This window comes from Antedon mediterranea, chromosome 8 (genome assembly GCF_964355755.1).
Source record: "Antedon mediterranea chromosome 8, ecAntMedi1.1, whole genome shotgun sequence".
NCBI lineage: Eukaryota > Metazoa > Echinodermata > Crinoidea > Comatulida > Antedonidae > Antedon > Antedon mediterranea.
Window position 1 is genome coordinate 21,839,890 of NC_092677.1, and position 288,358 is coordinate 22,128,247.

A 288,358-nucleotide genomic window follows, 5' to 3' on the forward strand; every position below is an offset into this window, starting at 1 on the left:
CCATTACAAGTAAAAGCTTCTATGCTTATTCAGTGAATTGGTAGGATAATTTTTTTGGTCCAGATTTATAGGATCCGCCACTGAATAAGCATAGAACCTTTTGCATGTCTGTGCGTTAGATCAAATGGAATACTTAAAATGTTGAAATCTCCGCAGATCATGTATCAAATACAGTAAAGATAATGAACACTTGTAAATAAAGTTAATAGTTAAAAAAACAAACACAGAACATGAACATGAAAATAAATACTGTGTTTGTTTCTCATCCATATAGCATTTAATGTTCAAATGTTTTGTTTATTTATATATTATTTATAATTATTATTATAGGCCTACTAGATAAAAAATATTGTGAAATAAATAGAAAAGGGATAGGCCTATCCTACATGAGTGAAAGTTTCCAATGATAAAATCTAAGATGGGTTAAAAAGTAAAATCCAGATCACATGCTAGTAGGCCTAAATGGAAATACTATCAAATCATCCAATACAATACCCAACGCAGGACGGGTTCTGGCGCACTAGTCTGCGCATGGATTATCGTCATATTTTCGAACAGCCGAACATATACAGGTCAATTGTCGACGACGAAGCGACTAGACGTGGCATCCGCCGGTACACCAAAACAGTTTTTTCTTCTTTAATTCGTTAAGAATTATAAACTTATCTCTCATGTTGTGTGTAACTGCTGCCACTATTAAATGTATATTTATTGGTGACCAACCCTGTAATATTTTCCAACACTAGCCTAACAATAACCTAACTTGCCCAACTTATACTATACCTGTCTGGTGGTCTTTTCATATTATTTCGTATTAATTCGCGGTGGGTCACACTCAGCAGCATAGAGCAGCAGCAATTTTTTTTTAATATGATGGGTCTATTCCATGAAGTATTTTTTGTTGTATTTAAAGTAAATATTTCCACATAGAAAATTAGAAAGCCGTTCAGAGAGTGCATACTGTAAAATTCTCCTACATAAAATTTCTCCGGGAATATATAGGCCTATATAATATATTTGTTTGTTTCTTAATGCTGTGTGTAATTTCAGTACAACCATGTGTATGCGAAGTTGTTGTAATGGTTTATGTAACCACCCTTTCAACAAACAATAGTTTCAATTGACTAACAATATAGAACAGCAACGCCAAACACAAACGGGTGAATTTGAAAAGAAATAGGTTTTTTAAAACTACTCGTATCAAAAAACCTGTAAATTAAATCAAATTATGTTTTAAAATTACAAATCACAAATTATAACTCTTGCGCTCTGGTACAAAAATGAATTTTTGTTAACAAGTAGTTTTCGAGAAAATGCAATTTAAGACTTTAGGACTAGACTGCCTCGCCGGTTTTTGAAAATTCTGTCCTATTTTTTAACACTAGCATGTCTGAAATTTATAGGAAAAAGTGGTCATATTTGGGACCGTGGTCCGGATCCCCTCTAAAATTTAATAGAGTGGTCCTTGACCACATAATATGTATCTGTATTCATTTTGGTAAATATCTTGTAATTAGATCCCGTTGTTCCATCTTACATTCTAAATGGACATGAACTCATGAACGTTAATGACATTACGTTACTTGGTGTGGTAATATCCCATAATTTGTCATGGACACATCAGGTAGATAATGTAACTTTGAAATGCAATAGGATGTTAGGTTTTATACGGTCAATTGCCACATTAAAGAGGCATAGTGTTTTTAAAGTGGGTCATTAACATGTTTTTAAATTGTGCCCAACTTCCGCAAACAAAGGCGTCTTTAATATTGGCCGGTAATGTATTCCACAAACGAATAAATCTGGTTGGGATACAATGCTTTCCACTATCAGTTTTGAATGCAAGATGTTTAAAAGTTAGAACATCCAAATGCCTACAATTGATAGTCAACATATTTAAAATAAAACTATTCTGTAATTTATATAATATATTTGTAACAAAAATAACGGTAAAATAATCTCGATTTGATTCAGCTGTCATCAAATTCAGTTTAGTTAATCGGTCAGAATATGGCTGATCTAAGATTCGTTGATGAAGGATAAATCGACTTGCCCTTCTTTGAATTTTCTCTATCTTATTAATATGACATTGACGATAAGGATACCAAACAGGGGAGCAATATTGAATATGGGGAAGAACAAGACATTTATAAAGTTTAAGTAAAACAGATGTAACGGCGACCGGGAATCCACCAAATTTTAGGATTCAGCCAAGTAGCCTTTTTTGCAATTAAAATCTCATTACACGGAATCTCTTTGTTGTTATACAACACACTTCTCGTAGGCGTGTAGAATATGCGTGTAATAGCGTGTTGTATAAACGCGCCCTTAGATCAGCCATATTCTGACCGATTAACTAAACTGAATTTGATGACAGCTGAATCAAATCGAGATTATTTTACCGTTATTTTTGTTACAAATATATTATATAAATTACAGAATAGTTTTATTTTAAATATGTTGACTATCAATTGTAGGCATTTGGATGTTCTAACTTTTAAACATCTTGCATTCAAAACTGATAGTGGAAAGCATTGTATCCCAACCAGATTTATTCGTTTGTGGAATACATTACCGGCCAATATTAAAGACGCCTTTGTTTGCGGAAGTTGGGCACAATTTAAAAACATGTTAATGACCCACTTTAAAAACACTATGCCTCTTTAATGTATATTATGGTATTAATATTACATATTTACATTGTTTTATGTTTTAATGTATGCTTTGAGTGTGGTGTGGCACGCCTTATGGCGACAGTGGTCCTTTGACCTCTTTTGCCACTCCTTGGCACACTCAAAGTTTATGTATTGTTTTAATGTTGCTAAAATTAATAAAATAAAATAAAATAAATAAAATAATTACTTTTTGAGTAATCCTGCTAACAAACAAACAGACAAACAAACACACGCGATCGATTAACATATATCTCCTTGGCGGAGGTAAATATATGATGAATGTTTATATTGAAAAGGACGTTTGATTTTACAATACTGATACGATGCAATATTGCCATTAGTTATATATATATATATATATATATATATATATATATATATATATATATATATATATATATATATATATATATATATATATATATATATATATATATATATATATATATATATATATATATATATATATATATACATACATATATATATATATATATATATATATATATATATATATATATATATATATATATATATGTATATATATATGTTTGTTGTATGAGAGAATGTATCTGGTGGGTGAAAATCTGTGATAATACCATACATGGCTCTGTGGTCTAGTGGTATGATACTCGCCCTGTAAGCGAGAGGTTGCAGGTTCGAATCCAGCCAGAGACATTTTTTCATACAACTAAAAAATATGGAACTTTCGCCAATGAGCTATGCTCGACGCGATTATGAGATCATGTTCCGAATATGAGCACTGTTTCTATAATTTACAGTATGATTTATATATAATTTACCCAGTGCTACGCAACATCATTGATTTACATATACACAATATTATTTAAAAAACCGTTGCGAATTAAAGTTGGAATTTATTCTGACTTGTTAAGCCTCCACTGATTGTGAGGGCGTTTGTTGTATGAGAGAATGTATCTGGTGGGTGAAAATCTGTGATAATACCATACATGGCTCTGTGGTCTAGTGGTATGATACTCGCCCTGTAAGCGAGAGGTTGCAGGTTCGAATCCAGCCAGAGACATTTTTTCATACAACTAAAAAATATGGAACTTTCGCCAATGAGCTATGCTCGACGCGATTATGAGATCATGTTCCGAATATGAGCACTGTTTCTATAATTTACAGTATGATTTATATATAATTTACACAGTGCTACGCAACATCATTGATTTACATATACACAATATTATTTAAAAAACCGTTGCGAATTAAAGTTGGAATTTATTCTGACTTGTTAAGCCTCCACTGATTGTGAGGGCGTTTGTTGTATGAGAGAATGTATCTGGTGGGTGAAAATCTGTGATAATACCATACATGGCTCTGTGGTCTAGTGGTATGATACTCGCCCTGTAAGCGAGAGGTTGCAGGTTCGAATCCAGCCAGAGACATTTTTTCATACAACTAAAAAATATGGAACTTTCGCCAATGAGCTATGCTCGACGCGATTATGAGATCATGTTCCGAATATGAGCACTGTTTCTATAATTTACAGTATGATTTATATATATATATATATATATATATATATATATATATATATATATATATAAATCAGGCAAAGAACATTAATTCTAAACCGCCCGGTGATATACTGAAATTTAATTAATTAATTTGAAACGATATATATATATAAGCTCGTTGAGCTTGTGCGCTCTTTGTGTTCATAATCAGTGTACCATGTCCCGCATAACTGGCTCAGCCTATATATTATTGTGCCAGTTCTGCGGTACATTTAATTTCGAAACCTGAGCTGCACAGACGAGATCTAAAAAGATCGAAACAGTACTGTCTGCAGATTGGATATTATTATATATTTGGTCTTACAGAAACACCCATCCCCCCCCCCCTATGGTGGAGCCTGTGGCAAAGCGAATGTTGTTAAATGACACCCCTAACTGGAAATGGTACTTTCTCGCCAAAAAATTATGATAAATGGCACCTTTTCGGCCGGAAATGGCACTCTAATAATAGCGCGCTCGCAAGTGGCAAAACGATCGCCAGCTATTTTTTCTGCCAACACATTTGCGTTCAATGCTAACGTCAACGAGTTATCCCGAACCATAACAATTTCCCCTGGCTAACGGGCCTGAACAACATCGCTATGAGTGTACTTTGGGATGGACCTGTTTATATTGTTCTTTCTATTAGTCTATTATGTTCATTGTAAAAGTTCCCACCGCCGGTACATCAAAGTTCGCAGTTTTTCAGTCAAGTTACCCACTCCTTTGCAAACTACAGAAAAATAGCGTTGTAGAACCAGTTGGTAGGTTATTAAATCCACCCCCTAAATGGGGATTCCCCATTATATATTATTATTATATATTAACAACGAACTATGCGTCAAAAACCTCCATTGCCCCGTCGTCGATTCCCAATTGTGTGTACGCTCCTCGCGGACTACGGACTCGCCGCACGTCACAACTGACAGTTCGGATAAGCTATCGTTTGTGATTGGTAAAATAACTTGCATTGCATCCTAGAGTGAAAAAGTACGTTTTTTTTTCTTTTTTTGCATTCTCTTTATAACGAACTCCCACCTTTGTCAAGTTCACCCACTTTCGATTCATTTGAAATCAATTAAAGAAAATATTTATTCCACAAATTTTAGACAATTTTTATTGTTTTATCAAATCGGATGGCTCCAGTGGGTTGAGCCTGTCATATTGATATATATCCTTAGGGTATGTTCAGACTCACGTCGTTAAGGTGGCGTTATGTAAGCGGCGTACATAATGTTGTGTCTGAACTAGGCGCAGATTAGCGTTAGCGAGCTGTTAACTCTAGCAGGAGAGGGAGATGAAGTTTTGGCAAGATGCTGATGGTACGTAAAGCCGTTGGCCCATTGGTGCATTGCTGACTGACGTAGTCCGAGAGTTCCTAATTCGAATCATCAAGCTGCGCTTCCACAGTTATATATATAATTATAGCTTGCCACACCTCACCCTCCTCCTTTCCCCACCCCCGCTGTGCTCACATGTATATCTTTATTTTGTCTCTCTCTTATTTGAAACCCCTTTCTTTCTCTTTAGTTTTCTGTGTCTTGGGAAATAATATATAAAAGGACATATTGAGCCATGATTTAAATTAAAACTCATTTAGTGATATAAGTAACGACATCATATCACTTGCAGGCTTTCTATTGTTACATTATGTAGGCATACAGCTGGTTGTTTCTACAATAATATCATATAACGTCACAACACAGCACGAGATGTCTAATTTTAGAGCATTTTCAGGCAACGCAAATTATTATTTTTTCATTCCAAATAGCAGTGTGCAAACGCAAGCCATTTCCTATTTCACCTTCAGGAATGTTGAATATTTGATAACTTCATCTAGAATTTTCTTATTTAGGGCCTATAGACCTAAAAAAATAAACTTCACGTATATTAATACACGGGCCCCCGAAAACATAGGCCTACAGGTATATTAAAATGTATTGTCCCCCAAAAACATAACATTAACAATCAAGACTATTAAACTATTACTACTGTAAACAAGAAATTTACAAAAAACTGTTTTGAAGTAACAATTTAAATTTATTGTTCTTTCTCCCGTTCTTTTAATTCTTCATTAAATGATGATTTTTGTTTAACAATCACTAGTAAATATTTTGTGTAACGTATGGCATGAAATGAATGAAGTCCTAAAAGTACAGTTTATATGCGTGTTACTACTTATATTAAGGCCGTGTGACCCACATACCGACCCCAACATTCCAGTAAACAAAATTTCTAATTTTCCAGCCGCCGACAAACGTAGGCCTACTCATTAATCTGACAATTTAAGTAAATATCTCTATCATACCATTCGCCATCATTTTTAACAAAGAGCATAGAGATATTATAATCTCTACGCATAGAGGAAGGATTGTTTTGACATGATAACTCTATCGCTAACACGAAAACACTGTTTATTGAAACAGGTCTTACAAACTGTGCATAGTCTCATGACTTTACTCTCGCCGGACCTGCTTTGCCCATGCCGAGTTTCCAAGTTCCCATTTTTCAGTCGTAGTAGGGCCTACTATAAGCATGGAGTTTACCTCCATGACCTATAAAAATGTACACTTGGTCCATGCCAATAATAATATAAGTTTCCTATGCTTCAGATTCCGTCCTCTATAACCGCCTACGAGCGGTAACGGTAAGCGGTCTCAATCTATCTGTTCTGAGCGGAAACCGGAATAACATATATTCCATACTTTATTTAAAGATGTATTGTTCCTTTGACTAATTCCAAAAAAAAAAAAAGATTTCGAAAAAAACTGGATCATTTTGAAGTATCATAATAGTTATTAACTTTCACCAAAAATTAGTCAAAATTTAACTGAAATACAGACCTTTTTTTGTTCAAAAAGAAACTTTCACTTCCAGTCAAAGTTTTCGATCAAAACATATCTCACAATGTAACTCGCTTGTTTGGCTACTCTGTTTGCATATTCATAAAACTTCCCGCTCGCGATCTATGTGAAAACACCTTCTCAATCGTGACGCATTGTAAACAATCCTAATTAGCATCATGCATATAATGCATAATCGTGGTTTGATAATCTTTGTTTACTTTTGCGTAAATTTGTTGTTTTTGGTTCGAATTTTCGACCTAAAGTGAATAACTTTTAAAATAGGACATTAAAACCATGGCGTAAAGAATAATCTTTAGGCCTACGCCAGCTTTAGGCCTATCTCTTTCATTTCTTGAGTCCATGAACAAAGGGTTTTTCTCCGCGGAAACCCCTATTAAAAAGGGGGTTGGGGTATGCCATATGCTATTATTTTGTAGTTTTAATAAAGTTAATCACTTCCATAGAAAAAAAAATTGGCCGGCAGACAATTTGACCATTTGCTTTAAATCACGTTTTTTTTTCAGGTAAATACATTTTTTTTCCGATCCAATCTTTGGTCAAATGGAATATTCAACAAAAAATTTGTTAAGAATTATTTTTTCAGGGGGACAATAATACATCTTTAAATCCGCCAACAATTTATGTGAAATGACTCACTTATGACATCAACAACTGAGTGTAGCGACTGAGCGGAAGAATATTGACATACAGAGAGGAGCTGAGCTAGCAGCAGACTGTCAACTTACAGGAAAGTTTTTTATGTTGGTCATTGTGAAACATGGCGACAAGTGGATTAGAACTACGAGTACAATATTTGGATGATACCGATCCATTTGCAAGCACAATATTCCCAGAACCCACCCGGCCACCATGCTATGATTTTAATGAATATATTCCCTTGATCGACCAAATTGGAGGAATTCATAGACTGCTAAATGCACCTCACAAAGTAAGTACCTTACACCCATACCTCCATGCTCTAAGCCTAGTAAGCCTAAAGCTGCTAAGCTACCTGTACACTGCAGAAACCCCTGCCGCTGGTGGTGTTGTCAACAAGCTAAGCATCGCCAAGCGTAACTAAGCTGCTGTCTGTGTGTCTGGGTGAAACTTGAAACTATTGGGTGTGGGTATATATAAAATAAGCTAATTTTTCTCTTCCCAATCAGTTATGCCTCGTTCGTAGCCCAGAATGGTATTCTTATTTATGTTGCAAGTAACTTAGCGATGGGGCGACTTGACTAGCATCCATTCTAGCTAGGGGTGTCACGACACCTATTAGATCACACAAACTAAGGCCCTAAACTACAGTAAGACCTTGTATTGTAAGACACAAAAACTAAGACCCAGGCCTAAGGCTGATACATAGTTCCCTTTCATTCGTTCCCTTGTATTTTAATTCCAAATTTGTTAACCAACTTTATCCTGAATAAGATTATAAATTCTAAGATGTACGGTAGTTGAAAAAATAATTTCTAGACCTATAATAGCTAATTTTGATATTCTAACTACAAGCTGTTACTGTACTGTACATACTGTATTAACAACGATTTCACAATAATTATGCTATACTTCTTACCCAAAATTAATCATAACACAAGTGTATATACTCCACTGGCGAAAATATTGAGAGTTTAATTTCTGTTGTAAAAAGTAGTTTAAAATTATATATTTATGGTAAAAAGCACCAGGGCCAATCAGAAGGGCATAATAGTTGCAGTGGCGGATCTAGCGGGGGGCGTATGGGGCGTACGCCCCCCCCCCCTATTTTTTAAAGATTTTTTTGTGAAAAAAATTAAATAGATTTTAAAAACACGTATCGTTTCGACGGTCATCAATCACCGATGGTTTGCACATTTTCATAGTGAAAATATACGTCGGAGCACATCGTCAGCTTGATCGCATTCCACCAAGCATGTACGTCGACATCCTTTGTGTACTATCAATCTCTAGCATTACCAACGATCATTCACAGTTAAGTGTAAAAGGAGCAGGTTGATAAAAGCCACGTGGTGAGCTTGGTCGCGTTCCACTAAGCAGGTCGGCATCCTTTGTGATCGTAGAGTAGCTCGGTACCTCCAACGATCAATAGAGTTGATGAAGCCACATGGTCAGTGCTACTATACTACGCGCCCATTTATTAAGTACAATAAAAACAAAGGCTAGGACTGTATAGTGCCTATGAAAATTATCCCATTAGGCCTACATTTTATTAAAACGTATTACTATTAAAATATTAACAATGCTGCAGCATTTCATGACCCTTGTTGTTTTATTTGCTTTCCCGTCGATGATTCTCATAAACAAATCGCGATGACAAAAGAGGTGTTTTGTTTTTTTCAAATCTCTAAATATAATGTAATGATGATCGAGCCGGACCGCTAATTTTTAAACGATCGTTTAAACCAGGTCGTTGAATATGCCGTGATTTTAATTGTCAAAAACATGATGTCAGTCGATGGCTCGGAGTTTCGATAAATCTCGCGTCGCATGTGTTGCGTGGTGGTGGAAAACACTCTCAGCAAGTTTGCTTCATTAATATGCATGAGACTCTTTGACGACCCGCTTTAACGTGACGTCATTTTACTTCAGCTGCATGCGAAGGAGTAATCACTGCGATCGACCCGGCGAGCGTGTAAGAAAATAATACCGGCCTAGGCTAGGCTAGGACAAGTTTATAAAAGCTGAAAAACATTGTCGCGTTGTAAAAATTTAGATGTAAAGTACAGGCAAGTTGTTAGCTTGCTTTTGGTACCCTAGGTATCAGCTGCATGTTCCACATGTCGTAATTTGCGAGCTTTATTTAGAATGTTTGGTAAATGACATTATGAGATGTTTGTAAATTGTTTTAAACGACTTACAATGCGCTATTTCAATATCCTGGATCCGCCCCTGATAGTTGGATAGTCCCTTCAACACCTCCTTCAACTATTTAGCAATTCGGTGAATAAAATTGCACGGCTAGTAAATTATTGAACAGAACAGAACACTTAAATTGAAATTGAAAGATCGATATCAAGTGGTTTAAAGGTAGCGGTTTTTAATAGACATTAAAAACCTAAAGTATTTGGTTGAAAAGCGAAATTGAAATTTTGGTTTTGTTTTATACTCTGTACAAATTTATAAATAATAATAATGTGAGAAATTTGCAAGTTGAAGAAATTTTATGCAATGACATGGGTGTCGGATATTAGCAAGTTTAATATCCTGCTTTGGATTACTGTACTTCTGTATGCTAACTATAAAGGTTCCCAAGAAGTGATAATGTACTGTAGGATCAATACTATTGTGGTAGCCAGGGCCAATCAGAAGGGCATGAGAGTGCACATTTGTATCCTGCATTAGCATACTAACTAAAAAACAGAATTTACAGAATTCAACTGTAATGACTGACGTACATTATTTTCAACATAAGTGCATGTCTCCATGTTATAGACAAGGATGTGTTGCAGTAGATAATCTTGAGTTGATTGTTAAACTTGCCTTACTGTAAACTTGACTGTGTTTATACAACACCCTAAATTTGAACATGTCTTTAATTTTTAGCATGTTGAAACCCCACAAAAACCTTGCAGTTATACAGTACATTAAATCGTAATACCATGTTATCCCGTAGTTCATTATCCTAAGTTGTATATATACTCACATATGAATTAATATAAGTTTATTAAGGATTTTAATAAGGGATGATTTTTTAGTTTATTCAGTTATCGATTTTTAAATCTGTTTTTGAAATTAGAAAAAAAATGTTTTAGAATTATGATAAAACTATTTTACATTTTGCCAAATTATGCCAACATTTGATTAGCTTTAATGTTAAGTCCTAAATCGGTTAAAGTAGGCAAAAAAAACTCAATTATCTACTAGATTTGGTCAACATTTTTCAATCAATACTGTTACCAATGGTGTCACGATATCTAAATGTAACACATTTTTTACTAACTATCAAATTTCAGAGCAACACCCTTTATTTTTTTCTGTCACTAATTTTAAATTTAGATCCCATTTCATCAATTAAAATATCCATTACATTGTAGAACTCCATGGCTGGAAGAGAATATTTGTGAATAGGAAATTGTGATTTAAACTGCTGACTTATTTAGCATTTACCTATACAGTAATTCAAAATAATTCTATATAACGTTTTGCTTCATATTTTTTTTTTCTAACTTTTTAAAATCATTGATTGATAATAATAATTAATTTGCAAATTGATTATATTTATTACAATATATTATCGTAGTGGAAGTACCTTAATCGGGGACTTTCCTTGTGATTCAGCTCAAACACTTGAGGGCAACCCCCTTAAGATTGTTCTGCGACCGCCCCTGAATTTATACAGTACTACTGTAGTCAAAGGAGAATTTAAATATTTGTGCTATACTGTAGTAACTTGTAATTATTTTAATATGTTAAAATTTTAAATTTATAGTGAGAAAATTATTTCAAGTATTAATGAACATACAAATTGCTAACATAGGATTATTGTAACTGAAAGCTTTATTGCCAACAATTTATTTAAAGACCCATTCCCTACAATTTTTGTAAAAATAATGCATACAGTATATTACTGTACTTTAAAAACATTAAACCAGGTCATTCCTTGTCTTACTGTAAATGTACGTTTTATGGTAAATTATGATAAAAAAAAGCGACAAACAATGCACTACCTAAGTAGCTCACGGTGAGTGTCCTTTCGTTGGCCATCTTTTGTAGACCTAGCTGGTAAACACCGGTATGTACAAACATCGTATGAGAGCTATAGGCCTAGCCTGATGTTGTATAGTTACTGCGTTAATTATCTTTCTGTTTTTGACAGACTCCGTTGATACAAATTGGGGGAACCTAATATTTTCGCTGAAAAGTTAGGAGTCTTCTATTTGTTTTGGCCTCACGATCGATCGGTGGGTGAATTACAGAAGAAAAACAAAAATATCAATCCGCGCGCAATGCATGTTGGGATTTATAGCGGGCCACTAAAATGATTAGAATCGTCTTATTTTCCACATTAACAATTTAAAGACGAAAACAGTTATCTGAATAGGACCATATAGTATTTATTTTTACATTAAATGTAGTTTGTAACCTTAAATTACAGTAGATCTGAAAAACGCCTTGACCCTAACCTTTTGTAACATTTTTCAAAATGTAGTTCACAAATAACAAAATGTTTCAAAACAAATTCAATTGTCGACAACCTATGGAGATACATACATACCCTGGGTTGTGGGTCAAAGTTCAGAAGTGCCATTTCTGTTCATTTGTATTCTTACAGAAAACGCATCACCCACAAATGTGAAAACAACCGTAAATATGAAAACAACCACAAATGTGAAAACGCATCACCCACAAATGTAATAAACAGCGCCCACAAATGTGAAAACGACAATCGCCCACAAATATAAAAAAAAAATCAAATCAAATTTAGTGCTAGACTGAAACAATTTTGATAGAGTTAATATATATATCATGTGTATTGAGTTGTTCAATAATTGTGTATTCAAGATACGTCTGTTAGGGTCGTCGTTAACACATTGGATTATTACCATTTGCTGGTCGTGTGCGCGATATTTGCATGTTAACTTTATGTTGGTTTAATGTACGTAATAGTTCAACACGATATTTGTTATTTGCTGCGCGCGTGCACGGTACTTCTGATCAAGATCATGGCCACATTGTTGTGTGTGGTTGTTTCATTTCATTTAATTATTTATTTGGTCTATTTCAGTACATAACAAAAAGAAACTAAAATTGGGTAGACCAGGATCAACCTAAGTGAACTGAATCACTGTAGCTGAGCTGGTTGACCCAACCCCAAAGTCAGTTTACACATCAAATTCAAAGACAAAAAGACAAAATACAGTTATTACAGCGAATCAAATGAATATGAACTTTTCTAATGAAGGCTGATGGGCTTTCTAGTTGGCTTACTATTATGTATGTACAGTATTGTTCCAAGTCGATGTGTGATGTTTTTTGCATCGACTTGGAACTACTGTATATGTATATAATAGTAAGCCAACGAGTTAACATATTAAATATAAAAAAATTAATTTCGACAATCAAACAAACTACGACATTTTTTTGGACCGTTAATGTACACAATAATTTATATTGAAAGTAAGAAGAGTTTTGGAATTTTAGCTATCAATACATGTACTGTACATTTTAGAACCCACTGGTGTCTGCTACTAGATATTTGAGGAAGCCAATTGGTCAATCGTAAATCATATAAACTACACATTTAATGTAAAAAAAATATACTAACTTTCTTCATCTTTAATAGTCCAGTAAAATATCACCTTCACCATTGTATAACGTTAGTAGTCAATGAGATTCTCACCATAGGTTCTAAACATTATGGAAAGATCATTTATTGATGTTGCGTCGCGTAAAAGTTAGGATTTGCGGAGAAAATGAAGTTTTTATACACAGTTTTTGCTTCCTTTCGTCGTTGTTTGTTTACATAAAAAAATGACGTCATGAGGCAAAAGTGAATAACACACCATTGTCGACATTTGCGTTCGTATTAAAAAGTGAATTTTAAATTTACGAATATGGTATTAATTATCTGTATTACATTGTATTATTATGTATCACATATACAGTATATAACAATAATTGTAGGGAATGGGTAAAATATCATTTTTTGGTTTAAAATAATTGATAAAAATACATAGCAAACCTTATTGAACCAACATACAAGTGATTGAATTATGTAGTATACAACTCACTACTAAAAACCCCTAAAACATAGTCTATATAGGTTGGCAGGTCTGCATTCTGTAAAACATGTTATTTTCAATATTTTATAGTAATTTGCCTTTGGATTTATATATTTATATATGTTATATTAATGATTAATTAGTTGTATTTTATATTGTTTTGTTTTAGCTTGAAGATTCTACATTGCAACTGTCTCATAATGGACTATACCTAGATTTGGAATCATCTATTGATGAACAAAGAGATGATTTTGAAGGTTTTCAAAAGAGGTACTGTAACTGTATGTGGTGTGAAATGATACTAAAACTGAATTCCATTTTTCTGTCCACTTTATAACAAACTTTTAATTGAATTAAAATCAAATTACATTCACTACAACAATTTCCTTGAATTTGGAGGAAACCCATACACATTGATACTGTAGCTTTGCACATTATATTTTGTACTAAATTTATTGATTAAACTTTAAATCCTCAATTTAAAAATTACAATTAAAATGAGGCATTTATGATAATTTGTAAATTACAATTTGAATCCCACTAGAAAAATGTTTAGAACCCTAGTCAGATGCTTACACTGAGCATGAACAGGTTTGTATTCCTGTGATAAATATCAGTCCAATTAAAATGCTTTGGCTAATTAGAACAATAAATAAGAAGTTATGTATATTTTCTTTTGCAGTGAAGGAAGGAAGAATTCTATTCTGCTGCGGACACAGCTGTCTGTTAGAGTTCATGCTTGTATAGGTGAGATTTTATAGTGATACCAATTTTATAAACTGTTAAAACTGTGTTTTAAGTTGGCAGTGTTAAATTCAAATTTAGTAAAAATTAGTTTAAATTCAAAATTAAATGAGCAAATTAATTAATGCGCGGATAACCCAGACTCTTCAAAGTGACGAGTTTAAATCTAGTTTTCTGTATTTTTCTTTCCTTCTGGCCTTGTCCCACTTGTCCCTAAAATGTGTAAATCAGAACATCATAACTTTGTCAACATATCGACATTTACATGAAGTTGTGCACCTTTTTGAATGACGCCAGAGTTACGTAATTAGGTTTGACCGCAATTTTATGAATTTCAATGATTCATCATAGACTAAAAAGCAATTTTTTATTGAACTTTGTGAAAATTTAAGTTCATATTAAGAGCAAGTTTTCTGTGGATTAAAAATGGCATGTTTAAACAACATTTTCTTCAGGTCATAATGGCATAATCTTGTTCTGTGCACAATATTTTATAACGTGAAGTTTGCTGTGCAACTCGTCAAATCTAGTTATGATTATATTTGTTTTTAAACAAAATAATTTGATTTGATATTAATACCACAAATACTTTTTCATAATAAACAAAACCTATGCAATGATAGCAATATGAGTAATAGCAAAGTTATAGTACTTCCTATTAATTATTCATTTCCTTTCTCTATGTCTTCCTTTTTCACATAAAATTTGTAATTTTGTATTTTTAATGTTGTTTGCAGATCTTGTTTTTTTTAAGGTTCTTACATGCCTCAATCAGTATTTACAATAATAACATAATTCCATAATCCTTATTGTAATTTTAATTTTTAAACCATAAAAGAACTTTTGGTCTGGTTCACAATAAACATCCACAAGATACCAGAAAATATTGATTGATTGAATTGACATTAAATAAGTATAACTTTTAATTCATGTCCCTGTAGTATGTTGTAGGGATAGACAATATTGTTTTGGACTTTGACATGTAAAGTAGTAAACCAAAAGATGTTATTGACTAAAGCAGCGTTCCGAAACCTTTTTTGACCGCGACCCCATGATCCTATTTTGTGAATTTTCGTGACCCAACATTGTGTATGGTGGGACCTCCCTTTGCAAAAAAGCTGAAAACGTATACGACGTATACGGATCGTATACGATTTCACTGTTTACATTATTTCCACTCTGTTGCTCCACAAAGAGTTGGCGTCGTATACGTTTAGCATACGTAACGTATACGTTGTTTATTCATGATAAGAATATCGTATACGAATCATATACGAACAAACTAGGCCATTTTATAAATTATAATAGCAGCAATGAGTAGAATAGAGCTAAATAAAACATTTAAATTGTCATTACAACAAATACGTACGTAGGCTCTGGCCTAGCTAGGGCTAGCTAGGCCTCTAGCTAGCACCAGCCATTAGATAGGCCTAGTCTAGTAGTATTAATTATTAGTAGGAGCTAGAACATAAGATCATATTTATTTCTATATTTATTAGATAGCCTAGGCTACCGATAACATTCAAACAACGTTTTTCGCAAGTAAATAAAGTACGCTAAACAGGTATACTACTAGGTAGGCCTAGAAAAAACAAGGGGCCATTTTCACAAATCGACGATGTTGTTTGCAGTTTTCCTTTATAAAATATGACAGAGGTCAGTAAGTGCAGCCGCCGACGACGACCGAGCGTCGCTCGGTTGCCTACAGTTCCAACTCGTGGTCGACTCGGCTCCCTGGTGGCCAATCATGCATATCATCGGGTGAATCATCGGGTTCGTCGTTCTCAATTCGTCACGCCACGTGCGAGCTTTGGGTGGTCAAATTACATCGTTATGTTAAGCGATATTATTCCGCGACGTGTGTTGTAGCAATGGAGATGGAGTAACAATAATTCGGCAATGCCGAAGAGGAAAACCATGACCCAAAACAGAAGTAAGGTCATTATAATAATTATTATTTAACGATGAATACATTCGGATTTTGAATACCGTATATTTCGGTGTATAAGTCGCACTTTTGACACGCAAATTTGACCTCCAAATTAAGGGTGCGTCTTATACACCGAACATAAATGCCTCACCACACAGATTGTACATAGGCCTAGGCCTAGGCTATCGTCACCTCGTTTGCTAGGCCTGAGTAGGCTAGGCCTAGCTACAGTAACTAACTAACGTAACGGCAACCTGCTTCTGCCTAGCCTAGGCCTAGTTTTCAAGTAATTTTAGCATGATGTTATACTAAATATGATGAAAAGATTTGTTCATTATGGCGCTCCGATAAAATGTCATTTGTAAACGTTTACGTCGTACGATTGGAATAGTATTTATTTATACAGTAGTTATACGCACGATCGCCGTACCCCAAGCGCAAGCCCTTCTTTTGGTGGCACATGGTGTACGGTATTCGACTAGTATGTTCTCCAGGTGATTATAGCATGGACCTAGCGTACACACTTCTCGGATACATAGATACTAATCGAATACGATTGTCCGTGAAAACGTGCGCCCTCTCGAAATGATCGAGCGAGGCTAGCCCACACACGTGCGTGTTACACACACGGTCATGCACTCGATGTTGCGGCGAAACTCATGAATAACAAGTTAGAAAGAACTTGTTGAGGCTGGGCGCGGCTGAGCCTAGGTAAGAAAAAACCTAAATAAAGGACGCCGTTGTAGATATAACAAAATATATTATCACAATAATATTGATTAAAATTTTAAAAAACAATGTTTTGATGAAATATAAGGTGCGTCTTATACATCGACGATATAAAAAATACCGATATTTTACTCTCAGTTTAGGGGTGCGTCTTATACACAGGTGCGACTTATACACCGAAATATACGGTATATATAAATTGTATGAATTATGAATTATATATGAATAAAAAAAAAAACACAATTTAAGTGGTGATAGTAAATACAATTATATCGAATCTCAATTTATTCCCGGTAGCGAACAGATTGAATTGCTTTCATTATTTCTGCTTGGTGATTAAGAAATCATAAAACATATCTTTCTATATTTTCATGGTATTCCAATAATTGTTTAAAAAATAACTACCCTCAACTTTAAATAACAAATTAAATAAGTCTACTAAACATTGTTGATTTCCCATGGACCCAACAATACCCCAACTATTTCATTAATAATTGTTTATTTGTAACAGTTTATTTGAAATCCTTGTCCTTTGTTAATTCAATTGTGTGACAATTAAATTAGATTGTACATGCTTATGCTGTATATTATGTAAAAAGATGATTCATGGTATATATCAGATTCTTAAAAAAGATCAACACTTTGAATTCTTAAAATGTGTTCTATATCTTTATTTGGAGTTAGACTCGTACTACATTCATTAAAATGATAAACAAATAGCCGGCAGGCGTGTGTACAGAGGGGGCTTATCAATGATGGCGGAAAAATGGGGGCGTAGGGTACCATTTTACCAGGGAGATGTAAAATAATTATTTAACAAACATTTAACTGGTTGGTTTTACTGTGTTCGCGTACAATTTATCATTTGGATTTTTTAAGTTATATGTAGGTTATGTTAAATTGTATTTATCAGTGACAACTCTAGGAAATTTACAGCAATTAGTTCTGTATGCCTAAAATAGTAAAATGCTCTAAATAAAAACGTCAGAGCTTCTTTTTTGTATTTCTGGCTGTTGAATGTTTTGTTGGCACCCCCTAACTCTGCAACGATGATATCCATAATGCATCGTATTTCCATTTCACCGTTGTTGATATACTACTAGCTAGAGTAGGTTATTAAAATAATACAATACGGTATAACCAAATATAATATATGGGGGAAAGCTAGCTAGCTTATTTTCACAATGAGTGTACCACAGACTCTTTTCCTTGGCGTATTTTCCCCAGGCCTAGTTAACTCTTAGTTTACTAGAGCTGCTGCAGTAGCTATATACTGCATATTCGATATATACAATTACAATATGCCTATAGCCTAGCTAGCTAGAAGTCATCGAATTTACTATCTACCTGGGCCTACTGTAAGGCCTACATCCCATTTTTAATTTTTTTTTATGGTGAGTCAAAACCCGTAGCCAAAAAATCAACAATGATGATTGAAAATGAATGAAATCTGATCCATCCATGTGATGCATGCATGCAGCGCACATAACACAGGCACGTTTTGGGCGAATTTATTTGGATCATTCCATATATATAATAGGGAGCCACATGTATTCTACATTTTTATTAAATCGTAATTTATGGATTTTACTTACTCGTTTTAAATTTAATATACTGCGGGCCCAATTTAATATTTACTTATTTATTTCCAAGTACATTAATATTATTTAAAGCACTTTCAAATTAATAACAGCACATTTTGTGTGATTCACTTATTAATGGAACATACAAAAGGTAAAGAAATAGCAGAGGGGATAAACAAGGCAGAACAGCCTGGGTGGGTTTTTATGCTTGCTAGAAAAACAACGTCTAGTAAAATACAGCACTAAATTTTCATTCGCGAAAACTATGAACTAAATCATCATAGGGAATTTAATGTACATATACCGACTGAAAAAAAACCAAATTGTACATTAATTATTGAAGTCAAGAAGATGCTCCTGCGATCGTAAACGTATGCTATCGTCGTCTTGTAAAAAGAGGGACAGTCCCTTTTCGCTTGGTAATACGATGCAGTTTGTATACACGCGTCGTCGTATACGGATCATATACGGATCGTATACGGAGCGTATAATTAGGAAATTGTTTATAAATGATCGTATACGGTTCGTATATGTTTATTATGCGGGCAGGAACTTCCGAATTGACGTATACGTTTCGTATACGAAGTGGACTTCCTATACGAAACATATACGAAACGTATGTAAATCGTATACGTTCGTATACGGTTTTTTTGCAAAGGGCTGTAGCAAATCAAATTTAGTTAAATGACATCCCTAGATGGCTGGAAATTGTACTCTCGCACGTAAAATCATGATAAATGGCACCTCTAGTTGGCTGGAAATGACATTCTAATAATAGCGCGCTCGCAATTGGCAAAACAATCGTAGCCTACTTTTTCCGCCGGTAAACATATTTGTGTTATTGCTAACGTCAAGGGGTTCTCCCGAACCATAAAGATTTCCCCTGGCCTGAACAACATCGCTATGAGTGTAATTTGGGATGGACCTGTTTATATTGTTCTTTCTATTATTCTAATGTTCATTATAAAAGTTCCCACCATCAAAGTTCGCAGTTTTTCAGTCAAGTTACCCACTCATTTGCAAACTACAGAAAAATAGCGTTGTAGAACCAGTTGGTAGGTTATTAAATCCACGTCCTAAAAGGGGATTTCCCCACTTGTATATTAACATGAACTATGCGGCAAAAGCGTCCATTGCTCGTCGTCGATTCCCAATTGTCTGTACGCTACAAACTCACTGTGCGTCAACATTAGGAAAATCTATAGATGTAAAATGTAATCAGTGTTGTAGATTCTACGTGCAAAGTACAGTGCCAGTTGTACGTTCTTAAGTCGCGACGTATCAATTCAAGTTAAATCGCAGCAGTACAAGTTAAATTGCGTCATTTTAAGTAAAATTGCATCAACTTACTATTAGTTAATCATTTTTTTTAAAGACGAAAACTACTCAGTAGTTATGTCAGATATTTTTATTTTTACATATCTTGATTATTTATATGATTGAATAAATAATAGTATAAACCATGCGAAGATCACAATTAATAATTTGACACAATAATTCAACTAAAATGTTTGGATAGACTTCATTATTTTTATATATAAATATACAGTACAGTATACATAATATTAAATACCGGTAGTTATTTATTTACTTATCTCAATACATTATTTTTTTTATTCATTGAATGTCACAATCAATGTAATAAAAACAAAATGTATTGAATTACAGTTTAAAAAGAACTAGATGTTAATAAATAAATAATACTAAATAATAGGTAATAAGATAGATAATTAAAGGAAACAGCATGAAACATAAACAATCTTGATATAGTATGTTTTGAAACATTTAGTTTTTTCTTGCATTGGCCGACTTCATACAGAGACAGATTAGTTACCATTTGGTATTAATAAAGACTAGGCATTTGACATTTACTGTATTTATGTTATACTGTACCATTGGTACAGTATACAGTAGTAACAGTTATTTATATAGTAATAGTTATTTATAAGTTGATGTCTGTAATCTCAAACAACCTTTACTGTTTACAATCAAAATGTCTTGTATTTAAGTAGAGGTGCACGGAACATGCATTTAAATATCTCTACAACATTGGACATTGATGGATCAATTCATGTGCTCCTGTATAAGGTATAATTATGAATTATTATTATCATAAAGTTAATTAAGTTCAGTGCACTTGGTTGGTCATGGAAGCCATACAGTTCACTGGTTATGATGAATTTGGCCTGGAAAAGTAAATGTAAAAATATTTAAAGATTCCACAAAAATGATTATAATTTTAATATTACAATTTGATTAAGAATATATTTTAATAAATGTTAAATGCATTTTATTTGCTTACATATTTACTTGAAACCATCTTACACTTTTCACTTCCAGTCGATACTTTAGAAAGATAAACCATACTGATACTCCTTAGTTAGTTGTCTCATTCCCATTCCTAATACCGTACTGGAAAAAAGAAGTTGCATTGTTTAACTACAATCAATTATAATTTTTTTGATTTTCATATTTCATTTTTAGGAATACAGTCAACTCTCCCAATACCGGACTCTCTGAAAACCAGAAACTCTCCCAATACCAGACCTTTTTTGAGGACCAAAAGGTCCCAAATTTATTTTTACCATTAAAAACACATTCCGAAAACCAGACTTTCCGGAAAACCAGACTTATTTGGCCGGCCCAAAGGTGTCCGGTATTGGCAGAGTTGACTGTATCTAATCAATTTCAGTGTAAATAGGTTTTTTTTTCCGCGCCGAAGCTTTAGCCAGCAATGTCACAAGAGGACATTACTCATTAAGAAGCTTTATCATCGCGGCCTACAGTTTTGGGAATTTGTGAACTCGACTATAATTTATAGGTCCCAGCTGCTGGACCCAAAAAACGACTGGGAAAAGAGAGTCTATGAGGGCTCACAGTTGAACAATTTTGGATTCTCGTCCTTTGATTGGTTGACGCGAATCAACAGACTGTGGAAGAATTTTCTCACTTGTACCACCGTGAAGTCATGTTGTCTCTGCATGCCTACAGGTTAAGGTCATACACACACACAGCACATTAAAGTTCAAAATTGACCATTTTTAAATGCCATTTTTTAATTAGTAGATTAATATTTGTTGGCAAATAATACATTGTTGGAAAGGTACACATGTCTTTCAAATGCTGTTGAAAATTAGCAGAAATATCAATTATTCAATGAAATACAACCAGATTACTAACACCCACCAAAATGGGCATGATGTGATTTATAATTAAATTGCTATAATGTTAGATTTTGTGTATTTTTGCGATTAACCAATATATTTTGTTACATGATAACAAAAACATATTTTCTATAAATTATTATACTGTATATCTGAAGAAATAACAACTTTTTTGTAAGAAATATTTCTTGTTTATGATTCACTTACCAGTTGATACTTTCTACAAAATGAAAACATAATCCATGTTGTCTGTTGTCATTCCTCCTATTGTATGCTCTTCTGTAGGCCTATAATATAATGGGAAAATACAAGTTGCATTGTTATTAGTAATAATTAAAAACAATTAATATAGGCTTCTACTTGAAATTCCTTTTATTTCCTTGGTGTTTTTACATACAAAACTTTGCATGTGTTCCGTAATCGACGCCATGTTGTTATTGTGTACAGGCTTTTTTATCAAATCGTAAATATATGTCGCACTAAACTTTCGATGAAACTATATTTAAATCAATATTTTTTTTTAATATTTTTTTTTTATATTGATTGTTTTAAGATTTTATGTACTGTAAGTAAGTATTTTATATTCAACTGAGTAATAATTTGATGAATCAATAATATTTTGAAAAGGTCATGGGTCAACACAAGTAAAAATAAATTTAAAGTAACCAACTAAAGGTTTGGTTAGAAATTGATTTTGGATAAGATTGATATGCTGAATTCACAAAATGGCCCTTAATGATGAAAACAGCTTGTGACTAGTTTTATTATCATGAGAAAGATATTTGTGAAAATTAAAAAATGATTGAGATTGACTCATAATTATTGGTGTTATGCATCAGAAACAGACCAAAGATGATAATGTCTCTAAATACCTCTTTTATACCACCGAGCTTAGAAAACACCTGTGTTATGTCCGAATAGATTTCCCTTTCACACTTAATTCATTAACCCAGGAATGACACGGGTTGCATGTATTTACAAAAAGGGGTACCAGTCACTACTTTATGATCAAAAAACCATAACTCTGTAGGTCTATATCTAGTATCTGTCTACTGAGACCACAAGTGGCTGTGTTTTTACTTCCCTAGGAGATATAATCAAATTCTTATTTGGGTTAACTTTAATCTCAGCTTGATAATAATTTAAAATTCACAATAGAATTCCAGTCTATGTGAAATGTACTTATTATGATAATGCATATAACCTTATTGATTCTGTAAGAATCTTTATTTATTTATTCTGTCTATTTTGTCTTTCAATTATCTTGAGATCAATTTCACGACTTATTGAAATCACGTTTGTAATCATATCTTCACAAGCATATTTTACAGTATAAACCAAATTTGGTACTCACAAATTTCAGGTCATATTTCATCATATGACAATACAATGCATACCGCATAAAGCATGCGTACACATGCTTACAATTTTCAAAATTTATTATTTAAGAGTATGTTTCAGGCAATTTTAAACATTTAAAATTTGCCATGAGTGCGCATAATTTTGCGTTAAAAGGTAATGCGCACCCTTTTTTCCTGATTCCTATTTTACAACGGGTATTGCTAAACCCCGCACACCCCCGCAAACCTCCAAAAAAACATAGCAAACCCCACCAAACCAACATAAAAGTGATTGAATCATGTAGTGTACAACCCACTGGGTATATCCATGTAAAAAGAATATTAAATTTCTACTGTCAACTACTTATTTTTGGGGTAAAACATTTATTTTTCTGTATAGATTGCACTGCATAGTAAATACACGAAAGAGGAATCTTTCTTCAACAGTTGTGTATGGCTCGGTGGTCTGTGCTCTCGTCTATATAGCGTTAGGTACCGAGATCGAGTCTCACCTTGGGAGACGAAACAAAATAAGATTTATTTTTATATCCGTATTGTTTGTTCAATTTTATTTCTTTGTGTATAGATTATTATTATATAAGATTGTAATTTATAATGAAACAGTAAAAAAAAAAAACTTGTGTCTTTATTATTATGTAACAAGGGTGGTTTATGACATACGCGGAGGGATATTCGAACGGAATGGCTATTGTATTTGCGGTAGCAAGATCCTATCTTCATATATTATAAATAATTAAAGATTCTGACAAAATCAATCAAACAACATATATTTTAAAAATCAATTATCTTTATTTAAATCAATGCATATATATAACCTATAATTCGTCATAGTGACGAATTAAATCTAGTTAGTTAGTACAATATTTCCATATTCCATAAAATAAGCAATCTGTACCTTGAAATGTCCCCCTTAGCTGGGGGCCAGGGTGAAGCCAAGGGCCGCCGGTGGGGCGAATCCCCTGGAAGCATCGGTGTTTACCGTAACCCGAGGCCGTTTTAATCAGATTTAGGGGAGGCAAGTTTTGTCATTTTGTTATGGTAGATAATCAATTATTTCATTGGGATTTTTGATGGTGATCCACCAAGGTCGCTTTTCGAAGAACTGTTCCGAAAAATGTTAAAAATGAAGGGAAAGTAAATAAATATGCCTATTTATCATAGTTATGTAATAAACATACATAGTGAAAAGGCTTATTTTTGCGACCATTATCGTATAGTTTTGATGAAATTTCTTTTTTTCTAAGCCAAAAAAGTATTGTTACATACCACTACAGTTTCAACCTTTCATCGTCGGTCATTGTCAGGTGAATGAGCTAGCCGAAGCTAGTTCGTAGCATCGGTGGGTATTTTCCGATGACATGCGCCCTCTGTGGTGTTAAGAGGTCTTCTCCGGGGGCCCGGGTTCTCTCTGTTGGTGTAGAAGAAGAAGGTCGTCATAGATGTGTGACAGCTCGTATGCTCCTTCGTCTCTGTTCATGGTGTGTTTCTTTCTTCTGATCCAAATGGCCTCTTTAGTACTCTGGCTGACTCCTTGTCCAAGATCTTTGTATTGTCCCAATCTGGTATATGGTTGTTGATTACCATGTGATCCGTAATAGCAGACTTATGGATCGTTGCAGATGTTGAAGCACGAGCTGCTCTGGTACGGACACCTCCTGCTGTGTTTGTGATGATGTCTGTCTTGTGTTCCAATACTCTGGTTTGAAATGGCCTGCCTGTTTCTCCTACATATATTGCACTGCAATTACTGCATCCGACCTGGTACACCACTCCGCTTGTATCCTCTTTCCTGATTTTATCCTTTGGGTGGACCAGCATCTCCCGAATTTTGTTGAAAGGCTTGTAGTAGGCATTAATGCGATGTTTTAGCATAGTTCTTTTTATCCGTTCAGATAGGCCTTTAACATATGGGATGCAGACGTTCCCTCTTGCTTTGGATTAGTCATCTCTCTTTTCCTTCCCTTTATTCTCCTGTTGTTTCTTTTTCCTTTGTTCTTTTACTCTTTTGATGGACCAAACTGGGTAGTTGCATGCTTGTAGGGCTTTTTGTATGGTGTTCATTTCTGTTCTCTTGTCATTTTCGGTGGTAACAACGTTTTCACATCTCTCCATCAATGTACGGACCACACTTAATTTATGTTGTAATGGGTGATGATAGTTGAAATTAAGGTATTGATTAGTGTGATTGGCTTTTCTATAAACAGATGTAGTGATGTTGCCTTGTTTATGTACTGTGAAATGGTATAGTATTGTCTGTCATGAGTTCGTGAGTGAATTTAATGTTAGCCGAGGTCTATGTTGTTGATGTGATGGTTCATAGCATTAACGGTGCCTTTGGGGATGATTGCCAGGATGTCGTCGACATATCTTCTCCAGAAGCGAGGCTTGTTGTCAGGTGTGGCACTTGAGATAGCTTTCTCCTCCACCCATTCCATGTGTTGTGGAATCGGTGAGAAATAATGAGGTGAACACGTTGTTGCAATATGTTGTCTTTATTAGATTTATTATTCAACAACTGTGTTGGGTTGTCTATAAGAACAAACAAAATACACTAAGTAGATAGTTCTGTAGTCAACAAATACTTCGAAACATATGATAATAAAGAATAGTACGACTACCCCCTCTATAGTAATAGAAAGACGTAGACACTCGTACGCCGACTCGACTTAAACGAAGTGATAACGTCAAGCGAGGCCTAGATATATGAACTTTAACAACAATAAAATATATAATATTTAAAGGTGTACACAACTCAAAGACTGCCCCTGCAGACTCCTGGCTAAACATATTAATAAACGATTATAATTAAAACTCACCCAAAGGGTTTCAAATAACAAATAAAGATGATTACACTGCATGAATATCTCACACGATACCAAATTGTATATGATTTCGTTCAGCCTGCGTATTGTACGCGCACTGCCACGCAACTCACAAATTGAAAACAAATGACGTCATGACATCCCAGCCCCCTAAAAAGTGACGGATGGTCACAACTAGTAACAAAGTCTACAACTTTAAATGTAACAATGAAAAGTTCATAAATGTCAATTACACTTTAAATCATCAATCACAGTGGTCGAACATCATCTGATCCACATATCACTACATGTCTGAACGTTCGGTGCTCTTCATTAGCATGATCAACTTAGTAACCGGTTTCTTAGCATTGATACCATCTGCAAATCTTATGTCAACAATCCTAACAAGGTCATCTTTCCCTGGATAAACTTTACTGACTTCTGGCATTTTCCAACTACCACGTTTCTTCTTCTCACCAATGACAAGCACTATGTCACCTTCCATTACATTCTCCATTGATTTCTGCCATTTAAGTCTTGGTGAGAGCTTATGGATACACTCCATCCATCGGTGCCAGAAACCATTCACCATAGAGTTACAAATTTCTCTCCGTTTTCTCAAATTTCCATGGAATTCTTCACACGGTACTTCCGGACACTGTAAATCACCTCTTCCGATCAGGAAATGATTAGGAGTCAACGGCGGATGATCCATAGGCGATGATGACTTGGCCGTCCAAGGTCGACTATTGATAAGACCAGATATCTGACAGAACACCGTCTCCCATTCAACAAATGTTAGTCTGTCAGCTTTCACCAAATGTCTCATGCCTTTCTTCACCTCTTGAACCATGCGCTCAACAGCTCTTTGGTGATGAGGTCCACCTGGTGGTCCAAATCTCCACTGCACATTATAACGTTGGCATTGTTCTCGTATCTTCGTCTGGTCTAGTCTCAAATTCAACTCATTTATTGTATTGTCAGCCCCTCTGAAACATGTGCCATTGTCACTCACCAACAAAGATGGTGCTCCTCTGATGCTTACAAATCGTTCCATTGCTTGTAGGAACGCTTGGGTAGTAAGATCTTGGACACAGGTTAAGTGTACAGCTCTAGTTACGGCACACGTAAAAACTGCACAATATCCTTTTGTGGTGGTATTTTTGTTCAGTTTAACGTTAACTGGGCCCAGATAGTCTACGAGTGTGGAACTAAATGGCGGTGAGCATGGTTTCACTCGGAAGTCTGGTAGGTCAGCCATCTTCTGCTCTATTGGCTTCCCTTTGTGTCTCCTACAAATAGTACATTGTCGTACAACTGTTTTTGAGATGTTGGTATCCCCAATAATCCAAAACTTCTTTCTGACCTCTGATGCGGTTCTCAGGTGGCTCCCATGTAAAGAGTGTCTGTGTCTATCCCGAACAATCAGTAAACTGATATGGCTTCCCTTCGGTAGTAGGTAAGGGTGTCTTATGTCATACGACAGTGGTGCATTCTTAATCCGTCCACCAACACGGTACACTCCTTCTTTCTCATCGAAGACTGGATCTAGCTTCATGATGTTGTGATCATTGAAATTTATCTCAGCTTGTCCCTGTCGGATCCAAAGCAACTCAGCTTCCTTCAATGCATGCGGTGAAGGCCACTCAGAAATTTGTGAAGTTAACTTCTTTAACCATTGGTTCTTTGGTAACTGCTTTAAGGACACAACTCTTGCTGTGACCATCTTAAGTTTTGGCCAACTAGAAAACTTGGTGGGATCAAGTATTCTTTCAAATTCAGGGATAGCCTTTATTTTGAGTGTTAGTGTCTTAGCATTACGGACATGGAATTTCTTTTGTTCTCCATCTTCAGGAGCTACTTGAACATTTGTCGGAGTTTTAGGCCAAGAGATTGGTGGTGATCGTAGGAATCCTGGTCCATCGATGACTTGCTTCATATCGTCAATGTTTCCTCCTCTTGAAACAATATCTATAGTGTTCTGGTCTGATGGTACAAAGGCAATATCTTTGATCGGGTCAAATTCAGAAGTGATCTCACCTACACGGTATGCAACATACGATCGGAAAGATTTAGATTGACCTCTCAGCCAACTGATGGCAGTCACACTGTCTGTCCAAATCTTTGAATAAACTATGTCAAACCTCAAAGCATTCTTTACAGTGAGCATCAGCCTTGAAAGCAGCAGAATTGCTTGAAGTTCTTTCCTGGGGATGCTTGATTGTTTAAGTGGTGTGAGTCTGGCTCGGGCGCACACAAACGACAAATAAGCTTCAGTTGACTCTTCATGTGACCACCTTAGCCAAACTCCGATACCCATAGCATCTTCTGAAGCATCACTTGCACCATGCAGAGATACTTTTGGTAATGGTCTTTTTCCTCTAAATGGCTCTGGAATAAGACATCTTGGAATTTCTATGTCACTTGCTTTTTCAAGGTCTTTATTGATTTCACTGAGAATAGCACAAAGTTCACCTCTCTGGTTAAGTGGTGTATCCCAATCAATTTTTAGTTGTCACAGTTTTTGTAACAGTGTTTTCGGTCGGACAAGGATACCGGAAAGCATACCGAATACGTCATAGTAAGAAGCGGTTTGTTTCAGAATGCTACGTTTAGTTGGGATTATACCTTGAATTAGTTTTACCTCTTTGACCTTTAGAGTGTCGCTCACAAGGTCCCACTTTGTTCCCAAAGCTGTTGCAGCAGTGGCGTCTTCTGATTCATCACACATATTCCTAACGTTGGATTGCCATTTCCTGATATTGAAGTTTCCTTTCTTCAGAGTCTCAATGAGTTTAGACTTTAAGTTGTCAGCCTCATTAGCATCAGTAACTGATTCATTCAAATCATCCATGTAAAACTGGTCAGTAACAATTCTTTCTAATTGTTTATCACCGGGTGCATGCTCGGATACTATATGCCTCAAAGTCACAATAGCCGCAGTTGGTGATGGCTTGTCACCAAATGTAACAGTCGTCAACTCATACACTTGAATTGGATGGTTAGGATTCTCTCTGAACACAAATCGATGAAAGCGGGCATCATCAGAACTGATTTTAATAGCCTGGAACATCTTACTAATGTCGGCAATTATACCAACTTCGTTTTCTCGGAATCGTAGGGCAACATCAAAAAGATCTGTATTAACATTTTCTCCTTTATATAAATAATCATTTAGAGAATGGCCTTGAAATCTTGCCTTCCCATCATATACCACTCTCACAGGTGTTGTTTTAGATTCTTTGGTTACGGCAAAGTGTGGTAAAAACCACATCTTCCTTCCAGCCTCTCTATCTCTTTGTAGCTCTGCTTCTGTCACTCGACGAGAGACACCTCTTTTCAGTTGATCTCTCATTTGTTCGCAATACACTTCCCATTCTATGCTTCTATTCTCAAATTGCTTTTCTAGGCTCTTCAGTCTCTTCACAGCATACCCATAGTTATCTGGAAGGTCATTTGGTGCCCTTTTCCAAGGCAATCTAATTTCATAAGTTCCATTTGGCAGTTGTTTCACACTCTGATCAATTGCTTCCGTTGCCTTGCGGTTTGTAAGATGTTCAGAGCATTTGCACTTCTTTGGTTCTAAACCCATTGTCTCAATGCCAAGAAAATCTTCCATTGGTCCAACTGCAGACACATTAACATAGTTGAAGAGTGCTGATGTGGTGAGTTGCCCTCCTTGGATAAACCATCCAAAAGGACATTTCACGGCTACAGGTTCATTGATACATTCACCTCGGAGGTACTCTTCCCAAATCATTAAGTGTGTGTTATCGACACCAAGCAGTACAACAATAGTTGGGTATGGAGCAACTTGTAAATCAATTTCATTTAGATGACTGTATTGTTTAAGCTGTTCTTTGTATACTATAGGAGCATCTCTGCAGGGTTCGTCTATTTCTGTGACGGTGAGTGGACAAGAACATGTACCATTTACATCTTCAATGTAGCAATTCAGCAATCGTAGTTTCTTAGTAATTTTCTTACCACCAACCAGACTCAGATCGTGTTTTTGATAAACATCTTGATTAGTAAGTGGAATGAGTCCCGATCTCAGAAGTGTCGCTTGGCTTCCACCATCCAATCAGATACGCACTAGACGGCGGGTTTTGCCACATCTCAGGTACCCCATAACAGTAGGTAAAGTCACTTGTAATTTACTTTCTCCATTGTGGGTGACCATGCCTGCCTGCTTAACAACTGTGGTTGGATCCGCTGGTTGAAATGGTTGAGCATTGCAATTAAGATTGGGTTGATCCTTTCTTTCATACAAGACAGGACAAACAGCCGGAAAGTGAAGGTTACTTCCACAAGATGGAGTTCCACAAGGTGCGGCAAATTGACAGGAATTCTTATCATATGGAGGTTTACCAGCAGAGCAATTGTTGTAACCACATCTAAAACAGATTCTGTTCTTTTTCATCACTTCATATTTCTCCTTTTGAGACAAACTTCGAAACTTGTTACAACTCTTTAAGAAATGAGTATTCGCAGTTGGATGCAGTGCACACTTGGGATTTCTATTGTAGTCTGACTTGTATCCTTCTCCATTGTGGGTGACCATGCCTGCCTGCTTAACAACTGTGGTTGGATCCGCTGGTTGAAATGGTTGAGCATTGCAATTAAGATTGGGTTGATCCTTTCTTTCATACAAGACAGGACAAACAGCCGGAAAGTGAAGGTTACTTCCACAAGATGGAGTTCCACAAGGTGCGGCAAATTGACAGGAATTCTTATCATATGGAGGTTTACCAGCAGAGCAATTGTTGTAACCACATCTAAAACAGATTCTGTTCTTTTTCATCACTTCATATTTCTCCTTTTGAGACAAACTTCGAAACTTGTTACAACTCTTTAAGAAATGAGTATTCGCAGTTGGATGCAGTGCACACTTGGGATTTCTATTGTAGTCTGACTTGTATCCTTCTGCAGATGACACTACAGCAGCATTTGAAGCCTTCTTTGACGATGAAGATGATTCAGTTTCAGTCATGGGCATAGCTTTCTCAAGTAACAATAATTGGCTGTACAGCCATTTAACCAAGCCAGTGAGAGAATGACCTGTGTCGTTGTCCCTAACGCTTTTATAGTAAGCTATTCTGTGTTCTTCTGGTAACTTCTGTTTTATTTGGCTCAGCATGATTTTGCTGTTCAATTCTCCAGATAAACCAATGGTTTCCGCTCTGGTTTCAAACGTTTGAAGGGTTTGGACAAAACGACTCATGGCTGGAATGTTGATCTTCCGTCTGGTAAGCTTCAGTTTGTTTAAGTCTGCCATTGTAATTATTTCACTAGTTGTTGAAGCTGTTGTGGAATCGGTGAGAAATAATGAGGTGACAACCCAACACAACTGTGTTGGGTTGTCTATAAGAACAAACAAAATACACTAAGTAGATAGTTCTGTAGTCAACAAATACTTCGAAACATATGATAATAAAGAATAGTACGACTACCCCCTCTATAGTAATAGAAAGACGTAGACACTCGTACGCCGACTCGACTTAAACGAAGTGATAACGTCAAGCGAGGCCTAGATATATGAACTTTAACAACAATAAAATATATAATATTTAAAGGTGTACACAACTCAAAGACTGCCCCTGCAGACTCCTGGCTAAACATATTAATAAACGATTATAATTAAAACTCACCCAAAGGGTTTCAAATAACAAATAAAGATGATTACACTGCATGAATATCTCACACGATACCAAATTGTATATGATTTCGTTCAGCCTGCGTATTGTACGCGCACTGGCACGCAACTCACAAATTGAAAACAAATGACGTCATGACACCATGTATATATTAGCGACCAGAGGTGACACAGGACTGCCCATAGCGATACCAAATTTCTGTCTGAAGTTGATATTGTTAAAAGAAAAGTATGTGGTGGTTAGGACAAATTCTAATAACTCTATGATGTTGTCAACGTTCACGTTTGTTCTTTCTTTTAGACCTCCACCCACAGACAATCTTTTTCTTATAATTGTCAGTGCCTCCTTCACAGGTGAAGGTGAATAATGATGTAACATCAAAAGAAACAAATGTTTCGTTTGGGTCCAGCTGAATATCTTTTAATGTTATTAACCAATTGCTTGGAGTTTTCTACATGGTGTTCTGTATTTCCCACCATGGGTATTAGTAGATCTGCCAAGCCACGGGACAGGTTATAGCAAATAGACCCTGTGTAGTCTATGATCGGACGCAGGGGCCAATTAGGCTTGTATCTTGGGAGTACAGTACAATCTGGGGGTAACCTCCGCTGTGGGGAATAATAGATTTTTCTGGGTACGGTAGGTGTGATCTTATCCTCCTTTTTTAGTGCGTTGAGTTTTGCTGTTAATTTTCTCTTGTGTGTGAGTGTTGGGTTATTTTTGAGTTTTTCGTATGTCTGTTCATCTGAAAGCATGGTGTTGACCTTTTCTAGGTATTCTGTGGTGTTGATTACAACCGTCGCTCGACCTTTGTCAGCCGGCAGGATCATGATGGTTTTGTCCCTTTTTTAGGTTGTCTAATGCCCTTCTTTCCTTAGCGGTAATGTTGGATGGATGTAGTTTTTTGGACCTTACAATGTTAGTGATTTTCGCTCTTAACAAATCACCTTCTGCTTTAGGGACTAATTTACAAGCCATATCTGTAGCGACTACGATGTCTTCAATGGGCTTGTTTTTATTGTCAGCTACTGCGAAATTGAGGCCCTTTGCTAGCACAGTGGTTTCATATTTACTTAACGATTTATTAGATAAGTTTACGACCCACTTTTTTAGTTGCTGTCCACTTAAATTAACACTCTTCTCACTATCTGTTCTTTTCAACTTATCTAGCCATACCTTCAGTTTTTGTTGATGACGTGTACGTGTTCGTATGTATTCTCCTTCCTGTGATCGTAGTAAATGATCGTGTATAATCTTCCTATCCTCATCCTCTTCTCTAGCGTTTTCGATCTGACGTGTAGTTTCCCCCTTCAGCCTAGCAATATTATTTGAGGTGAGGTTGATTGTCTCATTCAGCGCTTTTGTCAACTATCTCTCTGGCCCGATTTGATTTTATAGGGCATTTTATCATATGCGAGGACTTGGTGGTATGATATCTTCTTGTTTACATCTTAATGTGAAAAAAAGATGGTTCCTTTCGCGCGAAACCTTCCTCCCCAACTTTTCTTCTTGGCGCACGGTTTTGACACATTCTTGTCCGTATTTCGTTCGCAAATGTTCAAATAACTGACGATGGTCGACGATGAAAGGTTGAAACTGTAGTTGTATGTAACAATACTTTTTTGGCATAGAAAAAAAGAAATTTCATTAAAAATAATCATACGAAGCCAATTATTTGAACATTCATTATCATATATTTATATTACTTTATGTTTTAAGAAAAAATCGTGTAAAATCGGGTACAAAAGTCGGGGAAATCAGTCCTTGGTCCATGTATCCATGCAGTGAGTACCATTTTAGGAATTTTCTTTTCTCATGAAATATGATGAGAGGACATTGAAAAGAGAAGAAACAAAAGTGTAAAATAATATCCAACTAATTTATTTTCAAACCGTTTTCTCAAAAAGAAATTCTATATTTTGGGAATTTTGCCTTAAATCTTTCAACCACGCTCGTCAAGTTTGCTTCCTTGGTCACGATGTATTCCAAGTGTCATGAGGCTGTCCAAACGAGCATTTGTCATTGTTGAACGTAAATCATTTTTTATTAGTCTCATTGAACTAAAATTGTGTTCGCCTTCGGCTAATGAAACAGGCAAAGCGCACGCCAGTAAACTGATACGCTCCAACTCAAAAAAAGCTTCCATCAAATCTTCTAGATATGTGTGTAGCTGGAGAAGAGATCGATGTCGCTGTTCTGTTGATTTACGTCCCAATAGATGTTTGAACGTAACTAATTCACTTTTAACAACATCGGTATCTGCTCTAAAAAGCTGAGCAAATTCCATAAGTTGGTTGGTTCAAGAAACGTATTAGATGTTGGACACAACGATGAGATGTTTTTTTTCACTGAACCTTCTGTTAAGTTCACTATCTATTAATTTATCAATGACTTCGAATACATTGTGGACGAAAACATTGAATCCATCAGTAGCACTCCGTTCAATATTACTTTCAACATAGTATGCACGCAGAGCAGTCGGTGGTGCAATTGTTTCTGCAGAGTCCCAGAATTCCTGACACCTTTCTCTTATCCGACAGTTATTTATTTCATCTTTTAGGTGTACCAATGAGGTCAACAGCGTGTGTCAAGTCATTTGATGGTGTTTGAAGAACATCAGATGCAAACTTAGCTTTCGATAAAACATGCCTTAGTACAGACAGGTATCGTAGGAACCGACGATCTCTCTGTAGCAAATAACCAGTTACTTTAGTAATACAACTGGAATTACTGTCATTATCAATAACATCATTAAGAACCTCGATTACTATTTCCACATGAGGAAACTTTCCCTCTTACCAAATTTCCAACTTTTGAACCAGGTTTTGCCTATAAGTTGTGTACTTGATAGTGACAGCCTTAATGACTTTACTCAGCATGTGACCCCATTAAGTGCTAAATGGATTAAAGCATGTAACTATGGCTATGTTCAGACCTATGGTGTTAGACGGTTTTAGCGTACAACGTTACTAGCAAGGTCACATTACAAACCGCAGAGAAAAAAAAACGGAAGTGCGTCATTCAGGTTGTTTCTAGTTGCATAGTCATGTACTCTTACCCACTTGTTTTCATCATTATTTCCACTGTATATAGGCCTAGGCCTAGATCTTAGCCCTACAATTATGACTTTTGTCGTAAATAGAACATACAGTACCTCAGCATTTATTTTACAAAAATATAGTAAAAAACATTTTCCCCAGGTCTCGTGTTGTTAAGAAAATAAAGCAGGCCTCCTAAATGAAGATGGAGACTGTGTTAACCACATGGTGGAAAAAAATTAGTGTGATTAGTCCAGTCCAGTTAGTTTGGTTGAAAATAACCCTTAACTTGCTAATAAAAAAGACACAGCTTCCCTCTTGTTTGTTTACTGAATTTTTTAGGAGTTAGGGGGTTTTTAGCTTGTCCAGTCTAGTCTGCCTTGTTGTATATTATATATGAATGAGTGACTTGATGTTCCACGCTAGTTTTTAGCTTGAATGAAATGCGTGAATGGCTCTTAGCTAGGCCTAAAAGGAGACGGGATTGTAGACACTATGTTTAAATACAAGGTGCATTTATTTATGTCATTTGTTAGAAAATATAATGGTAATCAGTTGATACATGTAGTTTGTAGCCTAGTTTATTTTAACAGTTGTATTTGTAGCCTAGTTAGGCCTTATTTATTCTGGCCTTTTTGTTGTTGAAATCCATCTCTCACACATTGACGATACAAGATGTCAGCCTAGGTCAAACCTTGTTTCGCGTCATTACAGGAAACGTTCTGATTGGATACAATGTTGACTTACAGTAGCGTCGTACGCTAAAACGGTACTATCAACGGGTATTGCTAAACCCTGCAAACCCCCGCAAACCTCCAAAAAAACATAGCAAACCCCCAAAAAAACATAGCAAACCCCACCATCGAACCAACATAAAAGTGGTTGCATCATGTAGTGTACAACCCACTGGGTATATCAATGTAAAAAAAAAATCAAGTTCTTTGATAGCCTTGCACACTAAACTAATGAAAGTGGTCTATTTTGTTGGCCAGAGGAAGATTAACAAAATCAGGAGATTCTGTGATTAAGTTCTTGACATGGCCACAAGTTTGAGCATTAAAGTACTGTAGTGAAGGGAAAAACGGGTTACAAGCAACAAAATTTAGTACATGGGATATGAGAGGTCTACACTACATACATTTTTTTGGCATCTTTATGTATGCCTACCTATATCCAATGAACACCGATGTTAACCTTAAATATTCTCATCCCTAAGGTGGGATTTTAAAGCATTTCTAATTATACCAATCAGTTCCACAGTTTTGGACAATTTTGGGGTAGGAAACACACAGATCTGTAAGTGCAGTTTTCCTTGCTCATAATTTATGGTATCAATGTATAAAGCAATTTCTTTTTATTTTGTAAGTTGATTGTAATTAGATAATTAATGACGTCACAAAGGACATAAGGTTATGTTTTTTTAAAGATGTATTTTCCCCAAAAAACATGAAAAATGAAGATCAATTACATCAGACTTTGTGTTATTTTGTAGTTTTAATCAAGTTAATCAATTGCGTAGAAAAAAAACGAAGAAAAAATTATGTTTTCACTAAAATGACAAAATAAATGGTTAAATTCAACCAATAATCCATTGGCTGGCAGCCAATTTGACTATTTTTTGCTTTAAATTACAGTTTTTTCAGGTAAATAATTTTTTTTTTCGATCCAAGTTTTGGTCAATGTGGATATAACTATTATATGATATGAAAATGGCATAATCAACAAAATAATATTTAAAAAAAAACAATTTTTTTCAGGGGGACAAAAAATATAATTTTATTTACTACATTAAAGCTGTTGGAGTTTTTACATTAGCAGTGGATTGTTCTACAGTACCTTAACGGTTGTTTTGACCTTACCTGGCGTTTTCTACATTAGCGGTTGTAACACGATAGAATGAATAATGAAAGTTCATTTAAGAACAGTAGGTGTGTTATTAAGTAATAAATAACTAGTGTTTTGTATTCTTTAAATTAATTCATTTCTCTTCATACTTTATTACTAAATAAGTATGAAGAGGATATTAGCAAATTACATAGTTCTTCAGAAAAAGTATGCCCCACATCATCATAACACAACATCATTGACATGTGCCCTCTATAAATGGACAATGCTTGGAAATATACAGTGAATCAGATGGCATGTATTTTTTTTTATGCAGTAGAAACATATTCTAATTATGAAAAATAGGTCTGCTGCCATCTATTTGATCTGTTTGGAGAAAATGCATTATAGCACCCTTTTCTCAAATTGTTTGCTATTAATAATCCCGCCAAAAGTCAACTTTAAATTACGCATGCATTCAAACAATTAAAATGGACAAAATTCATTTATTTTTGTTTAACCATTTGGTAAAAGTCAAAGCATTTTTTTTATTCAATTCAGGTTATCTATAGCCATTTTTTTTTATTTAGCCAAATGATATAAAAAATGAAATTGATGTAGAAATATAATGGTAAAAACATTTTAGGTAATTTATCCATGTCAAAACTTGATTATATACCTGTATAAGTATGCACACTGTCATGTGTGTCACCACTGTTTTATCGCGGTGCGTATATGCTTATACACTGTGTTTTGCTTAGCATCTTTTTTTCAGTGTGTTTTTAGGCCAATACTTTATTCATTTACCAAGTAGTCCCTGTTATAACAGTAAACATGGGTGTCATAAACTATTGTAAGGTTCATTTTACATAGAGCTGACTAAATAACAGGGCTAATTACCAATATGTTTTCGAATAATTGACTAGTAATATGATTATCAGTAATTATATATAGCATCTGATGTTAATGAGTCAAAGGGGGTCCTAGCAAGCATTGGCATGAGGAATGTTATCATAGTTAGGTTAGGTGATTGTGTTCTGAGTCATAAATATTGTGAATAATTGTGTAGGCAATATCTAATCAACATTGAAGAACAGAATGTCATTTATAGATCATTAATGAGTATGACATTCTTTAAAATTTTGTTCTGTCTTCATTTAGCTTTTCTTCGTCTTTGGAGGTATCGTTGTTCTGTTAAATTTGTCTCAGTTGAATTAATCGCCATTTCTATTTCTAGATTTCTCTAGTAAAAAATATGAAATATTGAGATTTATAGAGTATTGTTTTTTGGATAGCAATTATTTTTTAAGGATTAAAGTTATTGCTATGATGGCTGATGTTTGTGGTAAGTAAATTTGTAACATTTGTAAAAATATAAAAATACAAAATATTTACTGTTAAAACTTTTAAAATTGTACGTAGAGATTGGTTCTTCTGTACAAATGTGTGCAATCTTGCATTTTCTGCTGACAAAATTTCTACTTATTACCATACCTTTACTAAGTTAGTGCTGATAACCATTGAGATTGTCATGTCTGTTTTTTTTTCTTAACCAACCTTCAATTTTGAAAATTTGTTCTGTTAACATAGTTACCAACTGTCTCACATCCTGCGAGACAGTCCATTGTTTCAAAGTGATTTTTAGACACATGCATGAACACACATTTGTCACACATAATTGGGACAATTAAAAAGTACAAATGTTTTATTCAATTCTTAATCAAATCAATGACTCTCAGATCAGGTGGCAAAAGGCCGAGTGGCTAAAAGCTGAGTAGCAACAGGCAACGGGCTGGAACCTCAGATTCATAATCGCTCTATATCCTCGGGATTACCCAAGTTTCAGCTTGATCGGAGCAATTTTAAAATTTGAAATTTGATATCATAATTATCATAACAATACATCGTAGGCACGATGACCTATGATTTACCTACGTGTAGGCAGCTACGAAAGGTTACGTATAGAAGCAGTCATTTCTTTCAATAGAATGCGACGTCCTTTGTGTTTACCGACAGTACGCGATGAAAGCAACAAAATAGCTATCACTATCAGTATAAGCGCGTGTACTGGAAAATGCTTGTAGGCCTCCTGTATTTTGCATACTCAATACTTCCTGACAATTATTTGATTAAGAATTTAATTTCAATCACTTGCGAAAGTTTAATGCTCGCCTTTTTTGTTCAATAAACAATGTGTTTTTGTTTCGGCTGTAAATTTATCATTGAATAATTGTCAAAACAATCCTTCCTCTACGGTAAATATTTTTGCCGAATGGTATGTATAGATGAAGAATATTTGTGAGCATGTTTGTTGGCGGCTGGGAAATTCGAAATTGTGTTTACTGGAACGTTGGTCACTACCACAGTGGAGTAATGCCCCTAGCCAGCAATATGTACAAAATTATAAGTTAAGTGTAGGATTATATTTTTGTTCTGTACAATAGGCCACAAACTTCATTTCTGATTATATACAGTATGTTTACTAATGTTGTCTAATGATAATAAATCATTATTTAAATTAAAAAATTGTTACAAAAAAAAAATTTAATGAAGAAAGAAAAATAATTAAAACCGTCAAAAAGTCGAGCAGCATTTTATTTGTACGAAATATCCTTGTTTTAATTTTTGAGTGGTTGTACTTACAAGTAAGGCAGGTCAATCGACAGTTGCAGGATCATTTACTACTAATAAGCTTCTATGCACATTTAAACAGTTAACCTGATTGGCTAGAAGTAAGATTTAAAATGTTTATAAATAAGAAGTAGTATGTCATTGATATCAATTTATGTACAGTATTTTCTTGAAGCTATGATCATTTGATTGAGGTTGTAATTTGTAGGAAACTGAGGAGTTTATGCAGAAAAAGGATTCAATAGCTTCTGATAAGCATGCCATGAGGAAATAATGTTATAAGGTTATGGTATTGTAGTAATAATATTGGTGATATTTCATAAATTATATTGATGTTGAGCATACATAGTAATCAAGATTGCAAGTCTCAAATGCATCCAAAGTAAGTCTGTATACTCTGTAGCAATGTGACAAAAAAAATATATTTATTAGGTTTATAGTACAGTATAACATATAATATATTCTTGATATTTTATGTTATGTTCCGGACTCCAATAATAATGAAAATACACACTTCAAATATGTATAGTGGTTTTGGATGTTTTTATTCTCACTCCTTTATATCTCTACACATGTGCTCGGTCTTATTTATCTTCCTCTCTTTGCCGCCCTCTATCGGACGTTATGTCTTGTATATTTGGAGGGTTACATTATTCCCCCTCTCACTGAGAAGTGTCCCACTTCTTCAAATGAAAGAATAATTATTATTCGGAACATTAAATTAGTATTTAGAAATCCATATTATGAATAGTTTGATATAGGTTATTGTAGCAATTGTATAAATATATAATAAATCAAGTGGTATTCTCGTCAAAGGATTGGTAATTGGTAAACGTGTTTGGTAGGTGTGGTGATTGGTAAATTGGTAGCTTGATTGGTAGGTTACTTGACATCTGATTGGTCTCAATCTAAAATAAAATTCTCTCCACCAAATCTACATTCTCCAAAAAAAAAAATCTATCACTCTCTGCAACAATAAAAATAAAACTCCAATCATATAATATACGAAAAGCGTACATCAGCACCTCTACCTGAAACATATGAACTGCATACGAAACAAAACATTCATTCAAACTCATTCTCTGTCTAAATAACATACGAACAGCGTACCTTATAAACTGACAATCAATAAAACATACACATACATACTGTATGAACAGCATACAGTACAGGCCATCTTTCAAACATAATCAATAAAAACACAATAAACAATCTCAAAATATTCTGGAATACTCAGGCTGATGAAAACATATTTGACTGTAAATGTAGATCGATGACTGAACAGGAACAGGAGGAGGGCCCCCAACCACTAACTAAAAACCTGGATAAAACAAATCTATTCTACTTTAACAAATACTTGTGCAAAAAAAAATTACGCGCGCGCACGGCAAAATCATACCCTCTGCGTATATCTTGTCCTTATCTGCATCCGCAAAAAAATGAATAAAGAAATAAAGAAATGAAACTGTAGAGTACCGTAACCGTTACTCTAAAAAACGTTTTGGTAATTTAACAACTCTACCACATCTTGTAGATTCAGGAACAGAGCGATGCATTTGTTTGGTATCCTGTTGAATATGAGGTAAATTCTCTTCTTGTGATTGTTGGATGTTGGTTTAACCCGGTTAAAATGGACTCGTCTGGCATACTCTTTACCAGCTTGATCTTGCAATTTATATACCACACCATCGTTGTTGACCTGTATGACTGTATAGGGACCTTTCCATCGTGGGCTTAACTTATTTCGACTGTTGACTGGTTTATCTAACCAAACCTTGTCACCAGTAAGAAAATGCAACAGTGGCTGCTGTCTGATTCGGAATAGCATAAAGTGATATATACTTTATGAAATAATCACCGATGACTAGGACGTATCTATTACCTCTATTTGACATTGGCAGTTCTGTAATGTCAGCAGCAATTCTCTCAAATGGGCTGGCTGCTTTCTTAAAACCATGTGGGGAATTGCGGCTGGTTCTGCATATAAACCGCAGAGTGATGTAATGATTGATAGTATTTGTACCATGATTTATTCTCATTGCAGCGTCCTTCCAATGGGATGTGAAGCTGTTTGTCCTGTGCATGTTAAAGAACTTTGTATACTATAGAGGGCCTAATCCCAGTCTTCTCAGTTTCCAGTTACTAAAGGAGGACAACAAGACAGTGGCGGATCCAGAGTGGGGCGCACGTCCCCCCTATAAATCTGAAGAAAAAAAATTATCCTACTATAAGGAACACAAATTTTGGAAAAAAAAAAGGACTTTCACTTTTGATTAAAACAAATTGTTTCAGCGCCGTGCTAATTTACTTTTTATTAGAGGTCACCATTGCCGTTGCTGTCTGTAAATTTTTGTAGAATTACGAAATGACCTGAAATTTCACCTGAGAAATAAATGCATTTTGTACCCTGGATGGAACATGATATTGACTCGTGTACTGTACCCATACTGGGTGGGGCACGAACGATTCATACAAAGGACACCGTCATACAACCGCGTAGGCCTACCTATTGTTTAGATTGCTGGCAGTCAGCAAGCATAAAGTGTATATACGTCAAAAATGGAACGTCATGGTTACCCACAGTATGTGTGGCTAGTATAGTGTATCATCATAGAGGATATTTTAATAATAATATAGTACACTAACTGTGGTAATTATGTACTGTAGTATACATTACAGCAACCAATTTTTTTTCTAGGCCACCTACCCAACTATATCAATAGCTATTTATATTTATTTATATTTAATTTCCTCAACAAATTGAATAAATAAATAAATATTGATCTATAATAAGTATTAAATGTTGCGCTTTTTTCGGGGCTTCCCCTAGATGTACGTTTGCATTGAACCAAAGAACTTATAACACAAGAATCTCCTGTTCTTCAATTTGCATTCAAAACACAGTATCGGAAGTACAGGGTTAAAAGGTCAAACTGGGCGACGCCATTTCACAGCATGGAGCAGCGCCCCCTCCAAACTAGGAAGTCAATTACTCTACCCCCTAGAGTATTAGCAGATCCCCTCTATGATTTTGACTTTCTAATTTGATGCGGGCGCCCTACTCCTCAGTCAATTACTCTATCCCCCCTAGAGTATTAGCAGATCCCCTCTATGATTTTGACTTTCTAATTTGATGCGGGCGCCCTACTCCTCAGTCAATTACTCTATCCCCCCTAGAGCATTAGTAGATCCCCTCTATGATTTTGACTTTCTAATTTGATGCGGGCGCCCTACTCCATGGCTCACAATGGCGCCACCCATAGCTCTATTCTATCCCACAATGCCTTTCGAAATTGTTACGCGCTTCGGACGAACAGCAGATTCTTGTGTTATAAGTTCTTTGATTGAACTTGAACGCAACGCAATCAAAACTAAATGCTGAGTGAATAAATTTGGCAACAAAATGTTATATTGTCCTTCAATTTAGTCACATGTGTTTATTGGAGGGAAAAAGTATAATCGTTTTGCTCATTGGTACCATGCTACATATGAGAGTGTCTTTTCCTGCAAATTAGAGATGCCATTTATCATGAATTTTATGTGCGAGAGTACCATTTCCGGCTATCTGGGGCGTCATTTAACAAAGTTCGCTTCGCCACAGGTTTTCTCGACGGCCCAGGACAAGCACCCTTTTCCGACATGTGCAAACGCTGACTTGCGCAAAACGCCCTATTGTGACGCTTTTACTCAAAATAGGCCTATGGGGAAAATGTCACCATTTAATAGGCTAGTACCTCAGTTTTCATATTTAAAATATCAATTTTTAATACATTTATAATAAGTGCCATTTCCGACCATCTAGAGGTGTTATATTTCAAAATTGTCTCAGCTCAGCCCCACCATGGTTGGGGGTATGGACTCTCTACAGTTGCGCCCCCCCCCCCTTTCACAAAATCCTGGATCCGCCCCTGAAAGAGAATATATATGTAGTATCACCGGTCAGTTTAGAATTAATGTTCTGTGCCTGATGTGTTTATATAAATACTCTTCAATTCGAAACAATTAATTTTTTTTTGTGAACTCAATTAGCATTGTTGATAATCAGTGTATCATGTCTCAGCTTATATATATATTGTGCCAGATCTGTGGTACATACTGTATCAGTTCGAAATCTGAGTTGCACTGAAAAGATCTAATAAGATTGAAACAGTACTGTCTGCAGCAAGTTTTTGCAGTTCCACTTTAAAAAACTAATCACAGACAACCTTTGAACAGTTTGGGCACTGTTGTAAAAGTGAACTAAAATAATGTAACTATATACCTTGCATGCCTCATACCTTTGGAAATGATAAAATAATGCCTCGCACAAGTATTCGCTGCCTCACACTTTGTCAACACTCCCTACCTAACGATATGAAAAATCTTAATATAAGTTTAACCGTGACCAGCTTTCATTTAATTACAGGTGCCGACTTCGCTCCTCTAATGATTCCACCCATCCACGATCTAATAGGAAAGCTGGTAACAATGCTTTTTCTGTTGCCGCTCCACGGATCTGGAATGCGCTACCCGTCGATTTGAGAGGAGCGAATTCGGTACCTCTATTTAAACGTCAACTTAAAACTTTTCTTTTTAATTAATTAATAGGTATTTTTAGGCTCTCTGTTCTTTGTAGGGCGCCATATAAAAACCTATAGAATAGAATAGAATATATTATGTTTTTTGTAATGCATGAAATTGGTTCAAATGATTTAAATAACATAAATATTTTTTGATCAGCAATCATTGTCATCACAAAATCATCTCTTACTTAATTTTGTAGCCATGCAATATACTACCTTAGTTTATATAATGAATAGATGCCAACTAAATTTATTATGATCCCAACCTTTCACATAGACCTTGATGATAGACCTTAGGAATGAGAGAAGGAAGCAATTGCATATTGAACCTGTTATTTGTGTTAAATGTACATTATATACACCAGGTTTATCATAAGGCCTTTTCACACAGAACTTCGGCAATATTGCGGTAAGCAAGCTGGCGTTATTGCCGGTCTAAACCCATTCACACAGAAGGTAATATTACGGTAATTTTACCGTTTTCACAGTGAAAAGGCGCAATTTAAACATTACTGTCTTAATAAAATAGAGGTCGCACTTTTTGAGAAAAAAAAATGGCGGGCACCTCGTCCGCCGCCGGCGACAAAACATGCCATGCCATGCACGCACATGTTTGCTGATGTTGTTTTGTGTGTCCGTCGTTTAGTTTTATTGGTTTTATTGGTTACGATGTATAAAACCTATATTTTTGCCCAACACCACTCCGTGCTAATAACTGCCCGATCGTGATTGCCATTCTACAGAAACAAAATCTATTATGCCTACAAATAGACGCGAATTTAATTATCAGAAGCTGTTATGAGCTAGCACCGGGAGCGCGCAACGGAGGATGTTCCTGCTAGAACTATGCTAACTAGGGCCTAGGCTTACGTATGTTACAGCAAGTTAAATAATCTTTGGATCAACATCTGTTATATTGTTATTATTATTGGCTGTATTCTTCCATTGTATTATTTATAAACTAACCTAAAAATATATATATATATGGATATAATCTAATAATTTGGCCTAAAGTAATTGCCACATTCTTTCTCAACCAAGGAAAATGTCCCGAATTTATCCTTGCTTCACTGCGTAAGCAGGCATTATATCGTGGACTCTTTCACACAGATCAGGCTTACGACCGTGACGGTAATGTTACCGCAATTTTACTAGGTCCAGAGGCGGTCTAACGGAAGCCGGCATTAAGGGGTTTTTACCCTTTCACACATAAGCCGGCGTTCGCGAATTACCGCAATATTACCGTCTTACAGCTCTGTGTGAAAGGGGCTATAGTCTGATTCAAACCATAGTTAACATACTTCACAATCCAACCTATATCAGCGTTGGTGCAAATTGGTATTTCTATTCTATTCTATACAAGTTTTTATATGGCGCCCTACAAAGAACATAGTCATTATTTAAAAAGAAAAGTTGACGTTTAGGATATTTTAGGATATTGTAGGTTGGTTGTTGTAATATTTTAATATTAAAGATAACAGAATCATGAACACATTTAAGTGTAATAAGCCTACTGTTTTAAATTGAGCATCCAGCTTCTTTTGAATGTCTAGTTGATCAGTCAGTTTTTTAATACTGAACTATCACTGATTAGAAATAGGTAATTAAGTAGTAATAGTTAATTCATACTACATTCTTTCTATAGCTGGTATTTTTTGTTAATAGAGAGGTTTTGCAACGCTATAATTATACGATAACGAAAACGGATACGTCACACACACATATTCGTTTTCATAAGCCAGTAAAAATCTGTTTCGCATAACAACAAATATTGAGGCTGCCGTCCAAAGTATGACTGGTAAAATTTAATGAAGCACAGGTACGTGTTCCTTGGCTGGCTGCTAATTCTTAAAATTGACCTGACATTTTTAGTAAATCACTTTTTGTAAATTACTTTCAATAAATCTATAATTCATTATTTTATAGTCATGAATCAATTCTTGAAGTGCAAAGATCAAAAACTATGCTCGTTTTGTAGTTACGAATATGTTATTTGTCAACATGAATACGCTTTACGAATATGAAATGAGGAACAGCTCAAAACTTTTCAGTATCATATTGTAAGATTGCGAAACTTCCCTATTATCATAGTTTTAACATTTTTAAACACAAGTAGCATAGTGTGGCTACTCTTTTGCCATGCAAGTATTGTCTGTGTAAGCTAGTCCTAAAAATCAACTTATAAGGCCTAAAAAAAAAAATTGTTGGTTTGCTGTTATTTTTTTTTTTTTGGTGGAGGGGGGGGGGGGGGAAGTTTTTGTTTTTGTTTTTTTTTAATGTTAATTTCTCTGTTAATTGTACGCGAATTTGAGAGTAACAAACACACTGAATAAAACAATGAGCTCAAACATCTATTCATAATTTGTTTCACACTTTAATTCTGTTTTGGGCGCGTTAGGCCCCGTGACTAAACTAGTCTAGGCTAGGCCTACTACACAGTAAGTCGTCGTTAGCAGGCCTAATTAAATATTTTAGAATTTAGTGTACCGTATATTTCGGTGTATAAGTCGCACCTGTGTATAAGACGCACCCCTGAGAGTAAAATATCGGTATTTTGTATATCGTCGATGTATAAGATGCACTTTATATTTCATCAAAACAATGTTTTTTCTCACCTAGACTCGGCCGCGCCCAGCCTCAACAAGAAGGGAAGTCCCCCATTCCGTCAGTTCTTTCTAACTTGTTATTCATGAGTTTCGCACCCGCAACATCGAGTGCATGACCACACGTGTGTGTGGGCTAGCCTCGCTCGATCCTTTTATCGAGAGGGCGCACGTTTCACGGACAATCGTATTCGATTAGTATCTATGTATCCTAGAAGTGTGTACGCTAGGTCTATGCTATAATCAACTGGAGAATATACTAGTCGAATACCGTTACACCATGTGGTTGCCAAGAAGGGCTCGCTCGCGCTGGGGGTACGGCGGTCGGCGATCGTGCGTATAACTCTGGGGCGGATCCAGAGGGGGGTCCACAGGGTCCGGACCCCCCCCTAAATTTTAAGGGTGCCCTTTTTTTAGAGGTTCAATATTTTATTTGTGTGACATATTTGTGTGTATATTAGTATGCACAGAGTAGGCTACACTAACCCCAAAAATAAAACAGAAATTGATCACAATGAGCGTGATGTTAAGTTACGGCGGCCGATCAAAGAGCATCGTGAGAGGTGGTGACGCGTGATGATCTCTACTTAAACTTCTAAATATAGATCGTTTCACATACTACAGAGGGCGCATGTAAACTTTTTACTCAGCGTACGTTACCATGCGCGCTATGTCATTGACGCGATTATTTGTCCATTGGTAAACACATTTTTATGTATTATTATTCTGAAAATAATTGAACTGTAAACATAATTCTTTTGAGTATTTGTTTATTTACATCATTCCATCAGATCAACTATTTTTTATTTCCATTACATCCAACCAAACATGTAAAAAATGTAGTTAAAATATCATACTATCTAGCACGTACGACCATACGCGGTAGATTGTTTACTCAAAAATCATCATTCAACCTTGTTTTTGTAGTTGATCCTCTCATGACCTGGGATTTGTTTGTCTTCATACGCCAAAAAAATATTTTTTTCTCGATATGAAGCCTTTATTATTCAAATCTTTTAAAGAAAAATCACACATACCATAAAGAAGGTTCATTTATTTCATTTTTGAAACAATATTTTTGAAAATTACGTGAGGCTCAACTAAAAAACCACCATTTTGTGATATTATGTCATCGTAAGCCAATCAAAGCTGAGCTTTCCCGCGTTCGGCAGAGCTCACGGTTGAATGATTTTGGATTCTGGCTATTTGATTGGTGGACGCGAATCACCCACAGCGGAATGTTTTCTCTCGCGTGTACCAAGAAGTCACGTGATCTCTCTGTACTGAACGGTACTACACAAATTTAGAGCAATGAATTTGTACGAATTCCATTAAATAAACAACTCTATATATTTTATAAACATTTAATAACATATTTTATTGATATTTCCAATGTTGATATATAAAAGAAATTACTATAAAACGTAATTATATGTAATTATTTTAGCTAAAAATGGCGCAATTTGTTTACAACGTTCGTGGCTAAAAACGATCATTTTCGGCAATGTTTTAGACCCTATATTTCGAAAACTACAAGTCAGATTTTCGTAATTCTTTCTTTCTTGGAATATTGAAACAAAATACCAACAGATAATGTTTAAATTGGTTGAAAAATAACAACTTTTAATTTTGCATCGTTGTCCCTGCTAATAAGTGTCATTTCTAGCGAACTAGAAAGGTGCCATTTATCATGGATTTTGCGTGCGAGAGTGCCATTTCCGGCCATCTAAGTGTGTCCTGTAACAAAATTCGCTTCGCCACAACCCCCACCATGCTGTGGCTCAAATACTCAATATCTGATGTGGCCTTTTTATCGGCGGACCCCCCCCTCAAAAATGTCTGGATCCGCCCCAGTAAGTATAATACTATTCCAATCGTAAACGTTTACAAATGAAATTTTATCGGAGCCCCTAAAACAGCTCCATAATGAACAAATCTTTTTATCATATTTAGTACAAAATCACGCTAAAATGCCTTGAAAACTAGCAGGTTGCTGTTACGTTAGTACACTGTACTGTAGCTGGCTAGGCCTACTCTTTAGTACTAGGCCTTGCCTTAAAAAGCCCAGGCCTAGCCAACGAGGTGGCAATATCTGTGTGGTGAGGCATTTATGTTTGGTGTATGACGCATCCTTAATTTAGAGGTTAAATTTGCATGTCAAAAGTGCGATTATACACCGAAATAAACGGTACATTATTATTTTAATTGTTTCATCCTCGCACACTCGATTAACACCTTTTCGGCCAAAAAAACTCATAAAAAAACTTTTTTTTTAAAGCGCCCTCAACGTAAAAAAAAACCTTTTTTCTTATCTCCGCCCCTAATTTTTGGCGAAATTAGGGGCGGCGGATGACAGCAAACAAACTATTTAGTTTTTTTGGGCCTAATTATGTTTCCTCAGTCAGTAACATTTTAAATTTTGAACTAAAATTTATTGGACTGATTTTTTGGTAAAATAATGAATACATTGTGCTTCTGTGTTTAATGCCGGTCAGTGGCACAAGTGGAGGAGATATGTCCCACTTGTCTCCCCCAGGATCTGTGCTGTTAATGCCGGTCATGGATTAAGGTGAGTTACAGTGAGTTACTTACTGAATTTGTGAACATACCCTGACTTTAAAAGTAGAATCTTCACTATAGGGCCAACCCTGGGCTCGCACTGGCCGATCGCCAAGTCGCCATGGGCGAAAACGTTTCCAGATTGGCGAAAAATAAAACGGCTACTTTAGCTATTTTGGCGATGACATATGATAAAATAGATAATTAAATAATCATTTTGGCGAAAGCATAAAGTCCAACTAAAAGGTCCATTTGTCGATCTCCAAGCATTTATTTTGTTCGTTATCACGTTGTTTAGGCCTACTTCAAGCTCCATTTTTCGTCAACTTGTTTCGTTGTACCAGGCGTCTCTTTGTTATTTAAAAAAGATGGAGATAGCAGCAGAGGTAGACTGCACAGAGAGAGACAGACGTTACACGACACATGGATGATGAAGTCTACCCAAACTATCACGTGTTGTGCGCTGCACAAACGACTACTTAGCTGACGGTCGGCTAATTACCGGGATTGTCTATTTTTCGATAGGGGTGTACTTTTCAGATTAAAAAGAAACATTATAGTATCTTCGATGAATTTAATCTTATCGAAATCAAACATGTATGCGTTATGCATTTTAGAGTCTTTCAATTTAATGTAGTTTCCTATTTTACCCGTAATAAACTTCCCTCGTGCGTCAGTGTAAACAAAACAACGTGCGGGAAATGGTAGAGTCTAACAGGGATTTAGCTAAACACACACGTGCACCTGAGCGGGGCCGGCCGCCGGCTTCTGTGTAATTGTTAATATTGTGTAAATAAATAATAATCGGGATAAATTTCTTGCCCTGCCAGAAACGCTTCGGCGCAGCCTTGAGGGATGGAAAGACGTGTACTCTGTGCTTTGGCCTATATTATCTTACGTTCAACAATGATACGAGTGTTCGTTTGCTAGGAATTTTCGTCAATATTTTTAGCATAGCCTACGATATACCGTTGTTGTACATCATTTTGTAGGCCTAGGCTTAGGCCGGCGGTTCTGCACTTTCGCACCTCTTGAGCATACCCAATTTGTGACCGTGAAGTCTAGGACACGATTTTCGCCTGGTACGCGATGGAAGCCGTCACACACAAACATGACCAGCCAAGCGTAAAAAACAAAAGTAACATAGCATTCAGGGGATTTCAAAAAAATTTAAAATGTTTCTTATTAAATTGATAACTGTATGAATGCTGTATGATTAAAAACAATTTGAACAATTGTTTTGATCATGTAAAAAAAATACAAAAAGAATATTATTTTTTTAATCATACAGTGATTTAGGCATGGTTCTTTATCTCAATGCCTTACAAAAATGTTCAGGGAACAGTGTATAGACCTGTTGACATAGATAAATTGACTAAAATGTTTTTAGCATTATATTTCAACAATTTTAAATTATGGCTAAAAACAGATTCATTTGGCTAAATAAAAAAATTTGATTTTAGCCATTTTGGCTATAGATAAACTGATTTGACTAAAAAAAATATTTAGACTTTCGCCAAATGGCTAAACAAAATGAAATGTTAGTGCTACCCCAGCAACCTTAAATAATTTTTCCAAATTGTACCCAAAATCATACTGACAGTGAAAGTTAACTAGATGAGAGAAGTCTATATTTTATAAATTTTAAGTAATAAAAGTGCTTAGAGTATATAAGATATACATGTAATTTGGCTGATGACTGATGCAAGTAATTATTGTGTAGGACATATAGACCTTGCCTTCCTATGTCACCTGTCGGACACCTTGAACAGCTTATTGACAGATTGAATATAAATCAGTTAGCAAAGCAAAATCTAGCTAGAAAAGCCAGCAACAATAAAACATTTTGTTGCAATTTCTTTTAGCATTCTGACCAGGGATTATATCTTGACTATATATGATCTTCTTTAATTATCTGCAGATGATGGTATTCCACAATAATGCTTTTTAATGATAATAATTTCTCATCAACAAACGCATTTTTTTGTGTCATTTAATAGTACAGTATATTTAAATTGCTGATTGATGTTAACATGATTTTTAAAGTTTGAAGTGTGTGTGTTGTGAACACAACTGAAAGCAGTTTGATATGCTCTAACATGATTACAAATTGATTTTTAGCATTTTCTATTTAAAGTGGAGCTACACTCAGACTTTCTCAGCTTATATTATGTTTAAGTATGTTTAATTGAAAGTGATTACATAAAAAAAAACAGGGAAAATACGGAAATATTTTCCAAAAACTCATTTCTAAAAAATCGGTCAGAAAATAGTATTTTTTAATACATTACACTTTTTCAGTAACTTAGGGGTTATTAGTTTACAATACGTCGCGAAACGCGTTACACTTAGCAACTGACGCGTTTTAGTCGCCGTTTAACGCATGGGTGAAATGTCTCCCCTTTGGTAAATTATGTGTCGAAAAATGGGGAATAAATTTTATACACACAATTAATATGATTTGTTTAGGCCTAAGTAATATTTCCGATAAAAAGTATAATTTACATGTATTGTAACCTCATGATCCCAACAACAGCATAATAATCTTATCACTATCAGATTGCTTATTAACTTTAAGCTAGGCCTAGCTAAGCCGTCTGCTCAGCCTAGCTAACCTTGAATTTTTTTCTAGGCCAAAATGCATTCATGGGTTTAAAAATTCTTGGTCGTTTCGCCCCATTTTCTCGCACACATTAAGAATTGTGAAACACAAAATCATATACAGAACAAGAGTAGTAAAGTGTAGTAAAGCGATGTGGAAGCTTAGGGCCTGACTGAAAAGCAACTATTCAGGCACCCTATCATGGCCCATATGGGTAGAACAGCAGAACAAACTTCACTGCTGGATGTCAGCCTAGCTAGAGGCCAAGCAGCATCGGTACATACCTACACTCTAGTAGGCCTAGGCCTAGCTTTATTGAATATATAGCCACATCTTCCTCAAATCTCGTTAAATTTGACATTTTAGTAATAGTCTCATAATCACATTATTACACTGTGAAACATGATAGGTTCACATTCAGAATGTTTTAATATACTTTTTGCCCGTCAAAAATAACATCGCGACAAAATAACAGATCGCCAGCTGCAGTTATGATTGTGAAAAATGTCACGTGATCATACTCCCTAGCAAAATAAAAAACCCAATTGGACCCGAACAGGGGAAAGTGTCTATTTACGCAAAATTGCGCAATGTATACGCGATAACAATACCAGAAATAGAAAGATCTGGAAAAATTACATAAAACTACATTTTAAATTTTTTTTTTAGTGAAGAAATTAATTTTTTAGGATTATTTAAATATACCCCCCTTTTGCATGTATAAGAATAGGAAATTACAAGGTATCCCCCCAAAACGCAAAAAGGCGTGATTTTCAAGAAACTCGTACTCATTGAAAAAAATTTCAAAACAATATGAAGCATGGGGGATGATATTTTTAAAGACCCCTTCCCTGCAATTTTGGACGTTTTTTGGAAAATAATACATATATATCACTTTAAAAACATTAAACCATGTCATTCCTTGTCTTAAATGTACGTTTTATGGTAAATTATGATAAAAAGTGAGAAACAATGCACTACCTAAGTAGCTCGCGGCGATCGACCTCTCGTGGACGGTCTCAGGCCTAGCCTAGCTAGGCTTAGTTTTGTAGGCCTAGCTGGTAAACATCGGTAACGTACGAACATCGTACGCTAGCTATATACCTAGCCTGACGTTGTATAGTTGCTGCATTAATTGTCTTTCTATTTTTGCCAGACTCCGTTGATACAAATTGGGGAACACCCGGTATTTTCGCTGAAAAGTTAGGAGTCTTCCATTTGTTTTGGCTTCACGATCGATCGAAAAGTGGGCGAATTACAGGTGAAAAACAAAAATATCAATCCGCGCGCAATGCATTTTGGGATTTATAGCGGGCCGCTATAATTATTAAAATCGATTTATTTTTCACATTTTTAACCGTTTAAAGACGAAAAAAGTTATCGCAATAGGACCATATAGTATTATTTTTACATTAAATATAGTTTGTGATCTTAAATTAGATCTAAAAAACGTAGGGAATGGGGCTTTAAATAATAGTTGAAATGTATGAAAAATAGTAATTTTCTGGGTGGAGCTCCACTTTAAGCATGCAATGCACATACTGCTGTTGATTAAAACATGTCGGTTTCAAAGTATAATGAAATTTCAATAAATCATGCTTAGTTACGTTGCACAACCATATCATCTTAACATGAAATTTGTTGCACGAGTTCACATAGATGTTAATATTCTGAATAAGTTAAAACATTTCCGTTAGCAAGTTTTAGAGATATCCTACATCACCCACAAACATTGAATAACCAATGATATGTTGAAGAGTGATCCTTGACGATGGGGATAATGAAAATGGGACAACTAGAATTCCACTTGATGTTAACAATCAATACAAAGATTGTGATTAGAAATGATCATGATTAACCTTAATACCCATAACCAATAATAAAAGGTAACCTAATAGACATACCGTATTGTTCCTAATAAATGCCCCGCCCCTAATAAATGCGCCCCCCCCCCCCTTCATTTTTTGTTCATTTTCTAATTAACACACCTTAGTGCCCAATCTATATAAACAGAGGATTTTCACATTTAGAATTAGTTTTCAGCCCGGAAAGTCACATTTTTCAGCGACTGTAACAATGTCTGCTAACAGCGTGACAAACATGTAGGCCTACACCGGGCGCGTAGGGTAACTCGCGCGACACAACATACATCGCTGGTCTTTAAAAACCAGGAAAACAACGGGGGTCAGACAATCGCATGTTTATTCACACAACACGGAATTGATACAAGGCGTCTGGTTCATGAAGACCTTTTGAGTTGTTAGAACTTTTCATCTACGGTAGTTGAGGGCGGATGTCACTTTTAACTGTCCCAAAGACACAGGCGACAACTATGAGGATAAACATGCTATTTCTATTGTGAAGGACAACGAAGAACGCTGCATCGAACATTGATTGACCGTCTGAAGCAAGTTGATTAGGGTAGGCCTAGGCCTAGTTACGCTCTATTTAGAATTTTTACATTTCACCCCTAACAAAAAAAAAAATGCAACGCCCCGGGGTCGTTTATTAGGAACAATACGGTATAATATTGATTGAAAATATTAATTAAAATTTAATAATCAATTAAGCATAACAAACAGATATTTACATTACATTTATTTTATATTTTGTTAGTATTGTATTTTTTCTGGCAAATGATACTAGGCCCCCCTCCCCCCTCCTTCTTATCAGTTTCATCTTCAAATTATTTCAGTATCAACCAATCAGATAACTTTCTTATCACATGGTCTGTCAAGGAATTCAAACTATCTCTGGCACTCGAGTGAGGCACTACTGAGCATGCTCCAGTCTAGCCTTAGCTGTTGTCATATCTATTTTTGTTTCTACTAGCTTAAGTTAGATATTGTCATGTAGGATCTTTTATATATTCACTTTTTTGTTGGATTTGTTATCTCATGTTTTAAGAGGATAATGATTTGGGATCTACTTCCCAAATGACAAAAGGGACAATATTAAAGGGTAAGTGGTTCATCCCCAAAGTTTTTCTTACATTGGATTTACCATTTATTCATTTCTTTTATAAATTGATACTTTTGTTTTGCTTCTGTGATGCACCTACTTTCGATCGGTCCTGGAGGCAAAAAAGATTGAAGAATCATAATTTTCTGTGAAAATATAAAAGTCTTCCACAATTTGTATTTACAAATTAATTCTACCAAAAAAGACAATGCAGCAACTAGACAATGCCAGGCTTATAGCAGTGTACGAAGTTGCCTACTTAGGTAGTCCATTGTCTTCTCATTTTGTCATTATAATTAACCATAAAATGTACATTTAAGACAAGAAATGTTTTTTATACATGCACTATTTTCACAAATGTTGAAAGTTACAAGGAAAATCTTTTTATAATATAAATACTGTACAGTATGTTAATTTACATATCAATAGAGTTTAACAAAATTTTGTTCACAGCCCATATGGGTTCATTTAAAAAATAACTTATACCATTTTCATCAATTTTATCTTGAATTATGTCTTGATATTTTACTCATTTTGCAGAAAAGTTATTGAACTGTACTGGCCGTGAACTGCGTAGGGCGCTTTTCTCCCTCAAGCAGATATTTCAGGTAAAAATCATGTCAAACCTTCAATGCCTATTATGAAACGTGTATAAATATCTGTTTAAATAAATAGCCATTTTATTATAGAATTATGTTTGATTTGAGGATTTTTTTTATATTGATGGATTATTTAGAGGTGGCTTATTATTTATACACAGTTTTAATTGTCTAAATACTGATAAAATTGCAAAAAAAACAAACATATTTTATGTAATCTAATTAGTTTTTCTTCTATAAAGATTGTATTTATTAAACCATGCATTACTTTAAGAATATCAGAACAATCAAAACATGTAAACAGATGCGTAGTCTTTCTTAAGAAAACAATATAAAGCTTTTATACCAAATTGAGTTACAGTTTGAGGTGCAAATTTATTTCAGTTCCACCGGCCTTCCCAGTTACCATTTATCTAGCTTTCCTTTTTAGATTTTTAAAGAAGGCTTACCTTTTCAATGTCGTCTTCAAAATTTCTTTATTACCTTGGATTTTCCATCTCAATAATTACATTTTTTTTTTAAATAAATGTTTTTTATGATTGGATAATTTACCTGCTCTTAATCTATAGCATGGGACAATGTAATGCTTTTTCTAGAAGAAAAGAATACTTTTAAAATTTGGTTTATTCTGACCGTATAAACTAATGTCTGTTATTAATATTATTATTTAAAACTTAAATTTCCATTTTGTTTAAGATGATACTGTCCTGATACTTTGGTATATTGTAAAGAACAATAGTATGAAATGATATCTTAGAAAGTGATCAGAAAAGTGATCAGAAAAGCTGTTTAGTAAATTAATTTTTTAAATTTTGGTTCTATCTCATTCATTTCGGTTTTTTAATTAAATTTCTAATACTAGCTAGCGACTATAGGCATAGACTACTAGAGAATCAGCTGCATGATATAAGGCCTGGCAACACAAAAGCGGCGCAGAGTCGCAACCCAAACTTTTGAGATATTTAGCCTTGAAGTTCAGAATGTGAAAAAACGACCTAACCTATACATTTCAAAATTTCAATAAAAAAGGATAGTATTAACACTTATCTTTAACATATCAAACTCTTGTTCATAAAAAAAATATCACAAGTATGTGTATTTTGCAATTATTTAAGTCGTTTCCATTGAAAATCATTAGGGAATTGTATTTTTGTTCACTCAAAAATCAACTTTCTTTACGGCGCTTTTGTAAACAAACCGCTAAACCGAATCACGTCATATTTGGTACCTATCTGTTCCAAAATATATCAGCTACCAACCTAAGGGATTTTTTAAAATCTAGCCAATGGAAATTGGTTTTTTTAAGGTTGCTGAAATTTCTAACAAGAATTTGTAAATTCTTGACTGTGATTGGCTACAGAGATAAAATACGCTCTCTGATTGGCTGACGCTTTGTTTACGATGAAACAGCATGGCTTCGATCGTATTTTCTCGAATAAACGTTTCAACATTTTGTGAATATTTAAAAAGTTAATCGTTATTTTTATCCATATATTTTAAAGAAATAACAAATATAATATGTACCACACAGTGATATATTTTCGACTAGTTTGCCGTTATTGAGAAGAAAATAGCGAGTTTTGACAGAGTCTTGTCGCGTTGATCGGCGGGCTAGGCCAAGCTAATAGCCGTCGCTACTTCATTGTTGATTTTCTCAAAATGAAGATTTCCTGAGCTAGAAAGTGACTCGTATGTTTTCATTAATAACTCTTCATGTAATAAACCAATTATAATAAACAACGGCTCATTTTAAAGCTTATTAAATATAGATTACGAATATAAATCTAAAAAATATTAATTTGTGATGCCATGCCTCATATGAGGAATCCCCTCGACTTTAAGGTGTGCATAATTGAAATGCTTTTGAATGTATATAATTGTCGTTATTTTTATTTTGCTCTAATTCTATGCAATGTTTCTTCTTTTATTATAATTATTAATGAGATCTAAATATTTTCAATACAGTTCAAACACAAGTTATTTCATTGATGCTTTTTGTTATTTAGGATGACAAGGACCTTGTACATGAATTTGTCAGTGCTGATGGTTTGGCATGTCTCATTAAGGTCGGGGCAGAGGCTGACCAAAACTATCAAAATTATATACTTAGAGGTGAGTATTATTATAGAGGTGAGAAAGTTTCCTCATTTATATGGAATAAATATGTATATTTTGGGAGCATTTTATAATAAACATGTCTGTTTTTCTGGTATTATCTAAGGTACCGTAGTCTAGTTGTGGAGTGGGTATCAGATCTAGGTGGTTTGTAGTAGATCATTTGATATTCTTTATAATTTGCTGATCACATATAAACTTGGTTTCAGCTGTTATCTAAGGGGCGATGTTAAAATGATATTACTCCATGCAACACAGTTAACTTTTAAGGTTTACCGCAGTTAACGGACTAATGCTCCTAACGGATAGTCTTGTGGATTTCAGTAATTGTGTTAGCAAATTGATTATTCATAAGTAAACAAATGAATATTCATCAGTAGTACAGCAGAAAACAAGAGACACGCTCCGTTAATTGGAGTTAATACAAACATTTAAACAATAAATATCCTGCATAACTTTATTACATTCTTCTATTATTTATTTATACCATTGTTTTAGACATTAAAAACAAGCTGTCATGCTCTCACCATGGAGTAATAATTATTACTCCATGCTCACACCCAGACCATGACCAGACAGTGGGCAGACCCTGTCAACATCTAAATATAGCGCGACGTTGTTGGTATACCTAACACAAAAGAAGCAGCGCTAATTTTAGCTGAAAATATAATTCCGAAAAAATAGTGTACAAATACTGTTTTGTTTTTTCCTTTCATTCAAAATCATTAAATAAAATAATTACATAGCGATTGATATACACAAAGTATCTTACGGAAAATGGCCAACACAAGTTTTATTTTCTTGACTGGGCTTTTTTCATTTTCAAACTCCGGTAACAAAAAACACCATATATATATATATATATGTGACCCGATCTGGCAAAACCCTATTTTTGTCGTAAATTTTCATTTATATATTTAGATTATATGAATCATAAGCTTTGCAATGATGTTTATTTCGATATTTAGCAGCGTGGACATGATGGTCAGTTTTACTGTCTGATGGTCAGTCACTCAAATTAACTATTTTGCATTATTGAAAAGCAGCATTATAACACCAAGCTTATTTTAACTGGTTTCGGAAGTGTTTACGATATTAACAGCGAAAACCAAGCAGGCCTAGCCTCCTTAGGCCTATTCAGATTATTTTCGCTATTATCGCCTGTAAGACATACTGTTGGGTGTTCATCAGGCCGTGTCATGTCAGCAGTGCATCGACACGGGGTCTAGCTTTAGTAGCAAACTAGCCTGGACAAGTTAAGCGCCTTGCAGAGTTACAGCTAATTTCTAGCTAACATTACATTGTATTGTATTGACGATTACATTTGTAATTTAGTTATACATTTATATCGTGGAAGATTCGCTGTGATGTTTGGGCTTGAATCTAATAATGATTGAAAAAAATTATAATACTGTATGAAAGGACTGGACAAAATTAAATAAATAATTAAGAGCCATTGTCTGTAAGAATCAAAGAAATATCAAAAAGAGTGGCAGACTAAAAAAAATGGATTTCTTTCAAATTTTGCACATGGCTATATATGTGTTGAGAGAAATTAAATATGAAGTATTTTTTATTTCACACGTATATTTCCATGGCAACGGCCAAATTTGTGTTTTTGACAAATTTTGTCTTTTTTTAAGGTTTTTTAAAATGGATATTGGTACTACTTTGAGGAACGATATTTTTGTTTTGTTCATTTAATTATAAAAAATAATTAGTGTATGCTTAATAATAATGCATTGTGTACCTGTTTCAAATTTTTTTATTTTTTTTTATTTCATACTTTGGGAGATACCATTTATTTAAAAAGGGGTGTTTTTCACTTTTTTTAAATTGTTCAATGCAACTAAACTTTACTTCACCATAACGCCCAAAGTGGTGTATTTTTTTAGCTGATTTATTACAAATAGGTAGTTCTAATGTTTAATTAGATTTCTAAAATAAAATACTGGGGTAAATTTAAAATCTACAAGCAGTGTTGCGAGAAACATAGGCATTTTTATAAAAAAAAAAACATGGTATATTAGTAAAAACATTTTATTTTCTTTGATTATTTGATTTGAAACTCATTGGTCAGAAAAATTCTTAATGTTTTATATAGTTCTAGTTGTGTTGTGAGAAAAAAAATAAATTTTTAATTATAGATTCTGTAATTCCCAGTTTTAATGTCATTTTATAGGTTATATCCTCTGGAAATTTGAATAAATTATCAGATCGTTGTGAATTTTAATCTTTGCAACAGATTACTCCTCTATTATTTTGAAGCTCCTCTTTCATTTGTTTACTTCTTTTATTTGCTAACCTAAGCAGATCCCACATGCCCATCCACCACCACTTTCGACTTCCACCCCCCACCCCGACTATAACCACAAAAAGATAAACTGCAACACTTTGGTCGATCATCCACTATAGAGTGTCAAATGCATGCATTCAAGCACCACCCACACTGCCGCTACTATCGCCCCAATGAATAGACGGATTCAAACTCCTCCGTCCCACCCTTCCCCCTTTCTCCAAGCCCCCACCCACCCCAAGTTAAAAATTGCAATGCAAAAGATAGGACATAAAGTTAAGTTTTTAGGCCCTCGCCTTCAACCCTTTAACTATTTAAAAGTCCTGGATCCACCACTTTCCCCTCCCCAAAATAGAACCAATCAAAAGTCAATGATATACTTAGGTATGTTAATGCTACATAACAAATATTGAAGCCCTGATTTGAAATTTCATTTCATTTAAGGTCAGCATGTAAAATATCACACTTTATTATTAAATATTGGTTTTAAATTCTATATTTTTTTTACTGTGATGGTTGGATTCAGTATTAATTATTAATAATTATCTGATAATTATTTAATTTCCCTTAGTTATGCATAGCAACAGTTACTATGGTAACTAAAATTGAGATATTCTTTAGATTTTGCATATTTATCTTATACAAATTTAAATTTGTAGATAATTAGCAGGCATGCCTTATTTGCATTTTCAAATGACCGTTTCACAAGGTCATATTCGTAAGCACTTTCTTCTGTGATTATTTTTATTCATGAAAACCCCATATTTTATTTACAGCGGCCACCTCCCTTAACGGACGCACTTTGAAAAGCCTGTTTGTTCTTCCTATCTAATTAGTGCATTTGGTGCTTACCGTAAGCAGCTGCGGGCACCTTTTTATACAAAAAAAAAAAGATTTTTTGTAAGCGGCCAATCGAAAAATGTGATACTTATTGCATGGACCTATGAATTAGAGGTGCATGTATATTGTATTTCTTTATATATTAGCTTTATTTTGAAGAGGTTTTAAAAACATTACTGTGAAGAGATGAGAAAACTACACAGATTTTGAGCAACCATTTTTCATATGATAAAAGTTTTTAAAATTTGTCTGAAAATGCTAAAAAATACTAAACCACCTGATTATAAATAATAATAGGCCTACAATTATAAGCGGCCACTTTTCCAACTGTATTTAAAAAACAATTATCCTTAGTTATGCATAGAAACAGGTTCTAAGATAACATAAATAATACATTTTGACATAACTTGACCCAACAAATGACCCTTTCACAAGGTCAGACATTTTCTGGGATTCAGTAGATAAGTAAATTTGGGAAAAGGTAGTAATATGTAATCAATTGTTTGTAGTCATGAAACCCCATATTAAAAATATTGTACTTAGTTACGTATAGAAACAGTTGCTACAATACACTATAGGTAAAATGTTGATGTCATTTGACCTCAATATGTAAACATTTTTTTTTTCATGAAAACTCCATATTTAATTTTGTTTTTTAAATATCATTAGTTACGTAAACAGGTTTAAGATAACACCAAAGGTCATTTTTTTACCTTTTTTCAGATTCGTCAAGACTTTCTTTCTGAGATTATTAGGATTCAGTATTTAAAGTAAATTTGGCAAAAAGTAGAAATGTAAAACTATGTAGAAAAAATGTTTTGAATTGATGAAAAACCCCTTATTTTTTGGAAATGTTCGCATAGAAACAGTTACTATGGTAAAATGTTGACCTCAAAATGAATGAATTTAAAAGGTCAAGTTTGTCATTAATGGAATGCAGTAGAAGTAAAATATGAATATTGTTAAGAATTGTTATGAACTATCTTTTAAATTTTGATCAAACATTAATAGTTGTAGTAAAGTGGGGACCTGTCCTGTTTTGCATTCTGACCCCTTTTGACCTCAAATGACCTATTTACAAGGTCAGATTTTTTGGGAGGTCTTTCTGTATCTCTTTACACAAAATAGATTTTAAAATTTATGAAAACCATTGACGCAATTATTTCCAAGTTTAACATTATTTTCCATCAACTAAATATTTCAATGCAAAATACTGTTTTTCTGGCAATTAATTGAAATAAACCTGGCAACACATTCTCCTATTTTATCTAAACTATTTGTATGACTCTAGTAGCATTATGACAAGCCACATATACATTTTATTATTGGATTAGCCATATTTAAATTGTGTTTCATGTGTTTTGTTTGTTGATATTTTGTTATATTTTTTGTATTTTTTGTATTTTCCTGGCAACACAAAACCTATGTACGAAATTTACCCCAGTGTTTTTTTCGTGATTATTGTTGAAAAACCTATTGACTATCAAATTAAAAAACCTCATTGATTTAAAAACACCACTTTGGAAGTTATAGGTACGTTTATGAGGTATACTTTTATAAAAAAAATATTTTTTAAAAACACCCCTTTTTAAAATAATGGTATCAACCAAACTCCACTTTGTAATTTATTTTTTTTCTACATTAAATGGAACTCAATACATGTTGTTAACACTGCTATAAACAAAAACTGTATACTGTAAGTATTTTTGGTTAAAATAAGTATACAAGTTTGTACTTTTTCACTATAGAAAATCTGTGAAAAATGGCAAAAACATCAAAATTTGGATAATTGACCGTTGTCATGGCAACGGAGGCTAAAAATTAAAATGAATGTTGTAGATATGCTTTTTATTGAAATGTCTATTCATGGTAAAAATTTGAGAGAAATCCATTTTTTTACATCTGCCACCAAATCTTTGATTTTTACAGACAATGGCTCTTAAGAGCTGATTGGATATATAAAATGTATAAATAAAACTATTTATTGACAATAATAAGCTAGACCCAGTAGGCATACAACCAATACAAATATAATAAGGCCTAGCCCAAAATACAATTGAATGACATTGAATTATTTTTGACTTGTCTATTTTATTATAGAATAAACAATTGCAGAACATTTTACTTTGAATATTAAAATCATTTTTAATGTTTTATTCCAATTTACGATATGCTGTGTGTAAAATTAAAGTAACCTCACAAAAATGTTTAAACAACTTTTATTTCCGCGCGTAAAGCTCAATGTACAGTGGTAATGTTTAGGGGAAAACCACTTAGATTGCTCCACATAGAATATTTATCTATCCTGAGCAGAAACTGCCAGTCCGCTCCACATTGTGTGTTAAGGAATAAATTACTTTATATTATATTTTTTATAATATTTCTATTACCGTTACTGCTTATCTGTTTAAATTGGAAGGACCATATTGATTATATGTATCTGAAAATAACTATAGGACAGAAGAGTTTGAAGAAAAGTATAACAGTTAATAAAATATTTTCTGCTCAAATATCACTTGCATTTCACAATAAAGATGCTGATTTAAAACCCATGTAATTTTTAAATCAATTGTTCAATTTCAGTTTTTGTGTATGACAGAGCAACTTTTTAATTAAAAACATTTAATTTCCAGCACTTGGTCAGGTAATGCTCTATGTAGATGGCATGAATGGAGTTATAGAACACAATGAAACTATCCAGTGGCTTTATTCACTTATCATATCAAAGGTAAGTTTTTACTTTACTAGACACTTTTATATGAACTTTGAGGTCCAAAGAATTTGACTTCAGAAATTGGTTTAGGGTGGTCAAACAAAATGACTTGGCTATTGGCCAGTGCGAGCCCAAACTGGAAATACCATTACTATATGTTTGAAAAAGAACAACTTACCTAAAAAAAAAAATTGTCATAGACATAAATTGTTGCCTATTTTCGATTGATTTAAAAAAAATGGATTTTTATCTTCTTCGACACAGTTCGTCACATTCAATACAGCGCATATTTTGTAAAATTTTTAATAATTAAGGCTAACAAAGGCTATACATTGGCCAATGACAAGAGAGTATTTGAGGAGCAGACGAAATTTTGCGCATTGATAGAACTTTCCATTTTTTTACAACACTTTTTACGCATCAGGACTATACATGAAAAATAATTTTAATTGTTAATTATTAGAACAATATCAGTATTAATTTAACAGTGATTAGTTTAACAACAAACAAAATCTTCAAAATATATTTAGGAACCATGGCGGTACGGTAACTTTTATTTTTTCTAGGCCCCCAACAAAGTATGATCGCGACGAACCACGCACTTCATAGCGTGACAAGAAAGCGCTAGGCCCCCTAAACATTTCATCGCGTGGTGAATTTCCGCATCTGCCATTGTCGCTATGGCGTCACGTAGTTCAAGTCGGACTTGCGCGAAGAAAATAATGTAATTTGTATACGGTTGTAAATAAAGATGATTTTCATTATTATAACTTATACCAATGTATAGTTAATTAAGCTAATATAAAAATAGATATTTCATTCTTCAATATCTGGCCAATATAACAACTCAATGACTGTTACGTTTTTCATAAACATCGTTTAAAAAAATCGATCAAAATCCGTCTCGATTTAGTCGAGGTTGGCCTGAATTAGTTGGCGATTTAGTTGAAGTTCGGTTTATGAATTAAAATGACGTCATTTTTTTAGTTTTAGCTCGAACTACGACTAAAGTCCGGTTTAAGAATACGGGCGTAAGCCCATAAATAGCATGCATGTTATGATGCATTGTGCGATAGTCTAACTTTGTCACCGTAAAGATCTGTATTTCTATTAAATTATGTATCTTAGATTGATTTTTTTCAACTTAAACTGTAGTTGAAGAATGGGTGTGTAGAAAGCAATGACCCGGGCGACCTCGAATTGGACAACCCATAACACAAAACTGACGACCCATAACACAAAACTGACGACCCCTATAGCCTAGCCTAGCCTAGGCCTAAAGTGTGGTATAACATCCCGAAGCCGAACATAGCTAAAGATCTTTAAACCATACCTTATATAATACTCGCAAGCAAGCAATTGATTGAAAAAATACAGAAATATCGTCATTTGATACTGAATGTGTGGACACGAACAAACGAACAGATATGGAACGCCAAGAGTGCATCATTAAAACTGCATTCGACTCGATTACTCGATTAATTACATCTCGTCCTCTTATAACGAACACTATAGGCCTACCAAGCAGCGTGTTGCGAACATGTGCATAGGGAGGGCCATAAGAAAGCTTTGCATTTCACACATGCATTGTATATGGTCAAACCTTACCCGCCGCTGAAAAAGGGGCCGTTTTGATCTGGTTTGCCATGTTTATGATATTTCGTGTGCTAATCAATTCAAATGCAGTTTTAATGATGCACTCTTGGCGTTCCTCACTTATGCCTAGGCTAGGCTATAGGGGTCGCCCGGGTCGTTGGGGTCGTCCAATTCGAGGTCATCGCTTTCTACAAGATTATTAAAAACAAATATTTAGTGATTTTTTGGAAATTTTAGTTTGTTTTTATTGTAAATTATTAAGTTTTAAAATGACTACTTCAATAAGCCTATTCCAAACCATTGGTGACCTTGGAGTCATTCAGGCAGGTTGAACGCATTTATGGTTGCGCTAGCAACCACGCATCGGCACCTACCGTCGTAACGTCAGCACCTGGATACTCTTTTATGTTGAATTATATTTACTACATACGCTGTTGGTGTTTCTATATTAGCTGGAGGTTTTACTACATTAGCGGTGGATTGTTTTACATTAACAGTTGTTTCGACATTAGCTGGTGTTTTCTAAATTAACGTGTATGTGTGTCTGTGTTGTTGGTGTGGGTATTTTCTGTATATGGATGTCTGTTTGTGTTCTTGTGTCCTGTAAGTTTGTTCTGTACCTGTGTGTTTATGTTCTGTCTTCATTTATTAGTTTATATGCATTTAATATCACGCATATAACCTGATCCTGATTTTGTCAGGATCTTTATTTATTTATTTAATCTTTTCTTATCACTATTTTGTCCGTAAATTATCTAAACACTTTGACTGCCAAACACGAAGATCTTTGTGTTTGGAAACACAACGCTTGACTGCCAAACACGAAGATCTTCGTGTTTCGCATTTTTTTGCGAAATCCGGTAAATAGGTTAATTATTGGCATACTATAAATATAGACACTATATTCGGTCTGGACCGTCAATATTTTACTATTTGAAAGTAACTAATCTGGTTACGAATGACTGTCAAAATGGTACCTGTCGAAATAACAAACACCGCGCATCACAGTAGCGCGTAGAGCGATGGCTTGGCGCATTGTGTATCGGTCGCATGCTAGCTATGCTGCCGAAGCATTACAAAGGTTTTTGTGGATTGGCATGTTTGTTTGTTATCTGAATAAAAAATAATGGAGTCATTTTCAATATGAAGTCTTTAATTTTATTATTGTATGTATACTGTTTTGGTGTTTCACTGAAAGTGACCGAGTTTCACGCAACAAACTTGATCAGAAATGGTATGGATATTATCATCAGTTTACTAGCTAGGCTAGTAGTACTAGGCTAGCCTAGGCCTAGTCGTAAAATGGTTCCGGACCAACTTTACGCCTGGTTAACTAGGCCTGGTGTCTTTACTATGTGGATTTTGGCGAAACTTTGATGTAAGATTTATGATTTACAAAATGTAATACATTTTTTGATAGTGATAAATTGTTTTTATAGGCCTATCGGTGCCGTGTAAGTAACTGTTTCGTTGTTTGTTGATCTCACCGGGCGATATTTTCATATTGTGATGTCTTGCACAAAATCGCGAATATCTCGACTTTCTTGCGCGAAACTACGAAAAACTAAAAAAGTGGGTTACTTTCATTTTGCTATTACGATTTACATATTGCGATTTGAAAATCGTTCTTGGTACCATTGTAAAGCTAAAATCGTTATGATTATTTTAGTCTTGGGCTAAAAACGCTTGCGGTCAAAGTGTTAAGGTCAATTTCATCTAGCTACGTCAATTATATATTCCTTATGGCCAGGAATTGATGTGGTTATCTTGTCACGGTGCATAATAAAAAATTATGCGGTTTGTGGTGAATTTAACAAAATCACGTTTGTAATCCAATAGCTTCAAAAACATGTATCATAATTAAACCAAATTTGGTACTCATAAATTTCAGGTCATATTTCATCATATGCCAATACAAAAAATTAAGGATATCGCTGCATGTGCTCGCCGTACAGCTGTCGCCGTAAATTGCTGTGATGTCACAGGTTCTCGCAACATTTACGTAATGAGTTTTCTGGCAAAGTCTGGCAAATCGCTAAAATTTCTACTAAACACAACTTGTAAATAAATCGTAAGAAATATAAAAGTTGATTTTTGTTATTACTGTACTGTAGGTGATCAATTAAAATAAAATGATCACCTATTGTTATTGTATGAAATCTTTATTTGGTTATCTGCAACTTAGTTGCGCAGCGTAAATTACGCATGATTTTATGAAATTTTATGGTTGCTCAGAGCACAAAATTATTTTTCAATTAAACTTTACGAAGGTGTATTTCATAATATGGGGCAACGTTTGACATGATAAAAATGGCGTGCTAAGCCAAAAATTACGCGTGTATGCATATTTAAAAAAATTATATTTTTAAAATTTGGAAATGTGCAAAATTAATTTCTAATCAATTTCTCATTTTTCAATTTCAATTTTAACAAAAGGTTTTTTTCTTGATACGGCCTTTGTTATTCAAATATTTTAGAGAAAAAGCACACATACCATACAGAATGTCCATTTATTTAATTTAAAAAATTGTGAATATTCTGTGAGGCTTTGTGATATGTTGTCATCATAAGCCAATTTAAAGCTGAGCTTTCCAGCAATCAGCAGAGCTCACGGTTGAATAATTTTAGATTCTGGCTATCTGGTTGGTGGACGCGAATCACCCACAGCGGAATGTTTTTTTTTTTTGACTGAAGTCACATGGTCTCTCTGTACTGATCGTTACTACAATTTAGAGCAATGAATTTGTCTTAATAACAACATTATCTATTTATAAACATTTAATAACAGATATTTTATTGATATTTCCAAAGTTGATAAAACGTAATTATATGTTATTGTCGACTGAGGGCGCAAATTGTTTACATCGTTCCAGGCTAATTTTGGCTGATTTTCGTAATTCTTTTTTATTGTAATATTGATACAATAACAACTGTTACGACCACTTTTGGCCTAGGCCGAAATACCTAAATAGAAACAACGAGGCTTGGAACAAACAATAGTCGACAAGGAGCACGAGCTCCATTTATTTCCTTTCACGAAGCACAAAATACATAACAACACAATTATAGATACGTATGATACCGAGTGGTTGGTTTGCCTGGCCATCCGTACACATCACAACCTCCCCATTCTTATCGTCCTGCCTCGCTTCCAGTCTCAAGCACAGTTCTAAACGCAAGCGTCCTTGGCTGGCCCTGTCTCCTGAGTGACTCTCCTCTTTGTCACACACCCAGCACAGCTTTCCAAAATACCGCGCACCACCACGCTCCATTCTGATTCGTCCACTTGACCACCGGCGACTTGATTCATTTGCATGTGACATGTGACACCTGACTCTCGTCACACGTAACACAACTTTTAATTTTGCATCGTTATCCCTAATACACACACATTATTGCACATAACTTAAAACGTGGTTACAATTTGGAAGTTAAATAATGATAAAAATGCATTAACGCTAATTAGGGCATGTTTCTATTGAAAATAAAACAGAACAGTTTTCTTGGAAACCGGTTTAGGCAGTTGTTTATAAATAAAGATCGCATTGCAGCTCAATTTTAACTCCAATAAAACCAGTTCCTTCTATTTACGTTCATTATATACCAGAATGCAGTTCGTTAGGCGGAAGCGCGATTGGATCAAGGTCATTGCATCCAGTTCGTCATTGAAGGGGCGTGTAATCCTGTCATTACCTGACATGCTATTGTGATCCTGTGCAGCCAATATTGTCAAGTTGAACTCTTCTTTCACACTCTTTACAATACTCTTATAAACATATGAGTTTCTTCTGATTCTCGGCTACCCTCCCCCTCATCTTTTCTTCTCTCCACATATTTATTAAGAACCTTGTAATTGCATCAGTCCACATTTTTTTCATCTAGAGAAAAAATAACTAGCCCAGGTCCTCGCGCAGCAGTAGTGCAGCAGAGTTCAGGTTTTTGGGTCAAATTGAGACCGCGATTGTGTTGCAGCTAAAACGGTTCTTTGCAATCAAGACCGTAATTAATTAGGGTTTTTAATACCATTTTTAAGATTGGTTCTTTTTTTGTGGTTTTTTTCTGCTTGCAAGAAAAAACCGTTCTTGAAAAGAATGGTATTCAAAACCGTATTTTCTGCACAATAGAAACAGGCCCTGAAAGAGTTAAAAATTGAAAACAAGTTGTTTAAATTTTTCAATTACATAGTGTTGATTACAATACAGTATTTTATGTAAAATATGGTCCTATTGCGATCATTTTTAAAAATAAAACTCCTATTCACATGGTTGTAATGCAATTAAGCCTAATCACACACAGTAGTATAAAAATTAAATGTTTATGTAGATAAATTTTACTATAGTACTAGGCAGAGGTATGCACTCCCAGATCTCTCACATTATACAGTAAATCAATATAAATACATTCATGAAAATGAATTTGTTTCAAAGATGGTTGGCAATAGTTGGCTAAGAGCTTCCATAAATTTACAACATGAAGTAGAAGTGGCATTAGAAATTAAAAGAGGAAACAAACTAAATTGTTCCATTTGCCACTGAAATATCTTGGTTTTCTTTTTAAAGCATTCAAAATGAGTCTCAATTTATGTATTTCGAAAATTCCAGTTTGGAAACATTCATGTTCATATTGAAAGAGTTTTAATAATTCCTTGTCCTTCAAGATACATTTGTCAAATTCTAACCAAAGCATTGCTTCATTGCACCATTGGTATTGTTACGATACTTTTCTTCTTACAGTTTCGTCTAGTTGTGAAAACGTCATTGAAATTACTGCTTGTGTTTATTGAATACACAGAATCAAATGTGCAACTACTTCTACAAGCAATCAAAATAGTCGATAAGCAACAGGGTAAGTTTGTGGGGTCTACTATTAATTTTTATTATTACTTTGCAGTAAATCCTTGAAGGACATGTTTGGGATCCAAACTAGTGTCCTCTACAATCCTCTACAATAGGGATATCCCTTGTATAGGCTGTAGTTAAATGTAAACATATTTATATTATGTTTTATTTACATTTGAACAGAAATGATTAAAACAACACAGACAACAACTACAATTTGGTCATTTCATCAAATTTGCTGTCGAATTTACAATTTTGCACAAAAAAAAATCGGAAAAACAATAATAGACCTTTATTGTCAGTACCAGTTATATGCCTATATTTCATTGGTTCACATGACTATTATGTACATTTACCTTCAGACATAATGTTAAGTTAATTGTGAAATTCAAAAGTTTAATCCAAAATGTATGTGAAAACAAAACCAATTTTTCAGTCAATGGTGTTAATTACAAAGAAATAATCAGAAAATCATTTGTACACAAAGAAGTGATTGTTACTCAGACTAAAAGTATTTTAGAAACATGAGTGTAAATATATCAAAAGAAACCCTGCATTGAGGATAAACGGCAGTCAGTTTCAATTGGTCAGAGTTGTAATACCTGGTTAACTGTAGGAGGTGTTACCTGGCAACGAATCAACCCCCTATTGACAAGAAAACAAGTTTGAGTTAATATGAGGTGGAATTTATGAGCAGCAGGTATCTGTAAAAAGAGATATATATCAACTTTTCACAATCAACCATTAGCTAATATTCAACTTACAAAATTATATCATGCTGTTAAACTGACATTTAGTTGTCACGGTGATAATATAAAATATGATATATTTTTGCGCTATATTTTCACGTAAATTTTGCTGTAGAATTGTTACAAACTTAGAAAATTGATTAGATAAATGTAACCTTTTTAATTGGTAGGACAATTAGCATGGTGTAACTTGGCAACACTCATCAAAGATGACTCACAAGATTCAGAGGTTCTTATTTATGCCATGACACTTGTCAATAAGGTAATAATTTGTACTTATTTTTTTCCTATATATAATTAGTCTTTTATACCCATGTGAACATATACAACAGTTTAACATGTGCGATTAGATCATTAAAGACAATCCCATGACTTTTTTTTGTTGGGTCTTGCACAATAGTACATATGTTCAATGTTTATGAAAATGATTAATCAAATAAAATGTGTTGCATGTCATCCAATAGATCATCTATGTGATTTAAAAATCTTAGCAATCTATAGCAATTCCCTGTGATTGTGATTACAAATAATGAATGGTTTATTAGTGGAATGGTATAATTATGGCATGAGGTGAATGATGAAGGTTATATTTCCACAAGTTGACAGCCGAATGGAAATATAACCTTTCACCATTCACCAAATGACTTTTTTGTACCATTCCACGAATATAAAACATTCATTATTTGTTTTATATAACATATAAATAGATTCCTGTCATTTGAATCAGGGGGCTTTATTAGAGGTGAATTTTAACATCCCAAATTACCTAAAACAAGCTGTTTTAAAGTATGTTTGTAATATTTATTGCTATCCATAATATACACAATAAAATACATTATATAAATTTGAAATTAATAAAATCATACAGAAACTAAATAATTATACTGTTAAGGTATAGCAGAGTGAAATATCTTTGATTTCTTGGGGTAAATCTGATCAAACAGCGTGGCTTGTCAAAAACAATAGGTAATTTACCTAAAAAAATATCTCAGTGTATACCATTATCTCTGCAACGGGCCATACCATTTTCAGAACATTGATTTTTACATCATCGTATAACACAAGGTGTAAATGTCGGAAAATTCATTTCATAGTTGGTGTATTGTAATTTATCATAGAATATACCTTTTTAATGAAACGGAAGACATCTTTGATCAATAACAAACAATGGTATGCAGGAAAATGTAACCAACAAAAGTACAGAGTGCAACAAGCATATTTTCAGAGGAAAAGTTAATTAAAATGTGTAATTCCTTAATAATGGACATTTTTACTGTAAAATGTTCTTAAAGATTAGCCTACATTACTGTATGATTTAAAAAATATGAAAAATGTTTTTGATCTCCTAAAAGCCAATCCAAAATCAGTCCAGCGTTTAGATGGAACAGATTGATCGTTTTGAAACTAGAGGTAAACCCTTTGAATTGGCCAAGCTCAGCGCCCTGTCGTTAGATTGCCTTGCTGTGATATCCGTAACAAAAAAATGAAATATGCCTATACTCTTTAAATAATGTACGTTATAAGCAAAATAAAAAATTAAAAAAAATATCGTAGATGTTCATAGATTTAATCCATTCCCTTAATGGCTAATTTTATTACTAACTGGAAAAAATACACATTTTAATGAAACGTAAACTTTAAGTTTATTTTGATTTGAGTATCATGAAAGTATTATGTTTATCTTTCACAGATAATGTAACCCAATCTGTAGACTTGATATTTAGAAGTAGTATTATAGTACCTATGTGCCAATAAAATATATAAACTTGGGTTATAGGTCTAAGTTAAAAATGTTGATTGTTACATGCCTGTTTATCCTGAGTCACAGTGCAAATTTCAAATCATTATAAAACAAGAAATATTTCTTCCAAAAATACACCGCTCAACTTGTAACAGTTTTAATTAGGTGATCATTTTTAGAATAAAATGATCACCTATTGTTATTGTACAAAATCTTTATTGGTTATCCGCAACGAAGTTGCAGGATAACCTCTTGTGATTGTACGAAATCAACCTGTATGATTTTTGTGTAACGCTTTTCTCTAAAACTCGCAAACATAACATTTCGGTAACTATCTTAACATATTGACATTTACGTAACGTCGTCAAGCGAAGCTTTTCATGACGTTTACAATTGCGCAACGTGACTTACGCGCGATTTAACGATTTTGTCGTATTTAACATAGCTCGACAACCAAATAACATTTCAACTTGAAACTTTGCAAAAGTTTAATTTATATCATGCGCTAACTTTCTGTTGAAAAAAAATTGCGTGTTTTACACAAAGTTACGCGCGCACGCGCATTTAAATTTTCAAAAGGCGCAAAATTAATTTCTAATCAACTTTCTACGCGTTTCATGTCGTTTTAAGCATGTCAAAAATTCCCACGCGTGCGCACATTTTTACGTGTGCGGTGCGCACGTAGTATTGAAAACGTACTTTTTTCACGTGATTTATATTTTTCCAGCCTTTTCTAGTAATTTTAACAAATTTTAAACAATTTCGACTTAAAGATACGTCATACGAGCACGTCGAATTGGACAATTTGCGCGCGTTTTTTATGAAAAGGTTAAAAAATTCGTTTAAAATATGCCTTTTTTTAAACAGTCGTAATTTCTAAACTAGACGGTCAACTTTTTGTGGATGGCATATTCTGGAAGTAGATGAGTTGTAGATATCGGATCAGGTATTAATATGGCTAACCGGACATTGTGACGTCATCGTATGGCCACGCGAATATAAAATTTATGATTTTTGTATCTTTCGTCATAGCTCATCACATTGAATAGAGCGCATCTCCACTTATCCGTTTTCCATTTTCACCCCGATTTTGATTTTGTCTAGGTCAATCAAGTATCTTTCGCCTGAGTTAAAAATATTTTAATTTTTTTTACGTCATCATGCCTAAAAATTTAAATTACTTGTGGCATTAATTTCATCTTTACAGTAAATTTTATTCTGTTATAGCTCGTAAGAATAAAATCTGATAATCACGATTAAAACGTTTTCTAGAAGCTATTTGATTGCAGATAGGAAATCATGTGAAAATTTTGCCAATCGGATGTTGTGACGTCATCATATGGCCAGTTAAATAAAAAAGGTCGTATTTTTATCTTTTGCGTCATAATTCATTACATTTAAAAGAGCGCGCATCAATATTTCACGTATTCAAATTTCTTCTACACGCTAATACGTTGTTGCTGAGATAATTTCCTTTCGGAATTGCTACCTTAGTGTTTCATTTTGATACTGTCTCCATGTTAAAAATTGAAATAAATGGCGGGTCCCGTAATTTCACCTATTCTACACTGTATATAATATATATACAGATTATACTGTTTGTACTATATACTATATGACTCAAAATTGACAGAATTCAACACTAACAACTATTATCATATTCATCAGTTCAGGTCATAATGCCATAATCTTTTTCTGTGTGGAATATTCCAACGTATGACGTGCACGTGGCGTTTGTCGTGCGGATAACTAACTCGTCAAAGTGACGAGTTACATGTCTAGTTGTTATTGTTATTATTCTTCTTTCTGTACACTTTTTGTTCGTCAAATATCTCAAAAAGTTGAATAGCAATGATCACAAAAATTTCACAATGTCTTTCAAATACTTTAACTTAGCCATAATAAGCTTTTCAGCGTGATCACTCAACCGTGACGTCACGTATACGCGATTTTGTAAAATCACAATATCAATCATATATCCATAATTCATTATCACATATTTATGAAATTCACAACACGTAAACTTCAGGTCAAGGTAAAAATATTAGCAAATAAAAACGCACGCGCACGTATAGACATGCGCGTGAAATCGCGCGTTAAAAATTTAAAAGGCTCAAAATTAAGTTTTGATCAATTTAGAGCATGAATTAGGCCATTTGCGTGTTTCAAAAAATTACTGCGCAAAAACACGTTTTTGCGCGCGCGATACTTAAAAAGCGTAAAAATACGATTTTTTTGTAGAAATCGCATTCTACTCACCATCCTTAGTACATTAACCAAATTTGAGTCAGTTCCGACTTAAAATAACGCTATACGAGCACGTTAAAAATGACAAAATGCGCACATTTATTTCACAAAAGTTCTGAAAATGGTGAAAAATATGTCTTTTTTAAAATGAAAATAACTCTTCAGAATGCACGATGACACCTAAGTTTTTTAACTTATTCGGGAAGCCATTGAGTTGTAGATATAAATGTATATACACATTAGACGTAAAAAATGGTATTACGTCATCAAATGGCCACTTGAATTTAACAATTAGGATTTTTTTCCGTTTTGTTTAGGTTATCACATTCAATAGAGCGCATCTCCGCTATTTGACCTCGATTTTCGCACAAATTTCAGTGTGTGCTTGCTTAATTATTTATCTTTCTCATAAGTTGTCAGTGTTGTCATTTTGATGACGTCATCACGCGTAAAAATTTGAATAACGTAGGTCGTGTAATTTCACCTTCGCCGTAAATTTGAATATCTTACAGCTCTTCAGAATTGAAGGTTACCTTGACGATTATAATTTATTATGAAAGCTGATGAAATGTAGATATGAATTCATATAAAAACCAAGCGTATCAGATGTTGTGACGTTAACATATGGCCAGATGAAGTTAAAAAGTAGTTTTTTCATCTTTTTCGTCAAAGTTATACAAATTTCAAAGAGCGCGCACAGCGTTTCTACGTGCCAGATTCTCTTCCAATTCTTATATTTATTTGCTCAATTTATTATCTTTCGAAATTGTCATCTTTGAGTTTATTTTGATAATTCCATCATACCAAAAAATTAGAACATGATGTGTGTCCCGTAATTTCACCTATGCTACACTGTGTATAGATATACAGTATATACTGTACATATTGTATATGGCATATAATAGGCACAACTCAGCGATATAAGATTATGCATCATGTCATAGGATGGCGTACATCAACTTTTTACGATCGTATGTTAACGTACATGCATGTTTAAAAAATGTTAATTTCATTAAAATGATAACAATGATCACCTATAATTCGTCAAAGTGACGAATTAAATTCTAGTTATTGTTATTTCTTTAGAAACAATGATTTATTAGGTGATCATTAAGAATAGAATGATTACCTATTGTTATTGTATGAAATCTTTATTAGGTGATCATTTAATAGAATAAAATTATAATAATATTTAAAAATTGTAATAATATGAAACATTTTTCCATTAATACCCATGTTTTTACATGTGTAAAACAACCCATCTCACCAAACAGTGTCAAACGCTTTGCCGAAGTCCATAAATGCAAGAAATGTCTTTTCCCTTCCGCTTGGCGACAACAATTATACTTTTTAATATAAAAATATGGTCTTCACACCTTTTATCTTTTCTAAACCCACCCTGAACTTCCGATAACAAATTATGTTCTTCAATGAAGTTTGACACTACTTTTATTATATTTTTTAGATACAGTAGAGTTTAAAGGTGGGGGGGGGGGGGGGTTTTGGGTTTAAAATGAATAGTAAAAAATGTAAAATATATTTGTTTGTCTATTGAACGGTAAAAGTTTCAATTTATATAAGTGCCCAGTAAAGCAGAATGAAGGCTGTGAAATAAGGCCACATTACAAGTACAGCTACGGCAAAATCACACTGTGGTTACAGAATAGGAAATTTGTGAAATGGTCAATCTTCCGACGACTCGTTATCTAACCATATCAATTACTTTTGTAAAATTATACTTATCTGATGGAATTTTAGTCGATCTTCCCATTTTATAAAGTCAATTTTCTATGAAAATTCATCAAAACAGTGAAAAGTTAGATATGTTTGCACTTTACGTTTGCCGATTTTCGCCTTGACGATTTTCGCCTTGACTTAGGGAAAGCCATCAAAATCAATGAAGCGTAACGTATACTTTACATTCCTGCTGAGGAGCGAGACGACGATACACATGCTTCTCTGCCCATGCCTAGCATCGTCACGTGATAACCAGATACAGTATACAATACCAAACTGGTCGGGTCGAGTATACCCCATCTATAATCACAACATGAACGATGTACAGTATTTGATTGAAGGTCAACTCAACCTACCGGAATGGTATAGATAATATAGCTCGAATGAGAGAGTTGGAAAATTTGTAAACATAAGTATTGCTAATTTTAAAAAGTGTAGCCTATAGTAAAAGGCCTGGTAGTATCAATTCGCATAGGGTCTACTATACTAGCTAGCTCAATTTTTAACTGGGCCGGATCCGCTAGGTCTCCTTCCTACTACCTGGTCTACTTGCTTGATGCAGTATCCGCTTTTTTTGGAGAGTAAACTAGGCTTATTTTAGGCCTACTTAGACGATCGGGACACCATACGTGCGGACGGCGATCGGACCTGGTTTTGCCTCAATATTTACAGCCGATTTTGTAGACAGTTTTAGGTTTAGATTGTTTAGGAGTTTGGTTGATAGGATGGGTTTGGAATCCACTCAGTTTTGTTATTTATGGGCCTATCGTCTAGTAGTAAGCTAGTCAGAATGGCACTCACCCATGAAAAAAAAAATGATTTAGGCTAGGCCTAGTACCTGAAACCGATAATACGATCTGTACTATAGAGGTATAAAAATAGTATAATTTATGACTCCGTAATCGGTACTAAATTTTGTATTTCATTAAATGTCAAATAAATATATGCTACTACTGTTATTATTACACTTTAGGCCTAGCTTAGAAAATCTACAAAAAATGTATTTCACAATGATCGGGTAGTCGTCGTTTGACAGGAGAGAGATGTAAATTAGTTGACAAACACAACGTACATGACGTCGCGAGTTTGGAATCCACTGATGACGTGATTTTGTGAATATCTCATGAATATTAATGAGCTACCCTAAGCTGCTGAAAAAACAGACTTTCCATGAATTTACCCTAAAATAAATGTATATGAAATTAAAATTTTTTTAATTTCTCGTTATTACTTCTTCATTCTGACATGTCTATATTGTTATAATGTTTTTTATTTAATAAACGATATTTAAAAGCAATTTTAAACCTAGAATCTCCCTTTAAGGTTATGCCTCTGTAATTTCTTAACTCTTTGCGATCACCCTTTTTATGTATTGGTATAATCTTACCAATGTTCTATTCCTCGGGTATAGTTTCAAGTGTAGATAATAATAACTTATATATTGTTTCTACCATTTCTGAACCTCCATTTTTTAATAGCTCATTGGTTATTGAGTCATCACCAGGACTCATATTATTTTTACATTTTGATATAGCATATTCGATATCTTTATGAGAGAAAATAAATTCTAATAATGGTGAGTTATCACCAATGGGATATCGTAATAGAGGTTCATAATAAAGGTAATTATTGTTAGTACTTAATTTATGTTTATTAATACTACTAAAGTAAGTTTTAATGAGTAGTAACATTTTTTGTACTGGAATAAAGATAGAATTAGGCGTGACTAGGGGTGTTTTATCTTTGAGCTCCTAAAATCTCTGCATTGACACCTCCTTTAATTCATAATTTCGGAACATCTATGTACTTTCTTTTGTATTATTTTTTGTTTTGTCAGTGATTTGCATTGTTTTCTTATTTCTTGGTACTCTTTCCATAGAGAATCGCATACCTCTTGTTTAAATGTATTAGTATTTTTAGTTTTTTGGTAAATTCTATGGGGTCTACAAGCATCTTTCCTTTTTTTGATACAACTGTCAATTTCTTCATCATACCAACAATTACGTTTTTTATTAATATTCGGATGTGGTTTCTGCTACCATAATTAAATTATTTTTCCATATACTCCATGCTTCATTTGTGTTTAAATTTGAGGTGTCCCAGTTTTCAAATTTGTTTTTAATTTCTTCCCTGAAAGGTTCCCAGTCAGTATTTTTATCTCTATTCCAACTAACTTTATTGTTTTTAATCACTCATCTGTGACTCATCTGTGAAGTCATTTATACACCATTTTGTGAAATCACAATATCAGTTTAAATATCTGTATAACTCGTGATCACATATTATACAGATATTGACTGCTTAGAGGTTAAATATAAGATTTGACATCCCCGAGGGAATGATATTAAGTTCAAGGGAATATATATTTCCCGAAGCGCCAGCTGAGGGAAATATATATTCCCCGAGAACTTAATATCATTCCCGAGGGGATGTCAAATCTTATATTTAACCGATATAAAAGGCAATATCTGTTATATTATTATATTATATAGCCAAGAACAAGTCTGCTGGGTTGGGTGAAGCTAGGCTAGGCCTCCTATAGTATTTGTATTGTATTTAAACAAGCCTGCCTAGACACCTTACCTTGCGAAGAAATATACAGATAATTACTAATTAATGATTCCTTGGCAATAAAATATTCACTTAGGCCTAGGTCGTTTAAATTAACAGAAGAATTTCCATCAATAAGCCTATTAAAAATAATAATATTATAATCAGGTAGGCCGAATAAACAATTCGTCTTCTTCTCGATCTTTGAGGAGCCGAATCACCGGATGTTCAGCGCGTACTAGTTACTAGGTTACTACCGTGAGTATTGACCAATCACAAACGGTTTTTCATCACATTTAGGGTGGACTTATAACAAATGAGGGCGCTATGTATGCATAGTTTAAATAGTTTAGATGATTAATTTATTCAAGCAACTTCCGTGGCGCAGCGGTTGAAGCGTTGTCTTGCGATGGAGTGACAATTCCACCCGAGTTCAAGATCGAGTAGATGACTTTTGTTTATTTATCGGCAACGCGAGTGTTGGCACACGAAAATTACACAGTCAATATCATCGTACTCGAGAATCTATATGTTTAATGACAGGGGACACGATAATTACGCGAAATTTACACAGTCAATATCATCGTTCTCGAGGATATATACGATTTACGATCCTCGCAGCGGTAGTCATGTGATGCAGTTTCAACCAATCACGTTAGCGTATTTACATAGGCTATGTAATATTGTACAATATGTCATTTTAAAGTAATGTAAAGCAAAAAATAGTCAAATTAGCTGCCAGTCAATCGGTTTTTGGTTGAATTTAACCATTTTTGTTGTCATTTTATATTAGTGAGAACATTACTTTTTTTTCATTTTTTTTCTACAAAAGTGATTAACTTTATTAAAACTAAAAAATAACCTATTTCCGACCAAAATAAACAAAAACATCAGTCGTATTCCGATAACGAACAATATTTGAAAATGCAGATACAAATTTTGTTCTGGGCTTTAATTTTTCGTCCCAAATGAGAATTTTCAGGCCGTGGAGGTGAACCGATCGTTTATGAGATGCTTTTGTGTATAAAAATGTCCAATAATAATTATCATTGTAGGACTACTCTCCACCAAAAAACTTTATATTAGAATTATTTAATACGTCATGTCTTTAAAAAAATCACACTCCAACATCTCATACACTATTTTATTTAATGAAATGTGATTGGAACAAGGCCATACATAGCTGCAGTCGCGTGCTCAAATTTGAGTTAATGTTTACCGACCGACCAACCAACCGACCGACCATCCGACCAAAAATGGGAATCACTTTAACTTTAGAATACTCTGAATTCTGAAAGACGGCTTCGAACCTAAAGAATCACAATTGATGACGTTTATTGGCTCATAAACTTCACACATCGGTACGATGTGGAGGCCAGACGGATTCATTGAGGATCAAACCGGCTCCTCCTCCTCCCATTGGCAGTGAGGGAAGCGGTAGGTGGCGCCTGATGAAAAGAGATGAATGAAAAATGAAAGATTCAGATTAATCCCAAACCAACCCCTTTGGTATGCTCTTTTTTGGAGAGTGTAACAGGTATCATCTTTTGTATACACGAAATGGTTTATCTAATAATAATAATAACTAACAAACCGCATCAGGTTTCATTTAATTATTATTAATACCTTATATGGGGGGAGGGGAAGGGTTGGTTCGCCCAAACCAGCTAGGCCTACAAAACTAAACCCAGCTAGGCTAGGCCTAAACACTGTCCACAAGAGGACATTTGGTTTCAAGGAATGACCTGGTTTAATGTTAAAAAATTATTTATATAAGGATTATTTTTACTTTTTTTTTTTGCAGCAACAATTGTAGGGAATGGGTCTTTTGTCAGGAATTGCACTGTTTTTGTAAATACTACTAACTATTTTATTTCAACAGACATTAAATGGAATTCCTAATCAAGATACATTTTATGACATAACTGATGCTTTAGAAGAACAGAACATTGAAGCAGTTAGTCAAAAGTTTATGAAGAGAAGAGGTGCAGATTTGGATTTATTAGAACAGTTCAGATTATATGAGGTTTGTTTTTGTTTTTTGTTTGGGATATTTCCAGGCCTTGTAGCACAAGCTGGGGTAAATTTTCAGGGCTTTGTACAGTAGCACAAGTTAGGGTATATTTTCAGAGCCTTGTAGCACAAGTTAGGGTGTATTTTCAGGGCCTTGTAGCACAAGTTAGAGTAAATTTTTAGGGCCTTGTAGCACAAGTAATGGTATATATTTTCAGGAACTTGTAGTACAAGTTATGGTATATTTTCTTGTATTACAACTTGGGGAATTTTTTTCAGGGCTGTGTAACGCAAGTAAAGCTCTCCATTTCTCCACAATATTAGCGATTTAGTTAAAAAGCTATATTTTATGTTTATTTGAAAATAATATATAGAGAAAAATGACTATTTAATTCCCAAATATTCACAAAAAGTTGAAATTTTTATTCAACAGACTTTATGGAAGCCATGCTTTTCCATTGTAAACAAAAGCATCAGCCAATCTGAGAGTGTATTTTCTTATAATAGCCAATCATGTCAATGATTCACAAACTCTTTTGTAGAAAGTTTTATCCCCTAGAGATTATGAGAGTTGATATATTTTCGAACAGATAGGTACCAAACATGACGTGATCTGTATTTTCAGATGAGGGTATATTTTAAACATTTGGAACACTCAAAGGGGTCTCATAAAGAGTATTACTGTATTAATATTCACTTTAATGGAGTATGAATTTATTTTAATTGCTTATTTCAGATGTCTCTCAAACAAGAGGATGGTGATTCTGATATTCCGATTGAACAACACCGAAACATGCGTAAAAATCGCAGAAGTGCCGATCCACAGATGAATGGAAAGATGCCACGCAAAAGTAAACGTAGTTCGCTACAGCCTACAATACAATATAGTCTTGACACCAGCCTAAACGAAGCCACTGAGCAGTCTCCAACCATCCAAACTGAAACTACTGAAAATAGTACTAAGATGACACCTTACCGTAGAAGAAGGGAAAGAAGGTAAAACTGGCTTGCAAACTTATTAGAAATTACACGAACTGAAGAAGTTACAAGAACCTAATTTGAAAGATTCACTAACAACATTATGGTGAAAATGCTCAATACTAACCGTCCAAATCACCATCTGAAAACTGAACAGTCAAAACTGCCTGAAATTTACGTTGCCCATGTGAGAGATTTTTTTACATACAGGTATTCTGATCGCTCAAATATATACATAGGACTATTGTAAACAGTAATTTTTATACTTGCTACCGTACAGTTTAAAATTTAGTCCCAAATAAACACATCCTTTTACTATGCATCCATTATCTCAAACATACTTCAATTTCTGACAGAACACAAATTCTTTTAGTCAATCACAAGGGCAGTTAGTTTTAGGAGAAGCTACTGTATACATATTCCAAGCAATGACATAAACACTATCAGGTTCAGTATTTCAATTTTGTTAGTAAATGATTAGACTAGACTAGATTTTTCGTCTGCTTTTAATACTATACAACCACATATTTTAATAAAGAAAATGAATATATTAGGTGTAAACCAGTCTATCATTTTATGGATCAATAATTTTTTAAGGGATCGGGAAAAATTTATCTGAAATTCGTACATGCAATACCAGAGCGCCCCAAGGCTGTGTCCTTTCACCAATTCTTTTCTCGTTATATACTAATAGTCCAGTCAATCTAATGATATACCCACCATAAATTGCAATAGTAACAAAGCAAGTATTTTTGAATTCCATATAAAGTGTAGAGCAACATACTAAAAGTCACCGAAAATCCAAGCATTGGGTCAAGGGTCAGAGGTCAATAAAGGTCATTTTAAGTCAAAATTAATATGCCCCATTAATTACATATATTTAACCATTTGAAATACATTATATACAAGTTTGATTTATGTCATCCGAAAGCTTATTAAATTTCCTATTCAGTGATATCAAACTTATAGTCATAACATGTTATTTAGAATGTCATTTTTGCGGAAAAACAAAACATAATGTGTCAATTTTGGCAAAAAATGTTGTTTTAGCTGTAATCAACAATGGTATACACACAGGGATACCCTGGGGTGAAAATTTCAGTCCAAAACGATACACTAATGACCAGCACAAGATGCAGATGAGTGACATCTCCGTTCCTGTTGCTTCTGGATGATCTACATTCCATTTTTTCCAGATGGCATTTGTGTTGCCATGGTTACAGTATTTATATTGGGATGTATAAGTATTTTAACGATTTTTTAACCAGTAGAAATACAAAGATGTTCAACAGCAGTTTGACAATGACCTCCATGTTGTATGACGTTCGGACCATCTGGACTGGATTGAAAGGGTTTCTATGAGAAGCCTCAAAGAAAACCAGAGGTTTGGCAAGAGATATAGGAATGAGTACATCCAGACCAAATCTGCGCTGAAATGTATGTAATGCCTTGCAATAGTATCAGGGCGTTACTCCAGCAGCGGCCAACATAAGACCTTATGGCCACACGTCAGGGACACAATGGCAATTGAAAAATACATTTGGTTACGACTCAGAGACTTCATACCATTGATACGGGAGACTGCAGGTGATTTGGAATATAAGCAATGTGGTATTAAGCATTGAATATTTTGGCCAGAAAGTCTTGCAATGTATTTAAGATCCTGGCAATCAAGTCATATGTACATACAGGCAAATATGTGTGCATTGATCCTACAGTTCCAGAGGAGACTCGAGGTGACAACATGGACATGAACTTTGTTATCCACCAGCACTTTTTGAAACTACCAACTTACAATACTTTCAGCTAATAAACCAACATGATGCTATGTGGAAACAACTTCTTCTGAATAGTCTAACACATCCAAATCACTGAATGATGTCCAGTAGGCCTACATTCTAGATGGTAGTGCTCTACTGCACAGCATTCCATGGAATAGTGTAGAGATCTGTAAAAAATATTGCTCTGCCATCATAGTCTTTGATGATTATGAAAGCGGTTCATACACCAAAGACGGCGCACATGGTAAGGCGTGTCAGGTGGTAGTGTCCCTGTACATTTTACCAGTGACATGTTCCACAAAATTAGATCACTTTCTGTAACAAACAACAATTTATAAATCTTCGTAACTAGTATTTGAACAACATGGCAATGAGTGAATGCAACTGCTGATGCAGATGTTCTTTCGGATAGTACAAAAAACCATTGAATCAGCAAACAGGAAAACATCTGTCATTATCCGATGACACGGATCTACTAGTGCTCCTCTGCAGTCAAGCATTTAAAACATATTGTGATATTCTTTAGACTGGAACTGAGATGCTGGACTATCAAACTGGTTCAAACAGTACTTTTGAGAGACATCTGTGATAACCTTCTGTTTGCTCATGCGATACTGGTGACACAACATCCAGAGTTTTCAGAATTGGCTCTAAAAAAAGCTTGTCATTGCACTTATTTCTTACATTATGCTGTAGTCTTCAGATGCAAACAAGCTACAAAGGATGACATTGTGATTGCTAGAGAAAATGATTTAGTGTGTCTGTACAATGGACGACCTGGAAAACGTGGAATGCCTTTGACTCCATCCCATCTACAAGTACAACCTCGCATATCGCCAACTTCATAATCGTACCACAACCAAGGTACTTAACATCATGTTCAAGTTCAAGTTATCTTTTAGCAATGGAGTGGGGTTGATATGTGTACCGAGGATTGGGGATGGAAGATCAGATGATGGAAACATGGTTCCTCTACACACAGACTTAAAGCCAGCACCTGAGTATCTCCTTGAAGCATTCAGGGGTAACTAGAACTACAAGTGGTGAATGCAATGGCATTTCACTGTACTAATACCCGAACAAGAAAGTGATACATATAAGTTGTGAGTCCTTTTCTATTTGAAGGGTTTAACAATATCATCCCACACGGAGCAATTCAAATAAAAAGGTCTGGATTAAAATGATCCTACAAAATATACAAAAATATCACAATACACAGTACAATATAACAAGAGTCAAAGTTCAAGAAGAGTCGGATGGCAACTGGCAAAAACGAATTTCTTTTCCGGTTTGTTCTACATGCATCGAAAGCGACACCCATGAGGCATAAGCTCGAAATCACTGAACAAGGCATGGTTAACATTTTTTAGAATAGCTCTACTTTTTTCTAGAGTTTGCATGTCACAGAAGGAAGATAAGCTACAAAGTTGACAACCTATTAATTTAGAACTTAAGTTAACAATTCTTTGTAGTGAGTTTCTCTCTTTGACCCTAAGACTAAAAAACCAGCATATAAAGGAAAAAAGTTAAAACGTTCTTAATAAAGGAATTATAAAAAAACCTGAGAATTACTTTATCTATCGACATTAAAATGGTTCAGCTTCCTTAACAGATAAAGTCTCTGGTGTCCTTTCTTTACTATTCATGCCTCTGTATTTAATTCCCAGCTGAGATTGTCCTCAAATATAGTACCTAGGTATTTAAAGGAATGGACAATATCGCTGGTTCGTCATTTATGAGGGATACCAGAGGGCTGCGTCCTTTCTCCTTCCTAAAATCTACAATCATGTCCTTGGTTTTGGTCACATTGGGTTTTAGAGTAAGCAATACATATTATACACATTTGTAGTTATTTAGATGTTATTGGCAGGCATAAAATAATGTTACCTACTACTACACTACCTGTTGTTGATAACAATTTATCATTATCATAGGATTATTTTTATTATTGTTATTATTATTTATTTATTTATTATAAGTGCATAATTAATTCAAAATACTTAACATCGTTTTTCCTAATTCATATGACGATAGGTACAGAAAAAACACAAGTTACATCAAATGCATCGACAATTATGGAATAAGACATTGCATGTTAATAATTTTGTTAGGAAAAATTTGAGTTTTTGTAAAAGGTCAATAACCTTTTGACCTCTAGTTACGTATAACTGTTGTATTAATTGTTTTTTTAATGTATATTAGTCGGATATATATACTCTACACATTGGTACTAAAGCTATTTAGATATGATTATAAAATAATAGATTATAGGCATAAACGCTACCCCCTACCCCAAAATTGTTTACATTACATTTGATCAAGAATCAATTTCAATAAGAATAGTACATCATTACTTTTAAAATTCTTCTAGTTAACATCATGTTTCCTATTTTATATATCGATAGGTACAGGAAAAACACAATTTTGATTAAAATGCATCCACAATTATGGCATACGATATTGCAGTTAATCATTTTTTTAAGGAAAAAATGATTTTTTGTAAAAGGTCAATAACCCTTTGACCTCTAGTTATATAAATAAGTGTTGTATTTTGTTTTTTTAAATTGCATTTTAGAAAGAAATATATATTCTACACATTGATATCAAGATTATTGAGATTGGATTATAAACCCACAAGTTATGGGCATAAATGTTACCCCTACCCCAAAAATATTGACGGAATAAAATCACTATATAGTTGTTGAGATTACGTAAAAAATAATGTGTTCCAATGCTTCAATTTTCGGTGACTTTTAATATGTCATTCTAAACTACATTTGGAATGAAAAAATGATGGGTGCAAACAGAGTCTTATTTTTTAAGACTTATGAAGAAATTCCATGTTTGCAATAGTATCTTGGTGTCAATCAGTAATTTTATCAGTTTTAACATTTCGTGCAATAGCTTGTTTGGCAATTAAATGAAACATGGAAACATTGATCATTTTATGCTATACCCTTACACACACAAATCTGGCTTGTATTTTGTATTTCAAACGATGTATTTTAAACGATGGGTTTTATCTGTATTTTACCAAATTTATGATCCTTTTTTATTCATTTTATATTTTTATATGAATTTTTAACTTTGAGCAAACAAAAATAATTTCAAACCATGTACTATATTTTATTGTGTTTGACCATGAATGAATGAATACTGAATACTAAATAATTGAGTTAAATACTTTTATTGCAAAACCTCAAACATTGGATAGTAAAAGGTCTATGCAGATATGATAGCTAATTTGTAGACATACCAAAGTACATTTTTGTGAATTGTAGCAAAGAATATATATAACAAGAATGAGTATTCCGCGATTTTTGCATGAGAAATTTGTAACAGAGAGCTCCAGAGAGTGATGCCCGCCCTCATAAGGGCGGATGTATACATACTAAATAAGACTTGATTTAATAGATATTATACATGTCACATTAAATAGAATTATGATAATATATTTCGCAATTGTAAACTATTTTATAATACATATTTATTAACAAACTAGTGTACATTCACTTTTACAGACAGTTATTTACTAACATGCTAAATTAGTTCACAAAAAAGGCCTAACACAGCAACACCAAAATCAACAAATCGTTACTCAGCACGGCCTATTCTTTACCATTGCCGCGTACTACTCTACGCCCGGTAAATTAAGTATTGTTTTTATGATATAAATTAGTATAAAATACATGTTATTTATAGGATAAAATGTTAAATGTCATTAACATTTATTGTTTTACCAGAAACAAGTTAAATATAGGAATATTATTAAACTATCCTTCGTGAAATCGCGTAAACACCAACACGCACGGTCACGCTATCGTAGCGCCCGGTTGATAAAGCGAACTGTTTATACGGCAGTTTTTACTAAATAAATTGCATAAAACGAACAATTAAATATCCAAATAGCATTTAACATGATGTTGGCATGTAGTTGATAACATTTTTTATCATGAAAATACTACCGGTGGTCTAGCCTTTGATTATTGAAACCGTCACAAAAAGTTGTATACATCCCAGATACATCCACACTTATGGCGGCGCCCTACCACATGGACAATATTACTGTTACAGGGAAAATCGCGGATTACTCATTCTTGTTATATATATTCTTTGATTGTAGGTTGACTACATTTTACAGCAAGTTATTGAATAACATTATTTTGAATGTTTTTAAATTGAGTATTTATTTTTAATTATTTACTAGGAGAAAAGGGTCAGAAGAACCTCCTGTAAATGAGTCTGGTGTAACATCATCAACATCACCGATAGGAACATCACCAACTTGTAGCCCAAGTGAAGAGTCTTTATCAGAAAGACGGCAACGAATACGGCGTCGAGCACAACAGAAGCAGGAAGAGTTGGAAGCAAGAAGCAGTAAGTTTAGTCACATTTTCCTCCCCTACTTTTTTTTTAGTGGGGGGGGGGGGGGAGGGTGGAATTTTTTCCAAATTTTTATCTTTGACATATCATTTCTTTATTTAGGAATTGTTGCATAGCCTTTTGACACTACATAGATATGTTACATTGTTACAAGTTATTACAATTTGAAACTTCTGAAAGGAACTGGAAATCTAAACAAATGTACAGTGATTGGTCAGTTAAACATCAGGGTAACAACTTAGGACAAAAATAAAAGTTGTCTTTCTTCGGCAATATCATAGTGGTCCCCTGTTATTTCACCCTTCTAAAACCTCACAAAGATGCAGTTAAAACATATTTTGTAGGAAACCCATTCACACAGGTTCATAGCCAACTCACTATTGTTCTTGTCGTTGAATCTTTACAAAATAGCATCATATAAATGTATCATTGTCAGAGTTTGTCTTTTGATGTAAACTATATTTTGTATAATAATACTGTACTAGTACCATAAATATACTTGACATACAGGAAAACTTTAAACCTTTATACCAGTGTAGAGCCGCAAATTGTAAAACCAATGCAATGCATAGAAATCAAATCAATGCAATTGATAACAATATGCAAAAAACCTTAAAATTCATAAAATATTTCAAAGGAAATATGCTTCAAAATATGTGTAAAGCTGCAAATTATAACTAAACTACAACTAAAAATTGTACCACCATTGCTCATTTTACAATTTGCGTCTCTAAAAAAATATAAATAACATGCATTTATTTATTAGGAAGGTATTTTAATATCCAGGTCTAATAAAACATCAAATTAACAACTATTATTTTCTAGAATAGAGTAAGAAAATGTTTAAATTTCAGATCTTCAACAGTGAACTAATTAAAGGGCAGGACATTTTGTGTTTAGATACAGACTTACTGATGTATACATCTTTGAAGTAAATTACTTTATTCAACAACCATGTCCGATATTCAAAAGATAATGATATTAACAATTGTTACATTTTCTTTAGGTACTGATTCTTTTATTCAGTTCATTCAGAACTTACTTATAAATAATTTTACATACTATGTCATCCTTTCCTGAATTAATTTCCAGCAGTTATGACTGGCTATTAATATTTGAAAGTTCTATATGACTATAAATTATAGTTTAATTTAATGCTTTCCTTCCTTTGCCAATGCTACAGTTTAAATTTGAAATGTGATTTCTACTAGTTGTCATTTTACATAACATATAAAGTATTACAATTTTAAGTTGTACTTTAGGCCTACCTTTTTTATCATCTGCTTCATAGTCCAGTCAATCTATGGTGTAAACTCCCAAAAGTAGACAAAATTGCAACAAAAGATTTTTTTTATTCAACTTGAAGTTAATTTTACGATAAAAAACATACAAAAAGTCTACCAAAATCGGACAACTGGAAAGTTGATAAAAAGACAATAAATCATAGAACTATTTCATTAAAATATGTTCGTATTCGGCGTAGTAATATTGTCAGAAATTGTTGTCTCTGATTGGTCGAATAAGTTTTGTGCTGTGTTATTGTTACGACGGAAAATCAGATATTCCCCAACAAGTAATGACTTTAAATCTTGTAATCAGGTAATTTATCTTTTTTTTTTCATAATTCATAATTTTAAAAGCAACATTTAATCTTTCATTAACTATTTAAACGAATGCAGCAATGTAAATTAGTCTTAGTAGATACGTAACGAGAGATATAGCATAGGGAGCGGGGATCTACTTGCGATGTTGTTGAAAAACGTTACGTCACACTAATTTGCATGTACTGATGTAGGCCTCCTCCGCTCGTCGTGAGACGAACGGAGGTGGTGGGCCGGTGGCACCCCGTCCGTGTAGCTAAAAGAAGACCGCCGACGCGATGTAGGGAATGATACTAAAAACTATCTTAAATTGACTGTCATTTCAGCCTACTCTGACTAGGCGTGAAAAGATAAAATTCGGATATTATTATATAGGCCTATGGCCTAACCGCTCTTCATTTTTTTAAATGAATTAGGCACAAAAAATAGGCCTACTAGGTAAGCCTAGCTAGGCTAGCCTATACTGCCTAATAAGAAAGGTCAGGTAGCCGCTACCCGACTGGGCCATGGTCTAGATCTAATAGATTTCAGTATAGGGCCTATGCCTAGGTAGTAGGCACAGCTATGAACTAATATTAACGCCGGAATGTTTATATAATTAATATAAGAGTAGCCAGCCTTTTTTAGTAGCTAGGCCTAGTTAATTATAACTTATGTAGTAATACTTAAATAGTATAGTACTAGTAGTGAGGCTGGGCCTCTAAGTAATACTATTTATTTTGTATCAAACCTATAGGCCTAGTATAGTTACTAGGCCTATGCGATATACATTTTATTTATTTATTTATTTATTCATTTCCCAACCAACAGTGAGCTCATGGTTCACCACTTACAGGAGGGAACACAGACAAACACGTACATATACAAACAAACATTAAACTAAACTACTAACAATGTTACGAAACTTACGGAAATTATTACTAAAAATATCTAACTCAGGGTTTCTTAAAGTAAAAGAATTGTAAGTTTGACTTAATCTACTAATAAAACCATTTTTTAAAACATTTACTCTACTAAAAGGAATATGAAAAGTAGTATTTCTTCTAAGACGACGACTAGGGACTCTAAGATAAAAATTGCTAACTAAGTTACAGTCAAATAAAGAATTAATACATTTATACAAAAAAACAAGATCAAAAAAGGTTCTACGAGACTCAGAAGATCGGACATGGAAATGAAAGTCAGGATTCTGGTTGTGGCTGATGTAGCGTAAAAAACGGTTATGCAGACGCTGAATGCGCGTAGACTGAGTTTCCGAAATAGAATTAAAAATAACAGAACAGAAGTTGAGAATGGGATGGATAATTGAATAATAAAGGTGGATTTTGGTTTGCCTGTCAAAATGTTTACAATTACGCCACATCAGCCCAAGCAGTCTATTGCACTTGCCAACAAGATAATCAATATGAAAGGAAAAACAAAGGGAACTATCAATAAAAACACCAAGATCTTTTTGCGATTGCACCCTATTAATGGGATTGTCATTAATTAAATAATTATAAAATAAAATGTTCTTTTTCAAAGTAATAGTTAAAATATTGCACTTTACTGGATTGAGGGACATTCCCCATAAAGCAGCCCAATAACAAAGCTTGTCCAAATCCACCTGAAGCCTGTCAGCATCCTCAACACTACCAATAATTCTGTATAGCTTAACATCATCAGCAAACATAAGACATCTGGAGTGGGTGAAGAGTTTTGGGATATCATTGACAAAAAGATTGAAAAGGAGAGGACCAAGAATCGATCCCTGAGGGACACCGGACTGAATAGGAAGCCATTCAGAGGATATACCCTCAATGACCACTCTCTGGAACCTACCATTAAGATAACTACGAAACCAGGAGATAAAATCATTATGAAAACCAAAACGTTGTAATTTTAATAAGAGTAAATTATGAGGAACAAGATCAAACGCCTTAGAAAAGTCAGTGTAAATAATATCACATTGCTTCCTGTCATCAATGGCTTCGTAAACTGTGGTCAACAGGGTGGCAAGGTTTGTTTCACATGACCTACCAGCTACAAAGCCATGCTGACAGGAAGCAATGGCAGGAGAAACATGAGTCGAAATATGGTTAAAAACAATTTTTTCAAACAATTTAGAAATGGTAGGCAACAGAGAGATAGGTCTATAGTTAGAAATCAATTTCTTGGTCCCCCCCTTATGAATAGGAACAATATTGGAACGTTTCCAAACGGAAGGAAATTTACCGGTTTGAAGAGATTTATTAAAGAGGAAAGAAATGGGAATAGAAAGAGGACGAGAACAAACTTTAAGAACATGGTTACTGAGATTATCACATCCAGATGCCTTATGAGTCTGAATGGATGACAGTAACGAGTTAACAATTTCAGATTGAATTATTGGAGCATTGAGAATGCCGACAGAAGCCTCAGGCAGACGTTGGTGTTCATCAGTCACAGAAGGTCCAGATCTAAAAACTGAATGAAAATAACTGTTAAATAAAGCAGCCTTATCATTAGTTGTCTCCGCGACCTTGTGCCCATGCGACATAACCGACGGATAAGAAGACGATTTAGTTTTGGTCTTTATCCACGACCAGAAGCGTTTGGGATTTGCCTTAAGATTCCCAGAGAGTGATTGCATATAACTTTTATATTTAAGTTTCATAAGGACTTTAAATTCTTTTCTGGCAACGGAAAAAGCATGTTTTGATTCATGTGTATTAAGTCGTTTAGAAATACGAAAACATTTCTCTTTGTTTTTAAGAGCGACTCTAACTTCATTATCAAACCATGGCGGCATTTTTCTTTTAGGTCTAACAATAGGCACAAGATCACGGAGAGCAGCATCAACTAAATCATAAAAAAGAGAAACACTATCGTTAATATCATTGCACATATGGATTAAATCAAAAGGTATAACATTAAAAGCATTCAAAAGATCATCATTATTTACAGCCTTGAAACAATATAGTTGTCTTGAATCCCTAGAAAAGTGTTTTTGAATAGAAATTTTAAGAACAAATGAAATTGAAGAATGATCAGATTCAAAAATATTCTGACCAGCAGAAATATCCGAGATTAAATCAATTGAATTATTACACAAAATTAAATCTAAAACATTATTATTGCACGTTGGATTGACATTGCACTGAAACAAATTATGTCCATTAATAAAACAGTCAATAAAAAGTTCACCCAATGAGTTAGCAGGTGCAGTTCCATATCCATCATTGGTCCACGTGATTTCAGAAAGATTCAGATCTCCGATAAGAACAATATGATGCCTTGAATACATGGCTGATGCATCTTCAACTGATTGCGCTAGTTGCAACATGACATCTCTTCCGCTGTTGGGTGGCCTGTAAATAACAGCAACCAGCACTCGTTTTGTCTTGCTTAGCTTAATTTCAACCCAGAGGATTTCAATATTTGGTTTCTCAAGGTGCTCCAGACGTCGAGACTTATACTGATTAGAAGCTAGGAAAAGAACACCACCACCTCTTCTGCCATCGTTCCTGTCCCTTCTATGAATTGTAAAACCATCACAGTAAAGTTCGGAGTCAAGAACCGTTGAATTTAGCCAAGTCTCGGTAAATGCAACAAAGTCGAAGGTATTATTAATGAGGTGCACATTTCTTCTGTGTAAACTACAGATTATATTCTATTAATGTATTTGTTGTGATATCTATATCATTTACCTTAGGCAGAGAAACAATTTATGAGAAGAGTTATAAATCTATATCAACCAGACAGAAAGGTATGTTTAGTTACATTTTTCTCTGCCATTATACATCATCATTTTTTTTTTCCAATTACATTTTCATCTTCAATGAACTAAAAAAACAAATGAAAGTTTGTTTTTCACTGTATAATTTTGTTACTACTATTTTAGGAGCAGATAGTGTGAATACAGCGAGCATTCAAAGAGGATTGAAGCCCAATTCTGTTGTGGGGTCAGTAGTCCATACAAATTGCCGGAAGAAATATAAATATGCTGTACATTTTAAGATACATACATGCATGATCAAAACAGTTCCTTGACCATGGTTTCAGTGAACTATTGGCAAGTTATTTAGTTTATTATGGTGATGTAGTGTTGACTGTTATACTTTATTATAAAGTGTATAAATAATTAATGTTTATGAATTGAATGGAGATATTAATATTTCAGAATGATTGACTTATATTTAACAGGGCAGAGAGTTTTAACTCCGGTGACTCTTTTTAATAAACAAGGTTTTATATTGATAAAATAGGCAATCTATAAATGAATGAAATATTCTCTCCACTTCACAAAAAAATACATTCATTATTATTAAACTTTTATTCAATATATGTGTAATTATTGTACTTATTACTTGAGTTCCCTGTCTCTTGTAATAAAAAATGTTTACATAAATGTACCTATACTTATTATTTGAGCCTCCCATCTCTTATGATAGTAAAGTACAAATAATGTTGAAATACATACTTGAGTTTCGAGTACCGTAATTTAAAATGATATATTACATAGCCTATGTAAATACGCGAACGTGATTGGTTGAACCTGCATCACATGACTACCGCTGCGAGGATCGTAAATTGTATATATCCTTGAGAACGATGATATTGACTGTGTAATTTTCACGTAATTATCGTGTCCCCTGTCATTAATTATATAAATTCTCGAGTACGATGATATTGACTGTGTAATTTTCGTGTGCAACACTCGCGTTTGCCGATAAATAAACAAAAGTCATCTACTGGATCTTGAACTTGCAATGCAATTGTCACTCCATCACAAGACAACGCTTCAACCGCTGCGCCACGGAACTTGGTTGAAGAAATTAATCTTCTAAACTATTTAAGCTATGCATACATAGCGCCCTCATTTGTTATCAGTCCACCCTAAATGTGATGAAACACAGTTTGTGATTGGTCAATACTCACGGTAGTAACCTAGTAACTAGTACGCGCTGAACATCCGGTGATTCGGCTCCTCGAAGAGAAGAAGACGAATTGTTTATTCGGCCTACCTGATTATAATATTATTATTAATATTATTGATGGAAATTCTCCTGTTAATTTAAACGACCTAGGCCTAAGTGAATATTTTATTGCCAAGGAATCATTAATTAGTAATTATCTGTATATTATTCTTGCTTGTTTAAATACAATACAAATACTAGGCCTACAGGAGGCCTAGCCTAGCTTCACCCAACCCAGCAGACTTGTTCTTGGCTATATAATATAACAGATATTGCCTTTTATATCGGTTAAATATAAGATTTGACATCCTCTCGGGAATGATATTAAGTTCTCGGGGAATATATATTTCCCTCAGCTGGCGCTTCGGGAAATATATATTACCTCGAACTTAATATCATTCCCTCGGGGATGTCAAATCTTATATTTAACCTCTAAGTAGTCAATATCTGTATAATATAGTATAGTATAATACTGGTGTATATTATTACTTACTTTTAAATTTCTCATATTTTGTGTCAGTAACGCTGTTATGAAAAGATTCAAGTAAACAAGACATCTCATATTTTTAAGAGCTATGCATGTTATATTCAAAATCTATTCATGAGATCTTGTTGACTAGTTTGTACCTGTACTACGTATTTGAGAATGATCAGATTTGGTTGAAAATATTAACGTTCAGACTAAATATGTGTACAAATTACAAAAAAAAAATTATAAATAACTGGCGTGGTTGAGTTTATTTACTGCTACTATAGTATTTTATATGGCTACTGGAAAAATATTTACCAGCTGCAGGATTGTTAATTTATAAGTAGTGCTCGGGTAAATGATTTTTGTGTACAATTTATGAAAACTACAGTACTGCCATTAATAAAATGCACATTGGATGACTGAAATATTTTATACATATATAGTAGTACATGTAAATGCATGTAAAAAGAAATGATGTGTGCAATATAATATATTTACTGGATTTATGAAAATAAATATTGAGAAATTACTTTTGTATTATTATGTAATTTGTGTTATTTGTTGTCCAATGTTGTATACAGTACTTGTAATAGGGCTAGATCTTAAATTATACAGTATTAAAATAAAATAATCATGGGTTAATAAAATTAATTTATCTTACAATTTATTTAAGGGCTATATCCAAGGAGATACTGTAATAAAAAATATTTATTTCAGATTAATAAAATAAAATAGGAAGTACATTTAAATATATAATAAATTATATATTTAAATGTTTATAAATTATAATTATAAATCCAAAGGCAAATTACTGAAAAAAATGACAATGCTGTGGGTATCAGTGGCTGGATCTCAATTGAGATACAAAAATAAAAAGCGAAAAGCTAAATCAAAACGATAAAGTAAACAGCCAGAAAAGTTAGCAGAGCTTTCGGGCAACACTAGCCCTTCATCAGTGCAAGTGAAGGAATTTGGATAACGTCAGAGTATAAAGCTGGCAAGTGCTGCCTGGGTGGACAGGAATAAAAGAAATATAACAAAGGAAGCCATATATTATAAATTATAATTATATATACATATATGAATATAATTATTGTAATTTAAATAAAAGTCGGTCTCAGATGTTGACCTGTGTACAGTAGGTCTCCCACTTGCCTAACGGTGGTAGTAGGCCTAGCTAGGCCTAGCTAGTCTAATGTAGTGCGAGTGAGTGGCTGCCCATAATGTAAGTTAGGCTATTATTTATTGATTCATCACATTCTATCCTATATGAAATGCATCTTTGGCTGGCACAAAAAGTTGGCCTAGGCCTAGAAAAAAGGTTTAGTCTACACGCACAACATCAGAAGGGTGGCCGTCCAGAATAGACAGGTCTAGATAGACTAGTATATATAGAGAGAGGCATCAGTTATTCTGCATTTTTGTTTGCATTACAATTTTATTTATACTAAATCAACTCACTGACATTAGCAGCAGACGGCGTAATTATAAAAATGCCTAATAAACAAGTGAAAATAAACGAGCGATGACTACGCTCTATGTAGGCCCCAACCCGATAGCAGCCATTTTCCCATGTGTTTCAACAACAAACAACAAAAACGATGACCAAACAGATGTGGTGACCTAGGTGACCTGAATATTAACCAATCAGGGACAAGGAATTTTATGCTAATTAGGTAAACCGTTGAACACATCGCGCAAGAAAACAAAAAACAAAGTTCGACACTTTTCTACTTTAAATACACATTTTCTGTTGTCCGATTTTGGTAGACTTTCTACAAGACGTTTATAGTATTTTTATCTATCAAATAAGTGTATCAAATCATTTATTGCAATTTTGTCCACCAAAAATCGTAGATTGACTGGACTATCAGTTTCATTAAATGTTTAATGTTGTCATTGTGTCCTCATTATTTTAATCACTGTTTGTCTTGTTGAAAAGGGAATCAATTTAACAGTATTGTCTAAAACGACCATACATAGTAAGCAACCACCTCTCTTAATTAAGAGTCCGCTTCTCATAATCGACAACGTCCTGTAATGACCACCTCTATTACGTGAACAATTTAGTAGCATTAATATATAGATGATTTTGCTACAATGTGTTTGTTATGCACTAAATAATATTCTAATAAGTTCTAATGTTCAGATTATATTTAAAAAATATATTCTTATTATATATATTTTACATTAAACAATAGGAAAACTTCACTGATAAATAAGGCCCATATCCAGGGGAGGTTAAGGAGTTCAAACGAACCCTGCCGGTGTAAATACATAATAATTCTTTAACTTATTATATGGTGAAGCTGAGGTGGTGGTGAATATCATTCTTAACCTCATTAGGCCTACTGTACTGCCAAATTTATTTATTATTTAAAATATTTGAATATATTGCTCATTTTCTCATGTCAGTTGTTGGCATAACTCTCCAAATTTTCTAGCCACAGTTCCGACCATGATGGAGGCTGAGTGGGTGAAACTCTCACTCACCGCCCCTACCACTAAAATTGGCTCTACCTAGTGTACATTTTGGATTCAATTATCTTTTTGATGTTTTATATAATTTATTCCAAGCTGGAACTTGGATATGATTTTTCCAAATTTCTTATCTCTCAGTTGACACCTCTTCAGATAAATTAATTTTTAATACAATTTTTCGTCATTCTATCAAAGGCTCCACTTTTCCCAAATTTGCACCCCTCCATAAAAATCCTGGCTATGGGCCTGAAGTTTGTTACTCTATTCTACTATTTTTTCTATTCTTTCCTATCTTAACATCCTACACATTTCTTTCTATCTATATTCTATTTCTATTATTAGCCTCTTCTATTGATGTGTTTGAATTTCTGAGTCTTGGAGACATGTCTCCTGAATCTAAACATGACCAATGCAAGTGGTCATCAAGTTCAGACAAATCAAGTCCTATAGCACTAAATAGTGAGTGTCTCACATTTCTCATCAACTAATGTTGTGTTTTATTCTAATTGATAAGACATGAATAAATTTAGGATGTAATAACAGTGTGTGGATGGAAATTCAAGAATAAAATAAGCAAAAATGCCAGCGAGTTATAAATGAATTTAAATGCAGATGAATCAATGCTTATTTTTTACTACAAAAATACTGTAAAACTTATGCATGATTCAAGTTTTAGAAGTTGCACATGCTTCTTCATGGAATGATTAACTAACAATACAATTAAAGTTCTAATGTACGGAATAAATATTTATTTAGTTTGGTTTCCTCTGCACATAATGAGGAAAAAGTCTCAATGCCAGGTCAATTTTAATCTTAGTCATCAACAAAGAATAGAGATTAAAAACAATATTTGTATTTAATGCATTATTGGGAATTTTTCCTTTTTTTGCACTGCTAAAACTACACTATATCGTCCACTTTTCTTCATTTTCTCTTTAAAAAAGCTTGCACCAATACTGCTTTGCATGTATCGTGCAACAAGCATGTAAACAACAAACATCATGACCAATCAAAAAAGATGTCTCAGTACTTAACTTCAGAAATCGTAGAAAACGGTTCAGAAATTCAAATAAATAATCCAGAAAATGAAATTAAGGAATGTAATAAAGGTGACATTGAAAATGATGAAGATACATGCAAAACTGATCTAAACGATGTTAAAGGAAATTACAGTAACACAGGTCATATAAATAAACATTTTAAAAGTGAATTAGCAGTACACAATGAAACAAATGAAAACCGTCAGTCCTCTTATTTGAGGCCAGATAATGAGTGTAGAGATGATACCCTGGAAAATGATCAATGTAATAAAAAACATTGTTCTATTGAGGATAAGGAAAAAACAACAAGTAAAATAACAAATGTAGATCGAAGACTCCAAGCTGATATGATTGATTTTGAGGATGACACTGTGCTTAGATTGGCTGACGAGATAATTGAATTGGACCGCACTGAGGTGGCTGTGAATGAGACTATTAAACCTAAGCCTAGTTTATCTACTCAGTTTGAAGCAGATAGAGCACAGTTTAACTTGCATAAGGAAAACAATAATTCACAACTGTGTTGTAATGGAACTATTAAAATCATGGATAATGAGTCAGCACAGCTTAAAGAAGATGATCGTAAAAACTTTGTGAGGATAGAAGATTTTGAAAAGGTAAAGTTTGGACCTGTTAGAAATACAAATGTTGATATCAACACAGCTGAGAAATCAAAGTTAAAGGATGAAATAACAAGCAATGCTTGTTTAAATAGCCCAGAAGCAAAATGTAAAAATTGTCCTGAAGCATGTATTGAAGATGACGAACAAAGCAGTCAAGAAAGCAAAAGTGATATTGATAAAGTAGTGACAGAACAACAACTTCAGGCTATTTGTATTGAAAAATGCTATGGGGATGACTGGAATGGAAAAAGTAACGAAAGGAAATCAAATCGAAGTAGTGGTGATTTTAGCTTGGATTATTTTGAAGATAGCTTGTCATACCCTGTGATTTCCTTAACAGAACCGCCTAACACACTTATCCCCTATGTAGAATATTGTCCTTCTGTAGGTGATACATCTGATGAGTATTTATCATGTGAGGATGATGAAGCCAATACATTAGAAAGAGACCTTGTACTGGATGTCAATTTACAATCTGATAATGAAAGCGAAGAAGAATTATCACAAATTTTAAATAATAATTCATCTTTTAAACACAAAAAATCATTAGATCATGATGAAGTGGAAAATGATGTGATAAGAATCACAGATGATTTTAATGATCAGAAGAAAACAGTTTTAATTGAAGATAAATATGTTCAAAATGAAGGTAAAATTATAAAAGGCTGTATTGAAAAAAGAAAGTATTTGAATGATAAATTGATTTTGTGTGATTCTGATTCCGGTGTAGGTGATGAGGATTCGGGTGTTCCTGTAAATGAAAGTGAAGATAATCAAGGTTTAATTGTTGTGCACAAAGATATTTCTGAATGTGTCTATGATGGTGTTTACAGCAGGAGGGCTGGTAACATTTTAGAAAACAGGAACGTTGAAGTGTGCAAAGTCCTGGGTCAAGAGGTTAACAATATCTCTATTGATAAAAACAAGCTGGCTTTTGAAACCCAGCCTGAGCTTGAAAAGCCTGAGGCAATACCCAAGTCTATGCATTCATTTGATGTGGATAAAAAGAATATTAACAATCATGTTGGAAACGTGTCTGTAGATACAGGTGATTCCTATCCAAACAGAAATAGCTCTGGGCAAAATGGATACATGCAAATTATAAAAGATGAAGATATATCTTACAGTGAAAGTAAAACTAATGATAAAATAGGGGTTGACAATTTCTGTTGTGGATCTTGTATTACTGGAGGGAAAACTACAGTTGTGAAACCACAATCCAAGGGTAAAAGTCATCAGATACAAAAAGAAAATAACCAACAATTACAGGTACCCTGCCAAGAACTTGGTAGCAGTTGTTATGTAGGGTTATTTCAAGGTAAGTCACCTGCCTTGCCTCATGTTGAAAACAGTAATCTAATTGGGAATTCTGTATTGGATAATACATTTTTAGATAAAAGTGAGAGAATTCTACCTCAGACAAATGGCACCAATTCCTGCAATGAGACAACAGATACAAATGTTGAACATGGATTAGTATGTCTATCAAGTGATGCTAAACATATTAATGTGGAAGATGGATTGAAGCCAACATGTACTTCATTGTGTATGCCTCATACCTTAATGACAAATGATGAGGTTGTTAACAAGAAAGATGAAAACCAGATAATATACTCTGATGATATTAATATGAGATTGATACCAATTGATGAAACATTTGATAATCATAATTCTATTTTGGAAAATAAAGTTCCTAATAAAATCGATGAAAACGACACAGAGAACCTAGATTTACAAGGCAGACAAGATAATGAATCCACTAATTTTAAAAATGTTCCTACTCATTTGTCTTTAGAAAGAGGAAGTAATATTGATGAGAAACAATGTAACAACACTATAGGCAACAGCACCAAAGAAGAGGATATTGAAGTGCATTTAGATGATGAGATTGACAGTTCTGAGAATGTTGATATAGAATATGTTTGTGAACAATTATGTAATATAGAAGTAAAGCCCAAGAACAATGTCAATGAAAGTAAAGATACCAATACAGATGAAAACACTAATAATTTACATCCATTTAATCAGGAATTAAAAGACAAGAATGATGGTCCTTTGGATTCTGAAAATGTGGTAATTGCTGCACATAATGATTGTTTCTCAAGTACAAGCTCTCAAATTGAATGCAATATGGAAGGTCAACCAATAGAAATAGAAATTTCTCAAATCTCTACTGAATCTGACTTGATCGGAAATGACATTTTACAATGTTTGACTAAAGAAGTAGCAATTAAGATGAGTACATCAGATTGTAATTATAAAGAGATGAACAAAATTGTTCATAATGATCAAATGCTTTCAATTGAAGATGAAATTATAGTTCTTCAAGATTCTAATCTAAGAGAAGAGCCAGCCAGTGAAAAACAGAGAATAGGGCTAGAATATGACGTACCAGGAACACCAGTTCAAGTCAATAAGGAAAAAGTCGTTGAGCATGAAGACACTCATGATTTTAATAATTTCTATGTAAAAGAAACTGAGCAAAATGTAAGCACATCTTTAAATGATGAAAGTAAATCTGATAAATGCAATAATTTGTTATTACATGAAAGACAAACTAAAAAGAGAACTCATAAGAAATCACCAGAGCCATCTTTGTTTCAAGTAGCAGAGAAAGTTAGCCATGACCAGAGAAATGCAATCATGGATGATGTTCAAGACATTCTTCTGCTTCTTAGTATGGGTGATTCTAGCTTTGGTAGTACAGAAGAAAAAGATGAAGAAACATACATCAACTCACCTGATGATACTATTATCAAGGAGAACAGTCAAGATGATGATAATGATGATGAACGTACAGAAATGGATGTTGGGTATGATCAGTTTGATACAGACATAGAAGATGAAATAGATACTGACAGAAAGGAAGATAACACAGGTGAAATTTACATAGATGAAAACCCATTGAAAAATAAAACATCTATTGTAACTGATTCGTCAACAAGTGCCACAGGTAGTATACATTTTGATGAATCAATTCATACAATTTCAAATAAAAGTATTTGTATAGATGAGCCTGTAACATTAAAAACTAACCAACACAAAGAGAACATCAGATCTGGTAAGTCAAATGAGGAAGAAGATTCTATTGGTTTCAGTGATACGGATGTAAATTTTACAGAGATTAATGTATGCAAGAAGTTAGTGGACTCTTTTGAAAATGAAATTTGTTTACCAGAGTGTACACCAAAATGCGTCAGTTTTACAGAAAAACAAGGTAATAATGAAGCATTGATGAACCAATTACAAAATACAGCACTATCTAATTGTGGGGAAAACAAGATCATTCCTCCTGTAGATAAAACTAACATTATATCATCTTCAAATTATCTTGGTAATGACTGTACTGATCCAAATATTTATTATAAAAGAAGAAGAGATAATTTAAATGGTAAAAGATGGGATGAGGATGATGAAATACTTAAACTATTAACTTCTGGCGTTTCTCAACCTGAACATACTGAAAAGGAAATGTCTTGTATGTCATTGAATAGAAGGTGGAATCATAAAATTGAAGAAAATTCTGACAAAAAAGAATTGGAAAATAGTAAAAAGGAATGTGAAAAATCTGTAGATGAAATAATTACCTATGATTCTCTACCTGATGTTAGCCCAAAGCCTAAAGAAAAGAAAGTTTTGGCAAAACCAAAACGTTGGAAAAAGCAAATTGAAGAAGAAGTGCTTACTGTTAAAGCGATTAAAATAAAGAAAGCCAAACAAAAGTGTGAAAGGACAGATGATGATTTGCTCAAAATGTTAAAAGGTGGTGCTATAACTGACCAGATGAGATTGGCTGAGAAACAAAGTAAAAAACGAAAGGAAAGACGAATCAAGGAACAGAAAGAGGAAGAAGATGCACTCAATTTCTTAAAAGGTGGAATTGCAGACTTTGTAATCGAAGAGGAAAATTCATCCAATGAGAACACAGAATGCTCAGAGATAATTGTAGATGCAAATACGAAAAAAGCTCTAAAGAAAGAACATTTAATTAATAAAGACACGCTAGAAATATCAATTGATACCGCATTTAAAGGAATGTCTAAAACAGAAGAGGAGAAAATGTTGGCCATGTTATCAGTACGTTCTAATTCTGACAAGAAAAAGAAAACAGAAGATGATAATTTGCTATTGCTTTTAAGTGAAGGAATCGAGGATGTAGATCTATTTGATGATTTCCAAGACACTCAAGTTGATGTTTCTGAATTGTCATATTATAAAGGCCTAGAGGAACATACAGATGTAAAAGAGGCTGAAAATGATGCAGATAGTATTGATGAAGAACTATCAGATGAAGAATATAAACATTTACCGGCAGATGAGGGATCCCTTTTGTTAATGTTATCAACTGGTGCAATCAGTGAAAAGGAACAATTAGCACAAAAAGTAGCCTATGCTAAAAAAAGAGAAAAAGAGGAACAGAATGATTTGCTTTTGCTTTTGAGTAATGGAACACAACATTTAGAATTAGATATGTCTACATTCCACGAAAAGCAAGAAGAACATATTGCCAGTGACAAATACAATGATAATTACTTTGATTCTGAAAATTCAAATTCAGAAGTAGTTTATGTCACAGACCATACTATTTCACATGAAAGTCAAAATCATGTTGGTGCATCTCCAAAAAGCATTAGTATAGTTAGTGATGAAGATGAGATTCTTGCATTATTAAAATGTAGTAATAAACTTGTATTTGAAAGTGATACAAAAGGAGTTCCCCACCAATCACCAGTAGTTCCACAAAAAACAATTTCAACATCAGAATTAAAAGAAACTTGTTCCAATGAAGGTAATAAGGCAAATGTTGAAATGTTGAATCCTATAGAAGAAACATGTACAGTGATAATGTCAAAGACAAATTGTAACTCAGATAGTCTGGAATTAGACACCCAAATAAACAAGAAATCAACTCAGCTGAGAATGATACCAATGGAAAAATCGGTACAAAGTAATTCAGATACCATTGGCAAAGATAAAATCCTAAGCACTTCTACTATGGTTAAGGAAGATGAAGCCAAAAGTGAAGATAAACTATGTAAACAAGCATCAAGCTCCTTTCCTGTGGAAACATACAAAACAATTAGTGACGAAGATGCTGAAGCACTGTTTTCACTTTTGAAATCTGGTGATGAACCCACTAAAAATATAATGGCTTCATCAGGTGTTACACATGCACATAACTCACCAGTTGAAAATATGAAAATAGCGCATTCAACAGTAACAAATACTGAACACCAGGATCAGGATTGTATGTTGAGAAATATTGATGAGATTAAACAAGATAAACCAAAGGTTACTGGCTCCTCCATAACTTCAGAGAACAGTGAGTATCTGCATGGCATTGGGTGCTTGGAGTTCAGTGTTTTTAAACTTGTGCATGGCAAAGTATATAGTATTTTATTTAACATTAGGTGTATTGCTTTAGCATGTGTAATTTGTATCCACAAGTTTTAACAATTTAATATTAGCTGATTAAATGGATAGGAGACCACTTAATTATTAAATTGATTGTCCTTTTCAAGTTTATCAATATTTAATATGAATTTTATTGCACTTATAATTTATATTCGTATTAAATAAAATGTTATATAACCTTATATGCCATTATCAAGTACTATTATCATTATCAATATCATTGACATCATCAAGCACAAAATATTTAAAGCTTATGACACTTGTTTTCTTCCTTTAAGCCTGGTGGCCTGATAGCGCAGAAAGTCCTCAGTGTAGTCCTTACAGTGAGTACAACACATCACCAGCACATCTCATAAAACAACAATGTTTAGTTAAATTAAAGCTTAGTTTCAACTTCAAAACCTGTCGTGATACACTGTACTATATATACTACAATTATAGCATAATGATTCCATCACAAATACAATATGATTAGTGTAATTGGATAAAACGAAATTAGATGAAGTTGTTTAACTAGATATCTTTTTAAAATAGCCTTTTTGGTAGAAGCTTGTTATATGTAACCTCTGCTTTATGAGCGTATTATTTCTTATTTTTGTTTTTTGTTATTTATGTGACTTATGCCATAAACTATTAACTGTTGTGATTGTAGTGAAAACAATTTTATTTCCCTAGATTCTTGTTCCAATAATGATTGTGCAAATATCGTTTGTGGAAGAAATATTAACTTTTAATTTGACATTGACTTGTTATTTCTAACCATAATAATACATTGGTACCATATTAGCATTCTTGTTTTTAAATAATATGGTTCAATGAAGCATATTGTTTCCCTCTTAGTCTTGCCATCCTCAAATATAATATTCATTTCTCCTATTTAGAATAAAAAAAAAATATTGTACTGTTCTTGAATTCTAAATTGCTATCTTTTAAATGCTTCTTTGATTTCTCTAGAGACTTTTCCTCCATCTGACAAACTGTATAATAGTAAGTTTTAGTTTTTACTTTTTAAAAAATTAGACGATACATGGTCTATTTCTGCTGCATAGCGCCGAATAAACCGTTCATAGATTTAAAATATAATTTGTATATTGACTGCATTTCTTCTCAATTTTTGCCCCTAAATAACTGTTTAAATCGTTAGCATTACTCAAAATGCAATGGGTCCTGGTGGTTAATTCAAACGTTACTGCAGTATAGTTGACTGAAGGTCAGCGGCTGTCAAACAACAGGTTAAATGGCACTGAATCAATTGGGTGTTTTTAACTGTTATTAATAAATTATTAGTAAATTTAATACTATTCTTCTAATTTGATTTGAGTTTAGCTGTTAAATAACATGAAAGAAACAATGAATATAAGAATTAATTTTGATTACATTATTTTTGTTATTTTTTAATTAGGGATATGGGTATAAATTCTAAATGATGCTAACTTTTTATGGCAACACTCTTAAACTGAGAAACCTGTTATGATGGTAATTCTAAATTTGCCCATCAGTAGGCTTAGGCCTAATTTTTTTTTCTTCTATTATTTGTATTTTTCTTTTTATATCGCCTTAAATTAAAGTTTGTAAAAGTATTTCAAAATTGTAAACAATTTGATATTGTATGCCACTTTAGCTCATATAACTAATTACAAGTGATTACCGGTATATTATAACACCTAAATAAATTTCTGTCATTTGATTGGACTATTGTGAGTCACATGGTGATCGTTAAATAGTACTTTTTTTTGTGTCCGAAAAAAAATTATGTTCGCGTACGAAAAAATGTACACAATAACAAACAAAAACACTTGATTATATCGCCATGGAATTTTTTGAGAGATATACGTACTATTTTAGACCAAATTAGCATTTAAATTAGCTTTAGATCGTTGATGATTTTGATTAATTAATGGCAACAACTCAAAAAGACATGGAATCGTAGAAACAAAATACAAAATTAGCCTCAATCACTTTCAGTTGCCAGGCGAAGTTTCGAAATGATATTGCTGACTTTCTAGCCTAAGCTAATATATACTATTATTATAAAATCATATTATATAATAGCTTAGTCCACAAAGGCAGCAATACCCTTATAAAAATATATATAATTGTTTTGCAATATAAATAATGTTACAAAAGAACAAATAAATACTACTGTTTTCAATGTCAATGTGTATTATGTATATATATTATAATATCTGTATGCTTTTATTCAATCTGATTCAAATGACAGGAATCTATTTAGATGTTATATAAAACCGATAATAATGAATGTTTTTATTCATGGAATGGTACAAATAATATCATTCGGTGAATGATGAAAAGTTATTTCCTTTGCCTCGTTAAAATATAACCTTTCATCATTCTCCTCATGCCATTATTTGTACCATTCCACTCATAAACATTCATTATTTGTACTATTTAATATTAGAACAACCTATGAAACAATGCAGATGAAATAGTAGAATATGACCCCATTTACACTTCAGCTTTTAGCGAGCCCGAGTCCGGCTCCGAGCCAAAAGTGCCCAAGTGTAAACACTCTGGGAACAACCGAGCCGGCCTCGAGCCGGCTCAATTTTGAGCCTAGTCTAGAGTAGGCTTCGGGCCGGCAATTACGGGCTTCGGGCCGGCACTTCGTAAATAGTGTAAACACTCGCGGTCATAAAATGAACGTTCTGGGTCAACCATAGTTTAAAGTTTACGAAACTTATTGGTGATGAACGGGAATTCTTCATTGAAATTAAATTGGTGTATATATATATATATATATCTTATCATCGAGCACTCTTCCGTGAGAGCAAGTGTAAACACAATAGTAGGGGCCCGAGGCCGGCTTTTTGGGTAAGTGTAAACACATTGCGGGCTAAAAAGAAAGCCGGCGTCGGGCCGACTTGGGGCCGGCTAAGAAATCGTTGATGAAGAGTAAATGGGGTCTATGTGTAACCAGTTGCCCTTTGTTTATATTATGGTACTTTGGTTCAATTCAAATCAGAGCCAGAAGAATGAGATAGTGAATGGTTTGCAGACTTACAAATGATTTCAACCTATATAATATTTAGTTATCATTGTTATGATATATTTATATTTGGTGATTGATTGATTGATAGATTGGTGGAGTATGCACCATACTACAAAATCACATGCAACAATACAGGAAGAACCAGAATTGAGTTCAAAAGAGACAAAAACAGCAATCAATGTAGCATCTGAAGCTACGACACGTAAGAATATCAAACATGCTAGTTGCTATTGCAATACACACTAACATATATTTATATAACCGTTTTTTTTGCAGCTCAAATATTGGAATGGAATTCTAGGTTATAATAATAATAGGCAATGTATAATTGGTTTGAAAAATATAAATTTTTAATTTAGCATCGTTATCCTAGTATCTGGGCCGGTATACGACCTTTGGGAATAATGCTTAAACCATGGAATTACAGTACTATAGTTTAGTTTATGATTATATTTTGTTTTGTACAGTAGGCAAGACTATATTTACATTAAACAAAATGATTGTTAAAACAAAAATAATTGATAATAAATCATTATTTCTGAAGAAAGAACAATAATTATAAATGTTACGTCAAAAAGTTGAGCAGCATTTTTTGTAAGAAATATTTCTTGTTATCAGTTTTCTTGCAGCCGGCCAATACAGTGGTTTGGAATGCAATTCTAGGTTTTCTTTGTATTATAATTTCATTATGGTTTTTAACAAGCATATTTAGTAATTCTTTGGATTATTCTTTAAATTACTTTTTAATCGAATATTCATGTCTATAATTAAACAATATTTTTTGTAATGTACAAAACACAGTAATTGTGTGTAGATTTCCGTTGCTTTTGGCTTTGTCATAGATTTTCATTGGTTCCTTTAAACACAGATTTAATTTATTGGACAAATAATTTTTAGGTTTCAAAATATTAGACTAGAAGGTATTCTTTTTTTGAAATACATGATTCCTGGTTTTATATGCATCAATGTCGACCTGCATGACAGAGGATGTGCATGTGTATTTTCTAAGATTCTGAGTAGAAGTTATTCTTTTTGTTGAAATACATGATTACTGGTTTTATGCATATCAATGTCTACCTGCATGACACAGGATGTGCATGTATATTTTCTGTTAGATTCTGAGTAGAAGTTATTTTTTTTGTTGAAATACATGATTACTGGTTTGCATATCAATGTCGACTTGCATGACAGAGGATGTGCATGTGTATTTTCTGTAAGATTCTGAGTAGAAGTTATTCTTTTTGTTGAAATATATGATTTCTGGTTTTATATGCAGATTTCAATAACTTGCATGATAGGATGTGCATGTGTATTTTCTAGATTCTGTATCAATGATGATTGACTTTTATTTGTTTTCTTGGATTTATAATTATATTTCAATACAGCCTCTTATATTGCTGTTAGTGTTACTTCTGAAAAGGCTAAAGCTGTAGTCCCTCGATACAGGTCTAGGCAGAGAATTCAAGACAGTGAGTTGTTCACTAGATTTGTTCACTGATAAAGGAAAATTCGATTGTAAAAATGTTTGTATTAATGTACATTAACATTCTAATGAAATATAGTCTCATACACTGATGTTTCATAATGAACAAAATATTTTTTGGTTTAGTTATCGATACTCTAACAGTATTTTTAATACATTAATACATATTCATAATACACCCATAGCGATAACATACAATCAATAATAGTGAAGCACAACTTCTACAATTTCAATTGTGCTTCCTACATACAATTATTATTACAGTATTTAAAAATATTTATTGATGTAAATAAATATTGTTTGTTTCTTTTAGTATTGGATTGCAGTTGCAATTTATGACCGTAATCATATTTTATATAAAACCACTTTTTTATAGATGCTGATGATATTATGAAATTATTAATGGAGGGTGATTCAACTTTAGATTGTAGTGAGTACATGTCCCTCCCTTATAGTTTACTTTCTATATCACCATTTTTCACACACAACTAAATTACCAAATCTATAAACTATTTTTGTCACTTTTTACTTTTTACACAACATAACATTACTTTAAGTAAGATTTCAATCAAAGTAAGATAGCAATACAAAGGAGAAAAATGTTATCATGTTTAAGAGGTAAAGTGTATAATGTATTAATATTCAATTAAATATAATACAATTGAATATTAATACATTTAAAAATCATTGGAATTCTTGATCATTCTTATATGTATTCATCATTAAGTTAAAATTTAATTAAGGGAAGAAATATTAGATTAACATCATTTCATTATACAATATTTACTCATTAGGTAATACAGATTTAACATCATGCAATGACATGTCAAAAGATGATAATACCATCAAGAAGTCTCTCACAGAATATCCTTCAAGACCAGTGGATAAATCTACTACACAATCATCTGTAGTGGGCAGTAAGTGTTAGAACAAGTAGAAATGTGTTTTCATTCAATTTGTTTAGAGTTTCTAACATTAGCCGTCTTATGTTATATGACAATCAATGCACATGTTTTCCCATTCCTACTGTGCAATTATATTATTACTATTTGTTCATCTGGTTGGACACTTTTTTGGTGGTTTGTGACAGTCCAGATAAATCCATTCTCTAAGTTAAAATATAGTTTTATAGGTATTCATGTAATCATAAATAAAACATAAAAAACATTTAAGACCTGATTTTATGTTCTATGCCTGTTTATATATAATAGTATTTCTTCGGAGGTCCAGCTTCGTAAATTAAAATACTGAAAGCATATCAATTCTGTCTCTGGTGCAGATGCGTATAGTGCTGTTTCACTGTACCACACCAAAAGTCCCTATCCAATTAAATTTTGAATAATACCATGAAAGCCCCAGTGGTCTAATTTTAGGATATCTGCATATCAAGCAGAAGGTTCCAGGTTCAAATCTCGGTTGCGGGGACCTTTTCTCATTCTCACAGTATAAAGTATAAAGTTAAACAAATATTATTTTAAAATATTAAGTTAAACTGTTTTCTACATCTATGATACAAATAGTAATGTTAAAGAAAATGTTTAGATCTTTACTCATAATTTATGTGTAACTTTTATGTTATTCAGTAGGTATTATTTATTTTGTTAATTAACCACTGTATACAAATAATTGATAGTACAGTAGAGTGTTTTACGCAAAGCTTTATTGTGATTATTTTGTATTTGTTAAAAAAGTTTATTATGTAGTAGTATTAATTTTATTCATTACATTTAAAAACTAAATACATTTTTATGATACTTTACCCATAATAGAGAAAAAAACTACAGCTGATGATGAAGAAGATATATTGAAATTGCTCACGAAAGGTGACTCATCTCCCAAGACTATGATATCTACTCATACTGAGGGTATGCCATCTACTACAGTTTTGTTGCATCTTCTAATCAATTGAATATAATTTTATCTTTCTAGCTTTTTTATATTGTTTAGCCTAAATTGAATTTATGTTCATTCTTATTAATAGAAAGAAATGTTTATTTTGTTAGTGAAATAGTATATGTTGATTGATTTGTTTTTCTTTAAGAACTAGTTCCTTATTTTTCTCGAAAATGGAAGCCACGATTTGCAACATCTACTCAGCTTGTCAGTGAGTGCAATTTATATGATTGCAGCATTAGCATGTTGTCTTTCTCAGGATTCCTCATAATTCTTCTAACTGATTGCCACATATTCATTTCTAATTTTGCAATAATGATACATAACATTTACTTAATAAGTTTTGTATGTGGTGTTTTTATTTTTAAACTTTATTTTTGAATCCACAGCAATATTCAGAACTATTTGACGTTTTTCATACATATTTAAAATATTGTTGCATTTGCTTTTATATCATTCATTACTTATTCATAATTGTTTTTGATAAATTTGTGTTGTATTATTATATTTATTGATTGCATGGCCTACTAACTATTGATATAGGCGCAGAGAGAGACACATACACAACATTATTTATTTGTTTGTTTTCTTCTTCAAGATGTTAACTAATATATTAATAAAGAAAAAGTCATGGTTTTTCTTTTTAGCTTAGTTTGAAAAAGACTAGCTGTTTAGATTTAGATTTACTACTACTGTGATACCAGAGAAGGTGGCAGAAACCATTGCACAGCCAATTCAAAGATCATGATGAACAATTAATTACAAAGGTTCATCAACTGAAACATTATCTTGCAGCCAACCTTTTAATTTGTGCTATTAATAACACTCAATATCTAGGTCATGCTGTGTTGTTGCAGTGTCAATCATAAATTGTTTTCAATTGTTTACTCTTTAAATAATATTGGTGATGATTTATTTTTAAGGTGATACTGAAATTGGTAATGGTGAAGAAACAACAAAAGTTGAGGGCGAGCAAGTGGATGGTAAGCGTGCTTTCTTTGCACGCAAAATTTATTAACCTACTACCTACATGCACATGATATACAATGCATGTAGATAATATTTACATTTTGTACTAAAAATATATAATGTAATATCTATATTGTGTTTATTAACGGTGATTTTAACTGTGTATGTTACAACTAATCCAACTATTTTATTACCAGTTTTTACTATTTTCTTATTTTTTAAACTTACAAAAACAATATACAAATTATTTTGGTTAAGATTCATTGATGAAGTGGTTCTTTCAATCGTTACATGTAAGCTGGTATATTGTGCAGGAAATCCTGTATATACCGACTTTAGTGAGAAGGGTTAATGTATATCCAGCTAATAAATAATGCTTGACAAAATTATACTTTTTTTAGATAGACACCCTTTAATCATATTGGCGGTGAATTAAATTCTAATAATCTAGTACAATTTATATTGCACATGGATTAACCTAATTTTATTGTAGTTTGAAAATTTGCGATTAAAGACATTGATAAACTTTATTGCATAAGATAATATAAAGGATTTTGTTCTCTCAGTATGCTTGTCTTTCATCACAGGAACTATTCTTAGTAATCTATATATTATAAATTGTTTAAGTAAGGGCAAAATTTGGTAAATTGCGCGTTACTTCTACAATTTTTACTCGATGGTATATAAAGTTGGTTCATACTTTCAGTACTGATTTTAACCACCTGATGTAACCCTGTTTACTAATTAAATTGAGTTAGATAATTAGTTATTGACAATTAAAACAAATTTGGGTTCAACAACAAATAGGGGTGTTTTCCGATCATGGTACTGTCCAATAGATGTCCATCTCGAAAAATAGCTGCACACAATAATACGAAAATGATTGACATTTACCTATCTCCTTCTACAATAATTGTTTTTAATGACTGAAAACAGGTCAAACAGGTCGAGTACAGCATCATAATGTTGAAGACAGACCAAATTTCTTTAAAAAATACAATTTGAATAGATTTAGTATACGTTTACACAAACCTATTGATTGACCATAAATGGAACATTCCAATCACTCAGTCTTCCAGTTCAGTATAAATATTTGGTATAACGCAGTAGGTTAATTTATGGGGTGTATATAAATAATATGTTATAAATATAATAATGTGGTTATATATAAATAATGAATTTGGAGAAAAAAAATACATAAACCATTTTGAAGCGCAGATTCCTTAAATTAGTCCAGTAAAAGTATTGTTGAACCTAGAACAAATTGCAACAAATTTGGACTCATTTTGTGACAAGTTTCTCGTTAGGAAGTAATTTCCAGTGTGCTAATTTTAGTTGACTACATAAATCACTGTGTCTATTAATTTCTGTAAACGACATTACGTGCTCCCTATACATAAATTTGAAATCGCTAGTTTTTTTTTACGCTGAAATTAGTGTGTATTCGAGAATCATCTGTGGGCACAACCTAGATGGTTCGCGAGTGAAGCGAGAGTGCCATCTAGTATTTATAAGTTTGCTTGACCCATTCTGGTAGAAAACCATACTGGCATGGTAATATAGCATAGCCTGTATATTCCTAAGACACAGTTCTAAGAGAAAAGGGTTTTGTGTTTTCACCCATTATACACATTTACATTCCTTGTCTTAACATCAAGAATGATAGAGCCACATCAGAAGAGATGAATATATTTATGCATTTTTAAAACATTCTTTTCATTTTATTATTTTATCATTTCTAACAATAATTTTATTTTTCTTAACATCTTGTCTTCAATGAACCAATGGTATTATCAACATGATTTGCCTGCTGGCTACTGTTATAGATGATTGTGAATAAGTGCTGTAGTGCCCTATATTTTGTTGGTACTTAAATAAAGGACACAGAATATGCACGCTTGGTAGCCAACATTCTAAATCACTCATATTTTATTTTGCATCAATGTATCTACATATGTATATTATTACATTATTCCCACTAAGTATGTGGTGGTAGTCAATAGTCCTCTGCTCTACAGACAACCATATTGCACAATAATGTAACATTGACCTACCGTAACTGTTCTGGATCTTGAAATATACAAATTTCTAATTATTAATTGATTAGCATGCTTAGCTTTTCAACATCTCAAATGTATTTGAGACCTGTCATTAACAAAATTTGAAAATTTAAAAATGCATTAATTAGATTTTTAAATCTACAATCAAAACTGGACAATTTAGATACTTATTTTAAAATAAATTATACAACATTGATGTTGTTAAAGACAGGTTTCAGTTTGAATTCAATTGATGTTATTGTAGTTGGTGCTGACTAGAACTAACATCTTTTTTGCAGAAGGCTATGATACCCTACCTAAGCAAACTAATGGCGAGATATCTACACCTGAACCAAATAGTAAGTTGTAGTTAACCGTTTCTCTCCCCACATCACACCCCACCCTCCACCCACTTACTATGCCATTTTTCTGCTTATTTAACATTTTGCCTTGGAATCACATGTAACATACTTTCAATACACAGCTAAGCTCATAAAGCACTGTTTGTAACTATTACAGTTTCAATACAAAAATAGCGCAAACAAAATTTTGTGCGAGAGGCTGATTACCATCGATGATGATGATGATAATCGACTTGTGTGATTCTCAGTCATGCGTAAAATAACTTCAAAATTCGTATGTCTGTAATTCACAAAAAGATTTTTACACGTTCTCCAGGGACGTTTTGAGGGGGGTGTCACAAACTCATTTTACATATGTTTCCGAGCAATTGAAAATACTTTAGGAACTCCCCTGTGACATAAAAGTATATACACAAAATCTACAAAGTTGTAAAATAACTAAAAAATAAAGCTTTAATTTTAATCAACTTCAATCTTCACTAATCCAGTAAGCACTTTAAACAACAGCTTCACAATAACTTTTACAATCTAATATCCAACCGTCTTCATCAAAAATCCTTCTTACAATTGTCATACTTCCCCTTATATACAATGTTCATAACCTTCTAGATCATTCTTTATACTTCTTATTCTATTGGATTACAGTTTCTATTAATAGCAGGAATAATGTTCCTGATTGTTCTTATATTAATTATACATGGTTTCTTAAATCTAAACATACTCTTATTCTAGAATGTTCATGTAGACACTATGGTACTGTATATGTTAGGAATGGTAATTTATTACAGGGGATTGTTATCGTGCAAAACATTTAATTTGACTATAGTAAAAGCTTCAGAATGATTGATCTACATGTTTAGCCAATAAAATGATATTGATAGGAACTCTTTCATATCCATTTTGACAATTTTAAAAAGATTTCACACTTTTATACAAATCAGATATACTAAATGTATCTTGTCTAAATCATTTTTAGGTATAATCTAATCTTTGAGAACTTTTTCGATTTTGTGTCATGATAAAACTTTGAAAATCAAATTTGTGAAACCGTGTGAAAAACTTATATCTTGAAATATTTATTTTGTGATTAATATAAAATATGTTGTAAGGAATATTTGTGCAAAACATTGATAATCAACTTATGTAAGGGTATTTTTTCACCAAGATGAAGAACAAATGCCGTTAAAAAGCCTACACTGGATGGTAGTTTTCTATCTTTACGTAAAGCAGAAGCCATCTTAAAAAATGACAACTTTTTCTGACCAGTAAAGTGTTGGTTTGGGCACAATTGGTAAATTCCAAGCTAGCAGTAGTCTAAAATTTGACTTGTATGAAATGTATGCTAATCACAGGACCATTTCACAGTAAAATGATATAAATATGGTGTCCTAAAAACGCATTGTTATTTATTTTTTCATACTCGGCTTGTCACAATGTCTGTCATATTTTGTTTTAAAAATCTGACCATGTAATAGTAGCTTAAATTATTGAAAATTGAAAAATAATGCATGGCATGCGATACAAAATCAACCAATTTTTTTTGTGTTATTATTACTATACTATATAAGACTAAATGAAAAATAATCATGTCAAAAATCTTATTTTGATTATGTGAACGAATGTTAAGACACAGAAAGAATTTGCGTGTTTTGTTCGGGAACGCAAGTGATCACCGTCTTCAGCTTAAATAAGCTTGATGTTAAGCTCAAACATCTATTCATAATTTGTTTCACACTTTAATTCTGTTTTGGGCGCGTTAGGCCCCGTGTCTAAACTAGCGTAGGCTAGGCCTACAACACAGTAGGTCTTTTTTAGGAGGCCTAATTAAATATTTTAGAATTTAGTGTACCGTATATTTCGGTGTATAAGTCGCACCTGTGTATAAGACGCACCCCCTAACTGAGAGTAAAATATCGGTATTTTGTATATCGTCGATGTATAAGACGGCCGCGCCCAGCCTCAACAAGAAGGGAAGTCCCCCATTCCGTCAGTTCTTTCTAACTTGTTATTCATGAGTTTCGCACCCGCAACATCGAGTGCATGACCGCACGTGTGTGTGGGCTAGCCTCGCTCGATCCTTTTATCGAGAGGCGCACGTTTTCACGGACAATCGTATTCGATTAGTATCTATGTATCCTAGAAGTGTGTACGCTAGGTCTATGCTATACGGAAGCCCGTTCGGGCCACAAGTTAACTATATTTTAAAAGCTGTTATCTGGCGGCCGCCACTTAATTATCTGGCGGCTGCCACTTAATTATCTGGCGGCCGCCACTTAATAATTAGTACATGTCCCATCACGTGACATGTACGTGCATTGGATCAGAGGCGATGTTGCATGCAATAAAATATGGAACGCAAGTAATCTCTTCACATGCGGTGACGTCATGCTCTCAAACTATTTCATTATGCTCTTATACCGCACACCATTATCTTATACTCATTCCTAATGCTCTTATGTGCATAACTAATCCTCTTATACTCATTCTTAATGCTCTTATACTCTTTCTTAATGCTCTTATAATCTTTCTTAATGCTTTTATACTCTTTCTTAAAGCTCAAATGCTCTTTCGTCATGCTCTTATGTGACTTTCCATGCTCTTATGCTCTTTCGTCATTCTAAATTATGCGACGTATCATGCTCTTATGAGGTAACTAAAAATCCATCGACACATTTTCGACGCACGTGGCGCACTACTTCAAATGTAAAATAATCGACGGCTGTACAAATAAGTCTAGGAAAGTTACAATTATCTTAATTATTATTATTAATAGGTGGCCGCCAGATATTTAAGTGGCGGCCGCCAGATAATTAAGTGGCAGCCGCCAGATAATTAAGTGGCGGCCGCCAGATAATTAAGTGGTGGCCGTCAGATAACAGCTTTTAAAATATAGTTAACTTGTGGCCCGAACGGGCTTCCGTAATGCTATAATCAACTGGAGAATATACTAGTCGAATACTGTACACCATGTGGTTGCCAAGAAGGGCTCGCTCGCGCTGGGGGTCGGCGATTGTGCGTATAACTATAATACTATTCCAATCGTAAACGTTTACAAATGAAATTTTATCGGAGCGCCTAAAACAGCTCCATAATGAACAAATCTTTTCATCATATTTAGTACAAAATCACGCTAAAATGCCTTGAAAACTAGCAGGTTGCTGTTACGCTAGTACACTGTAGCTAGGCTAGGCCTACTCTTTAGTAATAGGCCTAGGCCAATTTCCTTAAAAAGCCCAGGCCTAGCCAACGAGGTGGCGATATCTGTGTGTTGAGGCATTTATGTTCGGTGTATAAATAAGATGCACCCTTAATTTAGAGGTTCAATTTGCGTGTCAAAAGTGCAATTATACACCAACATATACGGTACGTTATTATTTTAATTGTTTCATCCTCGCACACTCGATTTTTACACCTTTTCGGCCAAAACGAATCATAAAACAAGTTTTTTTTTTAAAGCGCCCTCAACGTAAAAAAAAAACACTTTTTTCTTATCTCCGCCCCAAATTTTTGCCGAAATTAGGGGCGGCGGATGACAGCAAACAAATATAGATATACCGCTTTGAATACTTTGTCTAAAGTGAAGAAATTAAAATAAATGTTTAGTTGTTAGGTGATCATTTAGAATAAAATGATCACCTATTGTTATTGTATAAAATCTTTATTGGTTATCCGCAACGAAGTTGCAGGATAACCTCTTGTGATTGTACGAAATCATCATCATCATCATCAACATCATCTTTTTATTAGGTGATCATTTGTTATCATTGTTATTGTATGAACTCTTTGTTATTAGGTGATCATTTAGAATAAAATGATCACCTATTGTTATTGTATAAAATCTTTATTCTTATGATTCTTCTTTATTTCTCTCTGTACAGATTTTGTGTAACAAATATCTCAAAAAATTTAATGTTAATGATTACCAAAATTTCACAATGTCTTTCAAATACTTTAACTTAGTCCTAATAAGCTTTTCAGCGTGATCACTCATCCGTGACGTCATTTATACGCCATTTTGTGAAATCACATTATCAATCATATCTCCATAATTCATTATCACATATTAACGAAATTCACAACACGTAAACTTCAGGTCAAGGGTAAAAATATTAGCAAATAAAAACGCACGCGCACGTAGGGTCATGCGCGTGAAATTGCGCGTTAAAAATTTAAAAAGCTCAAAATTAAGTTTTGATCAATTTAGAGCATGAATTGGGCCATTTGAGTGTTTCAAAAAATTACAGCGCAAAAACACGTTTTTGCGCGCGTGATACTTAAAAAGCGTAAAAATACGATTTTTTTGTACAAATCGCATTCTACTCACCATCCTTAGTACATTCACCAAATTTGAGTCAGTTCCGACTTAAAATAACGCTATACGAGCAGGTTAAAAATGACAAAATGCGCAAATTAATTGCATCAAAGTGCTGAAAATGGTGAAAAAAAAGGCATTTTTTAAATGAAAATATTTCTTCAGAATGCATGATGACCCCAACATTTTTAAACTTATTCTGGAAGCCATTGAGTTGTAGATATGAATTCATGTACATATTTTACATACAAAATGTTATTACGTCATCAAATGGCCACTTGAATTTAAAATAAAGTTTTTTTTTCTTTTTAGTCATATTGTATCACATTCAATAGAACGCATCTCTGTTATTTTGTGCCCGATTTTCGCTCAAATTTTAGTATGTGATTGCTCAATTAATTGACTTTCTCAGGACTTGCCACTATTTTTATTTTGACGACATCATCACGCGTAAAAACTTGAATAACGTAGGTCGTGTAATTTCACCTTCGCCGTAAATTTGAATATCTTACAGCTCTTCAGAATTGAAGGTTACATTGATGATTATTTATATGAAATAATAATTTATTATGAAAGCTGATGAAATGTAGATATGAATTCATATAAAAACCAAGCCTATCGGATGTTGTGACGTTAACATATGGCCAGTTGAAGTTAAAAAGTAGTTTTTTCATCTTTTTCGTCAAAGTTATACAAATTTCAAAGAGCGCGCACAGCGCTTCTACGTGCCAGATTCTCTTCCAATTCTTATATTTATTTGCTCAATTCATTATCTTTCGAAATTGTCATCTTTGAGTTTATTTTGATAATTCCATCATACCATAAAATTAGAACATGATGTGTGTCCCGTAATTTCACCTATGCTACACTGTATATAGATATACAGTATATACTGTACATATTGTATATGGCATATAATAGGCACAACGCAGCACTATAACTTCAACTTTTTACGATCGTATGTTAACGTACATGCATGTTTCAAAAATGTTAATTTCATTAAAATGATAAAAATTATGATTTATTATTTGCTCTATTATGCTATTATTTTAATAATCATAGTTTTTAATATTTTTAGAAAATTATACAATTTGAAGTTTTAATAAAACTATTTGTATTCTAACTACGAAAGTGATGGTGTAATGATAATATCCTTAGGCAAGATGCTTTACTCTCATTGCCTCGTCCTTCGAATGGGATGTAAATCTATTGGTCCCGTGTTCATAATAGTGCACGTTAAAGAACTACTGTATTCAAAAAGAATAGGGGATAATCTCCAATTATATTTATTTTTAATTACTAGGGTTAGCTGTGCCATTATCAATATCTACAACATCTTTAACAGCAATATCACCTAGACGATCAAGAAGAATGGAAGAAATAGAAACATCAACAACTGAAGGTAAAAAAGGGTTAAACTTACTTTTTACTGTTCTGTTCTCTCATAGTGCTTTGTTTAATTTGAACATGGAGGAACCTCTGTGGTTTAAATAAATCGCCTGCTTTGAATATTTCCCCCACCCAATTTTGGTCCAATTTTTTTAACTACCATTTCAAATTTTTGAAATGATTTTTCCTAGTCGTCAATATATCTTTAAACATATACAAAAATGGAATTGTCATCCATGAACACTTGCAAGAATGTTCTCTTTTAATGAATGGGAATATTCTCAAGTTTTCACAAAACTTCCATGTGATTGGATGCAAGTGTTCAACAATTCCCCGTTCAATTTTAAGTTAGTATTAATTCAAAGAATTATGCTAGAATGCACTTCATATTTTCTAATGCAGCTTTTCACTCACACTTTTGGTTCACTTTTACAATATTCTATGAAATGCATATTTCATTACCTTTTTCATATGCTTTGTTGCTTAAAGCAAAACCAGTTAGAAGACGTAGACGTCGACAGGATGGAGGTGATTCAACAGGTAGCGAATTCTAGAATCTTCATTTCTTGCATGTAGCAGAGTTTTAGTATCTTTGTTTTTTACATGTAGCAGAGTTTTAGGATCTTCATTTCATGCATGTAGCAGAGTTTTAGTATCTTCATTTCTTGCATGTAGCAGAGTTTTAGGATCTTCATTTCATGCATGTAGCAGAGTTTTAGGATCTTCATTTCATGCATCTAGCAGAGTTTTAGGATCTTTATTTCTTGTATGTAGCAGAGTTTTAGGATCTTCATTCCATGCATGTAGCAGAGGTTTATGATCTTCATAACTGAGTTTTAGCATCTTTATTTCTTGTATTACTATTTAGCAGAGTTTTAGAATCTTCATTTCATGCATGTAGCAGAGTTTTAGTATCTTCATTTCTTGCATGTAGCCGAGTTTTAGGATCTTCATTTCATGCATGTAGCAGAGTTTTAGGATCTTTATTTCTTGTATGTAGCAGAGTTTTAGGATCTTCATTTCATGCATGTAGCAGAGTTTTAGGATCTTCATTTCATGCATGTAGCAGAGTTTTAGGATCTTCATTTCATGCATGTAGCAGAGTTTTAGGATCTTTATTTCTTGCATGTAGCAGAGTTTTAGGATCTTCATTTCATGCATGTAGCAGAGTTTTAGGATCTTTATTTCTTGCATGTAGCAGAGTTTTAGGATCTTCATTTCATGCATGTAGCTGAGTTTTAGTATCTTCATTTCATGCATGTAGCAGAGTTTTAGGATCTTCATTTCATGCATCTAGCAGAGTTTTAGGATCTTTATTTCTTGTATGTAGCAGAGTTTTAGGATCTTCGGATCTTGCTGTAGAAGAGTTTTAGGATCTTAAAGCTCTCTGATCTTTATGAAATAGCGTTATATAAATGTTGCAATATTGTCTTCATTTCTTGCATGTAGCAGAGTTTTAGTATCTTCATTTCTTGCATGTAGCAGAGTTTTAGGATCTTCATTTCATGCATGTAGCAGAGTTTTAGTATTTTATTTCTTGCATGTAGCAGAGTTTTAGGATCTTCATTTCATGCATGTAGCAGAGTTTTAGGATCTTTATTTCTTGCATGTAGCAGAGTTTTAGGATCTTCATTTCATGCATGTAGCTGAGTTTTAGTATCTTCATTTCATGCATGTAGCAGAGTTTTAGGATCTTCATTTCATGCATCTAGCAGAGTTTTAGGATCTTTATTTCTTGTATGTAGCAGAGTTTTAGGATCTTCGGATCTTGCTGTAGAAGAGTTTTAGGATCTTAAAGCTCTCTGATCTTTATGAAATAGCGTTATATAAATGTTGCAATATTGTCTTCATTTCTTGCATGTAGCAGAGTTTTAGTATCTTCATTTCTTGCATGTAGCAGAGTTTTAGGATCTTCATTTCATGCATGTAGCAGAGTTTTAGTATTTTATTTCTTGCATGTAGTAGAAGTTTAGTATCTTCATTTCTTGCATTTAGCAGTTTTAGGATCTTCATTTCATGCATGTAGCAGAGTTTTAGGATCTTCATTTCATGCATGTAGCAGAGTTTTAGGATCTTTATTTCTTGCATGTAGCAGAGTTTTAGGATCTTCATTTCATGCATGTAGCAGAGTTTTAGGATCTTTATTTCTTGCATGTAGCAGAGTTTTAGGATCTTCATTTCATGCATGTAGCTGAGTTTTAGTATCTTCATTTCATGCATGTAGCAGAGTTTTAGGATCTTCATTTCATGCATCTAGCAGAGTTTTAGGATCTTTATTTCTTGTATGTAGCAGAGTTTTAGGATCTTCGGATCTTGCTGTAGAAGAGTTTTAGGATCTTAAAGCTCTCTGATCTTTATGAAATAGCGTTATATAAATGTTGCAATATTGTCTTCATTTCTTGCATGTAGCAGAGTTTTAGTATCTTCATTTCTTGCATGTAGCAGAGTTTTAGGATCTTCATTTCATGCATGTAGCAGAGTTTTAGTATTTTATTTCTTGCATGTAGCAGAGTTTTAGGATCTTCATTTCATGCATGTAGCAGAGTTTTAGGATCTTTATTTCTTGCATGTAGCAGAGTTTTAGGATCTTCATTTCATGCATGTAGCTGAGTTTTAGTATCTTCATTTCATGCATGTAGCAGAGTTTTAGGATCTTCATTTCATGCATCTAGCAGAGTTTTAGGATCTTTATTTCTTGTATGTAGCAGAGTTTTAGGATCTTCGGATCTTGCTGTAGAAGAGTTTTAGGATCTTAAAGCTCTCTGATCTTTATGAAATAGCGTTATATAAATGTTGCAATATTGTCTTCATTTCTTGCATGTAGCAGAGTTTTAGTATCTTCATTTCTTGCATGTAGCAGAGTTTTAGGATCTTCATTTCATGCATGTAGCAGAGTTTTAGTATTTTATTTCTTGCATGTAGTAGAAGTTTAGTATCTTCATTTCTTGCATTTAGCAGTTTTAGGATCTTCATTTCATGCATGTAGCAGAGGTTTATGATCTTCATAACTGAGTTTTAGCACCTTTATTTCTTGTATTACTATTTAGCAGAGTTTTAGAATCTTCATTTCTTGCATGTAGCAGAGTTTTAGTATCTTCATTTCAGTTTAGCATTTAAAATCACCATTATTATTATTATTATTATTATAATTTCCTACATAAAATAAAATTGTATGTGCAATATACATTTAAATTTCAAAATTAGTCTTTAGATTAGATTTTGTCTAGCAAAAAGTTTTTGAAAGAGAGAAAAATATCAAGCATTACTGCTCTGTGATTGCTTATCATGGTGGTATTTAATTTTGAAAGCATCATATTCTGTATATATATATAAATCCAAAGGCAAATTACTAAAAAAATGACAATGCTGTGGGTATCAAATATATATATATTTATATATTTATATCTTATTATATACAATAGTAGTATTACAATTCAAAATCTGATTATTTCATGGATGGAAAATAGGCTCTAAATTGACTGTTCTAAAAGCAATAATTACAATATAACCTTTCATATATATTTCACTTTCTAATATTGTATTTTGTGGTTGATTGAATACAGATTTATCAACAAGATCAGAATCACAACCTGACCCAGTGGTTCAGCAACTACCAGATCCGGAAGTTCAAAGTTAGTATTCAGTCATTATTTAACAAATTTTACTGTAGTTAAAATATTGCTTAGAAAAGAATATTCTGTAGGTTTGATTGCAATTGGTGGAAATGGTGGACTGAAGACATGGAAACAGGATAGATTGTAAACAATAACCTTGATGATTTAATAACAGTATGTTAAAAAATGTATACAAGTCATATACAAAATAGCAGTAAGAAATGTTTACCTTCCTCGTACAATCCTATAAAACTGAATGTATTTTATTAAAATTTGTATTAACTAGATTTGTTTTTATGAAGTAAAGCATTAAATGTGCTAATATTTCTCACATACTGGTACTTAGTACTTCTATACCTCAAAATTGTAATCTACAATGTTGCACTCGTTTTGTAATGTTCTTATTTATATTAGCTATATTAACAAGGTACTGTGTATAAACATCTTGGTGAATTAGTGTTCCAAGTACTTTGGTATGATTGTATACCCAACTCAATTGTAGACATCTGTTCACCATTTTCCTTTATAGAAAGCAATACACTGTACTGGTATATGCACATATGATGTGTAGAGAAGTTCTTAGTATAAGTCATCAGCATTTCCAATACAAAAAAAATAAATTAAAAATCTTTTTTGTTTTATAATATAAAGAATAAATTATTGATCAATACTATTAATTGCACAGTTAATTAAACACTAATAATAACATAAGAATCTGTATATTAATATTTTAATATTTACTTACAAAGATAAATTTCGTGCATGTTATCGTGGATCCCATAGTTATCACCTTTTACAATCACAAAGTGAGTTTTATTTTATAAACAACTTCACAATAAATTTCAGTTTCATTTATATGTTTCTTTATTCATTGGAATTCCCCTATTATTACGCTTTTTGTACCCTCTGCTGTTAACAAATTGGCTTGCAATTCCATTTAAATTCTTGGGAAAACTTTCTTTGTTATAATCTCTACTAGCAACTAGTAACAGTACAGCTATGAATTAATGCTACGTTTTCATGCGTAACCCTTCATAGCCTATGCGTGGGAAGGATCACATAGCCACAAAGCTAAAACGTGCAGAATGTTGCAATAATTTGGAGCTGTACTGTCATCTTGTATTTCAATCCTCTCAAACACATTCTCATTATTTTCTTGCTTATTTTCATAATCTGTTTTTTTTTTGTGGTTAATATTCGAGTGGATTATAACAATTATTCTTAATTCTATAGTTTTATATGATTTATTTTTTGTATCTTTACCACAAATATTGATTGAATGGGGACTATAATCTAGTACTTTTTTTAAACCTGAAGATTTTCATTTGGGAAAAGTTTAACCGTTTGAATTTTTTTTCTCAATTCACAAAATAGCAACTTTTATAAATTAGTATGCTAATAAAATAGTTGTTCAATATCAACTTCTTTTCATTACACTGTTTCTAGTTATCCTAACATGCATTGTTCTTCTTTTAATATTAAATTGGTTTCATACACTTTTTGTAATTGTAATTTGTTATATTATGGCAGGCCTCACCTCTTATCAGATCAACTTGATGGTTGAAAAACTTCAATGACCAAACTCATCCCTCTTGTGACCAAACCAACTAATCTTGTTAAGCAAAGCAATAGTACCTTATCACTTGATTTTAATTGATTGGCAGTGGGAAACTAGGTAGCTGCTTTTAGTTAATGTTTGTTGATATTTTTGTTACCATTGAGTCTCATAAAACTGGACTTTATTTGTAATGCTAATAAGTTCAAAATTACTATGTAAAATGTCAGAATTAGAAAAAACATTTTTAGCTAGACCAAGCTTGTGTGATTTTGAGAAAAGTTGACTGTATATTCCTATACTTTAATTTGTGTAATGATTTTGTTTGTACTTCTATTGTTATTGTATTTTCCAATATTCTTTCTGTCATTGCATATATCCAGCTGTTGAGGCTTTTTTGGCTTCTCGTAAACTTCTTGCACCTGATAGTAAGTACACCAGTATATCATCTATCATTGCATATTTTACAGTTGCACATTCTCAGTCACATTATTTTTTAAATTAAAAAATCAATTGATTAAATTATTAATCTTGAAGCAGTGTATAGTACTACAATTAAATCAAACTGCTGTTACTACCAGACTGCTACATCATTGATATTCTAACTATTAGTATAATGAGCTTAATATATTGTGACATTTTGTAAAGAAATCAAACCTTAATTGGAAAAAGAACTAGTTGTGTTATTAGCTCAGGTTTGTTATTATTCAACTCATGTTGTTATTTAGTGAAATCTTTTTTTCTCTTTTCTTGATTTTCTGCATGAAATTTGTGATTTAGTGCATGTAAACTACCGTATTAAATATCTGGCAAGGGCTCGATTTTGTACCCCAAATTATTCTCCATTTAAGCCCAGGTGGCTATGTACAGTAGGTTTTAAGGATTTGATATTGGGACGAAATTACCTATAAACATGCCTTGGTATTACATTGGCAAAAAAATCACTAAATTCTGTTAATTTGGCAGAGCTTCATTATTATCTTGCATGTCAGCTTTAGCCAACTTTAATAACATTTTAAAAAGTTAATTTAGTTTTTATATGAACAATGAATTTTTTAAGAGATGGCAATATTAGTAAGCAAATTAGTGTGCCCTCTATTGTATACAAAATGATTTTATTCTTATTATGGATACACTGGTATTTCGGTGCGATATGCAATGATGATGAATGATATTTTAGTTCCTTTTCGTCCCATTAGGGCATTAGGCCACTATTGTGGTTTCTGTAACAATTTGATTCAACTGCAGTGATAAATGACTGATGTAATGGACCAGAACACAGTGAAACCCTATAGTCTTTAAAGATACAGAGAGTTCAACTATGGCTGAGTAGTGGCTTGATACTTTGGCAATATTGTTGCTGTTGTACTTGACTCAAGTGGCCAAGCTAGCTAGTAATAGTTTATTGGCCAGTGAAATCTACTGTGAGATACCCCATGCACTAGTAACATAGAAAAAACAAATCAAGCACTGCACTGATAATAAATTCCATTCTATCAGAATCACATTAAATGAGATAAATAATTTCTTGTTTAGAATGTAATAATCATACTAGTTTTATTACAGCTAGATTTAAGAAATAATAACAACATTATTGTTTTTTATTATTTATTTTTAATTTGTGCAGAATGTATAGTGATCCTATAATTATTAATTTCTATATATAGCACTACCAAATGGAATTGCTTCTCGTAGAAGACGTAGCAAGCAAGAAATTGATGAAGCATCCGAAAAAGAGAGGCGTACTGAAAATTACAATGAAAAAGAAGAATGTTCCCTTTCAAACTGTTCTTCTCTGTCAAGTCTCAACAAAGAGGCTGGAGATCGGTCATCCTGTGCTTCTAGTATTTCAATAGAAAGTACAGGTATGTTTTCATATACATTATTTGTCTCTCAATTTTAAGACAATTCAAACATCCATTACATTTTATTAATGTTTTACACATTTGCATGAATGAATGTGCATGCATATAAAAGATAATTTTAATCCTACATTATATTTGATCATTTTAAAAATTGAAATCATTTAACTTTTATTCTTATTTTCAGGATCAAATGAAAAAGTTCATTTACCTATGGTCCAAAAATTAGCCAGCAGTCCTACAGAGACTGCTTTTCATCCTCTAGTGCAATCATTAAAAACAAGTCAAACACAAGATGCTATGCAAGAGCAGATCCAGACAAGTCCCACATCAGATTCACTAAAAGCAATTAATGGACCACATATTCCTAGTAGCGCTGGCCTGTCGGATATGAAACCACATACTCCTAGTAGCGCTGGCCTGTCAGATACAAAACGTTATATTCTAGATATGACATATAAACCAGATGACTTACCAACAGCATCACCATCATCCCATTCACGAAAAATATCAACTTGCCTTCACAATTCACCTTCTATTATTACAAGAATGGAAAGTTTGAATTCTCCATCTACCCTCTTATTACCACAGAAAGACATTTTAAATAATTTTGGAAAAGTACAATCTGTTCAGGACAAGCTGCAATTACAGTCTTCACCTGAAGGAACAGTAGCAGAAGAATCTAGCCGTCGTGGTGATGTTAGTGGTGCTATTAGCCAAGCAATTCAAGATTTAAGTCGTACAAACCCACCAGGATCAATATCAGAGGAAGAATCAATCCCAAATCCACACGAAGAACGCAAAAAAGAATGGGAAAAGATCTTGCATATGAACAAACGTGAGCTACGTATTATGAATTGGGACTTCACTGACCTAAATACTGAAGATGATGATGATATTTTAGATTATTTAACACCAATGTACTTTCTGAATGGTGTACCACCACCACCTCCAGTTAGTGGGGCACCAATGTTTATGCCACCACCGCCACCTATTGTCAACTCGCACAATAGTACGTTGAAAAGGACACCTGATGAAATAAATAAGAAAAAGAAAACGGTAAGACTACATTGGAAGGAAGCTAACTTGGAGCATCCGGTGTTCTCTTCCATAAAAGAGGGTTCTCAGACAGGTACAATCTGGGAAACGCTATCATCAGTAAAATTAGATTGTGACAAACTTGAACATTTGTTTGAGAATCGCACTAAAGAATTGTCGATCAAGGTAAATTATTATTATGTAATTATTATTATTATTATTATATAACCGAATAATTAATCTACAAAAACATAAAAAGATCAATCTGAATATAATCAATTGATGCATGGATGCAATATTCATTTAGATTACATTTTTACCATTTTCACATTTTGAGTTGGTCATGAGCCTACAAGAACAACCACCACTACATACAGACAAGACCAGCTTTTAATATATGATCAATCGAGCAATGGTTATGTTATTGCTTCAAAAGTTTACAATACCATCCATCTGGGAAAAACAAGTCAGACAGTTATATCTGGTTTTTTCTGTAGTCCTATGTAGCTTATATTTTATTATTATATTTTTTTAATACTGTACTATAATATTTTTAGAAATGTTTATATTATAGACCTGAACCACATATGCCTTGTATAGAGTAGTATGCTCAAATTGAAAACAAAATAATAGTAATAATAATGTTCGTTTTACCTTTCCCTTCATTACGTGCCAATTTATATACTAAAACTTTCATTTACAAAAAAAGGAAGAGTCCCTAAACAATTATTCAATTCCTAAATGTTAATTTTATTTCATATTTTGTTTTCAAGTTTGGCACTAGTTTTAGTGTATGAAGTAAGCTTCAATCCTTTTTCTAACTTGCTTTTTGATATTTTTTCTGATTTGTTTTAAATTTTTGCTCAAATACCTCACTGGCTGATGCTTGATTTGCATGTATACAGGACCAGGTTAGTACACATTTAGCTTTTTTACTGACTGTCCAATGTTTAAGAAGCCAATTTGTAACGATCATTTAAATTATGCAGTACAAATTAACAGTATTTAACCATAACATGAAGTTTCCTTAGAAAAACATTAGCAGTTTAAAAGAAAGGTTTATGTTATTGTACAGTAATATTTGTAAAATTTGTTGGAACTGTAACTTGTCCTCTTACATGATAACAAAGATGGTATACAATCTTTGACAATTTCATTTCATGACTGCCAATTCATAAGCCATGATTTTATTTACATAAGCTATTTTTTATATACATGTTTTGCGGTCAATTTCCCACTAACTAAATGTACATATTCTCTTTTTTTACACCAGCCCCATCATGGTTGGGGCTGAGGTGGTTGAGACCGTCTCACACACAACCTCTTTATATTTTAATACAATTAATAGTGATTGGTTGGTCTATGAAAGGCTCCACTTTTTAAAAATTTGAACCCTTCCATTAAAATCCTAGTTATGTTCCTGTGCTATGATGCAATTGTTGTGATCTAAACATCTTGCTATGCTTGAATGCCCTTATTTAATACAGTTATAACAATACTACCTCTCTGATTGTTTTGAAATATTATTGTACGCTTTCTCTATGCTAGATTTAAAACTGAGCACATACAATTTTTGTTCACTTAAAATGAATTAGTGGTATGCCTGTAGACCATAACACAAACATTGCATTAGCTTTCAGCATTATCTGCTGAATGATCTCAGTATAGTTTATTTTATATTTATTAAATCATTTGCTGATCATTTTTGTGGTAATAAATAATATAACTAATACTAAGTGTTCCTAAATTAAATGGTTGTTATATTCAATCCCTTACCGGTATATTGTTTATACTTTACAGAAGAGTAACATTACAGTATTTACCCATGTGTAATTGGTCTAGCTGCTATTCACTTTGATTTACTCAATATTTATATTCCTAAATTTGTTCATCCTTTATAGCTCATATAATATACCTAAATCGACTGACATAGCTTGAAAATATTTTTAATTTGTTTTTTCATTGTAAAATTAAAATTACAATTCATAAACTACTCTTTTTAATGTACTTTTTTAGAAATCCGATTCTGTGAAGAAAAATGTTTTAACAGTACTTGATCACAAGCGTTCAAATGGTATCAACATTGGATTGACAGTTTTACCTCAACCTCGTACAATTAAACAGGCTATTCTAAACATGGATAGCATCTCAATTAATAAAGAAGGAGTAGAGGTAAGATATAATACTTTATTAGCATACTATACTTTGTTTAAGTTAAGTTAGATAATTAGTTAGCGACAATTAAAACGAATTGTCCCAAATAGATTGGGGTATACACTGTCTAATGGATGTCGATGCCGAAAAATACCCGCACACAATGATACGAGGATGCTTCGCATTTATCTATCTCCCTCTACGATAATTGTTTTTAATAGCTGAAAATTGGTTAAACAGCTCAAGTACAGCATCATAATGTTGAAGACAAGCCGATTTTCTTTAAAAAAAATAGTATTTTGATTTTGGCGATAATAATATTCCAATCTCTCTTCCACAAGTGTCTATTCTACCACCCTCTCCTCAATGTCATGAGTAGCATTGTAAAGCCAGTACTTTATTTCAATTGATCAGACAGTTAAAATATATAATTACATAAACACTGAAAATGCTAATGCCATACCGGTATACCATATAATAACTTTCTAATAATAGTAATTAACCTGAGTTAGTTGCTTTCATAAGCACAGTTAACGGAAACTTTAGTGGGTAGGAACCAACTTACCCGTGTAAATAACGTACCGTATTAACTGGCTCTAAGAGGTGTTTTTCACAAACTGTTTCAAATTATATAAGCACATATACAAATAAAATTTATTCTCAATGTTTGTATTAATTTATACTTTAATTACAAAAAATATAAACTTTGTAGCGGTGTATCATTATGTGTACTTACTATGACTATGACAGTGAAAGTTTCAATTAAATTGCAATGTTTTACTATGTTTGGTGGTATATTATTTGTAAAACATGAAAACAATTAATATTTCGTTACTGAATGAATAAAGAATATAATTATTTAAAAATTGTTCCTCTTTGCACCCATCCTCTTCCCCATCCCTCAACCCTATATGATAAACTGAATATTTACCATTTTTTCAAGAAATTACTGACATTAGTGCCTTCTGATGAAGAGATTAAGCTAATCCAAGATGCTATGGCTAATCATCCTGATGTACCACTTGGATCAGCTGAGCAGTTTCTGATGACGATGTCTTCCATCAGTGGATTAAAAGCTAGGCTGAATCTATGGTTGTTTAAGATGGATTATGAAACCTTAGAACAGGTAAATCAACAAATTATTATACTACAATTTACCTATTTTTCACAGTTTTGGCTTTGTATCGCAGATGAAGACATCATAAAAAGTATTCAGACTTTAATTTGTCACCAATCATGAATCAATTGTTAATTTGATTGGTTGGTGATTTGACTGTCTTTCACTTAAATAACTTAAGATCCTTCAAATTAATTTATATTTGATCAAACACTTTAAACAAATTCTGTACTGTTATTTTATTTTAATTTATACATCAGGAGGTAGCTGAACCACTTGCTGATTTGAAACAAGGCATTGAAGATTTGAAATCATCAAAAACATTGAAATACATTCTTGCAACATTACTTGCCATTGGTAACTTCCTTAATGGAGTACAGGTAAAATATATATCACTCAGTTACTGTCAGTTACCGTCATAAAAAGTCGCCCCAACCGGACCCTCTGCTTGATATGCAGATGTCCTAAGCTTTAACATTCTCGGTGTGGTACAGCGGAACAGCACTTGTTCCTCAATTGTACGCACGCACAACAGATAAACACATCAGGCACAGAACATTATTGACTACATACCTCCTTGGCCGAGTTAAATAAATAATAATATCGAACATTTAACATTGGTGTTAAACTGGTGGTCCAAATGCTTGCTTTGTATATGCCCGGTATATTGATCAGTTTGAATGTTGCAGAAGAGCAGCCTATAAAAAAACAAATATAACAAATAACAAATCCATTCATGCAGTCAAATGTAAAAATATTCTATACCATGTTTAAACCAAAATAACTATGTGGATTAGAGAGATGTATTTTGAATGCATCTAAAAACTGTTCTTACCTTTGTTATGGGCATGTTGTCCATTATTGTCTCAGGATAAAGTTCCACAAGGTCGAACAGTATATCTAAAAGGATAATAATGGCATCTGTGTCTACTGTTTATCATCTATATGACAACCAGTACCATACCAGTGTCACTAGGCTGACACAATATTTTTTTTTCAATAAAGTCACGAACTATATGTGAAGGAAAGAAATACTAGGAAAGAAGGAATTAATATAATTCATTTTGGCAAATATAATTTACTTTGCTTCATTGTTTATTTATACAAAATTAATTGACACTTATATTACCAGTAAACATTGAGAATTGTACTTTTATTTTTCTTAGGCCAAAGGTTTTAATCTAGAATATCTTGCCAGAGTACCAGAAGTTAAAGATACAGTGCATAAACAATCCCTCCTCCATCATCTTTGTAGCATGGTAATAGAGAAGTTTCCAGATAGTTCAGATCTGTACAGTGAATTAGCATCTATAAGTCGTTGCTCAAAAGTAAGCAGTTTAGTTATAATTTTGATAAACATAATTCCATGTGATATTGTTAAAGAAAAACCAAAAACTTCATCGAATTCTGATGCAAAATATATTCTATTTTATTAATGCTTAAAGTAAACATAATTTAAAAATAACAAATAGATGATTTCCTTATATTTGTGAATAGTGGACAAATTTATTGAAATACAATTTTTTATAATTTTGGTATCTTTTTTTCATCACCTTGTCTCAATTATTCTCAGTTAGTTGATGCATTATGATTGAAAGCCATGAAATCATAAAACAAAATGTTGAATTCCACGAATATCAGAGAATTTCAACAAATTTTCTTTAGTAAAGTAATCTATTCATTTTAGGTTGATTTTGAGGTGCTTGCTGTTACACTAGAGAGAATGGAGATTCAATGTAAGCAGTCCTGGGAACATTTGAGAGTCATCTCCAAGCATGACAGCCATTCCCAACTAAAAAACAAGTAAGTAACCATTCTTCTTTATTCTTTATTTCAAGCCAACAGTGTAAAACACCAATAACATTATGAGATCTATACAGGATTTAGATTAGCAGTGTGAAAAATTAAACTAGCACAATATTACAGAGCCACATAAAGAGTTATAACATTCTTTTCCATGAATCACAAAGGCATGTGGTAGTAGGCATGTTGTTTAATTTTCATCATGTATATTATAGAATGTTCCTATAAATCTCAAACTTTAATCGCATAGGACAATTTTAATGAGTAAATTGTTGATGTACCTCCAGCAAAGGATTAAAAAATATGTATTGTGCACAAAGTTCCAGAGGCATAATACAGCTAAGTGATCCTCCAATACTGGGGCTTTGAATACCGGGCATATATTAATATGTCCCATTTCCGCAACATTTCTGAAATATTTAACATGTACAATTTTTTAATTTTTTACTTTACTGTATTCAGAAATTTATTTTATTTTTTTAAATTTTTGTGTTCCTCCTCAGGAGCTCTCTTGAGCTCAGGACCCTGTGTTTAGCCAGTGATCACCACTAACCAGCCCATTAAAAAAATGTTCAAGATCCATTTCTCAAAGCACATATAACCTCTAATGATAGTTGTCACATGTGCACATGGTATTGATTTAATTGCAGTGAAACCGAATTAAAGTATAAGAAAAATGACTTTTATTATGACTATTATTATATTAGGATTATACAATACCATGGGATATTGAAATAGGTTGGATATGAATATTTTTGTTTAAAGCTTAATACCCCATTTCTCTGCCAGCAAAATTGCAGAGTTTATCCGTAAACTTTGGCGCCACGCCTTTAGGCAGTTATATTCCCAGAGGACATGTAATGATAGTACTACAGTATTTTTACTGGGAAATAGTAAACTCGACTAATTTATAGGTCCATGCTCGACGACACAAAGAAGTCTGTCTGTAGGCTAGCTGATCAAAACATTCCTTCCTCTAAAATTATTCTTGCGTATGTCGTAAAGTGTCACGTTGTCTCTAAGGACTGTCCAAATACATGAGAAAATAATGTAGTGAAATTCGTTGAATGAGCTTAAAGGGGATTCTGGGTTTAAAATTGCTTTTAAATATTGTTTATTTATTAAATAAAAAATATTATAACAATATAGACATGTCAGAATGAAGAAGTAATAACGAGAAATTAAAAAAATTAAATTTCATATACATTTTAGGGTAAATTCATGGAAAGTCTGTTTTTCAGCAGCTTAGGGAAGCTCATTAATATTCATGAGATATTCACAAAATCACGTCATCAGTGGATTCTAAACTCGCGACGTCATGTACGTTGTGTTTGTCAACTAATTTACATCTCTCTCCCTTGTCAAACGACGACCAACCGATCATTGTGAAATACATTTTTTGTAGATTTTCTAAGCTGGGCCTAAAGTGTAATAATAACAGTAGTAGCATATATTTATTTGACATTTAATGAAATACAAAATTTAGTACAGATTACGGAGTCAAAAATTATTATACTATTTTTATACCTCGAATAGTACAGATCGTATTATCGGCTTCACATACTAGGCGTGGCCTAGCCTAAATCATTTTTTTCATGGGTGAGAGCCATTCTGACTAGGGATTCCATGCCACGATGGCTACGTTAAAACATTGGGGTCCGTCATGGGCCTAGCTAGCCAACTACTAAACGATTGGCCCATAAATAACAAACCAAACTCCTAAACAATCTAAACCTAAAACGTTCTATAAAATTGGCTGTAAATATTGAGACAAAACAAGGTCCTATCGCCGTCCGCACGTATGGTCTCCCGATCGTCTAAGTAGGCCTAAAATAGGCCTAGTTTACTCTCCAAAAAAGCGGATACTGCATCAAGCAAGTAGACCAGGTAGTAGGAAGGAGACCTAGCCGATCCGGCCCAGTTAAAAATTGAGCTAGTTATTGTAGTAGACCCTATGCGAATTGATACTACCAGGCCTTTTACTATAGGCTACACTTGTTAAAATTAGCAATACTTATGTTTACAAATATTCCAACTCTCTCATTATCTATACCATTCCGGTAGGTCGAGTCGACCTTCAATCAAATACTGTACATCGTTCATGTTGTGATTATAGACGGGGTATACTCGACCGACCAGTTTGGTATTGTATACTGTATCTGCTTATCACGTGACGATGCCAGGCATGGGCCGGCAGAGAGAGCATGTGTATCGTCGTCTCGCTCTCCTCGCTCAGCAGGAATGTATACATTACGCTTCATTGATTTTTTGAAGGCTTTCCCTAAGTCGGTGCGAAAATCGGCAAACGTAAAGTGCAAACATATCTAATTTTTCACTGTTTTGATGAATTTTCATAGAAAATTGACTTTATAAATGGGAAGACCGACTAAAATTAAATCAGATAAGTATAATTTTACAAAAGTACTTGATATGGTTAATGATAATGAGTCGTCGGAAGATTGACCATTTCACGAATTTTCTATCTGTAACACAGTGTCATATCGCCGTAGCTGCACTTGTAATCTGGCCTCATTTCACAGCCTTCGTTCTGCTTCACTGGGCGCTTATATAAATTGAAACTTTTACGGTTCAAGAGACAAACAAATATATTTTACATTTTTTACTATTCATTTTAAACCCGGAACGCCCCTTTAAATAAACACTTTTTTATTTAATAAACATGTAATATCATATTTTATGAATTTTACAATGTTGATATACAAAATATATTACTAAAAACCGTAATTTTATGTAATTATTTTAGTGAAAAATGGACCATAGTACAATTGCCGACTGAGGGCGCAATTTGTTTATTTTCAGCGATGTTTTAGACTCTATAATTCGAAAACTACAAGTTGGATTTTCATAATTTGTTTTTACTCGGGGTACCCGAGTCTAGGACTTAATCATTTTCTCCTCTTCCTCCATCTGGACACTATTGAGTAAAAAGTGCGATTTTTAAAGTACTACTCCTCCCTTATTAGTTGTAGTATTGAGCTGGGATTTGGCATGAATATACTACAGGCACATGTCCTCAAATCTATAGAGCAGGATTTTAAAATTTCAAACCGGATGCAGCCATATGACGTCTCGAAGATGGTACCATATAGCTGTATTTGGTAGGTTATTGATGTGTATGTGACGTCACATCCCGTCTTATGACGTCATTACAGCTTCATTTTTTAATTAATTTGTTTAATTAAGAAGCCACAATGTGTGACACACACCACAGCGTTATGTAGTTATATGCGGCTTCTTGGCGTAGTGGTTAACACACAGAAGGTCCCCGGTTCGAGCCCGGGCGAAACCTTTTTTTTTTAACTTTATGGTGAAAAGTACTGTATACGCAATATGATATACAGTATATCTTATTTTTATTATTTTTTTAAATATTTATTTTGTGTAATCGGTAATTATCACTTTTACACATGTTTATCTTGCTTTGTGCTTATTACCATAATAATTTATTTGTAATTTAAATGGATTAAAAAACTTTGTGTAACCCACATTTTTGGTGTAAGAGGTTTCGTAGTGTAGTGGTTATCAAGTCTGCTTAACGCGCAGAAGGTCCCTGGTTCGAGCCCTCATGGCGAGACCATTTTGCTTAAACTTTATGGTGAAATATACTGTATACGTAATATGATATAGAGTATATATATCTCGTTTTATTACTCGGGGTACCTGAGTCTAGGACTCTCTAATCTTTTCCTCTTCTTCTTCCATCTGGACACTATTGAGCAAAAAGTGCGATTTGTAAAGTACTACTCCTCCCTTATTCGTGGTAGTATTGAGCTCAGATTTAGCATGAATATACTACAGAGACATGTCCTCAAAGCTATAGAGCCGGATTTTTAATTTCAAACCGGATGCAGCCATATCACGTCTCGAAGATGGTACCGTATAGCCGTATTTGGTAGCGCGGTTATTGATGTGTATGTGACGTTACATCCGGTCTTATGACGTCATTACAGCTACTTTCGCTTTACCCCGAGTATTGCACATTCGTGCTTGTTATTATAATATTGATTCAAAATACTAACAGCAATGTATAATTTGTTTGAAAAATATTAACTTTAATTTTGCATCATCGTTATACCTAGTATGTGAGCTGGGTCACTACAAAAATAGGAAATAAGCCCCTACCCTGGAATATGTACAGTACTAAAATTTAGTTTATGATTATATTTTTGTTCTGTATAGTAGGCCAGACTATATTTATGTTTCACAAAATGTAAAAAATAATTGATAATAAATCATTATTTCTGAACAATAACAATTTCTTAAAAAAAAAAAAAAAGACTACATAATTGCCCAGAGTAATACTTATTTTTACAGAAAATGATAGCCGAAACAGTATTTATTTACATTACCTTGGTGTTTTTCTATTTTGTGACAAATAAATAAATAAATTTTAACATTTTGTGTGTATGTTGGTTAAAAAGATGGTGTAAATTATGTATGATTTTCATAAAACCTATCATGTTTTATGCTTAAATTGAAAGTGTTCCAGTGGCTTGTTTAAAAAAAAAAAATAATAGAACAATAGTTAATTAACGAAGGTGTGAAGTTTCATTGAAATAAAACAATTAGAATACCCTCTTAAGGCGTAAACTTAAACGCACTATTTTTTTTTTTCAGCATTTGATTTGTTATTATCACTGAATTATTTCTATTGTTAGTATTGTTATTATTATCGTTACAATTATTATGGTACATTTTACTGATTTTATTTATTTATTGTTTGTTTGTTTGTTTGTTTTATCTTTATACTGGGTAACCTCTTCAGTCAAAGACTGATCTCCCAGAGGGCCCAGTTGGTGATCAGTGGCTGTGATGTACTAATACACCGGGGTAACCCCCTACTCATCTCGAAAGATGTACTAGGTTCTTTAAAGTGCACACGAGCAAGTTGTGTACACTGGACCTACGGTTTATAGTCCTTATCCGAGAAGACTCGTTCTACCACCAGAACCATGGAGTGAGTGAGCCTCGAACCCCTGCCGATGTTATGGCTACGTGATTACGGTTCCACTGTCTTAACCGCTCGGCCACTCACTCACACTTATTTACTTATTTATTACAAATTTATTTATTTAAAGGGGCTTTGCGTCTAAAGCTTTTGCTTACAGCTTATAACCCCATTCACAACTTAAATTAATTTATATTTACTTTGTATTTAATAATATTCAAAATATAATTATTATTTATGTATACTTTTAATTTTAGATTGTGAATAAAGTTATATATTAAAAATATGAGACAACATCGACAAAACAAAGCACACTTAAATCTACTACAAACATATCTTGATTTTAGATTTAAATAAAACATAAACCATTAAAGGCCAGATGCGAGCAAAAAATTTCTATTGATCATACATTCCAATAATTATCGATCTATAGCTTCCGTTATGTTTCATAATTTTTGGAATTTTATTTGTGTTACAAAAACTTGTTGAAAATAAGCACTTTATTATCATTTATTATCATAGTTTAAATTACACAGTAAAATTTCAATTCTTTTGTACACAAAATGTTTTAAATAGAGAGGCATTTTTGAACTATGAAAAATAAACGGTGTGGTAAAAAATGTTATCAGATGACTAAATATAGGTAATATAACGTAATTTTACGTTTCTGGTATTTTTATTCATTTTTATTTTTATTTTCATGCTATAGCAAAAATTGTCCTCCGTATATCCACCATCTTTTTTCACCTTCTAGGGAGTCACCAGACTTGTTATTATATTAGGTTAAACTACCTAACTACTGAAAACAATTCTTCCTGGTTTTTATAGCAGAATTTTGCCAAATTTTGTATTTGACCATTTTAAGGGAAATTCATGATTTTTTCATCTTGATTTCTGTTGCAAATATTTGATTTATGTACAATTAACCAGATATTAAATTTAAAATTCATGCCTGTACCTGAGCTTTAAAGAAAATATCAATAGAGTCTATAATAAGATGCAATATGCAATATAATGCAATATATGATATAAATAATCTTGGTAAGCATTACTGTGAGTATTTAATTCACATACAAATTTATCTTGTTTGTTTAAAGCTTGGCAGTGTAAAAGTGGTACAGTATATGTTGCAGCTATACATAGCGCTGGAATTTAATTTAAATACTGCCCTCTAGCATCATTATGTTATTTATGATTGTACTAAAAAATTAAGTACCTTAAAAGAAACTTTCTTAAATATTGAATATTTTGGTATGAACAATCAAACAATTCTAATTGAAATTGTTATATATACTATTTATATTTTCAGATTACAAGAGTTTTTAGCAGACTCTGCACAGAGAATTATTGTTCTAAAGATTGTACATAGAAGAGTTCTTAATAGGTGAGGAATAGAAAAACCTACAAGCTTATCCAATAATTTCACACTGGTTACCAAATTGTAGGAGAATTTAAAACATCTATGACATTTATATAAAGGAATTAAATTATTTGTTATCTTTCTTTTCCACAGGTTTAATAAATTATTACTTTATTGTGGGTTTAACCCAAATTCTGCAAGTGACATTAAGGTCAATGAGTTTTGTAAGGTGCTAAGTGAATTTGCTTTAGAGTATCGGACCGCTAGGGAACGTGTCCAAGAACAAGAAAAGAAAAAAGAGAATCACAGAAAGAGGAATAAAACTAGAGGAAAAATGATAGTTGAGGTATGGTGCATGTTGTACAAATAATGTATTTTAATATAGAAGTTTCTTGAGATTGTTAGCATTGTACTGGAATCTATTTATGTACTGGCGAAATTCGATAAATCGCCGTTACTTCTGGAATTTTTACTTGATGGTATATAAAGTTGGTTCATGGGTCATTCTTCAGTAAGTGTCTAAAATTGTGTCCCGATGCTTTGGTGGGTTAGAGACTGAAAATTCATCATTAAAAAATAAAAATTCTTGACTTATATCATGATCAACATTATTGTAAATATAACTAGATTTGAACTCATCACTATGGACGAGTTATGTTATCCGCCGCGAAGATGCCACGTGCACTTTATACGTTAGAATATTGTGCACAGAAAAACGATTATGCCATTGTGACCTGAAGAAAATAAAATGTGCCCTCTTTCTTTTGTGTCTAAATATATAATACAGTACACTACTGTATACATACTAAATACAGTGCTGAATAGGTGAAAATAACGGGACCTTCCTTTTATTCCAAATTTTAACATGATGATGTCATCAAAATGAAACACGTAGATAGCAATTTTGGAAGGAAATTATCTGAGCAACAACATATTAACGTGTTGAAGAAATTTAGATACGTAGAATATGGATGCGCGCTCTTTTAAATGCCATGAACTATGATGCAAAATATGAAAATACGACTTTTATAATCCAACTGGCCATATGATGACGTCACAACATCCGATGCACAAAAATTGGTACATAAATTTGTATCTGCAATTCAACAGCTTCCAGAAAACGTTTTAATCATGAGTATCACTTTTTATTCTTATTCTAGCTATAACATATTGAAATTTACTGTAATAACTTAAAACCTTTGACAATAAATACATAAACCATTTTTTGTCACCGTTTGAAGTGCAAATGTCTTACTGTGAGTGTGGGTACTGTTTAAGCAAATAATTATACAAATAAACTTTATTACGGACAGTTTCTTGTCAACGTTAATTGTATTAATTAATAATTACAAAAAATATAAATTACTTTACTATTTCAATTGATTATGACAGTGATAGTTTCAACAAAGTATTAAATCGCAAATGTTTTACTGTTTTTAGTGGTATATTATTTATAAAACATAAAAACAAATGTCTTTACTGATAAAGAATATATTTAAAAATGATTCCTCTTAGCACCCATCCTCTTCACCATACCTCAACCCTAATGTTACATAAAAAACACAAATTGCGTTGGTTTAAATTTGACTCAAGTAATTCTCAGGGCGCTAATTTTAGTTGACTACATAAACTGTGTCTACTTATTCGTTCCTGCAAATGACATGTATTATAGTCCTGCGGTACGTACATTTGAAATCGCCAGGTTTTTTTACGCTGAAATGACCGTGTATGCGAGAACCATTTGTGGGCACGAGCATACCATTTAGTGTTTACAATTAGTTTAGATGATGCATGTATGTAAGAACTAAAAAGTATACTGTCAACATCTTTATTTTTCGTTATTTTTGGTTATCCGCACTGCAGTCGGACTTAGCGAACAGCTAGCGCCCGTAGACATGGCGACGTCATTGTATGGCCACTCGAATATAAAATATAGGATTTTTGTCTCTTTCGTCGTAGCTCATCACATTTAATAGAGCGCATCTCCACTTATCTGTTTTCCATTTCCCCCAATATTTTGATATTGTCTAGGTCAATCAATTATCTTTCACATGATTTACCATTTTTAAAATATTGATCATCATGTGCAAAAGCGTGAAAAACTTGGGTCACTTATTTTCATCATTCCAATAAATGTCAATATGTTATAGCTCCTCAGAATGAAAAGTGATAATCATGATTAAAACGTTTTCTGGAACATTTACCTACTTGTGTTATACCAAATAAGTTCAGACCCATGGTGTTAGACCGTTTTAGCAAGGTCACATTACCAACTGCAGAGACAAAAATGAGCATATTCATGTGCTCTTACCCACATGTTTTCATCATTGTTTCCACTGTATATAGACCTAGATCTGAGCCCTACAAAATTAGGACAAAAGGACGAAATTTGCCGTAAATAAAACATACCTCCTTATTAAAATAGTGTCTTTTAAGAAATTTGGTTTGTCTTATTATTATGAGGCTGTACTCGAGCTGTTTGACCAGTTTTCAGCTATTCAGCTAAATCGATTGTAGAAGGAGATAGGTAAATGCAAAGCATCCTCGTATTATTCAAGATGGACATCCATTAGACAGTGTATACCACGATTGGAGCAAATCGTTGAACCTAAATTCATTTCAATTGTCAATAACTAATTATCTAACTCAATTTAATTAATAAACAGGGTTACATCAGGTGGTTAAAATCAGTACCATCGAGTAAAAATTCTAGAAGTAATGAATGATTTACCGAATTTTGCCCTTATGTAAATTTATATATAGATTCATACAATAATCGAACAATACACAACAATTACACATTACAGTTTATACATTATATTTCAATTAGAAATTTACTGGGAAAGACAAAGAAGAGGATGCAAAGCTTCAAAAGCTTTTGAAAGGTTCTGGAACAACTCCTGGTGATGATGCAACACGTAAAGCAAGAGCAAAGAAACCCCAAAGTAAGTGAAACTACATTGTTAGACCTCAGCAGACACACATAATTATAGGCCTATTTCTGTATTGCCTCTAATTAGTAAAATTATTGAACGGGCTCTTTATGAACAGATATGTAATTATCTTCATATTAATCACTTTTTAAGTAATTCTTAATCTGGTTTTCATAAATGAATAAATTTTTCACCAAATGTCAGATTATTTTTCGTGGAACTCTTTCATTTTCAGCATTATAGTATAAGGCCTAAAATAGGTTTTTTAAACTTCTCGTATCAAAAAACCTGTACATTAAATCAAATTATGTTTTAAAATTACAAATCACAAAGTAGGTGGAGGTATACACTCTCGGAGTGGCTTTCTAGTTTATATTGTTTTTACTTTTGTACATTTGATTTTATTTATATGATCCACCAGTGATATCAGTACTACAATACTAAAGGTGTCTTCACAATAAAGACAGAAATAAATAAAATAAAAAAGCATTTTTGCTTTTAATGATTTGTAATACAATTATTATACAAAAGTCTTTCTTTAAAATTAATAGAAAGAACGGGCAAAATAGATATTGTAAGTAATAAAACTACTTTTTCAATTTAATGCATATTTTTATATTTTGGAGAGAGTACATACTGTAGTAGAAAGATAAGCAAGTGATGATTTACATTTATTGTTTATTGATTTAAGAATACAAATGATCACTATAGACTTAGGCAAGCAATATAATATCTTTATGGAATATTAGCAATAATCACTGGTTGATCATCATTCATCATCATTCATTGTGATTTGACATGGTTTTATTTGTGTATGTATTATCAATCAAGCCTTTTCTGTTAACCTTAATATTCGACCCTTATCAATGTCCTACACAAATTCAAAAATCTGTTTGGATGTGTACCCTCTCTTCAACATTTTCTAAAATAGTAAGGATGAAGAACGATCACAAATATATATAGATTACATTGATTTTTAAGCAAATTTGATTGCAAGTAAAACAGATAGATCTTTTCATTGTTTTAAACAAAACATGATTCTAAAATGTGTTTATATATAAACCAGTAATGTTGCCAAGATTTTTATGGAGGGGTTCAAATTTGTGAGAAAATGAAGCCTTTTAGGGACCAACCACAATTAATTATATTTAAAGATCAAAAGATTAATCAGTATTGACAACTGAGAGTCTCTACGACCTTAGCCCCAACATGGTTTGGCGGAGATAAAAATTAAGACATAAGTTAACTTTTTGTGAAATTTCCAACTTAGAATCAATTTTATAAAACAGTAAAAAGATAATCAAATTCCAGCCTACTGGAATTAATTGGACAGAGCAGATGCAAGATTTGGTGGTGAGCCACCTTACTGTAGTTTTGGTTGAAGCAAGACAATTTTGAGAATATCTGGATTTTTTTATTTTTTTTTTCACAAATATTACATAGCTACACTTCCTTTTTAGCTGACTATGTGAAAACTACCAAGATTGTATTTTCGACTTAAACACACTCAATATTATTAATGGAGAATGTAGGGTACATTCTCTATATTCAGATAGCCCAAACTGTCCACCAAACTTAAACTTTCACTTTTAATTTATATTTATTATTTATTTATTTTTTGAAAAAAGTAATTATAAAATTAAATTAGATTTGAACTTGCACTGTGGACAAGTTAGGTTATCCGCCGCGCAAACGCCACGTGCCAAATACAACTTTTAATTATAATTGAACTGGCCATATGATGACGTCACACCATCCGATGCGCATAATTTGTACATTAATTCGTATCTACAATTCAACAGCTTCCTGAAAACGTTTTAATCATGATTATCACTTTTTATTCTGAGGAGCTATAACATATTGAAATTTATTAGAATGATGAAAATAAGTGACCAAAGTTATTCACGCTTTTGCATCTGATGACGTCATAAAAATTTTAAAAATGGTAAATCATGCGAAAGATAATTGATTGACCTAGACAATATAAAAAAAATATGGGGGAAAATGGAATGTAAAAACAAATAGACATAAATTTTCATTCTTACCTATGCGCTACCTTGGCTATACAACAGTGAGTTTCAAAGATTTGTTGTTGTTGTTGTTAGTTCCAAGTTGATCACGAATGTAAATATTATGAATGTAAATATTATGTATGTATTGTTTTGATTGTGTTTTTCTGCCGAGAAAACAATTATCATTATACTATGTATGAATGAATTAATATATCGAATCTGAATCTGAATCTGAATCTGGAATACGGATAAGCTCTATTTAATGTAATGAGCTATGACGAAAGATACAAAAATCCTATATTTTATATTTGAGTGGCCATACGATGACGTCACAATGTCCGGTTAGCCATATTGATTCATTATCCGATATCTACATCTCATCAACTTCCAGAATATGTAATTAAAAAAAAGTTCACCACATAGTTTAGAATCTAAAAATGCGCGCAAATTGTCCAATTCGACGTGCTCGTATGACGTAATTTTAAGTCGAAATTGTTTAAAAGTTGGTAAAATTACTAGAAAAGGCTGGAAAAACAAATCACGCGAAAAGAATATGTTTAACGCTACTTTCGTAGAATTTTTGACATGCTCAAAATGACATGAAACGCGTAGAAATTTATTTTTCGCATTTTAAAATTTTAAATGCGATAATTTTTTTTCCATAGAAAGTTAGCGCATGACAATATAAATATAAATTTACACTTTGCTAAGTTTAAAAAAAGATTCAGACAATAACAAGGGGTTATCCGCCAAGTGCGGATAACCAAAAACAGCAGTATTAATTCTAATCAATGTGGAGTGACTGTCTGAATTTGGATATAAATGTGGCTGCAGAAGCTTTGATAATAATAATGTCTTTTGCATATATATTAAAAACATTGACCCTTGCCCTTGGCTGTTGACAGCAACTCCTTCTTTCTGGTAATACTTTATTCAAATTACAATACCTTTATTATGAAGCATGATGATCAATAAATTGTAAATATGTCTATAATGTAATATGTTATATTATTTGATCAATGTCATCACAACACCATAATGACAGATATCAATCAAAATGTTCTCTGTGCTGCTGTTAAATAAATGTTAGAGATAGTGATTTAGGCATTTTAACGATAACTGTTGATTGAAAAACATCAGCATCTTATATAACTATGACTAAAATGAAGATACGCAACCCAAGTATATTTTATTTCATTTAGTTACTTCTTTGTAATACTAAAAATCTTCAATCTTTTTCGATGCCATGGTGATTATCCAGGATCTTTTAAACTTTAAAAGTTATAATATTGAACGAAAGAACGAACTCTAGACACACATTGGGCTACGTTTAGATTACTTTGCAATTGATTAAAAAAGGTTATAAATGCCAAATAATCGCTATGTTCATTGCTAGTACATTTAAACAGAACCCTAAATGTAGATGGATCAAAATTCCTACCTACAAATCTACAGAATGATATGAAATCATCTATTGACAAATGTATTATTGTAGTTATCCACAATATAGCAGATAACTCCTTGTTATTGTATGAAATCATCATTTTCTGTATTATTCTTCTTTCTTTCTGACATTTGTGTGGGATCGCATATCTAAAAAAAAACCTGTAAAATTTATTAACTTGGTCAACATGTGGACATTTACATGATGATTTGCACACGCTTTAGTTGAAAATGTTGTCAAAATTAAAAAATATTGTCAAAATAATTTTGAATTTTTTATAGCTCTTCGGGATCAACGGTGACCTCCATTTAACAAAAACTAGCAGTAACCCGTGCTCCGCACGGTCTTCTTCTGCCTTAATATGTGTTTGTACTTTGCATGGGCAAGTATAATAAAAGCGCACTCATAAAATAAAAACAAATTGTATCAAGAATACAAAGTAGTCTAGGTTTAATATTCATTTACTTGTTTTTGTTTTGACTGCCATTTTCTTTTTTTTTTATCATCGTCCATACACTTTTCTCTTCATCCTCCCCCCCCTCCCCCAATCCCTTACTCTTTTTTTAAATATGCAAATTAGTTTTAGAGAGGAAACTCATGAATATTTATGATTATTTTTACCCTTAAGTTTTACCCTTAAATTAAGTGTTTCCCTTAGGTAAGTGAATCCCTTAACTCATTTGTGAATACCCCTTAAGTGTTTCCCTTTGTTAAGGGAATTCTTAAATTTTAAGGGTAAGTATTTCCCTTAGCCTAAGTGAGATTGGTGAATATTACTGCTGTAGCCTTAATACCATCATTCAAATTATTAAGTATATAGTCAAGTTTGATCATCTATAAAAGAGAAAGTATCCTGTTTTTTAACTCATCAGCTTCCCTAATAAATTTTACAAAATCATGGGGAGCGATAATAGATATCATTGGAATTGAGCAGAGTTCTATTGAATCCGTATATTGCAAGATTCTACTCATCCCATGCATAATGTATTTTAGGTGTTACGCATAGCCGCAAGCAGTAGACGTTACCGGTCCATCATCTCTCGTACAAATAGGTTTCGTAACAGCTTTTATCCAGCTGCCATTCAGGCACTGAATGCTTGTCAGTATACCATACGAGAGTATTTATCTGATCTCAGAGCATAATTTCTATGTATATCTACTCTTATGCAAATGACAATAAATGGAAGTAATTTTCCATTGATGTCATTATTTTGCATTTAGAGTTCATGTAAATAGTATTATAAGATGGGAGACAATCAAAAGCCAGCGATCTAGTACTGAGCAGTCTTTAAACATAAAGTAAACTGAAATTGCATTTTCTTAAGAATACTTCTCCAAAAAGAGAGGCAAGAGTTGTAATTTGTGATTGTAATTCAAAACATAATTTTATTTAATGTACAGGTTTTTTTTATACTAGTAGTTTTAAAATACTCTCAATGCTGAATTATCTTTCCTTTTTTAGCAAAATCTGTTACCTGGTATTTTCGCTGAAAAGTTACGGTTATTTAATTTGTTTACCATTTGATGCGATCGATCACATCACAATATGAAAATATCAATCCGCTTGCGATGCTTTCTGGTATTTGTAGTGGGCCATTTAAATTATAAGAATCGACTTATTTTTAACGCAATATGTCCATATAGTATTTATTTTTACATTTAAAAAAACCTTAAATTAGGTCGGAAAAAACGTAGGTCGAGTGGCTTTAACTAGCGAATTAATGTTTTAAATCCACATGAAACTGAAAATTTTTTTTAGATAATGATAAATGTTTTATCATCTACATCTCCTTGAAAGTCACTAGCTATGATTGGTAGAATGTATTACAGTTTTAGATACTGTAGGTTTGATAATGATAAATCTATACTGTACTATTACATTTTTTGATAAATTTTAATGGAATATCATTTTAGGTGAAATAATTTCCTGAAACTTACCATCTCTTACATCATTATATTTGTGAATTTGAAGGCCTTATTAAAAGTTATTGCACTTATGATTTGAAATTAGCTTTATAAGTAATGAATTGAACCGTTCACATCTTAATCAAAGTATGCATTTACGAAAGTTATCACCATGACAACTTTTCTGTTCCCATTGACAAAGCTCTGGTTTGTCCTGTAATATGATCCAGGCAATACTATGTGTTGTTTATTTTTAGCTAAACAGAAACTAAATACCATGAACTAAATTCAGAACAAAAAAAAGTGAAGCGGCATCAATCTGAGAAGCAAACAAATTATGCGGTAGTAATTTAAGTTGTGCGGAATGACTGTTAAATGTAAAGAGAGCAAAACCTGATCAATAGAACTCATATTATGAACAATCCATTTAGGACATAGGTGTGGGACTATGAGTGAGAGCTGACCACTTAACAGCTTGTTAATTTACTAAATGCCCTTCAAGGCTGTATCTAAAGGTGATAATGCAGTAGAAATCTATTGATAAAGGAAAATTTTCCTGCTAATTCACTACATAATTAAAACACAAATTGATTCACACAGTATGTATGTGAATATTATATTGCAGATTTTTCATGGACAAGCAACTATATCTTGACCAGTGAAAGAGATATGATTTTTTTAGGCCATTTTATTATAAAATGAAATTGCTGGGTGTGTGATCACTGCAAGCTGTTTTGTGTCATTGATCAATTAACATGGACTTTCACTTCAACCCCTCTTCCTTCTCATGATAAAGCAATGTACCTAATAAGTTTTCGAGTTTTTTTGTCAAAAATTGAAAATTGTTGTAGCACAGTTTCATTCAGCTTTTCCATACTTCCTGTCCTGCTTTGATGAATGTTCTCAAGGTCAGATTTTCAGGACTTTTTTCTGTGATTATTAAATTATTATAAATAAACTTTGGAAAAAGTAAAAGTGTAAATGTAATCAATTATTTGTATTTATGAAAGCCCCATATTTGATTATTTTAAAAAATGTTGTCCAAAACTTGTCCATCACTTGCTCCAGTTAACGCATAACATCAAAATACCAGCCTGTCTCCAGTAACAAATGTTTGTCATATAGTACTTTCTCCGCAGATAACGTACATGTTTAGATTATTCATAGTCTAATAGTCCAGTCAAACTATCTAATATTTGAGTGGGTGACCCACTACTAATTGAAAACAAATTTATTTCACTGCAGTATATCTCAGTATGACCCACTTATCGCCATACTAAAAAGCATGAGAAATTGGTCTAATCTGCATAATAGGCAAATTAGTAAATCGCGCGTAACTTTTTTCTCAATGGTTTGAACATGGGTTCATACTTTCCATACTAAATTGTACTAGCAATTGAAAACTATTAGGCCTACTAATTAAGTTGAGTTAGATAATTATTTATTGACTTAAAGCATATCGATCGAAACGTCGAGAAACTCATCAGTTCTTTTCAGAACTAATAAATGTGGTGTACCACAAACTTTTTATCAACATTTGATTTCGCCATGCAACCCTTCAAACCATAAATATAGATTATATGCATTTTTGGTAGGTGAGTGGATTAGGTTTTGTAATCCATTTTTTTTATACCATATTTAATGAGGGTGATCCATCCAGCAATTGCTGATCATTAGGGACCCTCATATCAGAGGTTCACAAGACAAATATATACCCAAGATGCTCTACATAAACAAAGTCTCATTTCAAGTCTTTGGGAGTGGAGTTGATTCTTTCATAGTACGTTGCAGCGACATCATATCACAGTCTCGGCAGTAATTTTATTACATAACCCATTGTATATTATTTTTACTGTATTATGTATGTAACTGTTTTTATAATCTCTGTATTTTAAGTGTTTTTAATGTGACAATCCCCAAGAAAAGCAAATTTCCAGTTTTAAATATTGGACGAATATATCTTGAATGTAGACATGTTCTTAATTTGCATAATATGCAAATTAATTTGATTTTCAATGACCAAGAAAACATGTTTGATTAATGGAGGACTATACTAAAATGGACTGTGGTAAAATAAATTATTTTGATGGGTGAAGACCATATATTATTTTGTCTGGACTATAAGGAAAATTATGGTCTAGAAAAGTTGAATGACAATTTTAACTTTCTGGTGGTTATTCCCCTCTCCTGCTACCAAATTATTTTATATAAACAGTTACAGACAGTGGAAAAAACTGTTGATTGTATTTACACAGGTCGAAATAGCATGCCAGGAAATGAGGAATCAACAGAAGAACAAGGGGATGAAATGATGGACATATTAGTTAAATCTGCGACTGCACCTAGCAACCGTGCTCCCCGCAAACGAACCAGGCATGGCAACCGAAAGTCATGTAAGTTACACATTTTTTTCTATATCAGGAAACAAAACATTCTGGTAATTTTGCACCCTTACCAATTGTTCTCTATCGTTAGCACTTTATTCAAGTTGGTTAAAACCATGAGTTTGTACATGAAATCAAAATTACATCTGTATTAAATTATAGTTAATAGTTAGTGATTTGTCTAAGCTTAACCTTGGGTGACTGGGCAGCTTGACTGTTTAAGCATGAACAAATCTGATAACTGCTGGTGGCAAATGAAATGTACTTTTGATGACACAAGTGAAAATTGATGACTAGCCAATGAACTGTTATAAGCAATGTCATTTTAAATATTTGTGCCATTTTTGTCAACATTACAAAAATTCTCATTTCTTTTGAGTAATGTTTGAAAGAATGCGATTTCCATTTTTATTCTATTTATATATCTATTTAATATATGTAGTGTGTGTGAAATTAAGGACTTGCGAGTTTGCCGAGTGTTGCTAATCAGATTCCAACATGCCATTAGTGGTCTAATGATAAAAATGTCTGCATATATTCCAGGTTTGAATCTCAAATCTATGTGATGGTTTATTCTTAATCTCTTTTATAAATTTACCATTTATAAACAACCAAGATTCAACCCAGAATTTTATGCTTCATATGCAGACAATACCTACCATTAGAACACTGTGCCTTTCATGGTGTGGTGTAACATTTGTTTGGAAATACACTAGTTTCCAAGTGTTTGCTTGCACAACAGAAATCAAATTGATCATGTTGTAATACAGTACTGTATATTAATTCCCAAGGTAGGATCTCCAAAAAGATACTTTTGTTTACATAATACGAATTTAACATCACTTTGGGTCTGCTGCATATCCTTAAAATACAGAATAAAACACGGTATATTTGATACCATATTTTTTAGTACCCCATTTCTGCTAGAAGTACTAACTTGGTTGGTTGTGTTAAAATTCATCTTTTTTACCCAACATGCCATTCGATCCCCCAAAATGGGGACAAGTTATTCCTTCCTTGCCGGAAATAGAATTTGTTATCTTGGCGATGGCGTAGCCTCTGCTTTCACAGTCACTGTTTCTTTTGTTATTGACTTGTTTCAACGACAGTCCGCACACCCCATACTTGTTTTAATTTTTGGTAAGTTATTTTTATAAATCTGGCTGTCCTGTTTTTTTTGCTTTTTAATTTCCCGCAATATTTGTTTCACCAACAGATTATTTGCAAATGTTGTTCCTTACTTTCTTTGACTATAGATTATCCATCCTTGTGTAAAAAGCTTACAGAAATCAAAATATACAGTATTTTTTATTGGCAGCAGAAACGGGTACCCAAAATACGGTTTAAATTTATAAATACCGTATTTTATCCACAAATTTTGTGGGGAAAATATAGTATATACAAAATGAGCACTGTTTCCGCTGCCAAAAACATACCGTATATATACGGTATTAAAAAAATACCGTATTAAATACGGTATTTACTTGGCAGCAGAAACAGGGCTATAGAGAAACTATTCTGTAGATAGCGGTATATATGTTGTCATGCTCATGTTAAATGACTTTTAACTGATTTGATGATGCTTGAATGGACTTATTATTAAATCGTATTGACTTTGCCAGTGTCTGTTATTTAAAAAACAAATTATATAGTTTAGTATTTATTTTATTGCAAGATATAGGTGTATTTGCAGTTTTATTTAACTAGTAGTTGAATCAAGTTGATTCTTGTTTGCTGTGATTTTCTAATCTTGTTTGTTGAGTAGTTAAATTACCATTGGATTTTTTAAGAGACTCAAGTGTTAAGTGCTGCCATGACTATATTGGGTGTCTTATATCAACATACATATTGTGTGGACTCTTTATTAATAAGCCGTATTGATTAGTCAAGAATTTTAATAAACCATTTTAGAGAGTGATTATTGGCACTGTCATTTTTTATAATGTATAATAGGAGCACCAATCAGATATAGAAAAATATATGTTTTTTCAATTATTGTAGTTATTAATTGTATCACAAGGTATGTCAATATTATAGGACTATGTAAATGTATAATGGCATACCCCAATATTTAAATAGACCTGTTGTTTATAACCATTTACTTTTGGCTACAAATTTTTAATATCGCACTTGAACAATAGGCAATAACAAATGCATTCATAATATATGTATGTACTTTGTAATAGTGCATGCATTTTTTAACTATACACAGCCAATTACTTTTAATTTCACAGTAGCAGCATGAGTTTGTCGATAATTTATTGAAATTAAATCACAACAATTATTAAGTATTTTATTTACATTTGAGCAGATGAGTTTGGGCATTATACTTTGTGATAGCAGTGATTGAATGACTCATGATAGATTATTGTGTAAGTAAAGTATGTCCATTTTTAAAGTTTAGTTTATAAAGTTTAGAAACAAAATGTGTTTAAATACGGAAAGACAAGTTGTACTAGATTTAATAAGAAAAATTTGCACCATGAGAAAAAAAAGAGAGAAACCCTGTAAAGCAGATTTACGAGAAGTGAATCTTAAGAAAAGTTGATAATATATGAGAGACCCACCCATCTGTTACATTACTGTTACAATTTTAGTAGATCTTGCATTATTAGACTATGGCCATTAAAAGCCAATCTATGTAGAACTAGGAAGTCCTTTTTGAAAATTTGCAAACATCTTTAATATTGTAATTATTTTAATAATATTTTAAAAGTAATAACACAAAGTTTGACATAAAAAACATATCATATAAAGAGAAAATTACATTTAAACGTCCGTAGTTTAAATTTCTTTTCAAAATGTTATTGATTCATCAAATTATTACTCAGTTGAATAGAATACTTACATAAAATCTTCAAATAATCAATATAGAAAATAAATTAATTAATAAAAATAAAAATATTGATTTAAATAGTTTTATCCTAAGTTTAGTGCGATGTATATTTACGATTTGATGAAAAGCCTGGACACAATAACAACATGGCGTCGATTACGGAACACACATTTCTCTCTCTGAGGGTCCAATAAAATATTGTTTTCAACCCTGAAATCAGTGTTTATAAACCTCCATAAACATTACAGGTGCTAAATAAAGTGTTGTAGATGATGCTAGATGGTATTGCAAAGATTTGAGGATGTAAATAAAACGACTAAACTACATACAGACTCCATAAATTCTGATTTTACCTTGATTTGTATTAAATTTACCGTAACCCCGGCCCGTCAGCGCAAGAACGTTAGCTTTGGTAAGTTGAACATATTAGGCCTATTGGGTCCTAATAATAAAAAAACATTTGTTTTGTACAAGCTGAAGTTGGTTAAATATAGTATTGGTATTACTTATATTTTATAGTAAAGAGAATTTCGCTAGGCAAAATTAACTAGCCTCTAGTACTAGTAGGCCTAGATAGTCTATGCTACTTAGTTACACTGAAATTGGTTAGATATTGATATGCCTAAAAATGAAATATGAAATCAAAAAAAGTATAATTGTTTGTAGTTAAACAATGCATTCCAGTACAGTATTAGGAATGGGAATGAGACAACTAAGGAGTATTTCTAAAGTATCGACCGGAAAAATAATTTGTCCTAATTTTGGCCCTTTGAGGGACTCCGATAAACTGTTCCTTCTAATCAGATATAGTTGAGTTATAGCGGACATTCTGTTTTGAAAGAAATCTGAAATCCACACGACACTGGTTTTACCCCAAGTGATAGTAGTTTTTGAACTCGCTGCTTGAAAATAAATAACAATGATCGAGCCGGACTGCTATTATTTACACATTTTTTGTACACTGTTAAGGCCTGATATTTCAAAATAACAAGTGTAAAAATAACGATCTCGTACAAATGTGTAAATAATAGCACTCTGGCTCGATCATCGTTATTATTTATTTTCAACTTTAATGATTTGAAAAAAATATGCAGTATAATTTTCATGATTGGAAGTGCCATTTCTGACCTTTGACACTGTACATTAGGATTATTTCATGTCAAATCAACCAATATACTGAAAATTTGTATGGGTCACATCGCAGATTTAGCTGATAATTGTTTATGTATAAGCAAATGTTACCTCAAAAAATATAGACTTCTTGTTATGTGTGTTTAGGTTAGCCTCCAATTCAAATCATTACCTTTCCAATAATAGGCAGATCAACAAATTGACAATGCACAAAATAGGGCATTATAAGTTAAGTTAAAGTCAAGTTAAAAGTTTGTGAAATGTGTATATTCAAATGTCATTTATCACTTTATTCTACTCATTTACATATCAAAATTAAAATGACCAACAATAAGAAGCAATTACTAAAACTCATATGAGTGCAGAGCACAGAGAGCAAGAATCAATGCGAGTAGAAATCCAATTTACATATCCCCTATGGCAACACTTTAATAACCAGAGGGGGATTTCTAGAAACCTCATTTGAAATATTGACAGAATTGGTTGAATGATAGCGTAATCAAAATAAGAAATTCATCATCAAAACCTACACAACTCGTCCTTGCTTCCTGATTGGCCAACTTAACATTTTCAAAGTGTGGTTGGTTGGCAGGCATATAGGTCTTGCCCAAAACTGAACCACATTTGGATCAACTCAATATCTAATTTGAAATTAAACCTAAGAAGCCTTGCGGGCACATCTTTGCTGAAAGAAAATCATTAAATTTCAATAGTCGATGCCTAATATATGATCCTTGCAAGTTCATAATAGTAATGACAATATCATTATTTTTAGTGTACCAAGAGACAACTCAATTAAACTTCAATTTATTAAAATAAATATGTTAGTAAACACGTAGGTGTGCATTTATTTTTGATATTGAATTTTTGTTAAGCAATAATAAAGAAAAGGCATAATAGTTTAACGTAAATTAATTAATTTATTTGGTTGGAACCTAATTTTTGTTTTTATATAGTAAGTAACATTTGCATAAAATATTTATAATTACATCATTTATATTTATGTAATATAATTGTTTTAATCTTATGGTAAATAAATGTTTATGCTTATCATTCTCTAAAGCTTTGACAATAAATAGTATAACTACCCCATCATAACAGTTTTTCAATGTATTTTCTAATAATGTTTTATGCAATTAAATTAATTGCTAAAAACTATATTAAATTTGTATTTTTGAAAATGTTCTCCATTTTCAAAATGTTTAAAATTTTAATACAGTTAAATTTGGTGGTATATACTAGTTGTTTTTTATGTTTGCCCACATCTTCTTTACTTAATACATATTAAATGTTCATTAATATCTAGGTCATATGACAAGTATAGAGAATAAGTTTTGTAATAACCAAAGATAAATTACTTATCAGCTATCAACTGCTTATACTATTCCATAATTAAAATGACAAACACCCTATTGTTAATTTTCAAAGACGTAAGAATATGTTGATTACATATTGATTTTAACAAAACAGTCCTCCAAATGCACATTATTCATACATTATGGTATTCATACATGGATGGCATTTTCCAATATTTTGCATGGTTCATGGTTTGTGTTTTTTATTTTGTGAGACAAGAATATGAGGTCCTTTGGTCAAACAAGAATGTAAGGTCCTTTAGTGAGATGAGACAAGAATGTGAGGTCCTTTTGTGAGACAAGAATGTGAGTTTTCTTTTGTGAGACAAGAATGTGAGTTTCTTTTGTGAGACAAGAATGTGAGTTTCTTTTGTGAGACAAGAAGAATTCTTATTTTGAAAGAATAAAAAAACATTCAATTCAATTGATGAATTAATTACTTCTACAAAAAGTTGAATTTACAGAAATAAATTAGCAGATTAAGCCCCAACCTCTTATTCTTGTCTCACAAAAGAGCCTTATCTCCTTGTCTCACAAAAGAACCTCCTCTTCAGTCTCACAAAATAACCTCATTTTCTTATTTCATAAAAGGACCTCACATTCTTGACTCACAAAAGAACCTCAGTCATTTTCTTATCTCATAAAAGTACCTCACCTTCTTGTCTCACAAAAGAACCTAATTTTCTTTCTCACAAAAGAAACTCCCCTTCTGTCTCACAAAAGAAGCTCCCCTTCTGTCTCACAAAAGAAGCTCCTCTTCTTGTCTCACAAAAGGAGCTCCTCTTCTGTCTCACAAAAGAACCTTCTTGTCTCACAAGAGAACCTCATTGTCTTGTCTCACAAAAGAACCTCATTTTCTTGTCTCACAAAAGAAGCTCCTCTTGTCTCACAAAAGAACACCATTTCCTTGTCTCACAAAAGAACCTCATTTTCTTGTCTCAAAAAAAGAACCTCATTTTCTAGAAGACAATCTTGAAAATAAAGTTTTATCTTATATTTATATTTTAGTAACATGTTTCCACCATTTTTGTTTTCTTCTATAGTACGTAGAACACTAAAAGGTGGATTATCAGAAGAAGAGGCTAAAGCACTCGGATTTGTGGCTAAACCGGAAACTTTAAAAGTGTAGAAAAGTTATACCTTATTATGGCAATTTTTGTTGGCTCTTTGTAAATTTCAGAAACAAACCGCTTTTTGTAAAATTGATTATAAAGCACAAATACCAAAGTATTGATATTTGCTTATCTAAAAACTCCATTATTTGTTGTGTCTTCACGTTGTACATGACTTTGTTTGTCATAACGTGCATATAAAAATTATTACTAGTGTTAATTATTGATTCATTGGTTCTTTTTATTTCAAAATTATTTGTCTTATTATATTAATTCACTTGTATCTTTTATTGGCATTCATTAAACAAAATTAAAACGTGCAGAGGATAATAGGTATAGAAAGTGTGTTTTAATTATTGAATGTTATAGGCTTCCTACAACCATGATTAAAGGTAATATAAATAAAATTTGCTCTCTCACTATAACACAAGAGTATACCCGATACAATTGTGATGTTATCAAATGTTTATATTGTCATTTATTATATTGACTTTATTGTAGCATAAAGAATATACAAAATGATTTTGTGCCCATATCATTTTGGCTACGGTATATTAATATTGTGATAAATGTATAGAATATAGTTGTAATCAAATTGAACTGTAAATTGTATTCATAACCATATATGTTAATAACAGTTGACACATCTAGGTGTTTGCCATTTGATTAGTGCCCTGCATCAGTTGGATGGATGGTAGTACATTGCACCATCCTGTTTTATTAAACAAATAATGAAGGTTTATGAGTAGAATGGTACAAATAATGCCATGAGGTGAAATATAACCTTTCATCATTCACCGAATGACATTATTTGTACCATTCCATGAATATAAAACATTCATTATTTGTTTAAAATAACATCTAAATAGATTCCTGTCATTTGAATCAGATTGAATAAAAGCATAGAGGTATTTAATTAATATCTCTATGGTAACGTATGTAGGCCTATACATTGACATTTAAACATGTTTTTGTAACATATTTAAATTGCAAAACAATTACAATATATATATTTTTATAATACTGTATATTAAACATATTACATTTATTTGAATTTTATAAAAACAATTTATAATAGACCTAATAATTATGTCAACAACCAAACAAAGCGCCTACCTACAGCCTAGGCTAAAAAAGGCATTGCGAAACTTCGCCAGGCAACTGAAAGTGATTTAGGCTGTTTTTTTTTTCTAACGATTTAACGTCTTGTAGAGTTGTTTCCATTAATTAATCAAAATCATACAAACGTTTTAAAGCTAATTTAAATGATATTTTGGTCGAAATTAGTACGTATATCTCTCCAAAAAAGTGTTCATGTTTTTTATTGTATATAAACAGGGACGTTGTTGGATTCAGAAGCACAGTATACTCTTGCAATTTTTAATTTCGTATGCGAGAAGAAATTTTTTTCGTACATGAACGATAGTTAGGAGTACGTACTATTGCACGCCATGTGATCCACAGTTGTCCAATTAAATGACAGGAATTTATTTATGTGTTATATAATACCAATAACTACTCCGTTAATATTTTGAACACCGTTTTTTAAGGGCGTTGTATTTCACATTGGTTAGTAGCTGTGAAATGGATATAATTGATTCATCTTTCGACTCATGAAAATATTCTACACTACATATTCTTTTACATTCACAAAAATCCAGTAACATAATAAATGTAATTGTATAATTTGTTATTATTATTATTATTATTAATATTATTATTGTTATTATTATTATTATTATTATTATTATTTTGTATAGCTGAATATTACGACTTGAACGAATTAAACAATTTATTAAATATTGTTTAGTATAATTGAAAAATTATAGAAAATATTGAAAACCGTAAATTTAGTTAGGTCTATTTAAAATTTCAGGTGAAATATATATATATTTTAAAATCAATGAAGTAAGTGAAACGATATTACCGATAGCACATAATCCTATGTGTTGACTAGTTTTATATTCTGTGTATAAATAAAAAGTGTTCTTTGTACAAAAAATGCCGCATTTTAAACTATTTTTAAAGTATTTAAAAAAGAGTAGATAACATATAAAGCTGGATGGCATAAGTAAGAGTGCAACATTTAAAAGGGACGAATAAGCTTATGACCCGATTTATCTCAGCTCTGATCTCGCTTTATTTTTTTCATGTATGCCGTTCGAACAAAATAAATAGTGCAAGAATTATTTTTGTGTATTCCTTTGTCCATAATAGCTTTGTCACATTTTTATGTTAATAACAGTGTAGGCTATATGCTAGTTGTTGCCGCGTATACGTACGACTACAACGGACGACTTTACAATATATAGTACGGTACCTCTAGAAAATATCAAAAACGTATCAAAAATTTTCCGATTTGCGCGATACAGTTGTTGCCGCGTGTACGTACGACTACAACGGGCGCCTTACTACAATCTATACCTCTAGAAAATATGAAAAACGTATCAAAAATGTTTCCACTTGCGTTATATTATATTTTGTATTGTTAAAATTCATTATTATTTTTTTTTAATGTTGATACGTTTCTTGTTCAGACAACACAGTAGCATACATTAAATATTTTATGTGGAGTCATATACACATGTATTATTATTACATGCGTAGAATGTTTAGTCCAACTGTGATAATATTCAAAAGAATTGCCATGTTTCGTTGTCGGATGATTCGCGAAACGATTGAAAACAATGAAAGCGTCTTGATACCAGCAGGAGGAGCTTCGTCTGAACTTAATATGCCATGCGCAAACGCGAATTATCCTCAGTTTATCAAGGTCTATGTAATTTTAACCTATTAAAAGCAGCAATTGTATTGAACTGCCTGGAATGATTGTCTTTCCTTCAGCTGTGCTTTAACTGTTCGTGAGGGTTAGTTAATACGTTCACTTTGTAAACTGCTCTGGGTGAGGGCGTTTAGGCAACAAATACAATTAGTTTCTTAGTACAGTACACATTGACAAATTTACACTGAGAATTAAAACGGTAAGTAGACTAGATCTAAGATTGTAGGTAGACCAGATATATTTGGTTAAACGTTTAATTTCTTATTTTATTTATTTTATCGACAATTATATAATGTATAAGTAACAAATATATGTGATATAAGACAAAGAAAATAAAACTGTTTAAATAGTTTCCTAACTAACCCCTTTGGACATTTTGGATTGTTTTCGTTTAGCTCGTTCGAGTAGTATTTCCATTTAGCTGTTTGTAGCTTTTGTACGGATTTTTTTTGTTTTTGTTTTTTTGTTGCACGTCTCGCCAATAACATAATCACAAGTCTACTCTCGCTCGATTACTTCTTCGTATTTGGGTCAATAAATCAATAGCAGCGTGTCGACCAACGTGATCATCAAATTGTCAAATTAAACTGTATTTGTGATTTTTAAAAAAATTACATGGTTATTGTTAATCAAAATATTTGGCACTTAAGTTTGAACTTGTAGTTTTAATTTTAAAAATCATCGAAAATATTCTGAAATTTTAGATTTTTAAATTTTTATTGAGCTTTGATTTTTTTTAAAACCAGAAACAAGTTGATACGATATAACTATTGTTGTTGACAACGCTTCAACAACGCTTCAACAACGCAGTATCACGTGACCTTCCAATATAGTCGGTTATTATTGTGTGTTACTTTGCGTCCGTTTCAAACAAAAATTCCTTTGTCAAATTTTTATGTTACTTTATTTCAGAAATAAAGTTACATTAGGCCTATACCTAGTAGTATAATAGGCCCAGGGTTATCTTATAATAAGTGACTTCTACTGCTTTATTAAATCTATACCCCTAGAAAGTATGTAATGTACGTGATATATTATATTTTTAACTGTTAAAATCATGCAATTAATTATTTTTTTATAATGTTGATACGCTTTTTGTTCAGCGTACATTGTTGAAGTTTTAGCAATGATGACATTTTCAGCCACAAACATTTTAAATTAAATGCGGAAAAGAGGGCACGGATATGCGAGATCTTGTGTTGAATGTGTTTAGTATTTACCGACCGACCGACATAGTGAGCTATAGAGTTGCGTTTGCACACGACTAAAAAGTGGAACGGGGGAAAAAACAACAGATTTTTTTCGGTTTAATTTAGCATGAATTCATACAACTCATCCGCTTCGTAATAAGTTTAAAATGGGGATTTACCATTGATCTCGAGGAGCTATAATAGATTTAAAATAGGGATCTTCTTCTTCATGTACCATGTCCTTCAAGAACGTTTGCGATTATGGCTTTCCATATAGTCCGGTTCTCAGCGACTCTGACAACTTCTTCAACATTCAGTTTGAGTTCTTTTGCAATCCTTTCTAAAAACATAGCTCTTTGATTTCCTCTTGCTTTCCTCCCTTTAATCTTCCCTGTTAAAATTAAATATTCCAGTTTTTTCTTTCTGAGCAGATGTCCCACAAAATTATATTTCGTTGAAGATTTCACCAATATATTCTTTCCATCTAGTAATTATCTGGTCCCTTTTGATTAGTATCGTTCCATCTCTGGAAAAAATGGGGATAGGCCTATTTTTACACAAATTTACATTACGTGTACCATTTTCAAGCACAGGATTTTTAAAAAGTTTGACGTGCACGAGTGTTATGTATTTGAAGTTTATTAAAATGAATAGAATTGAACACGACTCGGTATAAGAACAGAAATAGAGTCTCACAAAAAAATGCACACATATGAGAAATGTTTATTATTTTTAGAGACAAGATTTGATTTAACATTACAATATTAGATTATTTATTTTGTGTATTGGTTATTTTTCTCTGACCGAAGATTATTTGTTGGAACTGGTTTTTTAAAAATGACAATAAATATAAAAAATAATTTATTAATTATTAGCAATTCATTCATTTAGGCTTATCGCCTGACTTTATTTACTTTAGGCCTCTGGCCCCTAGTAATTAACAAAATAATAATTACATTGAAAAATAAAGCAATTTATGGTCACAAGATAAATGAATTAATTAATTTCGTTCTCTAAGCAAAACATATATCTTAACTTATAAGCATGATAAATATATTTAGATAGATTATCAATAATTATTGGATCCTGTGATGACATTAACGGCAGAATTTAAAAGTATTTGGATTTTCAAAAAATAAAGAAGGTATACATTTTTTTCTGATTTCCTTGTAACGAGAGCAAACTGTAACAAAATGATATTCATCTTCAACTTCATTTATATTACATATTTTACATAACCTATTGATGTGCTCTATTCTTTTCCATCTTCCCCTTTCTACCTCTAGTTGAAGTGTGCCCAGTCTTAGTTGACTTAAAGCTCGCTTATATCTAGTATCAAGGGTCTGTAGTAAGTATCCATCTACTCCGAAATTGTTTTTGAACATTTTATAGTATCTTAATTTTGAAGAAATATTTATGCTTTCAAGAATTGCTGCACAGTTCGCTGGCAAGTTAAGGGACGTGCATCGGGTAATTTGAAATCCAGGATCGTATTGATGACGTCAGGTGACTGCATAAGCGTGAAGTGAACCGATTGGCATGTATCCCGTCACCAAGCCTAATTGCTTCGATTTCTCGTAGAAGTGCGCATTTTGTGTGAGATTCCACGCTAATGAATCCGTATGACTGCGCTTAAAACGAAAGAAAACTATTACACTTGGGTCGTTCACGGTTAGAACACGTTAATTGTAGTAACAGTGAGCTAAATCCATATTTGAATTGCAAAAATAGAACTTAGTTGTATGGATTGTGTTAGGATGAATAATTCATTCTAATTGTTAATGATTTTATTCTTACCATCCTTTTAATGTGTTAATATATTGCCCTTCGAAGCACATAAATTCAATGTTTGTTTGCGATTCAATTTCACGCAATTCTGCCAATTGTCGCTTTTTAAGACTGCTTTACTTCTATTTAGACCTACAAAAGTTGTCCCTTATTAAAAAAACAACAAATAAAATTACTATTGTAACCAACCCAATAATAATATTTTGTTATATTTATAAACAATTTCATCTGACATATTCAGAGTTATTTGAAAATAGTAGTATGTCAAAAAATACACATTTTCAAAAATACCTGATGCTGTAAACGCACGTTAGCAAAATGGTAAACAAAATTTGATGTGTTATACGCACTTTTAAGGGACTCAGATTAAAAGAGACCATAAATACCACATCTTTACAAGAAAATTTACGTTTTTGATTAAAATGGCAATGCTACAGTATATACGATGTTGTCCTTTCTGTGGTACTGTTAATAAGGGGCATTACAGTTTCAAATGAGTGTTGTGTCATATGAATGTCGTTAGCAAAAATGTCTAGACGGCACTGGATGCATGCCATGGTTTTGAAAACATACATACGTAGCCTAACATGCTACCAGCTAACAATCTAACGTTTTGATAATACTGAAACGTTATTTTTGTGTTGTAGGCCTACTTATCTAGTATATAGTGTGAAAAGTTCAGAAGGAGCTATAGTATTTTTACTACATCACTCCAACAATACGCTTCCATTATTTGGAAGTTATAATCGTTATTAGGCATATAATTGTTATACATAATAAATTTTCATTTCTCAAGAGGCGAAAAACTAACAAGTTTAATTTTACTTCGATTTTGTTTCCATAATTAAATCATAACTCCAATTTGACTGTGCTGTGAATGCTTTCCTGGAACGTTTCGTGAAGACGCCTCACAGTGGGCCAGAATCAATTCAAAGTGTGCCAAAAGTCCAAAATGGTAAATGTGGCATTCCGAACTTTTTAATATTGGATTAGGAAGAAGACATCTTAAATTATATAAATCGACTAATAATTTTAATTTTTGTAAATTTTAATAGTGTCTTGTAACCATGGAAACTTGAAGAAACCAGGGCATTTCACTTAAAATGAGCAAAAACAACAGTTTTGATCAATTCGCTGTTATTTTTTCTAGAAAAAAGCAATGGATTTGATACTGCATGAAATTATTGCCTGTTATTAATAATATTAGGCAGTAAAATAACATTTTCGATTATTGCTTTATTTTAGGGTTAAAAGTCACAAAATATAGCCCAAAAATACCAAAAAATCGTATTTTTAAAGTAAAACCACTAAAGTAGTTTGGATTCGCGTCGATTCGCGCGCTAATTTTGACATTAATATTTCGAGCAAAGCTTTAGCTTTACGTTAATACCAAATTTGGCTGCGAAAATTTGCGACATTGCATATAGGAAGCTATTTAAATGTCCCGTTTTAAAATAAATGTATAATGCATTTCCATTGACACATTGATGTACCGCAATCGCACGAACTTCACGAAGAGAAAACCTTTCCACGACGCGTCTGTATTGGAAAAGAGAATGCTACCAGTGTGAGAATAAGCATTCATAAATGTAGGTACAGGTAACATGGCCTCCATATCAAAATACAACCTTTAAAGCTGTCCATTCGGCTGGTTTAATTACCAACATTGAACTATCCTGCAATGTATGTTTACGTGAATTGCGTTTACATTACAATGTAAGGAATGCCGAGAACATATCAAAAGAACTTTTGGGGTATACTACTAAAACTATCAAACCATTTCTTTATTATTTACGAAGAATATGGTACAAGTATGGCCGTCACAAGGTCACAAACATTTCATCAGCTATTATTAGTCAGAGAACCAAAAGAACTGCTCTATGCTGCTTCACAAGGCGTCTATAAGCAAAATTCACATTTAAAATATGTGCTGAAGTTTGCAATGCTAACACCATTAAGACCAGCTAAAATAAGAAAGTTAATATCCGAAAAAAAACAGAACCGATCAAGTTTACAAGTGAAAAAGCTTTGTCACTCTTAGCTAGTTGAAACTGCATATGACAAAACAGTCATACCAAACAGGTTTGTGGAACGTGAGGGAAGCTAAGCATAGATGCTACGCAAATAATATAACGGTTAAAGAAGATTCGTCAAGAGTACCCCTTCAAAGCTTGCTGGACCAAACTGCACTTCGAATTGTTCAGTAAAAAAAAGAAGATATTACAGAAGTAGTTGAACATAAAGATACTTCCTCGTGATTTTGCCGACCTTTACACCTGCAATTCAATATATTATTTGATATTAATTAACTATGAACTGGCTGCAGATGAAAACAGAAAAGACAACATCTAAATACACTACAATTTACAATTCACCATAGTTGACCAAAAGGTCGTGAATGCTTTGACTGAAACCAAGTATTCAATGCGATGTTATATATATGTGGAGCTACTCCAAAACAGTTTAATGATTTGGATAAACTCCCATCGAGAGCTATGGCTCTCGCCACTACACAAATGGAGTAGGTGCTTCGAAATGCTAATTCATATTGGTAAAGAATGCCAGTAAAAAAAGGGGCGTATTTCGTCTGATAGTGAAAAAGCCATCGTTGCCGATATGAAGAAAAGAAATACACAATCGGTTTAAAGAAGATATAGGAGTGAAAGTAGATGAACTTAAACAAGGTTCAGGAAAACAATGGCAACATAGCTTGCAGAGCTAGCTTTCCAGGAAAAGGAGACTTTCGCTGAAATTTGCGGGTTTGGATGTCAATCTAATACGTGTTTAGACCCTTTACAATTTAGGGACTACTGCCGAAAAACAGCAGAGTTATATATACAACTCTATCCATGGTATAAAATGCCAGTGAGTGTACATGTTCTCCTAGTTCATGGTTCATCAATTATTTCGAGTTCTGTATTACTGATAGGTATGATGAGCGAAGAGGCTATCGACGAAAACATGCAATGAAAACAAACAACAACATAAGTGATGTATTTCAGTCATTTAAACCCTTATTTGTAACATACAATAAAAACATATTTTCAATATTAATATTATTCACACAATCAGAAAACAGTATTTGTAATGACATCATACTGAACAATAAAAAGATGGTTTCATTGAACTCTGTGGATCTTTAAATAATTTAAGTACGTTTCAATCATGGATGCAATTTAATCATACATGATATTGTAATGAGAATTAAAGTCATCTAATCAAAAATTATTATTTTATGGCGTCTAATATATTAAGAAAATGTTCCAGTTGGATTTATTGGGTGTAATAGAAACCCTTACACTTTCAATAATGAATGTAATATCAATCGACATAAGAATCACAAGTACATTCGCCTCAACCATTCAGAAAACACCATTTGTATTACGTCATACCTATTTAAAAATACTTCTATTAAATTCTACGGGTCTGAAAACCCCTTAGATCCTTTAAAAGTTCAGGTAATCAGTATTTATTTATGCGTATAGACTTTTGGCACACTTTGAACCAATTCTGGCCCACTGTGCGCCGTTGCAAGCTATCTTTTTTAGAGACCATATCATTTACATGCGAGGTCCACTGAAGATTATTTTAATTTAGAAACCGTTTGCAATTAACAATTATAAATGCTAATATATAAATTTGATACAACCTTACATAAGGTAAAATTCATAGTTTTGTCTTTACTACCTGCTTCAAACCCATGACGTTTACGTAGGATACAATAAGCCTTCAAATCGTCCCCAGCTATAACACATTTGGCTTCTGGGTATTTTGATAGAATAAGATCAATGGAAGTACAAACATGGTTGGTAATACCCGTTTTTACAGCGACTAATAGACAAAGTGGAACATAGATAACGCCCATAAATAGCTTCAATAAAGGCCACTAGGTATACCAAATATTCCTATTTGTCCGGTTCCTCATGTATGAAATAGGTGTTCCGTGGGATTTTAATGCACGAAGTGAAATTTCACTTGATTTCACTTTATTATGGTGCTAGGATAGCAAAAATGCCAGGTAACACATTTTCTCGATGCCCGTAACAGCCACTTCAAAATGGTGCCCAAATGGCCCTATTTCCGTAACCTTTTGGTCTATTGACAAGATATTGGTATCAAAATACTCAGAATATATTATAGGCCTACATTTATATTCGCTGTAATAGAAAATTTTGACTAAATGTAACCGGAAATGCTATTTACCTGTACTACTGATCCTTATTTTTTGTCGCGACGGAAGATTCCAAAATGAACATCAAATCGAACTTGTAGGCGTCGTTCGACTCTCAACTTCAACGCGGTGAATTCGGAACTAGCGAAGGCTCCCCCTTGAATTCGCTAGAGTTGCTCCCCATGGAAACTTTTTCGCTTGAAAATTCGCTTCAATTTGACCAATCAAATAACAAGGATTGTAAAGTCAGATGAAGATTGAAAACATTTTTTCAACATTCAACGTAAATTTCGAGTATTCTTGTCTTTTTATGAAAAAAGGTGCACTTGAATAAATCACCAAATCAGAGAAAATGTCTTCGGCGGATGCATGAATTTGTAGATACCTATAATAAGCCTGGCCTACCTAGACTCGAAGCCTACCTAACTTTTTATTATGCCTCTGGGCCCGTATCCGGACAACTACTCCCTGGACAATTACCACCCGGACAATTACCACCCGGACAACTACCACCCCCACCCCCTAGGACAACTACCACCCGGACAATTACCCACTAGGACAACTACCCTCTAGGACAACTACCCCCTAGGACAACTTCCCCCTAGGACAACTATCCTCTAATACAACCGCTATGCCCCTAGGACAACTACCCATCTTGAACAACACCCTCTGAACAACCACACCTCTAGAATAGTTAATATCATGACACCTTAGGCTTTTCATTTATTTTGCCTTTTTTTCTAAAAGTTATTTTTTATCAGCCCCTGTATATCTTTTTCCAAAACAAATGTTTTACCGTAAGAGCTTATGTCATGCTCTTTAATGACATTATACGTTTACTGCAAGTCCAGTAATATGAAATATTGTTTTGGCTGTTACTACTTCATAGAAGAAATTTTCTCCCCACTCCTGAGAAAATAGGACAATAAATGTTTTTAGAACCTAAAGAATAATTATACCCATGATGTGTTTATGTCTAACATTTGTACTTATTTTATTCCCTAACCCTTCGTATTCTACAGCAAAGAACCTCCTAATTTTTCTTTAGATTTTAAAAAAGCCTACACCAATTGATTAGACGATTTGAAAATAAATCTCTGTCTCTCATAAGGGCGGGTGTATACATACTAAAGAAAACATGATTCAATAGATATTATACATGTTACTAGCATTATGATAATATATTTATGTAATACATTGTTGAACATATTTAACATATTTAATAACAAACTAGTTTAACTAGTTTACATTCACTTCTACGCCCGGTAAATTAAGTAATGTTTTTATGATATCAATTAGAATAAAATACATGTTATTAATAGAATACAATGTTAAATTTAATTAATATTTATTTTTTTTACCAGAAACAAGTTAAATATAGAAATATTAATATACTATCCTTCGTGAAAACCGGCAGCGCCCGGTAGTTGAACTGTCTATTTGGCAGTTTTTTACTAAATAAATTGCATAAAACGAACAATTAAGTTAGCATTTAATAAAAGTAGGTCAAGGGTCATCAATCCATACCAAAATATTTTGAAAAAATTAAGTAGGTCAAGTGTTATAACGTTCGTAAAAGCAAGTTACTTATTCGCCGTAGAGGGCGTAGATGTAAAAAGGTTTGCGGAACTAGGGTGGCAAATGGTAAAGTAGGTCAAGGGTCGTCGATTCATACCAAAATATTTTGAAAAAATTAAGTAGGTCAAGTGTTATAACGTTTGTAAAAAGCCAGTTACTTAATCGCCGTAGAGGACGTAGATGCAAAAAGTTCGCGGAACTAGGGAGGCAAATGTAGGTCAAGGGTCATCGATTCACACCAAAATATTTTGAAAATATTAGGTAGGTCAAGCTAGTTACTTATTCGCCGTAAATGCATACAATGTTACTGAACTGTGACGGGAAGAAGTAGAGGAGGTCAAGGCTAACATCTTGATGCAATAACAATTGTTATTACGTATTAAAATCTGTTTTTTAAAATATTTGTGACTGTCCCTTTAATTAATAACAGACACAAACATGTATGTAATTGTTTCACAAGAGTTAGAACACTAGTGTAAAATTCATTTACATTTAATATTGAATATACGTACGACGACGTGCATAGGGAAACAATAACGCTACCCGCACAACTACCACAAGTCACAAGTCACAAGTCACAAATCAGTTTATTTGATCCAAAAGAAAAAAAAATACAAAGCAAAAAATATACAAAAGGACCAGGGAGACTTCCATTAAGGCCAAAAGCCGCATGCATGGAAGCCACCCGAACATTTTAAATAATATATAATTCTCATGTATATAATATAATTTAAAAATTAACAAAGAACAGCTACAACCCATCTCTATTACATATATAACAATTTTGGATAGAACATACATCATCATATTCTGAAATAAAATTATTTTTTAAATATGTAGAAAAACCGGACAATTACCCCCCGGATATGACAACTAGACCCTAGGACAACCACCCTTTAGCTACCCACTAGGACAACTACCCCCTCGGACAACTGCCCCATGTAGGCCTACAACTACCCCTTAGGACAACTACTTTGGTAACCAAATTAACAAGCTGCTTCTTTCGGTATTGTATTGTAAATTAATTTGTGTGTGAGGATCAGTGGACTACATGGGCGGTGTACCACACTATACATTTTACAATATTTGACGTGAAATTATTAAAATATTTTACCGGTCTTATACAGACGTATGTACCTAAGATGTGTAGTCTATTTGGTAATAACTGTAGCGAAATTTATTTAAAAAAAAACTTCTAGGACAATGAAAATGATTTCCTCAATTGGCTATGTTTTCATAATAGGAAGACTAAGAAATGTATGAACCTTTCAAAGAATAATTGTAACAGCCAAATTTAAATAAAAGACAAAGTATATCTGTTTACGATAGCGAAATTATGCTAACCCTAATTGCTAATATAGCGTCATGCTGGTGGAATGACGCGATAATCTCAATGTGTGTTGAACCGCAAATCAATATACATTTCGTTCTGTAGGTTACAAAAACGATGTTCAGTATTATGTCAAATAACGCATTTTTGGAAGTACACACATAAAAATCGCCACGGAAACCATATTCTCGACGTCAGATCTTTTGGATGTTATTTAACATACGAAAAATATAAACATTATGTTTTTCAAATTAATAATAAATGTTTTAAGGACGATGTTGGTGAATGCGACATAAACAAATTACTCAATTTTCCCCCTAAAACTTTTTAATGAAAAACAAGGAAGAAAATCAGTAGAGATATGAATGTTAATTGGAGATTTTAAAAAACACTCAGAAAAACGATATTTTACAGAAAGAGTAATAATTATATGTAAATCAGTATGTGCACTTCTCACAGAGAGCAGGCAGGCCTACCATGGAGGAAATTACTGTGCAAAGTCCCCCTAGATTATCAGCAAATGTGCATGTTTCTCACTGAAAACTATAGGTGGCCGATGTGCAATATTGCATGTGCGCTCTGGAGAGGGCAGTGTTACAACCGCTAATAAGAAAAAGTAGAAAGTATTTTGTTGCTCCTATACTTTACATGCATTAATGGAGACAAGTTTGACACAATTTGATCTGCATATCATGTGCCTTTAATCCAATGTCGTAACTCTTTATATATATGGCTCTGCGCTAATGTAGAAAACGCCAGCTAATGTCGAAACAACCGTTAATGTAGAACAATCCACCATGTAGTAAAACCTCCAACTAATGTAGAAACACCAACATCTTATGTAGTAAATATAAATCAACACCAGCTAATGTAGAACGACCTCTTGAAAGTGATCACCTCAATTGAACGACCACACCGTCTCTGTTAAGGGACCGCTTTTATCATTGACCCCCTCTCGTAAGCGACCACCTCTCTTAACGACCACAACTCTCATCAATTAAGACCTCTATTAAAGGACCCGATCACCTCTCTTATAGTCCTATGACATGAAATAAAAAATGAATGAAAAGAGAGGAGAGGTGATCACTTCCGAGAGGTGGTCGATTATAAGAAGCGGTCCCTTAAAAGAGATGGTGGTCGTTCAATAGAGGGGGTCATTTACAAGAGTTGGTCGTACTGGCGGTGGTCCCTTAAAAGAGGTGGTCGCTTACGAGAGGGGGTCGATTATGAAAAGTGGTCCCTTAAGAGAGTAGGTGATCATTTCCGAGAGGCAATCGATTATTAGAAGTGGTGCCTTAACAGAGACGTGGTCGTTAAATAGAGGTGGTCATTATCGAGTGGTTAGAAGATGATCGATTATGAGAAGCTTTAATAGAGAGAAAGAGGTCGTGGTCCCTAAAAAGAGGTGGTCACTTACGAGAGGTGTGGTCGTTAAGGGAGGTGGTCGCTTATGAGAGGTGGTCGATTATGAGAAGGGGTCCTTTATGAGAGGAGGTGATCCCTTACGATAGGCGGTCGATTATAAGAAGCGGTCCCTTAAACAGAGATGGTTGCTTAAGATGTGTGGTCGTTTTAGAAAGTTGCTTGCTTACTAGAGGTGTAAAGACTGATAGCTAAGTAAAGGTCGATGCATTTGCACATGATTTAGACATTTTTGTAAAATATATAACATTTTCTACATTAGCTGGCGATAGTAACTACATAAGCTGGGAGGCAATTTTCGTTACTACATAAGCTGTTGACCGTTTCTACATTAGCTGGCGTTGATTTTTATTCTATTACATAAGCTGTTGGTGTTTCTACATACTGCATGATGAGCGGTGGATTGTTCTACATTAACGGTTGTTTCGACATTACCTGGCGTTTTCTACATTAACGGTTGTAACCATATATGACAGTAGTCCAATGTATGAGAAACCTTTATATGAAAATGTTTTGCATAACAAAATTAAAGAACTTATGAAAAGCCGTATGAAATAAAATGGAATTCGCTATTCATAATGTTATAGCAAAGCGCAAAACAATTTTTAATTGAAGAGTCAACCACCAGTCACTCCTGTCTTAATGGCCTGCGAGGATGCTGATACCATGATTACTTTGCATGTTATTGGTGTAATTAAACTAATTTAATTACCGGACAAAAGTAATTTACGTAATCTACGCAATTTTAATAAAGTAGAAAATTGGTTGAAATATAAAAAACAAGTTGGATCACATCATCGACTTAAAATTGACACAAACACTTTGTTAATACCAAATGGTTACAGAGATAGGGCCATTTGGCTGTTACCATGGTTACGGGTGTCGTGAAAATTGACTTAATAGTTTTGGTATTCTTGTATTCTAATAAAGTGAAATTACGATATTACACGATGATCCTTTCTATATGGTTACTGGGCAAATATTGATATATGTGCACTATATATCACTGATAATTTGGTAGATGAAAATAGGAGCTTGATTGATTTTACAAGGTCGTCAAGGCGGGACAGACACAAAAGAAGTGTATTCACGTCTAATGGACCATTCGATCAATCGAATGACATTTCAATATCAATAGAATATAAAATAGTGTAATTAATAAATACTGTTCTTAATTTAACAATATTTAATATCAATTACCGTACAACTATGCATTTCTTTAGGATTATATTACAGGATTATACTCCAATTATCCAGAGTGGTCGAGCATAAACAAAGCTTAAAGCAGTGCATTATCAACAAGAAAAGACATTGTTTAATTTAAATTTACAGTATAAAATAATTTATGAAAAGACAAAATTGAAAATGATACCATCTCGGAAAGTCCAATTATGGCTATGTCACCGTATATCTGAGCAGAGACCGCTAAGGAGGAACAAACCGTTAGCATTTTCTTCATAAATTGTGTGTCATACACTCTTTCGTTTCTAAGCAGGATGCTACTATAGACCTAATAACTCGATGACCAGTAACAATGGTCCAACGATGAACCCATCCATCCACTCTGGTTGTAACATTTTCACCCTTTTTGTTGAGGATGAAACTAACGATGATTAATATTTAAAAAACAAAATAATAATTTGGATTTCTATTATCTAGGCTCATGAAAACTGAATATTCAATTAAAACTATTGACAAGGAAATAATGCATGTCGATTATTTATATTATTGTTTATCTTCGTTAACTGTGTAAGGGCGCAAATCGTTAATTTAAAATCGAATATTTATCAGACTAAGCTATCGATGGTTGCGCTATAGACATAACTTCTATTTAAGTGATAGACATGGTTTATTTTGACGGGTCACCTACGATTATAACATACCGTTTCGACGCGGAGGTAGTTTTGGTGCTAATTGTACCCACCGGAGGAACTGGTCGAAATAACTTAATGTTAAACACGGTAAGAAAAATGTATAATTGTGGCATTGCATAACTGTTATATTATTTTTGCCATACACTGCCATATATTTTGAGAATACTTGTAATTATCGGGTCGAAGACCTACAGATCACTTGTCTGGCGTTCATAACTCGAGACCAAGGAAGCCAGGGGCATGACTGGGGTTAGCCACACTCCTACTAAAAAGGTCAACTTTTTTAGTCCTCGGTCTGCCTATAACATGAAAAATGTGCAATATAGCGAGTACCGGTAATAGCACTTTTACTTTATGAATAACCACACTATACAGGCCCGTAGCCAGAATGCATCAGAGGGAGGTTTTCTTGACACCAAGTATTTTGCGAGCGCAGCGAGCAACTGTAGGCTGGGGGCCAGGGGGCCGCCAAGGGCCCCCGGTCGGGTCCAGGGGGCGAAGGTCCCTGGAAGCTTTGGCTCTCAGAGCAATTTCGGTTGTTTTAATAAGCTTACAGAGACATTTTTTACCTACTAAAATCTGAGTTATGCAGAGAAATTATATAGTACAGTATTATGGAAGTTAGTAGTACTGATCATGAAATACAGCTTTATTGTTGCAAAAAAGTATATTATATTAGGCCCTTAAATAATTTCTTATCCTATAAACATAAAAAACAAATAGTACCGTATATTTCGGTGTACAAGTCGCACCTGTGTATAAGACGCACCCATAAAACGGAGACTGAAATATTAGTATTTTTTATGTAGTCGATGCATAAGACGCACTTATTTCTAGGCCGAAATTTAAACATTTTACAATCAAAACAATGGTATTTTAATAATAAAACAACGATATTTGAGACATATTTATTAGAATCAAATGATATAATTTTGTTTGATTGCCTTTATTACATCGTAATCAGCTCTACTTCAACTGAACGTTCAATGAAAAGGGAAATCCCCATATTGTTTCAGTTACGATGCACTGTGTGGGTAGGGCTAGCCTATGTCTATTTAAGTAACTTTAATTTCATATTATTTAAATATATACCTTCTTATTGTGTGTATGACCATTATAAAATCAATCCAAATGATGTTCAGTTTTTTGGGCTGATAATGAACCAGGAATATCATGTTGGGTAGGCCTATATGAAAATCCTATTTCCATGCATGCATTACAGCAATATGAGGAGAGGAGAGCACTAACCATGTGCTCCTTGCCTGGTGGCCAGCACTGTTGGCCATATACACTATCAGATTAGGGGAAGCTACTTAACACAATAACAACACACTCTTTTAGATATCGCTTGACATACGAACTATTGCCTACATGATTATAAAATTATGTGATTGTTGACATAGAGATGTAATAAAAATAAACCACTGCGATCAAGGAAAATAGTTATTGTGTAATTAAAATGTGACACCACCGTAATTAATGGACTCTTCCATAAATGTGTTGCGCTGTGATGATGCTGCATGCTGCTAGAATACACACCCGCGAGTTCAGAGAGTATTACTAGGCCTGGGTAGAATATCTAATGCGTACTGTAATATTAATTAATACAGTTGAGGATGACAATTTACCTTAACTAAAAATTCAATAAACTTGTTACCACACTGTGGTTAGACAGGAGTGAGTAACTAGCTAGGCCTACATTGCAGAGTAGTACACTATTTTTAATTAATTTAAATATTAGTAGGTAATTAAATTAATTAGGGTAACATTTAGAGGTCAAATTTGCGTGTCAAAAGTGCGTCTTATACACCGAAATATACGGTAGGCCTACGTACACGTACCAATTTAACTCAGCACCATTTTTATTCAAGTTTACACAGTGAAATTCTTTGGTTTAATGAAAAATATTTCCAGGAAAAAAATAAAAATCCCCAAAAAGATTGAACTGAACTGAACGTGATCTTGTGCGTTCCGAAAAGCCCGGCCGAAGCACGCGATTGGTCAGTCCATTTTTCTGTCATATTTATCAACAATCTCTCGATCTCACGCTCAGCAGTGACTTTGACATCGGACAATCTGTATATTCGATCGATTTAAACATAGTCAATAGAAGTAAAATGACTAAAAAATCTGATATAATTGATAATTAATTGCACGATTTTGGAAGTGGGGCCTTTGTTTTTCAAGGGGGGGGGGGGGGCCCTTTGTTTTTCAAGGGGGGGGGGGGGGTTCGCTGGTAAAAGGGGGGTTCGCGCAAAAGGGGGGGTTCGCCCGAACCCCAAAAAACCCCCCTGGCTACGGGCCTGCTATATTCGAAATATTTCAAGGCTCGCAGAATCGCCTGCCCATGCAAAGAGGTTTTATTGGTTTTATGAAATATTAAATCTGAATTTAGTAACATTTTCTTACCTCGGCCCTACGGTCACGACTTACCAACCTCTGTCGCCTCAATTACGTCTTCAGATTGTTTTTGCGGATCCGCAAATTATTGCATTTCGTACTAGACCAAAATATGGACAGTCAGCTTTGCGGCAACTATTTAGTAAACAAATTGGTCGCGTTTTTCAGAAAAGACAATTAATAAATAAATAGTTTAAAGATGTATTGTCCCCCTGAAAAAATAATTCTTGACAACATTTTTGTTGAATATGCCATTTTAGTGCAACATACTAGTTATCCACTTTCACCAAAAATTGGATAAAAAAAATGTATTTACCTGAAAAAACTGTAATTTAAAGCAAAACATTGTCAAATTGGCTGCCAGCCTATGGGTTTTTGGTTGATTTTAACCATTTATTTTTTCATTTTATAAGTGAAAACATTATTTTTTTTTGTATTTTCTTCTAGGGAAGTGATTAACTTTATTATAACCATAAAATAACATATTCAAATTAATCTTCATTTTTCATGTTTTTGGGGACAATGCATCTTTAACTAACATCTCAAACTGTAATATTTGTGGTAAACAGTCGGAGAAACAGATACACTCTCTGAAAGAATGAAAACAAAACATAGATTAGCAATCAAAACATTATGTATTGCTGAATACAGCTTTATTCATCCATATCATAATAAAACTAGAGGGTACTCCGAGAGTACAAACCTCCGCCTACTGTCAAATTCCCCTACATAAAATGTCCCCGGAAAATTTATAATATTTAAAAAAAAAATGTTATATTAGTTTTAAGTGTAAATAGGCTAACTGAACAATACAAAGTTGTGGATGAGCGTTTGGTGTAATGGTTATGTATCCAGCCTCTCACAGTTGAGATCGCTGGTTCAAGTCCCGCCGAGGTTTTTTTTTTATTATTTTTTTATTTTATTTTTTTTTGTGGACCTTGATCTTTGACCCTGACCCTTCAAAATTTAACCACAATTATATGATGAGTCATTGATCATTGTGGCTAAGTTTGGTGAGAATCGGATAAAAACTGTGGTCTCTAGGCAGTAAAATAGTTTTTTGTTAGTTGTGACCTTGACCTATGACCTTTTCCCCTCAAATTCGAACTCCTCCGAGCTTTTTGGGCTTAGATCATTGTGACCAAATTTGGTGAGAATCGGCTAAAAACTGTGGCATCCAGGCTGTTCACAGACCCACAAACGCACAAACACACGAACACACACACCCATACAGGGGTGAAAATATAACCTCCTTGGCGGAGGTAATAACAACAGAAATTAAAATATAAAACAAAAATCATATGCAGAGTAGCCTACACACACATTTTATAATGTTTTAAAATGCGGTAACAATAACATAGAGGTAAAACAAACTATTAAAAAAAGTTAAAACATAATAGTTCCACTTTTAAAAAGACAAAATATTATGTGACATTAAAATGGCTATTAAAGAAACCTGGAAATTGTCCCTTTGTACGTACATTTATATATACAGTACTGTAGATAGCGATTACACAATATTTATTATTATCGATATTTTTTAAGAAGAATTAGTAGGCCTAGGCCTACTGAATTAAATAGTGGATATCTTACGTTATAGGTTGACCTTAGTTGATATTGTATCACCTTCGAGTGACGTTACTACTCATCATGGATCATCTGCGATCTATTGGACTCCATGTCAGGAATAACTTTCAAAGTGTAGCATCGAGCTCTGAATATAGAGAAGATATTGAACTATGTCCGAAGGATGAGTCGAATGTCAGTTACACAAACTCAAATCACCATAAATTCCAAAGCAGTGAGAAAAATGGTCACGTAGGCCCGATACCAAACAATCAGGATGGAACATGCTCTGCCAATGAACTACCGCTATCACATACACCAGAAAGCACTGGTAAGGAAAATTAGATCTATTCTCCGTTCCTTGGAAAATGCCGTATATCATAAATTATTTGTAGGGCTACCAATCTACAGTGCCATATTATGAAGATGAATTTACCAAACTTTTCTTTGTTTGGAGAAGTTCGGTTTACCACCAGTTTAGTTCCTTCATGCATGCACCTTCTTGATAAAGCAGTTTGCGAGTCTTTTTTAGTAAAGTGATCATGCAGATGGACAGAATAGAGACTCGTTTTTCATATCAAGTTTGATTAACCAGTTTCAAAATTTGTCTGACTACAGTTACTCTATAAATAGTGGGCTTGGCAATAATAGTCTTCTTTCATTCGCTTTACAATATTATTATTATTACTTTAGTTAACTGCCTTGACAAATCTTTAAATTTATACGATTATGTAAATAAGCATTAATAAATATATTTGGATATGAATGTGTGGGATTGACAATCTTATTTGGAGCAAGAAATGTTATATTTTAGGCAACTCATCAACATGGCAGGCTGGGTGGAACGTAGCTAACTGTATGCAAGGAATTGGTATACTGAGTCTACCGTACACCATCAAACAAGGAGGTTTGGCTGCCCTAATTAGCATTGCCGCTGTTTTGTTTATTGGAAATTATACAAGCAAGGTATGTTTAATTGAAAAAAAATTGATTCCAAAACAATAAATGAAATTACAAACTATCCATTTATTGTTTTATTTAAAAAGATGGTTAATGCATATACAAAAGGTAATAACCTGGGAGTTATTTACACCGCTAAAATGAAATAATATACCAATTAATCAGTCGTTTTTATATATTTTAATTGAACTTCATTCAAATAATTGCATTTTATAATAAAAAACAAAAAATGACAAAGTATGTATGTAATAAACATTTCGTATTAAAATTAAGGTTCTTTTTATTATAAATAGATATTAGTACAATGTCTGTATGAAGAAGAAGATATTGGGAATGGAAAGATTCGACGAACCCGAGTGCGCAATACATATTCGGATCTTGCCGATGAAATGCATAAATATGGCGGAACGCTTTTGAATATTATGCAAATTATCGACGTGACTGCAGTTGCCACACTTTACTTGGAATTATCGGGTTCACTACTAGTTGATACATTTCCATACGCTGGTATCTCTAAGCTTAGCTGGATCGTTATATCAACTGTTATTTTAATACCAACTATATTTTTTCGGAACTTGACTCGTATAGCATGGTTAAGTCTCATTGCTGTGCTATCTCTTATTGTTATGTATTTTAGTGTAGTCTGGTATAGCTTTGGTAAGAGTTTAATGTGGGATGTTTCAGAAATTCCGCCGTTTGAGATACAAGGATTTGCTGTGAGTTCTTCGATAATTTTATTCAACTTTGGAACGCAATTTATTATGCCGGGTGTGGAGGAAAGTATGTCTAATAAATCAAAATTTAACATAATGGTCGATATCACATACTTCATCACGGGCGTTCTAAACACAAGCTACGCGTTCTTTGCCTATATTACGTTTGGTGACGACACTAAGGAATTCATAACGTACAATATGCCGCTTGGAGTTCTGCAAGCACTTGTTAGTATGCTATTTGTTATCAAATCATTACTCTCCTATCCACTAATGATCTTCATTGTTGTTAGTTCGTTAGACGCAATGCACCTTAGTATTCTACCTCCGTGTTACTCTTCAAATCCGGATAAACGTCCTTCTCTCTGGGCAATGATTTTCCGAATTGTTTTAGTCCTATTTACCTTATTTTTAGCAATTGTCATTCCACATTATACGTTACTTATGGGTGTAACGGGTAGCTTAACGGCACCTTGGTTGGATTTTATTTTTCCGTGTCTTTTTCATTTAAAATTAAAATGGAATAGATTAACGGGAACGCAGGTTTGTATGAATATTGTCGTTATATTTGTTGCGTTATTTGGTGGAATGGTTGGGCTTTTATTTTCGTCTAAAGCACTCATTCAAGCATATATTAAAGATTTTACATAACCCTGCTCAGAGTTGGCGACACTGTACTTGAGGTATAATAATAACAACAATAATAATAATAACAATAATATTAATAATAATTTATTTGGAATTTACACTCGACCAAATGGAAGGTGCATCCAAAAAAAAAAAAATTATATAGTAAACAAAAATTACAATAAAAAAGTCGATGTAGGTCAACATGTCAAAACAATTCGACTACAGTAACTACCATACCATTGATAAGTATCACTACAGCAGCAGGAAACCCACTGACACCTAAATATACAAACTACAAAAAATAAAGATATAGAATAAGTTAGGAACGGTATAATTTAAAATGAATTGAGCAACAACAATGTAGACCTAATAATGAGATAGATATCAATCATTTGGTTTAATTGAACATTACTCGCTCAGGACAATGATATTTGGTAGGGCCGGATGTGCGCTAAGAAGAGTTATTTCGGTATCAACCTAATTACTGATTGGGTGACCCACTTAAACTAATTTGAATACTCAAAATTGTTTCTTGAGTAGGCCTATAATAAAGATGCCTACTTTTAAAAATCTGGATCAACCTATATAATATAATGTATGGTGCAGTATACTACATTAGTTCGGTAATTAAATTCAACAACTTCAGAATAAAGACAATTATATTTTATTTCCCTGTAAATGAGTAAAACCAGGCCTATATAGGTTTTATATTGAATGCCTGGTAATCTGCAATATGCAATAGAACGTAAACAAATAAGTTTAATCTTAGCCTAAACCATGCTACTCAGGAAGCATTTGTCACATTTTTTGAAGTTTGAATTTTTGCTTTCGTGTGTTTAGCGATACCATCACATAGCATTTTTCAACTTGGTGTCCACATTTTTAACACATTTTTCACCCTTTGAAAAATGACAAGATATGTTTTGACCCTCCAGCCGATTTTGTTAAATTTCAATATTAAACATTCAATCAAGTTAGAAAAATTCAACGGGTAACAGTATTTCGGCACAGAATATACATTTCGTTGATAAGAACTTCATCACACAACTTAAATGTTAATATTAGAGTAAATGATAATTCCTTGAATCTGTCATATGTGCGATCGGCAACAAATAGAAGACGAGTATCACGTTTGTTTTGTATGTCCGGCTTATAAGGAAACCTTACTGAGTTCTTATTATTAACGTAATTCCTCTTATTCAAAGTTATCTAAGTTAATAACAAATGTAAATGCTTACGTTTATTTGTATTTATTTGTATAGTTAAATAAGAGAGAGTCAACGTTACTGTTATATATTGTGAATCTGGGCCCATGGCCTAAAGATAAAATAAAGGCAGGCAGCATTGCCTGGAATGAATATCTTGGCAACCGCTAACTGTATACACTTCATATTTTATTTGTCCTAATGGAACATTCTGCAGTAAACATCTCGAAACTATTCATATAATGAATACAATATTTTGTAAACGCTTAAAAACCACAAAAAGCAAAGGCCACTCAGGGTCTCCACACAAAACTCAGCTTTTTGCTTTGCTAAATGTTTACTATGCCTAGAAAAAAACAAATAACAATAACATGCATATTCTATTTGTCCTGGTAAATGTATTTCTGGACTATTTACTGTATATTTCTTATTTTTTATAAATGTATGACTGAATGTGAAAATGATACAAAGGACATGACTTCAGAACTAGACGTTGTTGAAGTTCACATTATGAAAGTAAAAAGAGGACATTTTGTAGTTCTAATAAAATTATTCACTTCCGCAGAACAAAAAACTCCCAAACATAATTATTCCACTTAGGCCTAAATAATAAACAGTTAAATTTAACCAAAGACAAAGAACTTCGGGTTGACGATTTTTTCTAAATCACAGTTTCTCATCAAACTTTTGATCAAAGTGGATATGATGTGACATTAACATGGAATAACTATTCAACAAAAAATTGTTTTACAATTATTTTTCAGAGGGACAATTACTCTGTTTTTACGTACAGACATCGACCGAATTTTTACGTACTGACATCGACCTCGATTTTACGTACAGACATCGACCCTGATTTTAGGTACAGACATCGACCTAGTTTTGACGAACAGACATCGACACAGTTTTTACGTACAGACAGCGACACCGTTTTACGTACCGATTACGACCCCGATTTTACGTACAGAAATCGACCTAGTTTTTAGGTACAGACATCGACACCGATTTTACGTACAGACATCGACCCCGATTTTACGTACAGACATCGACCTAGTTTTTACATACAGACATCGACCCTGATTTTACATACAGGCATCGACCTAGTTTTGACGTACAGACATCGACCCCGTTTTTACATACACATATACATCGACCTCGATTTTACGTATAGACATCGACCCCGATTTTACGTGCAGACATCGAACCCGTTTTTACGTACAGGTATCGACAATGATTTTACGTACAGACATCGACCTAGTTTTGAACTACAGACATCGACCACGTTTTTACGTATAGACATCGACGCTGATTTTACGTACAGACATGTACCTCGATTTTACGTACATACATCGACCACAAATCAACGTAGAGACATCAACCCCGATTTTACGTACAGACATCGACAATGATTTTACGTACTGACATCGACCTAGTTTTGACCTATATACATCGACCTAGTTTTCACGTAAAGACATCGACCCCGTTTTTACATACAGACATAGATCTAGTTTTTTACGTACAGAGATCGACCTAGTTTTTACGCAAGACATCGACCCCGATTTAACGTACAGAAATCGACCCCGTCTTTACGTACAGACATCGACCTAGTTTTTACGTACATACATCGACTCCGTTTAACGTACCAACACCGACCCCGTTTTTACGTACAGACATCGACTCCGTTTTTACGTAAAGATATCGACCCTGATTTTACGTACCGACAGCGACCCTGATTTTACGTAAATACATCGACCCCGTTTTGAGGTACAGACATCGACCCGATTTTACGTACAGACATCAACCTCGATTTTACGTAAAGACATTGACCCCGATTTGACGTACATACATCGACCCCGATTTTACATACATACATCGACTCCTATTTTACATACAGACAACGACCCCGATTTTACGTACAGACATCGACCTAGTTTTGACGTCCAGATATCTACCCCGTTTTGACGTACAGACTTCGACACCAATTTTACGCAAAGACAACGACCCTGATTTCACGAAAAGATATCGATCCCGTATTTACGTACAGACATCGATCCCGTATTTACTTACAGACATCGACCTAGTTTCTACGTACAAACATCGACCCCGATTTTACGTACTTACATCGACCCCGATTTTACGTACAGACATCGACACCGATTTTACGTACATACATCGACCCGATTTTACGTACAGTCATCGACCCAGTTTTTACGTACATACATCAACGTCGATTTTACGTACAGACATTGACCCCGATTTTACGTACATACATCGACCCCGATTTTACATACATACATCGACTCCTATTTTACATACAGACAACGACCCCGATTTTACGTACAGATATCGACCTAGTTTTGACGTACAGATATCTACCCCGTTTTGACGTACAGACATCGACACCAATTTTACGCAAAGACAACGACCGACCCCGATTTCACGAATAGACATCGATCCCGTATTTACGTGCAGACATCGATCCCGTATTTACTTACAGACATTGACCTTGTTTCTACGTACAAACATCGACCCTGATTTAAGGTACATATATCGATCCCGATTTTACGTACATACATCGACTCCGATTTTACGTACATACATTGACCCGATTTTACATACATACATCGACCCTGATTTTACGTACTGACATCGACCCCAATTTTACGTACATACATCGACCCGATTTTACGGACAGTCATCGACCCAGTTTTTACGTACAGACATCGACCCCGATTTTCCGTACAGGTATCGACTCCGATTTAACGTACAAACATCGATCCCGATTTTATGTATACATATCGACCCCGATTTTACGTACAGACATCGACCCCGATTTTACGTACAGATATCGACCCCAATTTTACGTACGGACATCGACCCCGATTTTACGTACAGACATCGACCCCGATTTTACATATAGACATCGACCTAGTTTTTACGTAAAGACATCCACCCTGATTTTACATACAGACATCGACCTAGTTTTGACGTACAGACATCGACCCCGTTTTTAAATACATATATCGACTCCGTTTTTACGTACAGACATCGACCTAGTTTCTACGTACCGACATCAACCTCGATTTTACGTACAGACATTGACCCCGATTTTACGTACATACATGGACCTCGATTTTAGGTACAGACATAGACCCCGATTTTACGTACCGACATCGACCTCGATTTTACGTGCAGACATCGATCCCAATTTTACGTACAGACATCGACCTAGCTTTGAACTACAGACATCGACTGCGTTTTTACGTACATACATCGACCCCGATTTTACGTACAGATATCGACCCAGTTTTTTCGTACAGACATCGATCCCATTTTTACGTACAGACATCGACCTAGTTTTGACGTACAGACATCGACCCCGTCTTTACATACAGACATCGATCTTGTTTTTTACGTACAGAGATCGACCTAGTTTTTACGTACCGACATCGACCCCTCATTTTACGTACAGACAGTGACCCCGATTTTACATCGACCTAGTTTTGACGGACATATATCGACCCCGTTTTGACGTACAGACATCGACACCGATTTTACGCAAGACGTCGACCCCGATTTGACGTACAGACATCGACCCCGTATTGACGTACAGACATCGACCTAGTTTTTACGTACATACATCGACTCCGTTTAACGTACCGACATCGACCCCGTTTTTACGTACAGACATCGACTCCGTTCTTACGTAAAGACATCGACCCCGATTTTACATCGACCTAGTTTTGACGGACATATATCGACCCAGTTTTGACGTAAAGACATCGACACCGATTTTACGCAAGACGTCGACCCCGATTTGACGTACAGACATCGACCCCGTATTTACGTACAGACATCGACCTAGTTTTTACGTACATACATCGACTCCGTTTAACGTACCGACATCGACCCCGTTTTTACGTACAGACATCGACTCCGTTCTTACGTAAAGACATCGACCCCGACTTTACGTACAGACAGCGACTCCGATTTTACGTACAGGCATCGACACCGATTTTACGCAAAGACAACGACCCCGATTTCTTACACAAAACATCAAAGTGTACAGAATAGCTTTAAATCGCATTTGGAGACGTTTTAGACCATTTTGTGATTTTCGAAAATACATGTTAACATAAAAACATCAAAGTGTACAGAATAGCTTCAAATCGCATTTGGAGACGTTTTAGACCATTTTGTGCATTTCGATGAAACTTGGTTACACAAAAACATCAAAATGCTTAAAATCACATTAGAAACCGTTTTAGACCATTTTGAGCATTTCGATAAAACTTTTCACACAAAAACATCAAAGTGAACAAAATAGCTTAATATGGTATTTAAAAACGTTTTAGATCATTTTAAGCACTTCGACAAAACTTTTTCACACAAAACATCAAAGTGTACAGAATAGCTTCAAATCGCAAATGGAGACGTTTTAGACCATTTTGTGCATTTCGAAAAAACTTGGTTACACAAAAACATCAAAGTGCTTAAAATCACATTAGAAACCGTTTTAGACCATTTTGAGCATTTCGATAAAACTTTTCACACAAAAACATCAAAGAGCACAAAATAGCTTAATATCGTATTTAAAAACGTTTTAGACCATTTTGAGCATTTCGACTAAACTTTTTCACACAAAACATCAAAGTGTACAGAATAGCTTAAAATCGCATTTGGAGACGTTTTAGACAATTTTGTGATTTTCGAAAAAACTTGTTAACATAAAAACACCAAAGTGCTAAGAATAGCTTCAAATCGCCATTTTGAGCATTTCGATAAAACTTTTCACACAAAAACATGAAAGTGCACAAAATAGCTTAATATGGTATTTAAAAACGTTTTAGATCATTTTAAGCATTTCGACAAAACTTTTTCACACAAAACATCAAAGTGTACAGAATAGCTTCAAATCGCATTTGGAGACGTTTTAGACCATTTTGTGCATTTCGAAAAACTTGTTAACATAAAAACACCAAAGTGCTTAGAATAGCTTCAAATCGCATTTGGAGACGTCTTAGACCATTTTGTGCATTTCGATGAAACTTGGTTACACAAAAACATCAAAGTGCTTAAAATCACATTAGAAACCGTTTTAGACCATTTTGAGCATTTCGATAAAACTTTTCACACAAAAACATCAAAGAGCACAAAATAGCTTAATATGGTATTTGAAAACGTTTTAGACCATTTTGAGCATTTCAATAAAATTTTTTCACACAAAACATCAAAGTGTACAGAATAGATTCAAATCGCATTTGAAGACGTTTTAGACCATTTTGTGCATTTCGAAAAAAACTTGTTAACATAAAAACACCAAAGTGCATAGAATAGCTTCAAATAGCATTTGGAGACGTTTTAGACCATTTTGTGGTTTTCGAAAGAACTTGTTAACATAAAAACACCAAAGTGCTAAGGATACCTTCAAATCGCATTTGGAGACGTTTTAGACAGTTTTGTGCATTTCGATGAAACTTGGTTACACAAAAACATCAAAGTGCTAAAATCACATTAGAAACCGTTTTAGACCATTTTGAGCATTTTGATGAAACTTTTCACATAATAATTTTTTAATTTTATAGAATGGAAATTTTGACCATTTTTAGAAAAAAAATCCTATGGTCCCCCGCAGCAATATTTTCAAAAAATCGCCAAATTTCGACCCTTTTATTTTTTGACATAACTAGATACGATGGCTTGTTGAACCCACAAATGTAAAAACGCCTACAAATGTGAAAACAACCACAAATGTGAAAACGCATCACCCACAAATGTGAAAACAACCACAAATGTGAAAACGCATCACCCACAAATGTGAAAACAACCACAAATGTGAAAACGCATCAACCACAAATGTAATAAACAGCGCCCACAAATGTGAAAACGATCATCGCCCACAAATGTGATAACGCCCACAAATGTAAAAAAAAAAGAGAATTTTTCGGCCACAAAATGTAAAAAAAAAAAATCAGATGAAATTTAATTCTAGACTCAAACAATTTTGATCGAGGTACTACATTATATCATGATTGTATTGAGTTGTTTCAATAATTGTTTGTTCACGATACGTCTGTTAAGGCCTGTGCACACCGAACGCGAAGCCGCGAAGCGTCATGCGTCACGCGTCATTCGACGGATCGCTTTGAAAGTTGAATTGTCATGCGTCTATTAGTTTTTCTTGTCGGTTCCCACTAAACGCGTCACGATGTGCTGATTCGTCGCGATTGCTAGGCCTAGGAGATAGTGGGTTGGCCAACACAATGCTACATTTAAAATAATCAGAGAAGATGACTGAAGTATTTCCTATGTAAGTTTAACCAGAGAAGAGTTAAATTAAAATGTAATTTAACTCTTCCCTGGTTACACCAATCACAGTGTTTGGTTTTGGTGGGAAAATGTTATCCTTTTCCAAATCCTGAAATGTGCATGATTGTATGTATATATCACAAGGACAGAAGAACATGTATCCAATATCAATACAGTTACAAGAATTAAAGCATTTATTGCATGTTGATTACACGTACATGTGATCTGCTGACTGTGTTTATTAGGGGTGTTACAAATATCTTTCAACAGAGGTTATTATAACCATATAAAACATTTCATATAAACACGAACTGGGAATCTTCCTGGGCCTATATATTAATGTAAAGTTTTCACATTCATTTTCTAATTATTATTAAATATTATATTATTCATGACAAAACATACAGTTTTTTTCTCATTTGATTAAATGTAATAAATATCCCAAACTCATATTTACACTGTATATTATCTTATGACTTTTTCACATAAATACACTTATTGAAATAGTGAATCATTGTTTTTAAAGGTATCATTAAATATCAACCAGATTTTCTTTTTTACTACTCCTGAATACTTTCGCAAAATAATATCAAAATAATAAATTTAAAATGTATCATCCCAAACAAAATGAAAATTGAAGAAATATTATTATTGTTAAAAGTGAATAACTAACCCTAAAGTGTTATACTGTATTACACACAGCGAAAATGTTTTAAATTATATTTTCAGGAAGACAATATATCTTGTCCAAAAAATGACACTAAACTTAAAGATGTATTGTCCCATAGAATCATAAAAAATGAAGATGATTAAAATCAAATTTGAATAGGACATTTTGTAGTTTTAACAAAGTTAATCACTTACATAGAAAAAAAACCCAAAAAACTTATGTTTTCACTTATAAAATGAAAAAAAATCCATTAGCTCGCAGCCAATTTGACTATTTTTTTTAGTATTGGAGTATAACAAAACATATACATATATTTCCATGTGTTCTCTATTGCTAAAAAAAGACATTCAGTTCAGCTTTCCTTCTATAACCACTTAATAAATACTAGTTACAGTCCAATTCCTCCTTAATCTCTTCCATTTTCTATAAAAAAAAAATGAAACAAGTATTAAAAAATTGCTATAGTAAGGCATATTGCTCAAATCATTTTTTCTGGCCAATGTATGTCACCAACTGACATACCCATTTGAAAAAAGTCTATACAAACCTGTATCAGCCTCATAATTGCCAGTCCACGTTTTTGAGGAGCAATTGCTCTTAATTCCATGGCAATAATATACTGGCCGCTTAAACTACTAGCTTGGTCATTGGTGGAGTTTGTAACGCTGGTATAGCCTGAAGGATCCCATTTATCAATGTTCATCTAATTGACCTAAAAAAAAAAAAAAACAACAGTATTTATGTATTAATATTACTACTACTAGGCCTATCCTAGCCTTACAACACTAAATCAACTAAATATTAGGCCTATAAATATTAATTAATAATAATAAGTAGGCTAGGCCTAGCTAGGCCTAGAGTAGTACTGTACTCATATTTAGTAGTAGGCTTAACCTAGGCTAGGCCTGGCCTAGCACATAGTAGACTAGTAGGGATTAGTAAGTATTATGTAGGCCTATAAGTACTACTTGGCATGGCCTAGCCTACTAGGGTATATGTAGCCTAGGCTAGGTAGGCCTAGCTAGGCCCTAGTATTGCCTAAACCTAGGTAGGCCTTAGGCCTAGCTAGGCTAGAAATAGGCTTGTCAACTCACTTTACAAATTGATCTCTGACGCGTTTTAGGCCTAGTTTTTCTGGCATTCTTCTACACAGATGTTTGTCTGAAATTATTGTCTTCATGCATTAATCCTTATGTTTCTGTCTGTGTATGATTTACTTCCCTTATCGTAAAGACAAGAAGGGTAAGTATTTCCATAAAGACCTCGCTCGTCAGCCACCATTTTTTTGCCGTCGGTGTCGTCGATGAGAGATATTCCTGACTTCTGATTGGTTGACGAACGCAAACCGCGCTCGCGACGCCTCAAAAAGTTGACCAAGGTTCAACTTTTGAAAATTTGCGTGCGAAGCCTTCGCTGCTGTCGTTTTCAACGCGTTGAAGTTGAAATTCGACTATCGTACACTGTTCGCTTGTATGTTCACACTGGAAGCGTCCGTCGCCTGCCGCGTGCGTCACTTTTTAACGCGAAATTCGCGGCTTCGCGTTCGGTGTGCACAGGCCTTTAGGGTCGTGGTTAACGCGTTGGATTATTATAATTTGCTGCTCATGCACGCGATATTTGCACGTAAACTCGTTTGTTTAATGAACGTAATAGTTCAAGACGATATTTGTTATTTGCTGCGCGCGTGCACGATACTTCAAGGTCAAGGCCATGTTATATCATTGTTGCTTCTACTGTGTGGTTGTTGGCTTACTATTATGTACGTATAGTATGTTCGATATTTTTTTTTTTGCGCGCACACGATACAACAAGGTCAAGGTTAAATTGCTACTTGTATGTAGTGTGTGGTTATTAACTCGTTGGCTTACTGTTATGACTTCTAATGCTCATACAGTGTTATATGCATCTCCAATCAAGTGTAAGCCTACTATTAGTAGATAACATTATTTAATCGCATTGCAACTCAAATATTTTGTTAGGTAATTCATGAAGCCAGTTTGTTCCTCATTAACAATACCGTTATACCTTGTACGTTGACTTATTTACTTATAATTATATTATACATAAAAATTGTCGAATATACGTTTGATAGTAAATCAGTTAAATTGTAATGCATTCAATAGGTAATATTATTCTCCGTATATCTTTATAATTATCCTCTAAAAATAGATATACAAATTAAACAATAAGCATCAGATTAAACCACGAATGTAAATAGTAGTAGGCCTATAGTAGGAAGTTTTGTCCATTAGTATAATTGTTATAGATTTCATAGTATGTTTTATAGAATACATGTTCGTGACAAGTTTGATACTATCGTATCGTGTATTATGTTTGGTTGGATATTGGTGTTATGGTATTATTCTATGTTACAATTTGTTTATCGCTCTAAAATAAAGAAATATTCTTTTATTAGTTGTTCTTGCTCTAGCTCTTGTATTATTATCTTGTGGTTATAGTTTTGTAAAAAAATTGAACATTAGGAACTACTGCAACAACTGAACGACGAGTATAGCATTGATCTTGTAGTATCGTGTACACCGAGCATCGACTTGGAGCTATAATACGTACATAATACTAATATAGTAAGCCCAACTGCACTTCAAGCAGCAATGATATATGACCTTGTAGTATCGTGTACGCGCCCAAAAACATCGAATCGAGCATCGACTTGGAACTATACGTACATAACAGTAAGCCAACGAGTTAATAACCAACAATGATATAACATGGCCTTGACCTTGAAGTATCGTGCACGCGCGCAGCAAATAACAAATATTATTGTCTTGAACTATTACGTTCATTAAACAAACGAGTTAACGTGCAAATATCGCGCGCACGAGCAGCAAATGATAATAATCCAACGTGTTAACGACGACCCTAACAGACGTATCGTGAACAAACAACTCAATACAATCATGATATAATGTTTGTCTGAATCTAGCATTAAATTTTATCTGATTTTTTTACATTTGTGGGCGAAAAAGTCTCTCTTGTTTTTACATTTGTGGGCGTTATCACATTTGTGGGCGATGATCGTTTTCACATTTGTGGGCGCTGTTTTCACATTTGTGGTTGATGCGTTTTCACATTTGTGGTTGTTTTCACATTTGTGGGTGATGCGTTTTCACATTTGTGGTTGTTTTCACATTTGTGGGTGATGCGTTTTCACATTTGTGGTTGTTTTCACATTTGTGGGCGTTTTCACATTTGTGGGTTCAACATGGCTCTATAAGATGATGCTAACCCAATATATTTGCATAAATGCCAATATTATAGCATAATTATTGAATTTTAAAAAGTTGAAATTTTGACAATTTTTCGAAAAAATTCCTTCCGCAGGGAAATTTTCGCAAAAATGGCCAAATTTCAAACCTTTTATTTTTTGACATAACTAGTTACTATGGCTCTATAAAATAATGTTAGCACAATATATTTGCAAAAATGGCAATATTATAGCATAATTTTTGAATTTTAAAAAGTGGAAATTGTTTCCATTTTTCAATAAAATTCCACTGGTCCCCCGCAGAAAAAATTTTCGAAAATTGCCGAATTTCGACACTTTTATATTTTGATGTAACTAGTTACTATGGCTCTATAAGATGATGTCAACACAATATATGTGCATAAATGGCAATATTACAGCATAATTATTGAATTTTAAAAAGTGGAAAATTTTTCCATTTTTCGACTCTTTTGTTTTTTTACATAACTAATTACGATGGCTCTATAAGATGATGTTAACACAACAAAAAGTGGAAATTTTGGCAATTTTTCGAAAAAATTCCTATGGTCCCCCGCAGCTAAATTTTCAAAAATTTGCCAAATTTCGCCCTTTTATTTTTTGACATAACTAGTTACTATGGCTCTATAAGATGATGTTAGCACAATATATTTGCATAAATGCCAATATAATAGCATAATTATTGAATTTTAAACAATATAAATTTTGACCATTTTTCGAAAAAAAAATCCTATGGTCCCCCGCAGCGAAATTTTCCAAAAATTGCTAAATTTCGACCGTTTTATTTGTTGACATAACTAGTTACGATGGCTCTATAAGATGATGCTAACACAATATATTTGCATAAATGCCAATATAATAGCATAATTATTGAATTTTAAAAAGAGGAAATTTTGGACATTTTTCGAAAAAATTCCTATGGTCCCCCGCAGGGAAATTTTCGCAAAAATGGAAAAATTTCAAACCTTTTATTTTTTTACATAACTAGTTACAATGGCTCTATAAGATGATGCTAACCCAATATATTTGTATAAATGCCAATATTATAGCATAATTATTGAATTTTAAAAAGTGGAAATTTTGTCAATTTTTCGAAAAAATTTCCTATGGTCCCCCGCAGGGAAATTTTCGCAAAAATGGCAAAATGTCAACACTTTTATTTTTTGACATAACTAGTTACTATGGCTCTATAAGATGATGTTAGCACAATATATTTGCATAATTGGCAATATTATAGCATACTTTTTTAATTTTAAACAATGGAAATTTTGACAATTTTTCGAAAAAAAAATCTTATGGTACCCCGCAGCGAAATTTTTGAAAAATCGCCAAATTTCAACCCTTTTATTTCTTGAGATAACTAGTTACGATGGCTCTATAAGATGATGCTAACACAATATATTTGCATAAATGCCAATATAATAGCATAATTATTGAATTTTAAAAAGTGGAAATTTTGGCCATTTTTCGAAAAAATTCCTATGGTCCCCCGTAGGGAAATTTTCCCAAAAATGGCCAAATTTCAAACCTTTTATTTTTTGACAAAACTAGTTACTATGGCTCTATAAGATGATGTTAGCACAATATATTTGCATAAATGGCAATATTATATAGGATATTTTTTTAATTTTAAACAATGGAAATTTTGACCATTTTTCGAAAAAAAAATCCTATGGTACCCCGCAGCGAAATTTTTGAAAAATCGCCAAATTTCGACCCTTTTATTTTTTGAGATAACTAGTTACGATGGTTCTATAAGATGATGCTAACACAATATATTTGCATAAATGCCAATATAATAGCATAATGATTGAATTTTAAAAAGTGGAAATTTTGGCCATTTTTCGAAAAAATTCCTATGGTCCCTGTTGAACCCACAAATGTAAAAACGCCCACAAATGTGAAAACAACCACAAATGTGAAAACGCATCACCCACAAATGTGAAAACAACCACAAATGTGAAAACGCATCACCCACAAATGTGAAAACAACCACAAATGTGAAAACGCATCAACCACAAATGTAATAAACAGCGCCCACAAATGTGAAAACGATCATCGCCCACAAATGTGATAACGCCCACAAATGTAAAAAAAAATGAGAATTTTTCGGCCACAAATGTAAAAAAAAAATCAGATCAAATTTAATGCTAGACTCAAACAATTTTGATCGAGGTACTACATTATATCATGATTGTATTGAGTTGTTTCAATAATTGTTTGTTCACGATACGTCTGTTAGGGTCGTGGTTAACGCGTTGGATTATTATAATTTGCTGCTCATGCGCGCGATATTTGCACGTTAACTCGTTTGTTTAATGAACGTAATAGTTCAAGACAATATTTGTTATTTGCTGCGCGCGTATAGGACGTATAGTTATAAGTCGATGTTCGATGTTTTTTTGCGCGTGCACACGATACTAAAAGGTCAAGGTTAAATTGCTACTTGTATGTAGTGTGTGGTTATTAACTCGTTGGCTTAATACTGTTATGTACGTATAGTTCAAGTCGATGCTCGATTCGATGTTTTTGTGCGCGTACACGATACCACAAGGTCAAGTTCATGATATACTATTGCTACTTGTGGAGTTAATTCGTTGGCTTATTGTTATGTTCGTGTAGTTCCAAGTCGATGTTCGATTCGATGTTTTTTGTTCGCGTGCACGATACTACAAAGGTCATGACTTGTATACCATTGCTACTTGTGGTGTGTGGTTGTTAACGTATAGTTTCAAGTCGAATTTCGATGTTTTGCGGGCGTGCACGATACTACAAGGTCAATAACTGCACGATACTACAAGGTCAATAACTGAACGACGAGTATAGCATTGATCTTGTAGTATCGTGTACACCGAGCATCGACTTGGAGCTATAATACGTACATAATACTAATATAGTAAACCCAACTGCACTTCAAGCAGCAATGATATATGACCTTGTAGTATCGTGCACGCGCACAAAAAACATCGAATCGACCATCGACTTGGAATTATACGTACATAACAATAAGCCAACGAGTTAACACTTACAAGTAGCAATAGTATATATGACCTTGACCTTGTGGTATCGTGTACGCGCCCAAAAACATCGAATCGAGCATCGACTTGGAACTATACGTTCATAAAAGAAAGCCAACGAGTTAATAACCACACACTACATACAAGTAGCAATTTAACCTTGACCTTGTTGTATCGTGTGAGCGCGCAAAAAAAATAACGAACATCGACTTATAACTATACGTACATAATAGTAAGCCAACAACCACACACTAGAAGCAACAATGATATAACATGGCCTTGACCTTGAAGTATGGTGCACGCGCGCAGCAAATAACAAATATTTTCTTGAACTATTACGTTCATTAAACAAACGAGTTAACGTGCAAATATCGCGCGCATGAGCAGCAAATGATAATAATCCAACGTGTTAACGACGACCCTTACAGACGTATCGTGAACAAACAACTCAATACAATCATGATATAATGTTTGTCTGAATCTAGCATTAAATTTGATCTGATTTTTTTTACATTTGTGGGCGAAAAAGTCTCTCTTTTCTTTACATTTGTGGGCGTTATCACATTTGTGGGCGATGATCGTTTTCACATTTGTGGGCGCTGTTTTCACATTTGTGGTTGATGCGTTTTCACATTTGTGGTTGTTTTCACATTTGTGGGTGATGCGTTTTCACATTTGTGGTTGTTTTCACATTTGTGGGTGATGCGTTTTCACATTTGTGGTTGTTTTCACATTTGTGGGCGTTTTCACATTTGTGGGTTCAACAGTCCCCCGTAGGGAAATTTTCGCAAAAATGGCCAAATTTCAAACCTTTTATTTTTTGACAAAACTAGTTACTATGGCTCTATAAGATGATGTTAGCACAATATATTTGCATAAATGGCAATATTATATAGGATATTTTTTTAATTTTAAACAATGGAAATTTTGACCATTTTTCGAAAAAAAAATCCTATGGTCCCCCGCAGCAAAATTTTACAAAAATTGCTAAATTTCGATCCTTTTATTTGTTGACATAACTAGTTACGATGGCTCTATAAGATGATGCTAACACAATATATTTGCATAAATGCCAATATAATAGCATAATTATTGAATTTTAAAAAGAGGAAATTTTGGACATTTTCCAAAAAAATTTCTATAGTCCCCCGCAGGGAAATTTTCGCAAAAATGGCAAAATTTCAAACCTTTTATTTTTTGACATAACTAGTTACAATGGCTCTATAAGATGATGCTAACCCAATATATTTGTATAAATGTCAATATTATAGCATAATTATTGAATTTTAAAAAGTGGAAATTTTGACCATTTTTCGAAAACATTCCTATGGTCCCCCGCAGGGAAATTTTCGGAAAAATGGCCAAATTTCAAACCTTTTATTTTTTGACATAACTAGTTTCTATGGCTCTATAAAATAATGTTAGCACAATATATTAGCAAAAATGGCAATATTATAGCATAATTTTTGAATTTTAAAAAGTGGAAATTGTTTCCATTTTTCAATAAAATTCTGATGGTCCTCCGCAGACAATTTTTTCGAAAATTTCCGAATTTCGACACTTTAATTTTTTGATGTAACTAGTTACTATAGCTCTATAAGATGATGTTAACACAATATATGTGCATATATATTGAATTTTAAAAAGTGGAAAATTTTTACATTTTTCGACCCTTTTGTTTTTTGACATAACTAGTTGCTATGGCTCTATAAGATGATGTTAGCACAATATATGTGCATAAATGGCAATATTATAACATAATTTTGGAATTTTCGAAAGTGGAAATTTTGACCATTTTTGAAAAAAATTTCTATGGTCCCCGCAGGAAAATTTTCGAAAAATGGCCAAATTTCGACCCTTTTATTTTTTTATATAACTAGTAACTATGGCTCTGTAAGATGATGTTAGAACAATATATTTGCATAAATGGCAATATTATAGCATAATTTTCGAATTTTAGAAATTGGAAATTTTCTCCATTTTTCGAAAAAATTCCTATGGTCCCCGCAGGAAAATTTTCGAAAAAATGCCAAAGTTCAAGCCTTTTATTTTATATAATTTCTTACTATGGCTCTATAAGATGATGTTAGCAAAATATATCTGTATAAATAGAAATATTATAGCATAATTATTTAATTTTTAAAGTGGCAAATGTTGCCATTTTTCGACCCTTTTATTTTTTTGACATTACTAGTTACGATGGCTCTATAAGATAATGTTAACACAATATATGTGCATAAATGGCAATATTATAGCCTAATTATTGAATTTTAAAAGGTGGAAATTTTGACCATTTTTCGAAAAAAAATTCCTATGGTCCCCCGCAGGAAAATTTTTCGAAAAATGGCCAAATTTCGACCCTTTTATTTGTTGACATAACTAGTTACTATGGCTCTATAAGATGATGTTAAGCATAATTTTTTAATTTTAAAGAATGGAAATTTTGACCATTTTTTGAAAAAAAAGTCCTATGGTCCCCGTAGGAAAATTTTCGAACAATTGCCAACAGCGGGTGTTTCAGAAGGTCAGAATATAACGTGCAACGCTAGTGTTTTAAAGTAACAGAAAAACACAGAAAAACTCACGAAACAGTCAAACACCAGTCAAATTAACTACAGCACAGTCTTAAACAGATCATAAACATCAAAGTTTGTAGTTAGACCAGATTCAGCTCAGTCGAAAACAAGGAAAAATAGTGAAGTACAGAGCTCGAACAAAACACGTCCGTTCTCGACCACAGTTCGTTTTACATATATTATCTATATTTAGTCATCTGATAACATTTTTTTTACCACGCCGTTTTTAATAGTTTCTTAAAATGCCTCTCTATTTACAACATTTGTGTACAAAAGAATAGAGATTTTATTGTGTAATTTGAACTATCCCCCACTGATAAGAAAGTTCTTATTTTCAACAAGCTTGTGTAACACAAATAAAATCCCAAAAAATATGAAACATAGGGGAAGCTATAGATCGATAATTATTGGAATGTATGATCAATAGAAATTTTTTGCCCCCACCTGGCCTTTAAACACGGGGAGATATCTGCACTTAAAACGGGGAGATATCTGTACTTAAAAACGGAGAGATATGTGTACTTAAAAACGGGGAGATATCTTTACTTAAAAACGGAGAATATCTGTACTTAAAATCCCTATCCCTATTTTACGTACATACATCGACCCCAATTTTACGTACAGACATCGACCCCGATTTTACGTACAGACATCGAACCGATTTTACGTACAGTAATCGACCCAGTTTTTACGTACAGACATCAACCTTGATTTTACGTACCGACATCGATCCCTATTTTACGTACATACATCGACCCCGATTTTTCGTACATACATCGACCCGTATTTATTAACAGACATCGACCTAGTTTTTACGTACAGACATCGACCCCGATTTTACATACAGACATCGACCCCGATTTTACGTACAGACATCGACCTAGTTTTGACGTACAGAAATCGACCGCTTTCTGACGTACAGACATCGACACCGATTTTACATAAAGACATCGACCCCGATTTCACGTACAGACATCGACCACGTTTTTACGTACTGACATCGACCCCGATTTAACATAGAGACATCGATCCCGATTTTAAGTACATACATCGACTCCGTTTAACGTACATACATCGACCCCGACTTTACGTCCACACATCGACCCAGTTTTTACGTACAGACAGCGACACCGTTTGACGTACCGACATCAACCTCGATTTTACGTACAGACATCGACCCCGATTTAACGTACATACAGCGACACCGTTTGACGTACCGACAACAACCTCGATTTTACATACAGACATCGACCCCGATTTTACGTACATACATCGACCCCGATTTTACGTACAGACATTGACCTCGATTTTACGTACATGCATCGACCCTGATTTTACGTAAAGTCATCGACCCCGATTTTATGTACAGACATCGACCCCGATTTTACGTACATACATTGATCTCGAATTTACGTACATGCATCGACCCTGATTTTACGTACAGACATCGACCTCGATTTTACGTACAGTCATCGACCCCAAGTTTATGTACAGACATCGACCTAGTTTTTACGTACAGACATCGACTCTGTTTTTACGTACAGATATCGACCTAATTTTTACGTACCGACATCGACCTCGATTTTTCGTACAGACATTGACCCCGTTTTTACATAGAGACATCGACCCCGATTTTACGTACAGAAATCGACCCTGTTTTTACGTACAGACATCGACCTAGTTTTTACGTACCGACATCGACCTCGATTTTACGTACAGACATCGACCCCGATTTTACGTACAGACATCGACCTAGTTTTGACGTACAGAAATCGACCGCTTTCTGACGTACAGACATCGACACCGATTTTACATAAAGACATCGACCCCGATTTTACGTACAGACATCGACCACGTTTTTACGTACTGACATCGACCCCAATTTGCCATAGAGACATCGATCCCGATTTTAAGTACATACATCGACTCCGTTTAACGTACATACATCGACTCCGACTTTACTTCCACACATCGAACCAGTATTGACAGACAGCGACACCGTTTGACGTACCGACATCAACCTCGATTTTACGTACAGACATCGACCCCGATTTTACGTACATACAGCGACACCGTTTGACATACCGACAACAACCTCGATTTTACATACAGACATCGACCCCGATTTTACGTACATACATTGACCCCGATTTTACGTACAGACATTGACATCGATTTTACGTACATGCATCGACCCTGATTTTACATACAGTCATCGAACCCGATTTTATATACAGACATCGACCCCGATTTTACGTACATACATTGACCTCGAATTTACGTACATGCATCGACCCTGATTTTACGTATAGACATCGACCTCGATTTTACGTACAGTCATCGACCCCAAGTTTATGTACAGACATCGACCTAGTTTTTACGTACAGACATCGACTCTGTTTTTACGTACAGATATCGACCTAATTTTTACGTACCGACATCGACCTCGATTTTACGTACAGAAATCGACCCTGATTTTACGTACAGACATCAACCTAGTTTTGACGTACAGACATCGACACAGATTTTACGCAAAGACATCGACCCCGATTTCACGTACAGACATCGACCTAGTTTTTACGTACAGACATCGACACAGTTTTTACGTAGAGACAGCGACACCGTTTTACGTACCGATTACGACCCCGATTTTACGTACAGAAATCGAAATAGTTTTTAGGTACAGACATCGACACCGATTTTACGTACAGACATCGACCCCGATTTTACGTACAGACATCAACCTCCATAGTTTTTACATACAAACATCGACCCTGATTTTACATACAGGCATCGACCTAGTTTTGACGTACAGACATCGACCCCGTTTTTACTTACACATAATACATCGACCTCGTTTTTACGTATAGACATCGACCCCGATTGTAAGTGCAGACATCGAACCCGTTTTTACGTACAGGTATCGACAATGATTTTACGTACAGACATCGACCTAGTTTTGAACTACAGACATCGACCACGTTTTTACGTACAGACATCGACCCTGATTTTACGTACAGACATGTACCTCGATTTTACGTACATAAATCGACCACGAATCAACGTAGAGACATCGACCCCAATTTTACATACAGACATCGACAATGATTTTACGTACAGAAATCGACCTTGTTTTGACGTACATACATCGACCTAGTTTTCACGTACAGACATCGACCCCGTTTTTACATACAGACATATATCTAGTTTTTTACGTACAGAGATCGACCTAGTTTTTACGCAAGACATCGACCCCGATTTAACGTACAGACATCGACCCCATTTAGGGGCTCCACTTCCGAGAATATATTGGTAAAATCCGGGGTTCCTCAGGGATCAGTGATTGGGCCAATCCTCTTTAATCTCTTTGTATCCGATCTCCCCTCCTGCATTGAATCACAGATACAACAATATGCTGATGATACTCTCATATACAGAGCCATCAGAAACAAAAACAAAGATAAAGATAACCATAATGATAATGATGAAATGAGCTTGCAGTCGGATTTTCATGCTATTAACAACTGGTGTGTGACGAACAAAATGCTACTAAATACTGACAAATGTTTTGTAATGCACATAACTAGATCTAACAGTCGCCTTGAACAAGCATGTGATTATTTTATTGGAGATGATAGATTGCCCGTTACGAATTCCATTAAATATCTTGGAATTCACCTGAATCGCAAACTCACTTGGGCTGATCATGTCCAATATGTTAAATCCAAATCTAATCGCATGTTTGGTTTTGTGAGACGTATTGTCAAATGTCGTGATAAAGCTATTATATTGCGACTATATATATCGTTAGTTAGACCATATATTGATTACGGTTTACCTGCCTGGATCCCCTTTCTTAAAAAAGACATCGCTGCTCTTGAAGCTGTCCAAAGGAGGGTCACCCGCACATGCTTCCCAAGATCAGCCAGTCTCCCTTACCCTGAACGTTTGAAACGCCTTAATCTGATGTCCATTAACAATCGCATTAGGTATTTATGTATTAATTTTGTTACCAAATGTATGTACAAATTATATGATGTTAATGTTTTTAAATATTTATCTATTAATTGCAGACATGTTAATAACCTTAAGTTACGCAATATTTTTATAGCCCGGACTGATTTATTTCATAACTCTGTCTTTAATTTTTTTGTTAGACATTTTAGAGATCTGCCTGCGGATCTCTGCGACCAACTTTTAATTAATATAAACTGTTTTAAGCATAGCCTTAAGAAATATTTTAGCAATCTGTTTTAATCTGAACATATGTATATTTTAAAGATATTTTCTTAATTCTATCTTTTTAAATTTACAATTTTTTATAAAAACACATTGCTGAATTTTATAGTTTTATCTAAATTTTAATAGAATCCATGTATTATTCATTTTATGTAAGTATTTCGATGTGGAGAGCCTCTCGACGGTTATTTTTATTTGTAACTTTTAGGTTATCCGGCCTCATTGACTTACTTTTGTATTGTTTTTTTGTACTGTTCTGTATATTGGCGAAATAAATGATATGATATATGATATATGATACCCCGTATTTACGTACAGACATCGACCTAGTTTTTACGTACATACATCGACTCCGTTTAACGTACCAACATCGACCCCGTTTTTACGTACAGACATCGACTCCGTTTTTATGTAAAGATATCGACACCGATTTTACGCAAAGACAACGATCCCGATTTCACGTACAGACATCGACCCCAATTTTACGTACAGTCATCGACCCCGTTTTTACGTACAGACATCAACCTCGATTTTACGTACAAACATTGACCCCGATTTTACGTACATACATCGACCCCGATTTTACATACATACATCGACACCTATTTTACATACAGACAACGACCCCGATTTTACGTACAGACATTGACCTAGTTTTGACGTACAGATATCTAACCCGTTTTGACGTACAGACATCGACACCAATTTTACGCAAAGACAACGACCCCGATTTCACGAATAGACATCGATCCCGTATTTACGTACAGACATCGATCCCGTATTTACTTACAGACATCGACCTTGTTTCTACGTACAAACATCGACCCCGATTTAACGTACATATATCGATCTCGATTTTACGTACATACATCGACTCCGATTTTACATACTGTACATACATTGACCCGATTTTACGTACAGTCATCGACTCCTATTTTACATACAGACATCGACCTCTTTTTACGTAAAGACATCGACCCCCTTATTACATACAGATATCGACTCCGCTTTTACGTACAGACATCGACCTAGTTTTTACGTACCGACATCGACCCTGATTTTACATACAGACATCGACCTAGTTTTGACATACCGACATCAACCTCGATTTTACGTACAGACATTGACCCTGATTTTACGTACATACATCGACCTCAATTTTAGGTACAGACATCGACCCCGATTTTACGTACAGACGTCGACCTAGTTTTGACGTACAGACATCGACCCCGATTTCACGAACAGACATCGATCCCCTATTTAACTACAGACATCGATCTCGTATTTATGTACAGATATCGACCCCGTTTTTACGTATAGACATCGACCCTGATTTTACGTACATACATCGATCCCGATTTTACGTACATACGTCGATCCCTATTTTACGTACAGAAATCGACTCCGTTTAACGTACCGACATTGACGCGGATTTTATATACAGACATCGACCTAGTTTTTACGTACAGACATCCACCTAGTTTTTACGTACAGACATCGGCCTAGTTTTTACTTACAGACCTCGACATAGTTTTTACGTACCGACATCGACCTCGATTTTACGTACAGACATCGACCCCGATTTTACGTACAGACATCGACCTAGTTTTGACGTACAGAAATCGACCGCTTTCTGACGTACAGACATCGACACCGATTTTACATAAAGACATCGACCCCGATTTCACGTACAGACATCGACCACGTTTTTACGTACTGACATCGACCCCGATTTAACATAGAGACATCGATCCCAATTTTAAGTACATACATCGACTCCGTTTAACGTACATAAATCGACCCCGACTTTACGTCCACACATCGACCCAGTTTTTACGTACAGACAGCGACACCGTTTGACGTACCGACATCAACCTCGATTTTACGTACAGACATCGACCCCGATTTTACGTACAGACATCGACCCCGATTTTACGTACATACATTGACCTCGAATTTACGTACATGCATCGACCCTGATTTTACGTACAGACATCGACCCCAAGTTTATGTACAGACATCGACCTAGTTTTTACGTACAGACATCGACTCTGTTTTTACGTACAGATATCGACCTAATTTTTACGTACCGACATCGACCTCGATTTTACGTACAGACATTGACCCCGTTTTTACATAGAGACATCGACCCCGATTTTACGTACAGAAATCAACCCTGTTTTTACGTACAGACATCGACCTAGTTTTTACGTACCGACATCGACCTCGATTTTACGTACAGACATCGACCCCGACTTTACGTACAGACATCGACCTAGTTTTGACGTACAGAAATCGACCGCTTTCTGACGTACAGACATCAACACCGATTTTACATAAAGACATCGACCCCGATTTTACGTACAGACATCGACCACGTTTTTACGTACTGACATCGACCCCAATTTGCCATAAAGACATCGATCCCGATTTTAAGTACATACATCGACTCCGTTTAACGTACATACATCGACTCCGACTTTACTTCCACACATCGAACCAGTTTTGACGTACAGACAGCGACACCGTTTGACGTACCGACATCAACCTCGATTTTACGTACAGACATCGACCCCGATTTTACATACATACAGCGACACCGTTTGACGTACCGACAACAACCTCGATTTTACATACAGACATCGACCCCGATTTTACGTACATACATCGACCCCGATTTTACGTACAGACATTGACATCGATTTTACGTACATGCATCGACCCTGATTTTACATACAGTCATCGAACCCGATTTTATATACAGACATCGACCCCGATTTTACGTACATACATTGACCTCGAATTTACGTACATGCATCGACCCTGATTTTACGTACAGACATCGACCTCGATTTTACGTACAGTCATCGACCCCAAGTTTATGTACAGACATCGACCTAGTTTTTACGTACAGACATCGACTCTGTTTTTACGTACAGATATCGACCTAATTTTTACGTACCGACATCGACCTCGATTTTACGTACAGACATCGACCCTGATTTTACGTACAGACATCAACCTAGTTTTGACGTACAGACATCGACACAGATTTTACGCAAAGATATCGACCCCAATTCATGTACAGACATCGACCTAGTTTTTACGTACAGACATCGACACAGTTTTTACGTAGAGACAGCGACACCGTTTTACGTACCGATTACGACCCCGATTTTACGTAAAGAAATCGAAATAGTTTTTAGGTACAGACATCGACACCGATTTTACGTACAGACATCGACCCCGATTTTACGTACAGACATCAACCTCCCTAGTTTTTACATACAAACATCGACCCTGGTTTTACATACAGGCATCGACCTAGTTTTGACGTACAGACATCGACCCCATTTTTACATACACATAATACATCGACGTCGATTTTACGTATAGACATCGACCCCGATTTTACGTGCAGACATCGAACCCGTTTTTACATACAGGTATCGACAATGATTTTACGTACAGACATCGACCTAGTTTTGAACTACAGACATCGACCACGTTTTTACGTAAAGACATCGACCCTGATTTTACGTACAGACATGTACCTCAATTTTACGTACATAAATCGACCACAAATCAACGTAGAGACATCAACCCCAATTTTACGTACAGACATCGACAATGATTTTACGTACAGAAATCGACCTTGTTTTGACGTACATACATCGACCTAGTTTTTACGTACAGACATCGACCCCGTTCTTACATACAGACATATATCTAGTTTTTTACGTACAGAGATCGACCTAGTTTTTACCCAAGACATCGACCCCGATTTAACGTACAGACATCGACCCCGTATTTACGTACTGACATCGACCTAGTTTTTACGTACATAGATCGACTCCGTTTAACGTACCAACATCGACCCCGTTTTTACGTACATACATCGACTCCGTTTTTATGTAAAGATATCGACACCAATTTTACGCAAAGACAACGATCCCGATTTCACGTACAGACATCGACCCCAATTTTACGTACAGTCATCAACCCCGTTTTTACGTACATACATCAACCTCGATTTTACGTACAAACATTGACCCCGATTTTACGTACATACATCGACCCCGATTTTACATACATACATCGACACCGATTTTACATACAGACAACGACCCCGATTTTACGTACAGACATTGACCTAGTTTTGACGTACAGATATCTACCCCGTTTTGACGTACAGACATCGACACCAATTTTACGCAAAGACAACCACCCCGATTTCACGAATAGACATCGATCCCGTATTTACGTACAGACATCGATCCCGTATTTACTTACAGACATCTACCTTGTTTCTACGTACAAACATCGACCCCGATTTAACGTACATATATCGATCTCGATTATACGTACATACATCGACTCCGATTTTACATACTGTACATACATTGACCCGATTTTACGTACAGTCATCGACTCCTATTTTACGTACAGACATCGACCTCTTTTTACGTAAAGACATCGACCCCCTTATTACATACAGATATCGACTCCGCTTTTACGTACAGACATCGACCTAGTTTTTACGTACCGACATCGACCCTGATTTTACATACAGACATCGACCTAGTTTTGACATACCGACATCAACCTCGATTTTACGTACAGACATTGACCCTGATTTTACGTACATACATCGACCTCGATTTTAGGTACAGACATCGACATCGATTTTACGTACAGACGTCGACCTAGTTTTGACGTACAGACATTGACCCCGATTTCACGAACAGACATCGATCCCCTATTTACGTACAGACATCGATCTCGTATTTATGTACAGATATCGACGCCGTTTTTACGTACAGACATCGACCCTTATTTTACGTACATACATCGATCCCGATTTCACGTACATACGTCGATCCCTATTTTACGTACAGAAATCGACTCCGTTTAACGTACCGACATTGACGCGGATTTTATATACAGACATCGACCTAGTTTTTACGTACAGACATCCACCTAGTTTTTAAGTACAGCCATCGGCCTAGTTTTTACTTACAGACCTCGACATAGTTTTTATGCAATGACAGCGACACCGACTTTACGTACAGATATGGACCCCGATTTTACGTACATACATCGACCCAGTTTTTACGTACAGACATCGACCACGCTTTTACGTACAGACATCGACCCCGTTTTTACGTGCAGACATCGATCCCGTTTTGACGTACAGACATCGACCTAGTTTTGAACTACAGACATCGACATCGATCCTGATTTTACGTATAGACATGTACCCCGATTTTACATACATACATCGACCCCGATTTTACGTACATACATTGACCCCGATTTTAGGTACAGACATCGACCCCGATTTTACGTACAAACATCGACCCCGATTTTAAGTAAGGTCATCGACCCAGTTTTTACGTACAGACATTAACCTCGATTTTACGTACATACATCGACACCAATTTGACATACAGACATCGACCCCGATTTTAGGTACAGACATCGACCCCGATTTTAGGTACAGACATCGACTTAGTTTTTACGTACAGCATCGATTCTGATTTTACATACATTCATCGACCTAGTTTTGACGTACAGACATCGACCCCGATTTTACGTACAGACATCGACCTAGTTTTTACGTACCGACATCGACCTCGATTTTACGTGCAGACATCGACCCCGATTTTACGTACAGACATTGAACTAGCTTTGAACTACAGACATCGACTGCCTTTTTACGTACATACATCGACCTCGATTTGACGTACAGATATCCACCCAGTTTTTTTGTACAGACATCGACCTCATTTTTACGTACAGACATCGACCTAGTTTTGAACTACAGACATCGACTCCGTTTTTACGTACAGACATCGACCCATATTTATTAACAGACATCGACCTAGTTTTTACGTACAGACATCGACCCCGATTTTACATACAGACATCGACCCCAATTTTACGTACAGACATCGACCTAGTTTTGACGTACAGAAATCGACCGCTTTCTGACGTACAGACATCGACACCGATTTTACATAAAGACATCGACCCCGATTTCACGTACAGACATCGACCACGTTTTTACGTACTGACATCGACCCCGATTTAACATAGAGACACCGATCCCGATTTTAAGTACATACATCGACTCCGTTTAACGTACATACATCGACCCCGACTTTACGTCCACACATCGACCCAGTTTTTACGTACAGACAGCGACACCGTTTGACGTACCGACATCAACCTCGATTTTACGTACAGACATAGACCCCGATTTTACGTACATACAGCGACACCGTTTGACGTACCGACAACAACCTCGATTTTACATACAGACATCGACCCCGATTTTACGTACATACATCGACCCCGATTTTACGTACAGACATTGACCTCGATTTTACGTACATGCATCGACCCTGATTTTACATACAGTCATCGAACCCGATTTTATATACAGACATCGACCCCGATTTTACGTATATACATTGACCTCGAATTTACGTACATGCATCGACCCTGCTTTTACGTACAGACATCGACCTCGATTTTACGTACAGTCATCGACCCCAAGTTTATGTACAGACATCGACCTAGTTTTTACGTACAGACATCGACTCTGTTTTTACGTACAGATATCGACCTAATTTTTACGTACCGACATCGACCTCGATTTTACGTACAGACATCGACCCTGATTTTACGTACAGACATCAACCTAGTTTTGACGTACAGACATCGACACAGATTTTACGCAAAGACATCGACCCCGATTTCACGTACAGACATCGACCTAGTTTTTACGTACAGACATCGACACCGTTTTACGTACCGATTACGACCCCGATTTTACGTACAGAAATCGAAATAGTTTTTAGGTACAGACATCGACACCGATTTTACGTACAGACATCGACCCCAATTTTACGTACAGACATCAACCTCCCTAGTTTTTACATACAAACATCGACCCTGATTTTACATACAGGCATCGACCTAGTTTTGACGTACAGACATCGACCCCGTTTTTACATACACATAATACATCGACCTCGATTTTACGTATAGACATCGACCCCGATTTTAAGTGCAGACATCGAACCCGTTTTACGTACAGGTATCGACAATGATTTTACGTACAGACATCGACCTAGTTTTGAACTACAGACATCGACCACGTTTTTACGTACAGACATCGACCCTGATTTTACGTACAGACATGTACCTCGATTTTACGTACATAAATTGACCACAAATCAACGTAGAGACATCGACCCCAATTTTACGTACAGACATCGACAATGATTTTACGTACAGAAATCGACCTTGTTTTGACGTACATACATCGACCTAGTTTTCACGTACAGACATCGACCCCGTTTTTACATACAGACATATATCTAGTTTTTTACGTACAGAGATCGACCTAGTTTTTACGCAAGACATCGACCCCGATTTAACGTACAGACATCGACCCCGTATTTACGTACAAACATTGACCTAGTTTTTACGTACATACATCGACTCCGTTTAACGTACCAACATCGACCCCGTTTTTACGTACAGACATCGACTCCGTTTTTATGTAAAGATATCGACACCGATTTACGCAAAGACAACGATCCCGATTTCACGTACAGACATCGACCCCAATTTTACGTACAGTAATCGACCCCGTTTTTACGTACAGACATCAACCTCGATTTTACGTACAAACATTGACCCCAAATTTACGTACATACATCGACCCCGATTTTACATACATACATCGACACCTATTTTACGTACAGACATCGACCTCTTTTTACGTAAAGACATCGACCCCCTTATTACATACAGATATCGACTCCGCTTTTACGTACAGACATCGACCTAGTTTTTACGTACCGACATCGACCCTGATTTTACATACAGACATCGACCTAGTTTTGACATACCGACATCAACCTCGATTTTACGTACAGACATTGACCCTGATTTTACGTACATACATCGACCTCGATTTTAGGTACAGACATCGACATCGATTTTACGTACAGACGTCGACCTAGTTTTGACGTACAGACATTGACCCCGATTTCACGAACAGACATCGATCCCCTATTTACGTACAGACATCGATCTCGTATTTATGTACAGATATCGACGCCGTTTTTACGTACAGACATCGACCCTGATTTTACGTACATACATCGATCCCGATTTCACGTACATACGTCGATCCCTATTTTACGTACAGAAATCGACTCCGTTTAACGTACCGACATTGACGCGGATTTTATATACAGACATCGACCTAGTTTTTACGTACAGACATCCACCTAGTTTTTAAGTACAGCCATCGGCCTAGTTTTTACTTACAGACCTCGACATAGTTTTTATGCAATGACAGCGACACCGACTTTACGTACAGATATGGACCCCGATTTTACGTACATACATCGACCCAGTTTTTACGTACAGACATCGACCACGCTTTTACGTACAGACATCGACCCCGTTTTTACGTGCAGACATCGATCCCGTTTTGACGTACAGACATCGACCTAGTTTTGAACTACAGACATCGACATCGATCCTGATTTTACGTATAGACATGTACCCCGATTTTACATACATACATCGACCCCGATTTTACGTACATACATTGACCCCGATTTTAGGTACAGACATCGACCCCGATTTTACGTACATACATCGACCCCGATTTTAAGTAAGGTCATCGACCCAGTTTTTACGTACAGACATTAACCTCGATTTTACGTACATACATCGACACCAATTTGACATACAGACATCGACCCCGATTTTAGGTACAGACATCGACCCCGATTTTAGGTACAGACATCGACTTAGTTTTTACGTACAGCATCGATTCTGATTTTACATACATTCATCGACCTAGTTTTGACGTACAGACATCGACCCCGATTTTACGTACAGACATCGACCTAGTTTTTACGTACCGACATCGACCTCGATTTTACGTGCAGACATCGACCCCGATTTTACGTACAGACATTGAACTAGCTTTGAACTACAGACATCGACTGCCTTTTTACGTACATACATCGACCTCGATTTGACGTACAGATATCCACCCAGTTTTTTTGTACAGACATCGACCTCATTTTTACGTACAGACATCGACCTAGTTTTGAACTACAGACATCGACTCCGTTTTTACGTACAGACATCGACCCATATTTATTAACAGACATCGACCTAGTTTTTACGTACAGACATCGACCCCGATTTTACATACAGACATCGACCCCGATTTTACGTACAGACATCGACCTAGTTTTGACGTACAGAAATCGACCGCTTTCTGACGTACAGACATCGACACCGATTTTACATAAAGACATCGACCCCGATTTCACGTACAGACATCGACCACGTTTTTACGTACTGACATCGACCCCGATTTAACATAGAGACACCGATCCCGATTTTAAGTACATACATCGACTCCGTTTAACGTACATACATCGACCCCGACTTTACGTCCACACATCGACCCAGTTTTTACGTACAGACAGCGACACCGTTTGACGTACCGACATCAACCTCGATTTTACGTACAGACATAGACCCCGATTTTACGTACATACAGCGACACCGTTTGACGTACCGACAACAACCTCGATTTTACATACAGACATCGACCCCGATTTTACGTACATACATCGACCCCGATTTTACGTACAGACATTGACCTCGATTTTACGTACATGCATCGACCCTGATTTTACATACAGTCATCGAACCCGATTTTATATACAGACATCGACCCCGATTTTACGTATATACATTGACCTCGAATTTACGTACATGCATCGACCCTGCTTTTACGTACAGACATCGACCTCGATTTTACGTACAGTCATCGACCCCAAGTTTATGTACAGACATCGACCTAGTTTTTACGTACAGACATCGACTCTGTTTTTACGTACAGATATCGACCTAATTTTTACGTACCGACATCGACCTCGATTTTACGTACAGACATCGACCCTGATTTTACGTACAGACATCAACCTAGTTTTGACGTACAGACATCGACACAGATTTTACGCAAAGACATCGACCCCGATTTCACGTACAGACATCGACCTAGTTTTTACGTACAGACATCGACACCGTTTTACGTACCGATTACGACCCCGATTTTACGTACAGAAATCGAAATAGTTTTTAGGTACAGACATCGACACCGATTTTACGTACAGACATCGACCCCAATTTTACGTACAGACATCAACCTCCCTAGTTTTTACATACAAACATCGACCCTGATTTTACATACAGGCATCGACCTAGTTTTGACGTACAGACATCGACCCCGTTTTTACATACACATAATACATCGACCTCGATTTTACGTATAGACATCGACCCCGATTTTAAGTGCAGACATCGAACCCGTTTTACGTACAGGTATCGACAATGATTTTACGTACAGACATCGACCTAGTTTTGAACTACAGACATCGACCACGTTTTTACGTACAGACATCGACCCTGATTTTACGTACAGACATGTACCTCGATTTTACGTACATAAATTGACCACAAATCAACGTAGAGACATCGACCCCAATTTTACGTACAGACATCGACAATGATTTTACGTACAGAAATCGACCTTGTTTTGACGTACATACATCGACCTAGTTTTCACGTACAGACATCGACCCCGTTTTTACATACAGACATATATCTAGTTTTTTACGTACAGAGATCGACCTAGTTTTTACGCAAGACATCGACCCCGATTTAACGTACAGACATCGACCCCGTATTTACGTACAAACATTGACCTAGTTTTTACGTACATACATCGACTCCGTTTAACGTACCAACATCGACCCCGTTTTTACGTACAGACATCGACTCCGTTTTTATGTAAAGATATCGACACCGATTTACGCAAAGACAACGATCCCGATTTCACGTACAGACATCGACCCCAATTTTACGTACAGTAATCGACCCCGTTTTTACGTACAGACATCAACCTCGATTTTACGTACAAACATTGACCCCAAATTTACGTACATACATCGTCCCCGATTTTACATACATACATCGACACCTATTTTACATACAGACAACGACCCCGATTTTACGTACAGACATTGACCTAGTTTTGACGTACAGATATCTACCCCGTTTTGACGTACAGACATCGACACCAATTTTACGCAAAGACAACGACCCCGATTTCACGAATAGACATCGATCCCGTATTAACGTACAGACATCGATCCCGTATTTACTTACAGACATCGACCTTGTTTCTACGTACAAACATCGACCCCGATTTAACGTACATATATCGATCTCGATTTTACGTACATAAGTACATACATCGACTCCGATTTTACATACTGTACATACATTGACCCGATTTTACGTACAGTCATCGACTCCTATTTTACGTACAGACATCGACCTCTTTTTACGTAAAGACATCGACCCCCTTATTACATACAGATATCGACTCCGCTTTTACGTACAGACATCGACCTAGTTTTTACGTACCGACATCGACCCTGATTTTACTTACAGACATCGACCTAGTTTTGACATACCGACATCAACCTCGATTTTACGTACAGACATTGACCCTGATTTTACGTACATACATCGACCTCGATTTTAGGTACAGACATCGACATCGATTTTACGTACAGACGTCGACCTAGTTTTGACGTACAGACATTGACCCCGATTTCACGAACAGACATCGATCCCCTATTTACGTACAGACATCGATCTCGTATTTATGTACAGATATCGACGCCGTTTTTACGTACAGACATCGACCCTGATTTTACGTACATACATCGATCCCGATTTCACGTACATACGTCGATCCCTATTTTACGTACAGAAATCGACTCCGTTTAACGTACCGACATTGACGCGGATTTTATATACAGACATCGACCTAGTTTTTACGTACAGACATCCACCTAGTTTTTAAGTACAGCCATCGGCCTAGTTTTTACTTACAGACCTCGACATAGTTTTTATGCAATGACAGCGACACCGACTTTACGTACAGATATGGACCCCGATTTTACGTACATACATCGACCCAGTTTTTACGTACAGACATCGACCACGCTTTTACGTACAGACATCGACCCCGTTTTTACGTGCAGACATCGATCCCGTTTTGACGTACAGACATCGACCTAGTTTTGAACTACAGACATCGACATCGATCCTGATTTTACGTATAGACATGTACCCCGATTTTACATACATACATCGACCCCGATTTTACGTACATACATTGACCCCGATTTTAGGTACAGACATCGACCCCGATTTTACGTACATACATCGACCCCGATTTTAAGTAAGGTCATCGACCCAGTTTTTACGTACAGACATTAACCTCGATTTTACGTACATACATCGACACCAATTTGACATACAGACATCGACCCCGATTTTAGGTACAGACATCGACCCCGATTTTAGGTACAGACATCGACTTAGTTTTTACGTACAGCATCGATTCTGATTTTACATACATTCATCGACCTAGTTTTGACGTACAGACATCGACCCCGATTTTACGTACAGACATCGACCTAGTTTTTACGTACCGACATCGACCTCGATTTTACGTGCAGACATCGACCCCGATTTTACGTACAGACATTGAACTAGCTTTGAACTACAGACATCGACTGCCTTTTTACGTACATACATCGACCTCGATTTGACGTACAGATATCCACCCAGTTTTTTTGTACAGACATCGACCTCATTTTTACGTACAGACATCGACCTAGTTTTGAACTACAGACATCGACTCCGTTTTTACGTACAGACATCGACCCATATTTATTAACAGACATCGACCTAGTTTTTACGTACAGACATCGACCCCGATTTTACATACAGACATCGACCCCGATTTTACGTACAGACATCGACCTAGTTTTGACGTACAGAAATCGACCGCTTTCTGACGTACAGACATCGACACCGATTTTACATAAAGACATCGACCCCGATTTCACGTACAGACATCGACCACGTTTTTACGTACTGACATCGACCCCGATTTAACATAGAGACACCGATCCCGATTTTAAGTACATACATCGACTCCGTTTAACGTACATACATCGACCCCGACTTTACGTCCACACATCGACCCAGTTTTTACGTACAGACAGCGACACCGTTTGACGTACCGACATCAACCTCGATTTTACGTACAGACATAGACCCCGATTTTACGTACATACAGCGACACCGTTTGACGTACCGACAACAACCTCGATTTTACATACAGACATCGACCCCGATTTTACGTACATACATCGACCCCGATTTTACGTACAGACATTGACCTCGATTTTACGTACATGCATCGACCCTGATTTTACATACAGTCATCGAACCCGATTTTATATACAGACATCGACCCCGATTTTACGTATATACATTGACCTCGAATTTACGTACATGCATCGACCCTGCTTTTACGTACAGACATCGACCTCGATTTTACGTACAGTCATCGACCCCAAGTTTATGTACAGACATCGACCTAGTTTTTACGTACAGACATCGACTCTGTTTTTACGTACAGATATCGACCTAATTTTTACGTACCGACATCGACCTCGATTTTACGTACAGACATCGACCCTGATTTTACGTACAGACATCAACCTAGTTTTGACGTACAGACATCGACACAGATTTTACGCAAAGACATCGACCCCGATTTCACGTACAGACATCGACCTAGTTTTTACGTACAGACATCGACACCGTTTTACGTACCGATTACGACCCCGATTTTACGTACAGAAATCGAAATAGTTTTTAGGTACAGACATCGACACCGATTTTACGTACAGACATCGACCCCAATTTTACGTACAGACATCAACCTCCCTAGTTTTTACATACAAACATCGACCCTGATTTTACATACAGGCATCGACCTAGTTTTGACGTACAGACATCGACCCCGTTTTTACATACACATAATACATCGACCTCGATTTTACGTATAGACATCGACCCCGATTTTAAGTGCAGACATCGAACCCGTTTTACGTACAGGTATCGACAATGATTTTACGTACAGACATCGACCTAGTTTTGAACTACAGACATCGACCACGTTTTTACGTACAGACATCGACCCTGATTTTACGTACAGACATGTACCTCGATTTTACGTACATAAATTGACCACAAATCAACGTAGAGACATCGACCCCAATTTTACGTACAGACATCGACAATGATTTTACGTACAGAAATCGACCTTGTTTTGACGTACATACATCGACCTAGTTTTCACGTACAGACATCGACCCCGTTTTTACATACAGACATATATCTAGTTTTTTACATACAGAGATCGACCTAGTTTTTACGCAAGACATCGACCCCGATTTAACGTACAGACATCGACCCCGTATTTACGTACAAACATTGACCTAGTTTTTACGTACATACATCGACTCCGTTTAACGTACCAACATCGACCCCGTTTTTACGTACAGACATCGACTCCGTTTTTATGTAAAGATATCGACACCGATTTACGCAAAGACAACGATCCCGATTTCACGTACAGACATCGACCCCAATTTTACGTACAGTAATCGACCCCGTTTTTACGTACAGACATCAACCTCGATTTTACGTACAAACATTGACCCCAAATTTACGTACATACATCGACCCCGATTTTACATACATACATCGACACCTATTTTACATACAGACAACGACCCCGATTTTACGTACAGACATTGACCTAGTTTTGACGTACAGATATCTACCCCGTTTTGACGTACAGACATCGACACCAATTTTACGCAAAGACAACGACCCCGATTTCACGAATAGACATCGATCCCGTATTTACGTACAGACATCGATCCCGTATTTACTTACAGACATCGACCTTGTTTCTACGTACAAACATCGACCCCGATTTAACGTACATATATCGATCTCGATTTTACGTACATAAGTACATACATCGACTCCGATTTTACATACTGTACATACATTGACCCGATTTTACGTACAGTCATCGACTCCTATTTTACGTACAGACATCGACCTCTTTTTACGTAAAGACATCGACCCCCTTATTACATACAGATATCGACTCCGCTTTTACGTACAGACATCGACCTAGTTTTTACGTACCGACATCGACCCTGATTTTACTTACAGACATCGACCTAGTTTTGACATACCGACATCAACCTCGATTTTACGTACAGACATTGACCCTGATTTTACGTACATACATCGACCTCGATTTTAGGTACAGACATCGACCCCGATTTTACGTACAGACGTCGACCTAGTTTTGACGTACAGACATCGACCCCGATTTCACGAACAGACATCGATCCCCTATTTACGTACAGACATCGATCTCGTATTTATGTACAGATATCGACCCCGTTTTTACGTACAGACATCGACCCTGATTTTACGTACATACATCGATCCCGATTTTACGTACATACGTCGATCCCTATTTTACGTACAGAAATCGACTCCGTTTAACGTACCGACATTGACGCGGATTTTATATACAGACATCGACCTAGTTTTTACGTACAGACATCCACCTAGTTTTTACGTACAGACATCGGCCTAGTTTTTACTTACAGACCTCGACATAGTTTTTATGCAATGACAGCGACCCCGACTTTACGTACAGATATGGACCCCGATTTTACGTACAGACATCGACCCAGTTTTTACGTACAGACATCGACCACGTTTTTACGTACAGACATCGACCCCGTTTTTACGTGCAGACATCGATCCCGTTTTGACGTACAGACATCGACCTAGTTTTGAACTACAGACATCGACATCGATCCTGATTTTACGTATAGACATCGACACCAATTTGACATACAGACATCGACCCCGATTTTACGTACAGACATCGACCCCGATTTTAGGTACAGACATCGACTTAGTTTTTACGTACAGCATCGATTCTGATTTTACATACATTCATCATCCTAGTTTTGACGTACAGACATCGACCCCGATTTTACGTACAGACATCGACCTAGTTTTTACGTACCGACATCGACCTCGATTTTACGTGCAGACATCGACCCCGATTTTACGTACAGACATCGAACTAGCTTTGAACTACAGACATCGACTGCCTTTTTACGTACATACATCGACCCCGATTTGACGTACAGATATCTACCCAGTTTTTTCGTACAGACATCGACCTCATTTTTACGTACAGACATCGACCTAGTTTTGAACTACAGACATCGACTCCGTTTTTACGTACAGACATCGACCTCTTTTTACGTAAAGACATCGACCCCCTTATTACATACAGATATCGACTCCGCTTTTACATACAGACATCGACCTAGTTTTTACGTACCGACATCGACCCTGATTTTACATACAGACATCGACCTAGTTTTGACATACCGACATCAACCTCGATTTTACGTACAGACATTGACCCTGATTTTACGTACATACATCGACCTCGATTTTAGGTACAGACATCGACCCCGATTTTACGTACAGACGTCGACCTAGTTTTGACGTACAGACATCGACCCCGATTTCACGAACAGACATCGATCCCCTATTTACGTACAGACATCGATCTCGTATTTATGTACAGATATCGACCCCGTTTTTACGTACAGACATCGACCCTGATTTTACGTACATACATCGATCCCGATTTTACGTACATACGTCGATCCCTATTTTACGTACAGAAATCGACTCCGTTTAACGTACCGACATTGACGCGGATTTTATATACAGACATCGACCTAGTTTTTACGTACAGACATCCACCTAGTTTTTACGTACAGACATCGGCCTAGTTTTTACTTACAGACCTCGACATAGTTTTTATGCAATGACAGCGACCCCGACTTTACGTACAGATATGGACCCCGATTTTACGTACAGACATCGACCCAGTTTTTACGTACAGACATCGACCACGTTTTTACGTACAGACATCGACCCCGTTTTTACGTGCAGACATCGATCCCGTTTTGACGTACAGACATCGACCTAGTTTTGAACTACAGACATCGACATCGATCCTGATTTTACGTATAGACATCGACACCAATTTGACATACAGACATCGACCCCGATTTTACGTACAGACATCGACCCCGATTTTAGGTACAGACATCGACTTAGTTTTTACGTACAGCATCGATTCTGATTTTACATACATTCATCATCCTAGTTTTGACGTACAGACATCGACCCCGATTTTACGTACAGACATCGACCTAGTTTTTACGTACCGACATCGACCTCGATTTTACGTGCAGACATCGACCCCGATTTTACGTACAGACATCGAACTAGCTTTGAACTACAGACATCGACTTCCTTTTTACGTACATACATCGACCCCGATTTGACGTACAGATATCGACCCAGTTTTTTCGTACAGACATCGACCTCATTTTTACGTACAGACATCGACCTAGTTTTGAACTACAGACATCGACTCCGTTTTTACGTACAGACATCGACCCTGATTTTACATACAGAAATGTACCCCGATTTTACGTACAGACATCGACCCCGATTTTACGTATAGACATCGACCTTGATTTAACGTACAGACATCGAACCCGTTTTTACGTGCAGACATCGATCCCGCTTTTACGTACATAAATCGACCACGATTTTACGTACAGACATCGACCTAGTTTTGACGTACAGATATCTACCCCGTTTTGACGTACAGACATCGACACCAATTTTGCGCAAAGACAACTACCCCGATTTCACGAATAGACATCGATCCCGTATTTACGTACAGACATCGATCCCGTATTTACTTACAGACATCGACCTTGTTTCTACGTTCAAACATCGACCCCGATTTAACGTACATATATCGATCTCGATTTGACGTACATACATCGACTCCGATTTTACATACTGTACATACATTGACCCGATTTGACGTACAGTCATCGACTCCTATTTTACGTACATACATCGATCCCGATTTTACGTACATACGTCGATCCCTATTTTACGTACAGACATCGACCTAGTTTTGAACTACAGACATCGACATCGATCCTGATTTTACGTATAGACATGTACCCCGATTTTACGTACATACATCGACCCCGATTTTACGTACATACATTGACCCCGATTTTAGGTACAGACATCGACACCGATTTTACGTACATACATCGACCCCGATTTTAAGTAAGGTCATCGACCCAGTTTTTACGTACAGACATTAACCTCGATTTTACGTACATACATCGACACCAATTTTACGTACATACATCGTCCCCGATTTGACATACAGACATCGACCCCGATTTCAGGTACAGACATCGACTTAGTTTTTACGTACAGCATCGACCCTGATTTTACATACATTCATCGACCTAGTTTTGACGTACAGACATCGACCCCGATTTTATGTACAGACATCGAACTAGTTTTTACGTACGTACAGACATCGACCTAGTTTGTACGTACAGACATCGGCCTAGTTTTTAGGTACAGACATCGACCTAGTTTTTACGTACCGACATCAACCTCGATTTTACGTGCAGACATCGACCCCGATTTTACGTACAGACATCGAACTAGCTTTGAACTACAGACATCGACTGCCTTTTTACGTACATACATCGACCCCGATTTTACGTACAGATATCGACCCAGTTTTTTCGTACAGACATCGACCTCATTTTTACGTACATACATCGACCTAGTTTTGAACTACAGACATCGACTCCGTTTTTACGTACAGACATCGACCCTGATTTTACATACAGAAATGTACCCCGATTTTACGTATAGACATCGACCCCGATTTTACGTATAGACATCGACCTTGATTTAACGTACAGACATCGAACCCGTTTTTACGTGCAGACATCGATCCCGCTTTTACGTACATAAATCGACCACGATTTAACGTCAAGACATCGACCCCGATTTTATGTACAGACATCGACAATGATTTTACATACAGACATCGACCTAGTTTTGACCTACAGACATCGACCTAGTTTTGACGTTCATAATATGTCCGTCAAAACTAGGTCGACCCCGTTTTGACGTACAGACATCGACACCGATTATACGCTAGACGTCGACCCCGATTTGACGTACAGACATTGACCCCGTATTTACGTACAGACATCGACCTAGTTCTTACGTACATACATCGACTCCGTTTAACGTACCGACATCGACCCCGTTTTTACGTACAGACATCGACTCCGTTCTTACGTAAAGACATCGACCCCGATTTTACGTACAGACAGCGACTCCGATTTTACGTACAGACATCGACCCCGTTTTGACGTACAGACATCGACACCGATTTTACGCAAAGACAACGACTCCGATTTCTCACACAAAACATCAAAGTGTACAGAATAGCTTTAAATCGCATTTGGAGACGTTTTAGACCATTTTGTGATTTTCGAAAAAACATGTTAACATAAAAACATCAAAGTGTACAGAATAGCTTCAAATCGCATTTGGAGACGTTTTAGACCATTTTGTGCATTTCGATGAAACTTGGTTACACAAAAACATCAAAATGCTTAAAATCACATTAGAAACCGTTTTAGACCATTTTGAGCATTTCGATAAAACTTTTCACACAAAAACATCAAAGTGCACAAAATAGCTTAATATGGTATTAAAAAAACCTCGATTTTACGTACATACATCGACACCAATTTTACGTACATACATCGACCCCGATTTGACATACAGACATCGACCCCGATTTTACGTACAGACATCGACCCCGATTTTAGGTACAGACATCGACTTAGTTTTTACGTACAGCATCGACCCTGATTTTACATACATTCATCGACCTAGTTTTGACGTACAGACATCGACCCCGATTTAATGTACAGACATCGAACTAGTTTTTACGTACGTACAGACATCGACCTAGTTTGTACGTACAGACATCGGCCTAGTTTTTACGTACAGACATTGACCTAGTTTTTTACGTACCGACATCGACCTCGATTTTACGTGCAGACATCGACCCCAATTTTACGTACAGACATCGAACTAGCTTTGAACTACAGACATCGACTGCCTTTTTACGTACATACATCGACCCCGATTTTACGTACAAATATCGACCCAGTTTTTTCGTACAGACATCGACCTCATTTTTACGTACAGACATCGACCTAGTTTTGAACTACAGACATCGACTCCGTTTTTACGTACAGACATCGACCCTGATTTTACATACAGAAATGTACCCCAATTTTACGTACAGACATCCACCCCGATTTTACGTATAGACATCGACCTTGATTTAACGTACAGACATCGAACCCGTTTTACGTGCAGACATCGATCCCGCTTTTTACGTACATATATCGACCACGATTTAACGTAGAGACATCGACCCCGATTTTATGTACAGACATCGACAATGATTTTACATACAGACATCGACCAAGTTTTGACCTACAGACATCGACTTAGTTTTGACAAACAGACATTGACATCGGTTTGACGTACAGACATCGACACCGGTTTTACGTACAGATATCGATCCTAATTTTACATACAGACATCGACCTAGTTTTGACGTACAGACATCGACCTTGTCTTTACATACAGACATCGATCTTGTTTTTTACGTACAGAGATCGACCTAGTTTTTACGTACCGACATCGACCCCTGATTTTACGTACAGACAGTGACCCCGATTTTACATCGACCTAGTTTTGACGGACATATATCGACCCCGTTTTGACGTACAGACATCGACACCGATTTTACGCAAGACGTCGACCCGTATTTACGTACAGACATCGACCCCGTATTTACGTACAGACATCGACCTAGTTTTTACGTACATACATCGACTCCGTTTAACGTACCGACATCGACCCCGTTTTTACGTACAGACATCGACTCCGTTCTTACGTAAAGACATCGACCCCGATTTTACATCGACCTAGTTTTGACGGACATATATCGACCCCGTTTTGACGTACAGACATCGACACCGATTTTACGCAAGACGTCGACCCCGATTTGACGTACAGACATCGACCCCGTATTTACGTACAGACATCGACCTAGTTTTTACGTACATACATCGACTCCGTTTAACGTACCGACATCGACCCCGTTTTTAAATACAGACATCGACTCCGTTCTTACGTAAAGACATCGACCCCGATTTTACGTACAGACAGCGACTCCGATTTTACGTACAGACATCGACCCGTTTTGACGTACAGACAACGACCCCGATTTCTCACACAAAACATCAAAGTGTACAGAATAGCTTTAAATCGCATTTGGAGACGTTTTAGACCATTTTGTGATTTTCGAAAAAACATGTTAACATAAAAACATCAAAGTGTACAGAATAGCTTCAAATCGCATTTGGAGACGTTTTAGACCATTTTGTGCATTTCGATGAAACTTGGTTACACAAAAACATCAAAATGCTTAAAATCACATTAGAAACCGTTTTAGACCATTTTTAGCATTTCGATAAAACTTTTCACACAAAAACATCAAAGTGAACAAAATAGCTTAATATGGTATTTAAAAACGTTTTAGATCATTTTAAGCACTTCGACAAAACTTTTTCACACAAAACATCAAAGTGTACAGAATAGCTTCAAATCGCATTTGTAGACGTTTTAGACCATTTTGTGCATTTCGAAAAACTTGTTAACATAAAAACACCAAAGTGCTTAGAATAGCTTCAAATCGCATTTGGAGACGTCTTAGACCATTTTATGCATTTCGATGAAACTTGGTTACACAAAAACATCAAAGTGCTTAACATCACATTAGAAACCGTTTTAGACCATTTTGAGCATTTCGATAAAACTTTTCACACAAAAACATCAAAGAGCACAAAATAGCTTAATATGGTATTTGAAAACGTTTTAGACCATTTTGAGCATTTCAATAAAACTTTTTCAAACAAAACATCAAAGTGTACAGAATAGATTCAAATCGCATTTGAAGACGTTTTAGACCATTTTGTGCATTTCGAAAAAAACTTGTTAACATAAAAACACCAAAGTGCCTAGAATAGCTTCAAATAGCATTTTGAGACGTTTTAGACCATTTTGTGGTTTTCGAAAGAACTTGTTAACATAAAAACACCAAAGTGCTAAGGATACCTTCAAATCGCATTTGGAGACGTTTTAGACAATGTTGTGCATTTCGATGAAACTTGGTTACAAAAAAACATCAAAGTGCTAAAATCACATTAGAAACCGATTTAGACCATTTTGAGCATTTTGATGAAACTTTTCACATAATAATTTTTTAATTTTATAGAATGGAAATTTTGACCATTTTTAGAAAAAAAATCCTATGGTCCCCAGCAGCGAAATTTTCAAAAAATCGCCAAATTTCGACCCTTTTATTTTTTGACATAACTAGATACGATGGCTCTATAAGATGATGCTAACCCAATATATTTGCATAAATGCCAATATTATAGCATAATTATTGAATTTTAAAAAGTGGAAATTTTGACAATTTTTCGAAAAAATTCCTTCCGCAGGGAAATTTTCGCAAAAATGGCCAAATTTCAAACCTTTTATTTTTTGACATAACTAGTTACTATGGCTCTATAAAATAATGTTAGCACAATATATTTGCAAAAATGGCAATATTATAGCATAATTTTTGAATTTTAAAAAGTGGAAATTGTTTCCATTTTTCAATAAAATTCCACTGGTCCCCCGCAGAAAAAATTTTCGAAAATTGCCGAATTTCGACACTTTTATATTTTGATGTAACTAGTTACTATGGCTCTATAAGATGATGTCAACACAATATATGTGCATAAATGGCAATATTACAGCATAATTATTGAATTTTAAAAAGTGGAAAATTTTTCCATTTTTCGACCCTTTTGTTTTTTTACATAACTAATTACGATGGCTCTATAAGATGATGTTAACACAACATATGTGCATAAATGGCAATATAATAGCATAATTTTTGAATTTCAAAAAGTGGAAATTTTGGCAATTTTTCGAAAAAATTCCTATGGTCCCCCGCAGCTAAATTTTCAAAAATTTGCCAAATTTCGCCCTTTTATTTTTTGACATAACTAGTTACTATGGCTCTATAAGATGATGTTAGCACAATATATTTGCATAAATGACAATATAATAGCATAATTATTGAATTTTAAACAATGGAAATTTTGACCATTTTTCGAAAAAAAAATCCTATGGTCCCCCGCAGCGAAATTTTCCAAAAATTGCTAAATTTCGACCGTTTTATTTGTTGACATAACTAGTTACGATGGCTCTATAAGATGATGCTAACACAATATATTTGCATAAATGCCAATATAATAGCATAATTATTGAATTTTAAAAAGAGGAAATTTTGGACATTTTTCGAAAAAATTCCTATGGTCCCCCGCAGGGAAATTTTCGCAAAAATGGCAAAATTTCAAACCTTTTATTTTTTTACATAACTAGTTACAATGGCTCTATAAGATGATGCTAACCCAATATATTTGTATAAATGCCAATATTATAGCATAATTATTGAATTTTAAAAAGTGGAAATTTTGTCAATTTTTCGAAAAAATTTCCTATGGTCCCCCGCAGGGAAATTTTCGCAAAAATGGCAAAATGTCAACACTTTTATTTTTTGACATAACTAGTTACTATGGCTCTATAAGATGATGTTAGCACAATATATTTGCATAATTGGCAATATTATAGCATACTTTTTTAATTTTAAACAATGGAAATTTTGACAATTTTTCGAAAAAAAAATCTTATGGTACTCCGCAGCGAAATTTTTGAAAAATCGCCAAATTTCGACCCTTTTATTTCTTGAGATAACTAGTTACGATGGCTCTATAAGATGATGCTAACACAATATATTTGCATAAATGCCAATATAATAGCATAATTATTGAATTTTAAAAAGTGGAAATTTTGGCCATTTTTCGAAAAAATTCCTATGGTCCCCCGTAGGGAAATTTTCGCAAAAATGGCCAAATTTCAAACCTTTTATTTTTTGACAAAACTAGTTACTATGGCTCTATAAGATGATGTTAGCACAATATATTTGCATAAATGGCAATATTATATAGGATATTTTTTTAATTTTAAACAATGGAAATTTTGACCATTTTTCGAAAAAAAAATCCTATGGTACGCCGCAGCGAAATTTTTGAAAAATCGCCAAATTTCGACCCTTTTATTTTTTGAGATAACTAGTTACGATGGCTCTATAAGATGATGCTAACACAATATATTTGCATAAATGCCAATATAATAGCATAATTATTGAATTTTAAAAAGTGGAAATTTTGGCCATTTTTCGAAAAAATTCCTATGGTCCCCCGTAGGGAAATTTTCGCAAAAATGGCCAAATTTCAAACCTTTTATTTTTTGACAAAACTAGTTACTATGGCTCTATAAGATGATGTTAGCACAATATATTTGCATAAATGGCAATATTATATAGGATATTTTTTTAATTTTAAACAATGGAAATTTTGACCATTTTTCGAAAAAAAAATCCTATGGTCCCCCGCAGCAAAATTTTACAAAAATTGCTAAATTTCGATCCTTTTATTTGTTGACATAACTAGTTACGATGGCTCTATAAGATGATGCTAACACAATATATTTGCATAAATGCCAATATAATAGCATAATTATTGAATTTTAAAAAGAGGAAATTTTGGACATTTTTCGAAAAAATTCCTATGGTCCCCCGCAGGGAAATTTTCGCAAAAATGGCAAAATTTCAAACCTTTTATTTTTTTACATAACTAGTTACAATGGCTCTATAAGATGATGCTAACCCAATATATTTGTATAAATGCCAATATTATAGCATAATTATTGAATTTTAAAAAGTGGAAATTTTGTCAATTTTTCGAAAAAATTTCCTATGGTCCCCCGCAGGGAAATTTTCGCAAAAATGGCAAAATGTCAACACTTTTATTTTTTGACATAACTAGTTACTATGGCTCTATAAGATGATGTTAGCACAATATATTTGCATAATTGGCAATATTATAGCATACTTTTTTAATTTTAAACAATGGAAATTTTGACAATTTTTCGAAAAAAAAATCTTATGGTACCCCGCAGCGAAATTTTTGAAAAATCGCCAAATTTCGACCCTTTTATTTCTTGAGATAACTAGTTACGATGGCTCTATAAGATGATGCTAACACAATATATTTGCATAAATGCCAATATAATAGCATAATTATTGAATTTTAAAAAGTGGAAATTTTGGCAATTTTTCGAAAAAATTCCTATGGTCCCCCGTAGGGAAATTTTCGCAAAAATGGCCAAATTTCAAACCTTTTATTTTTTGACAAAACTAGTTACTATGGCTCTATAAGATGATGTTAGCACAATATATTTGCATAAATGGCAATATTATATAGGATATTTTTTTAATTTTAAACAATGGAAATTTTGACCATTTTTCGAAAAAAAAATCCTATGGTACCCCGCAGCGAAATTTTTGAAAAATCGCCAAAATTCGACCCTTTTATTTTTTGAGATAACTAGTTACGATGGTTCTATAAGATGATGCTAACACAATATATTTGCATAAATGCCAATATAATAGCATAATTATTGAATTTTAAAAAGTGGAAATTTTGACCATTTTTCGAAAAAATTCCTATGGTCCCCCGTAGGGAAATTTTCGCAAAAATGGCCAAATTCCAAACCTTTTATTTTTTGACAAAACTAGTTACTATGGCTCTATAAGATGATGTTAGCACAATATATTTGCATAAATGGCAATATTATATAGGATATTTTTTTAATTTTAAACAATGGAAATTTTGACCATTTTTCGAAAAAAAAATCCTATGGTCCCCCGCAGCAAAATTTTACAAAAATTGCTAAATTTCGATCCTTTTATTTGTTGACATAACTAGTTACGATGGCTCTATAAGATGATGCTAACACAATATATTTGCATAAATGCCAATATAATAGCATAATTATTGAATTTTAAAAAGAGGAAATTTTGGACATTTTCCAAAAAAAATTTCTATAGTCCCCCGCAGGGAAATTTTCGCAAAAATGGCAAAATTTCAAACCTTTTATTTTTTGACATAACTAGTTACAATGGCTCTATAAGATGATGCTAACCCAATATATTTGTATAAATGTCAATATTATAGCATAATTATTGAATTTTAAAAAGTGGAAATTTTGACCATTTTTCGAAAACATTCCTATGGTCCCCCGCAGGGAAATTTTCGGAAAAATGGCCAAATTTCAAACCTTTTATTTTTTGACATAACTAGTTTCTATGGCTCTATAAAATAATGTTAGCACAATATATTTGCAAAAATGGCAATATTATAGCATAATTTTTGAATTTTAAAAAGTGGAAATTGTTTCCATTTTTCAATAAAATTCTGATGGTCCTCCGCAGACAATTTTTTCGAAAATTGCCGAATTTCGACACTTTAATTTTTTGATGTAACTAGTTACTATAGCTCTATAAGATGATGTTAACACAATATATGTGCATATATATTGAATTTTAAAAAGTGGAAAATTTTTACATTTTTCGACCCTTTTGTTTTTTGACATAACTAGTTGCTATGGCTCTATAAGATGATGTTAGCACAATATATGTGCATAAATGGCAATATTATAACATAATTTTGGAATTTTCGAAAGTGGAAATTTTGACCATTTTTGAAAAAAATTTCTATGGTCCCCCGCAGGAAAATTTTCGAAAAATGGCCAAATTTCGACCCTTTTATTTTTTTATATAACTAGTAACTATGGCTCTGTAAGATGATGTTAGCACAATATATTTGCATAAATGGCAATATTATAGCATAATTTTCGAATTTTAGAAATTGGAAATTTTCTCCATTTTTCGAAAAAATTCCTATGGTCCCCGCAGGAAAATTTTCGAAAAAATGCCAAAGTTCAAGCCTTTTATTTTATATAATTTCTTACTATGGCTCTATAAGATGATGTTAGCAAAATATATCTGTATAAATAGAAATATTATAGCATAATTATTTAATTTTTAAAGTGGCAAATGTTGCCATTTTTCGACCCTTTTATTTTTTTGACATTACTAGTTACGATGGCTCTATAAGATAATGTTAACACAATATATGTGCATAAATGGCAATATTATAGCCTAATTATTGAATTTTAAAAGGTGGAAATTTTGACCATTTTTCGAAAAAAAATTCCTATGGTCCCCCGCAGGAAAATTTTTCGAAAAATGGCCAAATTTCGACCCTTTTATTTGTTGACATAACTAGTTACTATGGCTCTATAAGATGATGTTAAGCATAATTTTTTAATTTTAAAGAATGGAAATTTTGACCATTTTTTGAAAAAAAAGTCCTATGGTCCCCGTAGGAAAATTTTCGAACAATTGCCAACAGCGGGTGTTTCAGAAGCTCAGAATATAACGTGCAACGCTAGTGTTTTAAAGTAACAGAAAAACACAGAAAAACTCACGAAACAGTCAAACACCAGTCAAATTAACTACAGCACAGTCTTAAACAGATCATAAACATCAAAGTTTGTAGTTAGACCAGATTCAGCTCAGTCGAAAACAAGGAAAAATAGTGAAGTACAGAGCTCGAACAAAACACGTCCGTTCTCGACCACAGTTCGTTTTACATATATTATCTATATTTAGTCATCTGATAACATTTTTTTTACCACGCCGTTTTTAATAGTTTTTTAAAATGCCTCTCTATTTACAACATTTGTGTACAAAAGAATAGAGATTTTATTGTGTAATTTGAACTATCCCCCCACTGATAAGAAAGTGCTTATTTTCAACAAGCTTGTGTAACACAAATAAAATCCCCAAAAATATGAAACATAGGGGAAGCTATAGATCGATAATTATTGGAATGTATGATCAATAGAAATTTTTTGCCCCCACCTGGCCTTTAAACACGGGGAGATATCTGCACTTAAAACGGGGAGATATCTGTACTTAAAAACGGAGAGATATGTGTACTTAAAAACGGGGAGATATCTTTACTTAAAAACGGAGAATATCTGTACTTAAAATCCCTATCCCTATTTTACGTACATACATCGACCCCAATTTTACGTACAGACATCGACCCCAATTTTACGTACAGACATCGACCCGATTTTACGTACAGTAATCGACCCAGTTTTTACGTACAGACATCAACCTTGATTTTACGTACCGACATCGATCCCTATTTTACGTACATACATCGACCCCGATTTTTCGTACATACATCGACCCGTATTTATTAACAGACATCGACCTAGTTTTTACGTACAGACATCGACCGCGATTTTACATACAGACATCGACCCCGATTTTACGTACAGACATCGACCTAGTTTTGACGTACAGAAATCGACCGCTTTCTGACGTACAGACATCGACACCGATTTTACATAAAGACATCGACCCCGATTTCACGTACAGACATCGACCACGTTTTTACGTACTGACATCGACCCCGATTTAACATAGAGACATCGATCCCGATTTTAAGTACATACATCGACTCCGTTTAACGTACATACATCGACCCCGACTTTACGTCCACACATCGACCCAGTTTTTACGTACAGACAGCGACACCGTTTGACGTACCGACATCAACCTCGATTTTACGTACAGACATCGACCCCGATTTAACGTACATACAGCGACACCGTTTGACGTACCGACAACAACCTCGATTTTACATACAGACATCGACCCCGATTTTACGTACATACATCGACCCCGATTTTACGTACAGACATTGACCTCGATTTTACGTACATGCATCGACCCTGATTTTACGTAAAGTCATCGACCCCGATTTTATGTACAGACATCGACCCCGATTTTACGTACATACATTGACCTCGAATTTACGTACATGCATCGACCCTGATTTTACGTACAGACATCGACCTCGATTTTACGTACAGTCATCGACCCCAAGTTTATGTACAGACATCGACCTAGTTTTTACGTAAAGACATCGACTCTGTTTTTACGTACAGATATCGACCTAATTTTTACGTACCGACATCGACCTCGATTTTTCGTACAGACATTGACCCCGTTTTTACATAGAGACATCGACCCCGATTTTACGTACAGAAATCGACCCTGTTTTTACGTACAGACATCGACCTAGTTTTTACGTACCGACATCGACCTCGATTTTACGTACAGACATCGACCCCGATTTTACGTACAGACATCAACCTAGTTTTGACGTACAGAAATCGACCGCTTTCTGACGTACAGACATCGACACCGATTTTACATAAAGACATCGACCCCGATTTTACGTACAGACATCGACCACGTTTTTACGTACTGACATCGACCCCAATTTGCCATAGAGACATCGATCCCGATTTTAAGTACATACATCGACTCCGTTTAACGTACATACATCGACTCCGACTTTACTTCCACACATCGAACCAGTTTTGACGTACAGACAGCGACACCGTTTGACGTACCGATATCAACCTCGATTTTACGTACAGACATCGACCCCGATTTTACGTACATACAGCGACACCGTTTGACATACCGACAACAACCTCGATTTTACATACAGACATCGACCCCGATTTTACGTACATACATTGACCCCGATTTTACGTACAGACATTGACATCGATTTTACGTACATGCATCGACCCTGATTTTACATACAGTCATCGAACCCGATTTTATATACAGACATCGACCCCGATTTTACGTACATACATTGACCTCGAATTTACGTACATGCATCGACCCTGATTTTACGTACAGACATCGACCTCGATTTTACGTACAGTCATCGACCCCAAGTTTATGTACAGACATCGACCTAGTTTTTACGTACAGACATCGACTCTGTTTTTACGTACAGATATCGACCTAATTTTTACGTACCGACATCGACCTCGATTTTACGTACAGAAATCGACCCTGATTTTACGTACAGACATCAACCTAGTTTTGACGTACAGACATCGACACAGATTTTACGCAAAGACATCGACCCCGATTTCACGTACAGACATCGACCTAGTTTTTACGTACAGACATCGACACAGTTTTTACGTAGAGACAGCGACACCGTTTTACGTACCGATTACGACCCCGATTTTACGTACAGAAATCGAAATAGTTTTTAGGTACAGACATCGACACCGATTTTACGTACAGACATCGACCCCGATTTTACGTACAGACATCAACCTCCATAGTTTTTACATACAAACATCGACCCTGATTTTACATACAGGCATCGACCTAGTTTTGACGTACAGACATCGACCCCGTTTTTACTTACACATAATACATCGACCTCGTTTTTACGTATAGACATCGACCCCGATTGTAAGTGCAGACATCGAACCCGTTTTTACGTACAGGTATCGACAATGATTTTACGTACAGACATCGACCTAGTTTTGAACTACAGACATCGACCACGTTTTTACGTACAGACATCGACCCTGATTTTACGTACAGACATGTACCTCGATTTTACGTACATAAATCGACCACGAATCAACGTAGAGACATCGACCCCAATTTTACATACAGACATCGACAATGATTTTACGTACAGAAATCGACCTTGTTTTGACGTACATACATCGACCTAGTTTTCACGTACAGACATCGACCCCGTTTTTACATACAGACATATATCTAGTTTTTTACGTACAGAGATCGACCTAGTTTTTACGCAAGACATCGACCCCGATTTAACGTACAGACATCGACCCCATTTAGGGGCTCCACTTCCGAGAATATATTGGTAAAATCCGGGGTTCCTCAGGGATCAGTGATTGGGCCAATCCTCTTTAATCTCTTTGTATCCGATCTCCCCTCCTGCATTGAATCACAGATACAACAATATGCTGATGATACTCTCATATACAGAGCCATCAGAAACAAAAACAAAGATAAAGATAACCATAATGATAATGATGAAATGAGCTTGCAGTCGGATCTTCATGCTATTAACAACTGGTGTGTGACGAACAAAATGCTACTAAATACTGACAAATGTTTTGTAATGCACATAACTAGATCTAACAGTCGCCTTGAACAAGCATGTGATTATTTTATTGGAGATGATAGATTGCCCGTTACGAATTCCATTAAATATCTTGGAATTCACCTGAATCGCAAACTCACTTGGGCTGATCATGTCCAATATGTTAAATCCAAATCTAATCGCATGTTTGGTTTTGTGAGACGTATTGTCAAATGTCGTGATAAAGCTATTATATTGCGACTATATATATCGTTAGTTAGACCATATATTGATTACGGTTTACCTGCCTGGATCCCCTTTCTTAAAAAAGACATCGCTGCTCTTGAAGCTGTCCAAAGGAGGGTCACCCGCACATGCTTCCCAAGATCAGCCAGTCTCCCTTACCCTGAACGTTTGAAACGCCTTAATCTGATGTCCATTAACAATCGCATTAGGTATTTATGTATTAATTTTGTTACCAAATGTATGTACAAATTATATGATGTTAATGTTTTTAAATATTTATCTATTAATTGCAGACATGTTAATAACCTTAAGTTACGCAATAATTTTATAGCCCGGACTGATTTATTTCATAACTCTGTCTTTAATTTTTTTGTTAGACATTTTAGAGATCTGCCTGCGGATCTCTGCGACCAACTTTTAATTAATATAAACTGTTTTAAGCATAGCCTTAAGAAATATTTTAGCAATCTGTTTTAATCTGAACATATGTATATTTTAAAGATATTTTCTTAATTCTATCTTTTTAAATTTACAATTTTTTATAAAAACACATTGCTGAATTTTATAGTTTTATCTAAATTTTAATAGAATCCATGTATTATTCATTTTATGTAAGTATTTCGATGTGGAGAGCCTCTCGACGGTTATTTTTATTTGTAACTTTTAGGTTATCCGGCCTCATTGACTTACTTTTGTATTGTTTTTTTGTACTGTTCTGTATATTGGCGAAATAAATGATATGATATATGATATATGATACCCCGTATTTACGTACAGACATCGACCTAGTTTTTACGTACATACATCGACTCCGTTTAACGTACCAACATCGACCCCGTTTTTACGTACAGACATCGACTCCGTTTTTATGTAAAGATATCGACACCGATTTTACGCAAAGACAACGATCCCGATTTCACGTACAGACATCGACCCCAATTTTACGTACAGTCATCGACCCCGTTTTTACGTACAGACATCAACCTCGATTTTACGTACAAACATTGACCCCGATTTTACGTACATACATCGACCCCGATTTTACATACATACATCGACACCTATTTTACATACAGACAACGACCCCGATTTTACGTACAGACATTGACCTAGTTTTGACGTACAGATATCTACCCCGTTTTGACGTACAGACATCGACACCAATTTTACGCAAAGACAACGACCCCGATTTCACGAATAGACATCGATCCCGTATTTACGTACAGACATCGATCCCGTATTTACTTACAGACATCGACCTTGTTTCTACGTACAAACATCGACCCCGATTTAACGTACATATATCGATCTCGATTTTACGTACATACATCGACTCCGATTTTACATACTGTACATACATTGACCCGATTTTACGTACAGTCATCGACTCCTATTTTACATACAGACATCGACCTCTTTTTACGTAAAGACATCGACCCCCTTATTACATACAGATATCGACTCCGCTTTTACGTACAGACATCGACCTAGTTTTTACGTACCGACATCGACCCTGATTTTACATACAGACATCGACCTAGTTTTGACATACCGACATCAACCTCGATTTTACGTACAGACATTGACCCTGATTTTACGTACATACATCAACCTCAATTTTAGGTACAGACATCGACCCCGATTTTACGTACAGACGTCGACCTAGTTTTGACGTACAGACATCGACCCCGATTTCACGAACAGACATCGATCCCCTATTTAACTACAGACATCGATCTCGTATTTATGTACAGATATCGACCCCGTTTTTACGTATAGACATCGACCCTGATTTTACGTACATACATCGATCCTGATTTTACGTACATACGTCGATCCCTATTTTACGTACAGAAATCGACTCCGTTTAACGTACCGACATTGACGCGGATTTTATATACAGACATCGACCTAGTTTTTACGTACAGACATCCACCTAGTTTTTACGTACAGACATCGGCCTAGTTTTTACTTACAGACCTCGACATAGTTTTTACGTACCGACATCGACCTCGATTTTACGTACAGACATCGACCCCGATTTTACGTACAGACATCGACCTAGTTTTGACGTACAGAAATCGACCGCTTTCTGACGTACAGACATCGACACCGATTTTACATAAAGACATCGACCCCGATTTCACGTACAGACATCGACCACGTTTTTACGTACTGACATCGACCCCGATTTAACATAGAGACATCGATCCCGATTTTAAGTACATACATCGACTCCGTTTAACGTACATACATCGACCCCGACTTTACGTCCACACATCGACCCAGTTTTTACGTACAGACAGCGACACCGTTTGACGTACCGACATCAACCTCGATTTTACGTACAGACATCGACCCCGATTTTACGTACAGACATCGACCCCGAATTTACGTACATACATTGACCTCGAATTTACGTACATGCATCGACCCTGATTTTACGTACAGACATCGACCCCAAGTTTATGTACAGACATCGACCTAGTTTTTACGTACAGACATCGACTCTGTTTTTACGTACAGATATCGACCTAATTTTTACGTACCGACATCGACCTCGATTTTACGTACAGACATTGACCCCGTTTTTACATAGAGACATCGACCCCGATTTTACGTACAGAAATCAACCCTGTTTTTACGTACAGACATCGACCTAGTTTTTACGTACCGACATCGACCTCGATTTTACGTACAGACATCGACCCCGACTTTACGTACAGACATCGACCTAGTTTTGACGTACAGAAATCGACCGCTTTCTGACGTACAGACATCAACACCGATTTTACATAAAGACATCGACCCCGATTTTACGTACAGACATCGACCACGTTTTTACGTACTGACATCGACCCCAATTTGCCATAGAGACATCGATCCCGATTTTAAGTACATACATCGACTCCGTTTAACGTACATACATCGACTCCGACTTTACTTCCACACATCGAACCAGTTTTGACGTACAGACAGCGACACCGTTTGACGTACCGACATCAACCTCGATTTTACGTACAGACATCGACCCCGATTTTACATACATACAGCGACACCGTTTGACGTACCGACAACAACCTCGATTTTACATACAGACATCGACCCCGATTTTACGTACATACATCGACCCCGATTTTACGTACAGACATTGACATCGATTTTACGTACATGCATCGACCCTGATTTTACATACAGTCATCGAACCCGATTTTATATACAGACATCGACCCCGATTTTACGTACATACATTGACCTCGAATTTACGTACATGCATCGACCCTGATTTTACGTACAGATATCGACCTCGATTTTACGTACAGTCATCGACCCCAAGTTTATGTACAGACATCGACCTAGTTTTTACGTACAGACATCGACTCTGTTTTTACGTACAGATATCGACCTAATTTTTACGTACCGACATCGACCTCGATTTTACGTACAGACATCGACCCTGATTTTACGTACAGACATCAACCTAGTTTTGACGTACAGACATCGACACAGATTTTACGCAAAGATATCGACCCCAATTCATGTACAGACATCGACCTAGTTTTTACGTACAGACATCGACACAGTTTTTACGTAGAGACAGCGACACCGTTTTACGTACCGATTACGACCCCGATTTTACGTACAGAAATCGAAATAGTTTTTAGGTACAGACATCGACACCGATTTTACGTACAGACATCGACCCCGATTTTACGTACAGACATCAACCTCCCTAGTTTTTACATACAAACATCGACCCTGATTTTACATACAGGCATCGACCTAGTTTTGACGTACAGACATCGACCCCGTTTTTACATACACATAATACATCGACGTCGATTTTACGTATAGACATCGACCCCGATTTTACGTGCAGACATCGAACCCGTTTTTACATACAGGTATCGACAATGATTTTACGTACAGACATCGACCTAGTTTTGAACTACAGACATCGACCACGTTTTTACGTAAAGACATCGACCCTGATTTTACGTACAGACATGTACCTCGATTTTACGTACATAAATCGACCACAAATCAACGTAGAGACATCAACCCCAATTTTACGTACAGACATCAACAATGATTTTACGTACAGAAATCGACCTTGTTTTGACGTACATACATCGACCTAGTTTTTACGTACAGACATCGACCCCGTTCTTACATACAGACATATATCTAGTTTTTTACGTACAGAGATCGACCTAGTTTTTACGCAAGACATCGACCCCGATTTAACGTACAGACATCGACCCCGTATTTACGTACAGACATCGACCTAGTTTTTACGTACATAGATCGACTCCGTTTAACGTACCAACATCGACCCCGTTTTTACGTACATACATCGACTCCGTTTTTATGTAAAGATATCGACACCGATTTTACGCAAAGACAACGATCCCGATTTCACGTACAGACATCGACCCCAATTTTACGTACAGTCATCGACCCCGTTTTTACGTACATACATCAACCTCGATTTTACGTACAAACAATGACCCCGATTTTACGTACATACATCGACCCCGATTTTACATACATACATCGACACCGATTTTACATACAGACAACGACCCCGATTTTACGTACAGACATTGACCTAGTTTTGACGTACAGATATCTACCCCGTTTTGACGTACAGACATCGACACCAATTTTACGCAAAGACAACCACCCCGATTTCACGAATAGACATCGATCCCGTATTTACGTACAGACATCGATCCCGTATTTACTTACAGACATCTACCTTGTTTCTACGTACAAACATCGACCCCGATTTAACGTACATATATCGACCTAGTTTTTACGTACCGACATCGACCCTGATTTTACATACAGACATCGACCTAGTTTTGACATACCGACATCAACCTCGATTTTACATACAGACATCGACCCCGATTTTACATACATACAGCGACACCGTTTGACGTACCGACAACAACCTCGATTTTACATACAGACATCGACCCCGATTTTACGTACATACATCGACCCCGATTTTACGTACAGACATTGACATCGATTTTACGTACATGCATCGACCCTGATTTTACATACAGTCATCGAACCCGATTTTATATACAGACATCGACCCCGATTTCACGTACATACATTGACCTCGAATTTACGTACATGCATCGACCCTGATTTTACGTACAGACATCGACCTCAATTTTACGTACAGTCATCGACCCCAAGTTTATGTACAGATATCGACCTAGTTTTTACGTACAGACATCGACTCTGTTTTTACGTACAGATATCGACCTAATTTTTACGTACCGACATCGACCTCGATTTTACGTACAGACATCGACCCTGATTTTACGTACAGACATCAACCTAGTTTTGACGTACAGACATCGACACAGATTTTACGCAAAGATATCGACCCCAATTCACGTACAGACATCGACCTAGTTTTTACGTACAGACATCGACACAGTTTTTACGTAGAGACAGCGACACCGTTTTACGTACTGATTACGACCCCGATTTTACGTACAGAAATCGAAATAGTTTTTAGGTACAGACATCGACACCGATTTTACGTACAGACATCGACCCCGATTTTACGTACAGACATCAACCTCCCTAGTTTTTACATACAAACATCGACCCTGATTTTACATACAGGCATCGACCTAGTTTTGACGTACAGACATCGACCCCGTTTTTACATACACATAATACATCGACGTCGATTTTACGTATAGACATCGACCCCGATTTTACGTGCAGACATCGAACCCGTTTTTACATACAGGTATCGACAATGATTTTACGTACAGACATCGACCTAGTTTTGAACTACAGACATCGACCACGTTTTTACGTAAAGACATCGACCCTGATTTTACGTACAGACATGTACCTCAATTTTACGTACATAAATCGACCACAAATCAACGTAGAGACATCAACCCCAATTTTACGTACAGACATCGACAATGATTTTACGTACAGAAATCGACCTTGTTTTGACGTACATACATCGACCTAGTTTTCACGTACAGACATCGACCCCGTTCTTACATACAGACATATATCTAGTTTTTTACGTACAGAGATCGACCTAGTTTTTACGCAAGACATCGACCCCGATTTAACGTACAGACATCGACCCCGTATTTACGTACTGACATCGACCTAGTTTTTACGTACATAGATCGACTCCGTTTAACGTACCAACATCGACCCCGTTTTTACGTACATACATCGACTCCGTTTTTATGTAAAGATATCGACACCAATTTTACGCAAAGACAACGATCCCGATTTCACGTACAGACATCGACCCCAATTTTACGTACAGTCATCGACCCCGTTTTTACGTACATACATCAACCTCGATTTTACGTACAAACATTGACCCCGATTTTACGTACATACATCGACCCCGATTTTACATACATACATCGACACCGATTTTACATACAGACAACGACCCCGATTTTACGTACAGACATTGACCTAGTTTTGAGGTACAGATATCTACCCCGTTTTGACGTACAGATATCGACACCAATTTTACGCAAAGACAACCACCCCGATTTCACGAATAGACATCGATCCCGTATTTACGTACAGACATCGATCCCGTATTTACTTACAGACATCTACCTTGTTTCTACGTACAAACATCGACCCCGATTTAACGTACATATATCGATCTCGATTATACGTACATACATCGACTCCGATTTTACATACTGTACATACATTGACCCGATTTTACGTACAGTCATCGACTCCTATTTTACGTACAGACATCGACCTCTTTTTACGTAAAGACATCGACCCCCTTATTACATACAGATATCGACTCCGCTTTTACGTACAGACATCGACCTAGTTTTTACGTACCGACATCGACCCTGATTTTACATACAGACATCGACCTAGTTTTGACATACCGACATCAACCTCGATTTTACGTACAGACATTGACCCTGATTTTACGTACATACATCGACCTCGATTTTAGGTACAGACATCGACATCGATTTTACGTACAGACGTCGACCTAGTTTTGACGTACAGACATTGACCCCGATTTCACGAACAGACATCGATCCCCTATTTACGTACAGACATCGATCTCGTATTTATGTACAGATATCGACGCCGTTTTTACGTACAGACATCGACCCTGATTTTACGTACATACATCGATCCCGATTTCACGTACATACGTCGATCCCTATTTTACGTACAGAAATCGACTCCGTTTAACGTACCGACATTGACGCGGATTTTATATACAGACATCGACCTAGTTTTTACGTACAGACATCCACCTAGTTTTTAAGTACAGCCATCGGCCTAGTTTTTACTTACAGACCTCGACATAGTTTTTATGCAATGACAGCGACACCGACTTTACGTACAGATATGGACCCCGATTTTACGTACATACATCGACCCAGTTTTTACGTACAGACATCGACCACGCTTTTACGTACAGACATCGACCCCGTTTTTACGTGCAGACATCGATCCCGTTTTGACGTACAGACATCGACCTAGTTTTGAACTACAGACATCGACATCGATCCTGATTTTACGTATAGACATGTACCCCGATTTTACATACATACATCGACCCCGATTTTACGTACATACATTGACCCCGATTTTAGGTACAGACATCGACCCCGATTTTACGTACATACATCGACCCCGATTTTAAGTAAGGTCATCGACCCAGTTTTTACGTACAGACATTAACCTCGATTTTACGTACATACATCGACACCAATTTGACATACAGACATCGACCCCGATTTTAGGTACAGACATCGACCCCGATTTTAGGTACAGACATCGACTTAGTTTTTACGTACAGCATCGATTCTGATTTTACATACATTCATCGACCTAGTTTTGACGTACAGACATCGACCCCGATTTTACGTACAGACATCGACCTAGTTTTTACGTACCGACATCGACCTCGATTTTACGTGCAGACATCGACCCCGATTTTACGTACAGACATTGAACTAGCTTTGAACTACAGACATCGACTGCCTTTTTACGTACATACATCGACCTCGATTTGACGTACAGATATCCACCCAGTTTTTTTGTACAGACATCGACCTCATTTTTACGTACAGACATCGACCTAGTTTTGAACTACAGACATCGACTCCGTTTTTACGTACAGACATCGACCCATATTTATTAACAGACATCGACCTAGTTTTTACGTACAGACATCGACCCCGATTTTACATACAGACATCGACCCCGATTTTACGTACAGACATCGACCTAGTTTTGACGTACAGAAATCGACCGCTTTCTGACGTACAGACATCGACACCGATTTTACATAAAGACATCGACCCCGATTTCACGTACAGACATCGACCACGTTTTTACGTACTGACATCGACCCCGATTTAACATAGAGACACCGATCCCGATTTTAAGTACATACATCGACTCCGTTTAACGTACATACATCGACCCCGACTTTACGTCCACACATCGACCCAGTTTTTACGTACAGACAGCGACACCGTTTGACGTACCGACATCAACCTCGATTTTACGTACAGACATAGACCCCGATTTTACGTACATACAGCGACACCGTTTGACGGACCGACAACAACCTCGATTTTACATACAGACATCGACCCCGATTTTACGTACATACATCGACCCCGATTTTACGTACAGACATTGACCTCGATTTTACGTACATGCATCGACCCTGATTTTACATACAGTCATCGAACCCGATTTTATATACAGACATCGACCCCGATTTTACGTATATACATTGACCTCGAATTTACGTACATGCATCGACCCTGCTTTTACGTACAGACATCGACCTCGATTTTACGTACAGTCATCGACCCCAAGTTTATGTACAGACATCGACCTAGTTTTTACGTACAGACATCGACTCTGTTTTTACGTACAGATATCGACCTAATTTTTACGTACCGACATCGACCTCGATTTTACGTACAGACATCGACCCTGATTTTACGTACAGACATCAACCTAGTTTTGACGTACAGACATCGACACAGATTTTACGCAAAGACATCGACCCCGATTTCACGTACAGACATCGACCTAGTTTTTACGTACAGACATCGACACCGTTTTACGTACCGATTACGACCCCGATTTTACGTACAGAAATCGAAATAGTTTTTAGGTACAGACATCGACACCGATTTTACGTACAGACATCGACCCCAATTTTACGTACAGACATCAACCTCCCTAGTTTTTACATACAAACATCGACCCTGATTTTACATACAGGCATCGACCTAGTTTTGACGTACAGACATCGACCCCGTTTTTACATACACATAATACATCGACCTCGATTTTACGTATAGACATCGACCCCGATTTTAAGTGCAGACATCGAACCCGTTTTACGTACAGTTATCGACAATGATTTTACGTACAGACATCGACCTAGTTTTGAACTACAGACATCGACCACGTTTTTACGTACAGACATCGACCCTGATTTTACGTACAGACATGTACCTCGATTTTACGTACATAAATTGACCACAAATCAACGTAGAGACATCGACCCCAATTTTACGTACAGACATCGACAATTATTTTACGTACAGAAATCGACCTTGTTTTGACGTACATACATCGACCTAGTTTTCACGTACAGACATCGACCCCGTTTTTACATACAGACATATATCTAGTTTTTTACGTACAGAGATCGACCTAGTTTTTACGCAAGACATCGACCCCGATTTAACGTACAGACATCGACCCCGTATTTACGTACAGACATCGACCTAGTTTTTACGTACATACATCGACTCCGTTTAACGTACCAACATCGACCCCGTTTTTACGTACAGACATCGACTCCGTTTTTATGTAAAGATATCGACACCGATTTACGCAAAGACAACGATCCCGATTTCACGTACAGACATCGACCCCAATTTTACGTACAGTAATCGACCCCGTTTTTACGTACAGACATCAACCTCGATTTTACGTACAAACATTGACCCCGAATTTACGTACATACATCGACCCCGATTTTACATACATACATCGACACCTATTTTACATACAGACAACGACCCCGATTTTACGTACAGACATTGACCTAGTTTTGACGTACAGATATCTACCCCGTTTTGACGTACAGACATCGACACCAATTTTACGCAAAGACAACGACCCCGATTTCACGAATAGACATCGATCCCGTATTTACGTACAGACATCGATCCCGTATTTACTTACAGACATCGACCTTGTTTCTACGTACAAACATCGACCCCGATTTAACGTACATATATCGATCTCGATTTTACGTACATAAGTACATACATCGACTCCGATTTTACATACTGTACATACATTGACCCGATTTTACGTACAGTCATCGACTCCTATTTTACGTACAGACATCGACCTCTTTTTACGTAAAGACATCGACCCCCTTATTACATACAGATATCGACTCCGCTTTTACGTACAGACATCGACCTAGTTTTTAGGTACAGACATCGACCCCGATTTTACGTACAGACGTCGACCTAGTTTTGACGTACAGACATCGACCCCGATTTCACGAACAGACATCGATCCCCTATTTACGTACAGACATCGATCTCGTATTTATGTACAGATATCGACCCCGTTTTTACGTACAGACATCGACCCTGATTTTACGTACATACATCGATCCCGATTTCACGTACATACGTCGATCCCTATTTTACGTACAGAAATCGACTCCGTTTAACGTACCGACATTGACGCGGATTTTATATACAGACATCGACCTAGTTTTTACGTACAGACATCCACCTAGTTTTTACGTACAGACATCGGCCTAGTTTTTACTTACAGACCTCGACATAGTTTTTATGCAATGACAGCGACCCCGACTTTACGTACAGATATGGACCCCGATTTTACGTACAGACATCGACCCAGTTTTTACGTACAGACATCGACCACGTTTTTACGTACAGACATCGACCCCGTTTTTACGTGCAGACATCGATCCCGTTTTGACGTACAGACATCGACCTAGTTTTGAACTACAGACATCGACATCGATCCTGATTTTACGTATAGACATCGACACCAATTTGACATACAGACATCGACCCCGATTTTACGTACAGACATCGACCCCGATTTTAGGTACAGACATCGACTTAGTTTTTACGTACAGCATCGATTCTGATTTTACATACATTCATCATCCTAGTTTTGACGTACAGACATCGACCCCGATTTTACGTACAGACATCGACCTAGTTTTTACGTACCGACATCGACCTCGATTTTACGTGCAGACATCGACCCCGATTTTACGTACAGACATCGAACTAGCTTTGAACTACAGACATCGACTGCCTTTTTACGTACATACATCGACCCCGATTTGACGTACAGATATCGACCCAGTTTTTTCGTACAGACATCGACCTCATTTTTACGTACAGACATCGACCTAGTTTTGAACTACAGACATCGACTCCGTTTTTACGTACAGACATCGACCCTGATTTTACATACAGAAATGTACCCCGATTTTACGTACAGACATCGACCCCGATTTTACGTATAGACATCGACCTTGATTTGACATACCGACATCAACCTCGATTTTACGTACAGACATTGACCCTGATTTTACGTACATACATCGACCTCGATTTTAGGTACAGACATCGACCCCGATTTTACGTACAGACGTCGACCTAGTTTTGACGTACAGACATCGACCCCGATTTCACGAACAGACATCGATCCCCTATTTACGTACAGACATCGATCTCGTATTTATGTACAGATATCGACCCCGTTTTTACGTACAGACATCGACCCTGATTTTACGTACATACATCGATCCCGATTTTACGTACATACGTCGATCCCTATTTTACGTACAGAAATCGACTCCGTTTAACGTACCGACATTGACGCGGATTTTATATACAGACATCGACCTAGTTTTTACGTACAGACATCCACCTAGTTTTTACGTACAGACATCGGCCTAGTTTTTACTTACAGACCTCGACATAGTTTTTATGCAATGACAGCGACCCCGACTTTACGTACAGATATGGACCCCGATTTTACGTACAGACATCGACCCAGTTTTTACGTACAGACATCGACCACGTTTTTACGTACAGACATCGACCCCGTTTTTACGTGCAGACATCGATCCCGTTTTGACGTACAGACATCGACCTAGTTTTGAACTACAGACATCGACATCGATCCTGATTTTACGTATAGACATCGACACCAATTTGACATACAGACATCGACCCCGATTTTACGTACAGACATCGACCCCGATTTTAGGTACAGACATCGACTTAGTTTTTACGTACAGCATCGATTCTGATTTTACATACATTCATCATCCTAGTTTTGACGTACAGACATCGACCCCGATTTTACGTACAGACATCGACCTAGTTTTTACGTACCGACATCGACCTCGATTTTACGTGCAGACATCGACCCCGATTTTACGTACAGACATCGAACTAGCTTTGAACTACAGACATCGACTGCCTTTTTACGTACATACATCGACCCCGATTTGACGTACAGATATCGACCCAGTTTTTTCGTACAGACATCGACCTCATTTTTACGTACAGACATCCACCTAGTTTTGAACTACAGACATTGACTCCGTTTTTACGTACAGACATCGACCCTGATTTTACATACAGAAATGTACCCCGATTTTACGTACAGACATCGACCCCGATTTTACGTATAGACATCGACCTTGATTTAACGTACAGACATCGAACCCGTTTTTACGTGCAGACATCGATCCCGCTTTTACGTACATAAATCGACCACGATTTTACGTACAGACATCGACCTAGTTTTGACGTACAGATATCTACCCCGTTTTGACGTACAGACATCGACACCAAATTTGCGCAAAGACAACTACCCCGATTTCACGAATAGACATCGATCCCGTATTTACGTACAGACATCGATCCCGTATTTACTTACAGACATCGACCTTGTTTCTACGTTCAAACATCGACCCCGATTTAACGTACATATATCGATCTCGATTTGACGTACATACATCGACTCCGATTTTACATACTGTACATACATTGACCCGATTTGACGTACAGTCATCGACTCCTATTTTACGTACATACATCGATCCCGATTTTACGTACATACGTCGATCCCTATTTTACGTACAGACATCGACCTAGTTTTGAACTACAGACATCGACATCGATCCTGATTTTACGTATAGACATGTACCCCGATTTTACGTACATACATCGACCCCGATTTTACGTACATACATTGACCCCGATTTTAGGTACAGACATCGACACCGATTTTACGTACATACATCGACCCCGATTTTAAGTAAGGTCATCGACCCAGTTTTTACGTACAGACATTAACCTCGATTTTACGTACATACATCGACACCAATTTTACGTACATACATCGTCCCCGATTTGACATACAGACATCGACCCCGATTTCAGGTACAGACATCGACTTAGTTTTTACGTACAGCATCGACCCTGATTTTACATACATTCATCGACCTAGTTTTGACGTACAGACATCGACCCCGATTTTATGTACAGACATCGAACTAGTTTTTACGTACGTACAGACATCGACCTAGTTTGTACGTACAGACATCGGCCTAGTTTTTACGTACAGACATCGACCTAGTTTTTACGTACCGACATCAACCTCGATTTTACGTGCAGACATCGACCCCGATTTTACGTACAGACATCGAACTAGCTTTGAACTACAGACATCGACTGCCTATTTACGTACATACATCGACCCCGATTTTACGTACAGATATCGACCCAGTTTTTTCGTACAGACATCGACCTCATTTTTACGTACATACATCGACCTAGTTTTGAACTACAGACATCGACTCCGTTTTTACGTACAGACATCGACCCTGATTTTACATACAGAAATGTACCCCGATTTTACGTATAGACATCGACCCCGATTTTACGTATAGACATCGACCTTGATTTAACGTACAGACATCGAACCCGTTTTTACGTGCAGACATCGATCCCGCTTTTACGTACATAAATCGACCACGATTTAACGTCAAGACATCGACCCCGATTTTATGTACAGACATCGACAATGATTTTACATACAGACATCGACCTAGTTTTGACCTACAGACATCGACTTAGTTTTGAACTACAGACATCGACATCGGTTTTACGTACAGACATCGACACCGGTTTTACGTACAGATATCGACCCTAATTTTACATACAGACATCGACCTAGTTTTGACGTACAGACATCGACCCCGTCTTTACATACAGACATCGATCTTGTTTTTAACATACAGAGATCGACCTAGTTTTTACGTACCGACATCGACCCCTGATTGTACGTACAGACAGTGACCCCGATTTTACATCGACCTAGTTTTGACGAACATATATCGACCCCGTTTTGACGTCTTTTACGCAAGACGTCGACCCCGATTTGACGTACAGACATCGACCCCGTATTTACGTACAGACATTGACCTAGTTTTTACGTACATACATCAACTCCGTTTAACGTACCGACATTGACCCCGTTTTTACGTACAGACATCGACTCCGTTCTTACGTAAAGACATCGAACCCGATTTTACATCGACCTAGTTTTGACGGACATAATATGTCCGTCAAAACTAGGTCGACCCCGTTTTGACGTACAGACATCGACACCGATTTTACGCTAGACGTCGACCCCGATTTGACGTACAGACATTGACCCCGTATTTACGTACAGACATCGACCTAGTTCTTACGTACATACATCGACTCCGTTTAACGTACCGACATCGACCCCGTTTTTACGTACAGACATCGACTCCGTTCTTACGTAAAGACATCGACCCCGATTTTACGTACAGACAGCGACTCCGATTTTACGTATAGACATCGACCCCGTTTTGACGTACAGACATCGACACCGATTTTACGCAAAGACAACGACTCCGATTTCTCACACAAAACATCAAAGTGTACAGAATAGCTTTAAATCGCATTTGGAGACGTTTTAGACCATTTTGTCATTTTCGAAAAAACATGTTAACATAAAAACATCAAAGTGTACAGAATAGCTTCAAATCGCATTTGAAGACGTTTTAGACCATTTTGTGCATTTCGATGAAACTTGGTTACACAAAAACATCAAAATGCTTAAAATCACATTAGAAACCGTTTTAGACCATTTTGAGCATTTCGATAAAACTTTTCACACAAAAACATCAAAGTGCACAAAATAGCTTAATATGGTATTAAAAAAACCTCGATTTTACGTACATACATCGACACCAATTTTACGTACATACATCGACCCCGATTTGACATACAGACATCGACCCCGATTTTACGTACAGACATCGACCCCGATTTTAGGTACAGACATCGACTTAGTTTTTACGTACAGCATCGACCCTGATTTTACATACATTCATCGACCTAGTTTTGACGTACAGACATCGACCTAGTTTGTACGTACAGACATCGGCCTAGTTTCTACGTACATACATTGACCTAGTTTTTTACGTACCGACATCGACCTCGATTTTACGTGCAGACATCGACCCCAATTTTACGTACAGACATCAAACTAGCTTTGAACTACAGACATCGACTGCCTTTTTACGTATATACATCGACCCCGATTTTACGTACAAATATCGACCCAGTTTTTTCGTACAGACATCGACCTCATTTTTACGTACAGACATCGACCTAGTTTTGAACTACAGACATCGACTCCGTTTTTACGTACAGACATCGACCCTGATTTTACATACAGAAATGTACCCCAATTTTACGTACAGACATCCACCCCGATTTTACGTATAGACATCGACCTTGATTTAACGTACAGACATCGAACCCGTTTTACGTGCAGACATCGATCCCGCTTTTTACGTACATATATCGACCACGATTTAACGTAGAGACATCGACCCCGATTTTATGTACAGACATCGACAATGATTTTACATACAGACATCGACCAAGTTTTGACCTACAGACATCGACTTAGTTTTGACAAACAGACATTGACATCGGTTTGACGTACAGACATCGACACCGGTTTTACGTACAGATATCGATCCTAATTTTACATACAGACATCGACCTAGTTTTGACGTACAGACATCGACCCCGTCTTTACATACAGACATCGATCTTGTTTTTTACGTACAGAGATCGACCTAGTTTTTACGTACCGACATCGACCCCTGATTTTACGTACAGACAGTGACCCCGATTTTACATCGACCTAGTTTTGACGGACATATATCGACCCCGTTTTGACGTACAGACATCGACACCGATTTTACGCAAGACGTCGACCCGTATTTACGTACAGACATCGACCCCGTATTTACGTACAGACATCGACCTAGTTTTTACGTACATACATCGACTCCGTTTAACGTACCGACATCGACCCCGTTTTTACGTACAGACATCGACTCCGTTCTTACGTAAAGACATCGACCCCGATTTTACATCGACCTAGTTTTGACGGACATATATCGACCCCGTTTTGACGTACAGACATCAACACCGATTTTACGCAAGACGTCGACCCCGATTTGACGTACAGACATCGACCCCGTATTTACGTACAGACATCGACCTAGTTTTTACGTACATACATCGACTCCGTTTAACGTACCGACATCGACCCCGTTTTTACGTACAGACATCGACTCCGTTCTTACGTAAAGACATCGACCCCGATTTTACGTACAGACAGCGACTCCGATTTTACGTACAGACATCGACCCGTTTTGACGTACAGACAACGACCCCGATTTCTCACACAAAACATCAAAGTGTACAGAATAGCTTTAAATCGCATTTGGAGACGTTTTAGACCATTTTGTGATTTTCTAAAAAACATGTTAACATAAAAACATCAAAGTGTACAGAATAGCTTCAAATCGCATTTGGAGACGTTTTAGACCATTTTGTGCATTTCGATGAAACTTGGTTACACAAAAACATCAAAATGCTTAAAATCACATTAGAAACCGTTTTAGAACATTTTTAGCATTTCGATAAAACTTTTCACACAAAAACATCAAAGTGAACAAAATAGCTTAATATGGTATTTAAAAACGTTTTAGATCTTTTTAAGCACTTCGACAAAACTTTTTCACACAAAACATCAAAGTGTACAGAATAGCTTCAAATCGCATTTGTAGACGTTTTAGACCATTTTGTGCATTTCGAAAAACTTGTTAACATAAAAACACCAAAGTGCTTAGAATAGCTTCAAATCGCATTTGGAGACGTCTTAGACCATTTTATGCATTTCGATGAAACTTGGTTACACAAAAACATCAAAGTGCTTAACATCACATTAGAAACCGTTTTAGACCATTTTGAGCATTTCGATAAAACTTTTCACACAAAAACATCAAAGAGCACAAAATAGCTTAATATGGTATTTGAAAACGTTTTAGACCATTTTGAGCATTTCAATAAAACTTTTTCAAACAAAACATCAAAGTGTACAGAATAGATTCAAATCGCATTTGAAGACGTTTTAGACCATTTTGTGCATTTCGAAAAAAACTTGTTAACATAAAAACACCAAAGTGCCTAGAATAGCTTCAAATAGCATTTTGAGACGTTTTAGACCATTTTGTGGTTTTCGAAAGAACTTGTTAACATAAAAACACCAAAGTGCTAAGGATACCTTCAAATCGCATTTGGAGACGTTTTAGACAATGTTGTGCATTTCGATGAAACTTGGTTACAAAAAAACATCAAAGTGCTAAAATCACATTAGAAACCGATTTAGACCATTTTGAGCATTTTGATGAAACTTTTCACATAATAATTTTTTAATTTTATAGAATGGAAATTTTGACCATTTTTAGAAAAAAAATCCTATGGTCCCCAGCAGCGAAATTTTCAAAAAATCGCCAAATTTCGACCCTTTTATTTTTTGACATAACTAGATACGATGGCTCTATAAGATGATGCTAACCCAATATATTTGCATAAATGCCAATATTATAGCATAATTATTGAATTTTAAAAAGTGGAAATTTTGACAATTTTTCGAAAAAATTCCTTCCGCAGGGAAATTTTCGCAAAAATGGCCAAATTTCAAACCTTTTATTTTTTGACATAACTAGTTACTATGGCTCTATAAAATAATGTTAGCACAATATATTTGCAAAAATGGCAATATTATAGCATAATTTTTGAATTTTAAAAAGTGGAAATTGTTTCCATTTTTCAATAAAATTCCACTGGTCCCCCGCAGAAAAAATTTTCGAAAATTGCCGAATTTCGACACTTTTATATTTTGATGTAACTAGTTACTATGGCTCTATAAGATGATGTCAACACAATAAATGTGCATAAATGGCAATATTACAGCATAATTATTGAATTTTAAAAAGTGGAAAATTTTTCCATTTTTCGACCCTTTTGTTTTTTTACATAACTAATTACGATGGCTCTATAAGATGATGTTAACACAACATATGTGCATAAATGGCAATATAATAGCATAATTTTTGAATTTCAAAAAGTGGAAATTTTGGCAATTTTTCGAAAAAATTCCTATGGTCCCCCGCAGCTAAATTTTCAAAAATTTGCCAAATTTCGCCCTTTTATTTTTTGACATAACTAGTTACTATGGCTCTATAAGATGATGTTAGCACAATATATTTGCATAAATGCCAATATAATAGCATAATTATTGAATTTTAAACAATGGAAATTTTGACCATTTTTCGAAAAAAAAATCCTATGGTCCCCCGCAGCGAAATTTTCCAAAAATTGCTAAATTTCGACCGTTTTATTTGTTGACATAACTAGTTACGATGGCTCTATAAGATGATGCTAACACAATATATTTGCATAAATGCCAATATAATAGCATAATTATTGAATTTTAAAAAGAGGAAATTTTGGACATTTTTCGAAAAAATTCCTATGGTCCCCCGCAGGGAAATTTTCGCAAAAATGGCAAAATTTCAAACCTTTTATTTTTTTACATAACTAGTTACAATGGCTCTATAAGATGATGCTAACCCAATATATTTGTATAGATGCCAATATTATAGCATAATTATTGAATTTTAAAAAGTGGAAATTTTGTCAATTTTTCGAAAAAATTTCCTATGGTCCCCCGCAGGGAAATTTTCGCAAAAATGGCAAAATGTCAACACTTTTATTTTTTGACATAACTAGTTACTATGGCTCTATAAGATGATGTTAGCACAATATATTTGCATAATTGGCAATATTATAGCATACTTTTTTAATTTTAAACAATGGAAATTTTGACAATTTTTCGAAAAAAAAATCTTATGGTACCCCGCAGCGAAATTTTAGAAAAATCGCCAAATTTCGACCCTTTTATTTCTTGAGATAACTAGTTACGATGGCTCTATAAGATGATGCTAACACAATATATTTGCATAAATGCCAATATAATAGCATAATTATTGAATTTTAAAAAGTGGAAATTTTGGCCATTTTTCGAAAAAATTCCTATGGTCCCCCGTAGGGAAATTTTCGCAAAAATGGCCAAATTTCAAACCTTTTATTTTTTGACAAAACTAGTTACTATGGCTCTATAAGATGATGTTAGCACAATATATTTGCATAAATGGCAATATTATATAGGATATTTTTTTAATTTTAAACAATGGAAATTTTGACCATTTTTCGAAAAAAAAATCCTATGGTACCCCGCAGCGAAATTTTTGAAAAATCGCCAAATTTCGACCCTTTTATTTTTTGAGATAACTAGTTACGATGGCTCTATAAGATGATGCTAACACAATATATTTGCATAAATGCCAATATAATAGCATAATTACTGAATTTTAAAAAGTGGAAATTTTGGCTTTTTTCGAAAAAATTCCTATGGTCCCCCGTAGGGAAATTTTCGCAAAAATGGCCAAATTTCAAACCTTTTATTTTTTGACAAAACTAGTTACTATGGCTCTATAAGATGATGTTAGCACAATATATTTGCATAAATGGCAATATTATATAGGATATTTTTTTAATTTTAAACAATGGAAATTTTGACCATTTTTCGAAAAAAAAATCCTATGGTCCCCCGCAGCAAAATTTTACAAAAATTGCTAAATTTCGATCCTTTTATTTGTTGACATAACTAGTTACGATGGCTCTATAAGATGATGCTAACACAATATATTTGCATAAATGCCAATATAATAGCATAATTATTGAATTTTAAAAAGAGGAAATTTTGGACATTTTTCGAAAAAATTCCTATGGTCCCCCGCAGGGAAATTTTCGCAAAAATGGCAAAATTTCAAACCTTTTATTTTTTTACATAACTAGTTACAATGGCTCTATAAGATGATGCTAACCCAATATATTTGTATAAATGCCAATATTATAGCATAATTATTGAATTTTAAAAAGTGGAAATTTTGTCAATTTTTCGAAAAAATTTCCTATGGTCCCCCGCAGGGAAATTTTCGCAAAAATGGCAAAATGTCAACACTTTTATTTTTTGACATAACTAGTTACTATGGCTCTATAAGATGATGTTAGCACAATATATTTGCATAATTGGCAATATTATAGCATACTTTTTTAATTTTAAACAATGGAAATTTTGACAATTTTTCGAAAAAAAAATCTTATGGTACCCCGCAGCGAAATTTTTGAAAAATCGCCAAATTTCGACCCTTTTATTTCTTGAGATAACTAGTTACGATGGCTCTATAAGATGATGCTAACACAATATATTTGCATAAATGCCAATATAATAGCATAATTATTGAATTTTAAAAAGTGGAAATTTTGGCCATTTTTCGAAAAAATTCCTATGGTCCCCCGTAGGGAAATTTTCGCAAAAATGGCCAAATTTCAAACCTTTTATTTTTTGACAAAACTAGTTACTATGGCTCTATAAGATGATGTTAGCACAATATATTTGCATAAATGGCAATATTATATAGGATATTTTTTTAATTTTAAACAATGGAAATTTTGACCATTTTTCGAAAAAAAAATCCTATGGTACCCCGCAGCGAAATTTTTGAAAAATCGCCAAATTTCGACCCTTTTATTTTTTTAGATAACTAGTTACGATGGTTCTATAAGATGATGCTAACACAATATATTTGCATAAATGCCAATATAATAGCATAATTATTGAATTTTAAAAAGTGGAAATTTTGGACATTTTTCGAAAAAATTCCTATGGTCCCCCGTAGGGAAATTTTCGCAAAAATGGCCAAATTTCAAACCTTTTATTTTTTGACAAAACTAGTTACTATGGCTCTATAAGATGATGTTAGCACAATATATTTGCATAAATGGCAATATTATATAGGATATTTTTTTAATTTTAAACAATGGAAATTTTGACCATTTTTCGAAAAAAAAATCCTATGGTCCCCCGCAGCAAAATTTTACAAAAATTTCTAAATTTCGATCCTTTTATTTGTTGACATAACTAGTTACGATGGCTCTATAAGATGATGCTAACACAATATATTTGCATAAATGCCAATATAATAGCATAATTATTGAATTTTAAAAAGAGGAAATTTTGGACATTTTCCAAAAAAATTTCTATAGTCCCCCGCAGGGAAATTTTCGCAAAAATGGCAAAATTTCAAACCTTTTATTTTTTGACATAACTAGTTACAATGGCTCTATAAGATGATGCTAACCCAATATATTTGTATAAATGTCAATATTATAGCATAATTATTGAATTTTAAAAAGTGGAAATTTTGACCATTTTTCGAAAACATTCCTATGGTCCCCCGCAGGGAAATTTTCGGAAAAATGGCCAAATTTCAAACCTTTTATTTTTTGACATAACTAGTTTCTATGGCTCTATAAAATAATGTTAGCACAATATATTTGCAAAAATGGCAATATTATAGCATAATTTTTGAATTTTAAAAAGTGGAAATTGTTTCCATTTTTCAATAAAATTCTGATGGTCCTCCGCAGACAATTTTTTCGAAAATTGCCGAATTTCGACACTTTAATTTTTTGATGTAACTAGTTACTATAGCTCTATAAGATGATGTTAACACAATATATGTGCATATATATTGAATTTTAAAAAGTGGAAAATTTTTACATTTTTCGACCCTTTTGTTTTTTGACATAACTAGTTGCTATGGCTCTATAAGATGATGTTAGCACAATATATGTGCATAAATGGCAATATTATAACATAATTTTGGAATTTTCGAAAGTGGAAATTTTGACCATTTTTGAAAAAAATTTCTATGGTCCCCCGCAGGAAAATTTTCGAAAAATGGCCAAATTTCGACCCTTTTATTTTTTTATATAACTAGTAACTATGGCTCTGTAAGATGATGTTAGCACAATATATTTGCATAAATGGCAATATTATAGCATAATTTTCGAATTTTAGAAATTGGAAATTTTCTCCATTTTTCGAAAAAATTCCTATGGTCCCCGCAGGAAAATTTTCGAAAAAATGCCAAAGTTCAAGCCTTTTATTTTATATAATTTCTTACTATGGCTCTATAAGATGATGTTAGCAAAATATATCTGTATAAATAGAAATATTATAGCATAATTATTTAATTTTTAAAGTGGCAAATGTTGCCATTTTTCGACCCTTTTATTTTTTTGACATTACTAGTTACGATGGCTCTATAAGATAATGTTAACACAATATATGTGCATAAATGGCAATATTATAGCCTAATTATTGAATTTTAAAAGGTGGAAATTTTGACCATTTTTCGAAAAAAAATTCCTATGGTCCCCCGCAGGAAAATTTTTCGAAAAATGGCCAAATTTCGACCCTTTTATTTGTTGACATAACTAGTTACTATGGCTCTATAAGATGATGTTAAGCATAATTTTTTAATTTTAAAGAATGGAAATTTTGACCATTTTTTGAAAAAAAAGTCCTATGGTCCCCGTAGGAAAATTTTCGAACAATTGCCAACAGCGGGTGTTTCAGAAGGTCAGAATATAACGTGCAACGCTAGTGTTTTAAAGTAACAGAAAAACACAGAAAAACTCACGAAACAGTCAAACACCAGTCAAATTAACTACAGCACAGTCTTAAACAGATCATAAACATCAAAGTTTGTAGTTAGACCAGATTCAGCTCAGTCGAAAACAAGGAAAAATAGTGAAGTACAGAGCTCGAACAAAACACGTCCGTTCTCGACCACAGTTCGTTTTACATATATTATCTATATTTAGTCATCTGATAACATTTTTTTTACCACGCCGTTTTTAATAGTTTTTTAAAATGCCTCTCTATTTACAACATTTGTGTACAAAAGAATAAAGATTTTATTGTGTAATTTGAACTATAAGAAAGTGCTTATTTTCAACAAGCTTGTGTAACACAAATAAAATTCTAAAAAATATGAAACATAGGGGAAGCTATAGATCGATAATTATTGGAATGTATGATCAATAGAAATTTTTTGCCCCCACCTGGCCTTTAAACACGGGGAGATATCTGCACTTAAAACGGGGAGATATCTGTACTTAAAAACGGAGAGATATGTGTACTTAAAAACGGGGAGATATCTTTACTTAAAAACGGAGAATATCTGTACTTAAAATCCCTATCCCTATTTTACGTACATACATCGACCCCAATTTTACGTACAGACATCGACCCCGATTTTACGTACAGACATCGACCCGATTTTACGTACAGTAATCGACCCAGTTTTTACGTACAGACATCAACCTTGATTTTACGTACCGACATCGATCCCTATTTTACGTACATACATCGACCCCGATTTTTCGTACATACATCGACCCGTATTTATTAACAGACATCGACCTAGTTTTTACGTACAGACATCGACCCCGATTTTACATACAGACATCGACCCCGATTTTACGTACAGACATCGACCTAGTTTTGACGTACAGAAATCGACCGCTTTCTGACGTACAGACATCGACACCGATTTTACATAAAGACATCGACCCCGATTTCACGTACAGACATCGACCACGTTTTTACGTACTGACATCGACCCCGATTTAACATAGAGACATCGATCCCGATTTTAAGTACATACATCGACTCCGTTTAACGTACATACATCGACCCCGACTTTACGTCCACACATCGACCCAGTTTTTACGTACAGACAGCGACACCGTTTGACGTACCGACATCAACCTCGATTTTACGTACAGACATCGACCCCGATTTAACGTACATACAGCGACACCGTTTGACGTACCGAAAACAACCTCGATTTTACATACAGACATCGACCCTGATTTTACGTACATACATCGACCCCGATTTTACGTACAGACATTGACCTCGATTTTACGTACATGCATCGACCCTGATTTTACGTAAAGTCATCGACCCCGATTTTATGTACAGACATCGACCCCGATTTTACGTACATACATTGACCTCGAATTTACGTACATGCATCGACCCTGATTTTACGTACAGACATCGACCTCGATTTTACGTACAGTCATCGACCCCAAGTTTATGTACAGACATCGACCTAGTTTTTACGTACAGACATCGACTCTGTTTTTACGTACAGATATCGACCTAATTTTTACGTACCGACATCGACCTCGATTTTTCGTACAGACATTGACCCCGTTTTTACATAGAGACATCGACCCCGATTTTACGTACAGAAATCGACCCTGTTTTTACGTACAGACATCGACCTAGTTTTTACGTACCGACATCGACCTCGATTTTACGTACAGACATCGACCCCGATTTTACGTACAGACATCGACCTAGTTTTGACGTACAGAAATCGACCGCTTTCTGACGTACAGACATCGACACCGATTTTACATAAAGACATCGACCCCGATTTTACGTACAGACATCGACCACGTTTTTACGTACTGACATCGACCCCAATTTGCCATAGAGACATCGATCCCGATTTTAAGTACATACATCGACTCCGTTTAACGTACATACATCGACTCCGACTTTACTTCCACACATCGAACCAGTTTTGACGTACAGACAGCGACACCGTTTGACGTACCGACATCAACCTCGATTTTACGTACAGACATCGACCCCGATTTTACGTACATACAGCGACACCGTTTGACATACCGACAACAACCTCGATTTTACATACAGACATCGACCCCGATTTTACGTACATACATTGACCCCGATTTTACGTACAGACATTGACATCGATTTTACGTACATGCATCGACCTCGAATTTACGTACATGCATCGACCCTGATTTTACGTACAGACATCGACCTCGATTTTACGTACAGTCATCGACCCCAAGTTTATGTACAGACATCGACCTAGTTTTTACGTACAGACATCGACTCTGTTTTTACGTACAGATATCGACCTAATTTTTACGTACCGACATCGACCTCGATTTTACGTACAGAAATCGACCCTGATTTTACGTACAGACATCAACCTAGTTTTGACGTACAGACATCGACACAGATTTTACGCAAAGACATCGACCCCGATTTCACGTACAGACATCGACCTAGTTTTTACGTACAGACATCGACACAGTTTTTACGTAGAGACAGCGACACCGTTTTACGTACCGATTACGACCCCGATTTTACGTACAGAAATCGAAATAGTTTTTAGGTACAGACATCGACACCGATTTTACGTACAGACATCGACCCCGATTTTACGTACAGACATCAACCTCCATAGTTTTTACATACAAACATCGACCCTGATTTTACATACAGGCATCGACCTAGTTTTGACGTACAGACATAGACCCCGTTTTTACTTACACATAATACATCGACCTCGTTTTTACGTATAGACATCGACCCCGATTGTAAGTGCAGACATCGAACCCGTTTTTACGTACAGGTATCGACAATGATTTTACGTACAGACATCGACCTAGTTTTGAACTACAGACATCGACCACGTTTTTACGTACAGACATCGACCCTGATTTTACGTACAGACATGTACCTCGATTTTACGTACATAAATCGACCACAAATCAACGTAGAGACATCGACCCCAATTTTACATACAGACATCGACAATGATTTTACGTACAGAAATCGACCTTGTTTTGACGTACATACATCGACCTAGTTTTCTCGTACAGACATCGACCCCGTTTTTACATACAGACATATATCTAGTTTTTTACGTACAGAGATCGACCTAGTTTTTACGCAAGACATCGACCCCGATTTAACGTACAGACATCGACCCCATTTAGGGGCTCCACTTCCGAGAATATATTGGTAAAATCCGGGGTTCCTCAGGGATCAGTGATTGGGCCAATCCTCTTTAATCTCTTTGTATCCGATCTCCCCTCCTGCATTGAATCACAGATACAACAATATGCTGATGATACTCTCATATACAGAGCCATCAGAAACAAAAACAAAGATAAAGATAACCATAATGATAATGATGAAATGAGCTTACAGTCGGATCTTCATGCTATTAACAACTGGTGTGTGACGAACAAAATGCTACTAAATACTGACAAATGTTTTGTAATGCACATAACTAGATCTAACAGTCGCCTTGAACAAGCATGTGATTATTTTATTGGAGATGATAGATTGCCCGTTACGAATTCCATTAAATATCTTGGAATTCACCTGAATCGCAAACTCACTTGGGCTGATCATGTCCAATATGTTAAATCCAAATCTAATCGCATGTTTGGTTTTGTGAGACGTATTGTCAAATGTCGTGATAAAGCTATTATATTGCGACTATATATATCGTTAGTTAGACCATATATTGATTACGGTTTACCTGCCTGGATCCCCTTTCTTAAAAAAGACATCGCTGCTCTTGAAGCTGTCCAAAGGAGGGTCACCCGCACATGCTTCCCAAGATCAGCCAGTCTCCCTTACCCTGAACGTTTGAAACGCCTTAATCTGATGTCCATTAACAATCGCATTAGGTATTTATGTATTAATTTTGTTACCAAATGTATGTACAAATTATATGATGTTAATGTTTTTAAATATTTATCTATTAATTGCAGACATGTTAATAACCTTAAGTTACGCAATAAATTTATAGCCCGGACTGATTTATTTCATAACTCTGTCTTTAATTTTTTTGTTAGACATTTTAGAGATCTGCCTGCGGATCTCTGCGACCAACTTTTAATTAATATAAACTGTTTTAAGCATAGCCTTAAGAAATATTTTAGCAATCTGTTTTAATCTGAACATATGTATATTTTAAAGATATTTTCTTAATTCTATCTTTTTAAATTTACAATTTTTTATAAAAACACATTGCTGAATTTTATAGTTTTATCTAAATTTTAATAGAATCCATGTATTATTCATTTTATGTAAGTATTTCGATGTGGAGAGCCTCTCGACGGTTATTTTTATTTGTAACTTTTAGGTTATCCGGCCTCATTGACTTACTTTTGTATTGTTTTTTTGTACTGTTCTGTATATTGGCGAAATAAATGATATGATATATGATATATGATACCCCGTATTTACGTACAGACATCGACCTAGTTTTTACGTACATACATCGACTCCGTTTAACGTACCAACATCGACCCCGTTTTTACGTACAGACATCGACTCCGTTTTTATGTAAAGATATCGACACCGATTTTACGCAAAGACAACGATCCCGATTTCACGTACAGACATCGACCCCAATTTTACGTACAGTCATCGACCCCGTTTTTACGTACAGACATCAACCTCGATTTTACGTACAAACATTGACCCCGATTTTACGTACATACATCGACCCCGATTTTACATACATACATCGATACCTATTTTACATACAGACAACGACCCCGATTTTACGTACAGACATTGACCTAGTTTTGACGTACAGATATCTACCCCGTTTTGACGTACAGACATCGACACCAATTTTACGCAAAGACAACGACCCCGATTTCACGAATAGACATCGATTCCGTATTTACGTACAGACATCGATCCCGTATTTACTTACAGACATCGACCTTGTTTCTACGTACAAACATCGACCCCGATTTAACGTACATATATCGATCTCGATTTTACGTACATACATCGACTCCGATTTTACATACTGTACATACATTGACCCGATTTTACGTACAGTCATCGACTCCTATTTTACATACAGACATCGACCTCTTTTTACGTAAAGACATCGACCCCCTTATTACATACAGATATCGACTCCGCTTTTACGTACAGACATCGACCTAGTTTTTACGTACCGACATCGACCCTGATTTTACATACAGACATCGACCTAGTTTTGACATACCAACATCAACCTCGATTTTACGTACAGACATTGACCCTGATTTTACGTACATACATCGACCTCAATTTTAGGTACAGACATCGACCCCGATTTTACGTACAGACGTCGACCTAGTTTTGACGTACAGACATCGACCCCGATTTCACGAACAGACATCGATCCCCTATTTAACTACAGACATCGATCTCGTATTTATGTACAGATATCGACCCCGTTTTTACGTATAGACATCGACCCTGATTTTACGTACATACATCGATCCCGATTTTACGTACATACGTCGATCCCTATTTTACGTACAGAAATCGACTCCGTTTAACGTACCGACATTGACGCGGATTTTATATACAGACATCGACCTAGTTTTTACGTACAGACATCCACCTAGTTTTTACGTACAGACATCGGCCTAGTTTTTACTTACAGACCTCGACATAGTTTTTACGTACCGACATCGACCTCGATTTTACGTACAGACATCGACCCCGATTTTACGTACAGACATCGACCTAGTTTTGACGTACAGAAATCGACCGCTTTCTGACGTACAGACATCGACACCGATTTTACATAAAGACATCGACCCCGATTTCACGTACAGACATCGACCACGTTTTTACGTACTGACATCGACCCCGATTTAACATAGAGACATCGATCCCGATTTTAAGTACATACATCGACTCCGTTTAACGTACATACATCGACCCCGACTTTACGTCCACACATCGACCCAGTTTTTACGTACATACATCGACCCCGTTTGACGTACCGACATCAACCTCGATTTTACGTACAGACATCGACCCCGATTTTACGTACAGACATCGACCCCGATTTTACGTACATACATTGACCTCGAATTTACGTACATGCATCGACCCTGATTTTACGTACAGACATCGACCCCAAGTTTATGTACAGACATCGACCTAGTTTTTACGTACAGACATCGACTCTGTTTTTACGTACAGATATCGACCTAATTTTTACGTACCGACATCGACCTCGATTTTACGTACAGACATTGACCCCGTTTTTACATAGAGACATCGACCCCTATTTTACGTACAGAAATCAACCCTGTTTTTACGTACAGACATCGACCTAGTTTTTACGTACCGACATCGACCTCGATTTTACGTACAGACATCGACCCCGACTTTACGTACAGACATCGACCTAGTTTTGACGTACAGAAATCGACCGCTTTCTGACGTACAGACATCAACACCGATTTTACATAAAGACATCGACCCCGATTTTACGTACAGACATCGACCACGTTTTTACGTACTGACATCGACCCCAATTTGCCATAGAGACATCGATCCCGATTTTAAGTACATACATCGACTCCGTTTAACGTACATACATCGACTCCGACTTTACTTCCACACATCGAACCAGTTTTGACGTACAGACAGCGACACCGTTTGACGTACCGACATCAACCTCGATTTTACGTACAGACATCGACCCCGATTTTACATACATACAGCGACACCGTTTGACGTACCGACAACAACCTCGATTTTACATACAGACATCGACCCCGATTTTACGTACATACATCGACCCCGATTTTACGTACAGACATTGACATCGATTTTACGTACATGCATCGACCCTGATTTTACATACAGTCATCGAACCCGATTTTATATACAGACATCGACCCCGATTTTACGTACATACATTGACCTCGAATTTACGTACATGCATCGACCCTGATTTTACGTACAGACATCGACCTCGATTTTACGTACAGTCATCGACCCCAAGTTTATGTACAGACATCGACCTAGTTTTTACGTACAGACATCGACACCGATTTTACCTACCGACATCGACCCCGATTTTACGTACAGACATCAACCTCCCTAGTTTTTACATACAAACATCGACCCTGATTTTACATACAGGCATCGACCTAGTTTTGACGTACAGACATCGACCCCGTTTTTACATACACATAATACATCGACGTGGATTTTACGTATAGACATCGACCCCGATTTTACGTGCAGACATCGAACCCGTTTTTACATACAGGTATCGACAATGATTTTACGTACAGACATCGACCACGTTTTTACGTAAAGACATCGACCCTGATTTTACGTACAGACATGTACCTCGATTTTACGTACATAAATCGACCACAAATCAACGTAGAGACATCAACCCCAATTTTACGTACAGACATCGACAATGATTTTACGTACAGAAATCGACCTTGTTTTGACGTACATACATCGACCTAGTTTTTACGTACAGACATCGACCCCGTTCTTACATACAGACATATATCTAGTTTTTTACGTACAGAGATCGACCTAGTTTTTACGCAAGACATCGACCCCGATTTAACGTACAGACATCGACCCCGTATTTACGTACAGACATCGACCTAGTTTTTACGTACATAGATCGACGTACAGACATTGACATCGATTTTACGTACAGACATCGACCTTTTTTACGTAAAGACATCGACCCCCTTATTACATACAGATATCGACTCCGCTTTTACGTACAGACATCGACCTAGTTTTTACGTACCGACATCGACCCTGATTTTACATACAGACATCGACCTAGTTTTGACATACCGACATCAACCTCGATTTTACATACAGACATCGACCCCGATTTTACATACATACAGCGACACCGTTTGACGTACCGACAACAACCTCGATTTTACATACAGACATCGACCCCGATTTTACGTACATACATCGACCCCGATTTTACGTACAGACATTGACATCGATTTTACGTACATGCATCGACCCTGATTTTACATACAGTCATCGAACCCGATTTTATATACAGACATCGACCCCGATTTTACGTACATACATTGACCTCGAATTTACGTACATGCATCGACCCTGATTTTACGTACAGACATCGACCTCAATTTTACGTACAGTCATCGACCCCAAGTTTATGTACAGATATCGACCTAGTTTTTACGTACAGACATCGACTCTGTTTTTACGTACAGATATCGACCTAATTTTTACGTACCGACATCGACCTCGATTTTACGTACAGACATCGACCCTGATTTTACGTACAGACATCAACCTAGTTTTGACGTACAGACATCGACACAGATTTTACGCAAAGATATCGACCCCAATTCACGTACAGACATCGACCTAGTTTTTACGTACAGACATCGACACAGTTTTTACGTAGAGACAGCGACACCGTTTTACGTACCGATTACGACCCCGATTTTACGTACAGAAATCGAAATAGTTTTTAGGTACAGACATCGACACCGATTTTACGTACAGACATCGACCCCGATTTTACGTACAGACATCAACCTCCCTAGTTTTTACATACAAACATCGACCCTGATTTTACATACAGGCATCGACCTAGTTTTGACGTACAGACATCGACCCCGTTTTTACATACACATAATACATCGACGTCGATTTTACGTATAGACATCGACCCCGATTTTACGTGCAGACATCGAACCCGTTTTTACATACAGGTATCGACAATGATTTTACGTACAGACATCGACCTAGTTTTGAACTACAGACATCGACCACGTTTTTACGTAAAGACATCGACCCTGATTTTACGTACAGACATGTACCTCGATTTTACGTACATAAATCGACCACAAATCAACGTAGAGACATCAACCCCAATTTTACGTACAGACATCGACAATGATTTTACGTACAGAAATCGACCTTGTTTTGACGTACATACATCGACCTAGTTTTTACGTACAGACATCGACCCCGTTCTTACATACAGACATATATCTAGTTTTTTACGTACAGAGATCGACCTAGTTTTTACGCAAGACATCGACCCCGATTTAACGTACAGACATCGACCCCGTATTTACGTACAGACATCGACCTAGTTTTTACGTACATAGATCGACGTACAGACATTGACATCGATTTTACGTACAGACATCGACCTTTTTTACGTAAAGACATCGACCCCCTTATTACATACAGATATCGACTCCGCTTTTACGTACAGACATCGACCTAGTTTTTACGTACCGACATCGACCCTGATTTTACATACAGACATCGACCTAGTTTTGACATACCGACATCAACCTCGATTTTACATACAGACATCGACCCCGATTTTACATACATACAGCGACACCGTTTGACGTACCGACAACAACCTCGATTTTACATACAGAAATCGACCCCGATTTTACGTACATACATCGACCCCGATTTTACGTACAGACATTGACATCGATTTTACGTACATGCATCGACCCTGATTTTACATACAGTCATCGAACCCGATTTTATATACAGACATCGACCCCGATTTTACGTACATACATTGACCTCGAATTTACGTACATGCATCGACCCTGATTTTACGTACAGACATCGACCTCAATTTTACGTACAGTCATCGACCCCAAGTTTATGTACAGATATCGACCTAGTTTTTACGTACAGACATCGACTCTGTTTTTACGTACAGATATCGACCTAATTTTTACGTACCGACATCGACCTCGATTTTACGTACAGACATCGACCCTGATTTTACGTACAGACATCAACCTAGTTTTGACGTACAGACATCGACACAGATTTTACGCAAAGATATCGACCCCAATTCACGTACAGACATCGACCTAGTTTTTACGTACAGACATCGACACAGTTTTTACGTAGAGACAGCGACACCGTTTTACGTACCGATTACGACCCCGATTTTACGTACAGAAATCGAAATGGTTTTTAGGTACAGACATCGACACCGATTTTACGTACAGACATCGACCCCGATTTTACGTACAGACATCAACCTCCCTAGTTTTTACATACAAACATCGACCCTGATTTTACATACAGGCATCGACCTAGTTTTGACGTACAGACATCGACCCCGTTTTTACATACACATAATACATCGACGTCGATTTTACGTATAGACATCGACCCCGATTTTACGTGCAGACATCGAACCCGTTTTTACATACAGGTATCGACAATGATTTTACGTACAGACATCGACCTAGTTTTGAACTACAGACATCGACCACGTTTTTACGTAAAGACATCGACCCTGATTTTACGTACAGACATGTACCTCGATTTTACGTACATAAATCGACCACAAATCAACGTAGAGACATCAACCCCAATTTTACGTACAGACATCGACAATGATTTTACGTACAGAAATTGACCTTGTTTTGACGTACATACATCGACCTAGTTTTTACGTACAGACATCGACCCCGTTCTTACATACAGACATATATCTAGTTTTTTACGTACAGAGATCGACCTAGTTTTTACGCAAGACATCGACCCCGATTTAACGTACAGACATCGACCCCGTATTTACGTACAGACATCGACCTAGTTTTTACGTACATAGATCGACTCCGTTTAACGTACCAACATCGACCCCGTTTTTACGTACATACATCGACTCCGTTTTTATGTAAAGATATCGACACCGATTTTACGCAAAGACAACGATCCCGATTTCACGTACAGACATCGACCCCAATTTTACGTACAGTCATCGACCCCGTTTTTACGTACATACATCAACCTCGATTTTACGTACAAACAATGACCCCGATTTTACGTACATACATCGACCTCGATTTTACATACATACATCGACACCGATTTTACATACAGACAACGACCCCGATTTTACGTACAGACATTGACCTAGTTTTGACGTACAGATATCTACCCCGTTTTGACGTACAGACATCGACACCAATTTTACGCAAAGACAACCACCCCGATTTCACGAATAGACATCGATCCCGTATTTACGTACAGACATCGATCCCGTATTTACTTACAGACATCTACCTTGTTTCTACGTACAAACATCGACCCCGATTTAACGTACATATATCGATCTCGATTATACGTACATACATCGACTCCGATTTTACATACTGTACATACATTGACCCGATTTTACGTACAGTCATCGACTCCTATTTTACGTACAGACATCGACCTCTTTTTACGTAAAGACATCGACCCCCTTATTACATACAGATATCGACTCCGCTTTTACGTACAGACATCGACCTAGTTTTTACGTACCGACATCGACCCTGATTTTACATACAGACATCGACCTAGTTTTGACATACCGACATCAACCTCGATTTTACATACAGACATCGACCCCGATTTTACGTACATACATCGACCCCGATTTTACGTACAGACATTGACATCGATTTTACGTACAGACATCGACCTCTTTTTACGTAAAGACATCGACCCCCTTATTACATACAGATATCGACTCCGCTTTTACGTACAGACATCGACCTAGTTTTTACGTACCGACATCGACCCTGATTTTACATACAGACATCGACCTAGTTTTGACATACCGACATCAACCTCGATTTTACATACAGACATCGACCCCGATTTTACGTACATACATCGACCCCGATTTTACGTACAGACATTGACATCGATTTTACGTACAGACATCGACCTCTTTTTACGTAAAGACATCGACCCCCTTATTACATACAGATATCGACTCCGCTTTTACGTACAGACATCGACCTAGTTTTTACGTACCGACATCGACCCTGATTTTACATACAGACATCGACCTAGTTTTGACATACCGACATCAACCTCGATTTTACATACAGACATCGACCCCGATTTTACATACATACAGCGACACCGTTTGACGTACCGACAACAACCTCGATTTTACATACAGACATCGACCCCGATTTTACGTACATACATCGACCCCGATTTTACGTACAGACATTGACATCGATTTTACGTACATGCATCGACCCTGATTTTACATACAGTCATCGAACCCGATTTTATATACAGACATCGACCCCGATTTTACGTACATACATTGACCTCGAATTTACGTACATGCATCGACCCTGATTTTACGTACAGACATCGACCTCAATTTTACGTACAGTCATCGACCCCAAGTTTATGTACAGATATCGACCTAGTTTTTATGTACAGACATCGACTCTGTTTTTACGTACAGATATCGACCTAATTTTTACGTACCGACATCGACCTCGATTTTACGTACAGACATCGACCCTGATTTTACGTACAGACATCAACCTAGTTTTGACGTACAGACATCGACACAGATTTTACGCAAAGATATCGACCCCAATTCACGTACAGACATCGACCTAGTTTTTACGTACAGACATCGACACAGTTTTTACGTAGAGACAGCGACACCGTTTTACGTACCGATTACGACCCCGATTTTACGTACAGAAATCGAAATAGTTTTTAGGTACAGACATCGACACCGATTTTACGTACAGACATCGACCCCGATTTTACGTACAGACATCAACCTCCCTAGTTTTTACATACAAACATCGACCCTGATTTTACATACAGGCATCGACCTAGTTTTGACGTACAGACATCGACCCCGTTTTTACATACACATAATACATCGACGTCGATTTTACGTATAGACATCGACCCCGATTTTACGTGCAGACATCGAACCCGTTTTTACATACAGGTATCGACAATGATTTTACGTACAGACATCGACCTAGTTTTGAACTACAGACATCGACCACGTTTTTACGTAAAGACATCGACCCTGATTTTACGTACAGACATGTACCTCAATTTTACGTACAGTCATCGAACCCGATTTTATATACAGACATCAACCCCAATTTTACGTACAGACATCGACAATGATTTTACGTACAGAAATCAACCTTGTTTTGACGTACATACATCGACCTAGTTTTCACGTACAGACATCGACCCCGTTCTTACATACAGACATATATCTATTTTTTTACGTACAGAGATCGACCTAGTTTTTACGCAAGACATCGACCCCGATTTAACGTACAGACATTGACCCCGTATTTACGTACAGACATCGACCTAGTTTTTACGTACATAGATCGACTCCGTTTAACGTACCAACATCGACCCCGTTTTTACGTACATACATCGACTCCGTTTTTATGTAAAATATCGACACCGATTTTACGCAAAGACAACGATCCCGATTTCACGTACAGACATCGACCCCAATTTTACGTACAGTCATCGACCCCGTTTTTACGTACATACATCAACCTCGATTTTACGTACAAACATTGACCCCGATTTTACGTACATACATCGACCCCGATTTTACATACATACATCGACACCGATTTTACATACAGACAACGACCCCGATTTTACGTACAGACATTGACCTAGTTTTGAGGTACAGATATCTACCGCGTTTTGACGTACAGACATCGACACCAATTTTACGCAAAGACAACCACCCCGATTTCACGAATAGACATCGATCCCGTATTTACGTACAGACATCGATCCCGTATTTACTTACAGACATCTACCTTGTTTCTACGTACAAACATCGACCCCGATTTAACGTACATATATCGATCTCGATTATACGTACATACATCGACTCCGATTTTACATACTGTACATACATTGACCCGATTTTACGTACAGTCATCGACTCCTATTTTACGTACAGACATCGACCTCTTTTTACGTAAAGACATCGACCCCCTTATTACATACAGATATCGACTCCGCTTTTACGTACAGACATCGACCTAGTTTTTACGTACCGACATCGACCCTGATTTTACATACAGACATCGACCTAGTTTTGACATACCGACATCAACCTCGATTTTACGTACAGACATTGACCCTGATTTTACGTACATACATCGACCTCGATTTTAGGTACAGACATCGACCCCAATTTTACGTACAGACGTCGACCTAGTTTTGACGTACAGACATTGACCCCGATTTCACGAACAGACATCGATCCCCTATTTACGTACAGACATCGATCTCGTATTTATGTACAGATATCGACGCCGTTTTTACGTACAGACATCGACCCTGATTTTACGTACATACATCGATCCCGATTTTACGTACATACGTCGATCCCTATTTTACGTACAGAAATCGACTCCGTTTAACGTACCGACATTGACGCGGATTTTATATACAGACATCGACCTAGTTTTTACGTACAGACATCCACCTAGTTTTTAAGTACAGCCATCGGCCTAGTTTTTACTTACAGACCTCGACATAGTTTTTATGCAATGACAGCGACACCGACTTTACGTACAGATATGGACCCCGATTTTACGTACATACATCGACCCAGTTTTTACGTACAGACATCGACCACGCTTTTACGTACAGACATCGACCCCGTTTTTACGTGCAGACATCGATCCCGTTTTGACGTACAGACATCGACCTAGTTTTGAACTACAGACATCGACATCGATCCTGATTTTACGTATAGACATGTACCCCGATTTTACATACATACATCGACCCCGATTTTACGTACATACATTGACCCCGATTTTAGGTTCAGACATCGACCCCGATTTTACGTACATACATCGACCCCGATTTTAAGTAAGGTCATCGACCCAGTTTTTACGTACAGACAATAACCTCGATTTTACGTACATACATCGACACCAATTTGACATACAGACATCGACCCCGATTTTAGGTACAGACATCGACCCCGATTTTAGGTACAGACATCGACTTAGTTTTTACGTACAGCATCGATTCTGATTTTACATACATTCATCGACCTAGTTTTGACGTACAGACATCGACCCCGATTTTACGTACAGACATCGACCTAGTTTTTACGTACCGACATCGACCTCGATTTTACGTGCAGACATCGACCCCGATTTTACGTACAGACATTGAACTAGCTTTGAACTACAGACATCGACTGCCTTTTTACGTACATACATCGACCTCGATTTGACGTACAGATATCCACCCAGTTTTTTTGTACAGACATCGACCTCATTTTTACGTACAGACATCGACCTAGTTTTGAACTACATACATCGACTCCGTTTTTACGTACAGACATCGACCCATATTTATTAACAGACATCGACCTAGTTTTTACGTACAGACATCGACCCCGATTTTACATACAGACATCGACCCCGATTTTACGTACAGATATCGACCTAGTTTTGACGTACAGAAATCGACCGCTTTCTGACGTACAGACATCGACACCGATTTTACATAAAGACATCGACCCCGATTTCACGTACAGACATCGACCACGTTTTTACGTACTGACATCGACCCCGATTTAACATAGAGACACCGATCCCGATTTTAAGTACATACATCGACTCCGTTTAACGTACATACATCGACCCCGACTTTACGTCCACACATCGACCCAGTTTTTACGTACAGACAGCGACACCGTTTGACGTACCGACATCAACCTCGATTTTACGTACAGACATAGACCCCGATTTTACGTACATACAGCGACACCGTTTGACGTACCGACAACAACCTCGATTTTACATACAGACATCGACCCCGATTTTACGTACATACATCGACCCCGATTTTACGTACAGACATTGACCTCGATTTTACGTACATGCATCGACCCTGATTTTACATACAGTCATCGAACCCGATTTTATATACAGACATCGACCCCGATTTTACGTATATACATTGACCTCGAATTTACGTACATGCATCGACCCTGCTTTTACGTACAGACATCGACCTCGATTTTACGTACAGTCATCGACCCCAAGTTTATGTACAGACATCGACCTAGTTTTTACGTACAGACATCGACTCTGTTTTTACGTACAGATATCGACCTAATTTTTACGTACCGACATCGACCTCGATTTTACGTACAGACATCGACCCTGATTTTACGTACAGACATCAACCTAGTTTTGACGTACAGACATCGACACAGATTTTACGCAAAGACATCGACCCCGATTTCACGTACAGACATCGACCTAGTTTTTACGTACAGACATCGACACCGTTTTACGTACCGATTACGACCCCGATTTTACGTACAGAAATCGAAATAGTTTTTAGGTACAGACATCGACACCGATTTTACGTACAGACATCGACCCCAATTTTACGTACAGACATCAACCTCCCTAGTTTTTACATACAAACATCGACCCTGATTTTACATACAGGCATCGACCTAGTTTTGACGTACAGACATCGACCCCGTTTTTACATACACAAAATACATCGACCTCGATTTTACGTATAGACATCGACCCCGATTTTAAGTGCAGACATCGAACCCGTTTTACGTACAGGTATCGACAATGATTTTACGTACAGACATCGACCTAGTTTTGAACTACAGACATCGACCACGTTTTTACGTACAGACATCGACCCTGATTTTACGTACAGACATGTACCTCGATTTTACGTACATAAATTGACCACAAATCAACGTAGAGACATCGACCCCAATTTTACGTACAGACATCGACAATGATTTTACGTACAGAAATCGACCTTGTTTTGACGTACATACATCGACCTAGTTTTCACGTACAGACATCGACCCCGTTTTTACATACAGACATATATCTAGTTTTTTACGTACAGAGATCGACCTAGTTTTTACGCAAGACATCGACCCCGATTTAACGTACAGACATCGACCCCGTATTTACGTACAGACATCGACCTAGTTTTTACGTACATACATCGACTCCGTTTAACGTACCAACATCGACCCCGTTTTTACGTACAGACATCGACTCCGTTTTTATGTAAAGATATCGACACCGATTTACGCAAAGACAACGATCCCGATTTCACGTACAGACATCGACCCCAATTTTACGTACAGTAATCGACCCCGTTTTTACGTACAGACATCAACCTCGATTTTACGTACAAACATTGACCCCGAATTTACGTACATACATCGACCCCGATTTTACATACATACATCGACACCTATTTTACATACAGACAACGACCCCGATTTTACGTACAGACATTGACCTAGTTTTGACGTACAGATATCTACCCCGTTTTGACGTACAGACATCGACACCAATTTTACGCAAAGACAACGACCCCGATTTCACGAATAGACATCGATCCCGTATTTACGTACAGACATCGATCCCGTATTTACTTACAGACATCGACCTTGTTTCTACGTACAAACATCGACCCCGATTTAACGTACATATATCGATCTCGATTTTACGTACATACATCGACTCCGATTTTACATACTGTACATACATTGACCCGATTTTACGTACAGTCATCGACTCCTATTTTACGTACAGACATCGACCTCTTTTTACGTAAAGACATCGACCCCCTTATTACATACAGATATCGACTCCGCTTTTACGTACAGACATCGACCTAGTTTTTACGTACCGACATCGACCCTGATTTTACATACAGACATCGACCTAGTTTTGACATACCGACATCAACCTCGATTTTACGTACAGACATTGACCCTGATTTTACGTACATACATCGACCTCGATTTTAGGTACAGACATCGACCCCGATTTTACGTACAGACGTCGACCTAGTTTTGACGTACAGACATCGACCCCGATTTCACGAACAGACATCGATCCCCTATTTACGTACAGACATCGATCTCGTATTTATGTACAGATATCGACCCCGTTTTTACGTACAGACATCGACCCTGATTTTACGTACATACATCGATCCCGATTTTACGTACATACGTCGATCCCTATTTTACGTACAGAAATCGACTCCGTTTAACGTACCGACATTGACGCGGATTTTATATACAGACATCGACCTAGTTTTTACGTACAGACATCCACCTAGTTTTTACGTACAGACATCGGCCTAGTTTTTACTTACAGACCTCGACATAGTTTTTATGCAATGACAGCGACCCCGACTTTACGTACAGATATGGACCCCGATTTTACGTACAGACATCGACCCAGTTTTTACGTACAGACATCGACCACGTTTTTACGTACAGACATCGACCCCGTTTTTACGTGCAGACATCGATCCCGTTTTGACGTACAGACATCGACCTAGTTTTGAACTACAGACATCGACATCGATCCTGATTTTACGTATAGACATCGACACCAATTTGACATACAGACATCGACCCCGATTTTACGTACAGACATCGACCCCGATTTTAGGTACAGACATCGACTTAGTTTTTACGTACAGCATCGATTCTGATTTTACATACATTCATCATCCTAGTTTTGACGTACAGACATCGACCCCGATTTTACGTACAGACATCGACCTAGTTTTTACGTACCGACATCGACCTCGATTTTACGTGCAGACATCGACCCCGATTTTACGTACAGACATCGAACTAGCTTTGAACTACAGACATCGACTGCCTTTTTACGTACATACATCGACCCCGATTTGACGTACAGATATCGACCCAGTTTTTTCGTACAGACATCGACCTCATTTTTACGTACAGACATCGACCCTGATTTTACATACAGAAATGTACCCCGATTTTACGTACAGACATCGACCCCGATTTTACGTATAGACATCGACCTTGATTTAACGTAGAGACATCGAACCCGTTTTTACGTGCAGACATCGATCCCGCTTTTACCTACATAAATCAACCACGATTTTACGTACAGACATCGACCTAGTTTTGACGTACAGATATCTACCCCGTTTTGACGTACAGACATCGACACCAATTTTGCGCAAAGACAACTACCCCGATTTCATGAATAGACATCGATCCCGTATTTACGTACAGACATCGATCCCGTATTTACTTACAGACATCGACCTTGTTTCTACGTTCAAACATCGACCCCGATTTAACGTACATATATCGATCTCGATTTGACGTACATACATCGACTCCGATTTTACATACTGTACATACATTGACCCGATTTGACGTACAGTCATCGACTCCTATTTTACGTACATACATCGATCCCGATTTTACGTACATACGTCGATCCCTATTTTACGTACAGACATCGACCTAGTTTTGAACTACAGACATCGACATCGATCCTGATTTTACGTATAGACATGTACCCCGATTTTACGTACATACATCGACCCCGATTTTACGTACATACATTGACCCCGATTTTAGGTACAGACATCGACACCGATTTTACGTACATACATCGACCCCGATTTTAAGTAAGGTCATCGACCCAGTTTTTACGTACAGACATTAACCTCGATTTTACGTACATACATCGACACCAATTTTACGTACATACATCGTCCCCGATTTGACATACAGACATCGACCCCGATTTCAGGTACAGACATCGACTTAGTTTTTACGTACAGCATCGACCCTGATTTTACATACATTCATCGACCTAGTTTTGACGTACAGACATCGACCCCGATTTTATGTACAGACATCGAACTAGTTTTTACGTACGTACAGACATTGACCTAGTTTGTACGTACAGACATCGGCCTAGTTTTTACGTACAGACATCGACCTAGTTTTTACGTACCGACATCAACCTCGATTTTACGTGCAGACATCGACCCCGATTTTACGTACAGACATCGAACTAGCTTTGAACTACAGACATCGACTGCCTTTTTACGTACATACATCGACCCCGATTTTACGTACAGATATCGACCCAGTTTTTTCGTACAGACATCGACCTCATTTTTACGTACATACATCGACCTAGTTTTGAACTACAGACATCGACTCCGTTTTTACGTACAGACATCGACCCTGATTTTACATACAGAAATGTACCCCGATTTTACGTATAGACATCGACCCCGATTTTACGTATAGACATCGACCTTGATTTAACGTACAGACATCGAACCCGTTTTTACGTGCAGACATCGATCCCGCTTTTACGTACATAAATCGACCACGATTTAACGTCAAGACATCGACCCCGATTTTATGTACAGACATCGACAATGATTTTACATACAGACATCGACCTAGTTTTGACCTACAGACATCGACTTAGTTTTGAACTACAGACATCGACATCGGTTTTACGTACAGACATCGACACCGGTTTTACGTACAGATATCGACCCTAATTTTACATACAGACATCGACCTAGTTTTGACGTACAGACATCGACCCCGTCTTTACATACAGACATCGATCTTGTTTTTAACGTACAGAGATCGACCTAGTTTTTACGTACCGACATCGACCCCTGATTGTACGTACAGACAGTGACCCCGATTTTACATCGACCTAGTTTTGACGAACATATATCGACCCCGTTTTGACGTCTTTTACGCAAGACGTCGACCCGATTTGACGTACAGACATCGACCCCGTATTTACGTACAGACATTGACCTAGTTTTTACGTACATACATCAACTCCGTTTAACGTACCGACATCGACCCCGTTTTTACGTACAGACATCGACTCCGTTCTTACGTAAAGACATCGAACCCGATTTTACATCGACCTAGTTTTGACGGACATAATATGTCCGTCAAAACTAGGTCGACCCCGTTTTGACGTACAGACATCGACACCGATTTTACGCTAGACGTCGACCCCGATTTGACGTACAGACATTGACCCCGTATTTACGTACAGACATCGACCTAGTTCTTACGTACATACATCGACTCCGTTTAACGTACCGACATCGACCCCGTTTTTACGTACAGACATCGACTCCGTTCTTACGTAAAGACATCGACCCCGATTTTACGTACAGACAGCGACTCCGATTTTACGTACAGACATCGACCCCGTTTTGACGTACAGACATCGACACCGATTTTACGCAAAGACAACGACTCCGATTTCTCACACAAAACATCAAAGTGTACAGAATAGCTTTAAATCGCATTTGGAGACGTTTTAGACCATTTTGTGATTTTCGAAAAAACATGTTAACATAAAAACATCAAAGTGTACAGAATAGCTTCAAATCGCATTTGGAGACGTTTTAGACCATTTTGTGCATTTCGATGAAACTTGGTTACACAAAAACATCAAAATGCTTAAAATCACATTAGAAACCGTTTTAGACCATTTTGAGCATTTCGATAAAACTTTTCACACAAAAACATCAAAGTGCACAAAATAGCTTAATATGGTATTAAAAAAACCTCGATTTTACGTACATACATCGACACCAATTTTACGTACATACATCGACCCCGATTTGACATACAGACATCGACCCCGATTTTACGTACAGACATCGACCCCGATTTTAGGTACAGACATCGACTTAGTTTTTACGTACAGCATCGACCCTGATTTTACATACATTCATCGACCTAGTTTTGACGTACAGACATCGACCCCGATTTAATGTACAGACATCGAACTAGTTTTTACGTACGTACAGACATCGACCTAGTTTGTACGTACAGACATCGGCCTAGTTTTTACGTACAGACATTGACCTAGTTTTTTACGTACCGACATCGACCTCGATTTTACGTGCAGACATCGACCCCGATTTTACGTACAGACATCGAACTAGCTTTGAACTACAGACATCGACTGCCTTTTTACGTACATACATCGACCCCGATTTTACGTACAAATATTGACCCAGTTTTTTCGTAGAGACATCGACCTCATTTTTACGTACAGACATCGACCTAGTTTTGAACTACAGACATCGACTCCGTTTTTACGTACAGACATCGACCCTGATTTTACATACAGAAATGTACCCCAATTTTACGTACAGACATCCACCCCGATTTTACGTATAGACATCGACCTTGATTTAACGTACAGACATCAAACCCGTTTTACGTGCAGACATCGATCCCGCTTTTTACGTACATATATCGACCACGATTTAACGTAGAGACATCGACCCCGATTTTATGTACAGACATCGACAATGATTTTACATACAGACATCGACCTAGTTTTGACCTACAGACATAGACTTAGTTTTGACAAACAGACATTGACATCGGTTTGACGTACAGACATCGACACCGGTTTTACGTACAGATATCGATCCTAATTTTACATACAGACATCGACCTAGTTTTGACGTACAGACATCGACCCCGTCTTTACATACAGACATCGTTCTTGTTTTTTACGTACAGAGATCGACCTAGTTTTTACGTACCGACATCGACCCCTGATTTTACGTACAGACAGTGACCCCGATTTTACATCGACCTAGTTTTGACGGACATATATCGACCCCGTTTTGACGTACAGACATCGACACCGATTTTACGCAAGACGTCGACCCGTATTTACGTACAGACATCGACCCCGTATTTACGTACAGACATCGACCTAGTTTTTACGTACATACATCGACTCCGTTTAACGTACCGACATCGACCCCGTTTTTACGTACAGACATCGACTCCGTTCTTACGTAAAGACATCGACCCCGATTTTACATCGACCTAGTTTTGACGGACATATATCGACCCCGTTTTGACGTACAGACATCGACACCGATTTTACGCAAGACGTCGACCCCGATTTGACGTACAGACATCGACCCCGTATTTACGTACAGACATCGACCTAGTTTTTACGTACATACATCGACTCCGTTTAACGTACCGACTTCGACCCCGTTTTTACGTACAGACATCGACTCCGTTCTTACGTAAAGACATCGACCCCGATTTTACGTACAGACAGCGACTCCGATTTTACGTACAGACATCGACCCGTTTTGACGTACAGACAACGACCCCGATTTCTCACACAAAACATCAAAGTGTACAGAATAGCTTTAAATCGCATTTGGAGACGTTTTAGACCATTTTGTGATTTTCGAAAAAACATGTTAACATAAAAACATCAAAGTGTACAGAATAGCTTCAAATCGCATTTGGAGACGTTTTAGACCATTTTGAGCATTTCGATGAAACTTGGTTACACAAAAACATCAAAATGCTTAAAATCACATTAGAAACCGTTTTAGACCATTTTTAGCATTTCGATAAAACTTTTCACACAAAAACATCAAAGTGAACAAAATAGCTTAATATGGTATTTAAAAACGTTTTAGATCATTTTAAGCACTTCGACAAAACTTTTTCACACAAAACATCAAGGTGTACAGAATAGCTTCAAATCGCATTTGTAGACGTTTTAGACCATTTTGTGCATTTCGAAAAACTTGTTAACATAAAAACACCAAAGTGCTTAGAATAGCTTCAAATCGCATTTGGAGACGTCTTAGACCATTTTATGCATTTCGATGAAACTTGGTTACACAAAAACATCAAAGTGCTTAACATCACATTAGAAACCGTTTTAGACCATTTTGAGCATTTCGATAAAACTTTTCACACAAAAACATCAAAGAGCACAAAATAGCTTAATATGGTATTTGAAAACGTTTTAGACCATTTTGAGCATTTCAATAAAACTTTTTCACACAAAACATCAAAGTGTACAGAATAGATTCAAATCGCATTTGAAGACGTTTTAGACCATTTTGTGCATTTCGAAAAAAACTTGTTAACATAAAAACACCAAAGTGCCTAGAATAGCTTCAAATAGCATTTTGAGACGTTTTAGACCATTTTGTGGTTTTCGAAAGAACTTGTTAACATAAAAACACCAAAGTGCTAAGGATACCTTCAAATCGCATTTGGAGACGTTTTAGACAATGTTGTGCATTTCGATGAAACTTGGTTACAAAAAAACATCAAAGTGCTAAAATCACATTAGAAACCGATTTAGACCATTTTGAGCATTTTGATGAAACTTTTCACATAATAATTTTTTAATTTTATAGAATGGAAATTTTGACCATTTTTAGAAAAAAAATCCTATGGTCCCCAGCAGCGAAATTTTCAAAAAATCGCCAAATTTCGACCCTTTTATTTTTTGACATAACTAGATACGATGGCTCTATAAGATGATGCTAACCCAATATATTTGCATAAATGCCAATATTATAGCATAATTATTGAATTTTAAAAAGTGGAAATTTTGACAATTTTTCGAAAAAATTCCTTCCGCAGGGAAATTTTCGCAAAAATGGCCAAATTTCAAACCTTTTATTTTTTGACATAACTAGTTACTATGGCTCTATAAAATAATGTTAGCACAATATATTTGCAAAAATGGCAATATTATAGCATAATTTTTGAATTTTAAAAAGTGGAAAATTTTTCCATTTTTCGACCCTTTTGTTTTTTTACATAACTAGTTACGATGGCTCTATAAGATGATGTTAACACAACATATGTGCATAAATGGCAATATTATAGCATAATTTTTGAATTTCAAAAAGTGGAAATTTTGGCAATTTTTCGAAAAAATTCCTATGGTCCCCCGCAGCTAAATTTTCGAAAAATTGCCAAATTTCGACCCTTTTATTTTTTGACATAACTAGTTACTATGGCTCTATAAGATGATGTTAGCACAATATATTTGCATAAATGCCAATATAATAGCATAATTATTGAATTTTAAACAATGGAAATTTTGGCCATTTTTCGAAAAAATTCCTATGGTCCCCCTCAGGGAAATTTTCGCAAAAACGGCCAAATTTCAAACCTTTTATTTTTTGACAAAACTAGTTACTATGGCTCTATAAGATGATGTTAGCACAATAAATGGCAATATTATAAAGGATATTTTTTTAATTTTAAACAATGGAAATTTTGACCATTTTTCGAAAAAAAAATCCTATTGTCCCCCGCAGCTAAATTTTCCAAAAATTGCTAAATTTCGACCCTTTTATTTGTTGACATAACTAGTTACGATGGCTCTATAAGATGATGCTAACACAATATATTTGCATAAATGCCAATATAATAGCATAATTATTGAATTTTAAAAAGAGGAAATTTTGGACATTTTTCGAAAAAATTCCTATGGTCCCCCGCAGGGAAATTTTCGCAAAAATGGCAAAATTTCAAACCTTTTATTTTTTTACATAACTAGTTACAATGGCTCTATAAGATGATGGTAACCCAATATATTTGTATAAATGCCAATATTATAGCATACTTATTGAATTTTAAAAAGTGGAAATTTTGTCAATTTTTCGAAAAAAATTCCTATGGTCCCCCGCAGAGAAATTTTCGCAAAAATGGCAAAATGTCAACACTTTTATTTTTTGACATAACTAGTTACTATGGCTCTATTAGATGATGTTAGCACAATATATTTGCATAAATGCCAATATAATAGCATAATTATTGAATTTTAAACAATGGAAATTTTGGCCATTTTTCGAAAAAATTCCTATGGTCCCCCGTAGGGAAATTTTCGCAAAAATGGCCAAATTTCAAACCTTTTATTTTTTGACATAACTAGTTACTGTGGCTCTATAAGATGATGTTAGCACAATATATTTGCATAATTGGCAATATTATAGCATACTTTTTTAATTTTAAACAATGGAAATTTTGACAATTTTTCGAAAAAAAAATTCTATGGTACCCCGCAGCGAAATTTTAGAAAAATCGCCAAATTTTGACCCTTTTATTTTTTTAGATAACTAGTTATGATGGCTCTATAAGATGATGCTAACACAATATATTTGCATAAATGCCAATATAATAGCATAATTATTGAATTTTAAAAAGTGGAAATTTTGGCCATTTTTCGAAAAAATTCCTATGGTCCCCCGTAGGGAAATTTTCGCAAAAATGGCCAAATTTCAAACCTTTTATTTTTTGACAAAACTAGTTACTATGGCTCTATAAGATGATGTTAGCACAATATATTTGCATAAATGGCAATATTATATAGGATATTTTTTTAATTTTAAACAATGGAAATTTTGACAATTTTTCGAAAAAAAAATCCTATGGTCCCCCGCAGCAAAATTTTACAAAAATTGCTAAAATTTCGACCCTTTTATTTGTTGACATAACTAGTTACGATGGCTCTATAAGATGATGCTAACACAATATATTTGCATAAATGCCAATATAATAGCATAATTATTTAAATTTAAAAAGAGGAAATTTTGGACATTTTTCGAAAAAATTCCTATAGTCCCCCGCAGGGAAATTTTCGCAAAAATGGCAAAATTTCAAACCTTTTATTTTTTGACATAACTAGTTACAATGGCTCTATAAGATGATGCTAACCCAATATATTTGTATAAATGTCAATATTATAGCATAATTATTGAATTTTAAAAAGTGGAAATTTTGACCATTTGTCGAAAAAATTCCTATGGTCCCCCGCAGGGAACTTTTCGGAAAAATGGCCAAATTTCAAACCTTTTATTTTTTGACATAACTAGTTTCTATGGCTCTATAAAATAATGTTAGCACAATATATTTGCAAAAATGGCAATATTATAGCATAATTTTTGAATTTTAAAAAGTGGAAATTGTTTCCATTTTTCAATAAAATTCCGATGGTCCTCCGCAGAAAATTTTTTCGAAAATTACCGAATTTCGACACTTTAGATTTTTGATGTAACTAGTTACTATAGCTCTATAAGATGATGTTAACAAAATATATGTGCATAAATATTGAATTTTAAAAAGTGGAACATTTTTACATTTTTCGACCCTTTTGTTTTTTGACATAACTAGTTGCTATGGCTCTATAAGATGATGTTAGCACAATATATGTGCATAAATGGCAATATTATAACATAATTTTGGAATTTTAGAAAGTGGAAATTGTGACCATTTTTGAAAAAAATTCCTATGGTTCCCCGCAAGAAAATTTTCGAAAAATGGCCAAATTTTGACCCTTTTATTTTTTTATATAACTAGTAACTATGGCTCTGTAAGATGATGTTAGCACAATATATTTGCATAAATGGCAATATTATAGCATAATTTTCGAATTTTAGAAATTGGAAATTTTCTCCATTTTTCGAAAAAATTTCTATGGTCCCCGCAGGAAAATTTTCGAAAAAATGCCAAAGTTCAAGCCTTTTATTTTATATAATTTCTTACTATGGCTCTATAAGATGATGTTAGCAAAATATATCTGTATAAATAGAAATATTATAGCATAATTATTTAATTTTTAAAGTGGCAAATGTTGCCATTTTTCGACCCTTTTATTTTTTTGACATTACTAGTTACGATGGCTCTATAAGATAATGTTAACACAATATATGTGCATAAATGGCAATATTATAGCCTAATTATTGAATTTTAAAAGGTGGAAATTTTGACCATTTTTCGAAAAAAAATTCCTATGCTCCCCCGCAGGAAAATTTTTCGAAAAATGGCCAAATTTCGACCCTTTTATTTGTTGACATAACTAGTTACTATGGCTCTATAAGATGATGTTAAGCATAATTTTTTAATTTTAAAGAATGGAAATTTTGACCATTTTTTGAAAAAAAAGTCCTATGGTCCCCGTAGGAAAATTTTCGAACAATTGCCAACAGCGGGTGTTTCAGAACCTCAGAATATAACGTGCAACGCTAGTGTTTTAAAGTAACAGAAAAACACAGAAAAACTCACGAAACAGTCAAACACCAGTCAAATTAACTACAGCACAGTCTTAAACAGATCATAAACATCAAAGTTTGTAGTTAGACCAGATTCAGCTCAGTCGAAAACAAGGAAAAATAGTGAAGTACAGAGCTCGAACAAAACACGTCCGTTCTCGACCACAGTTCGTTTTACATATATTATCTATATTTAGTCATCTGATAACATTTTTTTTACCACGCCGTTTTTAATAGTTTTTTAAAATGCCTCTCTATTTACAACATTTGTGTACAAAAGAATAGAGATTTTATTGTGTAATTTGAACTATTTGAACTGATAAAAAAGTGCTTATTTTCAACAAGGCGCTTGTGTAACACAAATAAAATCCCAAAAAATATGAAACATAGGGGAAGCTATAGATCGATAATTATTGGAATGTATGATCAATAGAAATTTTTTGCCCCCACCTGGCCTTCAAACACGGGGAGATATCTGCACTTAAAACGGGGAGATATCTGTACTTAAAAACGGAGAGATATCTGTACTTAAAAACGGGGAGATATCTTTACTTAAAAACGGAGAATATCTGTACTTAAAATCCCTATCCCTATTTTACGTACATACATCGACCCCAATTTTACGTACAGACATCGACCCCGATTTTAGGTACAGACATCGACCCGATTTTACGTACAGTCATCGACCCAGTTTTTACGTACAGACATCAACCTCGATTTTACGTACCGACATCGATCCCTATTTTACGTACATACATCTACCCCGATTTTACGTACATACATCGACCCGTATTTATTAACAGACATCGACCTAGTTTTTACGTACAGACATCGACCCCGATTTTACATACAGACATCGACCCCGATTTTACGTACAGACATCGACCTAGTTTTGACGTACAGAAATCGACCGCTTTCTGACGTACAGACATCGACACCGATTTTACATAAAGACATCGACCCCGATTTCACGTACAGATATCGACCACGTTTTTACGTACTGACATCGACCCCGATTTACCATAGAGACATCGATCCCGATTTTAAGTACATACATCGACTCCGTTTAACGTACATACATCGACCCCGACTTTACGTCCACACATCGACCCAGTTTTTACGTACAGACAGCGACACCGTTTGACGTACCGACATCAACCTCGATTTTACGTACAGACATCGACCCCGATTTTACGTACATACAGCGACACCGTTTGACGTACCGACAACAACCTCGATTTTACATACAGACATCGACCCCGATTTTACGTACATACATCGACCCCGATTTTACGTACAGACATTGACCTCGATTTTACGTACATGCATCGACCCTGATTTTATGTAAAGACAACGATCCCGATTTCACGTACAGACATCGACCCCAATTTTACGTACAGTCATCGACCCCGTTTTTACGTACAGACATCAACCTCGATTTTACGTACAAACATTGACCCCGATTGTACGTACATACATCGACCCCAATTTTACATACATACATCGACACCTATTTTACATACAGACAACGACCCCGATTTTACGTACAGACATTGACCTAGTTTTGACGTACAGATATCTACCCCGTTTTGACGTACAGACATCGACACCAATTTTACGCAAAGACAACGACCCCGATTTCACGAATAGACATCGATCCCGTATTTACGTACAGACATCGATCCCGTATTTACTTACAGACATCGACCTTGTTTCTACGTACAAACATCGACCCCGATTTAACGTACATATATCGACTCCGATTTTACATACTGTACATACATGGACCCGATTTTACGTACAGTCATCGACTCCTATTTTACGTACAGACATCGACCTCTTTTTACGTAAAGACATCGACCCCCTTATTACATACAGATATCGACTCCGCTTTTACGTACAGACATCGACCTAGTTTTTACGTACCGACATCGACCCTGATTTTACATACAGACATCGACCTAGTTTTGACGTACCGACATCAACCTCGATTTTACGTACAGACATTGACCCTGATTTTACGTACATACATCGACCTCGATTTTAGGTACAGACATCGACCCCGATTTTACGTACAGACGTCGACCTAGTTTTGACGTACAGACATCGACCCCGATTTCACGAACAGACATCGATCCCCTATTTACGTATAGACATCGATCTCGTATTTATGTACAGATATCGACCCCGTTTTTACGTACAGACATCGACCCTGATTTTACGTACATACATCGATCCCGATTTTACGTACATACGTCGATCCCTATTTTACGTACAGAAAACGACTCCGTTTAACGTACCGTCATTGACGCGGATTTTATATACAGACATCGACCTAGTTTTTACGTACAGACATCCACCTAGTTTTTACGTACAGACATCGGCCTAGTTTTTACTTACAGACCTCGACATAGTTTTTATGCAATGACAGCGACCCCGACTTTACGTACAGATATGGACCCCGATTTTACGTACAGACATCGACCCAGTTTTTACGTACAGACATCGACCACGTTTTTACGTACAGACATCGACCCCGTTTTTACGTGCAGACATCGATCCCGTTTTGACGTACAGACATCGACCTAGTTTTGAACTACAGACATCGACATCGATCCTGATTTTACGTATAGACATGTACCCCGATTTTACGTACATACATCGACCCCGATTTGACGTACATACATTGACCCCGATTTTAGGTACAGACATCGACCCCGATTTTAGGTACATACATCGACCCCGTTTTTAAGTAAGGTCATCGACCCAGTTTTTACGTACAGACATTAACCTTGATTTTACGTACATACATCGACACCAATTTGACATACAGACATCGACCCCGATTTTACGTACGTACAGACATCGACCCCGATTTTAGGTACAGACATCGACTTAGTTTTTACGTACAGCATCGATTCTGATTTTACATACATTCATCGACCTAGTTTTGACGTACAGACATCGACCCCGATTTTACGTACAGAAATCGACCTAGTTTTTACGTACCGACATCGACCTCGATTTTACGTGCAGACATCGACCCCGATTTTACGTACAGACATCGAACTAGCTTTGAACTACAGACATCGACTGCCTTTTTACGTACATACATCGACCCCGATTTGACGTACAGATATCGACCCAGTTTTTTTGTACAGACATCGACATCATTTTTACGTACAGACATCAACCTAGTTTTGAACTACAGACATCGACTCCGTTTTTACGTGCAGACATCGACCCTGATTTTACATACAGAAATGTACCCCGATTTTACGTACAGACATCGACCCCGATTTTACGTATAGACATCGACCTTGATTTAACGTACAGACATCGAACCCGTTTTTACGTGCAGACATCGATCCCGCTTTTACGTACATAAATCGACCACGATTTTACGTACAGACATTGACCTAGTTTTGACGTACAGATATCTACCCCGTTTTGACGTACAGACATCGACACCAATTTTACGCAAAGACAACGACCCCGATTTCACGAATAGACATCGATCCCGTATTTACGTACAGACATCGATCCCGTATTTACTTACAGACATCGACCTTGTTTCTACGTACAAACATCGACCCCGATTAAACGTACATATATCGATCTCGATTTTACGTACATACATCGACTCCGATTTTACTTACTGTACATACATTGACCCGATTTGACGTACAGTCATCCACTCCTACTTTACGTACAGACATCGACCTCTTTTTACGTACAGACATCGACCCCCTTATTACATACAGATATCGACTCCGCTTTTACGTACAGACATCGACCTAGTTTTTACGTACCGACATCGACCCTGATTTTACATACAGACATCGACCTAGTTTTGACGTACCGACATCAGCCTCGATTTTACGTACAGACATTGACCCTGATTTTACGTACATACATCGACCTCGATTTTAGGTACAGACATCTACCCCGATTTTACGTACAGACGTCGACCTAGTTTTGACGGACAGACATCGACCCCGATTTCACGAACAGACATCGATCCCCTATTTAAGTACAGACATCGATTTCGTATTTATGTACAGATATCGACCCCGTTTTTACGTACAGACATCGACCCTGATTTTACGTACATACATCGATCCCGATTTTACGTACATACGTCGATCCCTATTTTACGTACAGAAATTGACTCCGTTTAACGTACCGACATTGACGCGGATTTTATATACAGACATCGACCTAGTTTTTACGTACAGACATCCACCTAGTTTTTACGTACAGACATCGGCCTAGTTTTTACTTACAGACCTCGACATAGTTTTTCTGCAATGACAGCGACCCCGACTTTACGTACAGATATGGACCCCGATTTTACGTACAGACATCGACCCAGTTTTTACGTACAGACATCGACCACGTTTTTACGTACAGACATCGACCCCGTTTTTACGTGCAGACATCGACCCCGTTTTGACGTACAGACATCGACCTAGTTTTGAACTACTGACATCGACATCGATCCTGATTTTACGTATAGACATGTACCCCGATTTTACGTACATACATCGACCCCGATTTTACGTACATACATTGACCCCGATTTTAGGTACAGACATCGACCCCGATTTCACGTACATACATCGACCCCGATTTTAAGTAAGGTCATCGACCCAGTTTTTACGTACAGACATTAACCTCGATTTTACGTACATACATCGACACCAATTTTACGTACATACATCGACCCCGATTTGACATACAGACATCGACCCCGATTTTACGTAAAGACATCGACCCCGATTTTAGGTACAGACATCGACTTAGTTTTTACGTACAGCATCGACCCTGATTTTACATACATTCATCTACCTAGTTTTGACGTACAGACATCGACCCCGATTTTATGTACAGACATCGAACTAGTTTTTACGTACGTACAGACATCGACCTAGTTTGTACGTACAGACATCGGCCTAGTTTTTACGTACAGACATCGACCTAGTTTTTTACGTACCGACATCGACCTCGATTTTACGTGCAGACATCGACCCCGATTTTACGTACAGACATCGAACTAGCTTTGAACTACAGACATCGACTGCCTTTTTACGTACATACATCGACCCCGATTTTACGTACAGATATCCACCCAGTTTTTTCGTACAGACATCGACCTCATTTTTACGTACAGACATTGACCTAGTTTTGAACTACAGACATCGACTCCGTTTTTACGTACAGACATCGACCCTGATTTTACATACAGAGATGTACCCCAATTTTACGTACAGACATCCACCCCGATTTTACGTATAGACATCGACCTTCATTTAACGTACAGACATCGAACCCGTTTTTACGTGCAGACATCGATCCCGCTTTTACGTACATAAATCGACCACGATTTAACGTAGAGACATCGACCCCGATTTTATGTACAGACATCGACAATGATTTTTACATACAGACATCGACCTAGTTTTGACCTACAGACATCGACTTAGTTTTGACCTACAGACATCGACATCGGTTTGACGTACAGACATCGACACCGGTTTTACGTACAGATATCGATCCTAATTTTACATACAGACATCGACCTAGTTTTGACGTACATACATCGACCCCGTCTTTACATACAGACATCGATCTTGTTTTTTACGTACAGAGATCGACCTAGTTTTTACGTACCGACATCGACCCCTGATTTTACGTACAGACAGTGACCCCGATTTAACATCGACCTAGTTTTGACGGACATTATATCGACCCCGTTTTGACGTACAGACATCGACACCGATTTTACGCAAGACGTCGACCCCGATTTGACGTACACACATCGACCCCGTATTTACGTACAGACATCGACCTAGTTTTTACGTACATACATTGACTCCGTTTAACGTACCGACATAGACCCCGTTTTTACGTACAGACATCGACTCCGTTCTTACGTAAAGACATCGACCCCGATTTTACATCGACCTAGTTTTGACGGACATATATCGACCCCGTTTTGACGTACAGACATCGACACCGATTTTACGCAAGACGTCGACCCCGATTTGACGTACAGACATCGACCCCGTATTTACGTACAGACATCGACCTAGTTTTTACGTACATACATCGACTCCGTTTAACGTACCGACATCGACCCCGTTTTTACGTACAGATATCGACTCCGTTCTTACGTAAAGACATCTACCCCGATTTTACGTACAGACAGCGACTCCAATTTTACGTACAGACATCGACCCCGTTTTGACGTACAGACATCGACACCGATTTTACGCAAAGACAACGACCCCGATTTCTCACACAAAACATCAAAGTGTACAGAATAGCTTTAAATCGCATTT

The 288,358-nt window shown here is 35.2% G+C and overlaps 2 protein-coding genes and 2 long non-coding RNA genes across 16 annotated transcripts; 2 read left to right on the forward strand and 2 right to left on the reverse strand.

Annotated features, from left to right (window-relative positions):
• Positions 1-7,742: 7,742 nt before the first annotated feature.
• LOC140057257 (uncharacterized) lies at positions 7,743-158,490 on the forward strand. 13 transcript variants are annotated; one of them, XM_072102833.1, is made up of 41 exons: positions 7,743-7,993; positions 13,936-14,036; positions 14,449-14,513; positions 55,056-55,123; positions 57,121-57,226; positions 62,999-63,093; positions 69,408-69,519; positions 70,432-70,523; positions 80,419-80,562; positions 81,286-81,545; positions 87,516-87,685; positions 97,525-97,641; positions 98,127-104,168; positions 104,539-104,583; positions 105,215-105,247; positions 107,359-107,472; positions 108,656-108,739; positions 109,130-109,183; positions 109,548-109,670; positions 110,523-110,618; positions 110,795-110,857; positions 111,570-111,629; positions 113,954-114,013; positions 119,632-119,730; positions 120,207-120,257; positions 123,281-123,349; positions 124,081-124,137; positions 125,270-125,314; positions 126,554-126,751; positions 126,936-127,972; positions 129,803-129,958; positions 130,884-131,066; positions 131,318-131,437; positions 132,224-132,385; positions 132,745-132,860; positions 139,139-139,213; positions 139,343-139,535; positions 142,020-142,134; positions 149,739-149,876; positions 152,179-152,239; positions 156,233-158,490. In XM_072102833.1, exons 1-40 carry the CDS (start codon positions 7,823-7,825, stop codon positions 152,202-152,204), a joined length of 11,115 nt encoding a protein of 3,704 aa, XP_071958934.1. In that variant the 5' UTR covers positions 7,743-7,822; the 3' UTR covers positions 152,205-152,239; positions 156,233-158,490. The 13 variants fall into 13 exon arrangements, with proteins under 13 accessions (XP_071958934.1, XP_071958941.1, XP_071958929.1 ...); XM_072102840.1 differs by lacking the exon at positions 152,179-152,239 and having other exon boundaries at positions 98,127-100,163; positions 100,641-104,168; XM_072102828.1 differs by lacking the exon at positions 152,179-152,239.
• On the reverse strand, positions 131,661-167,492 carry LOC140057259 (uncharacterized). Its single transcript, XR_011846896.1, has 3 exons — positions 166,265-167,492; positions 131,893-131,957; positions 131,661-131,755 (listed from the first exon to the last, which is right to left on the reverse strand). It is a non-coding gene; the product is annotated as an uncharacterized lncRNA (long non-coding RNA).
• LOC140057258 (vesicular inhibitory amino acid transporter-like) lies at positions 159,177-180,037 on the forward strand. The gene is made up of 4 exons (XM_072102844.1): positions 159,177-159,282; positions 176,437-176,733; positions 177,217-177,368; positions 177,656-180,037. The coding sequence occupies exons 2-4, from the start codon at positions 176,487-176,489 to the stop codon at positions 178,724-178,726; spliced, it is 1,470 nt and encodes a 489-aa protein (XP_071958945.1). The 5' UTR covers positions 159,177-159,282; positions 176,437-176,486; the 3' UTR covers positions 178,727-180,037.
• Positions 180,038-187,147: 7,110 nt separating this feature from the next.
• Positions 187,148-188,267, reverse strand: LOC140057311 (uncharacterized). The gene is made up of 3 exons (XR_011846908.1): positions 187,984-188,267; positions 187,437-187,601; positions 187,148-187,312 (listed from the first exon to the last, which is right to left on the reverse strand). It is a non-coding gene; the product is annotated as an uncharacterized lncRNA (long non-coding RNA).
• Between the last annotated feature and the right edge of the window lie 100,091 nt (positions 188,268-288,358).

What these genes read in the sequence shown, in the direction of transcription:
- LOC140057257 (XM_072102828.1), top strand. Translation starts at nt 7,823, where the DNA reads ATGGCGACAAGTGGATTAGAACTACGAGTACAATATTTGGATGATACC. An exon ending in CGTAGAAGAAGGGAAAGAAG is followed by an intron (nt 81,546 to 87,515) that starts GTAAAACTGGCT and finishes ATTATTTACTAG; the next exon opens with GAGAAAAGGGTCAGAAGAAC. An exon ending in GCATGGCAACCGAAAGTCAT is followed by an intron (nt 149,877 to 156,232) that starts GTAAGTTACACA and finishes TTTCTTCTATAG; the next exon opens with TACGTAGAACACTAAAAGGT.
- LOC140057258 (XM_072102844.1), top strand. Translation starts at nt 176,487, where the DNA reads ATGGATCATCTGCGATCTATTGGACTCCATGTCAGGAATAACTTTCAA. An exon ending in ACATACACCAGAAAGCACTG is followed by an intron (nt 176,734 to 177,216) that starts GTAAGGAAAATT and finishes GTTATATTTTAG; the next exon opens with GCAACTCATCAACATGGCAG. An exon ending in TTGGAAATTATACAAGCAAG is followed by an intron (nt 177,369 to 177,655) that starts GTATGTTTAATT and finishes TATTATAAATAG; the next exon opens with ATATTAGTACAATGTCTGTA.